This window comes from Rhinopithecus roxellana, chromosome 19 (genome assembly GCF_007565055.1).
Source record: "Rhinopithecus roxellana isolate Shanxi Qingling chromosome 19, ASM756505v1, whole genome shotgun sequence".
Taxonomy (NCBI): domain Eukaryota; kingdom Metazoa; phylum Chordata; class Mammalia; order Primates; family Cercopithecidae; genus Rhinopithecus; species Rhinopithecus roxellana.
Window position 1 is genome coordinate 36,422,397 of NC_044567.1, and position 288,358 is coordinate 36,710,754.

A 288,358-nucleotide genomic window follows, 5' to 3' on the forward strand; every position below is an offset into this window, starting at 1 on the left:
AGCAATATGGATTTATTTCCTCTATGCCTTTTTATAACTTTATTAATTATATCTTTTTATTGCTCAATGGTATTCCATTTTATGGATATATCACAGTTTATTTATCCATTCATCTATTTAAGGACATCTTGGTTGCTCCCAGATTATGGCAATTGTGGATAAAGTCGCTATAAACATTTGTGTACAGGTTTTTGTGTGGACGTAAGTTTTTAACTCATTTGGGTAAATATTAAGGAGCGTGATTGCTGGATCATATGGTAAAAAGTATGTTTAGTTTTGTTAGAAACTGTCAAATTTTCTTCCAAAGTGATTGTACCATTTTGGCTTTCCCACTAGCAATGAATGAGAGTTCCTGTTGCTCCACATTCTCGCCAGCATTTGGTGGTGTCAGTGTTTTGGATTTGGTCATTCTGATAGATGTGGAGTGGTGTTGCATCGTTGTTTTAATTTGCAATTCCACAGTGACATATAATGTGGATCTTTTTATATGCTCTTTTGCCATCTGTATATTTTCTTTGGTGAGGTGTTTGTTCAGACCTTTTGTCCACTTTTTAAATTGGATTATTTGTTTTCTGATTGTTGAGCTTGAAGAGTTCTTTATATACATTCAATACCAGTCTTTGTCTGATTTGTGTTTTGCAAAGATTTTCTCCTGTTGTGTGGCTTATCTTTCCATCCTTTTAACTGTTTTGCAGAGAAGAAGTTTTTAGTTTAAATGAGGTCCAACTTATCTTTTGTTTTCTTTTATGAATCATGTTTCTGGTGTTGTATCTAAAAAGTCATTCTCAAACTTAAGGTCACCTGCATTTTCTCCTGTGTTTTATTCTCAGAGTTTTATAGTTTTCTATTTTGCACTTAAGTCTATGATCCCTTTTGAGTCATTTTTTGCGAAAAATGTAAGATCTGTGTCTAGATTCACTGTTTTGCATGTGGATGTCCAGTTGTTCTAGCACCATTTCTTATATTTTTAGAATAATTTTCTCCAGTTATCCTGTCTCTGAGATCTGAAAGAACTTGTTGAACTTTTCCTCCCAGTTACTGATTTGACTTTCTATATTCTCTAGTCATATGTTCCCTGATTCTATTGACATTTTATTGATAGTTTCTAATTCACTATTAGCTTTTCACCTGATTGTTTCCTTAGCTCAGATTGTTTTGATGAATAAGCAATGACCTCTTCAATATGTTTTGAAAAAATGAACCAAAGCGTTTTGAATTTAAACATTTACATATAAATTAAATGGACATTCATTCTGGTGAAAGAATCTGTTTACCTCTGTTGTTCTGCCACACATGTTAATAGTAAAATACATTATATTTACTGTTCAAAGGTATTCCAGTTTGGAGAAGAAATTATATAATTAATCTCTATAAAATGATAAAACTGAATTATTTTTCTGTATGGTTCATCTGGGCCTTGTTCTTATATGTGTCCGTACAGAGTTTTTATAGAGAAAAGAAATTGGTAATTATTCTTTATTGTTTTACTCTGTGCCCTACATATACAGCTCAATTCATTACAAACATGCTGTTTATTTAACCCTCACAACAACTCTACAAGTAATAATTATCATTATCCCCATTTCACTGATACAAAAACTGATGCCCAGAGTTTGAGAATGGGATCAGAGGAGAGTTCTGTGCTATTCCTCTTTCTTTACTCTGCATGAGCCTGGAGATAGGAAATCGTTGTTTCTTTCTCTTTGCTTCTTTGTTTTATTGGGTGGGTGGGATGTGGGGAGGTCAAAGGGAAAGTCCTTTGGCCCAGGCCAGCATCTGGCTCCCCATCCATGGAATATCTGGGGTGGCAGTGGGGATAGATAATGAGTGAGAGCCGAGGCAGATTCCCCTTTTTGAGGCCGAGGGCCAGGAGCAGTGGTTCACACCTGTAATCCCAGCACTTTGGGAGGCCAAGGCGGGTGGATTGCTTGAGCCCAGGGGTTTGAGACTAGCCTGGGCACATGGCGAAACCCTGTCTCTACAAAAAATTAAAAAAAAAAAAAAAATAGGCAGGCATGATGGCACACACCTGTGGTCTCAGCTGCCTGGGAGGCTGAGGTGGGAGGATCACTTAACCTGGGAGGTCAAGTCTGAAGTGAGCCATGATTTTGCCATAGCACTTCAGTCCGGGGAACAGAGAGAGACCTCTCTCTCTCTCTCCGTGCCCCCCCCCACACACACACACGAGGCTGAGGGTGACTCCTTCTATAGGCAGAGTAGCCAGGCTAGAGACCTACCAGCCTAGTAAAGCTACCTGCAAGCATACCCATTGGCTGAAATCCTGACTTTGAGAGCTGCCGACATTTTTAGGATTATGACTTGGTGCAGGAAAGATGCAAAGCCCAAAACCTCGACCAAGCTGGAGAGATGGAACACACTGGACACACTGATTGCCTGGACTTGTTAAACACTCGGTAGACTGAGAGACTGGATACAATGGCCACACCCCAGATACATGAACTTAACCAGAGACTGGCCCAGCCCATGCATATTTTAGACCCAGCGATGAGCAAAATTAAGCCCTGAACACAGAGTCTCCCAGACACACAACAGGCCTGACACAGGATCTAGTTTGTATACTCAGAGCAGTGTTGACACACCACCATCCCAGACCTGCTAGCCATCTAGTTCATGTCGGCAACCCGAGACCCAGACTGCTTCCTGGCACTGTAAGAGATCTTGCTCACTGGAACTAGAGTGGGGGAGATTGGGAAGGAGGCCAGTTTGAGATTAGCTGGAGTCTCCAGCACAGTACCTTTGTCCCTTTTCCAGCCATATAAAACCCTGCTACTACAAATGTGGTCCATGGACCAAGAGACTTGATATCACCCAGAAGTTTGTTAGAAATACAAAAACTTAGGCCCCACCTCTGACCTACTGAGTTAAAATTTGCATTTAATACGTTCCCCAAGGACTCATACGCACTTGAAAGAATGAGAAACACTAATACAAATTCTTAAGGATGTTACCGGAAGTTTGAGCTGGGCATGATTTTTACAGGATCATGCAGGATTGTAGCCAAATAACAGGCAAGCATCCATTGTCTGTGTAAAAACATGCTTGTTAACACATGAATGTCATTATGAACAGGTACTATAACAAGTAGGGAGTGATAATTTATAGGTAGTGGTTTGAAAGCTTTATTTTCTTAATCTTTTAAAATACAAAACATTATATTATATATAAAAGATAAGGATATCTACATACTCCTTTGAACCTAATCCAGTGCCAACCAGAATTTATAAAAAGCCGTATATGCTGCTGAGTTAGTTATGGGGATAAACGTTTGGCAGAATCTGCCTAGTCTCCCTCAAAATCTGGTATAATCACAGCCAGGTACTCACTCCTCACTCACTGGAACTAATTGTAATTCCTGAGAATATTGAGATTGTTAATTATGTTTACAATAAAATATATGAAAAACAAATGAAATATGCTACAATTTTATAAACAATTCCTAGAAGTTGCTAGAATGGTTTAGGTTTCCAGGGGTGTCTCATTTCTCGCAGCTACCCATCTCCATGAGGATTCTTCTATGCCAATTGCTTAATCTGGTCCCCTCATTTTGAACTATTGACTGTGTGAGTGCTGATTTGTCTTGTTTGCTCCCCCTGTCACAGGGAGAATCTGTGTTTGTCCGGCATTGAAAGTTGAGATGGGTTCTGCCAAGATTGTTTGCATTCCCTTTCAAACTGTTCAGACCCAGATGAAGAGAAAAGGGAAAAGTTTATATTTGTGTCCTTTTTCTTTGCCAGATTAGAATTCCAACTGCCTCTAAGGCCTAGGATGTGAGCAGTGATCACCCCTTCCCCCTACAACACACACACATGAAGGCAACAGCCAGGTGACTCTGGGCTGTTGGCCTCAGAGAAGTGATGGATTAGCAAAAAAGAAAGAAAAAAGGCCTCTCTTTCTAGGTATTGGGCTTCTAATGCCTATATTCTCCAAACACAGATTTTGGAGAAAATGTTCTTCCTTGTGATTAGAGAAGCACTGAGATTTTTAGGTGAGGGATGGCAATTCCCACCCCCAAGGCTCCAACTCTCAACTTTCCAGCAACCACCACCACCAGCAAAAAAAGGAGGCCTTTCTCTAGGCACAAGGTCCTTCTGCTCACCTACCAGCCTGCATAGCCATATGCATCCACAGGGGGCATTATTTTCTGCTGGGACCATCCAGCTCTAGTGTCCTTTTCTTTCTTCCTTTCCTTTTCCTTTCTTTTTTTTTTTTTTCTTTTTCTTTTGAGACGGAGTCTTGCTCTGTCACCAGGCTGGAGTGCAGTGATGTGATCTTGGCTCACTGCAGCTTCTGCCTCCTGGGTTCAAGCGATTCTCCTCCCTCCGCCTCCCAAGTAGCTGGGATTACAGGCATGCACTACCATGCCCAGCTAATTTCTGGATTTTTAGTAGAGATGGGGTTTCACCATGTTGGCCAGGATGGTCTCGATCTCTTGACCTCATGATCTGCCTGCCTCGGCCTCCCAAAGTGCTGGGATTACAGGCGTGAGCCACCGCACCCAGCCAAGGTGTTTTTTCTAATTGCCACAAAGGCACCGTATGTGTTTGCAGAGACCTATGCAGGATTCCTAAGAAAGGGCTCTGTTTTTTGACCTCAATTTAGGCCAAGGGAAGTAAGGAAAGGAGGTAGATTTATATGACATGATCTGCATTCCCCACACAGAGTTCTGGGAAGCCATGAAGATCTTTCAGAAGCAACTCTACGGGGCACTTCTTGGCAAAAGGGGCGTCCGCCTCATGCAGTTTCCTGTGCCCAAGACGGGAGCAGGAGTAGCAGAGAAACCACTGCATCTGAGGGGCCTTACAGAAGCACAGAGGGACAACTCAGCAGGGACCTTTAGGGTCATGGAGGAAACATGAAGAGAATAGCTGCGGGTGGGTGAGGCGGGGGAAGAGAATCATAACCCACATCCAAACAATCAACACTATTGCCCCTTGACCTGACTTCCATTCCACTCTCCTGACAAATGCACGTCTTCCTAGCACATAAGTGCACCTGGACTGACAGGGGCAAAGACCAATGGAAAGGGCGGTGGACCTGGAGTTGATGAAGTTTGTTTCCTCCAATATGGTAGACTAGAAGCTTGGAACAGAATATAAGCTGCCACAGGGGGGAAATAAGACACTTTTCTTGCTTCCTTGCATTCCCAGCCTGAGAATCGTAACCTATTAACACTTCCTTCTTCTGCCCTGGTTGTACCACTGTTTATTTTTGAGAAAGAGATTTCTAATACCACTTAACATCACACTGTTAATCAGCACTATGTTTTTTTGTTTTTCCTTTGCTTAACTTGGCAAATGATGTATTCATTTGAAAAAGGGTTGTTTTCTTTTTGTTTATTTCTTGTTTATTTCTTTACTTTTAGTGGCATGATTCTCAAAATCAGCCTTTAAGGAGTTCATAAGCAAATTCAAATTTTTCCGATAATAATGGAGATACCACTAAGGCTTACATTTCGAGCAGATAAAGTTTTCTAATGGAACAAATATTCTATAACTCCTTGGTAAAATCATAATCAGTATTTAGTGCTGATTATTCTTTGAGTGTTTAAAATACCTTTAGTTATCTAAACTCGATGTGTTTGCTTTCCCATTTTTAAGGAACACATTATTTTGGGGTCCAAATGAGAAGATAAGGTGAAATTGTATGAAAAAAATGTTTAAAACAAAATAAGGTAATCTTGACCCACCCATTTTAAAAGCATCAGCCCAGTAAATAAATACAGGCATGGTAAATAAAGATCTCTGGTTATCTTCTCTATGAAGCAATGGCCAGGAGATGTGAATGAAAAAAATTGAGGCAGTAATTTTCCTATTTGATTCCCTTTCTAGACTCTCCCTGGCTCACCAGTATTTACTCCAAATTTTCCCTAGCTATTACTTGAAGAGGATGGTGATGAAGACATGCTGGGACATGTTATAAAGTTTATTTTCTAATTAAGGTATACTTTTGACCGGGTGTGGTGGCTCACGCCTGTAATCCTAGCACTTTAGGGGGCCGAGGCGGGAGGATCACTTGATGTCGGGAGTTCAAGACCAGCCTGGCCAACAAGGTGAAACTCTGTCTATACTAAAAATACAAAAAATTAGCTGGGCATGGTGATGGGCACCTGTAATCCCAGCTATTCAGGAGGCTGAGGCGGGAGAATCACTGCAACCGAGGAGGCGGAGGTTGTAGTGAGCAGAGATAGCGCCATTGCACTGTAGCCTGGGTGACAGAGCAAGACTCCGTTTGTACCTAATATAGATTTACATAGAAAACTTTCAGACCATGATGCTGATCTGACACTTATGAAAAAAGGGAGGGAAAGAAGCAGGATTTAGCAGGGAGAGCCTCTGATTTTGATGCTGGGCTGTCAAAGTTTAGGCTAGTCTGATCCGGAGCCTCAGACCAAAGAGGATCCATTAGAGGAGGCTCATGCGGGGCCAAAACAGCCAGGCCCTAGGATTCGTGTCATGCTCAGTCACTGACTGGTGACTTTCTTCAAAGAGCATGGCCTCAGCTCAAAAGCTGAATTGGATCCCAAGGTGCAGGAGCTGGAGGTTGTTAGCTAACTGCTCTCCTTGCAGATGAGGCAGAGGCAGGTTCTCCCATGAAGAACTGAGCAGCACACTTCATTGTGCTTCAGTGACTGAGCCAAGCACAGTTACTAAGAGGTATAACCGTTTAGAAATTAATTAGAAAGAGTCATTGAGAAAGTAATTGGGGGTGGGGAGGATTGGGAAGATGCTGGCCAAAGGATGCAACATTTCAGTTAGACGGGAGGAATAAGTTTAAAGATCTACTATACAACATGGTGACTACAATGAATAACAATGCATTGTGTACTTGAAAATTGCTGGCCGGGCGCGGTGGCTCAAGCCTGTAATCAATCCCAGCACTTTGGGAGGCCGAGATGGGCGGATCACGAGGTCAGGAGATCGAGACCATCCTGGCTAACACGGTGAAACCCCGTCTCTACTAAAAATACAAAAAACTAGCCGGGCGAGGTGGCGGGCGCCTGTAGTCCCAGCTACTCGGAGGCTGAGGCGGGAGAATGGCGGGAACCCGGGAGGCAAAGCTTGCAGTGAGCCGAGATCACACCACTGCACTCCAGCCTGGGCGACAGAGCAAGACTCCTCCTCAAAAAAAAAAAAAAAAAAAAAGAAAAAGAAAGAAAGAAAATTGCTAAAAGAGTAGATTTTAAATGTTCTCACCACAAATACAAATATGTGAGCTAATGCCTATGTTAGTTAGCTTGGTTTAGCCATTGCACAATGTATATATATTTCAAAACATCATGCCGTAGTGTACATCATTAATATATACAATTTTATTTGTCAACTTAAAAAATAAGAAATAAAGGCAGGGCACAGTGGCTCATGCCTGTAATCCCAGCAGTTTGGGAGGCTCAGGCAGGCAGATCACTTGAGGTTAGTGGTTCAAGACCAGCCTGGCCAACATGGTGAAACTCTGTCTCTAGTAAAAATACAAAAATTAGCCTAGCATGGTGGTGGGCACCTGTAATCCCAGCTATTCAGGAGGCTGAGGCAGGAGAATCGCTTGAACCTGGGAGATAGAGGTTGTAGTAAGCTGAGATCGCACCACTGCACTCCAGCCTGGGTGACAAAGCGAGACTCCATCTCAATAAAATAAAATAAAATAAAATAAGAAAAAAAGAAATTAATTAACCTCCTTAAAAATATATAACTCTTTTGTTTCTGAACTGGAAGACATCTCTGGGTTCACACAGATCCCAAACCAGACAGGAACACATGTTGACATTTATCCACAGTGTTCCTTGATCCTAGGCTCTGTGACATTTTCTATTCCACACACACCGTCCAGGAGAATCACATTTCCAAATGGCTACCCAGAGCCTCGCCCTCTTGGCACCCCTACCGCACCTCATGCACTCTGTAGGTCAAAGCACCCTGAGAAGCAGCTGCTCAGTCTCCTTATCTTTCCTAGCATCCTTGCTTCCCATCTGTTTTCTATTTCTTTGATAGATGGATGACTACTTAGGCTGAAACGCTAAATGACACCCACTGATAAGAGCTAAATGATCACCTGATTTGTGTCTACAGCATTTAACCCAAATAAATGGCTGGTGAGTAGGGGAATTAAAAAAAAAAACACACACACACACAACTGTACAGGCCAAGGTTGGTGAAATCTGGGGCAGAGAGATATGTGTTCACCCTTTATACTGAGAAAACAATCACCTCACACTAAAAATAATGTCCAGGTGCAGCTTTTACTCTCAAAAGGCACTCATTTGCTGACTATTGACCTCAGCCAATAGGTAACTCATATTTATCAGCTGATCAGGAAATTTTAATATTCTGGTTGACTTTGTCTTTCTATACTTTGATTTTCTACTCTAGACAAAGAAGCAGTAACAGTAATAAAATAACAGTGACCAACTACCTGCTAGATTCAAAGAGTGGTATTTGTTCGTACTTTAATTATACCATAGGTTTAACTTAGTTGTTCTATAAATTACATTCTATAATTCTATTTTACAGATGAAGCTCAGAAAAGTTAAGTGGCCTAAAATCAATTAACTAGAAAATAGTAATTGTAGAGCCTGATTTAATTAGGTCTACCTGACTCTCTAATCTTTTGCTTCTTTCTCATCCCACAATTTACAATAAGATGTCAGGGTCTAAGGCTTTCAACTTGAACTCAACATCTGCTGGCATTAGTACTATCTAATAGTTGCCATTGGAGAGTGTAGGGATTATAAAGAAAATAAGATTGTTCATGAGTTGGTAATTGCTGAAGCAATTATGCCTGTCCGTTGCACCTACTCAAATTAGGACAGTGAGGGGGGAGTCATTTTATACTAATCTCTGTGCCTCTGTATTTGAAATTTTCCGTAATAAACAGAGGCTGGTAGAAACTTTTATATGTTCCATAAAGACATTCAATAGTTACAAATGGCTCAGCACCTAGCCAGGACATTAGGAATGTCCCGCCTCAACCCAACTGGCCACAAACACAAACACACACATAGAGTTACACAGTTTGAGACACCTTGTAACATAAACAATGCAGATATCAATTTGTCATGAAGATACAAAACAGAACTCTACAGATTTCAGCATTTCCAACATGTCAGCATGTGTGAATCACAGCATTCAGCTCCATTCACTGTCTTATGTTCCTTTTCATTTGCTCAAGCCCAGCCAAGCCAAACCAGGGATCACCAGTGGGGAGAACTGCAAATGTTTGCAAACGGTAAGCAAATGAGGAGAAAATCCTAGATTTACAGAGACATGAATTATTTTGTGCAGATATAAATAAACATTGTTCTCAGCTTAGGTTCTGTCAACACCTCAGTGCTCCGTGCAAATTCATCCAAAGATAAATGAGTTAGTGTTACTCATACCTGATGAGCTCCAAAAACCACCTGAAGGGGCACACGCTGTACTTTGCTCAGTTTGTTTGCAAAACTCAGCCCTTGGAATACAAAGCTACCACAAAATATGCGGCCAACTCTGAAATATGTGTGTGTTTTCAGGCAGCCATAAGGGCAAAACAGCCATTTGCTTTTGTTGATCCATGCCTTAGATCTTGGCAGTGGTTATTCCGGGAATCCCACACTTTTTTCCTCCACCCGCTCCAGTTTTTAATCAAGTAGGACACGCTGATGGTGTAACATTTGTAAAAATACAATAAAAAAGATTCAAAATTGTCTTATTTCTACTATGTAGAGGTAACTACTGTGAATTTTAAATAGATGCTTCTAGAATTTTTAATGCATATATAAACTCTTCAAAATCAAAATAGAATCATACTGTATATAACTTGCTTTGTTTATTCAAATATAGCCCATGTACATTCTAATGCCTATAAACTACAACAATATTTACAATGTTTCTACATATGGATATAAAACAATTTATTCAATCAAAACATATGATGTTATTGAATATTTACTAAGAATGATTGTTGAACATTTAGGTTGTTTTTCAAATTTTTGCTTCTGCAACTGAGCTTGGATGAGTATTTCTACAGATAATTATTTCTACAAATCTATTATTATTTCCTTAGGATAAATTTCACAAGTAGAATGCATGGAGATGAACATTTTGAGATCTCTAATACAAACGACCTTTCAGAAAGAGTATACAGATTTACACGCCTCATCATCCTGCACCCTAACAGTGCTGAGTGCTTATTTCTTTTTTATCTTTGCCAATTCAACAGGTAGAAGACTGTAACATTTTATTGGAATTTGTACTACTTTTATTACTAATGATATTTAAGTTTTTATTGTGTTTATTGAAAGTATAACCACATTTCTGTTCATGTAATGCTATGAGTTTATTATTGATCTCTAAGACTGTTTACATTTTGATGGTGGTATCCGCTTGTTTGTCAGATAGGATACAATTTCTTTCCTCAATTTTTTTTTTTTTTCAGAGATAGGGTCTCACTATTTTGCCCAGGCTTTCTCAAACCCCTGGGCTCAAACGATCCTGCCTCCTCAGCCTCCTCTGTAGCTGGGACTACAGGCACACACCACTATGCCCAGCTCTTTCCTCATTTTTGATGCCTTTTTATTTTGATTTGTTATTTGGGACATGGAATTTTTAGGTTAAAAAATGCATGCATTCTTATCTTCATGGATTTTCTGACTTAAATCACACTTAGACTGTCTTTCCAAAACCTGTATTTTTTCCTATTAACTCATTTAAAAATTTTAATCGACCTGAAATAAATTTTGGAGTAGGGCATGAGGTATGGACGTAACATTTTTCCTCGTAAGCAATGGTTCTGAGGTCCCTCCGTTGTTTTTCGTGTAAGCACTCTTTTCCATACTGATTGAACATGTCAGTATTATATGCACTATACTTACATATTTGTTTGTCTGTTCTTACACTTTTCACTCTGTTCCAATGATCTTGTTATCCATTCTTGGGCAAGTACCACCAAGTTATTTTAGCTATTGAAGCATTGCAGTAAATTCAATATATTAGTGGAGAACCTTGCCTTATCCCATTTTATTTCCTAACTTTTCTTGACTATACTCGTTCATTTATTCTTCCCAGAAAACTCTGGAATCATTTTATTATGTACTGTTTCTCGGATTATGTCAGCCATAGATTATATTGGAGAGAATTGACATCATTACAATATTACCTCTCCTAATACAGAAACATAGTATACACTTCATTTTATTCAAATATTTTATGTTCCTGGAGCAGAGGTGCACTCACTGTAAATGGCTCACCTACATAGATGCCCTTGCGTTGTGGTTACATTGGGGCTATGTGATTAGTTCTAACCAAAGGGCTGTGATAGTAAAGGGCATTTACCACTTATGGTCAGAAGGAATCAGGAGTGAGTTCCTCACACTACTCTCCAAGGGTGGTAACCACCAAGACCACATATTAAGAATGGTGAAGCTGCAAAGTAAAAGCCTCTTGGATCTTTGAGTTTCCACTTGAAGGATGGCAATCTTGAAGAGTCACTCAGCCTGCATCAGGCTTGAGGTGAGTGGGAAATAAACCTTTTATTTGTGTTAAGGCACTTGAGATTTGGAGACTTGTTACCATAGAATAGTTCCTTAGTAAAGGTTGCAAATTGCTTATTCAGTTTATTTCCAAATATGGATATTTCTGTTGTTATTGTGACAGGGAAATTTTTCAATCGTTCTAAGTAACTATTGCTAATATGAGAAGAGCACTTTTGGATATAGAAATGATATATCTCTGCACTTATTTCCTTCCATTTATGGTAGAAATTCTGTAACAAATAAAGAATATGTCGATTCCTCAGATTGGTCCTCTTCTTTTGAAGTATTGAATTTTTTGTTTTTGCCTATCTTGCCTGCATAGAGAAAAGGGGGAGGATCTATGTTTATCACACTGGGAGTGTTAGGATAAGTTCTTTCAAAGATTAAGTCTTATCTTTCTAGCTCAGATGGAGGGATAGGGAGATTTAAATAATATAGTGACATGGCTTTGTGGTGGGCAGAATAATGGCTCCCCAAAGATGCCCACATCCTAATTCCAGGAACCAGTGAATGTGTTAGGCTAAATGGCAAAGGGTAATTAAGCTTGTAGATGGAATTAATATTGCTAATCATCTGACCTTAAAATAGAGAGATTATCCTGGATTATCTAGCTGGGCCCAGTGTAATCAGAAGGGTCCTTAAACGTAAAGAAGAAGGCAGAAGATGAGTCAGTGTCAGGGTGATGCAGAAGGAGATGGATTTGATCAGCCATTACTGGCTTTGAAGAGGGAAGGGGCTGCAAGCCAAGGAATGCACGTGACAGCCTTCAAAACTGGAAAAGACAAGCAAATGACTTCTTCCCGAGAGCCTCCAGAAGGAACAAAGCCCTGCCAATACCTTGATTTTTCGCTCAGTGAGACTCATTTAGGACTTCTGATCTCCAGAACTGTAAGATAATATATTTGTGTTGTTTCAAGCACCAAGTTTATGGTGCTTGTTATAGCAGAAACAGGAACCAAATACTAGCCTTCAGTCAGATCTAGATTCAATGCTCAAACCCATCAATCATTAATTATTTGAAATCAAACACCTTTTGAAAAACCATTCTAAACCTTTGTTTCAATGCATATAAAATGTGTATAATAATATCTATTTCAGAGTAGATATTGGTGATACTGGTAATACTAATAGTGGTAACAACATCAATAATAGTGACTGCATTTGCTGAACGCTAAATTCTGGTTACAGAGCCAAGTAATCTACATACTGCGTATAACATTCATAGCTCATAACTTTTCCATTAACTCACCAACATTCAAAAAGAAACCCTTGATCTAGGTACTATCATTGTCTCCATTTAAAGATGAGTTGAGGCACAGAAGTTAAATATCTTGCCAATAGTTAAAGACCTAGTACATAGAGGAGCTTGTATTTAAATGTAGGCAGAGTTCAGAGCCCATGCTCTTAAATGGAGGCTACCATGCTTTGATTTACCATAGTATTACCCTATACCAGATAGGAGGCCCATTTGCCTAGGAGGTCAGGGAGGGAGCAGATATATGGGGTAGGAATGTCACTCTTCTGCCTGGGATCATCTATTCCTGTTTGTAGTTCTAGCTCACTTAGCTAAACTCTAGGGCAATGTTTCAGAGCAATTCTCCCCAACAACCACTCACTTCCTTAGTTTTAAGGCAGTTTTGCAACTGCCCTGCTTTATTCAGCCTGGGAATTCATTTCAAGTGTAAACTGCAATTGAATGCTTCAAGGAGATTTTGTGTTGGTTCCAGATGCACTCATTCCCAGATTCTAACTGTCCTCTTGCTCCAAGTTTGGGGAGGGAGGTATTGGTTAAATTTTGCTTATTGGCTCTTCTTTCTCCCTAGATGAGTCTCACCTTATATATGTCATGAATCACAAATTGATGGGCCATTTTCCCAATCTGACCTCATCTATACTCTAATTTGCAGAAATTCTTAGAAATTATAGCCAAATGGACACTATCTGGTTTCAAATGTAGAGGGTTTTTGTTTTGTTTTGTTTTTTCGTTCATTTGTTTTTAAATATAGAGACTTTGGGAGGGAGAACTAATTAAATGTGTGGGTTCAAACCATTATTTTAAATGAGTGGTCCTTTCATAGACATTTCCAAGATAATTTGGAAAACACTAAGTGGAAACCCAGATGTCTGCTGAGGGAAAGGGTTATCTTCTCTGGACCTTCCACCACCCTCTGTATGTGGCAGGGTATAGTACTGCAAGGATTGATTTTCCCACTGAAACTTTCCTTAGAAAATGGAAATGATTAGAGTCTGTTTCAAATAACATTTTTCCCTCAGTTGCATAAATCAGAGTGCTAGCCAGAGCTCATTTTCAGATCATGTTCTTTTTGTGTTCCTGTCAGTTCCTGGTTTTCAAACACCCATTCACAGAAGAGATCTTATCTATGGAAAAAGTTATTCACTGCTCTGGGGCAAAATATTAAAGGATTTTTTTCATAAAGCTAAATTATTCTATTTAAATAGCCATCAGTTTATGTATCTTTAAAATTTTTTTGGCATTAAAATAATCTGTCTTTTATGAAATGATTCTAACACTAGATGGTAGTTTGACATGTTTTAAACACCCTTACAATGTTAAAAGTTGGCAATACTATGCTGGTTTCAAAATTATTTTTGACTTTTTTCTGGTCTATATAATTCCAAACCCTACGAACCACTGGAATGTATCTTTGAATAGTTTTTCAACAAGTGGCATATTTTCTGAGCCCTTGCAGTTTTGAGAATGCCTGCCTGTCCTACTGAAAGACAAATTGCTGGTTATAACATTCTTAGCTCATAACTTTTCCCTCCTCAAAAACGGTGGAGCCATTTGGCATCTAACTGTTGCAGAGGAAACATCTGAAACCAACCCAAAGTTTTGTTCTCCTGTAAATAAATTTTTACTGAATAGTTGAAAGATTTCTTTCATTTATTACACTTTCTCCCTTTCTCAAGGCATTGTACACATTTCCACCAACTACATGCCACTGAGATGGAATATGTGGTGGCTGATGGCCAAGTGGCTAGATTCTAGCATCTCCTAAGTTCAGATCTAGTTTCCATACTTTACTAGCCACTGCATCCTTGGGCAAAGTTATTGGTTGAATTGTATCTACCCAAAAGATATGTTGATATTCTAACCCCCCATATCTGTCAATGTCATTTTTTTTTTTTTTTTTGGAGACAGGGTCTCACTCTGTCACCTAGGCTGGAGCACAGTGATGGGATCATGGCTCACTGCAGTCTCTATCTCCTGGACTCAAGGGATGCTCCAGCCCCAGCCTCCCAAGTAGCAGGGACTACAGGCACTCACTATCACGCCCAGCTAATTTTAAAAATTTTTTGTAGAGATAGAGTCTCACTATGTTACCCCTGCTGGTCTCAAACCCCTGAGCTCAGGGAATCCTCCCACCTTGGCCTCTCAAAGTGCTGAGATTACAGGTGTGAGCCACCATACCCGGCCTGAATGTGATCTTAGTTGGAAATAAGGTGTAGTCAAATTAAGGTGAGGTTATTAGGGTGGACCCTAATCTAATAAGACTGGTGTCCTTTTAAGAAGAGAGAAATTTGGACACAGACACCTAGGGAGGAGAATGCCATGGGAAGACAGACACAAGGAAAGACAGCCACATGAAGATGGAGTCAGAGACTTAAGTTTTGCTGCCACAAGCCAATGAATGCTAGGGGCTACCAGAAGCTGGAAGAGGTAAGAAAGGATCCTTGCTGGAGGTTTCTGCGGAAGCATGGCCCCTCGGATACGTCTAGCCTGGTAACAGTGAGACAATAGGCATCTGTTGTTTATAGTTACCCAGTACATTACAGCAGCCCCAGGAAACTAAGGCAACTGATTCCTCAAACACTTTGGGCTTCAATGACTTCATGAAATGTGGATGATAATTTGTTTAAAGTTGTAAGATTATAAGATTGTTGAGAAGATTAAATGTGATTAAATGAGACAAGATATACAAATTCTGGCACATTCTAACTAATAAATAAAATGGGTTGTTTGTTGTCATCATCCTCAACACCAACACTACCATCACCACCACCCACTTACTTGGATAGTCCTCTCTCCTGGAAACACTTTTTTTTCCATACTCTTGAAATTTTTATACAAAGCTTGTATGATTTTTATAACTCAATAAAGTCATTTTTTTTTTAAACTGTGGATTCTCAGGCTCACCACCAAAAATCTTTGATTCAGTGGGTCTTGGTGGAATGGGTATTGTTTAAAGGTATCCAGATATGAACTCTCATTAAGTATTGAAAGTGCAATGTCATTTGAGTGTAGACCTCGCATTAGTATTCCTGTTTTATAAATATGGAAACTGAAATAAAAGAAAATTGAACCAAGTTAGAAAATGTAAACTTGAGTAACTTTTTCAAGGTTGAACTTCAATAACTTCATCAGTTTGATGAAGTGAGTCTAGACCCTAAACTTCCAGATAACGAGGCATTGTAATAACTCAACAATACCTCCATAATACATAAAATATGGGAGATGGTACAATAGGAGGATTAAGAACATATGTTTTGGAATCAGAAAGGTTTAAATTCTAGCTGTAGCACTTACTTTCTAGCTATGGGAATGTGGGAAAATTATTTAACCTTTAAGGTCTTAGCTTTTCTTTTCTTTTTTTTTTTTTTTGAGACAGTCTTGCCTTGTCGCCCAGGTTGGAGCACAGTGGCGCTATCTCAGCTCACCGCAAGCTCTGCCTCCCAGGTTCACACCATTCTCCTGCCTCAGCCTCCTGAGTAGCTGGGACTACAGGTGCCAGCCACCACGCCTGGCTAATTTTCTGTATTTTTGGTAGAGACGGGGTTTCACCATGTTAACCAGGATGGTTTCGATCTCCTGACCTCATGATCCGCCCGCCTTGGCCTCCCAAAGTGCTGGGATTACAGGTGTGAGCCACTGCGCCCAGACCAGGTCTTAGCTTTTCATCTGAACGTGGGGATAGCATGTATCCGGGTTCTCATGAAATAGTTAATGAGATGTCATGATAAAGCATTATTAGTAATTATTAGTATTATTGTTAGCACAGTAAGTACTAATAGTGCATTTTTGCAACATACATTGACATTTATTTCAAAAAAAGAAATCAACATTTTCATCTGCTATTGATTGTCATAAAGGTACAAATGCCTTTGGGAGGCCGAGGTGGGCAGATCACGAGGTCAGGAGATCGAGACCATCCTGGCTAAGACAGTGAAACCCCGTCTCTACTAAAAAGACAAAAAATTAAACAGGCATGGTGGCGGGTGCCTGCAGTCACAGCTACTCGAGAGGAGAGGACGAGGCAGGAGAATGGCGTGAACCCAGGAGGGGGAGCTTGCAGTGAACTGAGATCAAACCACTGCACTTAAGCCTGGGCGACAGAGCGAGACTCAGTCTCAAGGAAAAAAAAAAAAAAGGTACAAATGCAGGGAGAAAGAAGGACCGTAGATTAGAAGTAGTGGCTGATTTTAGAAAAGTATGCTCTCCATGCTTTCCCTTCCTAGTGGCTTGTTAATGATTATTGTTCTGATAAATAACTTACCTGGGATTCTACTTATTAATATGCCCTTAGTGATTCTCCTTACAGCATGTTATTCTCTATTTTTATAATATTGATTATACAAATTGACAGGTCATTTGATTGACAGGTCATATTGATTGACAAGTCATCTACCATAATACATAAGACTCATTTTTAAGAGGACCTCATAGCTAAGAGAAAATGTATCTGTGAGAATGCTGTGACTGGTTATGATTTCCTCCATCAGCAGTGCCCAGTAAGGTTAGTTTCCTGCTATACTTGGAATACTTCACTGTATTCTTCATGAAGCTCTAAGATGTCAAGAAGGGAACAAGGCAAGAAATGCTTTCCTTGGTGTGGGAAATCAGACATTCCGACCTCATCAGAGGAGTTGGACGCACAGCAAATGGCAAGAAACAAGGTAGGAAACAAATCTGCACAAAATTTCTTTTATTTTTGCATTGTTTAGCCCATTGTGGATTTAAGTCATATTACAAACAGCCACTAATCTGTATAGTAGAAACAGATATAACAAATCTGTTTTTTGATAAACGTGATTTCCTTTTTGGATAGCTGACATGATTCCAGTTGTCTCTCCACGTCACCTGTCCTCAGCAAGCTTTGATGTCAGGTTGCTCACTCCTTGTCTCACTCATTGAATGCATCATCCAGGATGCAGTGAACAGCCAACTAAACAGTAGTTTAAGCATCATAATATGCTCATAGCCATCAGTCTGCAGACAGATATTCCTGACTTGGTGTAGCAGCTCAACAATTTCCTCAAGAAACTAGGCTCTATTTTTTTTCTGCTTTGCCTTCCTTGGCGTGTCTACTTGTCCTCATGCTTGTCACCTCATCATTGCAAGATAGCTGCCTCAGTTCCAGCAATTCCATCCACAGTCTTACATCCTGAGTATAAAAGAAAAAAGGCAGAAGGAGCATCTTCCTTCATATGCCCAGCTCTTTCAATGGTAAAAAAAATTATCCACCAAAACCTTACCAGCCAGTCTCGCCTTATCTCTTTAGTCAGAACTGAGAAACACAGCCATCACTGGCTGTAAGAAACTCTGGAAATGTGACTGACAGTACTCTGATAAACTTAAAGCAATGATGATTCATCTCCTGGCATATTGCTTCCCTTAACAAAACCAAGGTCTGTTTATTAAAAAGGGAGAACACCATGGCAGTTAATAGAATTTGTTATAGTGCATTTCCCTGCTGCTTTTTCCTTTTTCTTTGTCCGGTACTGCACTTTTCAGTTTTGGTATCCCAAAACTCATGTGTGGAATAAAGCCCTGGCGAGTATAGATGGAAAAGGTTGGCTGGCAGGTTACAGCTGAGGTGTAATGACTGATTGGAGTGATCTTGGACTAGGATCCTAGCCTGATGTTATCAGTCACTTCAGAGGAACTATTAAGAGATCTTAGGAACTGATTTAAGTTACTCAATCTCAGAGGAGACTGACTGGAAACTCTAATCTGTACACTTAGAGTGGAACATCTACTCAGAAAACTCCCATCAGTTATCTGCCCTGGCTCCAAAGCTACCCTTCCATACTGTGCCTAGAGCTGGCAGAGTGCAAGCCACATTCCTGCAAACCACAATCTCTGCCAATGAGGCCTTAGTAATGCTACAAGACTGGGCCAAGGACTTGGTCCTCCTATTGCTTCCCATCTGCCTGCAATTCCTATGAGCACTACTCCAAAGCTTCTAGAATCCCCAGCAACAGTTGAGCCCCATTTGCAGCTTTCCCAACGCATAAAGAACCAGCTCGATCAGCTCCTGGTCAGTGACAAGAGCACCAGGGGTGCAGTGCCCCTCCTTAACGGCCTGAGTTTCCACTCCTCTAAGTTTCTAAGCTGTAATAATTCCAACTTCTTCCTTTTGTTTCCCCAGTCATAGAGGTGGTAGCTGCTTCTTAGTTACCCACACCTAGTTAACAACTTTATACCACATTAACCTTTCTTTAGGTTAAATTCTTTCTAATAATTGGTGTGATTTCTGTCTCCTGACTGGACCCTAGCTAATTCAGTAGTGTTACATCATGAAGAGACAGACAAATGAAGAAATCTTAAAATACCCTAAGCTTCCCCACACTGGGGTTACTTACTGTAGTTGCAGGACCTTCACAAAGCCTCCATTGGAAGATAAGACCAGAGGGAGGCCACTGTTTATTACTACATTAAGGTTCTGGCCCCATACGCTTATGTGGAAGCCCTAACTTTGGTGAGCAGGGATAGATCTGGTGGGTCTGACAAGGAGGGACCTGAGCACCCTCCTTTTCCCTGGGTCTCTTTCAAAGCAGAAGACCCTTTTCAAGCAAGAGACATATTCAGACTCGTCTTGTCATCACCTTCCCAACTTCATGGGACCAGGGGAAGAACCATCAAGGATAATGGGTAGGGGTGGGGGTTTATTTTGAGAGAGAAGAACCAAAAGGCCAGGAAAATCAAGAGACTGACTCAAAAGAGAGGACGTCGAGTGAAAACCCAGATGTTCATCCCTTTTCACCACCTCTCCAAAAGCCTGACTCTCAGCAGCATGCTCATTAATATCCTTGTTCTTAACCCATCCATATTAGCATTCCTTTCTGGGGATGAGCAGCACCCTTATCCTAGAGAACCCTAAGTAGATTCTGGTGAACAAATTTTGAGATGCTAGTGTGGTGAATGAGAACAGGTGAGTTGGATGGTTTTTAGGAATATTTCTATGAAGTAAGTAAGTTCCCATTTTCCACCTCACAGATCTTGTGTCTGACAAACTGGGACTAATTGTCTAAGCTCATGGTGCCCTCATTCCTAAAAAGCGTAAATTTTGCTTTCTCTAGATTCATCAAATTGCTTCATTTTGATGAATAAACTTCATCGAATTGCTGTATTACAATAAATTTTTGAACATTACGACCCTTAAATTTTCCTTTTGAAAACACATATTTAAAAAACTATTAACATTTTCTCATCATTGCTTATTAAAGCATATGGTGAGTCATTTAATAGCAACAGCTATCGCTTTTGACCTGACTATGAGCTAGGGACATGAGCTCACTAACTTTACTATTAATCACATTAATGGTATATTGTTTGGATTAAGCAGTACCAGAGGGGGCAGAAGACCCAAATACCGTGTTAAACAAGTTAGAAGTTTATTTGTCCCTCAGGAAACCAGTCCAGGACTGATACAGCAGTTTCACAAGCAGTAGAGACCCAAGCTCTGCCTATTTCATTTCTCCGCTGTCTTCAGTATGTGGCTGGTATCTCATTATTAAGGACGCTTGGAACTTAAACACATTACCTACGCTTGCATCCCACTGTTGAGAATTACTTGCAAAGTCATACCAAGCTGCAAGAGAGGCTGGGAAATGCGTCTATTCTGGACAGTTACATCTTCCACTCTACATGAGGAGGGAAGAGCTATTGGTAGATGTCTGTCCAACACCAGGACCTTTGATCTCCTTGAGTAGCACTTCCTGACTAATTTAAAAACAGGTTTATTGGTAGATAATCCATATTCTATACAATGTGCCTATTTAAAGTGTACAATTCAACGATTTTTAACATATTCAGAGTTTTTCAACTATCACTAAAATCAATTTTAGAACATTTTCATCCTCCCCCATCCTAAATAAACCTTGTACCCATTAGCAGCCACTTCTCTTTTACCTCTACCCACCTTCCCAGCCATAGGCAACCACTAACCTACTTTCTGTCTCTATGGATTTAACTACTTTGGACATTTCATATAAATGAAACCATCCAATATGTGGTCTTTGGTGACACTTCTTATACTTGGTATGTTTTTGTGGTTCATACATATCATGGCATGTATTGGTACTCCATTTTCATTTTATGGCCAAACATTCCACTGTATGGATATACAACATTTATACATTAATCAGTTGATGGACACTTGGGTTGTAGCCACTTTTTGGCAATTATGAATACTGCTATAAATATTCATATATACATTTTTGTGTGGATGCATGTTTCTATTTGTCTTGAGTCTATGCCTGGGAGAGGAACTGCTGGATCATACAGTTCCATGTTTAACTTATTAAGGAACAGCTAAACTGTTTTCTAAAGTGACTACATAATTTTATATCCCTGTCAGCAATCTTTGAGGGTTCCAGTTTCTCCATATCCTTGTCAACACTTGTTATTATTTGACTTTCTGATTACAGGCATCCAAGTGGATGTGAAATGATATCTCATTGTAGGTTTGCTTTGCATTTCCCTAATGACTAATGATGCTAAGGTTTTTTTTCCCTCATGCTTCCTGGCATTTGTAAGTCTGCTTGGGAGAAAATCTACTCAAATCATTTGCCTCCCCTTAGGTTTTGAAATCTATTTTGTTTTCAAATACATAGTTCTGTGTCAACTGGTTACACCCTGCATACTAGGTTGGGATTTTTTTCTCCCTTCAGCTCCTAGGGAAAGCTGGGTCTTTATCTATTGTGGGAAATTCAGCGAGGCTTTGAAAAAGTTAGGATTTACTTTGAAGTCATGTGATATTGTATAAACTGCAGATTTTATTCAGTACATGTAGACTTTCTGAGAAGAAATCTTATTTGAAAGCAAAGGAGCAGCCAACCTACAGGACAAAATGGGATGAGAGTATAGGTTAGTTTCCATTTTCTAGGTTCTCAGGCTTTTGAAATATTAATTTTAAGAGACAAGTTACAAAGCTTTACGAATACTATTTAAAAATATATAAGCAGGCTGAGCACAGTGGCTCACGCCTATAATCACAGCACTTTGAAAGGCTGAGGCAGAAGAATTGCTTAAGCCCAGAAGTTCAAGATCAGCCTGGGCCATACAGTGAGACCCCTGTCTCTGCAAAAAATCTAAAACTTAGCCAGGCATGCTGGTATGTGCCTGTAGTCCCAGTTACTTCGGAGGCTGAAACAGGAGGGTTAATTGAGACTGGAAGGTTGAGACTGCAGTGAGCTATGATCACAACACTGCACTCCCACATGGGTGACAGAGTGAGACCCTGTCTCAAAAAAAAAAAAAGAAAAGAAAAAACATAAGTGGTAATGACCATATTAACACACAATTGAATGATATAACTCAACTTTCTGTAATTATGCAATAATATATATAATGCTATTAGCTAAAAATAATGCTTTCAATTATTTACATCTATTTAATATTTTGGTTAAAAAATAATGCTTTTGATTACTTATATCTCTTTCTACAAGTGATACTGAACATAGCCTATGAAATATATTTTGCTTGAAATGTGAAATGCAAAGTCAAATAAATACTATATCTAATTGTGGAGTCCTACACTATTTCATTAATGAAGATGTTACAGGGAGACTGAGGGACAAAAAAAAAGACAATATAATGAAATAGAAAAAATGCTGACTTGGATGTCTAGAGTCAATGTTCTATTACAGAGTAAATCACTTAACCTCTCTGGACCTGGGTTTACAAATCTAGAAATGAAAAGGTAGGGAGCTATATAGACTTCTGAGGCCTATTTCTAAAAGTCCTATTTCCTGTTTTAATGGTATTTTATAAAATGGGTTGTGTTCAGAATGTTTGGAAAACTGTGGGTCAAATAGTTGTGATACTCTTTCAGTTACTTATTCAAAATCTATTCCCCACTTCTTCCTTAGTTTAATGTTAATTTGATTTGAAACAGCAATATGGCTAGGTCCACAGTGATGAATTGTGACTGGCCTAAGGTAATCATTGCAACTCTATTTTCAGCTTTCCTTGCTTTCCTTGCCGCTACTCATGGCCAAGTCAATGTATATGGCCATGGAACCCTCTTCATTCCAGAAGTATCTTCAAAGGATTACTTTTTTGGAGAGTATGATGGCCTAGGCTAACTATATTACAAATAGTTGATAGATAAGTGCATTTCTTGGCCAGTAAAGCCAGACTGTATTATCTCTCAGACATTTCTTCCATAAAACATTTACTCTAATTTCTTTTTTTTTTTTTGAGACGGAGTCTTGCTTTGTCTCCCAGGCTGGAGTGCAGGGGCGCAATCTCAGCTCACTGCAACCTCCGCCTCCCAGGTTCAAGCAATTCTCCTGCCTCAGCCTCCAGAGCATCTGGGATTACAGGGACCCACCACCATAGCCGGCTAAGTTTTGTATTTTTAGTAGAGACGGGGTTTCACCATGGTGGCCAGGATGGTCTCGAACCCTTGATCTCAGGTGATCTGCCCACCGTGGCCTCCCAAAGTGCTGGGATTACAGGCGTAAGCCACCGCACCCAGACTCTAATTTCTACAAATAAATAAAAACCTAAGCATTCATTTGTGTACTTGGTCTTACCTTGTCCCCATTTTTGGAAAAAAATTTAAAACAAAGGAAAAATCTGTTGGTCAAGAAGGTGCATGTCTATTAAACCCCTTGTCTATCATAAGCCTAGAGAACTTGGGAGTTAGTGAAATATAACATTTACGTTAATCAAACTTTTAGACATGGTTGTGTTGTGAAGTAAAAGCTGGAATCTAGTATTCTCAGTTCTGTGTATCATTATCACCAGTGGTGCTTTAAAGAGAAAATTACAGGTCTCTCTACATCTATCATACACCTCTTCAGATGCAATAGGTCTAGAGGTGGCTTAGACATCTATAATTTTTTAAAGTCCTACATTTGATTCTGACAGGCAGCCAAGGTGAAAACACTGTTTTATAAATCACAGAAGCTATGACTCTTCAAGATGCTTAGGTGAGTAAGGCCTTATGGCATGGTGAAAATATAACACTCTCACAGGTTTCAGGGACTCAGGTCTTTGTTCTCGCACTCGATAGCTAGGTGACTTTGAGCGGCTTACTTAAAACTCTTGGGCCTTAATGTGCCAGACTTAGAGAGGATAACTTTTGCTCTAGGTTTAAACAACAAGTGTTTATAAAAGCACATGGAAAATTATAAAGAGTTCAAAAACTTTTAATACAGTACTTAACGCTATTTCCCTTTCTTGCATGCTGTAAAAATCTTACTGTTCATTCCAGAGCACCAAGTTTAAATCTCTGATGCCTTCCTTAAACCAACCGCACAGAAATGTTACCTCATCAGCGTTTCTGCAGCACTTTGTATACTACCCCTATCACACTGGTAGTGACAATCGACAACATCTTGTCCCCTCATTGGTCTAGTGTAAGCTCCTACAGAATCGGGGAGGGGGGTGTCTTAATCTCTTCAGCATTCCCTGTGCCTAGCAATGTTAGTTGAGGTGAACCGAAACCGCTATCCTCTCATTATTGAAAACACAGAAATTGCCTTTTTAGAACCCAATTACCTATTTTTCTCTTCTTTTTCAAAAGTAGAATCTTTTCTTCAATCTACCTTTACTTGTGGAACTCCAATCTGAAAAGAAGATAGAGGGGGTTGGGGGATGCTGACATCTGCCCCGTAATCACAACACTTATGATAACACAGGTAATAATCTATTAGTGCCTGTACCTAGTAGGTGCCTGACTACCCATGACACATATTTATCTAATTATCTCAACCATTTATAAAAGATGTGCTATTATTACCCCATTGTATTGCTAGATAACTGAGGTCCAGAGGACTTAGGTAATTCGTTCAAGCAAGGTCACAAGGGCAGAACTAAAATACGGATTTCACTCCAGGGCACCAAATCTGAACCTCTACATGCACCTTCTTCATCTGGAAACATCTGGATGATTCAGTTCCTTTAGTGTGGCTCAGAAACAAGTAACCCGGAGTTCATCTGGGTTCCCATTTGATAGAGACTATGGTAAAGTGTAACTGATCAGACGTGGAGGTAGAAGCATCGCCACGAGAACCATTTCCTCATAATGCTCCTGTCACCTGGAAGTGTCCTAACTGTAACTTTATTTTTATTTTAAAATTTATTGTTAGAGACAGGGTCTCACTGTGTCGCCGAGGCTGCAGTGCAGTGGCGCAATCACTGCAGCCTCGATCTTCCTGGCTCAAGCGATTCTCCCGCCTCAGCCTCTTGAGTAGCTGAGACCACAGGCTCGCGCCACCACACTCGGCTAATTTTTACATTTTTTGTAGAAGTGGTTTCTTGCTTTGTTGCCCAGGCTGGTCTCGAGGTCCCAGGCTCAAGCGATCCTCCCGCCTCGGCCTCCCTAAGCCCTGGGATTGCAGGCGTGAGCCACAGCGCTCGCTCGCCGTAACTTTAAATTGCCCGCAAGGACTCTGCAGCCCAGCCCTGCCCACCTCACCCGGTCACCCGAGGATGCCTGTCAACGTCTAGGAGCTGCGAGCGCGGATCGGCCAGTCGTCCGCGCGCGGCTTTTTCTTCAGGACAACGGAGGCACACCTTGCTTTGCGGTTCCCGGAAGTCCTTCAGGTCTCAGACCTGTCAGCCCGCCACACTCCAGCGTGTACATTCCGATCATCTCCGGCCACCACGCCCTCCTCCCGGGACCCGCCGGCCGGAAGTGACGGCCCGGAACTACTCCCCCAGGGGGGCGGGGAAGGAAGATGGCGGCGCCCGGCAGCCCGTGAGGAGAGAGGACACGGGGATCCCGGGGAGCGGCCAGACTCGTGAATTATGGCCGCATCTCCTCACACTCTCTCCTCACGCCTCCTAGCAGGTACTGTACCTGCCTTGGGCACGACCTTGGGGGAAATTCTTCTCTTACTGCCACGTGCGAGGCCGTGGTTCCGGCTGGCTGCAACCTTGGGGAGCCCTTGGCGAGGTTGGCCGGCCACCGGTGTGGTGGGGGAACTGACCTCTGGAGTAGCTTGGAGCGAAGAGGCTACGGAACTAGGGTTCAGTCTTGCACTGTGGCTTTGGTGGTCCACGCCGCCTCTTCCATCCGGCTTCTGCGGAAGAGCGGTGTCTTAGTGCTTCTTTCGGTTTTCAGATAGCGGAAGCTGGAGGAGAGGGCAGAGTAGAACCTTGGGGTTCCACAGTCCTCCTTATCAGATCCTCAGCTTCTAGCCACTGGCTTGCAATGACAAGGAATACGTTGCTTCCACTCAGAAGCCTTGTTCCAATATAAAGGGTCATGATGACAACGGTGATGATAATGACAGTTGCAGACAGCGGACTGTAGTCCCCCTCAGACTTTTATCTTTGTACCGCCAGAGTGGTCTTTAATATCCTTTCACTCGAAGGAACTAGTGACAAATGTATGTTGGAGCTGGAATGTTCTTCCTTAACTCTTGGTAATATCTCATCTCAAATGTCACCTTTTCAGAGAGGCCTTTATAGGGACCACCCTATATAAACTAGGGCCCCCTACCTCTTTTCACATCATTCCATTTATTTCTTTCATTATGGTTAGCACAGTCTATACTTGTTTATTTATATACTAGTTTATTATTTGTTTTTCCCAACTAGAATATAAACTTTGTGATGGCAGGGACAGTGTCCATCTCTGATTTACCTCTGTTTCCAGTGCCCAGAACATTACTTGGTGTACATTGTTTGCTCTCAGTAGTTATTTGTGGATGGATGCAATTTGTCTCCATGGAGATATGAAAGAGGACGTTGGGAATTATCTTGCCCCCAGTATCTTAGATGATTAACTAATGGTTGTGTGAGGAATGCGATGCTGGTGGTGCATATTAGAGGCCAGATAAGAGAAGCCAGGGACTGCCTTTTGATCACATCCCAGAAACTTTTTTCAGTTGTCACCTACCACACACAAGCTCTCTGCACCATTTGGTGATGTTGACACTGTGACTCCATGAAATTGCATTCTTCTTTTTCATAATGTTATTTTATGGCTCTCTTCTGGTCTGTGTGATCCCAGGGCAATTCATTTGACTTTTCTGGAATTGAGTTTACTCATCTGTAAAATGATATAATTGAAGTAGGTGATTTCAAAGGTCCTAATTGGTTTGTAAAGTGGAGAGGTAAAATAGATGAAACGGGATTGGCTAGGGTTTGGTAATTGATGAAGCTTGGGGATAAGTAATGGGGGCTCATGGTACTCTTCTGCTTTTACACATGGCTGTGATTTTCTATAATGAAAAGTTGTTGTTTTTTAAAGTCCCGTGATTCTTTTTTGAATCACTTCTTTGTTGCCTTCTACTATCCCTGACTGAGAATGTTCTTTGATCCTGATCCTGGGCACTCATTCTCAGAGAACTCATCCTTTTCTAGTGCTTGAAACATTTCCTCTGTATGTAGGTTTTTCCAGCATGCATCCTTCAGATTAGCTGTTTTTCTGCCTTTCCATTCTATATTGTCAGCTGTAGGTCAATTCTGCTTGACTACTATGAATTCCCCAGTTCCAATGGTGGGCTGCATATGGCCCACATGGTTTGTTGCTACATCGGTCTTTGCAGTGGTGGTATGGAAGGAATTAATAGACAGCTTACTCCCTGAAGCTGTGAACATAATTGCCAAAAACTCTGCTAGTAAGTGGCCTGTATAACTTCCTATGACCCACTTGGAAGATCTACTAAGAGAGCTTGATGGGGAAGCAGCACGGTGGGACGAGGTGGCAGAGAAGGTAACCTGGGACAGTGTTAGTGATCTAGTAGTATCATGCCTGATTTTGCTTCTAAAAGTTCTAAGTATTTTATAGCCATTTAAAAACTGGGCGAAAAACTGGGCGCAGTGGCTCACGCCTGTAATCCCAGAACTCTGGGAGGCCAAGGTGGGTGGACCACTTGAGGTCAGGAGTTCAAGACCAGCCTGGCCAACATGGTGAAATGCCCTCTCTTCTAAAAATAAAAAAAAAAAAAAAAAAAAAAAAAAAAAAATTAGCCAAGTGCAATGGTGTGCACCTGTAATCCCAGTTACTTGGGAGGCTGAGGCAGGGGAATAGCTTGAACCCAGGAGTCAGAGATTACAGTGAGCCAAGATCATGCCACTGCACTCCAGCCTGAGTGACAGTGTAAGACTCCATCTCAAAAAATAAAAAAATAAAAATAAAAATGTCAACAGTTTTTAGTTACTTGTCTCCTTACCTAATTTTAAACGTCCTAAAATCAGGAGCCAGTGTTGATGGTGAATAATAAATATGGTCTTATGCTTCCAGAATTTTAATGTATCTATTATAATCTTTGTGTATCTTCAAACTTAAATTTGTTTACACAAGGTCGAAATGTCTTTCAGTTTCTGGACACTGATTCATAGAAATGTGACTTGTTTCAACTAAATAAAATGTCAGTTTCCTAGCTGTTTTTTTTTCTTACTACCATTCTGTAAAATCTCAGTTTGACCTACTTAATCTTTTTGTTTTTTTGAGATGGAGTTTTACTCTTGTTATCCGGACTGGAGTGCAGTGGCACAATCTTGGCTCGCTGCAACCTCTACCTCCCGGGTTCAAGCAATTCTCCTCCCTCAGCCTCCTGAGTAGCTGGTATTACAGGCACTCACCACCACTGCTGGCTAAGTTTTGTATTCTCAGTAGAGACGGGGTTTCACCATGTTGGCCAGGATGGTCTCAAACTCCTGACCTCAGGTGATCCGCCCACTTTGGCCTCTCAAATAGCTGGGATTACAGGCATGCGCCACCATGCCTGGCTAATTCTTTGTATTTAGTAGAGATAGGGTTTCACCATGTTGGTCAGGCTGGTCTCAAACTCTTGACCTCAGGTAATCCACCCACTTAATCATGAGAGTTATTTTCCAAGGTGGTTCCAAGGCAAACACATTTTCATGTTTATGGAAAACAAGCATCTCATAATTAACTCAGGTTTGAGACTGTAATTTCAGTGAAGAAGTGATTTATCTCCAGTCTAAGAAAATTGAGATATATTTCTCGGGGTTGTGATAGTTCTCCTACCCATAGTCCAGGTGTGCTGTGTGGGCTATCTAGTCATCAAACATTATTTCCTTATTATATAAAAGTGCTCTGCTAGCTGTTGTACAAAGGTGGTGAGTAAAGGGGAATTCTTGCCATCAAGGAACTAAAATATTAGATGATGGGAACAATTTGCATGAAGAAGTGTCATACAATATGGCATAAAGTGATAGAGTAGTTGAAAAAGACAGAAAATTTGACAGAGAATGGCGTGCAAACAAGGAAACAATAGAAACAGATGAGCAAATTGTGAAATGTGTGGTGTTTTTAGTGGAGGGTCATGGGCAATGTTGCTTTGGTGGGTTGTGTGAGTAATGTGTATTCAGGGCCCCAGGGAGAAAACTGTTGCCTCTGGGAACGTGGATTGGAGAGGAAAGGAAGTATTGAAGGCAGGAGGACTGGCTTGAATGCGGCTGTCATTACCATAGTCCAAATATAAGATGATAAATGTAAGATGATCAGTAAAAATGGAAAGAAGTGGACAGATCTGACCTATATTTCAGAGTAGATTGGACTTGATGGTTGTTAGGTGATAACAGGAGAGTTTAAGATGTTCCTGAAGTCTTAAATAAGTAATGGTTTTATGTGCAATAGGGAACAGAGTAGAGATTGATTGAGAATAAAACGCTCTTACAGACATTTTGCAATCCATCCATGTAGAGATACCAAGAGAGGAGATGGAAATAGGCCCAATGACTCTAGAAATGGTTTGAAGATCAGAAATTATCCTATAATTACATTTGCTCAGGGACAATATTTAGTGTTCAGAAAGAGGGAATGTGACTACCTTAAGGTGGCGTACGTAGCAACAATAGACACCATCTGCAACTGAGAAATAGAATGCAGAGAACCAGGAACATTTAGTGTCATGGAAGCCATCAGGAGAATCTAGTGTTGTATGGCTTGTCGGAGGCTTGAATAGGATGAGGACCAAGGCAGAGAAACATTGAATTTGTTGATACTTGAGAGAGGTTTCAGTAGAATCTAAAAGCCAAATTTAGATACAACAAAAATAGCTTATTCCTAACTAGACTTATAGAGTCATACTTTATTAAGAACGGTTTCTTCTTCCTTTTTGTTGTCTTACCCTACATAGTTAAAATATTAACCTGAAATCTATATATTTCAATTTATTGTCATTTATTAAGAAAAATTATGCTTTTTATTTTCTACTTTTGAAAAATTGACTGAACGGATCATTTTATATTTTCTTAAAAAGATCTGTAGCGTGGTCATTTCAGCATTAAATGTAATAAAGCATAGTGATCCTGAAATGAACATTTTCCCTGGCCCTTCTGAAAACTTACACTGACTTGAACAATGAGTAGGGCTGGTAAATTGCATTTATTCACAAATCTGGATTAGATTATTTCAAAGCTCGGACCCATCACACAGTGTAGCACTGCATTAGTGGCTGACTTTGCTTCTGGGGAGGTGTAGTCATCATTTGATAAGAAGTATGAATCATTTAACCTTTCTTCCACTTCTCTCTCTATTATAGGTTGGGTAGGAGGCTGTGTCTGGTATCTTGAAAGAAGAACTATACAGGAATCCCCTCACAAGTTCTTACATCTTTTCAGGAATGTCAGTAAGCAGTGGATTACATTTCAGCACTTTAGCTTCCTCAAACGCATGGTATGTTTAGAAGACCATTCTTACTCTGTTACTTTCTGCCTTTGTTTTTCTCTGTTGAGGGAATTTCAGAAATTCCTATTTAATGAAAGTTTTAAGAAATACTGTTTGAAAACGACTTTTATTTAGTGTCCTTAAATTTATCCAAATCTCTTGTTTTGATTATTCTTACCCGAAACCAGAATAATTCTGGTGTTTGAGGTTAAAAGTATGATCTTTAACTTACTAATTAAGTTTAAAGAAAGACTGAAAACTTCTGGCATATTTCAATCTGGCCAAAACTGGGAAAAGCTGAACTGTTTTGATACATCTTTTAAAATTCTTTGGAGTTCTGTGACTACATCAGTAATAGAGAAATAATTGCTTTAAAAGTGTGACCCTCTCATTTTCTTTCTCTTTTTTTGAGACAGTCTCGCTCTGTCGCCCAGGCTGTAGTGCAGTGGCGCAGTCTTGGCTCACTGCAAGCTCCGCCTCCCGGGTTTACGCCATTTTCCTGCCTCAGCCTCCCGAATAGCTGGGACTACAGGCGCCCGCCACCACACCCGGCTAATTTTTTGTATTTTTAGTAGAGACGGGGTTTCACCGTGTTAGCCAGGATGGTCTCAATCTCCTGACCTTGTGATCCGCCTCAGCCTCCCGAAGTGCTGGGATTACAGGCATGAGCCACCATGCCCGGCCAACCCTCTCATTTTCTTAAATCAGCAGTACATTTAAAAGTCTTTTTTAACAGTTGCACTTTTGAGTAAATTCAAACAATTCGACAGTTTTTATAATTTTCTCAGCATTTTATAATAGGTATTGATAACATCCATCAATCCAGGTTGACTCCGTGAATTCGTGGGCAATATGGAACTTACTATTAATTGCCAGTGAGGCCATTTGCATTTTCTCAGATAGAAAAAGGGCCGTAGAATGGCAGAATGGTAGCTGAAAACTCATAGTGCCAGCCTGAAAGAACAGCAAACTTATAATTTAAAGTCCTATTTTACATTTCTCTCATCTTTAACTTAAAACTTAAAATTAAATTAAAATCTTAATAAAACTCAGTATATTGATAAGAAATTTAAATTTCTAGAAATGTTCAGGCTTTTTAAGTTGGGGGGTCAAGGATATTGGTGGTTATTTAGAGGAGAAATTCAAATATGTGTAATGCCCTTTTTTATGTAAATAGAACTCTTCATTCATGAGTCTGTAATTCTTTATTAAGACTAATGTATGTAATTTCACATCTTTGTGATGTAATGGAAAAGGCACTTAAATAGTTATCAGCATAGGTGGCTCCACTCCCAGGGCTACCTATAGCTGGTTGTTGGCTGTTGATATGCCATTTTATTTCTGAGGCTTAGTTTCCTTATCTGTAAGTTAAAGAGAGAGAAAGAGAGAGAGATACTAATAATGATGTATCTTCTTTGACAACTGTTTAGAAGATTAAATGAGATACATATTATATAAAACTGTGAAGTACTTCGCAAATAGTAGTAGTACTTATTAATTTTGCTAGTAAGTGGTAGAGACTATCTGACTCTGCGGCCCATGTTCTGTCTTCATCCTGCCCTGCTATAAAATAATTCAGCCCTGGATTATGCCCCTACCACTGAGCCCCTCCCTATGCTGTTTGCCTGAGAACATGGAAAGTCAACAGGTTGACTTGGGCTCTTTCTTTTTTGTGTGTGAGACAAGGTCTCACTGTGTCGTTCAGGCTGGAGTACAATGGTGCCATCACAGCTCAATCTCCTAGACTCAAACAATCCTTCTGCCTCAGCCTCCCAAGTGGCTGGGACTGTGGGCATATGCCACCATGACCCACTAATTTTTTTTTTTTTTTTTGTAGAGACATTCCCTGTGTTGCTCAGTCTGGTCTCATACTCCTGGGCTCAAGGATCCTCGGATTATAGTCATGAGACACTGTGCCCGGCTGGGCTCTTAATTATTGAAAACTTTTTTTATTGTATTTGGAATGTTAAGCCTCCAGGGCAAATTCTAGAGGAGATGGATAACAAGTAAATGTATTTTTCTTTCAAGGAACGTATATTTCTATGCTTTTCTAAGCTACAGAAATTGAAAACCGTTACTGAGGCCTAAATTTTATTCTCCATATCTCTTAGTATAGTGGTTTCCATATAGCGCTCTATAAATACATGCCGAATTAACAGATACTAAAGCTGTGGGAAAAGCTTCAAATAATGTAAAAGCTGAACTGATTAAAGAGACTGCTAAACAACCATTTGAGAGCTTTTGGGGCCTTGGTTTTATAGTAACTTGTGCTTTTTTGTTTAGTATGTCACACAGCTGAACAGAAGCCACAACCAGCAAGTAAAACCCAAGCCTGAACCAGTAGCATCTCCTTTCCTTGAAAAAACGTCTTCAGGTCAAGCCAAAGCAGAAATGTATGAGATGAGACCTCTTTCACCGCCCAGCCTATCTTTGTCCAGAAAGCCAAATGAAAAGGAATTGATAGAACTAGAGCCAGCCTCAGTAATTGAAGACTCAATAGATGTACTGAAAGAGACAAAAGAGGAAAAGCGGTGGAAAGAGATGAAGCTACAAGTGTGTGATTTGCCAGGAATTTTGGCTCGACTATCCAAAATCAAACTCACAGGTACTTTGTTTTTCTGATATACTTACTTATTTGAAACTTTATTTTTAGTTAAACAAAAAGCTCATTTTATTTACCACTCGAAAAGAATAATTTGGAACTGCAGGTCCTGTCTTAGTATTTTTCCTCTCTTCAATTTAACTGGGATTTGAAATTAAATTTTCTGAATTCTATTTACACAGAATTGTAAATAGTTTTGCATTGTAAGTATTGTACTAAAAATAGTCACCCTTTCCTTTGCAATTAAAGTTGAATGTTTATCCTGCTTATTTCCTTGTCTTTAGTGTTTTTACACCTACTGTAAAGATGCATAAGATAATAAATTTTGTCGACTTGAGTTCTGGAATGGAAGAATTGCACTGCTGGACTTGATATGAATCCACAGTGGCTACTGAGTCTCCCGGTTCACTTCTGTGTTTTGCTTCTTGTAGAGCCTCTGGGGTTGTCACAGGTCTGTGGGGATGTAGGGTGCATTTTTCCTGAAAGGAGATTTGAACCAGATTTTGTTTTTTAACCTAATTCTAGCATCCTATGCCAAATTGTATTCCCATAATTAAGTTATTTGGTTGTTACAATCACCCTGTAAGTCAGGTAGAGCATCATTATTATCCCATCGTATAGCCAAACTTTGACTTAGCTTATTCTGGGCTAACTTTGTTTAGAAGGTATGTTCTGGGTCATGCTGCAACTTGGGGGAAATGTGGTTTATTCCTCTTAAATGAGAATAAAGAGACTGAATATAATGTGTGAATAGTAAGAGTAAGCCAGGCCTCTTTGAGGACAGAAAGTGGTAAATAATGTTGGAGTCAGATGAAAAGATGAGACAGGGAGGCTTGTGAGAGCAGAGAAGGATCAGGGAAAGGGTGTTTTTTTTTTTTTTTTTTTTTTTTTTTTAAAGAGACTTGAGCCTGAAATCCAGGGCAAAAGCAGGCAACTAGACAACTTCTCTCCTTAGCGACCAGCCTTACTTAAAGAAAGTTGTTTTTGAAGAAATGATGAATAGACACAGGGGGTTTGGTGAAGGAGCTAAAACGTCTTAGTAAGACTTAGGTAATGTAACTCTAAGACAGTGAGATGAATTCTGTGTGATAACCTTGAAAACATGTCTCAGTGGTTTATGGTCACTAAGCAAGGAATCAGCATGTTTCTAAAGAAATTCTCTTTTGTCATTTACACAAGTGGCCTGAGTGTCATGCTGCTGACATGTTAAGAATGACTATAGATAAGTTATGCTTATAAGGATGCCACCCCAAAAAAGAGGCCTCTCAGCCCGTAGGCATCAGATGTGGTCTGTCAACAGCAGGAGCTTCTTTGTGTGTGCCATCACTTAGCACGTCCACCCGACAGATTAGCTCTTGTCTCTTATCGTCCCATTTCTGTCAGTTACAGCATTCTTCACTTCCTTCAGAGGGGAAACCTTAGAACCAGTCATCTTCACTTTTTGCTCTCCGCTGTCCCCTTCATCTTTAATCTAATTTCTGTCACCAACAGAATCTTTCGTAAGGCCTATAAGGTTTGCTTTCCCATCCTCATTTCTGAAGCTGCCATCCCAGTTTAGGTTAGAAACACGGGAGGCTGTTGGTTTTTGCAGCAGCTCCTCACTGTTCTTTTCTTTTGTTCTCTGCCGCGCTTACCCTGCAGTTCATGCAGCCCAGGGTTGCTGAACTAACTTTCCCAAAATATTGCTTTCGATTTTTCCTAGCTTATATGAGTCTATAGTTTCTCCATGTTATCTTCTGTTTCAACCCTGCTTAGTGTTAAAGGAACACTGTAACCTGAATTGATCAAACTGTTCCTCAGAGTCAACCTTTTTTCCCTTTTCCCTGTCCCTCCACCCTATCATTTAGGCCAGTCCTTCCACCCCACCATACTTGTTCCTCCACCTCCATGGGAAACTGGTCTGCCTGTCTTATATCCAGTCAGATCCTTTCAAGGCCTTTGTTAATTTGGCTCTTGGTCCCAGTCTCCCTTCGCAAAACTCAGAATTGATAAGCACACTTGAGTTCAGATCTTGGCTCTCACATTTACTAGCTGGTGAGACTTTGGGCAGTTCCTTAACTTTATTGAGATGATTTCCACATCTGTAAAGTAGGAATAATAATAGATCATTTAAGAATTAAATCAAATGATTAATGCATAGAAAGCGTCCAACAGCACACTCGACACATGGGAGACACTGCAAATTTCCAAATAAGTATAGGTAAACATTTGATTGTCTGCTTAATGTGTATTATATTTCCCCTAAGGTTGTTTTTGCCTGTGGAGGAGGGACTTGAGGTGAATGAATATTTACTCGGCAGGGAAGATGAGGAGGAGAATTTTAAGTAGGGGAAAGAGTCTTTGCAAAAGCAAAGAAGTCTGAGTTATCCTGGCACATTAAAAAAGCTGCAGGGTGACTATGAGTAGCATAGTATGACCTGAGTATCATATAGGAGAGGTGCTTATTAAGATTGAAGAGTTAGGCAGTGGCCATGTTGTTATATTGGCATGTGTATCAGGCTAAAGAGTTAGATCATAGCCATGGAAAGTCCTGGAAGCTTCTTTGGAGGGATATGATGACTTTATGTTTTGTCTTATTTACCTTTTAAGTATTTTTAAATTTCTATTAAATTAGTATAGGCTTATTATAAAAAAGAATTCAAATAATACAGAAGCATATATTTTAAACTAAGAAAGTATCCTTTCCCACCATTCTAGATAAAAACCCCTGTGTGAAATGTCGCCTTCTCTATATAGATACATATGCAGATAGAGCTATGGTTGTAAATTTTCTTCTACAGAAATAGGATCATTTTATATATATTTATATACACACACACACACACGCACACACAGTTTTGCAACTTACCATTTTCTTATGACGTATAGTTTTCACTCACAGTATTCACTGCATACTATTCCATTGTATGGATCTGCCATTATTAACTAGTCTTCTGCAGGTAAACGTTTGTGATATTTTCAGGTTTTTTACTGTTAAAAGCAATTCTGTTATTAACTTTTATGTACGTCTTTGTATACTCATGTGAGTCTGCCTTTAGGATCAGTATTTAGAAATGTAATAGCTAGTTTTGAACATTTAAATCTTTGGTGGAACAACAAATTTGTTTCTAAAAACATAGTATAATTTACCCTTCCCCTCAACAGCATTTGGCAATTAGACTTTCTTTTTTTTTGAGGTGGAGTCTCCCTCTGTCGCCCAGGCCGGAGTCCAGTGGCATGATCTCGGCTCACTGCAACCTCTGCCTCCCAGGTTCAAATGATTCTCCTGCCTCAGCCTCCCAAGTAGCTGGGACCACAGGCGCCTGCCACCACACCCGGCTAATTTTTTATATTTTTTACAGAGACGGGGTTTCACCGTATTAGCCAGGATGGTCTCGATCTCCTGACCTTGTGATCTGCCTGCCTCGGCCTCCCAAAGTGCTGGGATTACAGGCGTGAGCCACCGCGCCCGGCCAGCATTTGGGAATTAGACTTTCTCTGTAGAGTCTACTCCAGCATAAGCAGTCTTCACCAGTTTTGCCAATTTGATCATTGGAAAAGATTTTGTGTGAGTTTTCATTATTTCCATTTTGGTAAGGTTTAGCATCTTTTTTCTATTTTGATCTTTTGTGTTTTTTCTTCTGTTATTTAGCTCTTACATCCTTGGTCATTCCTTACTGACTTTCTAGAATTTTTTGTAAATAAAGAAAATTAGCATTTTATACATCATATTCATTACAAATATTTTTTCTCATTTTGTCCTTTTCTTTTTTTGTGGTATTTTGTTGTTTTGTTTTGTTTTATTTTGCCCCATGGAGATTTTTGACTTTTATGTATCTGTTTTTTTCATGCTTAGAAGGATTTCATCACCCTGTGGTTACAAAAACATTCACTCATGTTTTCTTCTGATGCTTTTATATTTTTGCATATTCTCTAATGCTTTGAAACCATCTGGATTATATTTCAGTGGAAGGCATAGGCTTGATTAAGAAAACTGCTGTGGGTAGTACTATAGAGCAAGGATCACCTGTTTTTGTAGATGAAGTTTTATTGGGATACAACCACGCCCACTTGTTCTGAGCATATATCATGCCGCAGTGACAGAGTTAATTGCAACAGAAACCTTGTGGCCTGGGAAGCCTGAAATGTTTACTATCTGGCCTTTATAGAAAAAGTTTGCTGACCTTCTATCGGAGAGCACAGACTAGTGAGAGGCAAGAATGATGGCAGACAAATAGTGGTGGTGAACTGAGAAACAACTTGGGCCTGAACTGAGGCTGTGGTGGGGAAAGAGAACAAGGGAGAGAGAGAGAAAGATAAATATATAGAGAGAAACATTAAGAGAATTGAATGAGTAGGACCTTAGCTTGATGAAGTGGATTGCTAAGGAGACATAAAATAAGAGCTGGGAGCATGGAGCTGCAGAGAGTTTGAATACCTTGAGGTGAAGCAGGTATTTTCCAGCTTCGTGGGCCCTTTTGTCATTTATTATTCTAGACTCTATCCTACTCTCTGAGAGAGAGCATAGTGAGCCGTCTTCTGGAGTGAAGATTCCCTGCATTCAATCCTGGCTTTGGCTAGCTGACTGACCTTGTGCAAGTTGTAGAATCTCATTGGCCTCAGTTTACCCATCTGTAAACTAGGGATAACAATAGTACTTCCTTCATAGGGTTGTTCTGAGTAATAAGTGAGTTAATATTTGCAAATGACATGCAAGTGCCTAGTACATGTCAAGAACTATACACATATTTCTTAAAACATAAATTTAATACCTGGCTACCCCCATTGGCCTTTGGATTTGCTGCCCCTGCTCTAGACACGATTACAGGGTTTTAGAATGAAAAACTAGATGAATGGTGGTGTTGAGACTTAAGAGTGTAAATATGGAAGAAAGAAAAGATTTAAAGAAAACATGATAAGTTCAATTTTGGACAAGTGGAATTTGAGTTGCTACTGGCATATCCAGTGGGGCAGGGGGCTGTGAAAGGCAAGAGCTCATAGAGAACATTAGGCTGGAAGAACTAGGGGTCTTCAGCATGGAGCTGGCAGTGAGGTCATGGTAGTAAATGGTGTTACCAAGGATCAGTGTGTGGAGTGACCATGCTGATGGTCACCAGAACTTTGGAGCATATCCCCTTTTAAGGATTGGATAAGGTATATAATGGACCCGACAAGGAAATAAATGGTCAGAGGGAGGAAGACCGGAAAAGACCCTGTCACAGAAGCCAAAAGACTAGAACCAGTTCATAAAGGGAAGTGATCTGGACTGGATGTCAAATGCTGGAGGTCTCCCGAGAAGCCTGGCCGGTGAGAGTATTTTATTTGCCAATTAGGAAGTCAGTGTTGGCTGGTTGCTAAATCAGAGAATAATGATTGCTGTGTCTTCTTAGAGTCTTAAATGAGCTGCTTTAAATAATTCATTTGAAAATAATTTTAAGTTTATTATCATAATGCTTGTTTCATTAGGAACATAGGAAAATAGGATAACTTGTTTAAGATCAACTTTTTTCTTGGCCACATCTTCCTTTCCTTCATACTGGCTATTGTTGTATTATTTCTCCTTTTATGTAGCTTATATGGTTATAAATCTGAATTGTCATTCCAGATGCAGGGTTTGATATCTAAAACATACTATCTGAAATCTCAAGAAATTAATAAATTAATTATCTAATAGTACATACTGTGATGTATAGTGTACATCAACTCATTGGCTTCCAAATGTCAGCATGGTGATGTACTCTCATGGTGGGCTTCTTAAAACAGTGATTCCTGGCCACTGTTTCCACTGATTCAGATCCCCTAGGGCTGGGACGGGACCCAGAGATCTGCATGTCTGACGAGGACACCAGATGATTCTGATGCAGGTGGTCCTAGACCACACTTCGAGAAAGCGAAGTAGGTGTTAGGCAGGCAGCGAGTACCAGTCCCAGACCGAGTGGTCTGACTGAATGTGGAGAGAACTCACCTAGTGAGAGCCAGCGGAGCTACCACTGGCAGCAGGAAAAGCCAACTGGGCAAAATCTGGACCACACAAGAGAGGCATGCAAAGCAAGATGGATGCACCACAGAAAAGGGGAGCAGCCTCACCTACACACACATATGGAAAGGTCCCAGGGCAGTAAATTTCCCTTGTATTATTTTATATATTCCACGCCCCAGGTTTCTGGATGAACTAATTGAATTAAAGTCATTTCGTTATGCTTGTTCCATTTAAAGAAGCAGCACCCTTTGAGTGACCCCTACCCTCTTATCTGACCTTTTACCTCTCTATTTAGTTTATTACTAGAAGTCATGTGTGTCTTGGAGTCAGCAGGATTTTTTATTTAAGAAAATACCTGATATCTGTCAATTGATTTCTTTTGGACTCTTAACATCTCGCACAATTCATTTATGGCTAATGATAGCCGAGGCACAAATATCTGGGAGTCAGCGATCACTTTCATAGAACTAGCCTTTCTTTCTTTGCCTTCTTTTGTTTATAGCTGTAATATACAGAGGATAATTAACTGTAGAATAAGTGAAGGGCCATATAGTACTCATATTTCATCTGTGGGATAGAGGGTAGCAGCAGCCTGATGCCTTGGCATTTGGGCCAGGATATGAGCCAAACGTTTTCTGGTGCTAATGCCATTTAAAGACTTTTTTTTTTTTAATGAAGGGAAGTAAGACTGAGATTATAAAGAAGGAATAATATGTCTCCCTTGAGTTTCTCTTGCCAGCTGAGCTATTTACAATATGTTTTTGGAGTTCATTGCATGGACCACACTGGGGTAAAGAAATTTTATTTGGATTAGGATCATAAGAGGCTTTGGTGACTCAACTGAGTTTATACTTAATATAGGTCAGTAAAAAGCAGAACTTTTTTCCAGAGTAACATCTGTGCTGAAACGCTGCAACACGTTTTTTGAGACCAGAACACTGAAATAGATTATTTATTGGAACCAATAGATTACGCTGTTGATGGAACTGATATGAAGTATGGTCTATCAATTTATAAATTTTTTTCTCCTAGAGCCTAGAATGCTGTTTTTTATTAAAAGAAAAAAGCAGAAATGGAGGATACACTTTCATTTTAGATCACTTGTATAGTTTAAGAAGTCAACTTACTGTAATCTTCAGTTATTAAATATTTGTATTAAGGGGTTATTAGCATTCACTCAGTATGAAATGAGTGAATTACTATGATTTCTTGAACTTTATTTTTTGAAACAAGTACCTTAATAATGATATACTTACTAAATGTTATAATATTATTTTTAATTATATGACTAATAAGTATTTATTTTTAGAAAAAATAGAAAATACAGATAAGCAAAAAGAAAAGATTGAAATCCTCCTATAATTTCACTATCTCAAAATAAAACCATTTTGAATATTTTGGTATATTCTCTTCCATAAATTTTTCCTATGCATCTCATGTATTTTTGCTTTATAAACAAATATACGATCATAGTGTAAATGCCTTCTGTGATTGAAAAAAATTAATATTCTGCTTATGTCTTTTTGTGTATCAACATGTTTACCCTGATTTTAGTGACTTCAAAAATTTAAAAGTAGCATTTTCTTAAAACACAAACACATAATATACAGAAAGTCCCTTCAGGCCATGCAATAACCAGGGTTTTTATTTTTTTTTGAGAAAGGTTTCGCTCTTGTCGCCTAGTCTAAAGTGCAATGGTGTGATCTCGGCTCACTGCAACCTCCGCCTCCCAGGTTCAGGCCATTCTCTTGTCTCAGCCTCCTGAGTAGCTGGGATTACAGGTGCCTGCCACCACGCCCGGTTAATTTTTGTATTTTTAGTAGAGATGGAGTTTCACCATGTTGGCCATGCTGGTCTCGAACTCCTGACCTCAGGTGATCCACCTGCCTCAGCCTCCCAAAGTGCTGGGATTACAGGCGTGAGTACCATGTCCAGCCAATAACCAGGCTTTTTACATACAGTTTTTTAGCCTTTATCTGTGCATAGTCTGTGTTTTAATATTAGCAGTACAGCCTCTGGAGTCAGACTGGCTGGGTTGGAATCTCTGGTCTACAATTTATTGGCTTTGTGGTTACAGGCACATTTTTTTTCAAGTCTCTAAGCCTTGGTTTACTTGTCTGTAAAATGGGGATAATCCTCCCAGAAAGGATTATTGTGATGATTATAAGCAATAATGTAAGCAAATGATTCACTGCCATATCCAGTCAATGTTCAAGAAAGGTTATTATTACATTAGTGCATAGATAGTTTCTATTTTGTTTGATTTATAAAAATGGGGTTATATTACATGTCTTGTTTAGTTATTTGCTTTCTTCACTAATTGATATATCTTCCTCATACTTCCTCATCAATACAATTAAATCTGCCTTCTTTTTTTATAGGTTGAGAGTATTCCATGCTATAGATGTATTTAGTTTATTGAACCATTTCCTTATTAATGGACATTTAAGTAGTCTCTTCTTGTTATTAAAAATAAAGACTTGTAATATCATTTTACATATATCCTTTTATGTATTTTTTCTCAAAGTTAGCTGTATGGAAGTATACCTTTATTTTTGATGGGTATATAGCATGCCATTGCATAGTTATACCATAATGTATTTATTTATTTCTCCTGTTTTAGATGTTTTTTATTTTATTATCCTTATTATTATAAATAGTACTATAATAAATAAGCTAAATCTATAATGATTTTCTTAGGATAAGTGTATATAAGTGGCCTTGTTAGGTCAAAGGGTATGCATGGTTTTAAAGCTTTCAGTTTTCATGAACAGATTCCCCTCAAGAAAAGTTGCACCAATTCATGCTAGCCACCTTACCATATCTGCACCAATGAATGCTTGATAATAATGTATTTTTCTGAATAACTCTGTCAATTCAGTGTGTGAAAGTAGCACTTAAGTTTTTAATTTTGTACTTAATTCTGATGAGGTTTTATATTTGTCATGTGCTGAGTGGTGATTTGTATTGCTTTGTTAATGGCCTGTTTGCCTCCCAGCCTTCTCTTCTGTGTTCGTCTTTGTTTATTGTTTGTAAGGATTCTTTATATATTAAAGATTTGATCTCATTATATATATCTGTCACAAATGTCTTATGTTGTTTATGTCTTGTTTTCATTTATCTTTGTTTTCATGTGCAAAAGTTAATTTGATGTAACCAAAGCTATTTTCTTACGAGTTTCTCGTTTTTATACCATGCTTAGGCTTTCCCACATGAAGATTTTGTAAATACAGTATTTATCTGCATTGTTAATATTATATTTTTATGATTTTATATTTTATAATAAAATTTATTATTGATAAGAAATGTAGTTTGGTCAGTGGTATAAGATAGAGATATTGCCAGTTTTTAATAAATCATTAACCAGTGTTTGAATGTTCTATTCACAAAGAATTTATGAAGCTATATCCCTGGAATAAATACCTCAATTCTGCTAATATTTTAATTGGGATTTCAATGTTTATTCGGGGATGAATTGAGAACTTTACTGTTACGTCAGCTTCGTTTATACAAGTCTTCTTTTATGCCTCTTGAGTTTTATAGTTTTACTTAAATAGATCAGTACATGTATTGATAAATGATTGTGGAAGTATTTAAACATTTTTTTTCAGTTCATTATTTCTTGAGTTTTTCAGGAATACAGTGAAATAATGATCAAGTTATCTCCTTTTTCATGTTTATGCTAATTATTTCATTTTCTGGTAATTACCTCTTTGTTGTACTTTCTCTACTTGCTTTCTTCATTATAATTTTCTGCTTCATGCTGAAGGGTCTTCTGAAATGTGTTATGTAGAGTGCTGACTTGATTTTGTGCCATCTACTTTTTATTACATCTCATGACTTTTAACATTCTGCTACGGCAGTTTTTGTTTCTTGTACTACTTTTCTTAACCTACTTTGTTTCATGAGCTTTACTTTTTTCTAGAGTGTACAAATTTACTTTTTCTGTTCATTCAGCTGATGTTTGTTGAACATCTATTGTATTCCAAGTATCCGCTTCTGAGTGTTGTGGACAGAATAAGGTGCAGGTGGCTGACACAGTCTCTGTTCTGATAGGTCTTCCTCTTCAGGAGTGTATAGTCTAGTGGGTCTATGGTACATCTTTTTAAAAATATATTTAGCCTCTTATTCTTCCATACTACTTTTTTTTCTTTTATACTGTAGAGTCTTTTTTAATGAGTCACACATTGATTCATTTTACCTCTCTTTATCTTTCTCCATTCCGGAAAGAAGACAACACTATCCAGACAGTAGTTGCACCCCAAATGAATGTAAGCTTCATGGGATGGGGCATTTTGTCTGTGTGCACTGTTCTGTCTTATATACCTACAGCAGTGCCTGGCACATAGTAAGCACTCATTATGTGTCGATTGAACGGATGCAGGGTTGGGTTTGTATTCATCACCTAACAGTTTCACTTGTTGTTGGAGTTCCCTCTCATTTCAAGTGAGAGGAACCAAGTCTATCAATTTACGTTTACTGGTTTAGCAGTCCTGTGGCCTGATGGAAACAAGGAGCGCATAAGCAGTGAGGGAACTTTTTCTCCAAAAGGTTTTTTTTTTTAACCATGTTTCTGAAACCACAGTGCCAATGTCCTGTTTCCCAAATCTGGTTTTTAGTGTCGTCTGTTTCTCCTCTCTGCATATGGTATGTCTGTGTCCAGCCTCTTCTCTGGTGCTGTGGCCTGCTGAGTTGGAAGAATACCACAGTGTGCCAAAGTATGGTGGCAGTGGGTGGCTTGCTACACTGTGTGAAGCCATCAGAAAAGTGTTCTCCCTTGTCTCAGTGAGAATTATGTCAAGGTGAGGCCCTCCTTTCATTTTTTCGTGACCCTCTACTGCTTTCTGTCCCTCTAGCTATGATGTTGCCGCCTCTCAGCTCTCCTGCACTGTAGTGACAAAGGGGCTTTCTGAGGAGTGGGCTCATCTGGCCATGGTTCACCCTGGCTTCTGTCCTTGCTCCTCACCAGGAAGGAATAATGAGTATGGTTAGAATAGCCTTGATTTCCCATATTTATTTCCCATATTTATCCATTCCTTATTAGTAGCTATTTATGTAGTATAGTCTTTTGCTATTTAAATAATGAATGTAGTGACTCAGCCCTCAGTAACTGTCTTCAATTTAGTCTCATCTGTCCTTTATTTAACAAATGCTTCTTGAGGTTTTTAGTATCCTGTCTTAGTACCTAATTTATTGCTGATGCAAATTTTTCTTCGATTTTCATTTTTATTCCATCATTTCAGTTGGTTTCTGTGGGGCTGGGGCTCTACAGATGCTTTAGCCAATGTTCCAATTTAGACAAAAAAAAAAAAAAATTTAGCTAGGCTACTCTGTTTTCTGCTGATTTAGTTGTTAAGATGGGATTTAATTGCCTTAAGTTCAATATGATTTTAATCGAACTGATTGTAAGTATAAGATGTGGTAGATGCTAGGGGAAGGTAAAGATAAATTTTGTAAGAATGATAATCACTCTCAAAATATATTGAGAACTTTAAAGAGGAAGAAAAAAAATGAGTTGAGAATTGATTCAACATCACATAAGTGAAAATTTGGAAATAAATGACTTAAGTAAAGGGTTTATTATTTCATGTGTCAAGGATTCTGAGGTTCCGAGTCTGGAGGTGGTGCTTAAGGATGTTGCCAACATACCTGGTACCTTCTTTGTCTGTTATCATTAGCTTGTGGTTTTTGTCCTCAGGACCACAAGATAACTTCCATACCCTCATCATCATATTGTATTCTGAGCAGAAAGAAGAAATGAGGGAGAAATGTGGAAAGGCAGAAACCTCCTTATAAGACTTTGCCTCTTAATTTGGGAGGCAGAGTTCTTCATAGGAACTTACTATATCTCATTGGCCAGGAGTGTGCAATGTGGCTACCTCCAGCTGCAAGGGAGGTTTTAAAGTAAGGCATAAGTCTTACATCTATCATTTCAAAAGCCCAAATATCTTAAATTCAGCCTAGTCAACTCTGACAGTAGCCAACTTCTCTGTCCTGATAGCCCTCACTGGGCTCTCTCATTATGCAGTACATCCCCTTCTTGGAGGAGGACATGAAACTGCCTGCCTCGTCCCTACCCAGTTTTTCCAAAGAAAAATACAATACCACTCTTTACTCTGCTCTGTGACTACCACCACATAGGTGTGCTTCAAATGCAGTATATTTAAATGAAGACTGACTTGCCAGCTTGGCATTTACTTTTCCATTAGCGGTTGTGGATGTGTACTAATCTGGCAGCAGTTTCTCCCTATCATCTTGATAATCAAATACACAATGGAGACTCCTGGTTTGGGTTGGGTTGTATGTAGTCAGTACTGGACTGTACAACAGAGGAAAGCCAACTAGCCCAAGTGCACATCTTCTTGAAAAAGTGTTGGTGGATGATGGAACTTCAGCCAAACCAGAAAGCAAGCCAGGTGGCAAAGCTGTTAGTGAATGTTGAAGGAGGTGAAGATCACCATAAACTTTCCTCTCTTTCACTTCTTGTTGCATTCCAATCGTTGTTGAGGGTTTTGCCTTCTTGCTCAGTTTTCTTCTTTATCCAAGATTCTACCATCAACCTAGAAAACTTCACTATTCCTAGGAGTTCTCAAACTTCATATGCCTTCTGAGATGCTTGTTATAATGCACATGTTTAGCCATCACCTCCATAAATTCCTTCACTCTGGGTCTGGGGTAGGGTCTAGAATTGTATATTTTTATGGTCCCCATAACATACTTTGAGACACACTCTTCTAATCTATAGAACTGATTCAACACTGTCTCTCCTAGCTCTTCTTTACTCTCAGCACACTGCCTTGCTTCCCATTACTCACAAGAATGTTTATTTCCCATTAAGAGAGACCTCTGCAACTTACAGCTAACCTAGTTTATCTGAATTCTTACCTGTTTTTGCTTTTTCTCTCCTCTGCCTGTTCTCCTCTTGTCCCCTTCAGTGGATGGCACTTTTAGCCTGACACCTGGGGTCCTCTAGATTCTGCAAGTCCAAGCAGATCTTCCTCTATCTACTAGGTGGAGAGAATGTTATCTGAATCACTCGAGGGAAGCAAATGATTGCCTCTCATTTTGGGTTTTATGAAGGGCTTGGTTTTTACTTCAAAGCAAAGCATTGTAGAATCTTATTAAGATTAAGATTAAGGAATGAAACACTTAAGATAAATGAATTTTAGAAGAATGTTGCAAGATTGTCTCAAGTTTTTGCTCAACTGTTTATTTTGGAAAACCTTTCCAAAACGTATATAAAGTTTTAAATTTACTGGTAACTTTAAAAAATATATTAAATAAGAAGGAAGAATAGTAAACTTGACAAGAAAGAAAAGAAGAATGTTGCATGTCAGTGAGCTTTTACAAGGATGCAGAGATGCATTTTTGTTCATAGTTACTCTGTGATATTTTATCTGTAGATAGAGAGTAACTATTTGGAGCACTCTCTCAGCCTGTGGATTTTGTGCTCTCTGTTGCCTCTGTCTCAAACATGTATACCTCACCATCTTCCGTGTTTGCCAGGTTAACTCTTTTTTTATCCTTCAGTCTTCAACTTTGACATCACTTTTGGGAAGCCTTCTGAGTTTGGAGGTCCTTCTATGTTCAGAGTTCCTCACCTGCTGAATCACTGTCGCCTTGTGTTGTAATTAATGCCTGTTGACTTTTCTGAATCTTTATCAGGGTGAAAGCCCCAAGATGGCTAGGACCACATCTATCTTGTTGACTGTTACATTCCCATTGCCCAGCACAGTGCCTTGCAAATAATAGGTGCTCAAAAAATAGTAGCTCAATGGAAAAAAGAAGTGTAACGATCTAGCTTGCCACCATTTGTAGAATTTTGAACAGCTTAGCCTTTTAATTACAAATAATTATTTTACTGTACTGTAGTAGTTTAGTGGTTAGTGATGACTGAAAAGCATTGTATCTAAACTGTTAGGCAGCTGTGCATTTATAGTTACTTGATCTGCTTTTCACAGTGTCTCTTTCAACTGCTGTCATTGTGTCTTGAAGTTTTTAGTCTGTTACGCGATTTTTGTATTCAGGATAATTGTGGAGGATTGGAGATAGCCCCACTGTGTTTCTCATAAAGTTCATCAAATTCATGAAAACTGTGCCGATGGAAGCTCAGAGGGATCCGCAAAGACTTTGCTTCGTTCTGTTATCAGTGAATTGCTATTAGGTTTGACAAACTATTGATTTTCAGTTTCACTTAAAGGAACAGCAACACCAATAAGGGAATTCTTTTAGTTGTTCATCATCTCAAAAGTATTTCTAAAAGATTCTTGCTAGAAAGCTCTTTTGAATGCTTAGAATGACATAAGCATCACCAAAAGCAACGGCAGCAAAAGCCAAAATTGATAAATGGGATCTAATTAAACTAAAGAGCTTCTGCACAGCAAAAGAAACTACCATCAGAGTGAACAGGCAACCTACAGAATGGGAGAAAATTTTTGCAATCTACTCATCTGACAAAGGGCTAATATCCAGAATCTACAAAGAACTCAAACAAATATACAAGAAAAAAACAAACAACCCCATCAACAAGTGGGCAAAGGATATGAACAGACATTTCTCAAAAGAAGACATTCATACAGCCAACAGACACATGAAAAAATGCTCATCATCACTCGCCATCAGAGAAATGCAAATCAAAACCACAATGAGATACCATCTCACACCAGCTAGAATGGCAATCATTAAAAAATCAGGAAACAACAGTTGTTGGAGAGGATGTGGAGAAATAGGAACACTTTTACACTGTTGGTGGGATTGTAAACTAGTTCAACCATTATGGAAAACAGTATGGCAATTCCTCAAGGATCTAGAACTAGATGTACCATATGACCCAGCCATCCCACTACTGGGTATATACCCAAAGGATTATAAATTATTCTACTACAAAGACACATGCACACGTATGTTTATTGCGGCACTATTCACAATAGCAAAGACTTGGAATCAACCCAAATGTCCATCTGTGACAGACTGGATTAAGAAAATGTGGCACATATACACCATGGAATACTATGCAGCCATCAAAAAGGATGAGTTTGCGTCCTTTGTAGGGACATGGATGCAGCTGGAAACCATCATTCTTAGCAAACTATCACAAGAAGAGAAAACCAAACACCGCATGTTCTCACTCATAGGTGGGAACTGAACAATGAGATCACTTGGACTCGGGAAGGGGAACATCACACACCGGGGCCTATCATGGGGATGGGGGAGGGGGGAGGGATTGCATTGGGGAGTTATACATGATATAAATGATGAATTGATGGGTGCTGACGAGTTGATGGGTGCAGCACACCAACATGGCACAAATATACATATGTAACAAACCTGCACGTTATGCATATGTACCCTAGAACTTAAAGTATAATAAAAAATAAAAAATAAAATAAATAAAATAAATTAAAAAAAATTTAGAAATACTCCAATAAATAAATAAATAAATAAATAAAAAGAATGACATAAGCATCATTCTTGCCCAAACAATTAATAAGAATAAATGAAAATTCCCAAAGAAAAAGAAAACAATGATACATAAATATGTATGTATGCAGTTAGGTCCAGATGTAAATCAGAAGTGAGTAATTACACAGAAATTGCATCCTAAGTAGGTATTTCAAGGAAGTTGATTCTTCTGCAGTATTTTCAAGATTTAAATAAATGTAAAAGCATTTTGGCATTTTACTGATTTGTTACGTGTGTTCTGCAAAATAAGCACAGGTAGCTAAACACTAAATACCATCAAAATCAGAATGATACTCGAAATGGAGACTTAATTTTTATTTTAAATGTTTATCTCGTATAATATCTGCTCTCTGGATAATCACAGTTGTAATTTTGATATGAAACTGAGATAAAGCTTTATTTTTGTGAAAACTGTCCAACAATTTCTTTTCACCAAACTCAGTTTTGAAACTACATGTTTCTGCTTCTTAAAAGTTTCAGTTTTATTCATCAGTTTTAGTTTACAGGCACCAGCTTTATGGAATGTTTTTAGTTAATTAAAAAGGTTATAAATTGTTGGTTATTGAGTATATGAAGTAAATTGAGTTTATTGAGAAGAACAAACTAAAAGCAGGATGATAAGGTAAGAAAGCTCTTTGGTTCAAGGAAAAGCTATAATTGAAAGAACAAGTTTAGGATGTCACTCAGTGTTGCAAAATTAGTTTAATATAAGCAGTTTTTATTTATATATTTGTCAAGCCTGATAGATACTTCATTTTCCTTTTTCTGAATGCTAACTGTAAATGTAAACCAAATGCTTCCTGGTGAACTGCCTTGGTGACCATACTTAAATGCTTCATTTTGGTGTCATTGTTACTTAGTAAATTTGAAGATATGCGATTTAATTTGGTCCTAGGACTTTCAGTCTAACTTTCATCATTAATTGTATGAAAAATAAGAAAGGAAAACGGGAAGCCCTAATAAATTCTACCTTTGCAGCTGTGGTGTTAAAAACCTGTATTAAAAGTTTTATCTTTTAACCAGAAGTGGTTATAGTTTGTAATCAGTTAGGCGCCTGATTGATATCTTTTAATGTGGCTGAGAAAAAAAAAAATCATGTCTCATATCAATTGACTTTTCATCTGAACTTAACAATAAGCATGAGAATTACTACCTTCTTTGATATGTCTGTTGGGAAGACAACTATATTATGTGGTTCACAGAATGCTGCCAAGCTGTGAAGCCTAAAAAACTCACTTAAGTTAGAAATTCAACTATTCGAAGTTTAAGGTGCTAATAAAAAAGAGATGAAAATCATTAAGTACAGCTATTTAGTAAAAAGTACACTCTCATTTAAAAATCAAAAAAGACTTAACTCCTTCCTCTGAATTAAGTTACACGATTTTGAACTTTGAGATCTACTAACAAAAGCTTAACTCCATTGCTTGGACGCACACATAAACAAAACCACATACAAATTCATTAACTGCCTACTCTTTGTCAGCTTTCCACATTAAACAGCTTTAAAGAGATTACATCTCAAGTTTATGGGACTTGGATTACAATGTTGCATAGTATCTGCTATCAAGGATAATGAGATATAATAGATTACAAGGGTAATTTGAAATCTGTAGAGAATCTCAAAGTCTCATTTAGCCAGTGGCTTTACTTTTGCTACCAAATCTTTCATCAGAATTGATAGTTATCCAAATTGATTTTTTGGACTTTTGTTTTTTCTCTTTAGTTCTTTTGTGGCCAGTGCTAAAAAATAGTGAGGCATTAAGAGACAGAGAAAGAAGAAAAGGAAGATATAGCTGACCCATTTTTTAATGTAACCCTTACAGTTATTTTTAGTTGATGATTTTAGAAAATTAAGTACAGTCATTATGCTTATGCCCAGAGACCAATAGTCTCAAAGTATTGAGACTTAAAAAAAAAAAAAAAAAAAAAATCTTGATAAAGCTGCTTCTCCAAAAAAACCTCTTACGTGTTGGAAAAGGCAAAACATTTCAAGTGGTTTACTGCTGCCCTGCAAAGTATGCTGTGAGGTTAGAACAAGGGGCCTGGCTAAATTTGTACTGCAAGTCCTGTAAAAGCCTCCATTTACGGGTGACAGATAAAGCCCCCTCTGTTGCAGAAGTAACAGCATGTGTAGCAGGGCTGCTTCTGCCCACCCCCAGTATGGGGCTCCCTCTGTGACTCTTGCCAATTCCCCCTTAAAATCTGTAGAGGAAGAAGCGTTATCATGGATCCTGTGCTAGGGATACAGTGTTAAAGCCTGTCTTGCCTGCTTTGTGATTTTGTGATCAACTAGGTGATTGTGTGTTTGTATGTGCTTCATTCCTTTAGTTAGTGGAATTTTCTTTTTCTGAAAATGAGTCTCTGTGGTACTTACTAGAGAATATTCTAGCTGGGCATGGTGGCCCATGCCTGTAATCCCAGTGCTTTGGGAAGCCGAGTCAGAGGTGGAGGAATCACTTGAGGCCAGGAGTTGAAGGCTGCTGTGAGCTCTGATTGTGCCACTGCACTGCAGCCTGGGTGACAGAGCAAAACCCTGCCTCTGAAAAAAAGAGAGAGCCAAATATTATACATAAACCATATGATTCTCTTGATTAGACTTTGGTAGATTTTACTACCAGTAATTTGCACATGGTCCTCCATATAGAAAATCAGACTTTGTACCTACAATTGCTTGCTTTGCTTTTTATTTTAGAGCCAGGTCCTCCAGTTTATTAGTCGTGTACTTTATCAGTAAAAAGAACTTTAAGTGTACTTATGTATAATATTTATGCTATATATAAATATATATAATGTAAATGAATAATTATATATAAATAAAAGTCATGTATTCTTACTCTGATATATTCATTTTAAGATATGCAAACTGTGGGTTTAAAAAGAAAGGGTTAAAAAATTAAACATAAGTGAAAGTTCTCTTGTTTTCTTACTGAGTCCCTGAGGTATCCACATCTTTCTTTGAAGTGCAGTATTTTTGAGATTTAAATAAACGTAAAAGCATTTTGGCATGCTAAAGTGCTTTGCGAATGTAAATTTTGTTTTTATCATTATTATTTTTAATGGTTAAGGGTTGCCATCTGTTCACTCCCCTGAAGGAGACAGAGAGATAACTTAGATTATAATACAGTAGCATACGGAGTGTGGTGTGAAGTGTTTTGTTTTTTCTCTAAATTCTTTTAGGCATTGCTTTGAAATGTAGAGTCCAAGTGTAGTGGCCAGAGAAACATTTGATCTAGAATTTTATGAACCACATTTTAATAATTTCCAAGAGCACTGCTTATTAAGCCCTTATTATTTACCAGACACTGTGCTCAGTGCACTTGATATAGTCACAAACTGTTGTGTCTGTAGAAGATGCCCTCGGCATGGACAGGAGCCTGGAAGTCAAGCATGGTTGGTTACTAGCGACATTTAGCTTGGAGGGACAGAAACTGTAGGAATAGTTGGATTTGCATGATTGAAGCGTTGCGCTAAGAAAGAAAAAGTTAATTCACTGCTGCTCCAGAACACAGAAATTGCATCTTAAGTAGGTATTTCAAGGAAGTTGATTCTGACTTGATTGGAGAGGGAACTGTTGAGCAACTAGAGCTCTTCTGTAGCAGAAGGGGTTGCCCAGGGAGAAATAATTTCCTGTCACCAGATTTGGAGAGAATATACACTGAGATGTTGGAGAAGGGATTTACATTAGGAGAGAAATTAGACTAGTTGACCCTAAATCCTCTTTGACCTTTTTGGATTTGATTACTTGAAGTACTGGATTTTGTTTAACTCCTTCTACAACTGCTTAAATTTATTCAGTAACGAAGCCCTTTGTCAAATACTTACAGTGAACTCTGTTTGCGCTGTTGCCATCCTACCCAGGCCCTCATCACCTCCCACCTAGCGCCCTGCAGTAACCTTTAAGTGGTTCCCTGAGTAAATTTTCCTCCACTCCAATCAGTCCTCTGTGTTGCTGGTAGACTAGTCCTTCTTAAATGCTACCCTCATTACAGTACATATTAATTTTCTATTGCAGTGAAGCATATTACCACAAATTTAGCAGCTTAAAGCAACACAAAGTTATTGTTGCACTGTTTCAACAGGTAGAAGTCCAGGCATGATGTGGCTAGACACCCTGCTCAGGGTCTAACCGGGCTAAATTCAAGGTGTTGGTTGAGACTGTTCTCATCTGGGGCTTAGGGTCTTCTTCCAGGCTCACTGGTTGTTGGCAGAATTCATTTCTTTGCAACTCCAGGACTGAAGTCCCTGTTTTCCTTCTAGCTGCTGGCATGGCCAGCTCTTAGCTCTTGGAAGCAGCCTGTAGTGCTTGCTTTGCCCTTGTAAGTACATGGCCCTCATAAGCAGTTCTCATTGTGTATGTTTGCTTTCTTCCCACCCAGTCAAGGATGTTTTAGTCTGTTTTCTGTTGCTTATGGAACTAGGTAACTTATAAAGAAAAGGCATTTATTTCTTACAGTTCTGGAGGCTGAGAAGTCCAAGGTCCAGGAACGCCTCTGGTGAGGGTCTTCTTGACGGTGAGGACTCTGTAGAGTCCCCGGCAGCACAAGGCATGGCATGTTGAAAGGGTTGAGTGTGCTAGCCCAGGTCTCTCTTCCTCTTCTTATAAAGCCACCAGTCTCACTCCTATGATAGTCTATTAACCCATTAATACATTAATCCATTCATGAGGGCTGGGCCCTCATTTCCCAATCACCGCTTATAGGCCCAACTTCTCAGTACTGCCACGCTGGGGATTAAGTTTCAACATGAATTTCAGAGGGGACCAATTTTCAGACCAGGGCATATCTCACTGCGATTGTTTCAAAATTTTAAAATGCAGGCTTTTAAAAATTTTTTTTATTTTTGAGACATCCTTGCTCTGTTGCCCAGGCTGGAATGCAGTGGCATCATCATAGCTCACTGCAGCCTTGAACTCCCAGGCTCAAGTCATCCTCCCACCTCAGTCTCAAGTAGCTATGACTAAAGGCACATGCCACTGAGCTGGGATAGTTTTTTTTTTTTGTAGAACAGGATCTCACTTTGTTGTCCAGGCTGGTCTTGAACTCCTGACTTGACTCCGGATCCTCCCACCTCAGCCTCCCAAAGTGTTGGGATTACCGGCATGCGCCGCATCTGGCAAAAAATGTGTTTTTGTTTTTTGTTTTTTGTTTTTTAATTTGGGGAAACATAGTAGGAACTTATTCCTGGAGAAGGCAGAGGCAGATAAGAGAGCATCTGGAGCAAATGAATCCTGGACAACAGATTGGATCCACTAGGCAGGACCATCTTTAGTGAGGGCTGCTACTGGATCTCTTCATGGAGAAGCTTGAGGTTCTCTACCTGGCCTTCCACCCAGGAGTGGGGATGGGTCAAACTCTGTTGGTTTGGGAATATTACTCTCCCATGGGCTCCCAGAGCTATTTCTGGGCCTGCAGTGCAGTGCCTCTGGGCCTATGTTAGATGGGCCATGCTTCATTGACAACATTGATTTTATGTTTATTTGTGAAAGGGCAGAATATGAGATTACCAAATAAAATATAATTTCAGGTGTTATTAATGAGGGAGTATATTGCATTCACTTTTAATGAGATTCTGGTGTTACAAAATGATTCCATGTAATGAACCCCAGGAAATCAATGAAAAGTTTAATTACAGTTATGGCAGTGTTGTATGAGAAAATCGCTTTGGTCAATTTTACTTGTACAATTTATCAGTCCTCCCTGCCTTTCTTTTTCAAATTAATTGCTTTGATGAAATAAGTATAAATACATTCTTTGTTAGCTTGTGGGTTTTTTTTTTAGAAATGTGTTACAAAATTCAAATTTCCTTCTCTCTAGTAATAGTTGTTATTATTTTTACATGTATTACCATTTACAATTCGTACATTTAAAAATTACGTAGTATTTCCATTTTGTAAATTTCATCATTGTTATGTCTTACTAAAACACTGTTCTTTTCCCTTTGTTAGCTTTTTATAAATCACTTTTTGTCTCCTCAATTTGTCAGTAGATGCAGTCAAACATTTGATGTACGTTCTCTATGCTTTATCACCCCATCAAGCTCTGGGGTGAATAAAAAGGTTAAATAACAAGATACTTCCTCCTCTGATTAGCAGTTTTCCTTTCATGTAACTACAAACCCTTTTCAATTTTACACAAAATGAACTTTCTTTTTTAGAACATTTCTATTGTTGACAGTTCAATGATTATGAGGCTTTCTTGTCCACTGTAATGGTAATTGACTTAAAAAAATTTGTTAAGCACAATACAAAATGTTGATCTGGATATTTAGAGATCTCTAAGGTATAATACATCATCCTTTGGAGTATCCCTGGGGGCTTGGCTCCAGTGTCCCATCTCTAGTTTACTTATAATACCTAATGCAGTGTAAAAATGCTATATAAATAATTGTCATACTGTATTGTTTACAGAATAATGACAGGAAAAAAAAGCCTGTACATGCTCATTACAGACGTAACTATTTTCTTTCCGAATATTTTTGATCCAAGGTTGACTGAATCCACAGATGTGGAACCCATGGATACAGAAGGTTGACTATAGTCTTCTATTTTTGTGACTCTGGATTTTACTAACTATATATTGAGAAAGTTATAGTAGATTTTCTTTTAACTATTACAGTTGTTTATGAGTAGTAAACAACTCCACTTTTGTGTTCAAGGCCTTAAATTATTTTGGCTGATTTACTCTATGGAGAGAAGTAGTTTACTTAGTTTGATTTTAAGAGAGAAACCTCTGCAGTCTCTTTTTCCTCATATTCTCCCATTGATAACATCAGCCTTCCTTCTTCATAGTATAATTCTGATACAAATGAGAGGCAGCCTGGATGTTAAGGATTTTTATTCTAGTCCTGGTTGTCACTGATGCACTGTGCAATATGTGAAGAGTCGCCTAACCCATCTGGAGAGCTCTTGAGTCTTGCCAAACAAGATGAATCTTGTTCTTTCACACTGGCCTATCCAGGAGGTTTTGCAATTTATGGTGTGATATCTACAAAGAACGAAAAAGCTTCCTCAAAGCTGGGTGCTATTTGAGTAGTCTAAATGGAGCTTTGTTGTTTGCTTTAAAAAATAGTGCCTTTCTTGATGGTCATTCAATGTGTGCAGGTAAAACTAAATGGCCTATTACAGGAGAGACTGTTCGTTCCCCATTGGCACAAGGGTAAAATGTACCTGCGACTACTGTTTTCAGAGTCTGTAATCACCATGGCATTTTCCTTTGGGCATAAGTTGTTACAGAATTAGATAGCTAAAACTTTCTCCAGAATGTTTACTTTGAAATTGAGTATTCTACCTTTGATTGCTACCTTCTGCTCCATGTGATTCTTTGCTGCTGTTAGGTACCTTGTGTGCACTTGTTGTGTTATGACTTGTAGTACCATATAAGGGCCAGAACAGGCTGTACCCCTGAGCAGAGGAGATGTGAGAGGGGACAGCACATGCTTTCTGGCCTAGACTCCCCACCTCAGCCATGCTACCTTTCTCCTGAATTTGTACGTCTTCATGACTTTTGATTAGCCTCGTTTGCCTTCAGCTCCTAATCTGCTCATCTTCCTGTAATCTTTATCCAAACCTGCACCCTCATTCCTGAACCTTGCTCTCTACTTATATCTGTGCATGTCTCTCGTTTCCTGGAGGTAAATCTTCCCCCAGGATATTCGGATGCACGCCATATTCAGTTGGGAACGACTGACTTGAAGGAAGGACCCCTTGTCAAAATACTTGTGCTCTAGGTACTTTGAATTGAGATAGTTATACTTAAGGCACCTTACAAACTACCATTGAACCCAGCCAAAGTATTTATCTGATTTAGCAATATCAAGAAATCCGTGACCCCTATAGCTACTAGGGAAGGGGCTTGTTCATATGGTAGAACTATAAAGGATAATTGTAAGTTGCTGATAAGACTAGATTGAAGAACATGCCAGCCAATTCATGATGATTATGAGGAACTACCAGTTTCTCCAGCATGTAGCTGCCGATGCCGATAGTGGTGGCTTCCTGTCCTGCTTCCTGTAGCCCCTCACATGGTTACTGGACACCTATGCCCCCTTATTGTCTTGATGCGTGTCTCCAAATAGTCTTTGTGTCTTTCATTCTTTTCCTTCCCCCCATCTGTAAAGATCTGACTTTTTCACATACTTCTCTGCATTGTACCTGCTGCCCCTCGATCTCATCCATTCCCTCAGGCTCAGCCATGGCCTCTAGGCGACTCCAGAGCTTCATGCCTCTCCAGTCTCTCAAGTCTCCCTCCTGAGCTTTAGTTTCATATTTCATCTGTGTTCTTTCTATTTCTACCTGGATGTCCCACGGTTTCTCAAAACAGCACATGTTGCTAAGGCCACTAGCTTCATCACCTCTTTCCCTAATGTCCTTACTTCTATTAATGTTATCATACCTTTCCATGTCACCCAAGTGCATGGCAAATGGTAAAGTTCACTTTTCCATTCATTCTTTTTTGTTGTTTTATCTTCCTACCTCTCCCAATTACCAGATCCTAACAATTCTCTAATCAAAATATCCCGTTTTTACAACACTTAATTCACAATGGATTAATGGTATGGCCTCCTAAAATGTTCCTCTGTAAAACTCTCTGCCTCTCTTAAGTCATAGTGCACAGATACTTCCACTTATAGATTGCCTTCTTGCATTCGACTTTCAGTGACTCTCCACTGCCAGCCAACCAAACTACAAACTCCTCAGCTTGCTATTCTGCAGTCTGACAGTTGCCACCTTTTCTCCTGTTTTTCCAGTAAATACTGCTCTATGCCTAGCATAGTGATGGCCCCCCAAATACAGCAGTGAACTACACAGACCGGGGTCCTACCTTCATGGAGCTTATATTACAGTGAGGAGTCAGAGTGTAGTGTCGTGAAGGAAATAAAAGGAGGATGTGAGCGAGGAAGTAACAGGGGATGCTTATGTTAGATGAGGTGATCAGGAAGGTTTCCCTTAACAAGTAGTATTTCAGATGGGATCTGAAGGATGAGAAGGAGCCAGCCATGGAAAGAGGCAGATGAAACAAAAGTACAAGAACCCAGGGAAAAGAAACAGCTTGGAATGCTCAAAGAATAGAAGAATTCTCATGATCGGAGAACAGTGAGTGAGCTAAAGAGAGGTGTAAGATGCACTGGCTGGCAGAGAAAGAGTTTACATTTTATATCAGGTATAGCATCAAAGAATTTTCAGTGTTCAAAGCAGCGATGTGATTTGATCTGTTTCATTTTAAAAACACCACTCTGAAGAGCAGCAAGATGGAAGCAGGGAGACCAGTTGGGGGTGAGCTCTTATGGTAATTGCTTGGACTAGGTCAGGGTTTCTCAAGCTCAGCACTACTGGCATTTTAGGCTAGAAAATTATTTGTCGTTGGTGGGTATCCTATGCACCATAAGATGTTAAGGATGTTAAGAAGCATCCTCAGCCCCTGTCCTCTAGAAGACAAGTAGCACCGTCCCCTCCTATCAAAAATGTTTCCAGACAATGCTAAATGTCCCCTGGGGGGCAAAACTACCCCTGGTTAAGAACTGCTGGACTAGATGCTGGCAGTGTGATGGGTTTCTATCTCTACCTACTGTAGAGATAGAACAGACACTACTTTGTAATGAATGGGATATAGTGAGTGACAAAGGAGATAATCAAATATGCTTCCTAGGTTTTTGGTTGGAGAATCTAGGTAGATGGCATCTTGCATACTTTAGAATCTTGACATTTGTCTTCCCTTCCCTTGTGCCTGTTCTTGGAATTATCCTTGTACCTGTAATGTTGCTCACCCCACCATTCTCTTCCTTTCTCTGCATCCCCTCTAGAAGATCCAACTTAAATGCCATCTTCTTGAAGCTTTTCCAGATTTGCCCACAAATGGGGATCCTTTTTCCAGCGGATTTCTACAACTCCATATCAGCACCACTCTTGGACACTTTCTGGCCCTGTCAGCTTCTATAAACCCCAGGAAAGAAGCAGCAGGGCCGACCGAAAAGGAGCAGGCTTGGTGGATGCTTGAATTGTCTGGCTTTGCTTCTGTACCTCGCCTCTTCACTTGGTTCCTGTTGATGGCTTGTAGGATTATCATCTCCTACTACACATTCTCTGACCCCTGGGACCATCATCTTTTATAGGCAAGCCCACCCCTAGGCTTGTCTGGAGTTTGTCACATAATTGGGATCCTTGTTATTTGTTATTTGCTATTTTGTGTTACAATTATTAAGGTATATCTGCCATCTCCCTTTCAAATTACCCAAGAGCAAGAATAAGACCGTATATATCTTTATCCCTGACAGTGCATGCTGATTACAAATTTGGTATTCTGTAAACGTCTGTTGAATGAATAAGTGAATGATTGAATCTGGAAGACTGACCTTATTTTTTTCTCTTGAGTATGGAATTAAAAGAAAATTAACATTTTTATATAATTAGTACATGTAGTTTTTTTTTTTTTTTTTTTTTTTTTTTTTTTTTTGAGACGGAGTCTCGCTGTGTCGCCCAGGCTGGAGTGCAGTGGCCGGATCTCAGCTCACTGCAAGCTCCGCCTCCCGGGTTTACGCCATTCTCCTGCCTCAGCCTCCTGAGTAGCTGGGACTACAGGCGCCCGCCACCACGCCCGGCTAGTTTTTTGTATTTTTTTAGTAGAGATGGGGTTTCACTGTGTTAGCCAGGATGGTCTCGATCTCCTGACCTCGTGATCCGCCCGTCTCGGCCTCCCAAAGTGCTGGGATTACAGGCTTGAGCCACTGCGCCCGGCCTAGTACATGTAGTTTTTATAATCAGGAAAATATGGATCTTTTTTAAACCAAAGATGAGCCTGTACTTTGTATTATTAATATAATCAATTAGTTTATATGAAAGGTGGCTTGTTTTTTGTCTTTTTGGCCTTTACAGTTGGGACTGTCGTTGGTAACAGCGCGTCTGCTCTGTTTCTGTATCACAGCTCTAGTTGTAAGTACCACTGCAGCTGGATTTGCATTGGCTCCGGGCCCTTTTGACTGGTCCTGTTTCCTGCTTACTTCTGTTGGGACAGGCCTCGCATCCTGTGCTGCCAACTCCGTCAATCAGGTCAGTTTCACACTTTCACCTAAATTATGATACTGTCACTTTTTCCTAGATGGCTGTATTGTCATATTTTTAAAAACCTTCCAAACTCATATATATTGATGGAGAAGCATTTGTAACACTATATATCCTATAGGAGCCTGTGGGTTTCATAACCAATTTGTCTTTTCGTTTTGAGATGAATGGTTTTCAGATATGTTCAGGTGAGAGAGCAATAGAGTAGATGCTTCAAATGACTAGGATTCCTTGGGTTAAAACATGTTTTTGAGCTGTCATAACTTTCTACTCTTAGCAGTATCTTTGTTTATCCGTTTCAGATACATTTCCTTGAGCTTGTCATTTTTATGCACTATTCTTTCTTGGTTTCATTTCTTTGCATTTTAAACCACTACTATAAGGAACAGAATATATTTTAAATACACATATTCAGCTATTTTTTAAAAAAATCAGTAATTTAGTACTCAGTTAACTTGGTATATGGAATAAGATTATACCCCAAAATTAGCATATTATTTTTAATACATGCCCCCCATTATTTTAAACATCAAAATAATTCTCCCAAATAGTTGTTTTTTTCCCCATCTGGTCATTGTGGTCTGCCCTAACATTGTGGCTTTTTCATAAGATACTATAGTGAAAAATTTTGGCTAAAACTTAAGGAAAATCGTTTTCATTACCAGAACACCCAAGAGGAGTTGGCACAGTTTTAAAACAGGAATTCAAGTTACCAGCAGGAAAACAGCTTGGCTGAGTGGATATATAAGTTGCTAGTCTGCAAAATATGTGAATTTAATGTGATAATGCCTATAGCCATTATGGTTCTACAATATCTTGTTAGCTATTTGGAGAAGGATCAATCTATTTCAAATAAGTGTTTGGTCGTTGTTATTGTGGATATCAAAACAGTCTTACAGTGAGGTTCAAATAGTGCTACCACTTTTCCAAAAGGATCATCCCCTTCTATAAAGCAAGACACTGTCTCTTCCAAGTAGTGTCTTCCTTTGGCTACCTTCCCATGTTTTCTGGTAAAGAGAATAAACATGATTCCGCCATGAACATATTTTTAATGAAAATGCGAATAAAAAGCAATATAAGCCAAATTGATTTATTTGTCCACTTGGGTCTATTTTTTATTTTTTAAAGTTATTACCTCTATTTGGTTATACATCTGGGACCCGAGATTAAGCCAGGAGCACATTCTAGTTTTCAGCCTCCTTTTCTTAAATTGAAAAGCCCCATTTATCCTTGAGATACTGATTATCTCAAGGATTTAAATTATGTAGATTCAAAGAAAATGTTTAAAATAAAGTATGCACATTCAGAGAAAAAAATAACTAGAAAGCATCAAATGGTTCAGAAACTCCTAAATGTTATAAAAAAGAGGAGTTGTTTGAGTTGGAGCTGCTCCTCCTCCCCTCTCATCCCACCCCTTTTCTTTTCAAAAATAGGTAGCTCAAGAATTTATCATGGAAAAAACCTCTCAGTTGTAGCAAGAAAGTATTTGGAAGAATAAAAATGGAATGATTTACATTTAAGCAGAAATTGACAGAAATTGAACATAAGCCAAGGTTTTGGAAATTTTAAAAGGATGTGTTTAGGTGGCTGCTTGATTTTTAGTCTGTAGAACTATTTTTGCTATAGGGGGCGAGTTGGATTCTGTAAATTTTAAAAATACGGAGGAAAGCCACAGAATGCATGATGGGATTCTTTCTGGTACTGAAAAAGTGCAGTGTCTGCCTCTTTCCTCCTTAGGCTGGTTTTTCAGCCCTGCTCCGTATCCCACTTACACAGCGCTCTTGATCTTCCGTTGGAACTCCGTGTCATGTTCTCCATGTGTCACTCATCCCACATAGGCCTCTGCAGTGTCCTGAGTGATGTCAGTTCTTCATCAGTGCTTGTGGTACAAATGAATTTCTCCATCTTTTTGTACCTCTCATATTGCTTCCTTCCACTTATCTCAGGCTCTGATTTCATTTGGAAGCATCACAACACTTTAAAAGTCTCAACGATTCTCGGTCTAGTAGAATCCTAGTGTTATCATTGTGGTATCAGTCAGCTTCCCAAATTATAATATTTCCCAATAATGTTAGAGATATTTTAGTTCCAGTGTTAGGCAATCTTATAAATTTAAAATAAAGGAATGCAAAACCATTTTGATTAGTGTTTTTAAATAGTGTAAGCCGAACAAAGAGCACTGAGCAATAAGGGTTCACCAGAGTTTTTGAGTAGCATATAAATAAAGCAGTAGTCCTTAGCAAAAAGGAAGAGTTTACTATACTTTTTTTAGAGAGCTACTGTCCAATTAAAAATACATATATGTGGTTGGTCTGTATAAAAGTTCTTCACTTTTAATAGAATTCTATGGGAGGAAAACTTTCCTTCTGTTCATATTTATAAAAAGATTCAAATTTTATTTATATTTTTAATTTATTAATATTTTCTTTTAGCAGTTATTCATTTAGTTCTCAGTATTCTTTGTACTCTATTTCTGTGATCTCTGTGAAAGTAGAAAAAATAAAGCTTTGGAAAGCAATTTTTACATTTGTTTTAAGGAGAGAAAATGAGATTCAGCTTCTGAATTATGAAGAAGTGACTAGTGCATAAAGAGATATGTATAAGAAACCACTAACATTAAAATGTTAAAGTAAATTACATACATATTTTGTAATATATACACATGCTTCATTCGAAACCGTAGTGTGGCTTTAAAGCACATACGCCTTCAAAGGATGGAAAAATCCATAAAATGTTTTGAATTTTGCAACTGAAAAGATAAAATGTTATGGATGGTTTAACTGATCAAGTCTTGAGAAACAAGTGACAAACTGAATAGCTGAATTAACAAATTTAAAAGATAAGAATTATCAAAAAACTATAATAATTATTTTGAGGATTTGACATAATAGTGTTATAATAAGCTGTAATTGGGATTATTTTACCTAGATTACATATACATGACGTTTTAGAGTGGTTATATCAGTCAGTGTGTATGTCAATAAATACATTTCTACAAGATAACATTTTAGTGATGAGATGGTATTCCATTTTATGGATGTGCCTCAACTTTCTCAACCAGTTCTCCATTGTTGCAGCTTTTTGCTTCTATAAGTAACACTGCACATGTCTCTAATTGTTTTTAAAGACAAATTATTGGAAATGAATTGCCGGGAGGAAGGCTGCCAGTTAAAGCACACATGAAACCACTTTAACTTCAGAATATATGATCTTAACAAAATAACTAATTTTCTACATTTATACAGTGCTGTTGAATTTACAGAGCATATTTACATAAATTATTCTTAAAGGCTTATAATCCTTAAAGTAGGTGGCATTCTTTCTGTTTCTATGTGTAAAACATTTTGTTTTGCTATTGAATTAGTCTTTTAGAAGGCAACATTTAAAACATGTATTATGCAAATAATGTTTTCACTGCATATCAGTGAGAAAATATAGATAAGCAAAAATAACAATAACAAATATTATTTACTTTTCCTTTATGCCAGACATTGTTCTGTGTTAGAGATACAGCTGGAAACAAACAAATATCTTTGTTTTGTGGTGCCTATATCTCACCACCCAAATAGATCCATTTGTTAACATTTTGGTTTATGTTATTATAGACTTCTTCACACACACACATATCTTCACATACATAACATATATGAAACATATTTAACATATGGATATCTTCACATATATATCATATATATCTATAGTTTGGGTATATTTTTTCATTTAATAGTATGTCATGGACATCTCTCCATGTCAATATTTGGTATAGCATTTTTTTTTTTTTTTTGAGACAGGGTCTCACTCTGTCACTCAGGCTGAAGTGCAGTGGCGCAATCTTGGCTCAGTGCAACCTCTTCCACCTCCTGGGTTCAAGCAGTTCTCCTGCTGCAACCTCCCAAGTAGCTGGGATTATAGGCGCCTGCCACCATGCCCAGCTAATTTTTGTAGTTTTAGTTGAGAAGTGGTTTCACCAAGTTGGCCATGCTGGTCTTGAACTCCTGACCTCAGGTAATCCACCCGCCTCGGCCTCCTAAAATGCTGGGATTACAGGTGTGAGCCACTGCACCCAGCTGGCATAGCATGATTTTAAGAGTTGTATATGGATATACTTTGATTTGTTTAATCAGTTTCTCCTTATTTGACATTTTAGGAATTTCTAGTTTTTGTCCATGTAAACGATGCTGAGCTGAAATTCTTTTAGCTAAATCTTTGCATATATCCTTATTGATTTTGATAGTTTTCTAAAAATATGTGGTCATGTCAAGAGATTCTGAGGTTTTCAAAATACAAAGTTAAAATTAAGAAAAACTACTTTAAGTAAAACTAAATGTCTTCCCAGTCTTTTGTTTGAAATCAACTTACGCTTCTGTTTATCAGTATGTTAAAGTGCTCATCACTAATGCTGTTAATTAGAAAATCTTGGCTGGGTTTATAGGTAACCCATCAGAAGTGTTCTTTTAGTTCAAGTTGTTTTGATGACTTAGAGGTGGAGTGTGTTTATTTTTTAGTGCTTATTGGCCACTGATGCGTTTTTTTGGTCAGTTGTTTGCTAGTGAGTTTTGCCTGTTTTGTTGTTGGGATGCTTGCCTTTGTCTAAGGGCTATTGCTGTGTATAGATTGCATTGACATATAAGGTGCAAATATTTTCTTCAGTTTTTGTCTTTAATGTTTTACAGTGCAGATGTTTCATATGTTTTTGCAGTGAGGTCTTTTTATTTTTAACACAAATGTAATACAGAAATTTTAATAATTTCTCATCTTAGCACTATTAGCAATTTGGACAAGATGACTGTTGTGTGGACTGTCCTGTGCATTGCAGAGTGTGTCCCAGCACCCCTGTCTCTACCCACTGGACACTGATGGCACTCCCCCACCCCCACTTGTGACAGCTGAAAATGTCTTCAGACATCGCCAAATGGTCCCTGGGGCCTCAAATCACTCCCAATTAGGAACCACTGCTTTAATAGTTTCTACTTTTGATTTTTTTTCTGAGATCTTTACCCAAGATCCTGGCTATAATTTTTGTCTCAGGCAAACCCTGGCCCACATTTCTTTTTGTTTAATTACCCGTGGATAGCTAGGGTGATCATATGTACTTCTTTATGCCTGTGTTCATGGCATAATTACTAAGAATGCCTCTTTTACTTTCAAGTGTCCTAGTTTGGACAAGTAATTATATGATCTTGCTATTCATAGCCCACCTATGCCTTAATCTTTTATCGTAAATGAGATGTAAAAATATCTTTGTATTGAAACAAATCTCATCTTGAGTTCCTTTTTTTTTTTTTTGCCACAAGTGTTCCCATGAGACAAGTAGAGATTTCCTGACCACAGCCACGATCACCTGTCTGGCCTCAGCTTTCACCCTCTTTGTAGCTACATCTTGCTCTACTGTCAGCCTAATTGTAGTGTTTTACACACACACACACAGACACACACACACCACACACGACCGTAGAAAACATTTTATATCCATTATTACTCTGCTATTAGTAAATTGTTCTAGAATCTTGATGACTGATCTCCTTAGTTTTTACAATATTCCTGGCAGATTGTCTTCTCATTACTATGGCTCTGTAAGTAGACAACCTTGATGACTAGAATGCTCTTTCTCATCCTGAGCCAAAGTCAGCCTCCTTATAACTTCAGTCTGTTGGTCATAGTTCTGCTATGTGGAAAAACTCAGTGTTCTTTTTTCTTTCGTGTGATAATACTTCCAGTGTATCACTTTCTGACTATGGTTAGTAGCCACTTGTGGTACTGCTGTATAATTATTCATTTGTATCTCTTTCCTAGAGAACTCTTGACTTCTGGAAACCAATGATTATGACATACATATTTTGTACATCCCTCACTTCTGCCTACAAGCATATAGAGCAAGACAACAGAGTACAGCTTTGAAGGAATATGTATGAGGGAGGGGAGAAAGTAGCAATAACTGTTCATGATAACAATAATTGCAGCAAACACTTGTGCTATATGCCAAATAATGTTCTAAGCATTGTACATACATTAGATCATTTGTTTGAGTCTAGGTTCATCAGGTTTCAAAAAAAGAGAGTTCTTTTGAAAGATCAAATAAATGGTGAATGAATTGATAACTTAGTCTTACCTTTAAGGAAAACCATTGATGTTCTCAGCGACTTTACTTTAGAGAAAATTAGAAGAAAGGCACAAAACATAAGTAGATTTTCAGATCTTAGAAGCAGGTTATAATTAGAAAGGTAAGTGTGACAAGGGTATGTTATCTTTGGCATCTAGTGTATCTGTGAATGTTGAATAATTTTTGTGCAAGCAAATGAAAGATCAAGAGGTGTGAATAAAATAGGGTCAAGAAGAGACATGTTTTTTGTTTAATACTGACAATATTTGAGAGACATTCATGGCTGAAATAAGGTAAAAAAGAAGGGCTTTGGATAAAGAGCTCTGAAGTATAGAGTAGGTAGGGCAAAAGAAAATTTACATCTTTTTAAACTCTGAAAGGAAAAACAGGTAAAGATTTTTTTGTTTTCCCAGTGAATATGAGATTAATATCTAATGCATTTTTCTCTATTTTCCTTTTCTCTGATGTTTCTTGTGTTTTGACCTATACAGTCTGCCTAGAGCAATAGAAATTGACTTTCATCTTCTATGTTGAACAAAAGTGGTTATTAAATTTGGTGTTGTATTCCAGGAGAATAAGACTTAACGTTAGTGAATACCAGTGATGTGATTTATTGAACATCATACATATAAGAAAAAATCAGTATGAGAAATGTATTTTTCTTCTGAATGTTGTGATTTGTTTGACTTTGATGTTTTAGCTGCTGGGCAACTAGCATTCATTCAGTGGTCTCTGAAGTTCATAACTCGTGGCTTATTCATATGATTCAGATTAGCTACTGCACTAGATCAGGTTTGCATAGAGAGTTCTTGAATACCATGTGGGAAAGAGTCTCTAACTAAATATGGCTTTTATATATAAGGAAAATGATGAGCATTACTGAACAATGACAGAAAGAAAATGGATTTTGAATGCAGAGTCTCTTTTCCTGAATTTAAATAACCTCAAATAATTTCTAAATTACATTTGATTCCCCTTTCCAGAATGATCTATCTCAGTGGAGTGAGTTTGGCATTGGTATTTATAACCAAAATAACTCCAGGTGAGGTTTTGCCAACAAATGCAGAAATTATGATAATTCGAATATGTATTTGTAAATAGTTTTTCAATAATTTACATGCCACTGGTCATTATTCGCTTCTTACAACGACTCTGTGAGGTGGCATTATTCCAGTATTGTAGAAGAAGAAAATGAAGCTTAATGGTACGATTGATCACACATGTCTGAAAGTGGTCAAATTGGGAGCAGAACCTGTGGACCCAGTTCACTACTATTCCCTCTCAAATGAGATGTCTTATTCCAGTCGCTACCTTGGAATCAGGCTATTCTTTATTAATATGAGTCTTTCTGCCACCAGGTTAACTGCTGACATCCTTGTCACGGTGTAGTAGAGGTGGAGTTAACATAGTGGGTGTGGTGATGTATCTACCTCTGATGACATCGAGAGGATCTAGAGCACTTACGTCTTAGTCAAACTAAGTGTTCCATTAATGTTAGCTATGATTATTGTTATTAACATAAAAGTTTGGTCTGGTTTTGGTCCACATCTTTCACATGTTCAGAATCTGAATATCTTGCAGTTATCTCCAGTCTTGGTTGAGTCTAGATTCCTGGGATTTCAGAAAAAAAAAAAAAAAATAGCTCTTTTGTAAGATGAAATAAATGGTGAATGAATGTATAACTTAGCTTTAAGGAGAACCATTGATGTTCTTAGAGACTTTATTTTGGAGAAAATTACAAGAAAGGCACAAAACATAAGTAGTTTCAGATCTGAGAAGCAGGGTCTTAATAGAGAATGAGAAGGAGACATGTTTATTTTTCTCAGGGCACTAAGACTTGGGTTATACTGGCAAACTTTAATATATGTATGTTATGAATATATGTATATATTTATGTCAAGTGTGTATATACTTGTTTATGAATTCTTCATATTTGAATATGTGGTGATGACTTGGGTTCAGCAGACATTGATTTTCTACTCTTCGGTAAGCATTGTGGAATTATGTATGAGGTTCTGGTAAATCAAAGAAATATTGGTGGAAAAGGGTGATTCAAAAGCAGATAATTAATTGAGACATAATGGAAGTGATACAATGTGGACTTGGGGAGTTACAATTCTTGGTGTGTATCTCTGGGTAGCAGGTTGTAATTAAACCTGATTTGGGTGGCTTGGAGACTTGCTTCCTTCATCTCCCCACCACCCCCACCTAGCAGAGGTCAAAGTAGCGTTCTTTTCTAATTATCTCTTTCTTTTCTTTTCTTTTTTGAATCTTCAGTTACATTTTGCCATTCCTGATGGTTTTTGTTCTTCTGAATCCCATTAGCCTCCTAGTTCTCTGCTCTGAACCACAGACTCCCCTCCCTGTTATCTGGCTTAGATTGACTCTTGGTTGACTGATGACTGATGGCACTGATGTAAAAACTGACTGTATAGCTGATCCCTGAGAGACTGTATCGTTTCTTTGTCTCATACTCTTTGCCTTAGTGACAAACTGCTTTTAAGGTTTAATTTGTGAACATTTCGATGCCTTCATATATATTTTTTACTCTAAAATTGGAGTCATTATATGATTCTGAATTCTAAACTGAGCCCCCAGACACTGAAAGGAATAGGAATTGGGGTGTGAGAGGGTGGTGGGGATGGACAGTAGAGCAGATGTTAATTGTTATACCTATGCTTCTTTAACCCAGACTACCTTTTGAGACTTCTTTGTCTATTGCTGTTTCTAACTAGTAATAGAGCTCCAGACTGCTTTAGGCAAGCTATTAGACCTTTAAAATTTGTGTGTAAGTGATTAAGTAAATCCTAAAATTCACATTTTCATGACCACCCATTTCTGTCTTACCAATTTTCTAAGAAGTTTTAGAAAATATTGTTGGGCAAGAAAGGGAAATTACTTACCTGTGTGATTAATCTTAAGGAAAATTTCACTGTGGCATTTCCTTCAGATCCTATGCCAGATTTCTTCCGGAAGCAACAATCACAGGGGGAACAAAGAAATTCTAAAGGATTTGAATGATGGAATGTAGAGATAGGATGAAACAAAAGAGAAATTTTGGTAGTTAATCAGATTTATGTATACTTGTAATCTAGAATATCTTTATGCTTTAAAATATACCATGTAACCTTAAAATACTAAGTTAAAGTGCAGCTTTACCTTTCATTCTGACTGGGCTTTCCTTAGTACTAAAAGATATTTACCTACTAGCTTACAAGAAAGAAAACTGCCACTTACAAGAAAGAAAACTTTTTTTCAAGAAAGAAATACAAGTATAATTTAATATTCTAACATTTTCATTGATATGTCTGAATAAAATTATGATCTGTTATTGCTTTTAGCAGAAGTATGGTTGGTAATCTAGAAAATGCCATTGTGTTGTATTGCTGTCATTAGATGAAGTAAGTAAAAAGGATTAAATAGTACTGTGTATAATTCCCTTAAACAGCTAGCTGAAGATATGTGGATAAAGATTCTTCCCCTAATGTTACTGATGTAATCTACTAACTTAAAATAATGGGGATTAAATACAGCTTCTGACTTTAAGAACATATTGTTAAGACCACATTCTCAGTTCGTATAAAAATGTTCAGGGATTTATAAATTAGGATATCAATAAAAGACAGAATTTACTGAGGCTGAATTCCTTTCATGATTTTCACTTACTCTGAGTGAGTGAGTGAGTGAGTGACTGAAGAGTGTATTTGAGTGAGCATGCACAAAGTGTAATGTATTTTTCCACAAGAGGAAAAATAGTTTATAAGTTTTCCAGCAGAACATACTCAGCCATCCTAAGTACCTATGACTTAAGTAAAGTCAGGTTACATCAGAAATGACCCTTTTTGTAAACACTCAGTGAACCTTCAGGCTTTAAGACTTTAATACCTTTGAAAAGCAGTTCACACTTCCACAGAATTGTGTTTATTCTACTAAGTTCAAATTCAAATTATTGAGGTTGGGGAAGGCAGTTGAAATCCTCTTGACATTCACCCCCCTATTAGAAAGTAACTCTGATTTGGCCGGACCAGAAAGCAGAATGCCATTACATAGTAGAAAGTGCTGATATTCTTTGCTGTTATTTTCTTGAAAGCTATTTTCTGGAAGGATCTGTGTATATGTATTGATTACTTTTGCTGGAGATAAAAAGATTAGTCCCTACTCTGAAGCAGCTTACAGTCTGGTAGAGGAAGACAGATGAATAAATAAGTACAATAAAACAATAACATTTGTTGGCTTTGTAACAGAATATAGGCAGTGCCTTAGGCATATAAAGGAAGGTGTAGGGAGTGGCCATTTCTACCTGTGAAGGTCACGAAAGCTTCTCAGAGAAGTGACCAGAGCATCAAAAGGTTAGATGGGTTTTTTACTAGGTATGTGCATGTGATAGGGGAACTTTCCAGATGCTCCAGAGAGAGCATCATGAGTAAAGACCCAGAATTGTGAAATGTTATAACATGAGGGGCCATTTGGGGAACTACAAACACTGCAGTGTAGCAGAAGCACAAGGTTGGGAGGATACTGTGAGATATTTGGCTAAAGAAGCAGGAGGGAAGGCCGAGAAGGGCATCATGTGCTTTGCTAAAGCAACCAGGCTTACCCTATAGGTGTCTAGCAGCCATTGCTAGGTTTTGGTAACATAGTTAATGGCTTTCTGTTAATCTTAGGCTAGAGAAGGAAGACCAGACTTTGACCTGTATACTGTGCATGATCTGATTCTTCTCAAGCCCCTTCTCTTTTCACTGTCCATGTCTGAACTATAGGATCCTCTAGATTTCAGCTAAAATGTCATTCATTCAACAGACATTTCAGTTGACCTAGTCATGCTCCTCTGGCATAACTTTAATTCTGTTTGTCCAATATCTTCATTTTCTCATCACGGAAAGCACCAAAAATCAGCCCATGCATTTCAACCTCTCTTCTGTCCTCTGTTCTTGTGTACTCTGTCCACTTGCGCGTTCCTCCCTTCACTCCCTTCATACCCAACAAAACCTGTCATTGGGTTGAACGTGTCTTGACTCCTCCACAACAATTCTTGTCTTTGAAGGAGGACATTATAATTTCTATATTATCGTTTACCAAAAGTGGATGATGATGAAAAAGAACTTTTTTCTGAGAATGGAATTTTTCGCAAGTAAGTAATAGAATGTAGTTTTCTCTCCTTATTTTCATTTTGAGAAAGTGAAGCATGAAATATCTCAGCAGCTTATATAGCATCAAGCCATAGGTACTGAATTTTAACTCATAGTTTCAGCTGCTAGCCATGGACAATTGTGTCTTCTTGAATTATACCCTAAAAGAACTCATTGTTTTTAAATTTTGAAAGAGGAGGAGTGTGTTACTGCTTTAGCATTCAAAAGGTAAAGTCACAGAGACTCAAAATTGCTTCAAGAAACACCTGGAAATTGCAAATGTGTTTACAATTATTTCTTCACTGATGGCATTATGTTTCAGAAAGTGCCATTAATTGTGATAGAGTAACACACAGCTCTTTGTGAAATTTAAGTCTATTGAATATCAGCACCTTCAAAGACAATAAAAATTCCAGCCTGCATTTATCTATTCCCATGTGAGGCGTTACTACAATGTATATTGTATCTTTCCATGTGAAATTCTTTGGCCTAATCGCCTCTCATTTATACTCAGTTGTCTGAGGTCAGTTTTCCATTTTGCAGTTGTCAAACAGCTGTCAAATTAAAACAGCAGATCCTAAAGTTAATTTACTTTTTGTGTCATTCCATATTAGTATACTTTTTGACTTCAGTATTTAGAGTTATCCACATTTCTTAATCATCCTTCCCCTCAGTTATCCCATTTTTTCCTGCAACTGTTCACACATACATTAAGTATGATACTCTAGATATCATTATTTTCCAAGCATAGTGTTTAAAAATTCACATGAACTTTAAAAATAAACACTTGAATTAGGCATTCAGCCAATTAACTCCAGTGTTCTTTCTGCAAGAAGAGAAAATCAAATCACTTTAAACATGTCATCCTTATTTTCATTGTCATGCTTATTTTCATCCTCATTTTCATCATCATTTCTATCAAGTTGAAATCTCAGTAGTAATTGTACATGGAATTCATAATTGCATTCTAAATGTCAGTATAGGTTAGTATAATAGTAAAAAATTCAGCATTCATTTTTAATAATTCATTGATGAAAGAAATATTTCTGATTATGCTATTGATGTTTTACTACAAAGTACCTCAAGTTGCCAGCGGGTGACATTAACACCGTAATCCTCTGTAAAAGAAGTCCAGCCCTTAGGTGTTTGATGAATACTTTAGAGTTAAGTAATTTGGTGAAAGACCTATAGTCATGTCCATATAGAACTCTTAGTTGTTAGATAGAAATACCTAAAATGAATATTCTTAAGTTATGATAATTAGGGATTACATGTAGTTGCATAAAAATGTCCCTATATTAGTTTATTTAACCTTTTCCACTAAGGTCATTTTAATCAATAGTTGTTTGCTAATTACTTTCCATAAACTTGCAAGTTAGATAGGGTTTAATTTAATCTTTTCTAGAATTTTGACACATTCTCCTCTGAGATCTCCTAACTCCTTGTATATGACTCTGTTACCTCATTTATTAAATTGCACTTCAATATATTTTTATGCATCTGAATGTTCCACTAGCCTATGAGTCCCTCTCTTGCTATAAGGGCATATTTTATTCATCTTGATTCTTGGTACCTGACAGGCACTCAGTGAATGGCTGCTGCATAAATGAAGGAGAACATGGGTCAACAAATGAGAACATAAACTCAACAATTAAAAGGGGCTAAACACACAGTGTTACTTAGTTTCTTTATTACTCCAAATTCATCAGAGCTGTCATTTAAAAATGAAATTACATTTTAGGATGTACAGAGGAAGATAGTCCTATTGTTCGTACACATTTTCTTGGAAATGTATTAGTCATTGAGCTTATAATAAAACAAGTTGAATTAAAATTTGGTTAACAGTCACCAGTCAGAGTGGCTATTATTAAAAAGACAAGAAATAACAGATGTTGGAGAGGATGCAGAGAAAAGGGAACTCATACCCTGTTGGTAGGAATGTAAATTAGCACAACCTTTGTGGAAAATAATATGAAGATCTCTCAAAGAACTAAAAATAAAACAGTCATTTGATCCAGCAATCTCACTACTGGGTATCTACCCAAAGGAAAAGAAATCAATGTGTCAGAAAGATACCCACACTCATACATTTATCACTGCACTACCACCATAGCAAAGATATTCAGTCAACCTAAGTGTCCATCAGTGGATGATTACATAAGGAAAAAGTGGATAAGAAAATGGAATACTATTCACCCATTAAAAGGAATGAAATCATGTCTTGTGCAGCAACATGGAACCAGAGTACATGATCTTAAGTAAAACAAGTCAGACACAGAAAGATAAATACTGCATGTTTTCATTTATAAGTGGAAGCTAAATAATGTGTACACATGGCCATAGAATATGAAATGATTGACAGTGGAGACTCAGAAGGGTGACAGAGTTTGGAAAGGGTGGATGATGAGTTACTCAGTTGGTGAATACCCTAAAAGCTCTAACTTCACCACTGTGCAATCTATACATGTAATAAAATTACATTTCTACCCCATACATTTATTTTTAAAAACATGGTGTACTAAGGGAAGAGATAAAATTAAGCTAAAGTTAGTGGCAATGTAAAAGTTATTTATAACAGCAAAGTAGTTCTTTTCATATAATACTAAATGAAATTGTGCATTAATTTCATCTTCTTTGTCATTTGAAAGCTTTTAAAAGTTACCCTTCATTAACTGGTACATCAGTCCCCCTTATCCTTTCTGGTGTTTCAGTTACCCACAGTCAGCTGAGATCTGAAAATATTAAATGGAAAATTCCAGAACTAAACAGTTCCTAAGTTTAAGTTGCCAGCCACCCTGTGTAGCTATTAGTGAAAATGTATTTCAAAGATACATTTTCTCATCAGAAATTTCATTACTAGAGGAAAGCACAAGCTAGGAGATACAGAAACCCAGACTCTCTCTAGATCTAACTGCCCTCTCACCAGCTCCGTCTAGACTTATGCAGGACACCACAAGTGTAACATTCCTACGGCTTCTGATCTTTCTCCTCAAACCGGCTCTGACTTCTATCTCCGCTACTGTTAATCCAATCTGCTGGTTGCTCAGGCCAGAAAGGAGTCATCAGTGACTCCTGGTTTCTCTCAAACCCCACATTCATGCCATCAGGAAATTATGCTGATTGCACACGCACGCGCGCGCACACACACACACGTGTTAGCTGTGGAAGTTGTGAGGAATGATTAGAGGATGGCTGGATTTTCCAGCCAGTTCTCACAGCCTTCACGTTAGCACCACCATCATCTCTTGCCAGGGTTGTAATGACTTCTTTATTGGTATTACTACTTCTACCTTCTCCTTCTACAGCATCCTCAGTACAACATCCAGGGTGATCTTCTGGAAATATAAATGAGATCATATCCCTCTTCTCATCAACACCTTGCAGGGACTCCCCTCATCCTGTGTGAACATTGTGCCACCCACCCCCAACTCCTGGTTCTTCACATACTGGTCAACACGTTCTTTTCATGTTAGTTATCTTAAATTTTGAGAAAAGTAACATGGGCTTATGTTCATGATGCTTTAATTACAAATACTTATTCATTATTTGTATTTCCCTTTTTGTTAGTTGCCAATATTGTTCTGTCATATCTTCTGTCCATTTTAGCATGAAGACATTTTCTTTTTAAACAACATACAAGGGCTTTTTTTTACATTAAAAACGTTAACCCTTTGTTACAACTATTTTTCTGATCCGGTACCTTACTTTGCTCTTTATGTTTATTTTGGGTTATATGGAGACTTTACATTTCAAAATATCACATCTTTTTTTGTTTTGTTTTGTAGTTTCTTCCTTGGGAAAGATCATTACAAAGGCTTTACATAGTAATATGTGGGTTGAAAAAAAATGTGTGAGGTGGTGATTTAACTTAATTCGGTCCTAAACTGTTAGCTGGTTGTTCTGGGCTTATTTTTAAATGCCGCTCTTACAATGTGCTACATTATGCTGTATTTTGAATTTGTTTCTGACTCATTATTCTGTTTTCAAAATCACATCCTATGTCTCTGAAACGAGAGAAGTTCCCTTATCCCCCTTGCAGGGTGTGTGACAGGGGTGTGGCTCGCTCCTTCGGTGCCCCGCTGCTCAAACCCCAAGGGGGAACATGCAGACAGGCAGGTGCAGAGGTCGTGGGGAGCGTTTTTGGGCCCCAGCGTCTAGGGGTGAGTGTTTGCAGCTCCCAAAACCCAAGTGGGCATATATTCTTTCTACTTTGCTGTCTGCTGGCGGCTTGTGTTAATCAGCTCAATTAGACCTTCTGCCTTATCCCAAGAACAGAGGGCTTTCTGTATCCCACGTTCTTGCCCTGTATTATACCAGAAAAATCGGATCACATGTGGGCTTGGAGGATGAGTGCAATATTTTTCTGGGTGGTGGACATAGCTCTCAGCGAGATGGATGGGGAGCCAGAAGGGGAATGGAAAGGGAAGGTGGTCTCCTGGAGTCAGGCCGCCCAGCTAGCTGGACTCTCCTCTGACCTTCCCGGCTGAGTTCCCCTTGGCATCTGCGTTATTCCGCCGTTGATGGCCTGCCAGTATCTGCTGGTGTCTCTCGGTGTGTTTTTCTGCTTCTCTTGACGTCCAGCTCCTCGTGTCTGTGCTCGCTAGGGTCTCGAGTTTTTATGGGCACAGGATAGGTGGGCATTGCAGGCCAAAAGGCAACTTTCGGGGTGCAAAAATGTAAATGCTTATCCTCATTCAGGTCCATGGACACACGCCTGAGGGTGGAGCCCTCACCAGGGACCCCGCCCTTCTCTACCCAGCATTTCCCTGCCGCCCCCCACCCATGTAATCTGTTATTTACTTTAATATCTGAGAGAGCAAGTCTTCCCACAGTGCACTTCTTTTCCAAGATGTATTTAGTTCTTTTAATTAGTTTATTGTTTCAGATGAGGTTGAGAATTACTTTTTGAAGTTCTTTTTAAAAAGTAGGATATAATTAGAACTACATTGTATCTGCCTATGTATTTGTATAGTGTATACATCTTTGCACTATTTTAATCTTCCTAACCAAATGTATTTCTTAGACTAAGGCCATTTACTAACACTTGATGGCAGAAGGGTGGCTAACAGACAATATTAAATGTACAAATCAATGTGAAGATGAATCCATTTCAGAAGTACGGGAGAAAAGACTTAAAATTTTTTTAAATGCTACTTTTTTCCTGATTTCTCGTGTTTTATATTTCATGGTAAAGTATATTTCAAAAATTTAGATCTGTATCTGTTTTTGAATGTTCATTTCTAGGTTTTCTTAGCTCTTAGATTTTTTAGTTTCTTTAAAATAGTTCCATTTCTCACCCATTTTCTTTTTATTTCTATAATACGTGTAGTCAGGAAGCTTTTTTTTTTTCATACAAATATGTTGTCATATCTTCTCTTAGTTCTTTTAGGTATTGAGAGTAAAGGACAAATGCTTTTCAAAATTTGCTTTTGTTTTTCTCTAGTAGGATTTTTTTTTCAAATAAACTTTCCCTCACCTCTCAGTATTGTTTTCCTTTTTTTATGTCGGGGAGTTTTGACAGTTTCAATTGCTGTTATTTCCCTCTGTTTATTCATCATTGAACTAAGTGGGGTACATTCAGTTGCAGTGTTTGCTCATATGCAGAGTGTGTGATAGTGTGATATTTACTGGAATCTGTATTGTCTACAGACTTGATGTTACAGGCCTCCTCTCTGCTCTTGTGATTGCCAATCATTGACAGGTATGTATCTCCTACCTAATGTTTATGGAGAGTTCATCTGCTCTGAGGTTACATTTCCTGGTCCTATTTCAGATATTTTGTGAAAATTTGTAATTTATGCCTTTATTAAAGCAATTTATTCATGTGTTCAACTTGTGTTCAACTGTTATTTATGTCTTCAACTGAGCGTCTGTCACTCAGCTCTGGGGATACAATGGTAGGCAAAAAAAAAAAAACAACCCTGCCATGATCTTTGCTGTCAGTGGACCTATTGCCTAGTGAAGAATGAGGATAAAGATAATAATTAAATAATTATATTTTATTTTAAAATTATAAAATTGCTTTAGTGGGAGCTGCAAATTGAGTGATACCTGGTACTATTTGAATTTGTAAAAGGGATTGAAGTGATGCTTGAGCTGAAATCCTAAAGATGAATAGGAGTTTTCTGGGCAATAGGACAAGGAAGAGGGTTCTGGGCAGAGTGAATAAGATGTGCACAAGCCCATTGACAAGAGGAAGCGTGGTTTAGAAAAACCGAGAGCCCTGTGATGAGACAGAGACAGAAAGGGGAGTGTCGAGTGAGATGAGGGTGGAGATCAGACCATGAATAGTCTTATAGACTGTGTTAAGATTTTCTTTTATTTTAGTTTTGGAGGATTAGGAAACCATTTTCAGGCTTTAGAGAGAGAGACCTGATCAGATTTGTTATTTGAACCAGACTGGATACAGAGAGAATGTCCAAAAGGCCTTCTGCCATACTCTAGACAAAAGGTGATGATGCTTTACACTAGGGTGATGGTTGGGGAGATAGATTTAAAAGATATTTAAAAGATAAAATAAATGATATTTAGAGATTGATTAGCAGTGGTGGAATGAGAGAAAGAAGTTTATGAGGATGACTCCTAGGGGTAGCTTACAAAATTAGGTGGATAGTGATATCATTGACCACCCAAAGAGGACCTAGGTTTGGTGGAAGGATCATAATTTCAGTTTTGGACATGTTGACTTTGAAGTTGCCTTCAGTGTAGCCAAGAGGAGACATCAAGTGGATAGATGGATATGTAGGTCTAGAGGTCAGAATAGAGGAGCATGTTGCTGATAGAAACTTAAGAATCATCTGCACAGAGATGGTAATTGTAGCCATGGATACTAATGAGATTAAATGACCTAGGATTAGCCTTGAAGAGCTACATAATTGAACAGCATATGGAAGAGGATGATGTTGCAGAGGACATAAAGAAGAAAACCAAGGTATCACAGAAGCGGAGGGCATATTTCAAGGAGGAAGGAAGATTAATAGAATGCTGTCATAAGGTGATGTGAGCTGAGGACTGGAAGAGTCCATTGGATATAGTGATGAAGAGATCAGTGATGACCTTAGGAAAAGCTGCTTTGTTGGTCTGTTGGATGGGGAAGCCATAGACCCATAGTGAGACAGAATTCCAGAGGATGTCATTCAGATGGGATAAAAATGAATGGTAGTTCCAGGACTTAGGCAGCACGGTGCCATGAGAAGCCGAATTGGAGAGAGAAATAAGTGATGAAACATAGAACGTGAGTACAGATAATTTTACACAAAAATGATGAGTGAAAACTATATCCTCTGGAATATAGTGTCCCACGATTTGTGGAAGCTTGGCTTCTCTAATCAATGGCTTTATATCCTAAAGCTTAGATCCCTAGAAATACAGGAATTATGATGTGGAGAACCTACATCTTTGTAACACTTCCCATACAGGCACTGGTTATGTTTTCCTTCTCCATTTTCTTTCCTGACATTTTCATCTCTTTGTCCTTTGCTTCTGTAACCTGGGTGAATGTGTCATGCTCACTCTGCCTGTGACTAACTGGCTTAACTTCCTTGGGGATGGATTTTGTTCTTTAGCATTTCTAGTGCTGATTTCAATTCTGAAAATCTATTTTTAAATTTATTTGTTCATAACTTCCAGTTCTCTTTTTATATCTTGTCTGCCTCAGCCAGATGTATTTCATCTCACCCTTGATATCAGGCTTTATGATCTGAATTTTGTGAGTAGGAAGCAATGATTTTAAAAATTGTATATTTATTCCCAGGCACTTTCTAAAAACCATGGCAAGGAAAAGAGAATAATAAATTGAAAAACTTAAGTCAGAAGCAAGGTTAATGCTGAGGGATGCATATATTAATATCCTGCACTGTTGCTATCATGGTTGCAACTTAGTCACTTGGGCTTCGAGCAACCTAATAATTAAAGTAACAATGAAAATATCGTGAGTTCTAACAGTTGCAGTATCCTGATAGGCTGCATACCACAATGGCTAGGAACACAGGTGTTAGCCCTGGCTGTCACTACTTGTAGTTGTGTGACATGGGGCAAATTACTTTTCTATGTTTTGATTTCTTCATCTGTAAAATGGAGATAGTAATAATAGTATCTATCTGCATCATTTGCTCTCATTGGAGATGGGTAAGACAGACATTACTTCTACTCCCAAAACCTAGTGGGAAATATAAGATATATACACAAATTCAGTTTAATTTAGAACGTAAAATAAAGTGATAGAGAATATCACAGAAAAAAGATGATCTCTGGCTTGTGTGGTGGAAAGTGGTAGTGAGTGCTTCCAAAGGAAGTGGTGCATTTCAGCTGGAGTACACAGGGTGTACATGATTTGCAGATGAGGAGAGGAGGATTTTAGTCAGCAGAAATAACCTGAGCCCAGAGAGGGAAGCTGCGAAGCATACTCATGTGCATGTGTGTAGTGTGGAGAGGCCTAGAATGTCAGATGGCAAAAAGGAAGTAGTTGGCCATACTGCTTGGGTCATGTTGTTGAGTATCAGAATTGCCCAGCTCTAAAGAGTTGAGATTTGATTCTGTAGGCAATAGGGAGCCATTGAAGTGGGCAAAGCCTAGAGGCATGTTGACCAGTTCAGGTATTATTGCCATCACCCCAGCAACTACAGGAAACAGGAACTTGGAAATGATGGAGATAATGCAGAAGAGGAAATGGATTTGAGGCCAAAAAAAGGGCCTTCATTCTGAGAAGGTTGATTTAATTTGAGCTGTAACTTTATTAGTAAACAAAGAGGCACTTGTTTGTCTGGGTGTCAGGCACCCCTTTGTGATCAGGGTCCTATACTTATAAAACACACGAGGCTGCAAAATCTTCAGTGTGCTCTGGCAATCCCCATCAACCAACTCAATGAGTTGATACTCACCATCTGTAATCTTACCAAATCCTTGCTTATCCACTTACAGTTTATCATCATTTGTTCAGTTAAATTTTTAAAAATAGAGGAAACCAAGAGACATTTAATACAATCATATATGATTCTGGTGAGAGAAAATTTTTTTTTCTGTACTTTTATTTGCTATTAAATGATTTTCTGTGCAGGGCTGCCTGAAGCCTTGCTTAGTGGCAGTGACTCTTGGGATTATCTGAGGAAGAAAAATGCCCTTGTCCAACTGTACGAAGAAGTCCTGGCAGTTGGCGATTGGTGCCAGGATCTCTGAGACTTGGCCTGTTCATTGCCACAGAATACATTCATTGCACCATCTCTTAGTTATCTTAAACACGAGGTTACTGGCCAGCCCATTGGCCAAAGTACTGTTGCTTCAATAAACCACATTAAATTAATATCTTTTATAATTATACATTAGCCAGAAACCAACTAAATCCTACCTGTACCCAAAGAAACCAAGATAATATTTCTCTAGTGGTTGCCTTTGGAGGAACTGCTTCGACATGGCATCTGTGCGGGTCAAAAATGGCTTGAGAACAGCAGCCAAGCCAGGTCAGCACTGGAAAGAGAATAGCACCAAAGCGGATGTGTCCGTTGGATGTGGAGAGGGAGCTAGGAGTGACAATGATAGTATAACGCCTTAGATTTTTAGAGCGCTTTACAGTGCTATTTCATGTACCCCGTATTTGATCTTCCCACAGTTCTCTGAGGCATATGGAACAGGTTTCACCACATGAGTAAAGATTAGGAAACTGAGGCCCAGAGTTAAAATTCCTTGCCTCAGCACCAGAGCTTAAACTCCAAATTCCAATTTCTTCTATCATTAAACCTACTGCTTTTTCTACCAGCTCATGCAGTACACTCTTGATTTGGGGAAGTTACTGCTTCAGAATTTTAAGTTGCATATTCACAATCTATCATAGTGAATCTGAAATCCAAAATGCTAAATCTCTTCTCAGCAGCATTAATTACTCAGTAATTTTCTCAAGATCATTTGGATAGATTGGACTCACAGGCCATATTATTGATGTGTGAGCCGTGAACATTAAAAAACTTCTTTAAGAATTCAGAATTTTTTTCCAGTGTAGATAAAGTAGCCTAGAGCGTGATGGAAACACATGAAACTAGTTTGTCTGATTAAAAAGAAAAATTTATACAAATCATAAAATTAGGAAGGTGGTTTGTAATGAAAGCCATTAAATAGAGAATGTAAATGTTATTTCTGTAGTCTATTTAGTATTACGTTTTAAGGTAAATAATGTATCCCAAAGAAACTGTGAAATCGATTAATAAATTCACTGTCCTCCAGTGTTAGGCAACGTGAGATGGAGTTAACCAGGGCTTTCTGTGGATAGAGAAGCATTCTCACATGGGGTGTGGAAGGTCTAACACTATGAGAACAACAGGTGCATGCAATTTCTGTTCAAGAGTAGTTTAAGTATCTTTAATCATTCCGTTTTAAGTCAAACCATATGATCTTGAGACATACACATTTTTCCTTTCAGCATCAAGTACTTTTTTTTCTCAATGCTCCATATTAGTAGTACCCAGCTGTGAAACTAGGCTTGCCTTTTGTTACTTAAAAGCAGATAAAATGTTTACAACAGTTACAGTTGATTGCATGGTGGTTAGTTTCACATTTCTCACTCCTGTCAAGGTGACTGTGGGTCTCTAAAGAATAAATCAGGTTGCCTGACTCTTGTTTTCTGCTCAGTTCAGCTATAAATAGGTTAGTTGTTGCATCGAATATTGCAGGGTGACCACTCCGTTAGACTTGACAAGTCTTTTTTTAATGACAGAAAGAATTGCTTCATCTCTGTAACTTGGCACAAAATTTGTGAATTGCAAGCCAAGTAGGGAGATTTGTATTTAGAGTTTATTACACTTTATTGCCATTTTATCAAAGATAGGGAAGTAGAATATTTTTAGGGAAGCAGAGCCATATCCGAAGCATATTACACAGTAAGTTTTTTCCTAATTTCCATTCGCATAAAGTTAAGGGGTGAAAATCAAATTCCCTAGGACAACTCAAGGTAGATTATTTTTTCTTATTCTGTTCAGAATATTAGAGTTTGGGAATGCTGTTGCCAGTCCCACTGTGCTTTTTTGGTCAATGTTTGTTCTCACAGTTCATGTTGCACGTGTAATTTGTTAATGGCTTCTTGATAATTAAGATGGTATATTCATTTCATAACAGTAGGTTGTTAGGATTACATAAGAAAGAAAAAAAGTGACTTGCCATGTTCTTGCCCTCGATGGTCCGGTGCAGATACCTCTGTGGAGTGTTTTGGGGTGAAGTTCAACTAACTGCTTTCCTCTTTCGTTTCTTTATCTATCATAATGTGACATCTTCCTTCCCCTGTAAGGTGGGCTTGTGGGGACTGAGTGTTTTGATATTATGAGAATGTTCACATGTTAGATCTTCCTTGTTTAATGTTGAGTCACAACCAGGTTATGAGCTATACTTGAAACAAATGTGCTCCAATTTTAGAAATCTTCCCTTTTGTGTAAAACTTACTTCAATCTCGTTATTTTTTCTATTGCTTTACTAGTTTTCACTTTGAATTGAAATCCACTAAAAAATGGTCAGTAAAAGCAAGTGACAAATTGATTTATGAGATGCTGGTTGGGTTTCCCCCACTAAAATGTGAACAGTGAAATGTGAACTTCATCTTTAAATGTATTTACACAGGTTGTCACTGACGAATGCACATTGGTAAAATAGCTACAGGAATGTTTTTATCCTGCCACATCTAGTTGAAACGTTTCATGGAGGCTGTAGTTTTCAATATGCACTGAAAATTGAAAGCTCTACTCCTACAGCTGATAGGAAGCAACAGCATGCCTGTTTTGCACAACATTGTCAGCTTATTAATAAAACTGTAAGAAAATCTTACAACTCTCTAAAATGGAATTTTAGATTGTTATTTGTAATGTTTACAGTGTCAAATTCATTCTTTGTTGAATTAGCCTTGTATTAAGGGGATTGCAATTAACAGGGAAAAAAATTGGCTATTGAAAAGTAAATTTTTACTTTAATACTGAAAAGCACATTGTAAAAATTTAAAACATATTCAGAGGCCAATATTCAGAGCCAGACGATGAAATGCAGCTCTTTTGGGAGGCAAATACATTTGAGAGAGGATTACAAAGGGAAATGCCTATGAGTTTAAAGAACTAAACCAGGGCTCCTACCAGTGTTAGTAGTTGAGGCATGTGTGTATTCATCTTTATTGTATGTTCTCAGAGAGGACTTCACGGCTAATGTTCTGGGTAGTAGATGGCATCCAATTCACTTTCGGTTTTTAAAATACATGTCAATACTTAAGTAGGGTAGACAGCAGCACTAATCATATTAAGCACAGTGTCTGAACTCACAGTGAATGCATAATTAATGTATTGTTTTAGAGGACCTAATATATTAGTCAAGGGCAAGAGCTTCATGCATAACTTGTTCTGTGGGTGAGGAGGAGAACTATTCCACGGTGCTGTTTGTACCACCGCAGCTAACTCTGCTCACTAAATCTATTTTGTTACACCTCTATTAGGAGCCAAAGCCATCAGACAACCTCCATTACAGGGTTTGCCACGGAGAACTCTCTCTGGGATAGTAAATGCTAATTCGGTGTCAATTAGAAAAATGCTTCTAACAAAACACTGCGATTAATAAGGGGTACTTGTGTTGATTCATTGCTGGGCTTTTTTTCTGATTCCTTGTAAGGATGCATCCTTCATTACTTTCTATTTATTATTTTAAATATGTTTAGCTTGAAGGCACTTTGCCATTTCATCTTTATTTTAAAATGTATCCAAATGTTTACTTCTCCATCAATATCCATTTAAACTTAAGCCATTTGGGTCTCACTAATTTAAATTCCTTTAGCCAATCCATTGAATAAAAGGTTCAGTATAAACTCTTGAATTACTGCATTCAAACACACTTTTAAAAGTTTCTGATTTCTATAATCCTCTTAGTTTTGAAGATGTATAATGTATATTTTAAAAATAAATTCACTTTTAATAAACATCCTGTTACCACAGCTAATTAACAACTGAAAACTAAAACTCTTTTTGCAGTATTCTGACTTTATATAGTAGATGTGTTCAAATTTTAGTATGGTATTCTATACTTTTATGCATATACATTTTTTAAGCTGCCTAATTGAACTGTGTGTGTTTTATGGTGACAGTGATCACAGTTTTGTTGCTGTTATTATTTTGATGAAATTCATCTTTTGTTCAGCTCATCGATATTAGGGTGTTGGTGACAAGGGATGTCTGTTGGGTGGGAGGATGCAATGGAGTACAGCTTGAGGGGGAGAACTTGCTAAATGTCCCTTTGATAACTTGGTGTTTTGTTTAATTCTTTCAAGCTCCTGAAGTATTGATGTCGCTCTTTTTTTGCTTTATATAATGTTTTATTAGTATTTAAAATTTATAGGGAAATATTTACTTTAAATATTAATCAGTATGAGCATTACTGAAATATGCTAAATCTTATTGATTTGGTCTCTGATTTGTTTTTAACTTTAGAAAAAAAATAGATTTGGCCGGGCGCGGTGGCTCAAGCCTGTAATCCCAGCACTTTGGGAGGCCCAGACGGGCGGATCACGAGGTCAGGAGATCAAGACCATCCTGGCTAACACGGTGAAACCCCGTCTCTACTAAAAATACAAAAAACTAGCCGGGCGAGGTGGCGGGCGCCTGTAGTCCCAGCTACTCGGGAGGCTGAGGCAGGAGAATGGCGTAAACCCGGGAGGCGGAGCTTGCAGTGAGCTGAGATCCCACCACTGCACTCCAGCCCGGGCGACAGAGCAAGACTCCGTCTCAAAAAAAGAAAAAAATAGATTGTTAGTGACTCGAATTCATGTTTCCTTGAGTAATAAATAGAATCACGAATTTGGTGCAAATGACTGAATGTCCTAATCTTCATATTTTAATCTTTGAACTATAAACTTGAAAGAAAATGGTTTAATTTGACCAAAACTGTGTTATAACTTTTGAATTACTTTTGGCTTTTTAAAAGAGAGTTAATTTTAAGGAAAGTTATAAAGATACTTGTTTTAGCTATTTGCCATCTTCACTAAACCAAACTTTCTACTATAGATGTATATTTTTTAAAAATTGATGTTTTGAATAGATTATTGTTTGAAGAATACTTTTCCTCTCTTTTCCTGGTGTGCTACCAGTAAGTAAAGTTATAACATTGAGACATTCTGGTAGAGTTCAAGACAGCTCAACTGTAAGCATATTTTAGCTGTTTATTATTCTTACCTCAGTTACCTCAGTTTTTTCATATATTTATGTACTGAGTGCAGGGAAGAAGAGAAAAAGTATATTCTGATGTAAAATCTTCTTGATGATTATAAATAAAAATAAATCAGTCAGTTTAAATATTTTGTACCTATAGGAATTTTTTAAATCACATACAAAAATGTTAAGTGCAATTAATGCATTCTATTTATAATATTCATGTAGATCAAAGTGAAGAAATAATATTGCACTAGTGATTTCTATTAATAACAATTATATATGTGTGTGAATGTGCTGCACTGAGAATGTATGCATTGGCCTTGTGTTTAAAATATTAACATTGTTACTCTGTCTTTTTGTATTTAAAAATTAAAAGTAATCTTCTTTGTCCACTTAGATGTCCTTTTATTAATTACATACTACTGAGAAGCTATTATTTTGCCCTCAAATACCAAAATAGTATTTGACCACATCAAAGTTAGCACCACCTTTAGAAGTGTTTTAAATTTTTTTCAAAAGTTGCATTTTTAATAGTAATTTGAATCTTTAAGTGTGTGTGTGTGTGTGTGTGTGTGTGTGTGGTTTTTAAATTACAGCATTGAACTTAGAAGGCCTGCCTAGCCAATACCTCAAATTTGTTGCAGATGCTGTATATAAATCTGATTTATCTTTTTTTTTTAAGTCTAGACGTTTTATGTTTAATTTTACTCTTTTTGGTACCTCTAATACTAATAAGAACATTTCACTGAACTGAACTCTTAGTAAAAGAAAAAGATGTGAAAAATGAACCTCCAAATGATTATAAATGAAAGGATTATGTAATTATTTCATTTGTATCTACTTTAATCTATTATTTCATATTAATCTATTTTAATGATGCAATTTTGAGCATTTGCATTTTCAGCAGCAGTTTGCTTTTAGTTTGTCATGTATTTATGAGATTAAAATGTTAGCTGTGAACATTAGAAACAATGCTTATTTGACAAGAAAGCTCTCCCTGAAGCCATCAATTAAAAATACTAAATATAATATAGATATGTATTTTATTCAGTTATAACTTAATTATATTACCTGTGTTCTTTTTATTCTATTTTATATTTCCAGACAGAAAGTAACTATTCTCAAATATTCATTTAGTCATAATAAACAATTAATGTTTAGTAGCTTAGGGTGCATATTATCCAGAATTCTCCTGATAGGGTGTGCATATAGTAGGGATTCTGTAGGTTTTTTATACACATGAATCCTCATAAAAATGCTTTCACCAAAAATATTTAGATAATTAAATAAAAAGGACATTGGAAGAAGGGAGCAGGGTGCTTCAAGAAGGAGAACTTAAGTACATTATGGATGGATTTATGATTGTACAGCTGGACTGAGTTACAGCAGGACTATAGAACCTAAACAAAAGCGGTCAACTTTAAGAAGAGCCTATCTCCAGGCACATTTCAAAAATCTGTATTTCTACATTTATTTTATTTTATTTTTTATTTCTTTTTTTTTTTTGAGACAGAGTCTCGCTCTGTTACGCCCAGGCTGGAGTGCAGTGGCGTGATCTCAGCCCAGTGCAATTTCTTCTTTCTGGGTTCAAGTGATTCTCATGCCTCAGCCTCCCGACTACCTGGTATTACAGGGAAGCGCCAGACACTGAGCTAATTTTTGTATTTTTAGTAGAGACGACGGTTTCACCATATTGGCCAGGCTGGTCTTGAACTTCCGACCTGAGGTGATTGGCCCACCTTGGCCTCCCAAAGTGCTGGGATTATAGGCATGAGCCATTGTGCCCGGCCTATTTTTTTTTTTTTTTAAACACTGGTTTTGCATTAGTTAAAAAAAAAATCTTCCTTTTTAGATTTCAGGTACTGCTAGATATATTGTGTTTAAATTTTAGTTCACAGAAATGAAATTTATTCTCTTTACTGAAATAACACTTTATATTTCAAAATATATGTAAATATGTCAGTGTGTAAATAATGTAACCTTTCCGCAGCCGATGAGTCCCTTGCCACTAAGAACTATTTACTCAAGTTCTCAGTTTGTCCTACCTAAATTCCCTTGTTTGATTTCTAGTTATACACATTCTGGCTGAATCCGTTAAAACTTCCTGTAGTATTTATGTCTTTTGTAATCTTTACCAGGATCTGATTCTTCTGTAGCAGAGCTATTTTTATTTAGGCTTATATGGATAAATCAACTCTTTCGGCCTTCTGGATTTTTCTTTGACTGTTTCGTTAAGGCCTCTTGAGAAAACTCCCCATAATTATTTTTTTCATTGTGCTGTAAGCATTGTAAACCATGTATTCCTTTAGCAAAAGACATAAAGATGCAGGCTGTTTGTGCTCAACAAAAACAGACCTCTTTACCTTGAAAAACCAACTTTAGCAGAGCTATGCTAGCAAAAGGATAGGAGGACTCTGGGTAATATAGGGTTATATAGGGTTGGTGGTTTTGTTTTTACCTATTGAGGAATCAGATTGCAAGCCCATTTCTTTTCTTCAGCCTGTGCATCAGCCTGTCTGGGAAACTCTACAGTCACATACTAAGAAGTCCACATAAATTAGTTCGTGAGGCTTCTTAATCCTCCGTGGGTATACCTATGAGCCCTGTGTATATTCTTTCCTCTCTTCTCTTCCTGGAAGAATGTAGCAAAGGTGCTGAAGCCACCCAGTGCCAGCCTGGAGTTTCAACAAAAAATTAAGAAAGTAAAAATTCTTTGGACATAAGCGAGGAGTTTCTACTCCCAATTACATTACACTGGAGAAGTGATTATCTTATAGGTGATTGTATTCTGTCTGCCTCAGAATAATTCCTCCCTTTCTAGAAAAATATTCCTCCCATTTTTGTGCATATTTTTACAACTAAAGACACTAGATATAGTGTTGTTCTTGGGGAATTTCACCTCTTTAAGATAAAATCCGAGTCATGTCTACCAATGATTAGAAGATTTGAGACCCGTCACTGCCTCTAAAGTGCAGCTTCATAGGCAATTAAAAATTCCCCGGGACTTCTGATAGAGTTAGTTGTAATAGGTATTACAAATAATATATATAATAATGCATTGCTTAAGGTCAAAGTTTGAAACAGGCCTAGAATCAAATTCTAGCTCTACTTATTAGGTGTTTGGCTTATGTAATTCCTTCATCTCATTTACATTCAGCTCTTTCATATGTAAACTGAGGCCTGTACCATCCAACCTTACAGGATTTTTTTCTAAGAGTTAAAGTAAATCTGTTAATTTTTGAATTTTCTTTTTTGTTATCTTCTTCAGCACTGTCTTTGTTTCTTGGCTGTTTTCTTTGCCAGCCTCGTTGTCTTCATCATATGCATTTCCATGGCCGTCTTCTTCATTGTCATCGTCATCTTTGTTGTTTGCTGTCTCTCTTTTGCTTTCTTTTCTTTCCTCCTCATTTTTCTGTTCCCCACCTTTTTCTTCTCCTTTGCTCCTCTTTACCAAATAGTCTCATCATCTCCTATAGAGCCCTTTCAAGAACCTTCCAGGACCTGTGATTCTTCAAACACTGTTTGAAAACCCATGATTTAGTCTGTGTGTGAAAAACCATCACAAAATAGGTCTTTGGTTGTGCCTTCACTAAATATTAGCTTCCCAGGATAAAGAACCTAGTTCACCACTATTCCTAGTAGCATGTCATAGTGGCTTAGTAAAAATCTTCGCATGTGAAAGATTGAATTTTTATTGTGAAGTGTAATTTGGATATATTTAAGTCATTTAAATGAATGACCAGCTCATTGATTTGTAGACATCTTAAAAGGGCAGTTTATTGAAGAGGGAGTCAAAGGGCATTCCTAAGTAGTTACTGTAATTTATAAGAATAACCAGAACGCAGGTTAAGAGAAACCAAAAGGAGATTGTTTAAATACATCTGGATGCATTCATTGAAGACAATACACTACAACAGATGATAAGGTAGCTCTATCTGTATATAAACATATTTTTTAATACACATGATGTTTATAAAGTGAAAAAGCATGCTGGAAGACAGTATATATGAAAATATAGATCAAAATACTAACTTCATATATGAGTATCAGTACTCTGGCTTATTTTTTTATTTTTCTGTAAGAAATGAATTTTCTCTCATTTGTTCCGGCCCTGGCTTTTTGTAGTGAAATACTTTTAGATAACTGAATGTGACTGGATGGTCACATTATGCCATAAAATACACTGGATGAAGCAAGTAAAGCAGGTCAAGAAATAAAACATTTCATTTTAAATGTCCTGTTGACAATAATTTAGAAAACAGTATTTGGAAATATTACAAGACAGCTTTTCCCCTTAAAATAAATTATTCTCTTACAGCCTGTATTGTTCCCATGTAATTATAGCAAATACAGAGGAGTTTCATGAGACTGAGACAGTCACTGTAAGAAAGAATGTTGCGATACTGACATACATCATGCCTGGAAAGTAATTATGTAGGAGATTCTGAAGCCTAAATCAGTAGCTTTGTACAAAGTCCTTTTCACTTAGATCTTCTGACAAAAAAAACTGGGAAATTAAATTATAAAGTGATGCAAAAGTAAGTTGTTTATGGGATGATTTCCTCCTTACTAGAAGTTTCTTTAGATATTACATTGTCATTGTATATATCTTCCTTTAAAAATACCTACATTTGCTTTTGTTTGGGTTTATTTTTCATAATATTCCTACATCCTATGTTAGAGTTTAATCATGAACCAAATGCCACCTCATTCTTCATCCAAACATCATGAAATCATTGCAGATGAGGTGAGGAGATAAAGTAATTGGATTAGAAATGGATGGTTTAAGTTTACACCATTTTATTATATCAGGAATTTTTGATATTTGAGATGTAGCTTTCCACAGCTGTGTGATCACTTGTGCCTAACATACGTATACAATACCGGGTTCTGTAATTTTGTTGTTTTAAATTCTGAAGGAGGATCCGTGTAGATGATCAAATCTATCACTTAGAAAAGTTTTATCTGAAGTAAAACTACTGATATCTCAATTGAGACAGCACGGAGGTATGATCCTTGTATTACTAAATATTTCTTCCCTTTATTTTCTGCTTTCTGTCGCTTTGCATTTATAAGCACTTTACTGAATGGTGGTGGCTGTATGTGAGCATAATAGTTTGTATTTTAAAATATTTTATCCATAATATTTTCATAATCTTAAACAATTAAATTTTATATATTTTATTCAGTCTTACAAATACATTGTCCTATCTTAGAATATTTATATGAAGTGTTAAATTTTCCAGAGGATATATTCATAGTTTAACCTCTAACCTGTTAAATAATTTGAGAAGAAGAAAAAAGACATGTTTGTAGCATTATGAAACGTCTATATCAAAGAATACTCCTGGTTATTTTTTACTTTTCCAATGTTTATTCTGATGTAAAATTATAGCTTCAAATATTTATTTTCTATTTTAAAATGATTAAATATTAAGGAAATTAAATATTAAGGAGAAATATGCAATGTGACTATAGAAATATTAATAGTAATCTAATAATGTTGAAAGTACTATGTAATTAGAACTTTAACCATTCTTATTTTCATTTCATTTTAGATTTATTTTCTAAAAGAAATAGTACAACTCAATCACTTTGGAAATTGTGTTGAGATTTTTAACTTAAAAGCTTATAGCATGGTAACACTTATAGCTTGTTTAGAAATGTGGGGTGTTTGTGAAGTTCTTTACAAAGGAACCAGGTAAATCTTGGGTTAATGTTGATTTGATAAAATTCCCTAAAACTTCCCTCAAATGTATTAAAAATAAGTCAAGTTTATTAAAATAAGTCAACTGTGATTGTATTTTGTTTAATAATCAAATGTATTTTAGAAGTACGTATTTACATCTAAACATGAAAATTGTTAGAAAATGTTTTCATGTTTTCATGAAAGCTTCCTCATAAAGGAAGCTTTGAGAGAACCTGGTTATCCATTAATGTTTATTACACTAATTTGGACTAACTGGATTTGTGAAAAGTTCAAATTGTGAAATAGTTTTGAAGAAATATAATACTATTATTTTTAAAATTAAATTAGAAAAATTAAGTCCTTGAAGAGTTTCTTATTGTTAAAAGTAATCTGAGTGGTGGGTATTTATGTCTATTTTTGCATGACCCATAGTAGCTAATAATGTTATAAGTGAATTAACAAACATGAGTTGTAATTATACTCAATGTAATATGAAACACTTAATAAATATACTTAAATATACTTAAACAGTTGGGTATCAGTCATTTAAAATGCCTGCCATCACTACCAACACCACATATTATTAAAACTATGAAATGGCACTACATGGAATAAAAGAGTTTGCTAGATGTTAATTGCTTTCATCCAGATTTCAGTCTGAATGATGAAAAAAATGGTAATATCTAAATTCATGAGATTGTATCATAATTGCAGATAAGGAATTTTCTTTAAAATAGTGTTTAATTCAGATTTTTATGAGTTTCAGTGTAGTCTTAATTAGTGAGATTTTAGTCGACTTGACTTTATAGGGCATAAGTGAGACTATATGTTTTCATGTAGAAGTCTTTTCATTTTTTAAAATGTGTTTAATATAATAGATGATGGATGACTTTTACTGAGGAACCCTGGTATTCATAATGGTTGAGTGAGTGTTTCTGAACTCTTTTGGTTCTTCTTTGCTTTGGTGTTAAATAATTCCTTTTTATACTGTAAATATTAGTAATACTTTTTAGTTACTTGTACTTTAAAGACTTCATAATGTAGACTCCATGATGCCCTCAAATTCAACAAATGTTAATGCCTGAAGGAAAAACGAATGATTCTTTATAACTGATTGTATATAGATCTTGACAGAATATATATTTTTAGGTTTTATCTAGTTGTCTTGTACTCATGACCTTTAGGAATATTATTAATCATATGCATACATGCTTGTTAAAGTATTCTTAAAGAATGTGAAGAGATAAAAAATACAAAGTTATCTTTTCTATCAGCTTTTTTTTCAACCATCAAGAACTCCAATAAACAACATACGTGTTAGAAAATGTTTGTTTTCTGGAAAAAATTAACTGAGTTCTTACAAGTATTTTAATGGTTGTTCACATTGGAAGATGAAAAGCATCCGCCTTTGTCAGATAGTGTTTCAGAGCACAGAATAACTCTGTAAGATGCCTAATTTTGCTTTGTATGTGGGACACAGATGTTTTCACCTCCAAAAAGGGACAGCAAGCACATAAAAGGAGATCAAACTTGTTCCCGAAGAATATGTGTGGTGTGACACACTCTTGGAGAGGATTTCGAAAGTAATTAGCTGAGTAAGCTAAAAAACAGCAATGCTATTTAACTTTAATAGCAGAAAGTGTGCCTTTTAAGGTAGTAGTTTTTTGAGTAGACATGGATAAATTAAATGCCCTTGGTGTTTTTTTGTTTTTTTTTTTAAGTTAAGCTGTTTATTTAGAGATCGTCATAGATTCACATGCAGTTGTGAGAAATAATATAGAGAGATGGCATGTAGCCTTTACCTATTTTCCCACACTGGTAATGTTGCAGAACTATACAGTACAATATTACAAGAAGGATGTTAACTTTTTGTTTTAAAAATGTTTTTCGAGTCTGTCTAAATGGCCAAAGCATAACACTGTTTTATTTTATTCTGAATAAAAGGCAACAGTATATAAGATGCATATAAAAATTATCTTAAAAATTAGCCTAATAAATGTATGATGAGATGTCTGTTCTAATGTGGGCGTGAAGATTCATACTATATAGAACTGTTCATATTTGAATAGGTAAAACATTTAGAAATTTTATATAGTATTCTCTTTGCTTCCTATGCAGTTTATTTGTTCTAACGAAATATTTTATTTTAATCTTTTTCTTTATCTGTGTAGTATGCAGATTTTATTAAGTTGAAATCTTTGAATAATTTTGGTAGCCAATATTTTAATTATAAAATTTCTTTGGAACTAATGTAGCTATTTTGTTATGAATGAAAATGTGTTTATTATTAGTTTAGCAAGCATATTACCAATTTTAGATATTAGGTTGGTAGTTCTCAAATTTTACCGTGTATAAAGAATCACCTGGGGACCTGATTGAAATGCAGATGCTTGTCTCCACTCCTAGATATTCTACTTCAGGTCAGAAGTGAGACCCAGGGATCTGCATTTATAATTAAGGACTGAGGAAGATTTTGATGCAGATGAACCCTGAACTGCACTTTGAGAAACACTTAATATTGAGCTTTTCACATTGTATTGTAGAAGCAATAGAGTGTTGATTTTGTACTCTAAATGTGTATAAGGAACATCATTTTGTTTTCCAAAAATAGATTTTTATTCAAATATGTAATTACTATTTTTCATAGTCTTACTACGTAACCTATTGGAATTTTTAGATTTCAGCATTGCAGTTCGGTAATACCTGTGCTCTGCAATTAAAATCTTTTTCAAACTCATGGCCAGCAACTCAGGAAAAGTAAAGGCATTTGAGTAGCAAAGAAAAGAGCTTGGAATACAGGTTGAGAGCCACCAAAAAGTGCTCTGTCAATAGTTGTGTTTCATCAAATAAGTTGTTTGGATTTTGTTTTCTTCAGGCATTTTTAATTTTCTTTTTAAGTAATGACAAAAGAAATTAAAAATAGTAAGTTGGGGATTAGAGATGGAGATAGAGAGGAAGAAAACATTGGCATCAAACAAAGCAAAATGTAAAGGTGATTGATTTTAAGAAGCTAAGGAGTTTGAGCAATCTGATGTGACAGCAAGTACACTGAGTCATTCATTGGGAAAGAGATGAAATGATATTCAGTAAATTGTTTTGAAGGCTCAGAAATATGAGATATTTTAGAAATACTTCCATCAAAACTGGTTTCAATTTCATTAATATTTGGGTATGCATACAAGAAAATTACTTCATTAATCTAGAAAATTCATTTGTATGCAACATCTTATTTCCCAGAGATGACATAAAAATGAAGTGTGACTTACTCATTTGAGTTTTGAATAACATCTTCCTTCTAAGAAAAAAGCTAGGTAATTATACATACCTTTTTTTAGGCTTTTTTCTTTCTGTTAGCAAAAAAAAGCCTAGGTGTGCTTTCCATTCATTTCCAGTTTGCTCAAACCTTGACATTTGGCTTGTCTGGGACATACTGATGTTTTAGGAAATTTCTTGCCATAAAGCACGGCTGAGACTTTGGCCGTTTGAATCCTGTTTCTTATTTATTTGTTATTTGTTTCCTTGGTATGTACATTTCAAAACTTTCAGTGAATCTCTGACCTCAAAATACATTTTTATGGTAGCTTTTTAAAAATCATCTTATTTATAAGGTTAGCAGAACAAGAACTTCAGCTTGCCTCCCAATGTTAGAAATTAATTATAGTGAAAGGTGAGAAAGATGGACATGTATGGTTTTAGTCTGTTCATAAAGATATTTGCATGTGATCATTGCCTCATCTAAAAAATCAACACTTTATTAAATCTTTGGATTTTTTCATAAAGTAAAAGCTATAGTGTTTAGTTTCCATTTGACATTGAAATCTTTTTGGTTGTTTGTCAGTTTATATTTTTCATTGAAACTTCAAGTTTACTTAGACTGTCCTAATGATTTTTTTGTGTGTGTTTCTTTTTGAAAGTCAATAAGAAGGGTGTCTAAGTCTGTGTGAGGTGGTGAGCAATTAAATGGGTAAAGATGTTTTTAGGTGCTGTTTTCTTTTTTAATTGTTTTACCAAGAGTTGGTGAGGATCACCTGAGGTCGGGAGTTCGAGACCAGCCTGACTAACATGGAGAAACTACGTCTCTACTAAAAATACAGAATTAGCCGAGTGTGGTGGCACATGCCTGTAATCCCAGCTACTCGGGAGGCTGAGGCAGGAGAATCGCTTGAACCTGGGAGGCGGAGGTTGTGGTGAGCCTAGATCGCGCCATTGCACTCCAGCCTGGGCAACAAGAGTGAAACTCCATCTCAGAAAAAATATACAAAAATTAGCCAGGTGTGGTGGCAGATGCCTGTAGTCCCAGCTAAACTGAGGCAGGAGAATCGCTTGAACCCGGGAGGCGGAGGTTGCAGAGAGCCAAGATAGTGCCACTGCATTCCGGCCTGCGTGACAGAGGGAGACCCTGTCTCAAAACAAAAACAAACAAACAAAAGAAAAAGAAAAATTAGAATGTGCTGTAATAGTAGTAAAAATAAAACAAAAGTTCTGAGCAATGTAGGCATGGAGAACTGCAGCTATCCATAAACGAATAAAGAAAATGTCATTCTGAAAGGCACTCAACAGTAAAGAAACCTTTTCTGATAGGGCTTCTCTTGTAAGTCTATTTGAATTGCCATCTTTGCAAGGAACTTTCTTCCTCAAAGTAACCTTCAAAAGAGTTTCTGATGAAAATTTTACATTTCCAATGTGTTTTGGAAAGCCTGAAAGATTTAATGTGGTTTGGAAAATATAATGTAACATTCAATTTTAAAAAATATTTCCCAACCATGTGCAAATCTTTTTGAAAGCATGTAGCCACATCGATCTGTACTTATTCTTTGTTTATGATTCGTCTCCTTTTTATTTTAATAAGATTTTTTTGACAAGAGAACAAAAAACTATAGACCTACCACTCTGAAACAAATAATAAACTGTAAATTATATTAGTATTTTAGGCATTCTTCCAGATTATTTCAGAGTAATCTTAGTTAACATTTTTAATGACTGCCTGATATTCTATCAAGTTGTTTACCACGTTTTAATCATTCTTTTAGTGTTTCTTCTAATCATACCTGTTAACAACCACAGTAGACACTTTTTATGGTAGATAGATAGTTTTCTCCTCTATTTCTGTATGTATTTCCTTAATATGTAGTTTCAGAAGTGGAATTTATTAGAGATAAACTAAATTCATTAAATTTAGAGTTTCTTATTGTCTTTCATGAGAACATTTTTCCTTTTCATTCATAAATGATATTGAAACACTGTATTCTTACTTTCATATTCCTGTTTATATTTTTGTTTTTAATGTTAAACATTTTCTATTCCAATAGTAACCTCATCGACCTGTTAAGAGGCAATATAAAATTTAGATTATTAAATAGCATGTAATATATGTGATTAGTAATCGTCAGCTAGTAATCTTCAGTGAGCTTGTTCTTCATTTAATTGCAACATTACGTCTGATTTTTTTGTTGCAAAGCTTTCAGAATCTTGACGTGTAGTAATCTGCTTTTAAAAAAGCTTTTAACAGAATTAATAAGTCATCACATTATGATAAATGATGAAAGAAATGATGCCTCTAATACATTGAATTATTAAAACTATCATTTTGAAAAATTATATTAGTACAAACTAGTTTCTACTTTACTGCTATTACTCATACATTTCAAAATTCATACATGGATATTGTCTAGGATTTTTTTTGCCTAATCATGAGTTATAGAGTTAATTTAAAGTTATAGTGTTAATTTAATTATGTTATAGTGTTAATTTATGTGTTTTAGATCTCACTTTTGTATCTGAAACCGTTCGAAAATATGTATTATTAAAGGCCAGTTGACAAAATTTCCACTCCCCCTCCCCAGTGTGACTTTCCTTATTTGTATTATACCTATAAAGACTACCCCTTACGTTGGCCGGGCACAGTGGCTCACGTCTATAATCCCAGCACTTTGGGAGGACAAGGTGGGCAGATCGCCTGAGCTTAGGAGTTGGAGACCAGCCTGGGTAATATAGTGAGACCCTGTCTCTACAAAATATACAAAATTAGCCAGGCGTGGTGGTGCATGCCTGTAGTCCCAGCTACTTGGGAGGCTGAGGTGGGAGGATGGCATAGAGCCCAGGAGGCAGAGGTTGCAGTGAGCTGAGATGGTGCCACTACACTCCAGCCTCAGTGACAGAGCCAGTCACTGTCTCAAAAAAAAAAAAAAAGAAAAGAAAAGAAAAGTACCTTTTATAAGAATTAGGAGTATTTCAGTCTATTCTCATTGTGGAATAAATATCACTGTAAACTGGATAGGCTAAAATAAATTTAGTAAGTCTTAGATGATTTAGCATTACAGACTTTTTTTTTGTAAAGACATTTATTATCTAACATTGTTTTATATAATTGCAGATTTTATTATATTTAAAGAGTCCACTTACCTTTTCATTTGTTATGAATTTTGTTGTTGTGGTAATGATTGTTGTTTACTGTTTCAACTTGCCACATATAATTTAGAATTTCACTGCCTCACATAAGAGTAGCAGTATATGATCTGGAAGATTTTTTAAATATAGAATTGTACTAAATAGAGAATTGTGGTCCATATGACGTTTCTAAAGTAAAATCTCTGCTTGGAAATGTACTCACATAAGTTTTAAAATGTCTTTTCTGTCTTGAAGTGTTCAGCATTTCTCCTGGGATCAGGTTTTCATTATGATTTTAACATGGTCATTGTCAATACCAAGCCTGTCTGTGCTGTTGTCACTCAAATAAGGGGTAAGGGCCTCTGTATTAGAAAACCTGCCCTCCCACTAGCCAGAAACTAGTATTCAAGAGTCAAGTCTAGTTAGTAAAATTAAAACCTTTTCTTTTTGGAAGTATTTTATTTTACTAAGACATTAATGCTCTTCCTTTAACTCATATTTGTCAGAAAATTAGATGTTACTTTACACAGATAGTTGTGCAGACATGGAAAATCACATATATTTCTGGATTTTAAGAATTATGTCGGAGACAGAAAACTCTGACATAGGCAGACAGCCAATAAATACATAACCTATTGTAATTCTCTTAATATTGGGATTTGATGACCAAATGTCATTTATCTAAAGCTGCATAATTATGCCAATAAAATCATAGTCACACATCAATTGCTGTTATTTATGAGTATTTAAAAATATTTGCCTGCTTTCTGAGTTAAATCGGTATTTGGCAGAAGAGTTAGAAATAAATTCCCTTTATGCCATTTTTAACTAATTAAGTCTTTTTTTCCTTAAAAACAAAGCACCATTGAAAGACTGAAAATGAACCATTGAACCCTATTATATCTTTTCTTTATTAGAAACTCTTATATCAAAAACTTTTCTTCCATAGATGGACCACATTGTTAGCTTTTTCATTCTTTATGGTGGTAAGTTCATACATTACTCTCTCAGGACATGGTGACTATGCTTGCAACACATTACAGCTTTTTGTTTGGCCTCTCAGGAAAGAAGCTATGTACTTCAGTTTTTCAGGGTTCTGGGGAATTACCCAATATTCTATCCACTATGCATGACAAATGTCTCACCCTGCTATAAGAATTTTCAGCCTTTTTACATCTTTCAGCAAAGAAACTCTAGGCCCCCCTCTATCATGTGGATGGTCCAATTCTACTATAAAGGCATTGCCAATAATCAGGTTGAAAGAAAAGCTAGGAACAGTTGTAAAAAGCTGTCAGGAGTATTCAAATTAACAACTGTCTTATAGATGCATATTGCCCGTGTTATCTTCTTAAGACCTTTTTGAAAATGTCCCAATGTATTTCAAGTACTGATTTTATCCTTTAATGCAAATATTATTATTTACTATTTATTATTGTTTTAATGGGATAGTCATTGTTTTTATTTATGATTCCAATGTCTTCCATTGAAATGTATAAAGAAGCACATTTTGTAATGTATTTGCTTGAAAACATACACTCCTTAAACGTGAAGATTTTTAAGTTATTTTAAAATACTTTTATGGAATTCGTAAGAAAGTCTTTCAGGATTGTGGAGAAAATGGGCAGTAGAGCAATTTTGCCTAAGATGAAATGCACTATAATTGCTTGTACTCCCAATACAGCATCTCAGAGATGGAAGAAACAGAATCGTTAAAGAGAGGTTTCAAGTCACTTTGCTTAGGTAATATAGTAGAAAGCTGTTATCTCCTCTCTGACCAGTCAAATCACTTCCCTTGTCATTTGGGTAGGATCTGAAGTTCAAAAACAAACTGTAATCTTAGAGGAAATGTGTAAATCTTTCAGGGTGTTATTGAACATTTTGAACATGTTGAACACTATAAAAAGCATATGCAACTGTCTTTTAAAGGGGTATTCTGTATTCTCTGATAGGCAAAATGGATGAGACCTACTTTTTCCCAATTCCCCCTGGCTTCCCCATTTTTGTTTCCCTCCTTCCCCTTCTCTCTGTTGTATAGAGTCATGCTTTTGCTGATGATGAAGCCAACAGGTGTCAGGAGTGCTAAAGCAAGCTGGCTTTGTGCCCACAAGCCTACAGTGCAGATACTGTGTCACCCTAGCTTTTGGTGAATTGTTGTGTCCTTCCAAGAGAAGGGATAACCCAGTTGAAATACTGCAACTCCTGAGGGATTAATGTGTTTCCTTTGCTTTATAGTTCAGAATTTTACAGTTTCTTTGTTTGGGAGTTCTCAGGTTGCTTAATGATTTCTCTGGCCTCCACCCCCACCGTGTTGTGACCAGATGTATATCATAACTGTATTTGGACCTCTGTAGATTTGCCAGTTTTATTGATTAGTATGTGGTATAACCTTTTCTTTTTGAGTATATCATTTTTCTGCAGTAAATGTTCATGTTCTGTTTGTTTGGTTTTTTTGTTTGTTTGTTTTTAAATGATGGCATTTTCAACTCTGTAGTATTTTCGAGAATGGATTCCAGGGTCATACTGTTGTCACATTATTTTCTCCTTGTTAATGTTGTCAGTAAGCATGCCTATTTTGTGTTATAATTGTGAGGGGATCTGCAAGGATTTATTAACTATGAAAGTCTTGTATTCATATTCGATTGTGATGAAGTAGCACCAATGGATGAAAAATTTTCTAATCTTTTAAGTCCTAGTTTGAAAAGTGTTTGGTTTTCTTTCAATTTTGCAACCTAAATAGTCTGTTAACATTAGAAGTTTTTAGTGAGCTTTAATACATTTATTTATTGTTCTTGAAAACTGGCCTTAAGAATGAACTGTTTTTAAAACAGTTTTTGCAAAGATGGAATTGTAGCCGTTGGCAGCTGTTAGAGTAGAAATTCCTTCGAGCTTATTTGGAGATTTTAGAAGGAGCTTAACCCCACCCTGGATACCCCTGTTAACTAAATATGCTGCCTACAATGTGAGCCCAAAGTTTTCTTTTCTTTTCTTTTCTTTTTTCCTTTTTCTGTCTCCCAAATGCTAACTTTGTCCTAAAATCAAATAATGATGCTGAGAGATTTGTGGGATTTGGGAGAGGTGTTGGGATGGGGCAAAACTGAGCATAGTTAGGTATAAATGGGAGTAATACAGTTAAAAGACAACAGGCTAAATGTGCTGTACAGAAAAGGATAATTGATGGAATAAATTTCCTAGGAGGTGGAAGTGGACAGGATTACCAGTCCAGGTTAAGAGAGAAGAGGTTGTACACAGTGGTAGGGATGATAGTAGGAAAAGGAGGGAGTGTCCTGTTTGAGGACCTCAGTGTTCAATAAAATAGAAGGCTGTGCCCTGTATTATAGGTGTGGGGTGGGGGGTGCTATATAGAAACACCAGATTCTTGAGAGTGGACCAGATATGAAACCCTGTGGAGAGAAGCAGATAGAGTTGACTAGAGAGCACATTTGAAGTTTGTGGTTGTGTACTTGTAATGAATCCTCTTGTCCTATAAGGTGGCTTTTTCCAGCATAGCTCCACTGCTTAGGCACATGCACAGAGAAGAGTCGAATATTAGGGCAAAACCTAATAAACCCCAGGTAATTGGAGATGTGCTTTCAATGCTGTGATGGGTCTTGACAGCCAGGGGGTAGAGTGAGTGGAGACCTGAAAGCATGCCATCCTTGAGAAACCGAAAGGTAGCTCAGAATGCTTAGAATATAGCATGAAAGAGGTGGAGAGCAAGAAAGAAAAGAGCCTGGAGAGGTAGAAGGAGGCAAGAGCTGTTATGAAGAGCTTTATAAGCCATGTTAGAGTATTTAACTTTATTCGTTGGACAGTGGACAGCCATGGAAGGGTTTTATGCTAGAAAGTAACATGATAAGATTTGCATCTGACAAGATCACTGACTATTCTGTGAAAAATTACTAGGGGAGGATCAATACTGGACATAGGGGAAGTAGTCAGGGGGCTGTTGTAATCTAGGCAAAATAAAATAACCTGAATTAAGGAAGTGGCACTGAGGATAGGATTAAAAAATGAGTGTATTTGAGAAATATTTCGGATCAACATTTTGCCTTCCTCTGACTTTCTGGAGAAAAAAAGGTTCTAATTGACTAAGGCTCCATTAATGTTGGTTTTATATTACCTCACTTTAGTAATACTTTATTAGTTTACCTAAAGAGGGTCTGTCCATATTTTGTATCATTTTGGTAGAATTTTTTTATTATCTTTTTTTCCTGACTGGAAAATTCATGGTCTTATGACGTTCTTCATAGAAATGGAAAAAACTATCCTAAAATTTATATGGAACCACAAAAGACCCAGAATAGCCAAAGATTTCCTAAGCAAAAAGAACAAAACTGGAGGAATCATATTACCTGACCAAATTATACTACAGAGCTATAGTAACCAAACAGCATGGTACTGGCCTAAAAACAGACACATAAACCAATGGAACAGAATAGAGAACCCAGAAACAAACTCACACACCTACAATGAACTTATTTTTCACAAAGGTGCCAAGAGCATACACTGGGGAAAAGACAGTCTCTTCAATAAATGTGCAGGGAAAACTAGGTATTTATATGCAGAAGAATGAAACTAGACCCCTATCTCTTGGCTTACACAAAAATCAAATCAAAATGGATTAAAGACTTAAATCTAAGACCTCAAACTACTACAAGAAAACATTGGGGAAACTCTCTAAAACATCAGCCCAGGCAAAGATGTCTTGAGCAATACCCCACAAACACAGGCAACCAGAGCAAAAATGGACAAATATGACTACATCAAGTTAAAAAGCTTCTTCACAGGAAAGGAAACAATCAACAAAGTGAAGAGACAACCCACAGAATGGGAGAAAATATTTGCAAACTACCCATCTGACAAGGGATTAATAACCAGAATGTATAGGGAGCTCAAACAACTCTCTATAGGAAAAATAATCTAATAATCTGATTTTTAAATGGGCAAAAGATTTGAATGGACATTTCTCAAAAGAAGACATACAGATGGCAGACAGGCGTATGTAAAGGTGCTCAACATCATCAATTATCAGAGAAATGCAAATCAAAACTACAATGAGATATAATCTCACCCCAGTTAAAATGGCTTGTGTCCAAAGGGAGACAATAACAGATGCTGGCAAGGATGTGGAGAAAAGGGAATCCTTGTACACGGTTAGTGGGAATGTGAATTATTAGTAGAACCACTATGGAGAACAGTTTGGAGGTGCCTCAGAAAACTTAACAATAGAGCTACCATATGATCCAGCACTTCCACTGCTAGGTATATACCCAAAAGAAAGGAAGTCAGTATATGGAAGAGGTATCTGCACTCCCATGTTTGCTGCAGCAGCTCTGTTCACAATAGTCAAGATTTGGAAGCAACCTAAGCGTCTATCAGCAGATGAATGGATACAGAAAATGGGGTCCTTATACACAGTAGAGTACTATTCCACCATTAAAAAGGATGAGATTCCGTCATTTGCAGCAACGTGGATGGAATTGGAAATCATTATGTTAGGTGAAATAAGCCAGGCACAGAAAGACAAACATTGCATCTTCTCACTTATGTGTAGGATCTAAAAATCAAAACAATTGAGTCCATAGAGATAGAGAGTAGAAGGATGGTTACCAGAGGCTGGGAAGGATAGTGGGATGGTGGGGATGGTTAATGGTACAAAAAAATAGTTAGGATGAATGAATAAGGCCTAATATTTGATAGTATAGCAGGGTGACTATACAATAATAATTTAATCGTACATTTTAATAACTAAAAGAGTATAATTGAATTGTTTGTAACACAAAAGATAAATGTTTGAGGGGATGGATATCTCATTTTCCACGATGTGACTATTATACATTGCATGACAGTATCAGAACATCTCATGTACCCCATAAATATATATACCTACCATGTACCTACAAAAATTAAAAATTAAAACAATTAAAAACAATTTTTAAAGAAAACACATGGTCTTTATAGGCAGTTGAATACTACAAAAAGGTAAAGAATAGTAAATTAGCTTACCTCTCACTATTCAGAGACAAGGATTGTAAATATTTTGATGTTTTCTCCTTCCATCTTTTTTCAGAAAGGATTGCTTGCAAATTGAGATCTCTCTGAAAGGAAAAAGGGGTCAGTTCCATAGCAGTGATTCTTGGATCTAGTAAAAACCAGTTTAACTTTCTGAGTATTTTACTTGTAGGATGTGGCACTTTGCCTCTGATAAGTGCTAGGTGACCTTTTAGATCCTTTATTTTTTCCTTCATGGATGAAGCCTTAAAATCCAGCCTAACGAGAGACGGCCTGAGTAATCTGTTTAGAGGAGAACATTGCCCCAATCACCACATTGAGTGAAAAGCCACTTCTGATGAATGCCAGAGCACACACATTCATTATTTCAAATGCCTCATAGGGGGAAAATCAATGGGAAGCAGTCTTACTTAGTTTGTTTATTCTAGGTAAGACAACAGAGCATTGGTAATGAGAGAGTAATGGCTGACTGGGTGTCTTTACTGATTTGTAAGCTGAAAGTAATGGCATGTGGAATCCTGCTGGATAAGGTGCCTCTCCCCGTGCTTTATTTTTTTATTTTTTATTTTTTTTTTAACATCCCTTTTAACTTGGTCTGAGATTGATTGAGACATTATCTTGAACCCTGGAAGCTGTGAGCCATATTGGAATGACAAACACTTGTTGACAGTGTTGAGAAGATGGATGGAAAAACAAACTCCCACAAGAGTCACATGTTTGTTTTCCTGTTGACTCTAGAAGAATGTTGCGTCCATTATTTAACGCAGGGGAAGAAAACGTTATTATCAAATTCAGTATTTTCTGAGCCTGTCTTACAAACATTTCTAGAATACATCTGTCTTTTGCATAGGATATAATTAATCAAAGTAGGACTAGGAAGTACATCACTTAGGCTGTTCTATTTCTAGCCATTTTTGTTATCTATGTATTTTGGCTCACAGAGTTCAATAGTATCATAAGTATGTATTGTCTGTTAGAAGGATTAGTAAGTGTGTATTTTGTATCTGAGCATTAACTATTTAGATAATATATAATTATAATTAATATAATATATTTTAATGTATTACTCTAATTATATATACTATATTAAAATACATGTTATATTTTATAATATAAAAGGTATTATTAGATAGCCTATAACATATATAACAATATAGTTATATTAAAGTTAATATTCACCGACATAAAAATGTGTATAAGAAAGCACAAACATTAGAGTAGGTGTCTAATAGATATTTATCCATTAGTATAACATGCCCTAGATTTTTATCATGTGACCATGAGGAGAAAAAAAATGATCCATTTACTACTCTGTTAAATAGAACTGTTAATTGATTCCCAAACTGATTATGAGACAAAGACTAATATAAATACTTTCTATGTTTATATCAATTAATGCCCTTCAGATACTTAAACTAGGAATACCCTTTCTACTACAGGCAAGTTATTTTGTAGGTATGATGTATGTGAAATGAAATGATTCGAGGTTGTTAGCTTTACAGCGTATTATAAATAATTTAACTGCATCTGTCTACCAAGCATCTTCTCACTTTTTTGTAATAAAATTTTCCTTTGCTATGGAGAAAATAGTACATGTGGTTTTAGTGGCTATACTGTGTGTTTGTGTCTCTCTACCAACACCCTCCGCATGCTCACAGGATAGTTACCTCATTCCTTGGCCATGATGATTCATGGCTGTGATGGTTCTGGACTTTCCTTGGAGCTAGGCGGAAATAAACTAGTTTTTAGGGTGGCTAGGAGTGTGGAAGGCAGGGACTACCATTGTCATTTTGCCTGCTTCATGGAAAAAGCCTGCATGCAGGAATAAACCAAGCCAATTTAAGAGATGGAAGGAGCCAGTATCATGATGGCATCATTTGAAATTCTGAATCTTGTCCTTCCTGAAAGCAGGTACAACCCTGTTATAAGCAATAATAAAGCCCCATTTTCCTTTGAGCTAGTTTGAGTTGTGTTTCTATCACTTGCAATCCCAAGAGCCTGAGTACTATAACAGATCCCAGGATTGCCAGAGGGCAATAAATGTGGATAAATGTGGGGGAGAATATGACTGATTGGGAAGGGAGATGGTGAGGAAGTGAACCTGAAGAAAAAAAGGAAAAGTTTACGGCCAGGCGCAGTGACTCACACCTGTAATCTCAGCACTCTAGGAGGCTGAGGTGAGTGGATCATTTGTGGCCAAGAGTTCGAGACCAGCCTGGACAATGTGGTGAAACCCCATCTCTACCAAAAATACAAAAAATTAGCTGGGTGTGGTGCCATGCACCTGTGGCCCCAGCTACTTGCAAGGCTGAGGTAGGAGGATCCCTTGAGCCCGGGAGGCAGAGGTTGCAGCCAGCGTGATTGTGCCACTGTACTTTAGCCTGGGCAACAGAGTAAAACCCTGTCTCAAAAAAAAAAAAAAGAAAAAAGAAAAAAGTTTACAATGAAAGGAATTCTAAAAGATTGGTGATTTTAATGACGAAAGACTGAGAGGAAAACCTCTTTTGAACATTTAACCTAGATAGAAAATAAGTTGATTTCTGAAGAAAAAGTGTTATTCCTTTCTGTGCAGTATTAATGTTTGAAATGTTTAGTCTTTGTGTATTAGGATGTTGGAGGTTACAGGAGTCAAACCCCGTTGCAGGTTTGATTTCAACTGGAAAGGGTGGAGGCCTTGGAGGTAACCTGACCATTGGAATCAATGTCCAGTCTTTCCCTCACTTCTCTTTTATCCCATTCAGTGGCCACAGGCAACTAAGAGAAAGGAGGGCATGTTTTCTGGGGCTTTGGTTTGTATGGTTCCAGGGAAAGACGTTTCAGTTGGCCCAGTTTGAATCAGATAACACACTCAGTAATCACTGTGTCCAGGAGTAGTGTAAGGTACTGGATTCTTCAGCATTTGAGACCATGAACAAGAGCCTTCAACTAGAAGAAGGCAGGTGCAGTACAAGACTGGTCCCTGACAGAATTAGCTTGACCTGGACAGCTGCCCAAATTCTGTTTACTACAGCATATTACTTTCAGTGTTCTCTGAAGTAGTGAGGGTATATGAAAAAGGGGACCAAAGAGTATATTCTAAGGGTTGATATTACTGCATTTGTCTTTTGTTTTCAGCACAAGTTGCCAGAGTTTTTACTTCACTGCTTCAGAAGTAGTTGGAACCAACTGAAAATGATAACATTATGAAAAACTAGTTATTATAAAGCACAGGGAAAAAAATGAGTAGACTAAAGCCAGCTGTATATATGTTCTGAAATAACTGTTGAAATGTTTAAATTGCTCATTGAAATATACAGTGCTTTATATTTAGGAAATGTGGTTTAAATATCTAAACCAATAGAGTAAGCCTAACTGAAAGCATTATAGTAAATGCATGAAGAACAGAATCAAGTAGCATCATGAGTTCTGATCCCTTGGTGCTAGGAAGAATTGCTGGGCCCTCACTGAAATGAACCAGGAGTCTTGGTTAGCATGGTATTTTTGCCCAGATGTTGCTTGTCCTGCAAAATTTAAGCGTTCATGGGAGTCAGATGCTGTTGCCAAGTTATGGCATCCTGGAGTTCAATTCTATTTATTTCTGTCCTTCCATGGATGATGTACCAGAAACATAGAAAAGATAGTATCTTTTTTCATTCATCCAGATGAAATGACACATTAGAATTCCTGAACTAAACACACACACACGAGAACTGCCAAGATAGTTACTTAACCACAAGTTTATTTGTTAAATTAGATAACACCTTACAAGCATTTAAATCACTTGATTTGTAATTGGAATCCTCTTTTATCCCATGAAATTCAATTAAAGTACATATATCAAGTCATGAGGAAAGATTATTCCAAATACTTACAGAATGTGTTTGAATATTGGGGAAGGGAAGGAATGTGAACGTTTCAGGCAGAACCTTTTAATTACATATAACTTCAACTAATTCAATAAAGAAGATAGACTCTTAACAGGCAAATAATTTTTCAACACTTATTATATAAATTATACATCAGTTTTAAATAATATAGGGCAGTCTGCAGATATGTTTATTTGCACTGATGGTTTATTAAATAAATTATTTATTGAGTGCCTATTTGCATGGTACTATACCGTTTCCCCTTAACATTAAGAATTATGAATTCACATATCTCAGGAAGTCAGCCATTTAGATTGTTAACTAAGAGGAATATATGGAAAAACTAAATACCTTTAAGCAGTAGCTCTGTTGAAAGTAAGAGAAATTTGTATCAAAGTTTGATCAGAATGTCAGAACCACTATGCAGGATATCAGGGCTGTGTGTTAGTCCGTTTTCACGCTGCTGATAAAACACATACCCGAGATTGGGCAATGTACGAAAGAAAGAGGTTTAATTGGACCTACAGTTCCACATGGCTGGGGAGGTCTCACAATCATGGTGGAAGGTGAAAGGCACATCTTGCATTGCAGCAGGTAAGGTAGAGAATGAGAACCAAGCGAAACAGGTTTCCCCTTATCAAACCATCAGATCTTGTGAGGCATATTCACTACCACAAGAACAGTATGGAGGAAATCGCCACCATGATTCAATTCTCTCCCACCAGGTCCCTCCCACAACACACAGAAATTATGGGAGTACAATTCAAGATGAGATTTGGGTGGGGACACAGAGCCAAACCATATCAGGCTGATGTAGGGGTTAGACCTTATGCACTCCTTTGAGTTAAGCAGCCTGTGAGGCTGTTGCCCCAGTATCTAGTGCTGGGCCTGACAAAAGCAGAGCCGTCTATAAGGGAAGTAGAAGAGAGTAAGAACAACCTGGAATCTGTGAGGACGACCTAAAACTCAGTAGAATAAACTAGACCACATGACTGTCTCTTGCCCTTGCCACTTCTACACATCGGACTTTGATGATGCACATGACCTACAGAAGAGCTTGTATGTACCCCCAAGGAGCAGCGCACATACTTGGCCCAGGATAATAAGAAACTGGAAAAGCCTGGGGATCAGCTGCAACCCAAGGACATCTGGCAGGAGCTACAGAAACTGCAGGCCCAGCACTGCTCCAGGCCAACAGTGTGAGCCAACAGATTCACAATTGTGTGTGCTCCACTGTAGTACCTGACCTTATGCCAATTTTCCAAGTGTAAGCATGGCTACTGCTTCATTTCCAGCTTCCACATCTCATGTAAGCTTCTTTTGGCCAGCCCTAACCTAAAACTGTACAGAAAGGGAATTCTGGGTAATGTAGTTCTGGATTAACTAAATTGACACAGCACAGAGCCATCACGGTTCACCCTTGTCAACTTGGCAGTCAGATACATCTTTCAGCCATACTAAACTTCCAAATAAGGTGATAGCAGAATCATGCTTTATGCCAAACACAATAAAACTTACCCTCTGACAACCAAAAAATCACTAATTTACTCCCCAAAAGAGAATACAAGTCTCTATTCATCTTTAGGTGCCATTCATTTCTCTTCAAGCTCCTTGATACTGCATAACTTAAATACTGAAGTATGAGTCTAAATACTGTTAACATATTTTACATTAAATGGTAGGAGGATAGGAGAGAGGAATAAAAAGTTTGATTCATATATACAAATACAGTTCTATCAAAATAAGAAAAAAACATTTATAACTGTTCTAGTCCTCATTTCTGCAAGTGATCACAGGGTCATTGCTGGTATTTATAACCACTTTCTTCTGATAGCCAGTGCCTATTCTCTTTGTCCTTGGCAAACACTTTGTCCTTACCACATAACACAACCAAAACCTGGAAGTGGAGCTTTCCTATACTGCTGTGGGAATGAAAAAGTGGCACAACCACTTCGTGAAATAGTTTGACAGTTTCCTAAGTAGTTTAAATACCTCATCTATATGATATATGTGTGTTTAGCTTTGAGAGTGAAAAGCATATGTCCATACAAAGACTTGCACACAGGTGTTCATAGCTGCTTTTCTGTAATAGTTAAAAACTATTAGAAATGTTCAAATATCCATTAACCAGATATCCATCCAAAAACCAAATACCCATCAGCAAGTAAAAGGATGCACAAACTGCGATACAATTGAATATTACTCAGCAATAAAAAGGAATGAACTATTGAAACCCTCTGCAAGATGATGAATATCAAAAGTTGTTATTTGGAGTGCAAAAAATTCAGACAAAAAGAGTCCATTTTATTTACATAAAGCTCTAGAAAATGCAAGTAATGTATAGGAACACGAAACAATTCAGTGACTGCCTGAGGACAAGGAGCTTGTGAGGTCGGTGGGAGAGGGGGACTACAGGGAAACATAACAAAACATTTTGGGTTGATTTGAATATATTCAGTACCTTGATTGGTGGGTGTTTCGTGGGTAAATACGTAAGTTGAAACTTACCAAATGAAATAGTTTAAATATGTGTAGGTTATTGCATGTCGATTATACCTTAATAAAGATATAACTGTTAAGAAAAAGAGATGGACTCTAACAATGGATAATCTGTATTTTTATTTACCAACTAGAGTGACATTGCTATGTTGTAAAATGACAAAAGATTTATTCGCTTGACCTGCTACTTTTAAATTATGTAATTCTTGATGAGTGTTTGTTCTATTTGCATTATTTTGAATTCACATCAATTGCAACCACACATCTCTTAAGTGGTTCAGACAAGTGACATGGGGATTGAAAGGAGAGAGAGATAACATTTAAGTCAGAAGTTTAGGCTTCAGTCTAGGTAGTTGAATCTGAACTTAGTGTTAAAAGATGGGTTGGGTTTGTTAAGTGAAGGTGAAGATTCAAGGAACGTCAGTCTAATCAATGGATGCAGACATAGGTGAGAAATGAGCAGAAGTGCATGATGTGCTACAGTCCGTCACTTACACTGCCTTTTCAGATCCTCATAGTAACTTCAATAGTTAGAGAAATTATTCCCATTTGCAGCTGAGGAAACTAAGGCTTCTGACATAACTTTCTCCAACTTCAGAGTCAGAAGCTGGCTGAGTCTCCAACTCCCATGGTCAGTTTGCTCTGTTACTGAGACAGCAACGAGTGTGACCAGGGGATAAAAATAAAGTAATTGAGAAGCTTGAAAGTAGTGTGAGGGCTGGATTAGGGATAGCCTTTGAATAACTTTCGAAGAATTTGGATTTTTTAGGGTCTGTTGGGAGTGAGCAGTGTGAGGAGTCCGTTAAATATTTTTGAGCAAGTAATTTCATTAGGCTTCTATAGTAGTGGCAATAGCAGAGTGAACCAGGAAGGGTAGATTTGAGAAATATTATGAAGTCCAAATAATCAGGATGTGGTGATGAATTGGATATAGTTGGCCAGTGCATGGAAGAAATCAGCCAATTCTAAAGATTCTGACATGGGTTATAGAGAAGTTGTATGTTTAACAAAAAAAGAATCTGGAGAGGCACTTTGATTTTCATGGAAGTGTGTTGAATTCAATTTGAGACACATTGAGTTTGTGATGTTAAAACATCTAAACAACAACAACAAAAAAAACAGCAATCAAGTGACATTACAAAATTGGAGCCCAGCAGAAAGTCAGGGCTGCACACGTAGTGGCTTTATTGAAAGATAGGAGAGTGAGGCTGGGCGTGGTGGCTCACGCCTGTAATCCCAGCACTTTGGGAGGCCGAGACAGGTTGATCACGAGGTCAGGAGATCAAGACCATCCTGGCTAACACGGTGAAACCCTGTCTCTACTAAAATACAAAAAATTAGCTGGGCATGGTGGCGGGTGCCTGTAGTCCCAGCTACTCGGAAGGCTGAAGCAGGAGAATGGCGTGAACCCGGGAGGCAGAGCTCGCAGTGAGCCGAGATCGCGCCACTGCACTCCAGCCTGGGCGTCCATCTCAAAAAAAAAAAAAAAAAAGATAGGAGAGTGAACACGGAAGGCAAGGGTCTGCACTTTGGGTAAGGGTCATTGTGTTGGGGGGAAAGGGAAAGGTTGCTTCCTCTTCATCTCCACTGTCACAGCCCTTGTTTAGGCCCTCATCATCTCACCTGGGCTTCTTTACAATGTTTTCTGTCAAAATCATCCTCCAAGTGGCGGTCATAGGGATCAATCCAAAATACACCTCGTACACAGCAGAGTCTTGGCACATTACCATGGCACGTGAGGCTCTCCGTGACCCTTGTCTACCTCTGGAGCTTCATCACCAGCCATGCAGCAACACTCATGGTAATAGCAAATAAACTAATCTTTAGTAAGCACATTCTGTGTGCCAGGCATCATGCCTATGTACATTATCTTAATCCTTACATTACCTGACAAGTTCTATATTATATGAAGAAATTAGGTTTACCCAGGTTGCACAGCCACTATTAAATGGTAAATCTGAATTTTTTTTTTTTTTTGAAACGGAGTCTCGCTCTGTCATCCAGGCTGGAGTGCAATGGCGTGATCTTAGCTCACTGCAAGCTCTGCCTCCCGGGAAGGTTCACGCCATTCTCCTGCCTCCGCCTCCCAAGTTGCTGGGACTACAGGTGCCCGCCACCACGTCCAACTAATTTGTTGTATTTTTAGTAGAGACGGGGTTTCACTGTGTATCCAAGATGGTCTCGATCTCCTGACCTCGTGATCCGCCCCCCTCGGCCTCCCAAAGTTCTGGGATTATAGGCGTGAGCCACCATGCCTGGCCTAAATCTGAAATTTAACCCTAATTTCTCTAGCTACGAGACTAGGCTCTTAATCGGTCTGCTGTGTTGAACTTCTCCTAGGTACTCCAGCATTTCATCAAAATTCTGCCTCCTACGCATTTATTCATGCTTCCTCTGTCTGGAGTGCTTGTCCCTCCTACCGTATACCCTTAACCATCTAGCCCTGCTCAGCCTTTAAGCTTCCCTTAAAGAGTACTTGAGGAAAATCGTCCTTGCCCTTTTCTGTCTCCCTACCTGGGTTCAGAGCCCATTCTCTGGACTCCCATAATCCTTTGCACAATTCTGTCCTCCTACTGCACATGTGATTATAATTAGCCAGGTTCTCTTATCTCAGTCCTTCTAGTGGATTAGGAGTTGGCAGACATTTTCCGCAGAGTAAGACAGTGAACATTCTATGCTTTGTGGGCTATGCGGTCTCTGTTGCAACTACTCAGCTCTGCTGTTGTGTAAAAGCAGCCATAGCAATACTTAGGCAAATGGGTGTAGCTGAATTCCAATAAAACTTTGTTTATGGACACTGAAATTTGACTTTTATATAATTTTCACATGCCACAAGTACTCTTCTTTTAACTTACTTTCCCAATTATTAAGGAGATATAAAAAGACAGTGGCTTGTGGGTCTTAAAAACAGGTGCAGGCTGGATTTGGCCCATTAGCTGTAGTTTGCCAACACCTGCATACTGCATAGAGTAAGAACTTCTTGAAAGCAGGTTCTGAATCTGACTGACTTTTGTATCCGCGTTGTATGGTGTGTAGTAGACACTAAGGAAATTGTATGGACTGAATAATGAGCCTAAAGAGGAGCATTGAGAGAATGTAGAATTAGGAGAACCCCTTTTAAGTAGTGTGTTCAAGTCAGGGCAGGACTGTTTTCAAAAGGAGGGGAACATTCTAGGCATTTATCCTGTAACAATAATTGCACACATATGCAGATACATGTTTAGGGATGTTTGTCATATAGAATGATGAGCAATAACCTACCTGTTCATCTCTACGGGATTGGTTTTATGGTATATCCGTTAAGTGGAATATGCTGCAGTCGATAAAAACTGCAGGTGCCACAGTTGCTTCCAACAGAAACCAATTCAAAAAAGCCACCTGTAGGGTGAACACTGCCATTTCCTAATCTGGGGTCTTCTCATGCAGCCATGGCCTCAGGCAATGCAGGTGAGGCAATGCAGACTCCTGACATTTAGTTTCTTACTCTGACTACAGCCACACACACAGGAACCCAGGTGTAGCAGTGCCCAGGAAGCTCTGAAAACTCAGGCTTGGTATACAGCTCCTTTTGCAATGCATGTAAAATACTTAACATGTATAGCCCATTCTTCATAAAGGTTAGCCATCAAGAGAAGACTATCTTTTATTCTTATAATTATAGATAATATATGCTATCTTAATGCTGTGGGGATAGTAATGGTTATCATTATTGGTATGTAGTTTTCTTTTAAAGGTCTGAGAATCACAGGTAGCTTACCATTGGTTAAATGAACTGTAACTGGATGGTCATTATGACCCAAGTGTGAAGGACTAGGACTAGTAGATACTTAATATGAATGACAGGGAATCCTCACTGTGCGTAACACTCAGAGTGTTGTGAGTGAGATGACTATAGTAATGTGAAAGGAATGGGAAAGAAAAAAGTAAATAATCATACTGGAAAACGTCATTGTGTTTAGGAATATCAAGACATTGTAAAAAAATTAAAAGTAGATAGTCTGTAGTATAGGATACAGGGAAAGGAAACGTATGTCAAAGTTTTTTTGAAAATTAAAGGGAACACAACTTACCAGATGTCCCAAACTTACAGGGATAAATTCTACATTTCTCAAATAGTTCAGAATAAATTTTCTTTCATTTTTAACCTATACTTCTTAGCAAATCATACTAGATGACTTGTAAAAGTACAATAAAATAGAATGCTACTTATTCGTCTTTTTAGCACTAGTGTTTATTTTTTTCTAACATTTATAGAACACATATCTAGTACAACACACTCTACAAAGAGCTATGATTCATACAGACATTAGTAAGAAATGATTCCTGTCACTCAAATCTAGTCAGACCAGGAATTTCTGAAATCTGTTGTTTATGTTTCTCTTGAAAAAAGGTTTCATGGTCAAATAAATTTGGGGAACACTGCCCTAAAGTAAGGTTAATTAGGTTTCTTCACTTTGGGATTTCTCAGAGATTTTATTGTACTAATATGGTTTGACCATAGAGTCATTCTTCCTGGAGCAACTCCAGGGACAGTAAGGGAACATAGCTGGGGAAATACTGACTTCAGCCTTCCATTGAATTATTGTTTCATCTGTTGATTTGATTCTAGCCCATTTAGTCAAAGATGTTCTTAAATAATAACCTGATCAGCACATTTTTTGAGTATTCTGTTTTAGCAAAAAAGGAGACTAGTAAGAGACATTAATAACAAATTTAAGAACATACTGTACAGTTTGTCAAGGCTTTGGAAAATTAGTTTTGATAATCCCTTGGGCCTTGTCTTTTATAAACAATTAAAACTGTACTTCATTATTAGGATGACCATACCAATCTATTGACCAAGCTAGGATGCTTTCAGAATGAAAGAGGTTTCTGTTAATGATACTGGCACCAAGATGTGAATTAGAACTATCCTGGGCAGAATAGGATGGTTACCTTCATCACAGTATATCGTCAATTTCATCTGCGATCTTAATTACGTTCGCCCTGGTTCTTGACATCAGTAGTCCATTCCTCAGGGTCAGTTGATTCTTGGTTGATTCACAGACTTTGGGTTGTGTGAAAGATTCTGAAATTATTTACAGCGCTAATGCTTCAAACCTGAAACTATACAAGCGACCCTTGAGTGACACGGGTTTGAACTGTGTGGGTCCACTTATACATGGGTTTATTTCAATCAACGCAGACTGCAAGATGTGAAACTTGAATATAAAGAGGAGCCACCTTTTCTCATAGGCGGGTTCTGGAGGGCCTACTGCGGGAGTTGAGTGTGTGTGGATTTGGTTATCCACACATGGGGGATCCTAGAGCCAATCATCTGCATATGTCAAGGGACATACCACTTGTATGTTTAACAAGTGATTTTCAAAGTGGATAAAAGTAGATATTCCTGGCACCTAGTGCAAATTGTTTTCTTTTTTAATTTTTCTTCAAGAAGTGCCAGAGTATTGATTTATACTATCAAAATTAAAATGAAGTTTACTATAGAAAAAATGTTCAGTGCTAGAGCAGAAGAAAGGAATTGTTTTATAGTTAATGTTGTCTGTCTTTTTACAGTTTTTTGAGGTGCCATTTGACTCAAACATGAATAGGACAAAGAACAGACCGCTGGTTCGTGGACAAATCAGGTAAAATCATGAATACAAGTGTCTTCCACATTATAAAGCATTCATTTGCTTGTTCATCTGAGTCATTTCCCACTATTTTGCTTTGAGCTGTGAAGTGAAAATAAAATACCCACAAAGGAACAAATTAATATGGAAATGCAGTATATTCCACCTCTAACCAAAATGTTTTATAAAGCACTTGAGATGGATGTAAGAATGGCAGGGTTTTTTTTATGGTAGTAACTTGTGTGATAGATTTTTTTTGTTAATTCTACTTTGAGACATAGACTTTCATTTGTAGTGGCTGAAGATGAAAACATTGCATTAACGCCAATGATTTTCAGACAAATCCATGTAGGGTCTCAGAAGAAGGATGTCTGAAATCTTACTTTTTCAGATAAACTGATAATGCTGTTGTATGCCAAGTAAAGCACTGCCTCCATCACTCTCCACCAATTTCAATTAAGTAGAACTAAAAGGCATATAAATATTTTAATATCACTAATGGTTAATAATTAAACATTTTACTTCCTGGAGACCTCTAAACCGGCATTTAAAAACTTTTTTTTTAACCTAATATATATTACAAGCCTAGAAGAATAAAAAGGGCCAAATGGTTTATACTGACTGTGATAAATCATTGGATTCTGTCTTCACGTTTCTAGGCAATGCCCTCATGGAGCTTAAAATTTATTGTGGTAACACTTGTGAATCAAACGATCACACATATTTAGGTAAAACAATAAAGGAAGCAAAGGTATATGCAATCAGATTAATCTATGCAAAAATGATCTTTAATATTATCTGGTTTTAGACATTTCTCAATGAATTTAAAATATCATTATATTAAAAAGGGCAATAGAACCAGATGAAAAGATATAACAACAAAAAACTCACATCTACTGATATTTTATTTCCTTTTTCTGAAATAATAAACAAAGGTATATGCTGTGTTTGAGGTTTAGAAACTGTCAAAAATATTTTTATTTGGGTAGATCTATTTTAGAGGGGAAAATGCAAAGTCTATAACCTATCTCAAGAGCTAAAAGCTGCTATTGCCCCTGGTAATGCTTTGGAATTTCTGTTCAGTCGTTTTTCCTCAGTGAAATTATACCCTCCTTTAGAACCAGGGAAGTGTAGGAATAGGCCCAGCAAGTAGTCTTTAAGCATAATCAGATAAAGGCTCATCATTTTAAACAGCCCATCTTTCCTTTGTCCAGCCCATCTTACTTTGTGGTGGAAGCACAACCTGTTAGTACAGGAGGGAGCACTGTTAGTACAGGAGGGAGCACTGGGGCCTTAGCTGTTGTAATCGGCAACACTCTCCTTTTAAAAGGGGTTTGGATCATGATCCCAAAAGGCACAGTCCCAAATATTGAAGTCCCAAAAGATCAAAATTCCTAAAGTCTCAAATCCCTAATGTCCAAAGTCCCGAAAATTCCAATCACAGGATAGTAAAATCATGTTAGGTGGAACTATCGCTTTATTTTTATCTTTATTTAAAGCTTAAGTATGGTTTACGGAGATGCATATGGATGCCAGGTTGACAAGGGGTGAACCTGTGGACTTAATTATAGGTGTCAACTTGACTAGATTGAAGAATACCTAGAAACCAGGGGAAGCATTATTTTGGGTGTGTCTGTGAGGGTATTTCCAGAGGAGAATAGTGTGTGAATCTGAGTAGATAGGGAAGATTTGCCCTCAGTGTTGGTGAGTAACATCCACTTGGCTGGAGGCTGGAAGAGAACAGATAAAGAGAGCGAACTGGTGTCTCTATAAGAGCTGGGACAGACTTATCTTCCTCTGCCTTAGACATCAGAACGCCAGGCTTGCTGGCCTTTGGACAGACACCAGAAGCCCCCTGGGTCCTGAGGCTTTCAGCCTGAGCTGAAAAGCTCCTAGGGTCATTGACATCCTAGGGTCTTCAGCTTGCAGATGGCCTGTCGTGGGACTTCTCAGCCACCATAATTGCATGAGTCAGTTCCCCTTAACAAATCCCCTCTCATATATCTATATACACATCCTATTGGTTCTGTATCCCTGTAGAACTCTGACTAATACAGATTTGCCACTGGGGAAGCCAAAGATTATTCCTTCTTACTGTATTTCTTACAACACAATGGAAGAGATCTGTGATATTGTTCCCTCTAAAAAAGGCTATGATAAGTTAAGTGTATGAGGCTACCTAATGTGAAAGATAAACATTTTCAAGCTAATTATTATTGGTGCTTTGAAAGCAGAAAATTGCTTAATTGCAACAGCTGGCAATAAACAGACTTTCAAATGGATAGCATATACTTATAAAATTTGTAGACCACAACCACTTTCGGAATACAAGTGTAGTGAGTGTTTCGAAGATCATAGAAATGAAAATACTGGCAAAAAATACAAGAAATCTTCCCTGTCAGATTATTCTGTCATGTACAACTTCTGCCCCTTCACACATAACACCATGTTTGCCTTCAAAAAATGCCCTTCATCAGAGAATAAAAGGAATTCAACAAGCCCAGGGACCTTCTGAACCAAAGACACTTGCCGATATTGAAGTTCCTCTAGTGTCACAAAAAACCATTAAATGGTGACCTATTCTTGATTAGTGATTTGACTGTCAAAGAAGATAGACTTCTTATATTTACCACTCAGTCTAATGTAGAAAAATCAGCACATGCTTCACGTTGGCTAATGGATGGCACTTTCAAAACTATCCCCACTTTTTTTTTTAATCAACTATATAGAATATGCCCCTGTTGGATCCACAAATTCTAGAAATTATTCCCTCCTTTATGTATTAATGACTGGAAAATGTGAAGCAGTTTATAAACACTTATTTGAAGATTTGGAAGACTTTGCAAAAGAAAATGGATTGTAATCGGATCCTCAAACACAGATACAGAGTTAGGTACAATCAAGGCATCTAAAGTGAATTTCAAGATGTTACCAATAAAGTGTATTTTTTCCATTCAGCCCAATGCATTTGGCGGAAAATTCAGATGAGCGGGTTGGCTACACGATTTGGCAACACTGAAAACCGAAAACCTCACTTTAAAAATACATTATTTGTCTGCATTGGCATTCCTTCCAACTTATGACATTCCAGGAGCTTTTAATAAATTAAAGCTGCATTTGCCTGAAGAAACCAGTAAAGTTACTGACTGGTTTGAAAATAATTATGTGCGTGTTAGGATAAGATGACACGAAATGGTGCTGCTCTTCGATCACCAGTATTGTTTCCACCAAATTTATGTTCTGTATATGGGTGCATGTGGAATGGATTTCCTTTTACCCAAAATAACATAGAAGCATGGCATAAGATGGGAAAATTTGTGTATTTATTTATCTATTTAGAGACAGAGTCTCACTCTCTTGCCCAGGCTGGAGTGCAGTGGCGTGATCTTGGCTCACTGCAACCTCCACCTCCCAGGTTCAGGTGATTCCCCTCCCTCGGCCTCCCAACTAGTTGGGACTACAGGTGTGTGCCACCACACCTGGCTAATTTTTTGGTATTTTTGTAGAGACTGGGTTTTGCCATGTTGGCCAGGCTGGTCTTGAACTCCTGACCTCAAGTGATCCGCCTGGCTTGGCCTCCCAAAGTGCTAGGATTACAGGCATGAGCCACTGTGCCCAGCCGGGAAAATTTAATAAGGAGTGCTCATGTCAGTTTATATCAAATCATAGAAGAGTTTCAAAAAGATCAGAACCACATTGAAAATGAATGTGAATGTATTCTCCAAGGAGAGCCGTGTCTTAAAAGAAAAAAAAGCAGCTATTCATCGTGATGCAAGAAATCAAGATATGGGTAATGATTATGAAAGTCGGCCTGCTCTGATGGACTGTCTCTGTTCAGTTGCTCATAATCTATCCCTGTAATACTCTTTCATTTGTCTAATTTTCTTTTTTAGTTTTTTTCTTTCTCTTCAGTTTTTTTCACCATTTTAAATTGTCGGCATTGTTTTTACAATTCACTATGCTATGTATTTCATCTTCACTTCATTTCCAATTCCGGAGGTATAGATTGTGTAAGGCCTTTTAGAGTTCTAATTCAATTTGTGCGTTTTTTGCAAACCTGACTCCACAAAGTGCATTATCACAAATTTGACTTTGTGTATTAGCATTGTGCATGGATGTAAAAACACTGACAGTTCCTCAACAAATGGAAAGATGTCCTTTTTATCCATCTGTGTTTGTGAAAGATAGAAGTTCTCAAGATCTTGGCTCTGGGGACTGTGTATGTGGTGATGGTGACCCATCATGGTTTTTGAGCAGTCTTGTGAAAAAAGTTGTCTGTCATGGCATTTCAGAGGAACACAGTTTTACCACTGACTGCACACCATCACCATCCATAGTGATACGGATTTATACATTTCCTTTGACCTCTTTCTTTATGAATAAGGTTTGTCTGCTTTTAACTGTTATGCCCATGTGACTGTCATTAGTATACCTGAGTGTTTATGCTTGCACAAATGAATATGTTATTACTGCCTATTTTATTGTGTAAAGTGGCTTATAAAGTGTTCTGTCATGTTTTTGTATGTTTCTCAAATTCCCTTTCAGAAATGTACAGGGATATCTTTTAAAGAATTTTTAAATTATTTTTTCCAGAATTATATTTTCAGGATTTTGATCTTTTGGGATTTTAGACTTTAAGGATTTTGATTTTTCAAGATTTCAACATTTGGGATTATGGCGTTCTGTTGAGGAAAATAAACAATGGGTTTCTAAGGCATCCCTTTGTGCAAGCCATAGACAAAATGGCAAAGAATAGATCCCAGTGAGAACCATTTAGAGTATGTGGCCTTGAAGCAAGTGAGGAACAAGAAGCCATTGACCAGACATTATAGCCCAAAGATGTATCTCTAGCTATTCAGCTAGATCCAGAGATTAAACTGAGTCAGTGAAAGAAAGAAGAGAAGGTGTCATTGTTATGTGTATATCAGGTGATTAGGATCAAAGAGATCACGTAGGGATAGTGTTCTCCCACATAGCATGATTGTAAAATGGGCTGAAGGTCAAATGGGTTTGCCCAGGACAGTCCTGGTTTGCCCCCACAGAATTATTGATAACGTCCTGTTTCCCTTTCAACAATGCCCAGTTTGTATGATAACGGTAATGCCACCCTGTACAGAGGGAAATATGATTGTGATGCTCACAGAATTTCCTTATTTCTGAGGCTGTTTCATGCAAATTGGCATTGCTTATTTTGCTTAGAAGAGAAAAACATATAAATGTAAAGTATAATGTATCTAAATTATTATAGTTTCCAGGTATGCAGGCATACCTCATTTTATTGCACTTTGCTTTATTGTGCTTCACAGATACTACATTTTTTACAAATTGAAGGTCTGTGGCAAGCCTGCAGCAAACAAGTCTGTTGGTGCCATTTTTCCAGCAGCACATGGTCACTTTGTGTCTCTGTGTCACACTTTCATAATTCATACAATACTTCAAGCTTTTTGTTATTATTATATCTGGCATGGTGATCTGTGATCAGTTGTGTTTGATGTTACTGTTGTCATTGTTTTGGGACACCACCAACTGTGCCGATAGAAGACAGCAAACTTAATCGATAAGTGGTTGTGTGTGTTTTGACTGCTCCACCAACTGGCAGTTTCCCCATCTCTCCCCCGCTCTTTGGACCTCCTTATTCCCTGAGAACCAACAATATTGAAATTAGCCCAATTAATAACCCTATAATAGCCTTGTGTGTGCAGGTGAAAGGAAAAATTGCATGTCTCTCACTTTAAGTCAAAAGCTAGAAATGATTAAGCTTAATGAGGAAGGTGGCATGTTGAAAGCTGAGATAGGCTGAAGGCTAGGCCTTTGGCACCAAACAGCCAAGTTGTGAATGTAAAGGACAAGTTATTAGAGGAAATTAAAAGTGCTACTTCAGTGAATACAGAAATGATAAGAAAGTGAAACAGTCTTATTGCTGATATGAAGAATGTTTTAGTGATCTGGCTAGATCTAAGCAGCCACAGCATTACCTCACACGAAGGCCTAATCCAAAGCAAGGCCCTAACTCTCTTCAGTTTTATGAAGGCTGAGAGAGGTGAGGAAACTGCAGAAGAAACGTTTGAAACTGGCAGGGATTGGTTCATGAGGTTTAAGAAAATAAGCCAGCTTCAAAACAGAAAGTGCAAGGTGAAGCAGCAAGTGCTAATGGAGAAGCTACAGCAAGTTATCCAGTATTTCTAGCTATAAGTTCATTGATGAACATGGCCACACTAAACAATAGAGTTTTCATATAGACAAAACAACCCTCTATTGGAAGAAGATGCCATCTAGGACTTCGATAGCTAGAGGGGAGAAGTTAATGCCTGGCTTCAAAACTTCAAAGGATAGGCTAACTCTCTCATTAGAGGCTAAGACTGATACTATCTTTAGGTTGAAGCCAATGCTCATTTACCATTCCAAAAATCCTAAGACTCTTAAGAATTACACTAAATCTACTCTGCCTGTACTCTATAAATGGAAAAACAAAGCCTGGATACCAGTACATCTGTTTACAACATGGTTTACTGAATATTTTGAAACCTATTGCTCAGAGGAAAAGATTGCCTGCAAAATATTACTGCTTATTGACAATGCACCTGGTCACCCAAGAGCTCTGATGGAGATACACAAGGAAACTAATGTTTTCATGCCTGCCAACACAACATCCATTCTGCAGCCCATGGATCAAAGAGTCATTTCGAGTTGTTTTTTTTTTTTTTTTGAGACAGTCTCCCTCTGTCACTCAGGCTGGAGTACAGTGGTGTGATCTCTGCTCACTACAACCTCCACCTCCCCGGTTCAAGCAATTCTCCTGCCTCAGCCTCCTGAGTAGCTGGGATTACAGGCATGCACCACCACCCCTGGCTAATTTGTGTGTGTGTGTCTGTATTTTTAGTAGAGATGGGGTTTCACCATGTGGTCAGGCTGGTCTCGAACTCTGGACCTTGTGATCTGCCCGCCTCAGCCTCCCAAAGTGCTGGGATTACAACCATAATTGACTTTTTAGTTTTATTTAAGAAATACATTTTGTAAGGCTGTTCCCATAGATCGTGATTCCTCTGATGGATCTGGGAAAAGCAAATTGAAAACCGACTGGAAAGGATTCACCATTCTACATGCCATGAAAAACATCATGATTCAGGAAGGAGGTTAAAATGTCAACATTAACAGGGGTCTGAAAAAATTGCTTCCAACTCTAATGTATGACATTGGGGAGTTTAATACTTCAGTGGAGGCAGATATGAAAGAAATAGCAAGAGAATGAGAATTAGAAGTAGACCCTAAAGATGTGACTGGATTGCTGCAATCTCGTGATAAAACTTGAACACATGAAGAATTGCTTCTTATGGATGAGTAAAGAAAGTGGTTTCTTGAGACCTAATGTATTTCTGACGAAGATGCTGTGAACATTGTTGAAATGAAAACAAAAGATTTAAAATTTTATATTAACTTGGTAGATAAAACAGTGTCAGAGTTTGAGAGGACTAACTCCAATTTTGAAAGAAGTTCTACTGTGGGTAAATTGCTATCAAATAGCATTGCATTCTGTAGAAAAATCTTTCATGAAATGGAGAGTCAATCAGTTGGGCAGTGTGTTAGTTCATTTTCACACTGATATAAAGAACTACTGAGACTGGGTCATTTATAAAGAAAAGAGATTTAATTAACTCACAGTTCCACATGGCTGGGGAGGCCTCAGGAAATTTACAGTCATAGTAGAAGATCAAGCAGAAGCAAGCACCTTCCTACATGGTAGCAGGAGAGAGAAAGAGCAAAGGGAGAACTGCCACAAACTTTTAAACCATCAGATCTTGTGAGAACTCCATGTCATGAGAACAGCATAGGGGAAACCACACCCATGATCCAACCACCACCTCCCAGCAGGTCCCTCCCTCGAAATGTGAGAATTACAATTTGAGATGAGATTTGGCAGGGACACAGAGCCAAACCGTATCATTCTGCCCCGGCTCCTCCCAAATCTCATGTCCTTCTCACATTTCAATACACAATCATGCCTTCCCAACAGTCCCTCAAACTCCTAACTCATTCCAGCATTAACTTAAAAGTCCAAGTCCAAAGTCCCATCTGAGACAAGGGAAATCCCTTTCACCTGTGAGCCTATAAAATCAAAAGCAAGTTACCCACAAGATACAATGAGGGTACAGGCATTGGCTAAATGCTCCCATTCCAAGTGGGAGAAATTGGCCAAAACAAAGGGGCTGCAGGCCCCATGCATGTCCGAAACCCAAAAGGACAATCATTAAATCTTGAAGCTCCAAAATAATCTCCTTTGACTCCATGTCTCACATCCAGGGCACACTGATGCAAGAGTTGGGCTCCCAAGGCCTTGGGCAGTTCTGCTTCTGTGGCTCTACAGGGTACAGCCCTCATGACTGCTTTCACGGGCTACCCTTGAGTGCCTGTGGCTTTTCCAGGCACATGGTGCAAGCTGTCAGTGGATCTACCATTCTGAGGTCTGGAGGATAGTAGCTGTCCTCTCACAGCTCCACTAGGCAGTGCTCCAGTGAGGACTTTGTATGGAGGCTCTGCCCTGACAGAGGTTCTCCATGAGGGCTCAGCCCTTGCATGCAGCAGACTTCTGCCTGGACATCCAGGCATTTCCATACCCTGAAATCTAGGCAGAGGCTCCCGAAGCCCAACTCTTGTCTTCTGTGCACCTGCAGGCCCAACACCATGTGGAAGCAACCAAGGCTTGGGGCTTGCACCTTCTGAAGCCATAGCTTGAGCTATACCTTGGCTCTTTTTAGCCACAGCTGGAGCTGGAATGGCTGGGACACAGGGCTGTACAGAAGCTATACAGAGCAGCAGGGCCCTGGCCTCAGCCCATGAAGCCATTTTTCACTCCTATGCCTCTGGGCCTGCGATGGGAGGGGCTACAGCAAAGATCTCTGGAATACTCTGGAGAGATTTTTCCTATTCTCTTGGCAATTAACATTCTGCTCTTCATTCTTATGCAAATTTCTGCAGGCAGCTTGAATTTCTTTGCAGAAAATGGGTTTTTCTTTTCTACCACATGGTCAGTCTGTAAATCTTTCAAACTTTTACATTCTGCCTACCTTTTAAATGTAAGTTCCAACTTCAGACCATCTATTTGTGAATGCATATGACTGTACACCTTCAGAAAAAATCAGGTCACCTCTTGAATGCTTTGCTGCTTAGAAATTTCTTCTGCCAGATATCCTAAATCATCTCTCTCAAGTTCAAAGTTCCACAGATCTCTAGGGCAGGGGCATAATGTCTCTTTGCTAAAGCATAGCAAGAGTGACCTTTACTCTAATTCCCAATAATTTCCTTGTCTCCATCGGAGACCACCTTAGCCTGGACTTCATTGTCCATATCACTGTCAGCATTTTGGTTAAAACCATTCAACAAGTCTCCAGGAAGTTCCAAACATTCCCACATCTTCCTGTCCTTTTCTGAGCCCTTCAAACTTTTCCAACCTCTGCCCACTACCCAGCTCCAAAGTCGCTTCCACATTTTCAGGTATCTTCATAACAGCACCCCACTCCTGGTACCAATTTTCTGTATTAGTCCATTTTCACACTGCTATAAAGAACTACCTGAGACTGGGTCGTTTATAAAGAAAAGACATTTAACTGACTCACAGTTCCACATGGCTGGGGAGGCCATATGGACAAACAAACTGACTTCTTTGAACATTTCTGGCAAATCGTTCTGGCTATAATGATTATTGTAATGAGGGAGTTAGATTTAGAGCCTCCTTTTATTCTCTGGCAAAGAACACACCTTAGAGTTCATATGTCGCATATTAGGGACTCACATTGAAGGGTGAATCCTTTGGTTTGGATGTGGTTTGTTTGTCCTCACCAAAACTTGTGTTGAAAGTTGATCCCTGATGTTTTGGTGTTGAGAGGTAGGGCCTAGTGGGAGGTGTTTGGGTTATGGGATCAGATTCTTCATGAATGGCTTGGTGCTATTGTCATGGTGAATTCGTTCTTGCTCTCAGGAGACTGGATTAGTTCTCATGGGAATGGGCTAGTCTCTGAGAGAGTGGGTTGCCATAAAGCAGGAAGCCCTCAGGTTTTCCCATTTGTACATGTCTACTTCCCTGTTGACCTTCTTTGCTATATTTTGATGCTATGTGAAAGCTCTCACCAGAAGCCAGAGCCATGCCCTTGAACTTCACAGCCTACAGAACAGTGAGCTAAGTAACTTCTTTTTTTTTTTTATAAATTACCCAGTCTCAGGTATTGTTTTATAGCAACATGAAATGGACTAATATAGTGAGTAAACCCACTTTACAAGTTGAGTCTGCAAACTCAGTCATGCAATTAAGGAAAATGTCAGAGAAGTTTAACCTCTTAATAGAAAGATTAAATATTACCCAGTTTTAACTTGGTGACTGGAAAAAGCCAATTAGCAATTTTACAAATTTTTATGTAATAAATAACATGTCAGTCTTCAGGTATTCTTCATATGATGATCATGGTCTAATGAAAAATGTTACTTAACTGACTCTAAGCATGACAAGTCATTTAATTAATCTTTCCACATTACTGCTTCCTCATGTGTAAAGAGCAATCGTAATTGCTAACCTAGGCCAGGTGCATGGTTCACACCTGTAATTTCAACACTTTGGGAGGCAAAGGTGGGCAGATCACTTGAGGCCAGGAGTTTGAGACCAGCCTGAGCAACATAGTGGGACCCTGTCTTTACAAAAAAAAAAAATTAAAATTAGCTGTGCATGGCGGCACGCTCCTGTCATCACAGCTACTTGGAGACTGAGGCAGGAGAATTGCTTGAGCTCTGGATTTGGAGGTTCCAGTGAACTATGATTGCACCACTGCACTCCAGCCTGGGGAACAGAATGAGACCCTATCTCAGGGAAAAGAAAAATCCTAACCTGTTCATCTCATAACATTATTATGGATATAATAATAAGATCACTAAAATCATGTAAATAAAAGTACGTTGTTAGGGAAGAGGTTTAAAACTATAGAGAAATGTTGAGTTGTTTACAGAATTTGAATTTTTTAAATTTGCTTTAAAATATGCCTGTCAGCTAATAACATAAAAAAGAAATTCACGTTATTTTCAAAGGATGGGGAGGGGTAAGCAAAAACACTTGCTGAATAAGTGAACTCAGAATGAAAACTGTGTGTTTCCAGTATGATTAAGTTGGTAGGCAAAAACACTCAGTGGAAAGTAGAATGACGGGTTATTGAAACTTTCCCTCATACTGTCATCATCAGAACACTTTTGTGGAGAGTGTTGTCTATGTAGAAAAGGGTGCTAGTTCCTAAGGTTGCAGAGAGGTAAATAACATGGTCTTCATTCTCTTGGAATCACGTCGAGGAGATGGCAACACACGTGCATTAAAAGGACACTAAGTGTTGTCAAAGGTACATTTCACTCAACAAATGTGTTTTTTTAATGCACATGCAAGCCAGGCATGGTGTCTTGTGGGATTCTGAGTCATGAAGCATCTCATGTGTGTAATGTGCTGAATACCACAGACAGGCCCACTGTGACGTGGGAGCACAAAGAGGAGTATCTACCTCAAACTGAGGAGGCCAAGGATTACTTCTCAGGGAATGAGTCTTGAAGCTGAGAACCAGAGGATGAGTAAGAAATAAGTCATTCTGCCTGTTCCCTGCTGAGCTCTTGTTTCTGTTCCTTCCTCCTCCACCTACTCTAGTTTGGTGGTCCTTAACCTCCTTCTCATCTCACTTCCCTGCATTTACTACAGTCCACACTGTCTGTACCTCCAGCCCAGATTGCTTTTCTGAGCCTAGTTCCTTTGAAAATCTATTAGGCTGCCCCTGCAGGCAGCTCACATTTTGTGTTTTACCCCAATTCACTTTCGTTCCCAAATCTTTTTCCTTAATACCTTAATTTATGTTCCAAAGTCAGGCACCTATAAAGCCATCCTAGACACTCTTTTTGTTATCCCCTTCATCTGATTACTCAACAAATTGTGTCTTTTCAACCCCCTGGTTTACCCTGGAATCTATGCCCTCTCACCTCAGTGCTTTAGCTTCAAACCATCATCAGTTTTGCATGGGTTATTACAGCACATCCCAGCTGATTTCTCTGCCTTCTTCCTAACCCTCCTTCCATCTGTCTTCCACTCAGCTGGCAGATAGGTCTCCCATAAGTGATCAGTCACTTTTTCACCAAACATATTCAACACAAAACACATATCTTTGCTGTGGTGAAAAGTACTACAATAAACGTGAGTACAGGTATCTTTTTTATTTATATTGATTTATTTCCTTTTGGGTAGATAGTAGTGGGATTGCTGGATCAAATGGTAGTTCTATTTTTAGTTCTTTGGGAGATCGCCATACTATTTTCCATAGAGGCTATACTAATTTACATGCCCATCAACAGTGTGTAAGAGTTCCCTTTTCTCTGCATCCTCATCAACATCTTCATTTTTTGTCTTTTTATAATAACAATAGCTATTCTGACTGGGGTAAAATGATATCTTATTGTGGTTTTAATTTGCATTCCTCTGATGATTAGTGATGTTGAGCATTTTCTTGTATACGTTTTGGCTATTCGTATGTCTTCTTTTTTTCTTTTTCTTTTTTTGTTTGAGACAGGTCCTGCTCTGTTACCCAGGCTGGAGTGCAGTGGCAGGACTATGGCTCACTGCACCCTCAACCTCCGGAACTCGTGATCCTCCCACCTCAGCCTCCCAAGTAGCTGGAATTACAGGTGCCAGTCGCTGGGCCTAGGTAATTTTTTTTACTTTCTGTGGCTAGTCTCGAACTCCTGGGCTCAAGCGTTTCTCCTGCCTCAGCCTCCTGAAGTGCTGGGATTACAAGTGCGAGCCAGCATACCCAGCTAATTTTTTTTTTTAATTTTTTGTAGACACAGGGTCTCACTATGTCGCCCAGGCTGGTCTCAAACTCCTGGCCTCAAGTGATCTTTCTGTCTTGGCCTCCCGAAGTGCTGGGATTACAGGCATGAGCCACCATGTATGTCTTCTTTCAAAAAATGTCATGTCATTTGCCCACATTTCCATGGCATTATTTGTTTGTTTGTTTTTACTATTGAACTGTTTGAATTCCTTGTACTTTCTGGGTATTAACACTCTGTCGCATGAACAGTTTTAGGCACCATTGTCAATACTGTATTACAGAGGTGAACAAAACAGACAAAAATTCTTGCTGTCGTGGAGCTTGCATGCTAGCCATTATCTCTGGCAGGTAGCTAATGCTTAAAAATGGATGGATGGACAGGTGGATGGATGATAGAGAAAGAAATGACCTTCCAGGTGGCAGAAATACAGAAGTAAAGATACCAAAGAAGGAATACATGGCATCTGCTGTCAAGACGATGAGAAGGCTATTAGGACAGGAGTGGAGAATGAGTAAAGAGACAAAATGAACATCAAGATAGAGAGACAGGCTGTAGACCTTGACAGACAAATAGGTTTTGGATAGGTAGAGAATAAAGCAAACACCATATCAGGCAAGATGAACATGGTGAGCAAAGGTGCAAAGACAGGAGTGCAAAATATATGTGTAAGGATAAAAACAGGCAACCCGGCCAGCTGTGGAGGGAAGAGTGTGTATAGGAGAATTGTGAGGAAGCTAAACTGGGAAGAGGTTAAGGAAAATGTACGGACCAGACTACACTGTGAGGGCTGTTCTGTAGGAATTGGACCTTGGTCCGTGTTGTTCTGGAGCTCCTAACTAGTACATAATAAGGCAAGAGAGAGAAAGAAAAGTCACATACATTGGAAAGAAATGAAATTCTTTTCACAATGTGATTGTTTACATGGAAAATTCAAAGGAATCTACAGAAAAGCTACCAGCAGTAATTAGTGAATCTAGCACGGGTGAAGGATACAAGGTCAGTATACCAAAATCAGCTGTGGAATTCCACTTCCAGCAATGGCAACATGGGCTGCTCCCCAGTGAAACTGGACTCGGCAGAGGACTCTTCGATAAAACACAAAAGCCACAAACCACGCAAGAAAAGTAGATAAACTCTACTTCATCAAAATTAAAAACTTCTGCTCTTCAGAAGACCCTTAAAATGAAAAAGCCACAGAGTAGGAGATAACATTTGTAAAATACAGACATGGTAAAGAACTCATGTACAGAATACAGAAAGAAGTCTTAAACTCTTTAAGAAAACCACCTTAAAAGTAGACAGAAGGGGCTGGGCACAGTGACTCACGCCTGTAATCCTAGCCCTTTAGGAGGCCAAAGCAGGAGGACTGCTTGAGCCCAGGAGTTTGAGACCAGTCTGTGCAATATAGTGAGAACTCATCTTTATAAAATTTTTTTAAAAAATTAGACAGGTATGGTGGCATGTGCCTGTAGTCCCAACTACTTGGGAGGCTGAGGAGGGAGGATCACTCGAGCCCAGGAAGCAGACATTGCAGTCAGCTAAGATCACACTGCTGCACTCTAGTCTAGGTGACAGAGCAAGATCCTGTCTCAAAAAAAAAAAAAAAAAAAGTGCGTAAAAGATTTAAGTAGGCCCTACTCCAAAGATGAAATACAGATGTTAAATAAGCAAAAGATTTTCAGCGTTAGTAATCATTAGGGGAAATGCAAATTAAAAACACAGTGAGATACCACTACACACTGATTAGCATAATTAACAGTTATTAAAAACAACAATACAGTGCTGACAAGGGTGTGGAATACCTGAAGCTCTCATATATTGCTAGTGTGAATGCAGAATGGTACAATCAATTCAGAGAACAGTGTGGCAGATTTCAATAAATTTAAACAAAATTTACCATACAATCCCACTCCTGTGTATGTATGGACACATGTCCGTACAAAGATCTGTACATGAATATTAGCTTAAATATCACTAAAGACAACCTACACATCCCTCAGCTGGTGAATGGATAAACAAATTATGGCCGAAATACTACTCAGAAATAAAAAGGAACAAACCACTGGTACATGCAGTGACACGGGTGTGTTTCAAAAGCACTATGTTCAGTGAAAGAAGACAGAGGCAAAAGACGACGTGCCACGTGATGCCATTTGTGTGACATTTCAGAAAGCCAAAACTAGGCACAGAAGTAAGGTCAGTGGTTACCAGGAACTAGGGGGTGACAGGAGGGAATTGGCTACAGGGGGGCATAAGAAACTTTTTGAAAAGATAAATTTATATGTTCTATATCTTGATTGTGGTAGTGTTTTTTTGTTTTTTTTTTTTTTTAACTCAGAACTAACTGTACACTTGAAATTGGTAAATTTGTGTATGAAAAATTAGAGTCTGTTTTAGACTAGATTTTCAGAGCACTTGGTTTTTCCTTGGGGAATAGAATGCTATAGGTTGTAGAACATAAGATTTTGGGGTCCGACTGCCTGGAATCAAAGCCTGGCTCCTCTGCCTGCTTCACCATGCAACCCTGACCATATTACTTAACTTCTCTGAGGCTCTGTTTCCTCACCTATAAAATGAGGATCGTGCCTTCCACCTCACAAAGTTATGTGAGAAAACGACTGTTCTCATAAAGCCATCAGTAAATGATACTGTTGTCATCATTGTTACTACTTTTATCAGAACTGTGTCCTGAGCATCTCTGGATGTAACGCTGTGTGCTAAATGCTGGAATGTGACCAGCGTGACCTGATCCCTGCCTTCATTTCAGTCCGGTGGGGAAGGTAGAGCATCAGCCAGTGAACAGATGAACTCTAAAACATCATTCTAGGTGGGCACCAATGGTACCAAGGAAAGAGACAGAATGATAATACAGAACAACTGGGAGAGAGCACTCCAGAGCAGGAAGGCACTGGGAGGGAGTGGACTGGAGTTGAGACCTGAAGGAGAGTGATGCGGAGATCTGGGGGAACACATGGTGGCTAGAGTGGGCTTGTACCTGACACTATAAATAGAAAGGCCAGTGTGGTGAGAGCATAATGAACAAGGGGCAGGGTGGCACAAGATGAAGTCAGAAGGCCTGTAACGCCGTGTGCAGTGGGAGAAGCCAGAAGTGAGTTGTACAAATGGGACTGGTGTGACCAGATTTAGGTTAAAAGAACCCCTTAGCTGCCTGGGTAAAATAGACCATAGAATCCCAGGAGAGAGACTTGGGACAGCTCCTGGCATAACTTGATAGCTTGGATCAGGGTGGTCACAGCAGAAGTTCTGCTGTGACTCAGCTCAGAATTCAGGCTGGCTACCATTGCCTTTCTTCTCTGAAATGCTCCCGTCTCTATTGCCTATGTGTATCTTCACCTTTGTTACAGTGCTATAGCTCTGTCTACCTGTAATTCATTATAAGGGAGAGGAGCAAAGGAGACACTAGAACATAATCCCAGAGAAGGTGCCACTCCTCTGTTCAGTCAAATCCTCACAGCCATCAGCAACAGAAATACATTTCTGTTTAGCCAGGCTGCCGATGCTTGTATTGTGAAGACAGAACAGAGTAAACCCCGCAGGGAAACTGAACCCCATAGAATTCTCCACCTCTCCTCTACTGAGAGTCTTCTTAAAGGCAGAATGGTTTGAATGCCCAGCCATCTAAATATAGTCTTTTCTTTGTTCCCCCTTTTAATGTAACTCAAACCCTAGTGAGCACAGTCATTATTTTCCAGAATTGTACATACATAACCTTCCGTGTACTTTATGGATGAGTTCAGGGGATTTTAAAGGATAATTTTGAATATAATATAGTTTCACCTTAGGGCTGACCTAAATAAACAGAATAAACTGCAGCTCCACTGTTTCAAGAAACTGAAAATGCATCTGGTCCTATTACAGCTTTGAGTGCCAGTCTTGGTGCTGCTTGCCTGTTTGTTACTGAGCTCCCTTTTGTCTATGTTGTTTCAAACAATGGAAAAAGTGACCTTGAATATATTTAATAAACAAGGAACAGTAAGATAATGGACTGTTTTTGAAATAGTTCCAGTAAAAACCCTTTACGTTTTAAGCAACATAGAAATTTTCTATATATATATATATATATATATTTTGCAAATCAAAGGGGAAAACGTTTATAGCTAAAATACCATTTAATGAGAATAAAATCAATGCCATGACATTATCATTTGTTTCATCTTCCCAAGGAGAATAGAGAGGACAGTAGTTAAGTTTTAGTTATGTTGATTGCTTATATAAAATGCTGATTCCTGCCAGCAGTCGCCAGGTGTCTCTCACACTGCTGGGAGAGGAATGTCTTGTCTTCTTCATCTGGTCACCCACGTCACTGTTCTAGGGGCTTCTGGCACTGTTGCAAGGCAGAGCTGTGCTTCCTTGAGAGTGTGCCAGGCATTTACTTTGGTTGCTTCATTCTAGTCTGGGAGCAGACACAAAAGGGAAAAGAAAGAAAATACCATTTCCATATATCTAGGTATCACTTATAATTTTTTAAAAAACATGATTGTCTTATGTTCAGGAAAATTCTGGTCTTCCTGTTTTCCTCCTATTTAAATTCATCCAAAAGCTTCCAGGGACACAAGAAATTATTAGCTGTTTTGACCATCCATTCCAGAAAAGACTGTGGCCTTACAATAATTGCAAGTGCTTAATAGAAACATCCTTTTGCAGCTTCTATTTACCAAATGTAGTTCCTGTAGAAACACTTGACCCCGTGGCTTTCTGCTTTTTATGTCAGCTCTGGGGCCTTTATGATAGAATTATTTATCAGAGTCTTTAATGGCTCGGGGCCACTTGATGAACTTGAGTATGCTGTACATCACATCACTTAGGAAGCATCCCAGATGCTCATGGATAAATCTAGAGTCATGGTGCATTTGGCTAAAGAGCTGCACATGAGGAAGTCTGGAGAGAAGTGCTCCAGAGGGGTCACAGTGGAGCTGTCTTAACCTCTGCTGTCAGCTTCTCACCACAGAGTTTATCCCTATTAACTTGGAGCCAGACAACTGCGTCTGTTCCCCTTAGGCTGTGTCAGCACGGCCACCTCACAGCCTCAGGGACCCATGGCTTCCATTCTGGATACCCACACTGGTAAGTGGGACTTGGCAGAGGCAAAATCAAGTAGTTTGTTTCTGACACCTCTGAGCCCGTTTCGTTGCCAGTTTTATATCATCACTAGGAACTCCCTTCCCTGTACCTCTTACATATCACACAGGCAGCTGGTGTCCTTGAACGCCTTCCACTTAACAAAGCTCCATATCTGCTTGCAACACTGGTCCTAATAGGATAAATGGATTTAGTAGTTTTAGAGTGGCCAAGAGGAGGGGACGGCAGAAGAGACAAGTGGTTAAAAGTGAATGTTCCCAATATTTCTTCTAAAATATACCTCAGTTCTTCTCAGGAGGGTATAAAACCAAGTGTTTTGCCCCAGCAGATTATATAGCTGCAGAGTCTAACACCTATTTTGGAATGTTTCTGGGGGTCCTTGGGACCCCTTTTCTATCTTATGGTCTTCTGTGCTGTAAGACCTGGAGACCAGCTGGCCTGAATGAAGGTTGTGGGGCCTGAGGGCTCTCCCAGCACCTCTGCCAGCCCTGCTGCCTCATTGGTTCCTTCTCTTCTGACTTCATATTTGACAGGTTGTCCTGTCTTAGACAAAAATCTATTAAATTCGCCGCTCCATCCAGTTACTCTTCTATTTATCCTCTTTGTAGCCAGACTTCTGGAAAGAGTGGCCTTCTCTGTACTTTCACTGCATTTTTCTCTCTGCATGTGGGCCCTTCCAATCCCGATCACTCTTCACTTAAATGGACTCATATCAAAATGGCAACCTCAGCCTTAACCCTTAGGTCCTCCAGCTGAGTTCCCTATCCCAATTCCAAATCTTTATGAGAGAAAATTTGATGACTCCAGCGTGGGCCTGATAGTTCCTCCCTGGTCCATTTCCCTGGGACAAAGGAAAGGGTTATGAGGACAATTAAGCATTAGGGATGGGAATGGGAGGACAGAAGTACCAAAGGCAACATGAGGGATCCAGGGCAGCTTCCACAGGACTTTACGTGGCACTAGATGTGTATCTCAAGCTATGATTCTGCTTTGTAACTTTCTAGCTGTAATCCACCTCCCCAACTTTCAACACACACGTTACGTCAGATTCTTTCTGTGTGTTATAATTAAAGCCAAAAAGATTCTTAATATTTACCAAGTCTTATATTTTGCTTCAGAGATGTGTTTCCTAGTTCCATTAAAATTGGAGTTTCTGTTCATATTCTCCTTGTTTTCAGAGAAGACAGAGAGATAGACACCTTTAATCTACCATCTCTTATCAAACCTGAGGTCCTTCAGACTTACATTTTTGAGGTATCCTACACATTTTTTTAGTGATATCCTTTTTGCTGGTCTATCCTAATTTAATCTTTCTTAAGGGTGTCAAGGCCTACTGTTTCTTTTAAATATTTCGGAATCAAATAATTATTTTCTTCAATTCATCAAGAATGTATTGATCACCTGTAATGTACAAGCACTGTCAGTTTTATTTTTATAATGCTCAAAGCTTTATAATCTGGGTGAACAACCTAGCCACATGTATAAAATGCTTAACAGACAGCATAAGGCAGCCCAGAAATATGTGTTGAATGAAATGAATAGAACGGTACAAACAAGAATTTCTCTGGAAAGTCAGACAAAGAAGAAGGACAGAGTGGACAGTGAAAGCTTCCTGCAGGCGGGGCCAGGACCGGGCCTTTCTTCTTGTTATTTCAGAGACATCTGTATTTTGATTATGTCTCTTTTGAATTATCTGTTTTCCAGCTTGGTGACGCTGACAGGGAAATAATACATGTCAGCATTAGTTTTTCCAACTTAATGGGTCAGATGAGAGTGATCCATAACATGTAAGCTTTAGGTGTGGGCTGTAAGCAGGAGAGATTGCACGATAAGAGCAGAGCAAAAGGTTATTTAGAGAGGATAAATTAAAACACTTGGAATCGGGGTCAGTCAATACCTGGTTTTGAAATGAATGATGAAAATGGAGTTTTAGAAATGAAATGAATGGATTGTTTAGTTGGCATTATTAACTTAAAGAACAGGGTTTAGCTTAAGTATTATAGGGCTTTACAGGAGACATTTTTCAAATTTACTGAGGGTTTTACCAGTAAGCACTTAAGCAAATGTAAACATTTTGTGGGCTGCAGGGGAGCTGTGGATATTATTCATCAGCCAGGCACACTAGTCTAGTAGACGGGTACCCAGCCAGGCCAAAGCTCTGCAGAGTTTCTAAGGATTGTTATGATTACTCTCTTGGTGTGTATATATTGCTAATGTAATAAGAACATAAACATTTTACAAGTATAGAAATTTCTTTTTTTTTTTTTTTTTTTTTTTAGTGTTAACCAGTGAAGTGGCAGGAGGAACAAATTTGGCCTCAAATTAATAATAGTGGTGTTAATGTAGAGAACTTACCCTTAAAATAAAACTACTCTCTATTAACCATGCTATGAAGAGTTCACAAAAACTTTTTGTACATACTGTCATGCTTAGTCATTACAAAGGTTGAACAAGAGGAACGCTGCTGGGATTTTCCGAAAGTTACACTCCTTTCTCTCATCATGAGAAAAAAGAAAGCATTTATGACTATTTTGAAGCATTGTGAGTTGTGACAGTATTCCTAGGGATGAAGGATTCTTCTGTTCTCATCTCCCTTTTTATAACCAGAAAATACCCAGATATTCTAATAAATATGAATATGAAGAGTTAACTGTCATAGTAACTTAGTCTATCACTTGTAGCCAATTAAAACATATGTTTTAGGAGCAAATATCTTTTACTAATAATCTAGGATCATTTTACCTAATGTCCCTTGACTTTGATTCCTCTCTTTTCACATAAGATGATATGAAAAGATAGGATACAATCAAATGCTGTTTTCATTGGTTGGTGTTCCATGAGTAGAAGTCTTACGATAGTGTTCTCTCTTTTGCATGGTTTGTAAAGGTTCATTTGGGCACCATTCTTAAGTACAGAGAATATAAAGATGAATAGTGCAGAGTCACTGCACTAAAAAAAATACGGCATAATGGGATGGGCAGGCACGGCAGCAGCTCATGTTAGTATAAGGACTAAGAAGTGCTGTGAGAACTCAGGGACAGACATGGAGACCAACCATGGGGAGGGGCTCAGGAAGGTGAGAACAGAGATAGAAAATTTCCTTGGAGGAGTGTTTTGATGTCTAAGCTGAGTCTTAGAGGATGAGTAAGAGATGGCCATACTAAAAGATAGAAATGTTTCAGGGGGCAAGGGGGTCAATTCTAGGGCAAAGGAGCTAGATGCACAGTTAATTAGATACCTTCACAGAACAGATCAGAGATGGCAAAATGATGGCCAACACACCAAATCCCAAAGAGGCAATTTTTTGTTTGGCCTGCTGTGCCAACCTGGTCCTTGTAGATGTCTGCGTTTGTAAACACGGTCCCTGGCCAAAGGTCCTGGTCCCGAGGGGCAGGTAAGGAGAGGGAGTCAGAGGTCAGCACCTGTACCTCCGGGTAGCTGCACATGCATGCAGCTCCCAGTCTCCAAAGCAGCAGAGATGGATAGTTTTATTTCCCAGCTTCATTCTTTGTAAATTTCAAAGACTCTTTAAAATTTATGGACCCTATTTTGTGCAGGTGAACAAAGGTATTTTTTTAATAGAGTCCTATAAATTAAAAATAAGGAGGCAGATCAGAGCATTCAACTATCTGGCTCAGTCAGGACAAAGGAAAAGTATGTCTCTCTCCTGTGGCAGGCATTGGATGTTATGGAATCCAGGAGCAATGGAGGGATTCAGTAGGTGGTCTCTGCCCTCAAGGAATTGGAAAAACAGACGAAGAGATTGGACTACTGTGCTGGAAACCCTGATTTTCATGGCTGGGACAGTAGGAATCACTTCTCCTTAAAAATCCCAGAGTCTTTGTACAAATTACCCTTAATTTAAGCTGAATTGGTATAGCATAATTCAGGGGTCACCACGTGCTCCCCTCTGAATTAGAAGGCTGAATCTCAATGGTCAGCAATGGGGAAGATTCATTTTGGTCTTTTTTTTCTTTTTTTTTTTTTTTTTAATAGGCAGTCTTTCTTCTCTTCCTTCTAGGTTAATAAGATTCTTTCAGTCCGCTTTCAAAACTCATACCGCGTAGATCTGGTTTGTCTTCTTCCTTGAAAAAAAATTGTTAATATAATACCACAATCTCTGAGCCAAACATCATGTTGCATGCCTATAATCGCAGCTACTCGGGAGGCTGAGGTGGGAGAATCACTTCTCACCAAGCGTTTGAGCATTTTTTAGAGATGGGACCCCATTTCTTAAATAAATAAATAAATAAAAAGGTGTCCGTGTGTGTGAAACCACAGTCTCCATGTTCTGAATATAATTATGCCAAATATATTTTCTTACATTCCTCGCATTTCTTTTAAACGTTTTAAAATTGACTTTGCTTTTAAAATAGGTTTTGTTTTCTCATTTTCTTCACAATTTCCTTAAGTTCTGAATTTACATCAGTCGTCTGCCACTCTACAGTATCTATAACTTGAGACATGTTCAGAAATAGAAAACTCCTAAATAAGATTCTGGGGAGACATTTTCAAAACTGTTTTCTGTAGAGACTTTCTCCAGAAACTCATTTCCAAGCTCCAATGTGGGATTTATGCAGGAAATTAAAGTTAAATTGTCTTGGTTTGATTAAGGTTTTGCATTTTCTTTTGTTTTTGAAGAAAGGATATTTTATTTTGTAATTTCAAAATCATTTATTCTGGAGGAATGACCAAGAAGTATGAAATTAATTTTTGTCTAAACTAATTACCTGCAGAGCTGCTCAAACTATAAAGCTTTCTTGACTTAACATTTCATAGGCTTCTCTGAGACATTGCTTAACAGAAAGGCCACGTTTTTCAGGAAGTTATTTAAAAGTCAGGTAATTTAAATTACATTTATTAAGTGCAATACATAGGCACCAAATTAAAGCTTCTTTCTCTCTTATTTGTTCTTAATTTCTGTAGAAAATTATACTTTCGTAGAGCTATGTAAGGGCTGATGTTTAGTAAACAAAACAGTGTTATATTTAAATAGGAGAAAAAAATAATTCATAGAAATGTGTGGACCAATTTTTCCCCACTCTCAATCCATCAGTTTCTTTTCTACAGTAGCCTTGGGCAGGAAAGGCAGAAGTAGAAAAATCCCAAGCATTGATGTTCAGTAGAAAGATATCTTAATTTAAAATGTAATTCAGTTTTGTATATAAGTTTTGAAACAAATCATCATTCAACCCTCAGCATGAACCATGAACCTATTTGCATGCATGAGTGAATGAATATAAAAGAATTTTTTTGTTCAAGAAAATTACTGTCTTTTTCTGCCCACCCCCTATCAAATAGTGCTGTTTTTCTTATTCATACATTTATTTTGTGTTGTTGAAAATTAAAACTTTTTTGCAATATTATCACACCCTGTTCAACTCTATTTCAGACTGTTCCTATATAAATTCAATCCAGCAAGAATCACTCACAGAGATATTAATTCCTCTGTTCTTAATAAAAGGCCATTACAGCTACCAGTGCAGTGGTGCAAGAGCACCAACATTTAAAAAACATGTTTTGTATGTGATCAATCTAGCTTTTCAATATACCACGGTTTGTAATTTGGTATAATAAAATTAAATTCTAAATAAAATTAAAATTGAAGATAAAAATAGTGGTATATTCATAAGGCTTTATAAGTCTGACAAAATAAATCAGGGGAAACAATTTATGGCAAGTTCATCAGCCCCTCCCTCCAACTCCATTTACATAGGTCCTTCCTATTTAAATTATTCTGTCTTATTTCAGCTGTTCTTTCTTGTAGCTGATTTTACAATTGGAGAGTTCATAGTACTTACATGTATTTGTTTAAGGTCTGTCTTCCTTTCTAGACTAAACTCTTCTTGTTTTGTTCACTGCTGTATAGCCACACTTAGCATAGTGACTGACTCTCTAGGCAATGAGAAATTTTAATGAATGAATGAATGAACAAGTCAACACTATATGCTCATTTAACAAGCACTTTTTAAGTGCTTTATTTACATCATTGTATTTAATTCTTAAGACAACTCTATAAAGTACCTCCCATCTTACAGATGAAGAATCTAAGGCCAACAGATGAAATAATTTGCTAAAGATCACACGGCTAAACAAGTCGAAACCCGCCTTCCCTATTGTCTTTTTATTGAGCCTTTTTACCTAAGCAAGTTTGCCTTGAGTTTCAGTCTTGTCACTGAAAGAGCCCTGCTACACCCTTTCAGTTGAGGAAACCAAGGACCAGAGAGGTTAAATAAGTTGCCCACTTTTAAATAACTAGTTAACATCAGAGTCAGACCTAGAATGCAGACCACCTGATCCTACTCAGCATGCTTAGTTATGCCAACATGAGGAAACCAGAATATAACACTAATAATAAAAAGTATTAAAGTATTTTAAAAACATATTTCCTATGAAAAATCCCAACAGATGGAATAGTAGAGTGAGTACAGTGGACCCTCAACATACTCGTGGCCCAGAATCAACAATTATCAAGACTTTTACTACACTTGCTTTATCTTGCCCTTTAAGTACTTTTAATGATCAAAACACTTGTAACTGTATGATTAAATTAAAACAAAGTAGATAGTGCAGGCAAGTCAGAAGTCTAAGGATATATCCAAAGTTCCTCTGCTAATTGATAACAGAGCTAGTTCACAGCCCTCTGTTCTTCCACTGGAACATGCCAAGAGGCATGTAATGAAAGACAGCTGAAAGTGGGTGACCTAACCAGGCCTGCCACAGTCGGCACTGGAGTGGAGCGGTTTATGTTGACTCAGCATATGTAGCTTGGTCAGATGGGGACCAGCATCACATTTGTAATGGTATAGTAGTTATCAAATCTCAGAGAGCTTCTAGACCACAGGGATTCCTAACAAGTTCCCAGGTGATGCTGATGGTCCAGGAGCCACACTTAGAATCATGATGTGGAGGATCTACCCGGAAATTCCAATGAGGCCTTCTTTCCTAAGGTAACTGAGCCCAGAGATGCCAAAGGAGGCCAGTTTAGCCTTTCTCCTCCTCATCTTGCTTCTAGAAACCAGATGTCAGGGTAACACTTGAACTGGAAGCAAACTGCTAAGGAATTTAAATGATAAAAAGGAGTAAAATGACTAATAAAAAAGAAACATATTTCACAAAAAATTTAAATATTGAATAAATTATGAAAGGAGAAAACTCAGGTGTGTATGTGTGTGTGTGTGTATGTGGGTGTGTGCATGTGTGTGTCTCCAGGCTTGGGATGCTGTCGAAAATTCCGTCTAGGAATGGGAAGAGCAGATGGTTTTTGTTTGTTTGTTTTATCAAAGGCTAAATGATATGATTAGGAGAAAAAGTATATAGAATAATTGACCTAAAATAACAAGAAATGAGTCCTTGACATAATAGTGTTTGAGATCTCTGAGATTTAACTCTGACCACATTTTATGAGCACTAAGGCAGAAAATCATAGTTGTGTTTAACTGAGATGAAAAATGAACACTCTTTTCTAACCCTTTTCTATCTAAAAGATAGATCTCTTGATTAAAACAGCTAAACTTCAACAACCTGAATATAACCATGATATTTAAAGATTTCATGGTAAATCAAACTTAATAACCCATATATCATTTGATATATTCTTTCTTTATTCCAAAACCATTATTATTGCTTGTCCTCTTTCTACATACAGTTCCAAAGAGAGTCCTTTACTCTTTTTTTACTGATGTCTCATTGTATACAAATATTCTAAAGAAAATCCTGTAGTTACCCCTTTATTTAACTTTTTTCCTCTGCCTTATTTCAAATAAGAGTTCAAGTAACTTGCAAAGATATGTAAAATGTGACAAAATAGTCCAGAAAAAGAAGACTAAGGAGAGACAAAGTGGAGCCAAGAATAATAGAACTAAAAGTGGAAACCACGATCACCCTCGTGTCATTAGACCAAAGAGCCATTCAGTGGGAGCGGAGGGCCTGCTCTCTACTGGTCTAATGTGCTCCACCAATGCATTTTAGGAAATCTGGAAGATAGATTAAAGATACAAGCTAGCTGAAGGCTGTTTCTCTCAACGAAGCATTTGATAAAAATTATGTGGTGGTGTGCCCATGATTCTTCTTCCTTTAAAATGCCTAACTTGAGCCTCTCTTGGGAGGTGAATTAAACAAATGCTTGTCTCTCTTTGCTGACTTTCACATGGCAGGCAGAGTAATCCTTCTAAAAAGCAGATCCGATCATTTTCTTCTCATTTTTAAAAACTAGACTTCACTGAGTCTGCATTTGCCCAGAGGTCTCTGTATGTGGCCTTCCTAATTTCTGTGTTCCCTTGACACCTCCCACCCTCATTCTGCTCTCCAGATAGGTGGAACATAAACTTGCCATTCTTCTCCCCTTTGGCCCTCTCACACGCCGTTCCCACTGCCTGCAACTCTCCTCTCCACCCTTTCCGCCCATCTCCCACCCATCCATCAGGTCTCAGTTTAAACATCACTTCTTCCTAGAAACGCACCCTGTCCACCACCCAGCATAAACTAGGTTAGGTGTCGCTGACTGCCCTGTGTTCCACTTGCTGTGCCACACGTGCTTGCCTTTGCCCACTGAACTGACCACCGCTACAGCATCAGTCCCCCAGGACAAGGACCACACCTGTCTTGCTCACCATATTATATCCAGTTGTTTTGATTTCAGGGAATGCAGTATTAGGCTATTTGCATAATGGAGTAAACTGAAGGTGCTTTTAAGCCCACAGGAGGCTACTCCCAGGTGATGGCATCCCAACTCAAGACTCTGGCCACCCCAGGCCCTCAGCAGATCCAGGAAAGAAGAGGCTCAGCAAGTTGTATTATACCAGTGTGCCCCACATACAGTTGGGAGACTCTGGGTTACACTGATGAGCCAACAAATGAGCCTGAGTATAGATCCTGTTTCCAAGTTATTTTACTTGCCTTGAGTCTCAGTTTCTCATTGCTGAAATGAGGTAATGCTATCTCAGTAAACTTGTCTTATTTGTTAATTTTAAGGTTTTTTTTTTTAAGAAACTCAATACTGTTTTTTAATCCTATTGGCAAATTTTATTTTTTGTTTTGGTTTGTTTTTAATGCCACACCTAGTGTTGATACAGGTTCTAGGAGATGGTGCTCTCACATAGTGCTGGTGGGAGTGTAAACTTGTGTGCAAACTCCCTGGAGTACAGCCTGGCAGTACATGTCAGAATCCCTACAACATGTGCATATCATCTGACTTCGCAGTTTCACATCTAGGAATTTATCTTCAGAATTTCTCCTAACCAGAGCTGTGAACAAAAGTCCATCCATAAGATATTTATCCCAGCATCCTTTTTGATTTTTAAAAATGGAAAAAGACTGAACGTCTAAAAAAAAAAGTATATTGGTTGAATTAATTGTGGTGTATCCAAAGAATAAGCCACTATGTGTTATAAATATTAATGATGATGATTAAAATATATATTTAATAGCCTGGGGAAATTATTAAGATATATTGAAATGAATCAGGGAATAAAACCACAATTTAGCATATTCTCAATTTTTTTAAGTAGTTATATCATTGGAAAAAGGCTGGAAAGATATCAACTAGTATGTTTCTCTGAATAACTCATTAAGAATTTCTTCTTTGTGATTTTCTAGAGTTGCCAATTATCTGAATTGGATGTATATCACTTTTGTTATAAATGTTTTAGGAAAAATGAAACATAAGAGGAAAATAAATTTCACACAGTTTGCAATTGGAATATCTTTGCCCATAACACAAGAAAGCTCTGAAGTGCACCGATTCAGGGCTCCTCATGCCAGGAGGGGATGGGTTCCTTCAGGTCCCTGGATGCTGAGAGTAATCATGGCATCCTGGGTAAATAGCTTCATTTTCATTTGCATGGCCTGTCAACCTAACCAGTTCTCATTCATGGCCTTGTGCACATTGATATAAATACCCAAATTGAGCCACATCATTTTCTGTGATTTTAACAAAGGTCAGAAACTAAACTTTACATAAAATGGCCTATCTCAATAAATTAAATTCATGTGTGCTTTTCTAAAAGGGCTTTTCATAACACTAATACCTTTGAATCCAACTGGCTTCCACAGAACTTGGAGAAGGAATAAACAACCTTCTTCAATTTTTTTTTTTTAACACAAGGGCCAATTCACGAAAAATGAAATGTTTTATCAGCCACCACATTTTTCTGTCTCCCAAAATAAAGCTAGTTTTTTAGAGTCTCATAGGAAAAAAAAAAAAAAATCTGTTCTTATAAGCTATAAATTACCTTATTGGAAGAACAACATTATAATATGTGTACTGCTTTTTAGACATTTCAGTTTCCTTTCTGGGTATATGGGAGACGTAACAACACAGAGGTATCTTTGTAATCTTTCATCTGGAAATTAATATTGTGTGCCGTGTTGGGAAGGTAGATGGTCCCAGGTAATATGCTGTATGAGGGAACTTCAAAAAGTTTATGGAAAAAAATAGAATTAAAAGATTAAAATTAAAAAGAAAAAAAAAACTTATTTCTCAACCGAATCTCCATCAAGGTCAAGACACTTTCGTAAGCAATGATACCAGCCATTTAGTCTATCTGTAAAGAACTCAGAGTCCTGGGAATTTAACCATGTCAAAGCATTCTTGTTTACCTTATTAGCCAAAGAGAAATGGATTCCCTTTAAAGACTTTTTAAGATTAGGAAACAAAAAGAAGGCAGAAGGAGCCAAATCAGGACGGTGAAGTGATGCTTAATGATTTCCCATCCAAATGCTCACAAGGTTGCCCGTGTTTGATGAGAGGAATGAGCAGGAACATTGTGGTGGAGAAGGACTCTCTGGGGAAGCCTTCCCAGCCCTTTTTCTGCTAAAGCCTTGCTAATTTTTTTCAAAACACTCTCATAATAGGTAGATGTTATTGCTCTGTAGCCCTCTGGAAAGGAACCAAGCAAAGTGCTTTCAGCATCCCAGAACACTATGGCCATGAGCTTTGCTCTTGATCTGTCTGCTTTTTCTTTGACTGAACCACTGGCACCTCTTGGTAGCCATTGCTTTGATTGTCTTTGTGTTCACCATTGTAGTGGTAAAGCCATGTTTCACCTCCTGTTATATATTCATTTTCTTTTTTTTGACGGAGTCTCACTCAGTCGCCCAGGCTGGAGTGCAGTGGTGCAATCTCAGCTCACTGCAAGCTCCGCCTCCCAGGTTCACGCCATTCTCCTGCCTCAGTCTCCCAAGTAGCTGGGACTACAGGCGCCCGCCACCATGCCCAGCTAATTTTTTGCATTTTTAGTAGAGACAGGGTTTCACCATGTTAGCCAGGATGGTCTCGATCTCCTGACCTTGTGATCTGTCCGCCTCGGCCTCCCAAAGTGCTGGGATTACAGGTGTGAGCCACTGCGCCCAGCTCTTCTTTTTTTTTTTTCCAAAGAAATGCTTCAGGATCTTGATCCCATTTGTTTAAAATTTCCATTGAAAGCCCTGCTCTTGTCTGCAGCCAATCTGGGTGCAACGGTTTTGGCACCCACTGAGTGGAAAGTTAGCTCAGCTTTAATTTTTCCATCAGAATTGTGTGAGCTATACCAACTGAGATGTCTATGGTATTGGTGGTTGTTTCTACTGTTAACCGTTGGTCCACTTAAATTAGGGCATGACAAAGATTCATTTTTTCCTCACAAATTGATGTGGATGGTTTGCAGCTGTGGACTTTAATCTTCAGCATCATCTGTTCTTAAACAAGTTATCCATTTGTAAACTGCTGATCTGCGGGGGCATTGTCCCCATAAACTTCTTGTAAAGAGTCAATGATTTCACTGTTCTTCCGTCCAAACGTTAGCATAAATTTGATATTTGTTCTTGCTTCTGTTTTAGCAGAATTCATGTTGCTTTGATAAGGGCTCTTTTCAAACTGATGTCTTACCCTTCTTAGTGCCTCAAACTAGATCCTGTTCAGACATGTTATAACAAGTTAGTATGAGTTTGTTTTGGTGCAAAAAATTTTTGAAATCCATGCATAGTCTTTTCATAGTATGCATTTTCCATGAACTTTTTGAAGTCCCCTTGTTTATCTCCACCTTAGAAAAATGTGTTTTAGCAGTTGGTGAGGGATACAGTTGAGGAACAAATAGGAAACTGAGGGATGGAAGAGATAGAGACAAGGAATGCATGTGGTCCACTCCATCAGGATGCTTGGCTTTGAAGAGTGTTGAAGCAAGAGGGGTATTACCTTGGGGGAAATATGAAGAAAGTAATTTATTTGATGCTGGAGGTTAATAGACAGTAGAGATAAAAGATAAAAGACAGATTAGGGAGGAGATTAAATAAAAACAGTTTGATCTTTAAAAGGAGTGAAGACAGCCTCTTCTGAAATGGGAGAAAGGAAGTAAATCTGAGGGCATTTGTCACTGTTATATAAGAGGGAAGGGCATCTGTTAAGGCATCTTGGGAGCTAGAGTGAACCTGGAGCCTTGAGAAGGCAGGAGAGGAGTTAAAATAGCCACTATAAGGAACGAAAATGGAAATCAGCCCTGGCCAAGCACCCACACTGTTAAGTCATTCCCTTGAAATGGGGCCAGTTAGTATGAGTGTAGGGCTTTCCCAGCAGGAGCGGGGACAGTAGGTTATTGAGCAGATCCAGGGTGGGAATGTTGGATGGAAAAGGCAGAGTGGATTATTGAGGGTACCTGAGTGAGTGTTGTGGAAGTAACTGACCACAGGGTTCAGAAGAGATGGCCCAGGAACAGGTGGGTGGAAATGCCCCCTCAGGGCAGAACATGCACTCAGAAGTCTCTCAGCTGTAATTTGTGGTTCTTCTGTCACAAGCACCTTGACAGCAACACAGCCCTTGTATTTTCTCATTTTTCCATGAAAATTCCCATTCTGTTGGTTCACTCTTTGGGCACAGTGGCTGCAGGCCTGGTAGGAAAGAGTCAGGCCTGGCCCCCATAGCAGAGTGGTAGAGTGGTGGCCAGAATTCTCCATCAAGTCACTTCTAGTTTTCATATTCTGTTGCCCTGACTTCATTCAGTACTGTAGTTCCAGCTGCTGGGCTCTCCCCTGACTCCCTCCCAGCTGAATTCTAACTCGTCATAATTCTACAAGTTAGTCTTTTTCCTGGAGGGGCCGTCTCATAGATACCGGCCTTCTCTCCTGCCATGGGAACACTGCAGCCCTGTGCACAGAAGGGTATCATCTCACATGTGTGCACGTAGGGTAAAGACTGCCTCTTTAGGGAATTGGCTGTTTTTAAAACCAGAGCACCCTAGAAGCTGCACACTGGTGACTCTTGCTTGCCAAGAAGCGCGTTGTGGAATCTGTAATCCAGCAGGGTCACTGAACACTACACAAACATACCTTATTCAGAAGTGGAATTATGGCTTCTGCTAGGAGAAGGCAGGCTTGAGTAACCTCCTTAGGTTTCTCAAGAAAGAATAAATAAACATGCATATAAGCAGGAACTAGTAGATCCAATTTATCTAGACTCTCAAAAAGCCTTTCACAAGATTCCATACAAAGTCTACTTTTAGAAGTTGGCTCTTTTGAGAAACAGGCTTATAATAATCATTATCGTTGTAGAGTTTTAGATGATGGGTTTCATTTACATAAATAGCATTGTGCAACCTCCCCTTGAATATCCCGTGTCCATATATTCACATTACGGCACCGGTACTACACAACGGCCACCTGGTGTTTACTGTTATCGGGAACCGGTAATGCTGAGCCTGTAATTCATTACAGACATTGTAATGATGGCAGTCAGAGGCTCACCATTGTTACTCATGATCACTAATTAAGTGATGTTATAATAAAGTATAGATACTGGGGGAGAACTGCTTCCAGAATTCAGGTTCTGTTTTCTGCTCAAATCTTCCAATATTGTGTTTCAAGTGGTTTGCTCGTGACTAAATATAAAATGGAACGCTGTGCAGAGGAGGCATTGTCTCAGTCAGGCTTCAGCCCTGGGAGGAAGAGAGGATCATTTCTCTTGTAGAGAGGAGTAAGTGAAACCTAGCTGTCTTATAGCCAGGAAGGGACAGAACCTATATGAATCCAGAACACTCTAACCCTGAGTCTCTTAACCACTTTACACTTAGCTAGCAAAATCAAGAAGAACAGCCAGAGCTCCCACAAACATATTCTGTCTTATTGTAAGTTTGTTTCATAAAGAGGAGTCCCCATATCCAGGAATAACCCAGATCAGTACTGCCTCTACTGGATGGGTGGATTATTTGCACTTTGTCAGTGCCGATTCTAGGTAGTGTGATTGAGTTGTGTCGGAGATGATCACTCCATGTTCTCTGCTCTTTTCCAGCCCGTTGCTAGCTGTGTCCTTTGCCACTTGTTGTGCTGTTCCAGGAGTTGCCATTCTGACCTGGGGGGTGAATCCACTCACAGGAGCCCTGGGGCTCTTCAATATTTTTCTGTATACCTGCTGCTACACACCACTGAAGAGGATCAGCATTGTCAACACATGGGTCGGAGCCGTGGTTGGGGCCATCCCGCCTGTCATGGGCTGGACAGCGGCCACGGGTAGCCTCGATGCTGGTAAGTGTTCCGTGGTGTGGAGTCTCACATGAGCACACTCTGGTCAAGGAGGCATTTCCTCCCCGAGCTGTCGCACTTGGTGCGGTTCCACTTCATCCCACACTAATTCTTTTGGCAAATGTGCTGATGCCGCAGACTGAAATTCTGTGGACGCAAAGTAAAGGGAGACCATGTCATCGTGGCTGGTGGGTGGACATGACATACACTTTCCCTTGTAGGGAATGACTGGGAGAAAACAAAAGGAAGAGTGCTGTCTGCCTGTGACTACAGGTGGATGAAGAAAGTACTTGAAGCCACTATGAAAGTCACAAACCAGGCTAGGACTAACCAATTCGTGGGATGGGAAGAAGGTATCTGGATCCGACCTCTAGTCTCCCATCAAAGGGGTGTCATCTCACGAGCCAGCCTCTTGTGTTCTCCTCTTATGAAAGGGCAGATTATTTTCATTAGTTTCTAATTTATTTTTATGATTTGCTTAAATTGTTCATACTGTCTACAATAAAACCATTGAAAGATTTCTACATTTTTTTTTTGGTGGTATGTCACAACTAAATTTGTGGGGTGAAAATAGCTCATTTTTACCATCTGTAAGGGAAGCTTCACAGTCTAATTAGTCAAGTAATTAGTGTTTTTGACCGACACTTAGGAAGGAAGTGGTGAGGTTTCCTGCAATATATGTAAGTACATATTTTTCACATGAGAGATCAAAAGGCAGTTGACCATAAACCGTTACCCTGTAAGCCACATTTCTGAAACTTTTCATAAAAGCTCTTACACTCCAATTTGGCAGGCTTACAAATGCGATTACACCTTTACCATGATTGTCTCTTAGAATGGTTTTAATATCCTGTAAAGGTCGGATTTTAATGAATCTACAAATATCATATTCTAAAGCGTATGTGCTTGTGTGTTCTCTGATAAACCTAAAACCAGAGCCCCACCCACGTGGGAGGCAGTGTCAGCAAAGTGGTGGTGAGCAAGGAAGCCAGCAGCGCTGCGTGGATTGGGAGTCTGACCCCACCACTCGTGAGCTGTGCATCCTTCGCGGCTGAACTCAGCCTCTTTCTGCCACTGTCTCCTCATCTCCCACGTGGGGCTAATAGTCTTCTCCCCTCCTGGAGTCATTGTGAGGATGAAACGAGTTGTTATTTGTAAAGTGCTGGACCATGGTGAGGGCTCAATTTGGGACCCGTATGCTGTTGTTATCAATCAGGAGTCCTCCTTCATACAGTGGAGGGACTGGCACAGATCAGGAACTGGAAGATTTTGTTTGGTTTGTAAACTGAGCAATGCAGCCTTGTCCTCTGGGCTGTTATTTTGAAGACTGAGGCGCCTACAGTCCTGGTGGGAAAGAGTGCTGGGGTCCTTTTGTGAGGTTTGCATTGGGAAAGAGAAGCCAGGGTTTAAAGCCCGGGCTTGGCATCCCTAGGCTAGATGACATCTGCGTGTTCACCCTGGTTTGTAGTTGTCCTTCACAGAGCACACCTGCACACCACCAGCCCTCCTGCTCCCAGTCATGTACCTCTTCCTTAGTTCCACCTGGAGATCATCTGACTTGACCCCAACTCCCTGTCCCCCTTAACGCAAGTGTCCTCTTCCCTCTTATTCCCGTCAAACCTTTGTAGTGATTGTGCAGACATTTGAGGTGCAGACCATGAAAGACAGTGCGGAACTGCCTAAGCTGTGCATGGGGAGTATCCCCGTCCTCAAGGGTGTAGCCCCACTTCAGCACTTGGGTTCCTGCACCGAGTCACCTGCCTATCTGATAGAGACACCCCATTCCTGGCAGGAGTGCCTGAACCCTATTCAACTTCCTCAAACCTGGCACAAAGCAACAAGAACCTTCTGAATCTGGGAAGACCCAGACAGGGCCAGAGTCAGAGCCAAGGATTACAGCCTTAGGGACAGGTAGCACAGGAGACTGGTATGGACAGTTCAGTCCCAGGCCATGGAGAACTTGGTCACCACTGTTGTGCAGTGTTGTCCTAGGGCCCAGGTTCTTGCCGAGGGCTAGAGGCCCTTGTCACGCTTCCAGGCAGTTTCTCTCCTGAAGAGAGCCTCAGCATGTGCAGGCTGGAGTTGCCTCCCCGGAGGCTAGAGAAAAAGAACTTTTCAAAAGTCCTCACTTAGGAGTGCACATTCAGGCAAGAGCCCTCATTTGTTTAGGGATAGTCTGGATTTGGCTAAACTGCTAATAGTCATATTTAAAATAAATGTTTTCAATGTTGATTATAGTCTTTCTATAATACAGATTGAATCATTTGTATACAAACTCATTAATGATGGACAGCTAAGGGCAGCTCTTCCCTTGTTTAGGTAGCAGAATGAAAGTACATATTTGTCTTGGAAAACGAGACCCCTTATCTACCTCAGTAGAACCTGGTATAAAACAGAGCAGCCTGAAAGACATGTATAACCACAAAGAGAAGTTCCCTGGGCAGTTTTTGAGGTTGGCTTCTATTACAGTATATCCTTTTACTTTAAATCTTAAAGATACATTGTGGGGCACACAGTAACAACATGACTTATTGCCCCCAGAATCCTAATTAATTGCAGATCAAACCATAGGCTTAAAGCCTTGTCACGATTATACAGAAAGAATACTGCTACTTTATATAATGCTTTAGAATGTATTTGCTTAAGTATTTAAGCAAATACTTAATTGAATGAACAAATCAGTGAATATAGGTACCTTCCATTTTACAGGTGACAGAATCTAAGAGAATGTATTTTTTAAAAGATTTTTATTGCTGGGATTTTAGGAACTGGGTTGAATATGGTTTTATATTGCTTAGTCATCTTCTAGAGCTGTACTGTCTTAAATGGTAGCCACTAGGCTCAAGTGGCTATTTAAATTTAAATTTATACTAAACTTTAAAATTCAGTTACCCAGTCCCATTAGCCATATTTCAAATGCCCAAAGGCACATGTACCTAGTAGCTACACTATCCACAGCACAGATGTAAAACATTTCCATTATTGCAGAATGTTCACTTAGACCGTACTGCCTAGATGGAAAGATTGATGTCCTTATGAATCTATATTTCATCATCCTCACATGAATATGTACTTCAAATAATGAGGCTGTACCTGTGGTCTCTCACTAAAGTCTAAAACAGTGGTTCGCAAACTTCAGTGCACACGATAATTACCTGGAGAGCTTGCTAACACAGAAATTCCCGGGCCCTACCCCTGGAACTTCTGAATTCGGTGGGCTGGTATGGGGTCTGAGAATTTTTATTTCTAACAAGTTTCTAGTTGCTGCTGATGCCCCTGGTCCAGGGACCACAGGTTAAGAACCACCAGTTTGCAGAGATAGAACCAAAAAGAGCTCTAGCCATTAGCATATCTTGAAAATACCTAGAGATTAGGGCATGGGCAGATGGTACTATTTGAGATGTACTAATGATATCATTTATATTATTCACAGAGGGGATATCTCTCATCTGGGTTCTTGTCTTAGGGGACGTATATAGTTATAAAGAGCCCTTCTGAGAAAAAATGGCCGAAAAGGCTTCCCTTCTTCTGTGGTATTGCCAAGCACTTAATCTTTGAGCCCCTAAAGATGGATCACTTTGGATAGCCACCTTTATAAACTGGTCCCCATAATCGCTTCATCATGCAAGTGTCAACTGGGGACCTACTGTTTGCCAGGCATTGAGAGACACAAACATCACTAAAATCCAATGAGTGTCCTCAGGAAATCATGTCTCAGGGTCTTTGGGGAGAGGCAGGCAGGTAATCAAATGACTGAGTGATCTAAGAGCTTTAGCAGGGTATCTTCAGAGGGCTGTGGGCTCTCTTAACTTACCCCAAACTGGTCTCAGATGACTTTGGTGAAGAAAGACTACAGAATTAAGTCATGACCAGTTTACTTAAGGAGGAAGTATGCTTTCCAGGAAGAGGGAAGAGCCTGTACAAAGACTTACAGGCCTGAAAGCCAGTGCACAGTGGGGTGGGGACACGCGCAAGGATGAGCCACCTGCAGAGGAACTCATACTTCATTCCGTGGTGAGAAAGACCCACTGGAGCTTGAGGCAGCATAACAGCAGGGCCATACTTTTAGGATCATTTAACAGTGTGCTGCAGGTTCTCCAAGGTATTGGAAAGTCAGTAAATTGCAGAAGCCTGCCTTTATTGTCCTTCCAATCCTGTGTGCCTCCTCTCACCTCCTACTTCCTCTCCTCCACTTCCTTCTCTCCCTACCCTAGACCTGCCCCCTCCCACACTCTCTTTGCCCTACCTAGTTAATTTAACATTTTGCCTCTTAAGTAGTGAAATGTCAATCTGATCATCCTTTGAAGAAACAGCTTGTTACCACCAGTGACCCTCCAAGTGGGGAAATGGATGAAGGATACATGTTTGAAGGGAGGCAGGTTGCGCTGAACATACTCCCTTATGAGCCAGGACATCAAATACCCAGCACCAACCTTTAGTCACCCAGTCACCTTGACTGTGGATACTTTTGCAAAAGCCCTTCCTGGGGCTCAGTAGATGGTAGTCAAGATGGAGAGGAAGCAGCTGGGCCAAGATTTGAAATGGAAATCCTGCAACCTTATGTATTGAAGGCCCAACTAACCATCTAGTTTGGAGGAGAGATATTTACAGATTGGTAGATATAGAAAACACTGTGCATTCGAGGCAGCCCGTGGGTCACAGTGCTCCACCAAGCAAGGAAATGCAACATGTCGGGAAGTACCTTTTCCCCTTTGTGGTGTCTGGATCATTTTGTGGTTTTTGTGGTGGCTACGAGGTGACATTAAGAATTCCAAGGGGCCTTGAGCCCCGAAGAGATTGTGATGCCTTCTCTCTTCCTGCAAAGACATAAAATATAAAATAACTCTAAGGATGTGCCATGGGATTCTGATTTATTTTTTTTTCCCCACAATACTTTGACTTTTTGAAATATCAGACGGTGTAAAAGAACTTCTAATTGTTCTAGATGCCCGGTGAGAGGTGTGGGTCCCACGCAGGTGTTTGACCTGCCTGCTTCGGGAATCCAGCATGGGGTGAGTGAGGTAAGATGGCGGGGTGAAGAAAATGACACAGATGAGCAGACGGCCGTTGTAAAAGCTAAGCAAACGTGAATTGTTCTTAATGTTTGCGATTTTATAACTGCACAATGAACTGTAAGCAGCTCAGCTTTTCTCCCCATCACAGTGCCAACAGCTTTCAGTCCAGTGCTTGCTACAGAGAGTGCTGTGCTGCAAAGCGCGGGTCTAGCCCAGAGAACACTCCTTGTGGTCATTCTGTGAGGGAAGTCAGGACTCTGCAGTCCCGCTGCTTCTGTGCACAGGAAATAACTTCATTTTACAAAGCCCTTCTGTCTATAAAGGTAATCATTACAATGGGATTTTACTTGTGTCCATTTTCCTCTGAGCCTCAGAGTTAGGCCTTTTCCTCTCACCTGCCTAATTATCTTGTCTTAATTATTTTTTAGTATTCTGCTAATGGCAGAAAACATTAAAAATGCTTCCTAGCTAAAATTCAGGAAAAGCAGAATGAGAGGGTTGCTTTCTGACCCCTGGTCTAGCCAGCTTGTTGTCACAGGAGCTGCAGTACTTGGTTTGATTCTGCACACAGGGAATGGCAATGACAGAAGTGACCTGCTGGAGCCCCAGTGAAGGAGTCCACTCTGAGGAGGTAGCGGAGGGAAGGGACTGCAGATAAGTGCCCAGCCGACATTCCAGCTGCAAGCAGGCCTGGAGCCACACGCATTAGGCCTCTCAGCAGTGTTTATCTCCAGAGACTATTAGTGTATCTCAGAGGCTTTGAGTTAAATCTCCTCCCCCTCCTTCTTGCCAAGGCCCCCTCTTTTCATCACTCCCATATCTTAGAAAGGTTCAGATTCTTTTTCCTGATTTTCCTAAATTTGAATAAATCCCATGTTTTGAGGGTGTATGGATTGGGCCTCCTTAATGACCATCTTGTAGAGTGGATTTGCAGTTGCCTGTGGCTTGTAATTCAAATGTGTGTTAAGCATTAATTATGTCACCCAACATTTAGTTACAAATGAGGACTTAGAAATGGGCTCTTATCAGGAAGTGACATTGGGCAGATGGATGGTTTTAGTAACAAAAAGAGAATGAGATTTTTTACCCTCAGCTGGTAAACTACAAAATGTTCAGTGCTGTTTCGCTTTATTTACCTCCCTTATTCCTGGATGAGAAAGTAGAGTCAGAGTGAATTTATTCACTCACTCATTCAACAAATATTTATGGAAGGCTTACTAAGTACCAGGTACTGTTTAACCCACGCACTGAACGATTTCCTTTATAATGCTGCCTCAATTTGAAACCAAGCTTGAAAATGAGTATCTGTGTCTGTGTTCACTTTGTATAAGATTTTACCATAACTAGCCTTAGCACTCTAGATTAAGTTATACTAGCCTTGGAGCTCCAGATTAAGCTAAATGATGTTTTTAAAGACAAAATAAGGAACATTTTCATGGGAATATTAGCAAACAAGCAATATTTAGAACACTATATTCTCTTGAAAGACCAAAAAAAAAAAAAGAGCTACAAAAGAACATGCTAGAAATTATGTTGCAAGCCCCCAGATTGGTGGCATAATTGGAGGCAAACTGGTACCAAGGGCGCTGAGATCTTGTCAGTTGTGCTGTGTAATTGATCACAAGCTTTGAGGAGGCTGGGCCAGTGCCTTCCTGAATGAATGATAGATGACAGTGTGGTAGGCCAGCCTCTGGTAGACATGTACCTGGAGCAGAATGCACATGTAACTAGTATTCTTCAATGAATTAATATTTCAGTGATAAAGATGGAAAGACCTTCCAATATGAGCTAAGGGAGTGGGAAGCATTTGAATTTCAGAGAGGATTCACAGGTGCTTGAAATGTCCTTCCAAGGAAATGGCAAGAAGAGAAAAAGGGGAGCACTGTTTTCAGAGTCAGAGCTTTTTGCTTCCTTTACTCCCGTCTTTCTCTCCAAGTGAAACCTCCCCATGACTCTGCCTGGAGGGCGGCAGCACACAATGAGGTGAGGGAGAGGAGAGAATCCAGCGCCCTCCCGCCCACTGAGCCTCTCCATTATTCCTAAGCTACTAGCAAAGAATTCTTCAAGGGCAAGCAGTTATTGCCCACTCTATTTCCTATTTTCAGGGGACTTTTAATCTTCCCTTTTGTCGCCTGTGCAGTTGATAAACTGGCCCCACATCCTCTTCCCTTTATCTGCAGCACCACAGAAGTCTATTGCACTGTTGAGGCTGATCTGTTTCACAAGCTCCTTTGTGTTGCCCCTCAAAAGAAAGGCTTTGAAATCTGTGACCATGAAGCTCTGGGTTTGGCTTTGCTTCCCCAGCTAGCCCCCAGTCTACATAACCATATAACCCTGAAAGCACAAATAGAGCCGGTCATGGAGCAGACGCGCTACCGTGGGCCCCATCAGAGAGGAGCCTATTGTACTGGCGAGGGAAGACCTCCCAAACCCAGCACCAAGGTTCACTGGAGCTAGGGCTCTTTATCCTTTGCAAGGCCATGCGTGGATGGTGAGTGACAATGGGTTTGGGGGGTGGGGTGGGAAGGTGCCCACTGGGCAGTCAGAGAAAGCAAGCCGAAACCGATGAACTCCATTCCACAAGGAATTTCCTCACAGAGTCAGCTCCAGCTTGAGGATTTTTGTCTCCATTCCATTCAGATACCATTTAGCTGGAATTGCCTTAGTTTTGTCAGCAAAGTGATGGAGGTGTGCCGTGGACAAGAGCATTTCTGAACAATGGACAGAGGCGAAAATAATTGCGATTCTCCTCCAGTCTGTATGTCGTAGGATGTTTGATAGAAGTTTCAAGAGAATGTAAAAATACATGCATTTTCAACGAGTCATCAGGAAGACATTAATGAGCCTTGCCCCACCTAATACAACCCTCTAATCAGAGCCAGGTGCCACTGGATGAGGATTCCCTCCAGCTGTTCTCACACACAGTACTGCACATGTGCCCTTCTCCATTTTCTGAGTAAGGAGAGAAGTAATGATGCCCTGCACACCTGGACATTGTGTGGAGTTGCCTTTGCAGTGGGATTTCAGCCCCATGTTCTCAGGAAGCTGCCGTGCTCTGGAGAACCATGTCTACAGATATGCCACCTAGATTTTCAGAATTTTCTATGTTCATAGACTAGCAAGTAATCGATTAACAGAAAAGAAGTGGACGTTTCTTTCAAATGTGATGAAACCAAATATGTACAGAGATTGTGCAGGGTTAGGCAGGAAAATGGGAAGATACGGTTAAAAGAAGTCAAAAACACATGGTTTTTGTGAATGGATTGAAACTCAGAGACCAATTTTAGATCTCGGTTCACAAATTCTTCCAGGAAGCCTTCCCTGACCTCTCAAGGCTGAATTAAGTGTTCTCCTGCCCTGCACTAAGTAACATTCACCATGGACTGTAATCTGTTTGTGTTGTCTTTCTCCCTGGCCAGACACCAGCAGAGGACTTTGAAAACAGACTGTCCTATATCTAGGGGCACACAGTCCAGATTTGTTGTCATAGATGACAGACCCAATAAAAATGGACTGCTTTAGGAGCTTGAGGCAGAGGAGATGAGTGGAATACTTATCTTGAAGGAAGGTGAGGTCTTTGAATTAGTCCACTGAGTGCTTTATGTTTACTCCACAAGGAAGGTGGGTTCCACCACAGCCCCGGCACTAATTCAAGTCTTCCTGTTCTAGTTCACCTTATCTTGATGAAGAGAGCAATTAGTTTTCATCTTTTATAGGAGGAGAGGCAGTTGAAGCATATCAAGTAAAGCTGTGTGTGGGTGGTGGTTTTCTGATTACAATCCATTAAGGCTAGGCTGTGATTTCCAAACCTCCTTCATTTGTGACATGAGCCAAACCCACACCCAATTTCCTCTTACAGAAAACAGCATGCTACTCTCAGGAAAATGATTTCTTTAATTATGTTTATTTTAAGCAGAAGCATTACTGAAAAAGTGTATTGAGCAAAACAAAATACTTCGGTTGACACACACAAGAAAAGGAGGGCTTTTGAGAAAGACAAGGAAAATCCCACATTTGGAGCTGGTGTTTTAGCCATTTTCCAGCTGAGGTTGCTCCTTCTGAGCCATTTCTAGAGCAAAGCAGACACTGAGCTCTGAATGATCCAATCCCTCTCCCCATTTCTAAGTTATCACTGATGTTGTTTTTCTTGAAAGACACTTCCCCCTGTGCTTGTGGCTGTCATAACTGCAAACTCTTTGAATCTGAGACAGCTTGTGATCTGGGGCTGGGCTTCTCTGTACATCGTGTTCAAAGTCTCAGCATGACCCTGCGCCCCGAGACTCTAACAACGCTTCCTCTTACCAGTCACTTTATTTTCCATCAAAATATAAAGAAGTCTACTTGCATCACCCTGTTTACTCTGTCAGTTGCACCTGAGCATTCCAACCTTTCCTCTGTCCTTTTGAATTCCCTAGCAGTACTCACTGCCAAGTGAATGCCATCTGGTTGATGGTTTTGTTGTTAAAACAGATCTCTCTTTTTTTTTTAAGGTACTAGAAAATGCTTCTGTAATTTTTTTCTTTCAGCAAGCCTTCCTCTACCCACAGCATCCAACAGTCCATTGATGTGGGAATGTCACTAATTTGAGTCTCTGTGTGGCAACAACTTTCTTTTTTTTTTAAGAATTGGTGTCTTGCTCTGTCACCCAGGCTGGAGTACAGTGGTGCAGTCATAGTTCACTGCAGCCTAGAACTCCCAGGCTCAAGCAATCCTCCCTCTTCAGACTCCCAAGTAGGTCAGACTATAGGCATGTGGCCCCTTGCCTAATTTTTTTTTTAGAGATGGGGTCTTGCTATGTTGCCCCAGATAACCAATCACATTCTAACAGAAGGTGCTAATATCTTGTGCCAGTAGTGCTGAATATCATCAGGCAAATTAATCTTTCCCATCTATAAGATGATGATAGTGATACCTATAGGTGGGGTTGTTGTAAAGATTAGAAAGCATATGTGTAACTGCCTGGCACATGACAGCCACAGGCATTTCAACTGAGATGTCTATTATGTACCTCAAAGTTAAAATAGTCAAAAATAAAACTGGTCGTGTCTCTACCATGAGCACACTCACCAGTGTCTGTCCTAGGGTTCCCCACCTGAATAACCCCCCTCTGCCATCCCCTCTGTCTCTCGACCCCCAGCCTGTTCTCCTCCTGCCCTGGGGGAAGACCCCACTCCTTGTCTTGATTTCCAGATGCCTTCCCAGCCCCTTCTTGTAACTCTCCTTTCCTCATTCCAGCCTGCATGCTGTCCCAGAGGCCTACTGGGGCCTTTCCCAGCATCTGATAGAGTTCTGCTTGCCATTAGTTGAGTCATGGCTTAAATATCACCTATGGAAAGGGTTCCCTCAGTCTCGAGTCACCCCCATTGCATTACCCTTTTTTGAGTCTAGTCTCAAAATAGCGATCAGCACTGTTACTTATGTTTATGTCCATCTCCCTCTAGACTTTAAGCAGGACTTTGTCTTGATTGCCACTGCCTTTCTAGCACCCGGAATTGTGCCTATGTGTGAGGCACCTGTCAACTGTTTACCAGGTTAATGGATTCAATAAATAGTAGCTGCTCCTATTATCAGCGTTAAAATTAAATTATATATATATATATATATATCTTAGTTCATGCAAACACACTCAACTATATATACATATGTGTGTGTGTATATATATATATATATATAATTTAAGGTTAAAAATGAATTTGGGGGATTTGACAGTAACCCTACTGAAATAGGGACCCTAAAATCAGGTCTTTGTTATATTTCCTCCCATACTGGAAGACTGAAAAGGGGTTGACTGACTTATGGAAGCCACAGAAAACTATTCATGGATATAAAAGGAAGCCCTCATCCCTCTTAAATCATCTGTACCCACACAGATTCCACTTGGTAAGCTACAACTGCCCTGCCTGATAAACGTAACTCAGAAATGATTAAGTTTCTCTCCAGAACAATGCGCATTAAAAATCCTCCTCCTTTCTTTTAGATGACTTGCAAAGCCTGCCCCTAGTGTCACTCTGCATTCTCCGCTGTTGAGGAATACAGATCAGAGATTAAAGGAGGAGCTGGTTCCTTCTCATGCTCATTGGCATTTGCACAAACAGGGGCCCCTCAGTGGCTTATAGCCTCAGACTTATTTTCTGAAGTATTCTACATTATGTAAAGTGCTCTGTCTCCTGGTGAGTTCTGCCTAGCAATAGCCCCCAGCTCCCTTTTTCTGAACATTCCCACAGACCAGAGGCTTAAAAGATCCTCATTACCTGAAATAGGACTGTGGTTACAAATCCTCAACCTCTTCTCCCCCGGGCAGGATGGTGCTTTCCAGGGTAGATGACACAGTGGGTTGGTGAACTCTCAGTTCTCTGCCAGGGACCCCATGGAGAAGGCGGTTTCAAAGGAGGGGAAGGAGAAGGTAGACAGAATCCTACAGTTTGCCTGACTGGTTCCCAAGCCAGTGTTGGGAAACAGTGATCTTGGGGATAACTTAGAGTAAATCCACATTTTTCCACATTGGCTCCCATGATGAGTTTGGGCGCACTTTACTACAATATTATTACTTACTTTCTATGTTCTAATGCCTGGAGATTCATAGGTAAGTGAACCTACCCTAAGAAGTTCACCTCAGGTAGGAAATGCAGACATATAAATGTCTGCCTGGATTACTCAGGAAAAGACGCTCACAGTTGCTTATCACAGACCATACCCACACTCTGGCTGCCAGACCCTCTTTGTGACTTTCCCCTTAGATATCCCAAAGGCATCTCAGACTGAACACACCCAAGGTCGCACTTGCGCCCTCCTCTCCTCTTCTTCCCTGCTTGTCTCAATGAGTGGCATCTCCATGGGCCCATAAGCCCAGGGCTTGCTGTTGATGCCTCCTCCCTGTCTCCTCCCCTCCTTACTTACCCTGCACACACATCCTGTCCCTTTGCCTCCCAAACTCCTTCCAAATGCATCTTCTTGGCATCTCTACTGTCACCATCCTGATCCCAAATACTGTCATCCTTCATCCCCTCACTCCTCATCTCCTGATTGGTCCTTCCATACCTGCTTTAGGCCCCTCCAGTGTGTCCTTCACAAATAGGATCACTTAGCACTGGTGCCCCTCCCCTTACCCCCCACACACATAGGTGCACACACTCACACACGCAGGCACACATGCTCAGCGTTCATATACATTAAGATCCTTCCGTGGCTTTCTGTTGCTTTTAGAATAGCAAAGTCAAGGCCGAGTACAGTGACTCATGCCTGTAATCTCTGTACTTTGAGAGGCTGAGGCAGGAGGATTGCTTGGAGCCAGGAGTTCAAGGCCAGCCTGGGCAACATGGTGAGACCCCATCTCTACAAAAAATTGTTTTAAAAAGTTTTCTGAGTTTGGTGGCGTGCACCTATCGTGCCAGCTATTCAGGAGGCTGAGATAGGAGGATGACCTGAGCCCAAGAGATTGAGGCTGCAGTGAGCTGAGACCATGCCACTGCACTCCAGCCAACCTTGTCCTGGAGAGCTTTCCCTGTCATTCTCAGCACTCCAGCCAAGCCACACCACCTTCCTTTTCTTCATCATGCAGTAAACTTGACTTTTTTAACATATATAGTTCTGTGACTCCTAACACGTGTTAATCTTTTTTTTTTACACCACCCACACCTCAAACCTTCCAACCCCAAGGCCTCTATGAATACTGTCCCCTCCACTAGCCCTGACTTGACAAGGTCACCACTCTCTGCAGCTCAGCTCAGACATTCCTTCCTCAGAGAAGCCTCCTCTGGTCCCCCAGACTCAGTCAGCTCCTGTTGTGTGTCTTCACTGCACCATGCTCTTTTCCTCACTGCATTTGGAGTGGTGACTTTAGAGTGACTAGTGTGGCTCTTGATGTCCACCTCCTTGACCAAAGGGTCTGCTCAGTGCAGGCAGGAGCACGTGTGGATTGTTGCTCGCCATGGTATCCCCAGCACCTAGCATGGTGCTTACCTCATAGTAGGCGCCCAGGGAGCATTTTTGGCGTGAGTACTCAATCACCTGCACAGGAATAGCCAACCCTTGCCTTCCAGCCCCCACCTTGCTGCCTGTCCTTAAGTGGCTTTGTGCATGTCATAGAAGGACCCTGGCCTAAAAATCAAGCAGCCTTGTTTTGAATTGCCTTTCCACCTCTTTTTGGAGAACTTGACATTGTCTGATTTTTTTTTTCAATGAAGATTATGAATCTATCTCAAAATCCAATGGTCAGGATTAAATGGGGCAAACTATGAGAGTAGGGTCTGTCATGTAATAGGAGCTCAGCGAACAGCAGCCTTCATTCCACCCAGGTGGGTGCTGGGGAGACTGTTCCAGAGAAAGGGGCAAAATGGTGCTCAGGGTAGTATGTCCTTGTTGAAAACTTACAAAGCCATGGACAAGTTATCATTGTACTCTGGGACCGTTTTGCCTTTATGACTCATTTTATTGAGCACATGTGGTTTTCACAACTCCTGCTTGTGCCATTGTGCCAGGCTCTGGGGGATGGTGAGAGGAATGTGGCAGGCATATGCCCTGGAAGCCCTGGTGAAACAGGTAAACAGATCAGAGCCAGGGTGTGACAAACCTGCCTGCAGGTACATCCAGCTCTGTCAGTGCTGAGCCGGGAGCGCTAACAGCCCTGGGAAGGGAGCCAGGGTTCATGGAACAGGCAGAGCTGACTCGCAGCATCCTCCAGGTTACAGCACTGCTTCCACCTGCCTGAAGCCACATACCCGGGTCCCAGCGGGCGGAAATGGAGCTCAGCGCTCTAGCACAGAGGTTGCACCCAGAGGTAGTACCGAAGTAGATACTGAATTCCCTACAAGTGTTTGCCCATGTGTAGGGGCTTCTTTCCTCCCCACAATGTGGGAGGCATGAGGGGCACCAGGTGGGCAGGAGCCACCGATGCTAAGGGTTCTGCAGCGCAGGCAGCCCCCCCCTGTGAAGCAGGGTCTGAGCCAGACCCCACAGCCGCCTGCCCCCAGGCACACAGGCACCCCCAGGTGAGAAAGGAGGCATCTTAGCTCATCGGCTGCCCCACCAGCCTGATGTAGGCACCCGTCTCCCAGCCACCCTGTGATGTAGGCAGGCAGCACGATGAGAGCACAGGGTGGCAGAGCTTCTGAGGTGCCAGGCAGGCTGTCCCAGGAGAGGAAACCATTCTTTGGAAATCTCTGGTGATGACTGCCTTTGTCTCCCTCTCCTGCCCTGACCCCAACACAGGTGCATTTCTCCTGGGAGGAATCCTCTACTCCTGGCAGTTTCCTCATTTCAACGCCCTCAGCTGGGGCCTCCGTGAAGACTACTCCCGGGGCGGCTACTGCATGATGTCTGTCACCCATCCGGGCCTGTGCCGGCGCGTGGCGCTGCGCCACTGCCTGGCCCTGATCGTGCTGTCCGCAGCAGCCCCTGTCCTGGACATCACCACGTGGACCTTCCCCTTCGTGGCCCTTCCCATCAACGCATACATCTCCTACCTCGGCTTCCGCTTCTACGTGGACGCAGACCGCAGGAGCTCGCGGAAACTGTTCTTCTGCAGCCTGTGGCACCTGCCGCTGCTGCTGCTGCTCATGCTCACCTGCAAGCGGCGGCGTGGGGACGGGGACGCGGCGCCCCCTCCCAGCTGAACGCATGGGGAAGCCCACCACTCCTTTCCCTCTGCTGCCAGGCGAGCATGTTGTGGTAATTCTGGATCACAAGAAGAGAAAATGCTGGGTTTAGAATAAGATTATAAACGAATTTGGTGCTCAGTGATCATTTGACGGTTTTTTTTAAGAATAATACTCAAAATGTTCCCCAAATAAGAAATGCATCAGCTCAGTCAGTGAACACAAAAAAAGGAGTATTTTTCCCTTTGAGGGTCTTTATATATAATCTCTCCTCCATCCCCACCCTCCATTCTGTTTCTTCTTCCTCACATGGGTATACACATACACAGCTTCCTCCTTACCCCCACACCACACACACACACTCCACCTGCCCAGCGGAGTGGCACTTTGTGGGCAGACAGCGTGAACCTCATGATCTGCTTTCTGTAGTTGTGTGAGCTCAGGTTCCTCAAGGGCCTCGTGGCACCCCCTTCCTGGTGACTGAGCCAGGGCCTGCATTTTTGATTTTCCCCACCCCACACATTCTCAGCCATAGTCCTTCTAACAATGCCAATAGCTAGGACCCGGCTGCTGTGCACTGGGACTGGGGATTCCACACGCTTGCCTAGGGAGTCTCAAGCTGGACTGCCAGCCCCTGTCTTCCCTTCACCCCCATTGTGTATGAGCATTTCAGAACTCCAAGGAGTCACAGGCATCTTTATAGTTCACATTAACATACACTATTGGAAGTATTTCCTTCTAAAAGGGTAGCCCTGGACTTAATACCAACCGGATACCTCTGGTCCCCACCCCATTACTGTACCTCTGTAGCCACTCCTGTGGGTCGCCGCTGCTCTGCTACACAGCACAGTTTTTTCAAGGCTGTATTGAGAAGGGAAGTTAGGAATAAGGGTGTGCTGGGCTAACCAGGCCACAGAGCTCACATTCCTGTCCCTTGGGTGAAAAATACATGTCCATCCTGATATCTCCTGAATTCAGAAGTTAGCCTCCACATGTGCAATGGCTTTAAGAGCCAGAAGACGGGTTCTGGAAATTTTGCAAGTTATCCTGTGGTCAGGTGTGGCCTCAGGTACCAAACACAGTTACCTGTAGCTCTTTGGTCCTTTGTACTCCCACGGGTCTGCAGAGTCCCATCTGCCCAAAGGTCTTGAAGCTTGACAGGATGTTTTCATTACTCAGTCTCCCAGGGCACTGCTGGTCTGTAGGGATTCATTGGTCGGAGTGGGAGAGTTGGACAGCATTTAAACAGAGTTCTCTCAAAAATGTCTCAAGGGATTGTAGGTAGATAACATACATCACTGATTCCACTTATCTGAAATCTTCCCTCTTGGCTGCCCCCAGGTTGTTTACTGTGGAGAACAATGCATAGGAATGTCCGGAAAAAGCCTCTACAACGTGTTACAGCCTTCACGCTTGTACAATTCATGGATTCTCTTTTTCTTCCACAATAAAACGGTATACAAGAACAGGAGTGCGTGTGGCGTCATTGGAAGTAATCATCCTATGCCGAGTTCACACAGTTCCTGGTAGAGCTGACAACACTTGATCACGCCTTCAAGAGCTGGCAGAGGGCGTGTGGGGAGGTTGGTTTTGTTCTGTAAATTTACAAATTGTAGTTGTGTATATTTATGAGGTAAAAAAGTGATGTTATGATTTATGAAGACAATTGGAATAATGAAATCAAGCTGATGAATGTATTGATTACCTCAGACAATTATTTTTGTGGTAAGAACATTTTTAATATACTCAGTAATTTTGAAATTATAATACATTATTTACTGCATTCATACAGCGTGTGATGTATGTCAAAGGGAGGAGACATAATCGTCCTAAACTGACTTTGTACCCTTTCACCATCTTGTCCCCATTCCGTTCAACTCCTGGCCTCTCTAACCACCATTCTATTGTCTTCTTCAAGTCTGATTATTCTGGATTCCACATATAAGTGCGAACATGCAATATTTATCTTTCTGTGCCTTATTAAGTTGAGAACTTTCACCTTTTCACTTAAGAGCAGCACTTTCTGGCTTCTCTGACATCTGTGGATTGCCAACATCACTACTCTTGCACTGTGAAGCCATGATTAAGCAAAATAAAGGTTACTGAGCACAAGCTCTGCAATGCCACCACAGTCGGATTTGATAACTGAGTTGGCTGCTAAGTGACTCATGGGTGGGACGGTATCCAGCATGGATCTGCTGGACAAAGAGAGAATTCAGGTCCCGAGCAGGTGATGCTAGATTGCATCACACTACTAAGTACAACACACAATCTAAAACTTAGGAAATGTTTATTTCTGTAATTTTCTATTTACTATTTTTGGACCTTGGTTGACCATGGGTAACTGAAACTGGAAAGAGAAACCACGGATAAGGGAGAACTGCTGTACCTATCTGCCTGCCTGGAGAAATGAGAGCAATATACCTGCTTCTTGTTTGTTGGAAACCCAAACATAATTGACCTGCTGGACAGATTACACTTTTTAGCATCTTTTGGCCACTATTTCCTAACTGCAAGATGTGAAGATACGCTCTGGATCAAAGAGGCTCTTGTTCACTTACTAATTCAGAGTCCATCACTCAGTGGCTGGACTCCGCCATGCACGTCACAGAGCATCTGAGAGGCAAGGTATCCACCAGCGTGGAATAACTCTGTGCTTGCATTCTGATCATGCCTCATGCCTCACACTTCAGCTTGCATGACGCCACCAACTTGAGCCCTCTGAAAATCCCGTCTGACCACTGCTCACCTCCTATGCCACCACCAGGTTGGTTGAACCACCCGTCTATCTGAGACACATGCCTGCAAGACATGCCTACAATTTATTTTCCTCTTTGCCCCAGCCTTGTCTGTTTTTCACAGGGCAGCCAGCATGATCCCTCTAAGCTACAGGCAGATCCTGCTATTCCCATTCTGCACCCTGTAATTGCTTCCCTACTTGGTCCCATGCCATCTGGTCCCATGCCATCTGGTTCTGCTCCTCTCTCTGATCTTGGAAATACCTTCTTGCCACACCTACTGTCCTGCCTACAGATCTCCATGCTTTTCCTCAATACTCAAGCACACCCGCTGTGGTGTATTCATATTGATAACTCCTGTTCCCTCTGCGTGGGGTCCTCTCATTTCATTGAGATGACACCTCCTTAGAGAGGCCTTTTTTGGCCACCTGACCAAATAGCACTCCTGTCCCCACCCCCAGTGCTTATTACCTCCTTGCTGTGCTTTGCTTTTTTTTTTTTTTTTTTTTTTTTTGAGATGGAGTCTCATTCTATTGCCCAGGCTGGAGTGCAATGGTGCGATCTTGGCTTACTTCAACCTTCGCCTCCTGGGTTGAAGCGATTCTCCTGCCTCAGCCTTCCGAGTAGCTGGGATTACAGGCACCATCTTGCCCGGGTAATTTTGTATTTTAGTAGAGATGGGGTTTCACCGTGTTGGTCAGGCTGGTCTCGAACTCCTGACCTCAGTTAACACTACTTCATGTTCTGTGTCTATTTACATATCTCATTATTTAATGACTGTCTTCCCTGGAATATAAGTTCCGTGAAGACAAGGACTGTATCTTTGCATCACTTTATCTCCAGCTTCTAGAACAATGCTTAGCACAGAGTAGGTGCTCAATAAATGCCTTTTCCTGAACATATAAAAGAATAACCCCATCTGGGTTGTATGAGGTCCCTGTGGTCAGAGGGAAATGGCCTGTTAGCCTGGGATAAAGAAAGAATGGATTTGGAAAGGTATTGAAGACATGTGGTTCCATGAGAAAAGATGGCTTCCACATAGTCCTTATCTGGCTGGTGCAATCACTCTTCCCACTCTTGACTTCAGGACTCTGTCCCCAGGCTGCATCAACCAGAATGCACTCCACTGCCTCCAGGCCACCACCCCACAGCTTCTACTTGTTTCTGGAATTGCCTTTTCTAACTTCAAACTTCCACCCCACCCTGCCACGGCCATTCCTGACATATTCATTTCCCATAGCACCTATTAATATGTGACATACACATTTCACTTACTTGTTACTGACTACCGACCACCACCCCTGAACTGTAAACTCAGTAGGGCAGAAATGTCTGTTTCTCACTGCTGTGTCCACAGGCACCTAGAACAGAAGACAATCCATAAGTGATCATGTGATGGGTGCTTCATCAGTGATGAAAGGAATGAACGAGTACCTTTTATGGCATGGTGGGAGGTGGAGGTGGTGGGAGCACTTGAAGGTGGAGGAGATTGGTACATGCCTGCCCCTTGTGACTGAATCTGGAATAGGTGCACCCTTCTGCCTGCTTTGTTAAGAAAACTGCCAAAGTTGAACCAAGGCAAGTGACTATTTCTTCCTAGTTTGACTCACTCATCAATTTTCATCATTTTCTGTATCTTCAGGGGTACCTTGACTTAACTACTGAAGGGGTGGCCTGCCCCTCCACACCTGTGGGTGTTTCTCGTTAGGTGGAATGAGAGACTTGAGAAAAGAAATGAGACAGAGACTAGGTATAGAGAAAGAAAAAGTGGGCCCAGGGGACCGGTGCTCAGCATACAGAGGACCCTCAGTATTTATTGATCATTATCTTTACCATCAAAGAAAAAGGGAAGTGGCAGGATAATAGGATCATAGTAGGGAGAAGGTCAGCAGTAAGACATGAATAAATATCTCTGTGACATGAATAAGTTTAAGGGAAAGTGCTGTGCCTTGATATGCATGTGCAAACATCTCCATAAACCTTTTTAGTGCATAAAGAGCAGCATTGCCGCTGGCCCGTCCCACCTTCAGCCCTAAGGCGGTTTTCTCCTTTCTCAGTAAACAGAACATACAATCGGGTTTTACACCGAGATGTTCCATTGCCCAGGGACGGGCAGGAGACAGATGCTTTTCTCTATCTCAAGTGCCGAGAGGCCTTCTTTCCTCTTACACTAGTCCTCCTGAGCACAGACCCTTCACGGATGTCAGGCTGGGGGTCGATCAGGTCTTTCCCTTCCCACGAGGCCATATTTCAGACCATCACATGGGGAGAAACCTTGGACAATACCTAGCTTTCCTAGGCAGAGGTCCCTGCAACCTTTGGCAGTGTACGTGTCCCTGGGTACTTGAGATTAAGAGAATGGTGATGACTTTTCACAAGCATACTGCCTTCAGGCACTTGTTTAACAAAGCACACCCTGCACAGCCCAAAATCTGTTAAACCTTGAGTCACCACAGCACATGTCTCTTGCAAGGACAAGGTTGGGGGTAGGGTCACAGATTAACAGCATCTCAAATACAGAACAAAATGGAGTCTCTTATGTCTACTTCTTTCTATATAGACACAGTAACAGTCTGATCTCTCTTTCTTTTCCCCACAACTACTTAGTAACAAAGAGTTTTCAGCCCAGTAAATTAAGTTGGATTCTTGACCAATATTTTTACTTTTTAAATCCATTCGCAGAGAATCTAGTGTCTGTCTCCATCTTCATCCCTCATCATCTGCCACTAAAGGCTTTGCTTTAACTCACTTCCACCAGATAGGCGCTCAGGCGTCACCTCCTGAACACCAGCGTCATGCATCCAGGTCACCGTAAATGAGGGAACCCCTCCAGGTTTATAAATTGGGAACCTGCCTGTGAAGTAGAAGCCAAGACAATGAGGACTCCCAGATGCAGAGAAGGTCAAGAGGGCAGGTGGACCCCATTCAGGGAAAGAGGGTGCGGTTCCAGGGTCGTGAGAAAAGCCTGTCTTTCCTGACCAGCCGGCAGCCAGGGGGCGCTGCAGGCTGGGGCGCTATGAAGCTGCTGTTGGCTGAGGGCACCCCACTCAACAAAACGGGGCCAGAGCTGGAGATTCAGGAGAGGGCGGGGCGAGGACCGCACAGGGCACAGTGGGCGAGGCAAAGCAAAGTTCTTGGTTGAGTAACCCCACTCCGCCCCATCCCAAACGTCCAAAGAGAGGCAAGGTGACCGAGACAATCTGAAGATGCGCCAGACACACCAAACAAGGTCCTCAGCCCTCCCCAGCTTCAACAAACACAGAAAGCAAGAAGCCAGGAACCAAAACAGAGACCCACGGAGAGGACAGCCACCTTCCGCCCACCAGCCAGCTATCCTGTGCCCACTGAGCACGAGGTTGTGAGTGAGGCCTCGTGTCGGGGAGTGAGATGCACCCGAATATTCCCAGCCCCCAGGAGCACACTCCGGAGGTTTCCCAGAGAGGCAATGCAGCCATGAGGTGAGAGTAAAAGGAGCCTTCCCCTCCCTCCCACCCCCAACCCCCGTTCCTAACCTAGAATCCTCCAACCTCGCCTGTGCCACTCTCAGGACCCGCCACCTGACTTACGGCTGCCTTGTTGCAGCCTGGCTGGGGGCTTCTCAACATCCGCTTCTCCATGATCCTGACTCTTGTGTCCCTTGATCTGGCTCTCAGGGTCCTTCCTTCCGGGCTCCATCTCTGTAACAGGGCTGGTCTGGCCATAGGCCCTGACTCTAAGGGGACTTGAGCCAAACCGAGCACTCAGCCCAGCCCGTGGCTTTTTTTCTATGGGATATTCTAGCGTCTAGGCATCACCGCAGTTGTGTTTCTGTGTCTCAAAGGAAATAGTTCAGCATAAGTGATTGGTCATTAGGCCAAACACTAGTAGGGGGAGTGGGGAGGAGAGAAGGCACTTCAAGCAGAGAGCAGGGTGAGCAAAGGCCCAGGGTGAAGGGGCATCGAGTGTTTGGGGAGCGTTCACAGTTCTGCATGGCTGGAGTGTAGGGGCCAAGAGGAGCTGGAGGATGAGGTTAAAGAGAGAAGTGGAGGGACCAGATCTGGCCAACTTTATGTTTGCCCAACTAAGTCGTCTAGACTTTACCCTAAGGGCAATAGGGAACTATTGAAGAGTAAAGCTAGAAAGTAGCATGATCGTGTTTGTGCTTTAGAAAGAAAATCCAGGCCACAGAGCAGAAGGTGGATGGGAAGAACTGGGAAGACCAGGGGAGCAATAATGGGTCTGAATCTGGGCAGATGAGGGAGAGGGAGAGCAGAGGAAACTCTGCAGGGTTGATTGGGGTGAGAGAAGATCCTGGGATATTCCCGGGGTCCCAGCTTGAGGACAAGGTGGTGCCTTCTCTCAAGGGGAGTACCCCTTGCATTTCTCATGTCCCCTTTTCTCCCTTTGCCTGTGGTCACCAGTATCTCAATTGCTGGTCTCAGCTCTAGTGGAAGACCCAGGCTGCCTCAGCCTGGCCCCTACCCCCTCACGCTCACATAATCCTGCCTCCCCCGACACTGCAGACTCCAGGCCACCCAAGCCTCTGCCTGGAATCTCCCCACTGCCTGGCACTTGGGAAATAGCTTCCCTGGCCAGTCCCAGCTGCAGTCTCCTGCTGTGGTGTGGTGTGCTGAACGACCAACTCATTGAACACAAGGTGCGTTGCCTTTGCTCTAACAGAATGGCCCCACCGTTCCCCTCAGTCAACTGCCTCTGCCTGGAAGATGCTCAAAGCAGGAACTCCTCCAATTTTTCTCTCCATCCAAGTCTCCCCAACCTGAATAACCCACCAACCTATTCAGTCAGAGGGTCTGAATTCATTTGACAAAAAGGAAGAATGGGATTGCTTGCCTTAAAACCGACCCAAACAATGGCTGATGTCCAGACCCCTCACACAGCCATTTAGTCACCTCAAAAATAGAAATGATCTCCCCAGAACCAGACAAGCAGAAAAAACTCTTCCCTACTAAGCCCGTTGTCTATTTGTAGACAGCCATTCCCATAGGGCTGCGTCCTGGTGAGCTGACCATTAACCAACCTTCCTGTATCCATCTGGACACATAATTGCAAGTGACAGGAATTCCAACTAAAATGGAATTGATCAAAAATAGGAGTGTGTTGGTTCATATAGTTGGAAGTTGAGAAGCACACTGGCTTCCGGCAAGACTTGCTCCTGGCCACAGCTCTTGGGAAGCTCTCTCCCTTTAAGACACTGAGACCCCTTAAACAATTATTCATTCCTTTATTTCTCTATATTTAGCTACCTTGGGCCAGGTACTATTTCAGGTACTGGGAATGCAGCAGTGAACAGAAGAGTCAAAAATCCCTGCCCTCGTGCCTATAATATATCTCTAGAAAAAAATGCAAAAAACCTAGTAACTGGGGTTGCCTCTGGGGTGAGGAACTGTCAGGCTGGGAAAAGCTTGTTACTCAAACCCAGTAAGAAAGAGGAAGTCTTGGAATTGAGATGCAGGTCCTAATTGATCTGATTCAGGGTTGGTGCCCATTTTTGATTCACTGAGCCTGGCTCAAGTCAATCAGAGGCTGCGTGTAGAACACAGTCTTCCCTTCCCATGACTAAAGGTTTGGGAAATGTGGTAGGAAGAGGGCAGAGGAAGGGGAAATTCCTTCCAGTTTGGTCATCAGAGACTTTGGGGTTAGGAGCTCTAAGGGAGTGGGCCCCAGGGCCTTGGAGAGGGATGCCAGTCAAGGCTGGGCCCAGCTCCTCTGCAGACCCTCAGACTCTCCCACCCACAGCCAAGAGGCAAGGCTGTCCCGAACATTTTACACCTGTGGTCTCAGTTTATTGTAAGGAAAGACCACATTTATATGTAGTCCCAGATTAAGGTCAGCCTATTACAAGGCCATTAACACGAAGACAACCCAGGACATTTTACTACCTGCTCTTTAAACCAAATCCACCCTACCGCCTGGGATTTCCCAAGCCAGCGCCACGTTCAGGGAAGATAGAGCCACAGTCAGGGCTAAGGCCAGATCCCGTCAAAAGCACCTGAATCAGCACCTTTAAACTTCAGCAGCTTTCTTCTCGAAATAAAATGTTGCTTGGAAGCCACTTTCACTTTCTTAGGAAACCCTTAAGGAAAACCCTTCGGGGTTGAAGAGCCAGAAATGAGCTAGCAATTCACAGTAGCCCCATTCTCTGAATGTATGTGGGGAGTGGAAAGTGAGGCCACTAAATTCTCCTTGGCCCCAGCCCTGCTGGGGGAACAGCTCATGCCCAGATACTTCAGGCAAGAGGAGAGCATCTGCCTCAAGCAAGGCTGCTGCTGCCTGGGAAGTGGTCCTCTTCCCCAGAATTGTCCCTGCTCCCTCATCTAGAAAGGGACACTTGGCATTCTCCATGAGGCATTTTCATGCTAATGTGTTTAGTCAAAAAGAGGAGCCCAAACAGATGTGGACCATTTGGCAGGGATGTAGTTCATTTGTTAGCAAGTGCAAAAGGCTCGTTGGCAGGATATTAAATATTACCTTGGCTATTCACAAACACTTCATATTTCAAGAATGGAAGGGAGGCGAGGGCTGCATCCAATAAATCAGCCTTTGTCAAAGAGGCAGAAAGAGGCAAACATTTGATAAATCTATGTCATTGTGCTCAGAGATCAAAGGCCCTAACATATGTATTTGTGCAACTGGCATTCCAGCAGACAACTATAACAAACCAAGGTCGGGACAGCTGGAGAAAAAGAATTAGCCAGTTCTAATTCGTAATTAGCCGGGCCTCGGGAGAGGTGAGTGGGTGTCCTGGCTGAGCTTTCAGAGGGGCAGAGGAAAGAGACAGGGCAGGAAAGGGGCTCCTTCCAGGCCCTGGGTTGTGCCGATGGCGCCATCTGGTCTCTGAACCTGCTCCAACATGAAGGCCACTTCGAGACGAACTTAATTAGTGACAGCCTCACAGTCCCCAATGTCAAAAGACAAAATGCATTGGCTGTTGGGCACAGCTGGAAACCAGAGTAGTCAACATGGTTTGTGGAAGATCCCAGGCTGGCCCAGGACCTACTCGGTCTCTGCTGCCCCTCGCACTGGTCTGACTTTTTCCTATTCTCCCATGGCCTCCTCCTTTCTCTCTCCTGCCTTTACTCTGCTTTCTCTGCAGCCTGTGCTGTGGATATATCCATGGTTCGAAGTTGGAACCACCTTAGTGGTTCTTAGTGTCTCTGGAAAGACCTCGACAGCCCCATCCACCAGCTCCTGTCACCGTGCCTGACGTGTCCACCAGCGCAGGCTGTGCTTCAGCATGACCTTGCCCTCTGCAGGCAGCCTCTGGTGAAGGGCTCGTGTGCTGTTGGGCAGAGCGGTCCCTACGGTTTCAACAGGATGGCTCAGTTCACTGAGAACCAAGAGTCAGGTGATACCTGGAACCGGGCGGGTGGGAAAGACTCAGTTGCAATCCAAGCAGACTCTTCACAGTGGGTGGGTACCAGGGGTGAGCTGGGCTTCTTTGTTTCAAAGAAAAGGCCATGTGCTCTCTCCTTACCTGGCTCCCACTCCAGCTGCCCCCAGCTCCGTACCCACCCCTCAGCCTGCTCCTGACGTCTTGCTGCTTCATTGGGTCATGCTCACTTGGCAAAGTCCCCAACCGCCGGGGAGAGCCGACTTTGCCTACTCACACCTGCGCTTGACCAGCTGCTGGCATCAGGGAAACATGGACCAGCCTCATGGCCACTCAGGGCCCAGCCCTTGATGCCCCAGGACCTCAGCCCTCTCACATCTTACATCCCACACACTCTTCTCTGCTCAGACCCTGCCCCTCCTCCCCATCCCTGGCTCTCTGTTCCCACAGTGATCTGTCCCTGCTCCTGTCTGAAGCCGGTGCCTCTCCTTGTGCGTTTAATTTCATCTCCTCGGCCGGGTACGGTGGCTCAAGCCTGTAATCCCAGCACTTTGGGAGGCCGAGACGGGCGGATCGCGAGGTCAGGAGATCGAGACCATCCTGGCTAACCCGGTGAAACCCCGTCTCTACTAAAAAATACAAAAAAAATCTAGCCGGGCGACGTGGCGGGCGCCTGTAGTCCCAGCTACTCGGGAGGCTGAGGCAGGAGAATGGCGTAAACCCGGGAGACGGAGCTTGCAGTGAGCTGAGATCCGGCCACTGCACTCCAGCCTGGGCGACAGAGTGAGACTCCGTCTCAAAAAAAAAAAAAAAAATTTCATCTCCTCATCCACTCAGACATTGCTCCAGAACCCTCCTCTTCCCTCTCCTACAAAGCCAGTTTCTTATTTTCTATTGGATCTTTCTCACAAACTTAAAAAATGCTATTTTGCCCATTTTAAGAGAAAACAAGACAAACAGACACCCTCTTGATTCCTCTTCCCCCGCTGGCCACCACCTCATTTCTTTGCTCATGTCTGCAGCAGAATTTGCAAGGATTGTCTACACTTGCTGTGTTCAGTTACCCTCTGTGTCAGCCTGCTCATATGTTTGCTGCCATAACAAAATACCATTGATTGGATGACCTAAGCCACAGAAATGTGTTTTCTCACAGTTCCAGAGGCTTTTCAGAAAAGATCCTTCTGGATTTTCAGCAAATCTCACTAACTATATCTTCGGAGTATATCCAGTACCCACAACCACTCTTGGAAGTCCAAGATCAAGCTTTGGACCTATTCACTTTCTGCCAAGAGCCCACCTCCTGGCTTACAGACAATTAAGGCACGCTGTCCTCCCTGGCCTTTCCTCCGAGCATGCTCCTGGAGTGAGCCAGAGCAAGCCCTCTTTCTTTTGTTTTTTGATATAGGGGCTCACTCTATTGCCCAGGCAGGAGTGCAGTGGCACAATCACAGCTCACTACAGCCTCAAACTCCCCAGACTCAGATGATCCTCCCGCCACAGCTTCCAAGTAGCTGGGACTACAGGCACCTGCACCATGCCTACCCAGCTGATTTATTTGTATTTTTAGTAGAGACAGGGCTTCACCATGTCCCTCAGGCTGGTCTCAAACACCAGGCTCAAGCGATCCATCTGCCTCGGCCTCCCAGAGTGCTGGGAATACAGGCGGAAGCCACCACACCTGGCCTCTGCTGTCTCTTTATAAGGACGCTAATCTTCTTAGGTCAAGGCCCCACCCTCATGACCTCATTTAACCCTAATTACTTCCTCACTCCAAATACAGCCATACTGAGGATTCGGGCTTTCATGGATGAATTTGGGGGGGACATAAACATTTAGTCCCCAACACCCTTCTCCCATGATCCCTTCAACCCACCAAACAGGCTCCTGCACCCACCAGTCAACTGTAATCGCTCTTGTCAACATCACGTCTGGCCACCACACTGCTAAATCCACAGGGTGAGTCTTCACCCTCATCTTACTTGACCTCTCAGCAGCACTTCACCCAGCTGAGTACTCTCTCCTCCTCGATTCACTTTCTTCTCTTGGTTTCTGGTATACCATGTGCCTTGCTTTTCTTCCTACTTCACGGTTTGCTCCTTGTCTGCCTGTTTTCCTGGTTCTTCTCTCTCAATCTCTTAATGTTGGAGCACTCCAGGGCTCAGTCCTCAATCTTCTTCTTTCTTTTTTTTTGTTTTTGAAACAGAGTCTCACTCTTGTTGCCCAGGCTGGAGTGCAATGGTGTGATGTTGGCTCACTGCAACCAACAGTAAGTGGGACTCACTGAACCCTCCTGGGTTCAAGCAATTCTCCTGCCTCAGCCTCCCAAGTAGCTGAGATTACAGGTGCCCACCACCAAACCCGGCTAGTTTTTGTATTTTTAGTAGAGATGGGGTTTCACCATGTTAGCCAGGCTGGTCTTGAACTCCTGACCTCAGGTGATTCGCCTACCTCGGCCCCCCAAAGTGCTGGGATTGCAGGCATGAGCCACTTCCCCCAGACTGGTGATGCAATCCAGTCTCAAGACTGTAAATACCACCTAGATGCTTAGCAACTCCCAAATGTGCCTCGCCAGCTTAGGTTTTCTCCAGACTTGTCAATCCAATTGCCCCTTCATTTCTGCTGAAATGCCTAAAAGACATTGCAAACTCAGCATGCCCCAGATGGACTCCTGATCTTCCCCCGAGATATTCACAACCTTCCACATCTTTGCTGACAGCAACTCCATTCTTTCATTTGTTCAGCTCAATTCTTTATACCCTCCTCTCTTTCTCTCATGTCCCAATTTTTCAGGAAATCCTGCTGACGGTCTCTTCAGGGTGTATCCAGTATCCAGCTACTTCTCACTTCTCATTATCTGCACAACTCTCATCATCTTTTGCCTGTGTTGCTCGAAAAGTCCTCTTTCCTTCCAATCTTGCCCTCTTTTTATTTTATTTTATTTTATTTTATTTTATTTTATTTATTTATTTATTTATTTATTTATTTATTTATTTATTTGGAGATGGAGTCTAGCTCTGTCGCCCAGACTGGAGTGCAGTGGCATGATCTTGGCTCACTGCAACCTCCGCCTCCTGGATTCAATCGATTCTCCTGCCTCAGCCTCCCCAGTACTACGCCCAGCTAATTTTTGTATTTTTAGTAGAGATGGTGCCCACCACAGCTGAGGTGAGGGTTCTGCTGTATCTTCCCAGCTTCTGGGACCCAGACTGATAGAGTAGCCATCATCTTAAATGTTGGTGGTTTCTGCAGTGAAGAGAAAGGTGCAAAAAGTCTCACACTGGCAGTGAAATGCTCCAGCTTACAGATGACACCCATCATTTCCACTTAAAATGTCCCTCCACCCCAACAAGAGGCCATGATGTGCAACCTACTGTTCATAAAGACACAGAGGCTGAGACAGAACAGCACTCATGACTCCCATAGGAAGCTTCTTCTCCGAGACAAGGCAAACACGGAGTTTGTCAATAAAAAAGTTCAAAGGAGAAAATTACCTGGAGCAGACATAATGTCAAGCAGATAAGAGTAGCTGTAGAGAAAGTCTGTAATGGTCCGTCTCCAAGGTAAAATATTCAAAAGTAGGGAGAAGAGATGAAGTGATCAGTAATAACAAATTAGTGAAAGATGGCTAATTGCTCCTAAATGTGCTTGCTTATTCTTTAGGGTTATTGTTTTTCATCTATGTTTGCACTTTTTTTTTTTTTTCCAAGTTGGAGTCTAGCTCTATCACCAGGCTGGAGTGCAGTAGTGCGATCTGGGCTCACTGCTACCTCCACCTTCCGGGTTCACAGGATTCTCCTGCCTCAGCCTCCAGAGTAGCTGGGATTACAGGTATGCACTGCCATGCCCGACTAATTTTTATATTTTTAGTAGAGATGGGGTTTCACCATGTTGGTCAGGATAGTCTCAATCTCCTGACCTTGTGATGCGCCCCTCTTGGCCTCCCAAAGTGCTGGGATTACAGGCGTGAGCCACCACGCCTGGCCCGCACATTTTTTCATGTACCAAATATGTTAAAACTTTTAGCTTCCAAAGATTTTGCCACCATTGTTTCATTAATGAATTCTCATTGCTCATGAAGAAGGTAGTTTGTACCCAGAATGGAATATTACAAGTGACTGTTCCTAAAATGTAGACTTGTCTCACTCAGAGTGTGCCAGTGGCATTAGAGGTCCTTCCATCTATGATTTGGACATTTGAGGTCTTTGTCACATTGTAATGTAGTGGTTGGTTAAATGTCATCCTTGGTATCTTGGAACTTAGTTCGTTGCATTATTGAGACCGAGAACCTTGGGCTGTTTTTCCAAAGACTTGCTGACAGATGAAGACATACATCAGAGACAAAAAATAAAATTTCTTTCAACTCTGATATTCTTCACTATTCTAATTATGCCCATCCTTGAGGAACTGTTTCAAACATCACCATCAAGAGAAATGCCTGTTTACTCCTAGTCTTATGAATTGCAACTTTGGTTTGCCAGGGGCCAGCATCTCCCTTCTACTAAGTGGAGACAGTGCTCAGTATGTGAATATGTAGCACCCATTTCGTTCCAAATGATTAGGTTCCTAACCCAACCATTGTAATCCCATTTCATTTGTAAGGAATTGGTTTAGGACAGGCATGTGACTCAATCCTGGCCAATGAGACATGAGGGGACTGTGCTACACAGCTTCTGGGAAAGGCCTTATTTGTAAGATACGAGGCCCCTCCTCTTGCTCTGGGTGTGTGGTACTTGGATGGGATCCCTGTAACTATTTCAGGGAAGAACAAACCTAGGAGATCTGTAGCAAAACAAAATCAGGACCTCTGGACTTGCTGTTATTTGTGATAATACATTGCCCTTCTGTGTAAAACAACTTGAGCAGGGCCTTCAGTCACTGGCAGCCAAAAGCATCCTAATTGACAACGTAAAGAAGACTTGCAAAGTTCTTCACCTACCTTCCCATGACTCACATCATTTCTAAAGGGATACCATTGGAAGCCCCAAGGAATGTGCTACCTAGGCTCTGATCCTGGTGCTATTTTTACCAGCCAATAGGAACAAAAGTCAAATAAGTGCAGATGGGCAGGCAGCTTCCACCAAGCCCTGCCTGGTGGAATACATGAAGCCATTTGGCTGATCTTCACGGAGGAGATCACAGGCGAGTGCCCACCATCTGTTGTATTAACTCTTGCCCATAATCTTGATTTATAAAAGGCCCTCTAGGATTTTCCCACCTAATTGCTTTGGATCTGAAATGGTCACTTCAATGATTACAATTCCTGATATATAGATGGATGGGGCTAGAAGTTTAACTCACAAGTTAAGGGAAGCAGAGAAAGATCTGAAGCCTCTTTCTCATTGTGACGGGTCAACAGGTATTTGCAAACTGCAAGGACATGAATATTCACAGCGTATCTGTACAGAACTCTTTTGTTATCTAATGACATGGACCACAGCATCCTTGGCAGCATTTTTGGTCATAGGCCAGGGTTTCTCATCTTCAGCACTATTGACATTTTGGGCCATGTAATTCTTTGTTGTGGGAGGCTGTTCTGTGCATCATAGGATTTTAGCAGCATTCCTGGCCTCCACCCCACAGATGCCAGTAGCATCACCCAGTTGTGAAACACAAAGATGTTTTCATGCATAGCCAAATGTCCCCTACCAACAAAATCTCCCCCAGTGAGAACCACTGTCTTAGAACTACACTCAAATATCTTCAGATTTAAAAAAAAAAAAAAAAAAAAAAAAAAAAAATGTAGTGAGCATCCTGTTATTTTCACCACCAACTTATCCATTTATGTTTATTTTGGTAAAGGCACCCTGACTTCCCTCTGGTACTCTGTCCATGGGGTTTGGATGGGGCTGACTCTAACCAGGTACCCTAGGTGGCATGTTACATGGGCTTGATCAGTGGGAGAAAAGCATCCTCTTGACCACAGTGATCTGTTCGACGACTGATGCTGGGTCCAATTCATGATCTGTAGAGTCATGTTGAGGACTTTGACATGAACTCTTGGACTTGCATTTGTGAGAATATAAGCCTGGAATTGCTGGCTGCCATCCTGCCACCCCAAAAAGAGCCTCTCTGGAAAAACAGCCAATAGAGATGAAAGTAGAACAAAGAGAAAGGGAGAGACCAGTTCTTGATGACATTATCTGAGCCTCTGAATCCAGCGATGTCTAATGCCTGGTTTCTCTCTTGGATTTTTCATAGTCATGAGCCCATCAATTTATTTTGGGCATAAGCCATTTTGTGTTAAATTTCCTCTTATATGCAAAGGATCCTTATGGTACTATTTAATTAGATTTTTAAAAATATTTTTAAATTGATGCAAAATAGATGTGTGTAACTTCAGGATGCATGTGACAACTTCATAAATTCATGTCAGGTGTAAAGATCTAATCGGTGTACTTTGGATAGTCATCACCTTAAATATTTGTCTTTTGTTAATGCTAGACACATTCATGTTATTCTCTTCTAGCTATTTTGGAATGTAAAATAAATTATTGTGAACTATAACCATCCTACTGATCTAACACTGGGTCTTAACTTTTTCTACCAAAACATATATTTGCTGATCTGTTTGCAATCTATAAACTTGCTTTCCCTTTACAATATCCATAGCCTTTTCTGCACTAGAGTTATAGGTTACCTGGAAGATTACACTTTTCCTCTTTGCTAGTTTCTCTATGTTTAGGCAATTCTCAAGAATGCTTTGGGGTTGAACAATGAGGCTGAGGACAGGTAGAGAAATTCCCTTTGGAAGAAGTGGGACCCTCTTCCTCTGGGCTTAGATAGTAGGGTAAACAGGTGGTGCAATGGTCAGTTTTATGTGTCAATCTGACTGAACCATGGGGTACCCAGATATTATTCTGGGTATATCTGCAAGGATGTAGGTTTCTGGATGAGATTAACATCAGAACCAGGAGTAAAGCAAATTGCCCTCCCTAATATGAGATGGCCTCATCCAATCCGTTGAAGGCCTGAATAGAACAAAAAGGTCAAGTAAGGAGAAACTTTGCCTGTCTAAGTGCTTGAACTGGATATCAGTCTTCTCCTGCCTTTGGACTTGGATTTGGACTGGAAATTAGACCATCGGCTCTCCTGCTTCTCAGCCTTTCAGACTCAGACTGGAACTACGTCATCAGCTCTCCTGGGTCCTCATCTTGCTGAATGCAGGTCTTGGAACTTCTCAGCTGCTATAACCATGTAAGCCAATTTCTTATAATAAATCTCTCTCTCAAAGAGAATGCTTATACACTGTTGGTGGAGATGTAAACTAGTACAATCTCTATGGAAAACGATATAGAGATTTCTCAAAGAGTTAAAAATAGAACTACCATTTAATCCGGCAATTCTATTGCTGGGTATCTACTCAAAGGAAAAGAAATCATTATATCAAAACACACCTGCACTCATATGTTTACCACAGCACTCTTCACAACAGCAAAGTCATGGAATCAACCTAAGGACCATTAATGGATGACTGGATAAAGAAAATGTGGCACATATGCCATGGAATACTGCTCAGCTATAAAAAAGAATAAAATCGTGTCTTTCACAGCAAAATGGATACAACTGGAGTCCATTATCCTAAATGAAATAACTCAGAAACAGAAAGTCAAATACCACCTGTTCTCACAAATAAATAGGAGCTAAACAATGTGTGCCTATGGACACATGGAGTGTAATAATAGACATTGAAGATTTCAAAAGGAGGGAAGCAGGTGAGGGATGAGAAATTACATCTTGAGTACAATGTACACTACTCAGGTGAAGGTTACACTAAATGCTCAGACTTCACCACTGCAATATACCAACATAACAAAACTGTACTTATATGCATTTATACCCCCTAAATCTATATAAATTAAAAATCTCTTTCTGTCCATATATACGTGTGTTTGTATGTGTGGCATACACACACACACACACACACACACACACACATATTATCCTGTTGGTTCTGTTTCTCTGAAGAACTCAGACGAACATGAATGGGTTTTGGCAGAACAAGTGTGTAAGGGGGAAATCTATGCCTTACCTTGATTCAAGCTTTCTCGCCCCTACCTTTTTATACTTCTCCAATGTGGATGAGGCTGCCCTGTTAAATTAACCCTTGCCACTTCACTGAGAAAGGATCCCAGAGCTTTAGAAAGTTTCAGAGGAAGGAGTAGGGCATGGGGGGCACAAGGCTATAAAAAATTTTAATAAAATCTTTATGTAATTCGGAATGACTTGGTAATTTCTGAGAACTACACTCAACTGTCTACAAATTGACAAAACTTTATATACTGGACACCTTGTTATTTTCACCATCAAGCTATCCATTCATGTTCATTCTGCTATGGGTACCCTGATTTCCATGGTAGGGGGACACCTTTATATCTTTATTTCATACCTAGTTGGGACCAGAACTGCCTGGACAGAAGTTGCCTAAACTGAAAAAAAAAAAAAAAAGCATATGTATATGCAAATATTATAGATTCCTCCCAAAGCACTGTTTTTATTTGTGGGCTATAGGCAGGTGGCATTAGAAAAATTGATGCTTATTCATAAAAACTGGCATGGTTTCCTATGTTTAGAGTAGGAAGATGAACACACCTTGAGACTCTGGTAAGAAGTAAGTTCTTTGTCACCCAGAAAATGAACATATGCCAATTCTGCAAACACATTTAGAGCATGTATGGCTCCCCTGATGCTTATCCATGGATGTCCTGAAGAAATCAGGCTGTGGGGAGAAATCAGGCTGTCTCTAGTATGGTGGGGTGGTTTCTTGACAGATCTTTGCCCTACTCCTTTCAGATGTCTTAGTTCCCTGACTAAGCCAGACTGCTTCTGAAGATCCAAGGAGCATCTGGATTCATTCAGTCTGCATACTGCTGGAACAAGCATGCATTTGAAAGTCATACAGACCCAGATTGAAATTCTGGTCTGCTATTCAGTTGTGTGATACGGGCATGCATTGCCACTCCTGCAGACTCTGGCTTGTCCCCTCCTCTGTAATAATCTGGTACAATAAGCTGAGAGGAGGTATTGGAGTAAATAATCCACATTCTTTCCTCTTGTATAGGAAAAAAGAAAGAAAGAAAGAAAGAAAGAAAGAAAGAAAGAAAGAAAGAAAGAAAGAAAGAAAGAAAGAAAGAAAGAAAGAAAGAAAGAAAGAAAGAAAGAAAGAAAGAAAGAAAGAAAGAAAGAAAGAAAGAAAACAACTGTCTTTTCTTCTACTACCCACAAACAGAACTTCTGGATCCCAAATGTGTGAACGTTTTTCCCACACCAAGCGATTCTCTGCAGACACCAACTGGGTGTCCTACCATTTAATTCAATTCTGACACTATCTACCTGGAGTTAGTGCAGACCCCTCAGGTTAAGGGCTTGGTCCCGTAAGGGTGTCGCCACATCAGACACCCAGTAGCATGTCAAGGCTGTCACCTGTACTTATGACCAATGGCTACAAATCTGAGGTTTTCACAAACCCCTCCTTGGGTTAGATAATTGGCTAAAATAGCTCACTCAGGAAAATAGTTTACTTACCCGATTACTGATTTATTATAAAAGGATACAACTTAGGAACAGCCAGATGGAAGAGATGCTTAGAGCATGGTATGGGAGGGACATGGAGCTTCCATGCCCTCTCTGGGCGTGACATCCTCCCAGCACCTCCCAGCTTCAGTCTGGAAGCTCTCTGAACCCTGTCTTTTTGGGTTTCTATGGTGACTTTGTTATGTAAGCATCGTTGATTAAATCATTGGCCATTGGTGATTAGAATCAATCTCCAGCCCCTCTCCCCTCCCCAGAAAATTTCCCCTGAAAATTCCAATCTTCTAATTATATGTTAGTTCCCCTGGCAGCCAACCCCCTATCCTTTGGAGCTTTCCAAAAGTTACCTCATCAACATAAACTCAAGTGTGTTTGAAAGGGCCCTGTATGAGCAATAAAAGATGCTCCTTTCACCTTTAGGGCTTTTGTCACTTAAGAAATTGTGAGGGTTTCAGGAGTTCTGTCCTAGGAACTGGGATGAAGACCAAATATATATTTATTATAAATCACCATGTCACACCTCTATGACGTGCTGCCTCTCTGAACTTTTAGTGTTGACTAATGGTTCTACTGAATTGCCCAATTTTTTTGGCCTCATGTAGACACAGCCAGAGGCTATGAAGTAGAACAAGATTTTTTTTTTTTTTTTAATCATAATGCCTCAAAGTGTAGGGTGTAGGCGTGTGTATATGTTTGCATGTCAAAGCGTCTGGCTGAGTTTCCTTGTTTGCTTTACCCACTCATTCGAGGCAACTGGTGCTTTCTATTTCTGTTTAGGTGCTAAGTTCATGATCTCCCCACTACTCCTACCTTCATACAACAAGGCTTCCTAAAGAAGACCTAAATCTTCTACTCATGCTGTTTCCACTTAACATCTCTATAGCAGCATTTGGTACCTCGTATTTCTGTTCTTGTGTTTCAAGGGTAAGCGTTTGCATTTCATAGGCATCGAACAGTGCCTGCTGCAGAACATGCTAATGGAATCATGCCCTCCATCTCTCTAGCCTTCATTTTCTCCATGTGTACCCCTAGATTCTCTAGGAGCCATGGTTTAGGATGCCTGACCAGCCCTTCCTTCCTCTTCATATGCATTAGTTTCCTGGGGCGGCTGTAACAAGTCGCCATAAACTGAGGGGCTTAAACCAACAGAAATGTGCTTTCTCACAGTTATGAAGGACAGAGGTCCATCATCTGTATCACTGGGCAAAAATCAAGGTGTCCGTAGGTGTGAGTTTCCTCCAGAGGCTCTAGGGGAGAATCCTTCCTTGCTTATTTCAGCTTCTCATGGCCCCTGGCATTCCTTGGGTTCTAATGCTATCACTCCAATCTCTGCCTCTTTTGTCAGTTTACCTTGTCGTGTGTGTGTGTGTGTGTGTGTGTGTGTGTGTGTGTGTGTGTGTGCATCAATTCTCCATCTACCTGTCTCATATAAAGACATATATCCAGCTGGGTGCTGTGGCTCCTGCCTGTAATCCCAGCACTTTGGGAGGCCAAGGTGGGTGGATCATGAGATCAGGAGTTTGAGACTATCCTGGCCAATATGGAGAAACCCCGACTCTACTGAAAATACCAAAATTAGCCGGGCGTGGTGGTAGGCACCTGTAATCCCAGCTACTCAGGAGGCTGAGGCAGGAGAATCACTTGAACCCGGGAGGCAGAGTTTGCAGTAAGCTGAGATCGCACCATTGCACTCCAGCCTGTGCAACATAGAGAGAATCTGTCCCCTAACCCCCGCTCCCCCCTCCCCCAATACACACACAAAAAAAGACATATATCCTCACTTAGAACCCTGGGGATAACCCAGAATAACCTACCCATGACAAGATCCTTGATATGGCCTGGATGTTTGTCCCATCCAAATCCAATGTTGAAACATTATCCCCAGTGTTGGAGGTAAGGCCTACCGGGAGGTATTTGGGTCATGAGTATGGATCCCTCATGAATGGCTTGGTGCCCTCCCTGCAGTAATAAGCTAAGGCAAGAGCTGGCTGTTGAAAAGACATAGCATCTCACTTGCTCTTTCTCTCATCACGTGACATGCCTGCTCCCTCTTTGCCTCCTGCCATGATTGGAAGCTTCCTGAGGCCCTCACCAGAAGCAGATGCCAGCACAATACTTACTGTGACTTACTGTTACAATCTGCAGAACCATGAGCCAAATAAACCTCTTTTTAAAAATAAATTACCTAGGTCCGGTATTCCTTTATATATTTAGCTAATCTTTAGATCTGGTTCTTCCTTCTTCCCAGTTCTGGAGGAGGACACAAAGAGACTAATATAGTCCTTCACTTAATCTCATCTTTTGTCACATAATATAATATCACAGTTTCTGATGGTTAGAGCCTGATACCTTTGCGGGACATTTTTCAACCTACTGCACTATAGACAGCCCAAGGGAAGGAGCACGTGTTTGTTCCAGGCAAACGTATCTACCTGACCACAGCTGAACGCTTTAATAATGGGCTCCTGATTCAGAAGAACCAGTCCACAGGCTGGATAGAACCAGTCAGATAGTGTATGGGGGCCAATTTCAAATTGCTAAGAGAGCCCATTAGCAGTTAGGAGCCACACAGTAACATGATATCTATAAGGTCAGGAGGAGGCATGGCAAGCCATATCCACATGGGTACATGGTAAAGGTGAGGAACAGCCCAGGAGCCCACAGGGGCTGGTCTGCAAAAGATTGGAGAAAATAACAGAGAGGTTTTCATAGGGGACACCCTTCAGACCCCTTAGAGAGGGAAGGCTCCTTCTCATTTATGAGATTTATGGTTCCAATTTCCCTGGTGATCAGCCCACTTTATCCTGGATATCCATTAAGTTAACTTTTGCATCCTTAAAAAAAAAAAAAAACTTACTATATTTAAAGTAGTTTAAGTTAGTTGCTATTCTTTGCACCCTAAGATCCCAACCCAAACACTCCTCTCCCTCTTTTGCATGACCTCAGTGGAGCCCTGTATTCCACTGAGGGTAGATTCTCTTTTACCTTAAGCTTCCTTCTATTTCTTCTAATCTCTCACCCTAACTGAAGCATCCCCAATGGCAGCTACCTTGCACAATGGCGCTAAGACTGTCTCCCTGCACCCTCACAGGGGTCGGCAGAAGACACAGACACCCTCCTCCACATCTATATCCCATCTACGCCTGTCCCTCTCACCAGTTTCCCATTAGTATCACCTAATATTCAAGCCATTTGTCTGTTCGATTCTTGCCAAATAATCACTGCTTTCATTCCCTTCCTACCAGAACTCATCTCCATCTCTTAGATAATTTCAACCCTATATTTATCCTTCTTGTTCTCTTTATATCCCCTGCCATAATCCTCATTGACAACAACATCCATTTTTAATGACCCAGTGGTTCCCTTTGATCTCATAGCTTTCAGCCTCCCAGCCTTGTTTGATTTCCAGCTCCACTTCCCATCTGCCACCCACAGGCAGGGCTGCATCTTCAGATCTGGTTCTTCCTCCTCCCAGTTCTGGAGGAGGGGTTACACTGGACACACATGTTGCTCACCTGAAATTTCTTCTACTTCCCTTTTCTTTTTCCTCTGTAGGCAGCCCCAGCTGTGCCCAGTTATCCTTTGTTTTAGTTTTCTGGGGCGGCTGTAACAAATTACCACAAACTGGTGGCTTAAAACAACAGAATTTATTATCTTGCAGTTCTGGACACCAGACATTTGAAATCAAGGTATGGGCAGTCATGTTCCTCCTGCAGGCTCCAGATGAGAATCCATTCCTTGCCACCTCCCGCTTCTGGTGACTTCAGGCATTCCTTGGTTTTGGATGACATCACTCTAATCTCTGCCTCTGCCTTTACGTGGACTTCTCCTGTGTGACTCCCTTTGATCTCATAGTTTTCAGCCTCCCAGCTAAGAGAAAAGGTCACTTGTCACTAGATTGAGCATCCACCCTAATCCAGGATGATCTCATCTCAACATCCTTCACTTAATGACATCCGTAAAGACTTCTTTACCAAATAAGGTCCTAGTCACAGATACCTGGTGGTCATACCTTTTGAGGGGCCTTCCATTTGAACCACTGCACCTCTCTACTTTTCCAACATGAAAGACACACCACACCACAGTGTATGGGATTTGGCTTCCAGAGCAGCCAACAAGGAATTGATCATGCAATCTGGAAGTGTGACAAAGTAACCAGACTGATGAACACTGACCATTGAGAGGCAAGAGAAGGAGGAGACTGGGTAGATAAATGCCTCCACCCTCTCCTGTGAACCCCCTTCCACCCTACCGGGGACGGCATGTGTGCTGAGAGAACAAGCCTGCTAGGCCGGGCTACCATCCAAGCTCTTAATGAAGTGAATGCTCACAAAGTAACAACCTCACTCCTTCCCTTCATTACTCATCCACACCTTGTTCTTCTCAAACTTTTGAGCCTTATCTCTTGTCTCAAGCTTTGTTTCCTAGAGGAATCTGGGTATGGCTCATGCCCTGTGTTTCCATTGAACAGGAAGTGGTACAGGTCATTTCCCCAGCATAAGTTGCTCGGTTTTTGTACCACTTGACTTGTTGTGCAGACCACAGATGATTGCAGGAGAGATCTGTAGGCTGCCTAGTGCCCTACAGGGGTCTTGGAACTGCAGCCCTGCCCGGCAGGGGCTTGACAAACCAGAGACAGAATAACTGGAACAACCAGAGTTGCTGTCAGAAGCTGTGTAGATGGAGCGTACCCCATGGGGAGAGGGACAGCAGAAGAAGGAGAAGCTGAAAGACAAGGAAAAGAGGCAGGTGCAGAAACAGAGAGCAACTGGCCTATAGCAAGGGGATAGACCAGAGGTGCTCCCTGCTGGACGGTGGAAGAGAAGCAGGGTGATCAGTCTCTCTGAGAGATCTGATTGAGCACCTTTGGTAAGGTGTCTAGAGGGATTAGGGTGGCTGTGGACAGTGTGCTGTGTGCTTCCTCTGCCCTAAGCATCCTTACAATGAACTCCTATCACCAGAGGTAATAGGTCACCCTGACTCCTTGCAGCCTAAAAATGCTTAATGAACACAAGTAGAGGGTGTTAGTGCCTAACTTCCCTGGAGCCCCCACTAAACATGCTCTTGGCATCACTGGACATCTAATCATTGCACCATTGTCCCCTCCCACAAATAGGCCGCTGTCATTTTACCCAGTTGACCACTAAGTATGACGATTATGTCATCAGTGTAATCATCCTAGGCTTTCATGTCTCAATCTTTTCCTCTGTCGTGCCTCACAGATTTATAAATATCTTCTTCCCTCTACTTTTTTCATTGTAGTAAAATATACCTAAGATTTACTATTTTCACCATTTTTAAGTGTACTATTCAGTGGCATTGAGTACACTCACAATGTTGTATAATCATCACCACTATTTATTTCCAAAGCTTTTAAATCATCCCAACAGAAAATCTGTATCCATTAAATAATAACTCTCCATTCCTTCCTACCCAATCCCTGGTAACCGCTATTCTATTTTCTATCTCTATGAATTTGCCTATTTTAAGTACCTCATATAAAAGGAATCACACAATCTTTGTCCTTTTGGGTCTGGCTTATTGTACTTAGCATGATGTTGTCAAGGTTCGTCCGTGTTATAGCATGCATAAGGGTTCATGTATATATTTGCATATATATGCATATATACACATACATATTTATATATATATGATTGTATGTATAGACTACATTTTGTTTATTCGTCTGTTGATAGACATTTGAGTTGTTTCCACCTTTTAGTTACTGTGAATTTTGTTGCTGTAAAAATTAATCTACAAGTATCTGTTTGAGTCCCTGCTTCCACTTTGAGGTATATAACTAGGTGCAAAATTACTAAATTATGTGGTAATTCTATGTTTAGCTTTGTGAACAAATGCCAAAGTGTTTTCTCCAGCAGCAGCACAATTTTAATTCCCACCAGCAATGTGTGAGGGTTCTAATTTCTCCACATCCTTGCCAACAATTGATATTTTCCATTTTTAAAAAAATTGGCTGGGCACAGTGGCTCATGCTTGTAATCCCAGCACTTTGGGAGGCCGAGGCGGGTCAATCACCTGAGGTGAGGAGTTCAAGACCAGCTTGATCAATGTGGTGAAACCCCGTCTCTGCTAAAAATACACAAAATTAGACTGGTGTGGTGGCAGGCACCTGTAATCCCAGCTACTTGGGAGGCTGAGGCAGGAGAATCGCTTGAACCTAGGAGGCGGAGTTTGCAGTGAGTTGAGAGCATGCCATTGCATTTCAGCCTGGTGAAAAAAGTGAAACTCTGTCTCAAAAAAAAAGTAAAAAATCATAGTCATTATAATGTGTGGGAAGTGGTGTGTAATTGTGGTTTTGATTTGCATTTCCCCCAGTGGCTACTGATGTTCACATCTTTTCATGAACTTATTGGCCATATGTATACTTCTTCGGAGGATTGCCTATTCAAGTTCTTTGCCCATTTTTGAATTGGGTTGTTTGCATTTTTGTTCTTGAGCTGTAGGAGTTATTTACATATTCTAGATATTAATTCCTTATTAGACATATGATTTGCAAATATTTTTCCCACTCTGTGGATTGTCTTTTCATTTTCTTGGTAGTATTCTTTGATGCACAAAAGTTTTTAATTTTGATATCTCTTTATCTATTTATTCCTTTTGTTGTCTGTGCTTTTGATGTCACATTGAAGAAATCACTGCCAAATCCAATGCCATGATTTTCCGCTAAGTTTTCTTGTAAAACTTTTATAGTTTTAGCTCTTGGGTTTAGGTCTTTCATCTACTTTGAGTTAATTTTTGTATATGATGTAAGGTAAAGGTCCAATACAACTTCGCTTAGAAATATTCAGTTTTCTCAGAACTATTTGTTGAAAAGGCTGTCTTTTCATATTGATTGATGTGGTACCCACATTGAAAATCAATTGACCAGGCCGGGCGCGGTGGCTCAAGCCTGTAATCCCAGCACTTTGGGAGGCTGAGACGGGCGGATCACGAGGTCAGGAGATCGAGACCATCCTGGCTAACACGGTGAAACCCCGTCTCTACTAAATAAAAAATACAAAAAACTAGCCAGGCGAGGTGGCGGGCACCTGTAATCCCAGCTACTCCGGAGGCTGAGGCAGGAGAATGGCGTGAACCGGGGAGGCGGAGCTTGCAGTGAGCCGAGATGGCGCCACTGCACTCCAGCCTCCTGGGCGACAGAGTGAGACTCGTCTCAAAAAAAAAAAAATCAATCAAAAAAAGAAAATCAATTGACCATAGACAAAGTGTTTTGTTTTTGGGTTTTTTTTTTTTTCCTTTTTTTTTTCTTTTTTTTTTTTGCCTCTCTATTCTATTCCATTGGTCTATATGTCAGTCTTTATGCCAGTATCACATTGTTTTCATTACTGTAGCTTTTTAGTAAGTTTTTAAATCAGAAAATGTGAGCCTCTAAGTTTGTTCTTCTTTTTCAAGATTGTTTTGGCTATTCAGGGTCTCTTGAGATTCCATGATGAATTTTTAAATGGGTTTTTCTATTTCACAAAAATGCCAATCGGATTTTGATAAGGATTGAATCGAATCTGTAGAATATTTTGTGTAGTGTTATCATTTTAACAAAATGAATTCTTCCAAACTGTGAATAGATGCTGTCTGTTCATTTCTGTATGTATTCATTAATTACTTTTAGCAAAGTTATATAGTTTTCAGTGTACAAATCCTTCACCTTCCTGGTGAAGTTTATTCCTAAGTGTTGTATTCCTTTTTATAGTAATGTAAATGAAGTTACTTTCTTGATTTCCTTTTTGGGTTGCTTATTGTTAGAGAATAGAAATGAAACTGCTTTTTACGTGTTCATTTTGTATCCTGCAATGTTGCTAAATATATTTATTAGCTTTAGAAGTTTGCACGTGTATATGTGGATTCTTTAAGTTTTTTTACATGTAAGATGGCATCATCTGCAAGTTATTTCACTTCTTCCTTTTTGTTCCAATTTTAATTTTTTAATTTATTTTTTCTTGTCTAGTTGCTCTGCCTGGAATTTTCAATACTATGTTAAATAGGAGTGGTAAAAGCTGACATTATTATCTTTTGCCTGATTATAGGGGAAAAGCTTTCAGTCTTTCACCATTGTATGTAATGATAACTGTGGGCTTTTCATAATGGCCTTTATCATGTTGAGGAAGCTCCTTTCTATTATTCCTAGTTTACTGAGTATTTTTATAATGAAAGAGTATTGAATTTTGTCAAATTTTTGTTCTACATCAATTAAAATGAACATTTAGGTTTTTTCTTCATTACATTAATGTGGACTATTACATTGGTTAATTTTCATATATTGAACCATTCTTCCATTCCAGGAAAAATCCTACTTGATCATGATGTATAATCTTTTTAATATACTGCTGAATTCACTTTACTATTATTTTATTGCGTAGTTCTGCATCAATATAGAATAAGTTTGCTGCTTTCTGTAAGTTTTAGTGTGTAGTTTTTTCATTTTCATTTTTCTCAAGTTATCTTTAAATTTCTTTTCTGATTTCTCTTTGACCCACTGGTTTTTTAAGAATGTGTTTACTGTGTTAGCAATTGTTTGTTTTCCACATACTTGTGAAGTTTTCTGTTTTCACTCTGTAATTGATTTCTAGTTTCATTCTATTGTGATTAGAAAAGATACTTGGAATTGGCCAGGCGCAGTGGCTCATGCCTGTAATCCCAGCACTTTGGGAGGCTGAGGCAGGCGGATCACCAGGTCAGGAGATCGAGACCATCCTGGCTAACATGGTGAAACCCTGTCTCTACTAAAAATACAAAAAATTAGCCGGGCATGATGGTGGGCGCCTGTAGTCCCAGCTACTTGGGAGGCTGAGGCAGGAGAATGATGTGAACCTGAGAGGCGGAGCTTGCAGTGAGCCGAGACCATGCCACTGCACTCCAGCCTGGGCAACAGAGCAAGATTCCATCTAAAAAAAAAAAAAAAAAAAGAAACAATAATCTATGGTAATGGTAAATACATGAGCAAATACAAAAGCCAGTATTATTTTAATTTTGGTTTATGACTCCAGTTATTTTTTTCTGCATAATTTAAGACAAAGGCATAAAAATAGTTAAAATATGTTTTTGGACATACAATGTATAAAGATGTAATATGTAATATCAATAATATAAAGAGGTAAAGAAAGAGTTGTATAGGAGCAAGATATTTATATGATATTGAATGGTTATCAATTCAAATTAGATTGTTATAACTTTAGAGTGTTAAATGTAGGTGTCATGGTAACCACAAAGAAAGTACATATAAGTATATGTAGAATATACAGAAAAAGAAATGAGAAGGGAATCAAAACATGTCACTAAAAAAAAAAATCAACTAAACACCAAAGAAGGTAGTAATAGAGACAATGAGGGACAAGAAAAGCTGTAAGACACACAGAAATCAAATAGCAAAATGGCAGATGTCCTTTCTTATTAGTAATTATTTTAAATGTAAATGAATTAAACTCTCCAATAAAAAGGCAGTGACTGGCAAAATGAAAAGAAAGTCACCCAACTGTATGCTGTCTAAAAGAGATCTAAAGTCACAAATAGGTCAAAAGTGAAAGGATGGACTAAGATACATCATACAAATAGGAACCAAAAGAGAGTTATATGGGCTATACTGTTGTCAGACAAAATCAATTTTAAGTCAAAAACTGTTACTTGGAATGTTTTAATTTCTATCTCATTCTCAAAGGACAGTTTTGCCAGATACAGAATTCTTGGTTGATATTATTTACCAGCATTTTAAATATACCATCCCCCTGCTCTTAATTTGTGTTGATGTAAGTCTCTTTGAGTTTATCCTACTTGGAGCTTGTTGAGATTCTTGGATTTATAGGTTCATGTATTTCATCAAATGTAGGCCATTTTTGGCCATTATTTCTTCAACCTTATCATCCCTTTGTCTCTCTGTTCTCATTGTTGGGGGCCCCTAATGTAATGTTGGTCCACTTTTTTATGTCCCATAGGTCCCTTAGGCTCTGTTCACGTCTTTTTAATTCTTTTTTATATCTGCTTCATACTCAGTAATTTCAATTGTCGTATCTTTAAGTTCGGCAGTTCTGTCTTCTGCCTGTTCGAATCTGCTTTTGAACTCCTCTTCTATTTTTTTTTTTTATTTAAGTTATTGTACTTTTCTTCTCCAGCTTTTCTGTTTGTTTCCTCTTTATAATTTCTTTCTCTTTAATGATATTCTCATTTTGTTCATATATTGTTTTCCTGATTTCATTTTCTGTGTTCTCCTTTAGCCCTTTGGACACACTTAATGCAGTTGTCTTAAAGTCTTTGCCAAAAGAGTCTAAACGTCTGGGGTTCCTTAGGACAGCTTTTGTCAGTTACTTTGTTCCTCTGAAAAGTGGGTCATGTCTTCCTGTTTCTTTTTATGCTTGGTGATTTTTTTTTGCTTAAAATTGGATATTTGACTATTATTGTGTTGTAACTCTGAAGATCAGATTTTCTTCCCAGTTTTCTGAAGGTTTCTATCTGATTAGTTTTGTTTGGGTTTTTTGTTTGTTTTGATTGTTGAAGGCTACAATAGTCCAATTATTCTGAGACTTTTCCAAACCATTTTTGTGACAACAGTTGCTTGTCATGCGTGGTCATTTAAGTCCTAAATTTTTTTTTGGCTTGTGTTCAGCTAAAGATTGAGAGAGATTTCCTTGAATGCTGGGAGGTAAAACAAATAAACAAACCAAAAATATGCACACAAAACATACTCATAGATAAAAGAGGAAAAAACACCTCTCCAGTGTTTACATATTGGCTTTGTGCTAAGGCACTCCTTCAACACTCAGCTAGGCTTTCACTAAGCCTATGGCAAAATCTTAAGGTCTTTTTAGGTCTTTTCCAAGCATGCATCTTGACTTGGTCATGTACATGGCTCTCTCAATTCCTCCATATATATGGAGCAGTTTTTTTGTTTGTTCATTTGTTTGTTTGTTTTTTAGACGGAGTCTTGCTCTGTTGCCCAGGCTGGAGTGCAGTGGTGCCATCTCGGCTTACTGCAAGCTCCGCCCCCCGGGTTCATGCCATTCTCCTGCCTCAGCCTCCCGAGTAGCTGGGACTACAGGTGCCCGCCACCACACCCGACTAATTTTTTGTATTTTTAGTAGAGGCGAGGTTTCACCGTGTTAGCCAAAATGGTCTTGATCTCCTGACCTGGTGATCCGCCGGCCTCGGCCTCCTAAAGTGCTGGGATTACAGGCCTGCGCTACTGTGCCCGGCAATATGGGACAGTTTTTAAAGCCCAGTTTCCCAAAGAATCTCACCCCAGGCGCCTGTGGGTCTTTAGTCCACCTTGCAGCTTTATGAGCAGTGCCTACTGTTCTTCCCATCTGAGTTCCAAGTTAGGTGAAGCAGATATGAGTGCCTGGCATGTGTCCTTCAAGTATCCCACAGACAGGTTAAAACAGACACACAATAATTTGTAAATGACGTCTACTCGGTTTCCTCTGGTTTGAAGAACCAGGGTCCCAAAATTGGAACATGAGCTGCTACCACCTACTTCAAGGCCAAGACAACCACTGTGCCAGGAAAGAGCTGGGGTGAGGGCAAGAGAAAATGCCAGAGATTTGTCCCACTATTTTGAATCTGATGTGTGTATTCATTTTAATTTGTCATTCTCAGGAGTTGTGTAAACTCTTGACATTTTCTCAGAGTTCTCACAAGGTTGATTCTGTCTGTTTCTACTTGTTTTTTCAACGTTTCTGTACAGGAATGAGAGCTTCTAGCTTCCTAGTCTGCCATTTTTCTCTGTTCTTTCCTCCAGTTTTGCCACTACTTTATGTGAAAAAGACAAATAGCATTTTCTAAGTATCTTCTCTGTGATTGTAAGCGCTAGGCATATTGCAGCAAATGAAATATATGCAATTCCTTTCCTCATACAGCTTCTCTTCTAGTGGGAGAGACCAATAAACAAATAACAGAGATAATTGTAAGTTCTAATGTGCGATATGAAGGGGCAGGGGGAAAGACTAATGTAGTATCTAATATAGTATCAGGAATGACTGGATTGGTGGGGGCTGAGGGTAGGATTTTTCTGGGATTCCAGGGAAAGTCCCTCTGAACCGGGAATATTTGAGTGAGATCTGAAGGCTGGAAAGCAGAAAACCATATAAAGAGTGTGGACAAAGAACACCAGACAAATGGATGGCACTGGCAATCCCATGCTGTATGAACCTGCTTGCAGGACTGAAGGGCAACTGCTGAATCTGCAGGGCTGTGAGTAGGAGAGGAGAACACATGAAGAGGCAGGGACTGGACGGTGGTTGAAGGTCACTTGAAGTTCAGTGGGAAGCTGTATGTTAAGCAGGAGAGTGACATGCCCAGATTGACCTTTTTTTTTTGAGATGGAGTCTCACTCTCTCACCCAGGCTGGAATGCAGTGGCACGATCTCGGCTCACTGCAAGCTCCACCTCCCAGGTTCACACCTTTCTCCTGCCTCAGCCTCCCGAGTAGCTGGGACTACAGGTGCCCACCACCACGCCTGGCTAAATTTTTTGTATTTTTAATAGAGACGGGGTTTCACCATGTTAACCAGGATGGTCTCGAACTCCTGACCTCATGATCCACCCGCCTCGGCCTCCCAGAGTGCTGGGATTACAGATGTGAGCCATCATTCCCAGCCTCTGATTGATCTTTTAATCTTACTTGTTGCTGAGTGGAGAACTGATTGGAGGGTGGCATTATGGGAGCAGGGAGGCTACCTGGAAGGATGTTTGCAATAGTCCAGAGGGATGGAATGGTAGTCTGCACTAAGGTAGAGATAGAAATGCAGAGAAGGTGGAGATGTGGCTGTATCGTGGTGGAGGATGTGGCAGGGCTTTCTGATAGAATGGACAGGATAGATGAAAGGAAGAGCAAGAAACTTAAGAATGACTCCTGGTTTTGTATACATGATGAATAGATGATGATGCACTTTACTGTACTGGGGGAAATTTGAGGGAAGAAAGATTTCTCTTGATTTGTCTTGAAATATCTATAAAAGCTCTAGTGGAAATGTTGGTTAGGGAGGATATATGAGGCTGTGGTTTAGACATGAGAAGACCAGGCTGGAGATGTCAGTGTGGAAGCCCTCAAACCACAGAATTTATCAGAAGAGAAGAATTGATGAGATCACCTAGGAAGAGTGTATGTGAAAAAAAGAAAAGGAAAACCTAGAAACCACCATTCAGAGGCCAAGTGGATGGGGGGGAAACAGCAAAAGAATGGCCTCACATTAGCTAGGTAGGCCCTAAAACATATCCAGATCAGACCGCCTGAGTGCCAGGATTTACTGAAATAAACGTTCTCCAGAATTACTCAATGGAGTCTAATGGCTGGAATCATGACTTAGATAGTATCTGTGTTTATACTCAGCAGTCACTGACGCCAGAGGCAGATGGAAGGTCATGGAATGCTGCTCTAAAAGGTTGGTAAATGCTTTCAGTAGGGGCAAATAGATCCCCCAGGCCTCTTCCAGAACTATGTTCCTATGATGCCAACTTGCTGTGCAGGAATTAGTGAGGCTTCCTCAGTTGCTTGAGGAAATATTTATTTGTTTCTGAGCCACCGAAAGGATATAGGACAGATGGAGGGAGAGAGAGTCTTTGTATACAGCTGCCTCAGTTTCTACCTGCATTCACTTTTTATGTTCATGAATTAAATTGGTATGTCTTTTCCATTTTGTAATGAATGTATATCTTTCTAATATCTATACTTAATTATATCAAGATTGTTCTATAGACTGTGTATGAAAGCGTGCCCTCGGGCAGTCTGATTTCCAACCGTGTCTCTGTTGCCAGCACAGTGCCCAGACCAAGGAGTAAATAAAGGCCAAATGGGTGAGTAAACGAATAAGTGAAAGGAGGCTTTGAGCTAGTGGAGGATCCAGAAACTCATTTCCTTTAGAATCTCAGGGGTCTGAAGCAGACCATAGACTGATATTACCCATATAAGTCTTTAAATGGACATTAAAAGTTCTTACTCTAATGAAATAATCCAAGGCACTTAATTGCTTTTGTGACTTTCAGAAACAACCATTTGTTGGTCATTTACTGTAGGTCTAGGATTGTACCAGGCACTAGGGGGGGCAGGATTGGAGGAGGGTGTACAAAGAAGTGGAAGAAAACTGATCTTCGGCTTGCAAACTAAGACACAGGGAAGAAAATGAACAGTACAGGAGAGGAATGGCTGTGTCAGTGGTGGTCTGCGGTCTGTGCATCTCCCTATGAGAAGACTTACGGAGCAAGAGGCTCTCGTGTGGAGGAATAGTGACAGTGTTATAGTCTAGATGACCTGCAGCAGGAGGTCACTTCACTTTGTGGAAAGTTGGTGTTCTCTTTTATAAAAAGGGATGTTTTGGCCAGGTGCAGTGGCTCACGCCTATAATTCCAGCACTTAGGGAAGCTGAGGCAGGCAGATCACGAGGTCAGGAGATCGAGAACATCCTGGCCAACATGGTGAAACCCCATCTCTACTAAAAATACAAAAAGTAGCTGAGCATGGTGGCAGGTGCCTGTAATCCCAGCTACTCGGGAAGCTGAGGCAGGAGAATCGCTTGAACCAGGGAGTCAGAGGTTACAGTGAGCTGAGATCACACCACTGTACTCCAGCCTGGTGACAGAGCGAGACTCCGTCTAAAAAAAGTGGGGGGAATGTTTAGATTCTGTGCACACAGAAGTCCTTTTCACTCTAACACTGTAATTTCTCTTTGTCTTCAGTAACTATCTAAAAGGAGGGAACAGGGGCCAGAGGTTACAAGTTGGAGTTCTACCGTCTTAATCGATGGTGCAGGCTTGTGTTTGGCTCATCAATGAATGGCTCCACAGCTCTTTTCAAATTTTATTTCAAATTTGTAACACTTAAAATCAACTCATGTTTAAAATTCAGGTGATTTCAGTAACTCCAGTTTTCCAGCTTTGCTGGAAAAATCAGATCTGACAACACCAGGCAAATACCAGTCTGGAGGTGGCCACGCTGATTTCCTGTTGACCTTGGGCCTCGCCTTTGTTTCTTACCTGGCCTGTCTGTGTCTGTAGACCAAGTTTCAAAACAGGTGTAAGGATCAGAAGGAATTCAAAATGTAACCCGCAGGCAAGTGATTCGCGGGGAGCATGTGGATGTTGGTGTGGGTGGGAGAGGGCTCCCCAGTGGGGGTAGGAACCTAGCAAGGTTTTCCAAGTCTGGAGATTCTGATGGTACCCTCCCTTCATATCCTTAGCTGAGCATCACAGGGTGTCATAAGCAATAGCAAAGAGCATCCCATCAGGGCAGGTGAGAGGCATGTACTGATCATTTCAGTGATGATAGCAAGATCCAGTGCTCACTGAATGCCTGCTTGGGCCTGTCACTGCTGTAAGCCCCTTACAAGCATGATTGACCCCATTTTACAGAGGAAAGGGGGGCATGAATAGATTAGTAGCTTTCCAAAGAGCTCCGGATGGCAAGAACAGAGCTAGTCTTACTTCATGTGAAACCAAGGTGAAGCAAGGTAACACAAGAACAAAGCTAGGGCCGGGTGCGGTGGCTCATGCCTGTAATCCCAACACTTTGGGAGACCAAGGCGGGTGAATCACCTGAGGTCAGGAGTTCGAGATGATCCGGGCCAACAGGGCGAAACCCCGTCTCTACTAAAAATACAAAAATTAGCTGGGCGTGGTGGAGTTCTCCTGCAATCCTAGCTACTCGGGAGGCTGAGGCAGGAGACTTGATTAGAGATGGAGGTTTCAGTGAGCTGAGATCGTGCCACTGCACTCCAGCCTGGGCAACAGAGTGAGACACCATCTCAAAAAAAAAAAAAAAAAAAAAAAAAAAAAAAAAAAAAAAAAAAAAAAACAGAGCTAGATAGTCTCTCTGAAACCAAGGTTGAGAGCCACAGATATGCACAACCAAGGAGCCCCACAGGCCTTTGGGTGGGACGGCAACAGGCAGAAATGGGTGTTGGTGAGGATTGATTGATCTGGATGGCCAGAACAGAACCTGGGTACTACATACTAATTGAATTGTTGATAATGGCTGGAAAAGCAATTTCCTGCCAAGCACTTTTACCATTAACCTCCTCAGGATGAATTCTGAAGGAAACCAAATAAGAGGCAACTCTGGGTTATGTAAGTCAGCCTCTTTTTTTGATAGATTCACATTTGTGCTTTTGTGCCTCCCAGATAGAAACAAGGGTTAAAAGTGTGATTGTGGGCCGGGCGCAGTGGCTCAAGCCTGTAATCCCAGCACTTTGGGAGACCCAGACGGGAGGATCACGAGGTCAGCAGATAGAGACCATCCTGGCTAATACGGTGAAACCCCGTTTCTACTAAAAAAATACAGCGGTGGCTCAAGCCTGTAATCCCAGCACTTTGGGAGGCCGAGACGGGCGGATCACGAGGTCAGGAGATCGAGACCATCCTGGCTAACATGGTGAAACCCCGTCTCTACTAAAAAATACAAAAAACTAGCTGGGTGAAGTGGCAGGCGCCTGTAGTCCAGCTACTCGGGAGGCTGAGGCGGGAGAATGGCGTAAACCCGGGAGGCGGAGCTTGCAGTGAGCTGAGATACGGCCACTGCACTCCAGCCTGGGCGACAGAACGAGCCTCCGTCTCAAAAAAAAAAAAAAAAGTGTGATTGTGGCCTCCGGAAGTTTAAAAACTGGGCAGAGCGCTGTGGAGACAAAGCCTGCCATTCAGTTACATAACTGATTTTCATGGATGGCTTATGAAAGTCAATATCATTACTTTATACTCACACGCTTACCTCACGAAAAGTACCAGGCGTTCCTATTTCAAGCGGGTTTCCCAAAAGCTCAAAGTTCGGGGAATCATAAACTGCTAATGGAAGTCAATGGGAAAATCATATTCCTTGCATGGCCAATTTTTCCATAATGCACTTAGCAAAGTGAAGGAGACGAGTCTAGCATTTATGACGACAGGAGACTCACTTATCTATTGCTTCAGCCTGTTTGGAGACTGCTGGGAATTGAAAATGAGGAATAGGTTACAAAGGTGATTTCCAGAGGGAGAGAGAGTGGAAAATGGAAAAGAATGGTCAGAAATGAAAGGAGAGAATGCATCAGCAGTGAGGTGAGTGTAGATGATGTTTCCAGTGGAAATAAAGGGACAGTGACACCCAGCATGGAAACCTCTGGAATCGGCAGCCCTTTGGATGAGAAATGGAGCAAGGGATAGTGAGCATTTGCATTTATTCAAACCAGGTTGGCGAATCTGGTAACTATTCACAAAACAGGGTAGCAAACATCTACTGGCTGCAGGGGAAATTCCAGGGTGAACATATCTCAAGATTTAGAAAGAATCCCACATTATGTTTCCACAGGTTTGGTTTGGGAAAAATCCCTGTATGACTTCAGCAAGTCTGTGCCTGTTGGTGGATCAAATACAAGGGCCAATAACTTCTTGCCACTTTAAGAGGAATCGGATTGAAATGTGTGCAGGCCTTTGGGAGGTAGGTTATCAGAATCACTGATGCCTCCACATACCTCTGAGGATTTTCTCTTCGATTAAAATGACAAGATTCCTTTTTACCCAATATGTAAGTAGAATCTGGTTCAAAGGCTCTCAAACGGCCACCTGCTACTTCAAAAGCTCTTTCAATTCCCTGAGCAATTTACTTCAGGGCAATTGAACTCCTGGGTGTGGTTCCTACCGTTCTCTAACCAGGCTGTCTCTATGTGAGGGAAGAGTCAGTTTCTGCAGGCGGGTTTTCAGCACAGACCTGTTCATGTAAGTGTTTGTTAGCCTTTCTGGCTGTGATGGTGGAGGTGGAAAAAAGGTCACATTCTGATGACTGAAAAATACAGATAGGCCAAAATTTTAAGAGCATTGATAGGAAATTTGGATTTTCATCCAATTTAAAAAATTAAATATTGAAGTCATTGAAAATTCCCCATCCCCAGCAGTACTGCAGATAAGTTTGTTATCCTATAAACTGGGCTCAAGTATTAGTAAATACACGCTAAAGCACACTTATTATTAGGAAAACACAAATCAAAAATACAATGAGATACCACCCCACTTCCATTAGCATCATTACTAGTAAAAAAAAAAAAAAAAAAAAAAAAACACAAAAAATCACAGGTGTCAGTGAGGCTATAGAGAAAGTGGAACGTTGGTGCTCTGTGGGTAGGAGTGTAACATGGTGCAGCCACGGTAGAAGACAGCATGTTAGTTTTTCAAAAAATTAAACATAGAATTACCATATGATACAGTAATTCCAGCTCTGGGCATCTGCTCCAGAAAAGTTAAAGCAGGGTCTCAAAGAGATATTTGTATGTCTATGTTCATAGCAGCATTCTTAACAATAGCTAAAAGGTGGAAACAATCTAGTGTCCATCAATGGATGAATAGTTAAGAAAAATGTGGTATATACACAAAATGGAATATTATTCAGCCTTGAAAAGGAAGGAAGTTCAGACTATTGGTAATATTTAATAATGTTATTTATTTGCCCACTCATCGGATCATCTTTCTCCTCCACTAGGAAAATACCTGCTTACAGGCTTTCCATGTATATTCATTGAATAAATAGATTAGCTTGGGCAGATTAAATTAAAGTGTATGTGTAAGGTGCCTAATAATATACCTGGATAAATCTTGAGGACATTATGCTAAGTGAAATAAGCCAGTCACAAAAAGACAGGTATGGTATGATTTCTACTTGCATGAGGTACCCAGAGTAGTCAGATTCCTAGAGCCAGAGAGTAGAATGGGGTTTGCCAGTGGTTAGGGGAGGGAGGAATGGAGAGTTGTTGCTTAATGAGTTTTGCAAGATGAAAAGAGTTCTGGAGACTGTGAGTGTGAACAATGTCAATGTACTTAACACTATGAACTGTAAACTTAAAGAGGACTACCACAACTAAAAATAAAAAGTAAACATAAAAAAAATAAGAAAGAAAAGCAAAATGCTAAAGGAGTAATTCTCAAACTTGAGCACACAGCAGAAGCCACCTGGTGGTGGCAATGTTCCAATATGCCCCAATGCACAAGGGCTTCTTACAACTCCACTTGAGTCATGTTTGCTGATGTGTTATTGGACAAATCAAGGCGCATGGTCAAATCTGTGTCAAATGAAATCAGTATGGGAGATGAAAATGTAAGGGTATAAATGCCAAGTGGTGTGGATTAATGAGGTCCGTTAATGTAACCATCTACCACAACCACCAGAAGAATAAAAATACAGTCTATAGCTTCCAAATCAGGAAAAGAACAAGGGGTGGAAATGCAGAAAAGACAGTTCAACACAAGGTAGAAAATTAGGGGAAAAGAAGCAAAGATAAAGGGTGGCAAATAACATCTCAAATAAAATGGTAGAAATAAGTACAACTACTTCATTATTTGCAATATAAAAAGGGATTCAATTGTCTCTGTAATACTTTATTTAAAGATAAGTTATGAAGGCCAGTCGCAGTGGCTCACACCTTGAATCCTAGTACTTTGGGAGGCTGAGGCAGGTGAACTGCTTGAGCCCAAGAGTTAGAGACCAGCCTGGGCAACATAATGAGACCCTATCTCTACAAAAAATAAAAAACAAAATTAGGCGTGGTGGTGTGCCTGTAGTCCCAGGTACTCAGGAGACTGAAATGAGAAGACTGCTAGAGTCCAGGAGGTGGAGGCTGCAGTGAGCTGAGACAATACCACTGCACTCCAGCCTGGGCAACAGAGCAAGACCCTGTCTCAAATAATAAATAAATACATAAATAAATACATAAATACATAAATAAATGTAAAATATTTGGATAATGGAATCATGGATGTTTGTTATATCACTTTCTGTGTTTTTAAAAACTATTCTCTAAATATTTCTGAATACATTGTTTAAAATGTGTTGTTTAAAACTGAGTAAAAGAAAAAGGCATAGTTCACAGAGGAATTATATTTTAAATCTTACTAAAAGGTCAGGAGTAGACAATACAAAATGCTAGCAAGGATGTGGAGCAACGGGAACTCCCGTTTGTTGTTCATGGGAATGTAAAACGGTACAGCCACTTTCAAAGACAGTTTGCCAGTTTTTTACATATTCTTACCATAGGACCCAGAAATTGCTCTCTTTCATCTTTACCCAAATGAGTTGAAAACTTACATCAATGCTGAAAACTAACCGTAGATGCTTATAGCAGCTTTATTCATGATTACCAAAACTTGGAAGCAACCAAGATATCCTTTGATAGGCAAATGGATAAACAAAATGTGGCATATCCATACAATGCAGTAAAATAAATGCACTATCAAGTCCTGAAAAGAGGACATAGAGGAACCTTAAAGGCACACTACTGAGTGAAAGAAACCCATCTGAAAAAGCTACATCTTGCATGATTCCAGCCGTATGACTGTCTTAGTTCATTTGTGCTGCTACAACAAACTGCCTGAGACTGAGTAATTTACAAGGAACGGAAATTTATTTCTTACTGTCCTGGAGGCTGGTAGTCTAAAATCAAGGTGCTGATGGGTTCGGTGTCTAGCAAGGGCTGCTCTCCACTTCCATGGCATTGCATTTGTTGTTGCATCCTCTGATGGGAGGAACACAGTGTCCCCTGTGGGAGGGACAGAAGGGGTGAAAAAGGACAAGCTCCCTGTTGAGCCCTTTCATAAGAGCACCAAGTACCATTCATGAGGGCAAAGCCCTCACAGCTCCATCCCCTCTTAAAGGCCACACTTCTTAACACCATCATGTTGGCCATTAAGTTTCAATATATGAATTTGGGGAACACATTCAGATCATAGCAATGTCATTCTGGAACAGGCAAAAATATGGAGACAGTGGTTGCCAGGGGTTAGTGGGGAGGGAGGGATGAATAGTCAGGACACAGACAATTTTTAGGGCAGTGAATGGTGCTGTATGGTGGATTCATGTCAGTATACATTTGTCCAAACCCCTAGAATGTACAACACCAAAAGTGAACCCTAATGTAAACTGTGAACTTCCATTAATAGTAGTTTATTAATATTGGTTCATCAATTGTAACAAATGTACCACGCTAATGCAAAAAGTTAACAGGGGAAACTGTGTGTGTCTGTGTGTGTGTCTGTGTGTCTGTGTGTGTATCTGTATGTATCTGTGTGTGTCTGTGTGTGTCTGTGTGTATGTCTGTGTGTGTGTGCGTCTGTGTGTTTCTGTGTGTGTATGTCTGTGTGTGTTTCTGTGTGTGTGTTTGTGTGTGTCTGTGTGTGTCTGTGTGTCTGTGTCTGTGTGTCTGTGTTTGTGTCTGTGTGTGTGTCTATGTATGTGTGTCTGTGTGTGACTGTGTGTGTGTAACTGTGTGTCTCTGTGTGTGTGTGTGTCTGTGTGTGTCTCTGTGTATGTGTCTCTGTGTGTCTGTGTGTCCGTGTCTGTGTGTGTGTGTCTGTGTGTGTGTGTGTGTCTGTGTTAAGGGAGATATATGGGAACTCGCTGTACTTTCCACTCAATTTTTATGTAAACTGCTCTAAAAAAAAACTCATTAGAAAAAAAATTGATGAGGAAGAATAATAATTCCCTAACTCTCAAAGAATTACAAATAACATGACCCTTCTGAAAAACAAATAAGATTAAAGAATGGACATGTTCATATAAAATGCTAAAAAAAAAAAGAAGAAGAAGAAGAAAAAGAAAAAGAAAAGCAATCTGCTGACAGATAGCAGAAAAGAGTGAAAGAGAAGAACAAAATGAAGAAGTAAAAAAATGAAAATAATTGAATTGTTCAGAGATCAACTAGACAGGCTAAAGGAAATGATACACACATTAAACATTGGAGAATATCTAAGATTAGAAACTATTATACAGAAACGTATAAGCATGAAAGACAAAGGAGATGTATTGAGTTCGTAATTAGTAGAGTCACATGTTGCTTAATGACAGGAATATGTCTGAGAAGTGTGTACTTGGTCATTTTGTTGTTGTACCAACATCACAGAGTGTATTTACATGAACCTAGATGGCATAGCTTACTACACACCTAGGCTGTATGGTACAGCCTATTGCTTCTAGGTTACAAACCTGTAGAGCATGTTACTGTACTGAGTATTGTAGGCAATCATAGCATGAGGGTAACTGTTTGTGTATCTAAGATACAGTAAAAACACAGTATTATAATCTTACGGGACCACTGTCTTCTGTGTAGTCCTTTTGTTGACCAAAAGGTTGTTTTGCAGCACATGACCATATTCTGAAAAATAGAAATAAAACAAGCAAAATAGAAAAAAAAGAAAACTAAAAATATACTCCTTAAGCAGTGAGTAAACCATGAAGCTGGAAACGTATCATGTTTCAATTAAGATTGATACAGAAAAGTCAACGTCAAAATAGCTGCTAGTGAAGCTATTCAGCTTTAAAAGTAGCAGATAATTTGAGTCAAAGTTTTGGAAAAGCATGTTTTGCAAAGTTCTTCCCTTGCATTTGACTGTAAAGATGCCACCGAAGCAAGAGATCCCAGACTGTAGGGTGGGGAAAACACCAGAAGCCTAAGGAAGGTAGAAGGTTTTTGTATTTCATTGTGGGGAAGAAAAATAGTACCTAAAGTAGAAGGGGGCCAGTTGCCACCATAAGAAATAGGTGAAGGAGGAGCTTTATTTCCCCACCACCTCCCCTACATGTAATTACAATGTAAGGATGCAGCAATTAGAAATTACAGTGCTAGCTGGGGTGTGGTGGCTCACGCCTATAATCCCAGCACTTTGGGAGGCCAAGGCAGGAGAACTGCTTGAGTCCAGGAGTTAAAGACCAGCCTGGGCAACATAGTGAGACTCCGTCTCCACAAAATAATAAGCAAAATTAGCTGGGTGTGGTAGCACACACCAGAAGTCTCAGCTACTCTGAGAGGCTGAGGTGGGAGGATTGCTTAAACCCAGAGTTCAAGGTTGTAATGAGCCATGATGGCACCACTGCACTCCAGCCTGGTGACAGAGTGAGACCCTGTTTCAAAAAAGAAAATAAAAGAAATAATGGTACCCTGAGCTCAGGTACTTGAAGTTGCCCTGACAGTGGGAGTCATCTGAAGTTAGTAGGAAGAAAGTTCCATAGGTAGTAGTTGAGCTCCATTGACAACACCAGAGTTCCCATTACCCTAAAAAAACAAGTGGAACGGGCACAGGCTATGGCCTGGGATTTTTGTCCTTCCCAACTAAATATTATCTACTAAGCAGCTGATAGCCCCCAGGAACATGAGCTCACTAAGAAAAAAAATAGACAATTGAGGCATGCAAACTAACAGTTAAAAAATAGATATGCTGGATATAACACATACAGTGGTTGAAATAAAATATTCAATGGGCCAGGCGCGGTGGCACACGCCTGTAATCCCAGCACTTTGGGAGGCTGAGGTGGGCAGATCATGAGGTCAGGAGATCGAGACCATCTTGGCTAACACGGTGAAACCCCATCTCTACTAAAAATACAAAAAATTAGCCGGACGTGGTGGTGGGTGCCTGTAGTCCCAGCTTCTGGGGTGGCTGAGGCCGGAGAACGGCATGAACCTGGGAGGCGGAGCTTGCAGTGAGCTGAGATTGCATCACCGCACTCCAGCCTGGGCGAGAGAGTGAGACTCTGTCTCAAAAAAAAAAAAAAAAAAAAAAAATTCAGTGAATGTGAGAAATTGCAGAATGAATACAAAGAATGAAGTAGCAACATCCTTTGCCAGTAGAGAACAAAACAAGTTTCATTCAATTCTAAGTGGAAAGAAATAGTACATTTTAACCAAAGATTCTCTACTCCATCAAATTTTTCATCAAGTATTAAAGGCAACAGACAGATATTCTCAAGGAGGTAAGACAACAGAAAATACAGCATCAATGAATACTTCTCAAACAACAAACAATAACCAATCGTTCCATGATCGCCAGCCAACTATAATGTATCAAAAATGAAGTTCTCAGATTTCTTGGCTCCTGTGAGTCACATAAACATAAAACTGAAAGTAGAGAACTCCAGGAATTGTAGTTAAGACTACAAATATTATCAATCGTGATAGAGTAAAATAAAATGTACACTGCTTCATTTTTTTAAGTTGGAAGGACGAAAGCAAGTATGTATGCTAATTTACCTATTTTTTAAGATTAAGGAGTGAATAAATGCTGTCAACAGGGAAAATGTGTAGTTTAAAAAACGAGTCCAGACACAAGCATTGTACTTTTTTTTTTTTCTTTTGAGATGGAGTCTCACTCTGTCGCCCAGGCTGGAGTGCAGTGGTGCGATCTCAGTTCACTGCAACCTTCGCTTCCCAGGTTTAAGTGATTCTCCTGCCTCAGCCTCCCAAGTAGCTGGGACTACAGATGTGCACCATCATGCCCAGCTAAGTTTTGTATTTTTAGTAGAGACACATTTCCACTGTGTTGGCCAAGATGGTCTCAATCTCTTGACTTCGTAATCCACCCGCCTCTGCCTCCCAAAGTGCTGGGATTATAGGTGTGAGCCACCGTGCCTAGCCTGTACTTTCTTCTCAACTTTAGAGGTACCATTTAGGAAACCATACTCCAATGGCATTGGAGCAGCTCCGATGCCCACCTGGAAGGGAGGGCTCTGGTCCCGGCCTCACAGCTGCAGGACAGCCTGGAGGAGTGGAGCAGGGGGCAGCCGCAGAAAGGAAAATGTGTTTAGAGGCAAGGAAAGCATAAAGAGACATTTATAACTTCAATCATTTTAAAGTTGTCGTTACCTATAGTCAATGTTTCTAAGAAACATACACTGATAGACAGCGATCACCCACACAACGGAACATTGCTCTTTAATGCTGCCATTTGGGAAAAGAAAAGAGAGGAGGAGAGGAATGTATACTTTTTTGCTTATATTCGCAAACAATGTTTGGCAGTTTGGGGTCAGAGTCAAATTCTGTATTTCTTACACATTCGATCCTTTTTAGGGCGTGTATAAATTTTTCATCACTGAAGAAAAAAACTAGCTTAATAAAAAGAAAATGACAGATGAAAGGTAAAAACTGTTCATATATTTTGCTATGAAGAGAAGCAAAAAAAAAAAAAAAAAAGGAGTGTGTTTGGATGCTGATGGGAACCATACTGTAGAGGAGAGGTGCAGGTTGAGTTCCTTGGGAAGTGTACAGGAAGCATATAAACCAATGCATATAGCACCTGCACCTGTAGAAGGGAGGAGGAGGAAGCAGGCGTGGGCATGGGGAGAAGGTCAGCTATAATGGAGCCCAACATCCTTTGCCCGACTCACAAGAAGCTCTAGAGATTGGACAGCCCTTCAGAGATGTCTGAAGTTGGGCTGAGAAGAGCAAGCCTTTAGCTTCTACATCAGTCACTGGCTAGGGGTCACCTGGGAAGCAGCATACCTAGCCTCCAGCCTAGCTGCTCTCTGCAATGGTGGAGAGGCAGGCTGCAGGAGGCCATGTTGACAGCATGCCAGTGGCTAGGGCAGCAAGTCCATCACTGATGCAGTGCTGGTGGCCCATCAATGTCCACCACAGGGAGATGGCTCAGGGACGAGGAGATGGCAAAGGCTGAGAAGCAAAGCACTACTGAGGTTCACTGTCTGCTGGAACTAGCCTGCAACTTCCTCCCGTATGACAAGAGTGGAGTGTCAACTGGTGTGGAGGTTTGGTGGTGGAAGGGATAGATCATCCCCTGTCAGCATCTACATGCTCAAAGACACTTTGAGAAATATCTCTTGCAGGAGAGAAGGCTAAGAAATGTTTGTCTCAGAGACTGGGAAAGCGGGCCTCCTGGGGACACTTAGGAGTGTGGCAGAGCACCTTTATGTGCTTATAGGAGTGCGAAAATTAAAGCAGGACCAGTCATCTCTATCATGTTTCCCTCCATCAACTCAGTGGCTCAGGCCAGGGAAGTTGAAGGCAGAATCGTCCTGGAGGATTTCCAATGCTAGAAGCATCATGGAGGAAGAGAGGGGCTGGAGGTATTTGTAGGAGAAGAGGACAAATGGAGGACCACAGGTGGCTGGTGGTACCGAGGCTCAGAAGTGTTCTACAGCTTGACCAGATTCGGAAAAGCAAGGCAGCTCTGGTGTATCATATGCGGGTCAATAGAGGAGCATGTGACTTACAAAGGAGCTGGAGGAGAAGAGGACACCCAGGAACGGCATCGTGCCTTGGCTCTGGTAAGTGGGAGCTGTCCTTTCCGTCCTAGGCCTGAAGTGTGAGGAGAACAAATTGTAATAGAACCAGGTGATTGTCAGGCTGTGCGGAGAGGACTTCCCGACAGGTGCCTGGACTTCCAGGTGGGGGAAGCAGCCAGCCCTTCAGGAGCCAGCCAGGAGAAGCCTGCGGAATAGGGGCCTCTCCCTCAGGCTCCCCATCCTTCCATTCCCTGCCCCATTCTCTAGGAGACAAGGGAGGCTTCGGCCCAGAGCAGGATGCCGAGTGGAAGAAGAATTTGGAATCAGCCCACACCCCTACTCCTCATGACACAAGTTATCAAACCAACCTGAGTGTCAAAATCTTATTGATAGGCCAAGAGCAGTCATCCTTCGCCTGTAGTTTGCAGAGGGCTCCTCATACATGGCAGCGCTTCCTGTGACAATGTCAGAGGGTCCAGCTGGGACTGGAGAGTGCACCATTCCCAAGGCGCAGTGGGAGCTCGCTCTGGGAAGCGCTTATTCCCTCTCCGCGGAGGCTTCCAGCCACTCTTGCAAGAAATTTCTCATCTCTGTCGTCGGCTTGGCCAGCGGCATCCGCGGGGCTGTGCCAGTGCCCGTCTCTAGCCAGGGGTTCCCAAGCGTCGAGCAGCGCCCTCGGCCCTTATAGGGGAAGAGGGGATCCCGGCGCCCGCGACATCCAGGAGCTCTGACGACCGTAGTCTCCCCACTAACCCCCAACAAAGGTACAGCGGGAGTCCAGGCCGAGATAAAGTTCCTTTCCCAGTCCACTGGGGAGACAACTGGCCGCGGCTGCCCCCTGCTCCGCTCCCGGCTGTCCCGCAGCTGCGAGACCGGGGCCAGAGCGCTCCCTTCCGGGCGGGCATCGGAGCCGCTGCGGCACCGACCGCCCTTCACGCCCGGGCCGCCGAAGAAGGTGGAGCGAGCTCGCAGCTGCTAACCCCCGAGGCGCCGCCTCGCTGGCTAGGGGCGCGGGAGGAGGGTCCGGATTCCGGTGGCAGGAACGGGGGCTCTGGGCCACCGGTCCAGGCGGCCCCAGGAAATGCCTGCTTTGCGGTCCCGCAGAGGGTATGGGGGAGCTCGGCCCCGGAGGGCGGCTGTTGGGGAGGCAGGAGCTGGCCGCAGGGCTCGAGCAGCTGCGGAGCCTCCCATCACTAGCCTAGAATCTGAGAAACTTGAGGCGGAAAATACTGCGGGGATCTTTTGGCTCAAGTCTCCCATTCTACAGATGTGAAATTTTAGAGTGACCCGATTGGGGTCGCACAGAGGGTTGTTGGCAGCAGTACCTGGGGAAAGAGGGAGAGGAGAGAGCCCCTGTGGCGGCCCTGCCCTGTCCTAAAGGAGAGGAGCTGCCTCCCAGATGCCCTCAGAGGCCCTAGCTGCGCACCCCATTAGGTAATACCAAATAAACCGACCAAAATAAAACACAAACCATATAGGCGTGCTGAAATAGAATTCTCTCCTTTCTCCATTTCCAAATGCAAACATTTTGAATTAGTTTATCAGAGGTAAACCTTTCCCTCGGTTTTAGTGGTGGCAGCTTGCTAATGCCCAGGATCCAAGCGTGGGGACCCCCGCACTGCTGAGCAAAGATTAAGGGCAGAAGCTCAAACTGGGTTCACGGTTAATTCGGCTACCAGTTCTGCCCAGGTTTGAACCTTGGCTTCTGCATCTGCGGAATGGGAGTATGGTTGGGAGAGGTAGCGCTTGCCAAGGGTGGACCAAGAGCGACTACCGGGCGTGGGAATTTCACGGCAGAGACTGCGACTCTCTAGAGCAATGGGAGGATCAGCTGCGTGGGCAAAAGGGCCAAAGCGTGAGTTCGCCGCCCAGGTCGTCCTCTGGCGCCGCTTCCCAGCCCGCCCGGGCGCTGTCCAGGCCCCAGACGACCCTCCAACGTTGTGCCGGGAAGGCCCCGCGGCATGGTGAGCAGCGCGAACTCCCTTATCGTTCTCAATAGTGAGAATTGAATGGACGCCGGGTGGGCCCGGCCCGAGACTCAGCTGTGGGAGCTCAGCTCTGCTCTGCAGTCAGAACAATTTCCGACGTCCACATCTTTACCTCTACTCCCTCCTTCCCTCAATCCACCCCCTGAAAAAGAAATGTCAAATGTGTTCAGCTGCCTCGATTTGTAATTGCTCACTTATTAGACTGTACTAATCCTCAGAACAGGGACCTTTTTTATTGGGATTATCAAAATCCTTAAAACACTGGAAGACTCACACCCAGGCAGGCCTGAAGTTAGCCACATGTGAGCTACAATTCGCCTAACATACACCTATACAACATGAATTTTCCACCTAAATAACATAAAATTTGAACACACTCCCTACGGAGACACTATTTTCTCCTCACATTTCCAAGTAGAGTCGGGTTAGTGCTCAGAAATATATTTGTTCTCATGTTTTAGAAGTTTAAAATAAATGGATTAGATTTAAAAATTAAGAGCGAATAAGTCATTTCGAAGAACAAACACAACCTCCCAATGAGAGAGGGAAAGAAAAGCTAGAAAGAAGTTATTGCTGAGAATATAAAAGCGTGAGAGAAATCCTCTGCCTCATTTATTTCTCCCTCAACAGTTTTGTAAGAAAACGTCTTGGGCTCAAAGTAGTTGCAAAGAAGTCTCCGGTAGCACAGCCGGGGCGCACGGGTCCGGTGCTGGCAGCTGTGCTATCTGAATCCTCTCTGACCATTACCGCTGCTCAGGCACATTTTCAAACCAGACGTGCTAACGTCAATCTGGCTTTCTCAATTTGCTTCCGAAGGTGGGGAACCGGATCCAGGATGGGGCTGCGTAAACTCGGGGACACTTGGGAACATTTACTCAGGAAGTGAGAGGGGCCGGCTGCTGGCGGCTGGTCCTGGACAGCGTGGTCGAGGGACCAGGGCTCAGGTCGGTTCCGCTGCGCCAGCCTTCGCCGACAGTGATGTAAGTACAGTGCGGGCGGCGGCTCCCGGTGAGTCACTTCGTGAGTGACACTCAGCCCCGGGGGTCGCGCTGGGGTCAGAATCGGAAGGAATGTTCTGTCCCCGGAACCGCTTGCAGCCGGGAGTTGGAGGTCCTCTGGCCCCGCAGAGGCTGGGTTGCAGACATCGAAAACTTCCTGAACACGACCAGTACGAACTTGATCTCGAGCTTCCGAACTCCAAACGCCTGGGCAAGAATTCAGCAAAGCGTAGCACCGCTCACCCACACTTCCCCCAGCTAGCGGTTGCTGTTTCTTGGAAGACGCGCTTATCCGCCCCAGTCCCGGGTGGGTGGGTCATTTTGCCAAAGAGAATGTGGTTGGGAGTGCCTTCGAGTAAACTTTCACTATTAAATAAGTGCACCTCAGTGATGGATTTGTTCCAAATTGATGTCTGACTTTTAAAATAGCTGTGGCGAATGACAACACGAAATAATCCGTGTCACAGGTTAGCAAATCAAACTGTCTCCTAAATAAAGGCAAATGTTGGCTTTATATCTATTCAGGGAAAAGGGGGAGATGGAAAATTTTCTCAAACCTAAAGTCTCCAACAAACTCATATCCAGATAAAACTTCCTACACGTGACTCACCCACACACGTTTCGACCAGGAAACTTTCATTTACCAGACTCTCTCTTCCTGTTAATTTCTCCTGTCTCTTTTCCCCTCCCCAACCTACTTTCGGCAGTTTGGAAGGCTGGAGATTTTTGTTAAGGACACTTTACACTGATCTCAGTTAACCGGCAGGTCAAGCTAACCAGGCAAAGAAGACACACACACACACACACACACACACACACACACACACACACACACACACATGACAGCGATTTCCAAACACCCTTTCTGCTTTAACTTCCTAATCCCGTGCCTGTTCAGGAAGGGCCTCCGAATAAGTCTCCGGCGTGGGTTGGGGAGGAGGGGTTCGAGTGCATCTCCGGCCCTGCTCTCCCTCCTCCAACCGCCTCCCTACTCTGCAACACGTAAGCATCACGAAACCTCCTGCGAAACATCTGGATGTGGACTCGTGTCCCAACATCTGGGCAACTACCGCCAAGGCTGACTTCTAGGGAACGAGTGCGGAAATACATGCGGGTGCGGGAACGCACCACTCAGTAGGGTAGGACCTCTCCCAGCGCTCGGTCACTGCAGCATTCTTCCCACCATCTGCTCCTGTCACCAGCCCCTAACTCCGCCCCTCTGGGCCCGCCCCTTGTTCCACAGCCAATGGCAATCCCCGACCGCCCTACACCGCCCAGAAGCCTTTCCACACCCCCACGTCTTGGGAGAGGGTTGGCTGCTGTGAGCTCGGCGAAGTGCCTGTATTTGCATGGCGTTCGGGAATTTTGATAGGTAGAGCAGCCCGTCACTCTGGAAGGCCGGGACCGCCCACTCCACCTCGGTCCCCAGCTCTCTTCCTGCGCAGTTCGCCTCCGCAGCCTCTGCAGGGAAGTGCCGGGGCTGCTCCAGGCTCAGTTCTTAGGACTGCAAGGAGGCAGCCCCGGCGTGCGGCGGAGCGCACCGTCTAGAGTGGCCAGGGCGCGGGAGTGCAACATCCTCCAGGCCCCGAGCGCGTCGTCGCGCCCCAGGAGCAGACCCTCGGCCAGCAGTTACCGCCGTCTCGACTTTCCTTTGCAGTTGCAGCTCCTGCCGTGCAATATGTCAAGAGCCGCCGCCGCTACAGCTGCCGCCGCCACCTGGGGAAGAGCAGCAGCAGCAGCGGCGGCCTCGGGCACGCGGGGGCAATAAACCGAGCCACACAGGCGTCCAGCGGGCCGGGAAACCCTCTCTGCGCTCACTGACTGGCGGGACCCACGCCATGTGCTGAGCCATGCCCCTGGTCGCGCCCGCGGGCAGCGCATGGGGCAGCGCCTGAGTGGCGGCAGATCTTGCCTCGATGTCCCCGGCCGGCTCCTACCGCAGCCGCCGCCGCCCCCGCCGCCGGTGAGGAGGAAGCTCGCGCTGCTCTTCGCCATGCTCTGCGTCTGGCTCTATATGTTCCTGTACTCTTGTGCCGGCTCCTGCGCCGCCGCGCCGGGGCTGCTGCTGCTGGGCTCCGGGTCCCGCGCCGCACTCGCCCCGCCAGCCCTGGCCACAGCTCCGGACGGGACGCCCCCCAGGCTGCCGTTCCGGGCGCAGCCAGCCACCCCACTGGCTTCAGGCAAGGAGATGGCCGAGGGCGCTGCGAGCCCTGAGGAGCAGAGTCCCGAGGTGCCGGACTCCCCAAGCCCCATCTCCAGCTTTTTCAGTGGGTCTGGGAGCAAGCAGCTGCCGCAGGCCATCATCATCGGCGTGAAGAAGGGCGGCACGCGGGCGCTGCTGGAGTTTCTGCGCGTGCACCCCGACGTGCGCGCCGTGGGCGCGGAGCCCCATTTCTTCGATCGCAGCTACGACAAGGGCCTCGCTTGGTACCGGTGAGTTTCCCTGCCAGGGGCAGGGTCTCCATCGTCGATTCAGACCCTGAACGAAGGGAGACATGGCGTATGATAGGGAAGTGGCAGTGTTACCACTTCGGACCACCCGGGGCGGGGCAGGGAAACCGCCGCAGATTGCGCCGCGCATCCTGTCTGGGTGCGGTGAGGGTTGCGCTCCTCTCGGTTCTCGTCACAACACCAGAAAGTTCTCGCGGAGCGCTGGCGGCTCAGTGGTCTATGGTGCCCTTGAATTAATCAGGGGACCTCGCCGCAAAGAAGAAGGGCAGCGTCTGAGACCGCGCTCAGCAAAGCGAGCCACCCTCCAACCATGGCGGTATCCGACTCGAATAGCATTTTATGACCCGTCTTAAATTTTTCCTCCCGGAGTCCGAGACGCTGGGAATGTTCTGCGCCCCTTTGGTTGGTCTCCGCCCTCAAAGAACTTCTAGAGCAGCTTCTGCTTCCCAGATGGGGAGAGGGGGTGGGGGCCGCGGCGTCCCGCCGAGGCTGCCGAGTCTGTTAACTTTTTGTTACAGTCCGCCTGGTTACCGGAACCCCAAGGGGGTCAGACCCGCCTCGCTCGCGAGCCGCCTGGGCTCGGGAGGGTGAGCTGGACGGGTGGCCCGGCACCTCCGCCTGGTGGGCGGGCGGCGCGCAGAGCGTGGAGTTGTGCTGGTCCCTGTCGGGCAAAGGCGCGCACTGCAACCGACTGGAGCGGCGCGCGGCTTTGAAGGCGTCCGGGCCCCCGGGCATCGCCGCCCGTTTCCGCCTCCCTGGCCTCGGTGCTGGGATAGCGAAAGCAAGGACGCGTGTCTCCGCGGGGCTTTTACACGTCCGGGGCAAAGAATATTCGGGGCCCACGGATTGAGAAATGAGGTTGCTTCGAGGTCGCGGTTTCCGGAAATTCTGTTCTGGAGTCGGGTTGCGGGTCAGGTTCCAAAGGGACAGCGGCCCCCGGGTCATAATCACTACCTCTGCCCACTGCTTTCCGCAGCTGCTGGTCTTTGGGGTGAGCTGTTGGGTTTCCCGAGCTTCGGATAAGGCACGAGTGGGCAGGAGGTCTAGATTTCGGCCTCCGATAACTGTCTTCAACCAGGGACCCAGGGACCGGTCCCCATCTTTTCGTTGGGGTCTCCACCCGCAACCCCAGCCAACACGACGTTCAGGCACCCCTCCAGGCCCAATTAGCTTCACAGAGGCTCGAGACTTGGGAAAACAAAAGAGAAGAGAACTGAACCCCTCTCCCTGTGCCCACCCCACTCTCGGCACCTGGGTGGGATGGAGAATAAAAGAGGGCTGACCCCGCGGATTAAAACCGCTCCCTTCCCAGCCGCGTCCTACCCCTTCCCCTTTGTCCTTAACGTTTTTTATTATTGTCAGGAGTTGCCCAAGTCTCGAGGTTTAGCCAGCTGTGACAGTCACCCTTCCCACTGTTCCCGGGCTGTGACCCATTCTCGGGATATTGGTGGACAAGAATGGGGGCTCTGGAGTCCGCCGCCTGGATTCACGTCCTGGTTAGTCGCGTGAACCTCGATGCTCTCATCTGTGCAGTGGGAATAATGCAGGTTCTGGGCAGGGATGGGAAGAGTGAATGCGCTGGTACGGTAAGATGCCCTGCAGGCACGTGAGGGCCTCTCTAATTGTTAGCTATTGTCATCGATTGTATTGTTATTACTTCTACCACCAGCACTCCCCCTTCTCCTGGGATGTTGATTCTAGGGCCGGGCGGCAGGCTATAACTAGCGCCCTTCCAGGTGGAACCCGCCAGAGCCCCGAGGCAGCCTAGGATTTTCTGAGATCAGACACACTTGGGGCCGGGTTGGGAGGAACTGGCAGGAAAAGGACTGAACCCTTAATGTCAGGCGGTTTTGAAGCATCTGGGGCAAGCCATGGAAATCCCCACCGAAAGGCTCACTCAGTCTCTTAGGCGGCTGCCCTCCACCTGCCACGTTCTTTTCGATTGACTCAAAAACGCTGAATGAAGAATGAAGTCGCATGGAAACCCTCGCCGCGCGCCAGCAGCGGAGAGCGCAGCCCGGGAGGTTCGGGTGGCGACTTGCGCCCGGGGGCTGTTCTGCGAGCGGCCACGCACGGCGGCTGGACCTAGGGGGCCGCAAGGGCTTAGCTGGGCCGCCGGAGGCGGGAGGTTCTTCGTCCTCCCGAGCCATCTCTGTGAACTGACAAGCAGGACTCCTGGGTCCAGGAGGCACAGGGCCCGGGGCGGTGACCCGGCGGACCGGGCGGCCGGAGGAGCCCACTGTAAATGCCGCAACTGGCCCCAAACACTGCGTTCCTGGACTGCACCAGCAGCGCCTGGCGCGGCCGCAGGGTTGGTGGATATTTTCTAAGGGGGAAAAAATATTTTAAATGCTATCTGTTTACTTTAAAATTTTTAATTACTTAAGAATAATGAATGGATGTCTGGGCAAAGATATGGACGTCACAATTATTTTGAAGGCGGCTTTTTAAACTTTAAACAGACCACGCCGCCAGGAGGAGACTCCTGACCCAGAGCGCTTTACCTGAAGTCTGGTGCGCAGAGGACACCCTTCGCCCTTGTTGGAGTTCTCTCCTGTCTGCCAAGCTTTGCTCCTTGCCAGAGGTGTGCGCCATTGTACCTCCGCTCTGTCCCTGCAGTCAGGCCGCCAACTAGAGAAGAGTATAAATAGTAATTAACCAGGGAGAGTTGTAATTCAGAAACCTGGTTAAAACAAGTCCTCAAAAACTAGAGAATATGAGAGTGAGGAGACATTTTGAAGGCATTAAGAACAGAAAACGATGGGCACGGATGGTTGAGTCTGAGGATCAGCATCGTAATCTGTTAGAGAATGAGGTCGTGGCTGTGTCTGGGAGTCGTCAACGGATTTAATCGGTTGATACACAGCCTGCTAGTGGCCTAACCAGTAGCCCAGGGCCTGGCAGATTTGCATGACATCTCGGAATTTGATTGCTCTTCCTTCCACTTGGCAAAAGGAGATACCATCAGCCGGATCAGGAGGGGTCATGGTGAGATGGAACCCACCGAGTTGATGCACAGAGCTGACCCTGCCACTGGCCAGAGAGTGGGAGCCTTTCTACCTCCTTCACCCTGCAAAAATCAAACGTGCTAGTACGGACAGTCCATCCACACTGGAACTCCAGTTGGTTTTAGTCTGCGATGATGACTCTTCTCGGTTGACTTTTCCAATTCATTATGCAGCCCTCTTGAATCAGGCCTCCCAAACTTAGCAGGCACCACAGAGAGGCTCATCAAGCAGGCTGGTGAAACTGGGTGTTATCTCCTGTTCCACCGGTACCCCATAGTGTTTAGGAAATATGGGGCTGTTTCAGGAGAATTTCACGTATGCCAAGGTGGAGAAAGCACCTGCCCTGTACATTTATTTAGGCTTGGGATGTTAAACTTTGAATGGTCAAAAAAAAAATCTGTAACTTTTAAAGTTTCACTTTGTGATTTTACTTAAGTGTTGGTAAATATTCTGAAATTTTAATGACCTCCGTTTGGGAATTAAGTTAGCGAAATATTGCGTAATTATTGTTTGTTATACAAAAATATGCCTTAGACTGTACAGCGGCAGAAACTCCCTCTACCACCTCCGCCTCCCTTTCCCATTCTGAGTTACACAAAATAAGCTGACACTTTAATGCTCTGGCCAACATTAAACAAAGTACATTGTATGTGTGTGTGTGTGGCATAATAATGGTGGTAGCTAACACTTACCGAATGTTTTCCCTATGTGCCAGGCACTGTTTCAAGTTTTACAGGATTAGCAAATTTAATCCTCATTACAGTTCTGTGAAGTAGGTACTTTTACAGATGAGGAAACACAGGCACAGAGAGGTTAAGCAATCTGCCCAAGATCTCACAGCTGGGAAGAATCAAAGCTAATATACTAACCCAGGCAGTTCTGCTTCAGAGATCATTCTGGATCATTCTGGATCACGCTTCCTCGCTTAAGTGATCGAAGCAGGATATTTATCATATAGCATGGGTCCAAAACTGAGTTTGCCTTAGAAGAGTTTGACAGCTTTCTGACATGCCTTTATGGTCTCAGTGCAGACTGCAGATTTTGTCATTCACTTGAAAAGAATATCAGCCCCCAAACAGGCTAGTTACTACATCTAACATTGGTTAATAACAAGAGTGAGGATAATCACACCACTGTGTCAGTTTCATTTTTCTGCAAAGGACAGTTAGAATCAAGCAAGTCACTAAAATGACAAAAAATCCCTCAAGCATCCGGACAGAGAAAACATAGGGAGTGTCCCTCTTGAGATTTACCCTCTGCCATTTGCCCTTTTTAAGGCTGGGAGGATGTGGGGTTAAATGACATGTTCCAGAACTTCTTGGAATTAATGTATTCATAAAAAAGAGTGCCCCCAAATCAAGTCCATAATTGACTTGTACTGATTAATCAGCAGACAATTACAGCTAACACTTTTAGCAGATTTGTTTAGAATGAAAATAGAAAATCCTGTAACTTCAGAAATCTCTCTCTTGAAGGCTAATAGCTGAAAATAGCAATATTCTCTACATTTTCAACTTAACAAATACTGAGAAGACAAAACTGCCCCCTATTTTTCTAGTCTACTTCAGAAAACCCGGTAGCAAAAAATGTTTCTGTCTTCACTGAGGGAAATTTAAGATAAGATCCGATTGGGGATAATCCATTTTGAAGTAATTGCACTCTCTCAGTCCCAGAGTTTAAACCAAGTATGTAACTTACTTCCAAGATGTTGGGTGAAGATAAAAAAAAAAAAAAAATCTACATTTGTATGCAACAATTTGAAATACAAACCATCATGTTACAAAGCTGTCAAGATTTATTAGCAAGACAGTGGAGCATGTGTTGAACTCTGTTTTTAATTAGGCACCTAAATTAGACCATAAAATGGTTGATTAATCTTCTACAAGTTGAAGGGAAAATATAACATCAATTAACCTAATCATAAGTGTTTTCCCAGATGCTCTGAGTTAATAAAATAGTCAAAATTTAATAGCAACCCATTTGTTTTAGATAAATACAATGCTAAAATATATGAATTAGATTACACTTATTATCTTCCAAATGATATGTTATTATTGAACAGGTCTCTAAAAATTAGGTTGCAGTACATGTCTTCAAAAATATTTATCAAAATAGAATACTACAAGTAGGAATTACATGTTGGCTAAGCTAGATTATGTTTTTTAATGGAATCTGATAATTGAAAATTTATAATTTAGCACAGACTAGTATTTGTGAAAGATAGTTTTCCAGCTAAAGTTGTATTGCTTGAAACTTTAAAATGACCTGTCACAGCTTCTGAGTTTCTAGTTTGATGTTTTAGTCTGAAAAAAAAAAAAACTTTTTAACATTTTGAACAGTCAGTGTCACATAACCTCATTCCACATATGTATGCTAATTTATCTTTTGGTTTATAATATGTTGTAGGAATAAGGTTTTCTGGTTATATGAAATGACTCCTTGAATCACTAAAATTATTTATAATTAAAAGCACACCAGGAATTTTTAAAAAGACAAACTCACCAGTCAGCTAGTTTTATGAATCAGAGAGGTGGCATTTATTTAAAGCTTCAGAACTGAAATACGTGACTCAGGCTGCTTGCCGACTGGTTTCTATGTCAGTAGTTTTTTGAATACTTTATGTTCTCACTCTATGAACATGGAAATTAAGTTGATTGACAGAAACACAAAATGCCTACCCTAAAGGCAGGGCATAATGAGCATTTCTTTTGCTGTGAATAGAGTTAGTTTCCAAATAGGGCGCTACCTCTCTCATTTAACAGTCGATGATTTCAGACAGTAAGAGAAATTTCAATCCTAGGCTGTTGGGACAGTCAGGAATTCCAGCAAAATGAGTCCCCCAAGTATGTGGCATATTTTAAAGGGTAATGAAAACAATATGCTGCCTACCTCGAATGAAAACATTTACCATGACCGAAAAGAAATGAGATACTGATATCTTTGAAAACTAATTGTAAGTAGAACATGAAACTTTTTATATATTGAAAACATTACCTTGTTGGAACTCTCGGATTTCTCTCAAACTACACCAAAATAAAACTAACATCAAATAAAACTGATGTTCGTGCATGCTGATTTTTATTTCTGATTTTTCTTGTCAAGAGATTTGGGGAAAAGTTTAGGATGTGAGAAGCAATTACCATCTTAATAAAATGATAATAAATAATTTTTATGGCAGCCAAGAGGCTATGTGTTAAAATACTGCTAATGCTAATAAAACCCACCATTAATTTTATTTGTACATAGATAAAAGTGGTATTAATTTCCTTTATAAGTTCTTTTAAATACAAATTTCACACACATTTCTGTAACCCGAAAAATATCAAAAATATCTTGTTACTGGCTCATTCAGAAAATGTACTTCATTGTGTCGTGGATGAAACATGTTTAAATAGCAAAGTTGTACTGCACAGGTTTTGCCTCCCAAAGATTGCTGTTTGTAAAAATTATGAGCGCGTATCTTTAGATTTAGAGCTGGTTAAAGAGTACTGTCCGAGAGGAATTTATATTTTCCGGACAGTAAAAAAAGTACACCCACCATACATGGTTGGAATAAGATATTTTTGTTCTACATATGGCAAAGAAGACTCTGGTTTAATATCAAGTGTTTCAGCCCAGACTCTCTCGCCAAGGGGTCACTATTTTAAACACCATTGCCTAGAATGTGAACAATTCCATGTGTGTCCATGAAGCACCTTACACGTAGGATTCAGAATCCCTGTTTTCTCCCAAGTTTTTGCCCCACGCTACTTAACACTGTTACACTTGCTTAGAAACCCATAAAATGCTGAAAGATGGTTCTGGGCAATGTGAGGTTTGAGAAGCAAATGGAGAGTGAAAGAAACATTGGGAAGAGCAGTGAGAATCCCACTCGTGATTTAATGAATGGAGCTGGGGGGAGAGCCGCCCCCCTTTTTCAGGTCTGGGGACGGAAGTGTCCAGCAGGGCCCCAGCTGCCCACGACGTTGCCACGTGTCCGCTCCTTTCGGGAGCAAGGGGGGCGTTGGCTTGGACATCCCGTTGTGGAAGGGTGGCCGGGGGCACTGCCACGGGCAGGGAAAATGGCTCCGAGCCGCCCGGCCTCGGGCATCAATCGACGCGGCCCTGGTGTCACGCGGGATCGCCGCCTCTGGCCCGGGGGCCGCTGAGCCGGAGACAGATGGCTGAGCTTCCCAGTGCGGGGGCAGGGCTGGCAGCCGAGACTGGGGCCGCCTCCCCCGCCCCTCTGCCGGCCGGGTAGTCGGCTGTGGCCACGTGACCAGCCCCGCCGTCCGGCCTCACCTGTTGGGCTGAGCCTGGCTGAGCGGCCCGCACCCGAGGTGGGCGGTGCCGGCGGGATCCGTCTTCGCGCTGATTGGGTAGAGGGGCTGCGGAGAGACCAATGGGGTTCCGCCTGAGGGGAGAATCCCGCCCAGAGAGGCGGGCTGAGCGGCCGCGCCCCGCCCCCGCCGGTACTGGCCTGGCTGTTCCTCTGCTCAGCTTCGACTCCGTGCTGCTGATTTGGTCCTGAGCTGCCTTCGCTTTCCAAGTCAAGCCTATCAGCTGATCTATTGTACTCTCTTCCTTTGGTTCCTCTCTCTTTGTCCTGTCTGCACCCTCCTGCCCAAATTCTCCTGTTTTCTGGAGCGGAGATGTCTGTTCTCCGAATGTTCGGCTGCCGACTCCTGCAGGGAGACCGCCTCGCCTTATGCAACCCTCGCTGGCAGGACGTGGGCCCTAGTGGATTCTTTACAGCCAGAGAGGACACTTCGGCTTTTTCCGACCTTATTTTGGATCTGGGAAGCGGGAGGGGTCGCTGGCAAGAAAGTGAATTTAGTTGAGTCAGTTTGCAAAGAGCACGCGTTTCGTTTCTCCCTTTCCCCGCCCCCTTTTCTCTTTCGGGGAAAGAAATGGATAATCCTCTTTCCACCCACTTCTATAATGGGTGCCTGTAAGGCGATTCCGCAGATTCAGGAGATAACATAGAATACCTTCATTTCCATAATTTGGCCCATTAAATGACTGGATGAAGAGAAAGTGGGAAGGATTGGGATGGAGAGGAGAGGAGGAAAAGGAAAAGGGCAGTAAGTCTCAAGCCCCCTCCGATTCCTGAATCTCACCTGGACTCAGACCGAGTGGTCCGCCTTCTCCCCAGCACCTTCCCCGCTGCTCACTCATGTAAGGCTAGTCCTCCTAACCCTAAGCCGTGTGCACAGGGCCCTGCAGCCGCTCCTACCCAGAGGAGGGGAAGGAAAGCTCTCCTGGACAGCCTCAGAGGGGAGAGGGGATCTCTCCTCGTGGGCACTGATAAGCCCACCCATTTCTCGTGCTGCCCAAGGTGGACTCAGCCCACAAACGCCCCAGCCCCAGCCTTTGCGGATAGGCTTCCTCCGTGGTGCCAAGAACTCTTGTGGATTTGAAAAAGGCAACCTTTTTCCTCGCGTTTCTAAAGGCCTATGAAAAGGGCACGTCGGGAAGTGCTCATAAGACGTTGAACATTGTTGCATGAGATGTTGAAGAAATACAAAATTTCGTTCTTACTTCCATTAAAGAAGTACAATTTCCCTGGGGAGAGACATACAGAGCACACAATTAGAGACCAGTAATTCTCTTCCAGATAGCTCCTGGTGCGGTTTCCTAGCTGAGCAGCCTGTCTCTGCCGGTCCTGGCCTTGTGCACCGGAAACTCTCCTGGCTGGGTCCAGCCCTTCCTCTTGATGTGCTGTCGGGCTGGTCCCTGGTGCCCTCTTCTCTGATTGTTCCAGTCTGCCTCCGGGCACTTAGCATATGCTAGTGCTGCCAGTTGACACAGATACACAAAGCAGTAAACATCGTGTTCCCACGGAAGATCCCCAAGTGTGTGGGTGGATGAGTGTGGGAAGTAATGGGGTAAAGAGAGAAAGGCAGTGATCATTACCTTATCATTGATTTAAAATACTTATTAATGGAGGAAGCCAAAGGTGACCATTTAAAATCCTTTTCTATAGTCAATGAATAATACATTCGTATAAATCGTGTTTACTTACTTTTTCACTCATCTAACAAGGATTTATTGAGCACTTTAAAAAATATATACCTTTTTTTTTTTAGACGGGGTCTTGTTCTGTCACCTAGGCTGGAGTGCAGTGGCACAACCTCTACCTCATGGGCTCAGGCGATTCTCCCACCTCAGTCTCTCGTGTAGCAAGGACTATAGGTGCACACCACCATGCCTGGCTAATTAAAAAAAAAAAAAAGTGTAGAGATGAAATCTCACTATGCTAGCCCAGGCTGGTCTCAAACTCCTAGACTCAAGCAGTTCGCCCTCCTCAACCTCCCAAAGTGCTGGAATTACAGGTGTGAGCCACCACACCAGACCCAGACCATATTTTTAGAGCCATTTTAGGTTCACAGCAAAATTTAATAAATTACACAGATTTCCCAAATACCCATCACTCCTACAAACACACAGCCTCCCACTATCAACATCCTCTACCAGACTGGTACATTTGTTACAACTGATGAACCCACATTTGACACGTCATCACTCAGGGTCCGCAGTTTACATTAAGGCTCACTGTTGGTGTTGTGCATTGCATGGGTTTGGACAAATGCGTAATGACCTGTATCCCACATTATAGTAGCATTCAGGGTAGTTTTACTGCCTCAAAAATCCCATCGGAGCACTTGCTCTTATCTAGTGCAAGGCAGCACTTAAAGCACTGAGGAAGTACAGGAGCCATGAACCTGTCCCTGAGAAGCCTGTTTTAGTCAGTGGACTGACATCTACGGGCTCGAGGAGATCTGCAGGCAATTGAAGCCTGATTTTTTATTTTTATTTTTGAAATCATTAGTCCTACTAAATTACTGGTAAATCTGAAAACCATTTAAGGAGGAAGCAGAAGCATGAGATAAGGTAGTACGAATTTTAAAATGTGATTTTTGCATTTTACTTTTCCAGTAGCTTTCCGAAGAGGGCTAAGGAGGTAAGAAGGGGCCAGAAAGTCAGCGACTGTGTGTGCTTTAAAAAAAGGAAAAAAAATAAGTCTTAGCCTCAGTATGTGAAAACTTGCTATGTGCAGGCGAGTGGGCCAGGCGCTTACTTAATCTTAACAGTGATGCTTCCTGTGTGATTTCCGTTATTTTCCAAGGGAGGAAACAGAAACTCACAGAGATTGCCTAAGGTCATACAGCTGTATCTGTAGGTAGCTCTACCTCTTGGACCTAAGGAAGAAGAGAATGACTCCCTGAGGGCCTTTCAAACTCCACAACTTGGAGGCTGTATATCTGGCAGCAATTGAATGCCATGTTCCTTCTGGACCAGTTTAAGCCATCTCTTCTGTTGTTTCTTTCCTCCCAAAGATGAAGACTTTTCCACTTAAAAGCATTTGCAAGGTTCTGTTTTTTTCATCCATTTTTTCTGTCCCTATTCCCTTTTACTCCCCACACTGGTTCCTAGCCTGTCTCTGTTGCTGTGATGCCCGTGTTGATGGTGGCAGTCTTCAACCATGCCATCCGTGTGTCAACCCAGCACTTTCCTGCCATCCCTGTAGCCCTTGCCCCAACATCTGTGCATTTGACTCCCCCTCTCTGACTGAGGCCTGCTCCCATCCCCTCTTCTACCAACTCATCCCTTCTCTCCCACCTGCCCTTTGCGCTGCCCCCCACAACCACGCCACTCAGATTCTCAGCTCTTGGGATCACACTGACACCCCTCCTCCAACATTTTACACTCTGGAGCCCATTGCTTCTGAGCTATATTGTCCAGCACCGTGAACGCCCCACCCGTGGAGACACTGGGTTTTGTACAGTCCCCAGCAGGTGTGCATGAAAATGTCTTTTTTTGGCCGGGCGCGGTGGCTCAAGCCTGTAATCCCAGCACTTTGGGAGGCCGAGACGGGCGGATCACAAGGTCAGGAGATCGAGACCATCTTGGCTAACACGGTGAAACCCCGTCTCTACTAAAAACTACAAAAAAGTAGCCGGGCAACGTGGCGGCGCCTGTAGTCCCAGCTACTCTGGAGGCTGAGGCAGGAGAATGGCCTGAACCCGGGAGGCGGAGCTTGCAGTGAGCTGAGATCCGGCCACAGCACTCCAGCCTGGGTGACAGAGCGAGACTCCGTCTAAAAAAAAAAAAAAAGAAAAAAAGAAAATGTCTTTTTTTTTTTTTTTTTTTTCCCGAGACAGAGTCTTGCTCTTTCAACCAGGCTGGAGTGCAGTGGCATGATCTCGGCTCACTGCAACCTCTGCCTCCTGGGTTCAAGCAGTTCTCCTGCCTCAGCTTCCTGAGTAGCTGGGATTACAGGCGCCCACCACCACACCCAGCTAATTATTGTATTTTTTTTTTTTTCAGTAGAGACGGGGTTTCACCATGTTTGGCCAGCCTGGTCTTGAACTCGTGACCTTGTGATCTGCCCGCCTTGGCCCCTCAAAGTGCTGGGATAACAGGCATGAGCCACTGCCCCTGGCCAAAAATGTCTTATATAAAGCTGATCCGGCCCATCCCAACTTCATGCGCTCCACGGAGAACTTGGCCCTTACTTACTCTGCAGCTACCCTTACCTTTGCCAAGACAGCCTGTGTGCATTGTTTCTCTGCAGGACATCCTCTTCCTTGAAGCACCAGTTAATTTAGCTCTCCCTACACAAAAGGAGAAACCTCAGAGAGATGGCAGCCCGCATTTGAACACCATTCTCTTAACCACTTCTTGACATGGCTTTATTTATTTATTTATTTATTTATTTATTTATTTATTTTTATTTTTTTTTTTTTTGAGACAGAGTTTCACTCTCTTTGCCCAGGCTAGAATGCAATGATGTCATCTCAGCTTACTGCAACCTCCACCTCCTAGGTTCAAGCGACTCTCCTGCCTTGGCCTCCCAAGTAGCTGGGATTACAGGCATACGCCACCACACCCGACTAACTTTGTATTTTTAGTAGAGGTGGGGTTTCACCATGTTGCCCAGACTGGTCTCGAACTCCTGACCTCAGGTGATCCACCCGCCTTGGCCTCACAAAGTGCTGCAATTATAGGCATGAGCCACCGTGCCTGGCCCCCTCCATTATTTCTAAGGAAGTGCTGTTTTATCTCTTTTCAGTATTATTTGAAAGAAATCTCAGACATTACACTGTTTATAAATCTGTGGGGTTTGGGTTTCTTTTTTTGTTTTGTTTTGTTTTTTTGATACGGAGTTTTGCTCTTGTGGCCCAGGCTGGAGTGCCATGGCTGGAGTGCAATGGCACGATCTCGGCTCACTGCAACCTCTGCCTCCCGGGTTCAAGCGATTCTCCTGCCTCAGCCTCCCAAGTAACTGGGATTACAGGCATGAGCCACCAGGCCTGGCTAATTTTGTATTATTAGTAGAGACGGGGTTTCTCCATGTTGGTCAGGCTGGTCTTGAACTCCTGACCTCAGGTGATCCACCTGCCTCGGCCTCCCAAAGTACTGGGATTACAGGCGTGAGCCACCCTGCCCGGCCTGGGTTGCTTATTTAAATTTTTATTTACATACTTATCGAAAAGTATACAAATCAGAAGTGCACGACCTGATGACTTTTCACAAGGCAAACATACAAGTATGTTGTTGGTAACAAGTGCCAAGAAGTGGCAGTTCAAGAACCCCCAAAGCTACCTCTGTATGCCCTTCTGGTTACTGTCCCCATCCCAAGAACAACCGCTATCTCACCTTCTACCACCACCGATTAGTTTTGCCTGTTGTTCAACCTAATATAAATGAAGCCTAACAGTGAAGATTCATGGGTTTTTGTGTTTTTTTTTTGAGGCAGTCTTGCTCTGCCGCCCAGGCTGGAGTGCAGTGGTGCGATCTCGGCTCACTGCAAGCTCCGCCTCCTGGGTTCACGCCGTTCTCCTGCCTCAGCCTCCCGATAGCTGGGACTACAGGCGCCCGCCACCACCCCCAGCTAATGTTTTGTATTTTTATAGGGACAGGTTTTCACCGTGTTAGCCAGGATGGTCTTGATCTCCTGACCTCGTGATCCGCCCGCCTCGGCCTCCCAAAGTGTTGGGATTACAGGCGTGAGCCACCGCGCCCAGCCATTCATGGAGTTTTAAAACATGCACATGTATTGCCTATGTTGACAGACTGGGAGATTTCATATACAAATCCAGATTTCCTGCTGCTTTTATAAAGGATGAGACAGTACCATGCCTGCCTTTCTCATGGCAACAAATGGCTGGACCTGGTGAGCCCCTGGGCTTTTAGATGGGGGAATCTTCTCTCCTTCCCACATTCCGCCCTCCCTGCCCCTTCCTGTCTCACACTTGGGCAGCTTCTCTCATTTGTTACCAGAGTGGGGAGCTGCAAACGGTTTTCCCACTTGTTCAGGTATGTACATTTCAGGATTAAATTTCCTCAATCCAGTTCATCACGGGCATTCTTGTGAGAGTTGGGCAGGAGCTTTTATCTATTTGACTTTTTCATTTTACACCTTCATTGGGATCCCTGGAGAGGATGTGTGGAGGTCTGCTTAGCTGGCTGCCCATTAAAATCAGAATCACCATGATGATGAAATCATTTTCAGTGACATGCTTCTCCTATTTTTTACTTTTTTAGTTCCCTAACTGACTTTTCTTTTATCGGGTTCCCCAGTTGGTAAATCTTAAGGTCAGCCTTTTGCTGTGGATACATTGTGATGTGACCTAGTCAGGTCACTCAGTTATTCTGGTGTCAGCAGAATACCCGATATGTACCATAGAAATTGGAACCAGCAGTATTTCCTAAACCAGTTCTCAGCCAACTCTGCTGTAGGACCACGTTTTCCCCCAATCCACTGTGGCTCAATTTGTTGTCCTATGACATGTGACAAGCACACAGGGCATGCTGTGTGCCTCCTGCCATACAATTAGCAACACGCACACTGGCCAGTGAGTTCATTGATCATATGACCTTGGATGCTGTCGCGATTTCAAATTACTTATAATAGTTTTAAATGCTTCCTCTCAGGTTTTGCGTGTATCTCCTCCAGGACAATTTGTGGGTAGTCTTGCAGGTCACACTTTGAGATGCACTGTTCCACGTTTCTTTGAGTGAAGAGAAAGTTCTTCTGGGTGCCGTGGCTCATGCCTGTAATCCCAGCACTTTGGGAGGCCGAGGTAGGTGGATCACCTGAGGTCAGGAGTTCGAGACCAGCCTGACCAACGTGATGAAATCCCATCTCTGCTAAAAATACAAAAAATTAGCCAGGTGTGGTATTGGGTGCCTGCAATCTGTAATCCCAGCTACTCGGGAGGCTGGGGCAGGAGAATCACTTGAACCTGGGAGGTGGAGGTGGCAGTGAGCTGAGATTGCACCATTGCATTCCAGCCTGGGCAACAAGAGCAAGATTCCATTAAAAAAAAAAAAAGATTGATTAATAGAGTGTAGAAAAAAAAAGAGTTCCATGTTGGCATATTAAAGGTCCTGATAAATACTGCAGCTAAAAACAAATACATTATTTACAAATTAAAGTAAATAAATGTTTGTTTCACCTAGCATTTCCCCCATGAGTACAGAACCCTTCTTTAATTCATACCTACCAGCATCCTGAGGCATTGCGTCCATCCAGGTGCCAGTTTGGGCCATACTGGCCAAACAGGTCTCTGAAGTTTCTTGCAGTTCTAAGAGTCTGACCCTAATCCTGTGCTCAGGCTCTCTCTCCATCCACCTTTACCCCTTGTAGCAGGCTTCCTGTTCCTACAGCTCGAGTTCTTCCTCTCCTGCACATCTCCCATTGTGATGTCATCTCAAACCTAATATGTCTGCACCCTCCCCCTGGCCCCAGATGATTGCTGCAAAAAGAATAAAGAACAAGAAGTGGAGTTGCAGTGAATCAAGGACCTGGATAAAAAGTGGCTGAGGCTGAGGCCGAGGCCAGGGGAACAGACTTGCTGATTAGGATTTCAAGTCGGGTCTTGCAGAAAGCTCCTTTGATAGGCCTCCACTTGCTGTTATTCCGTAAGCAGGTTAATTGCAGGTTCAGCTTTCCTCCAAGCAGCTTACGTCTGTTTTCAAAGGTAGGTGTTCTGTGTTGGTGGTGTTTATGGGGCAAGATGTTTGATGGTGTTGGAAAAGGTGAAGCTTTTTTTCGCCCCGCCTGGCACTGTGTAGCTCCTCTTGGGATCTGTGTGTGTTTTATGCTGGCTCCGAGATGATTGCACACCCTGGGTGTAATGTTGAGGTCTTCACTAAATAACGTGAGTGCCACATGTAAACACTGGCAGCCGTGAGCTGCAAACGAAGCCAATAACTGTCTTTAAAAATGCCTTTTCCCCTTTTTGTGTGGCCAAGGGGAACACTGAAAAGTGTTCTGCAGTTCACACAGCACCAGAAACAAAGGAAACTTTCAGATTAGGTGTCACTGGGAAAGGAGGCGAGTGGAGTCTTTTAACAGAGAGATGGGGATTGATTTACCTGTTTGTATAAAACTAAAGTTACAGGAGTATCTGGATTTCTCCTGCAAGCACTCTAAGCTTGCCATAGTTATCTTAATATCTCCTGATACACTTACCATAGATTCTTCGTATTCAGGGAAATTGTAACACCTGCGTGGATAGCCGGCTAACCTCTACCTGAGCCCTTGCTCGGGAGGAGGCGTTTGGCAAGGACATTTCACATGGTTTGTGGGTGAACAGTTTCACACCAGAGTGGGATCCTCTATTGCATGTACTCGACTAGCTTTTCATTCTTATCACACTTCCCTTCCTATAAAGTTACGTATCTTTTAGAGGGAAATTTAATACCCACCTTCTCTTTCTGTGCAGCCTGTGAAAATCAGGCGATAACAAGGGCAGCCTTATTGCCAGTGTATGACCAGAGCATCTAGATGGCACTGCTAGTGGAATATCGTCTTGTCTACCATTCATTCATTCGTTCATTCATTCATTCATTCATTCATTCATGATTTTATCTACCAGACAGTTTTGGAACTCCTAGAATGGGTCAACTGATAGGCAGACATTTGGGAAAACAAGGTTTTAAGCCGTTGTTCAAATCCTCAAGGAACTCACCATCTTGGTCAAGGTGCCATGGTGAGAAGTGTGTAGAACAAAATAAGAAATGCTGTAGAAGCAAGGCCGGGCGTGGTGGCTCAAGCCTGTAATCCCAGCACTTTGGGAGGCTAAGACAGGCGGATCACGAGGTCAGGAGATTGAGACCATCCTGGCTAACACGGTGAAACCCCGCATCTACTAAAAAATACAAAAAAATTAGCCGGGCGAGGTGGTGGGCACCTGTAGTCCCAGCTACTTGGGAGGCCGAGGCAGGAGAATGGCGTGAACCCAGGAGGCGGAGCTTGCAGTGAGCTGAGATCCCGCCACTGCACTCCAGCCTGGGTAACAGAGGGAGACTCTGTCTCAAAAAAAAAAAAAAAAAAAAAAAAATGCTGTAGAAGCAGAGAGAGGAGAGAAAGAGGCCCAAAGAAAAAGCCACCATCCAGCTGGGCTCTGAAGCGTGGATAGGAGCTTGCTGGCTGGTTGTCCTGGAAACCGATCAGAATATTCAGGGCTGGGAAGCTCTGTGTGAAAAAAGCCCAGAGAAGCACACAAGAGCACTGCAGCCTGGGCAAAACAGTGAGGGTGCCTGGGACTGGGGGAGAGAGGAGTCCGGAGGCTGGCTCAGAGGTGGAGAGGCTGGAATGGCACATTAAAGAGAGAACTTTTATCCTACAGACAGGGAGTTTTTCAGGCCAGCAGAGCTCCTGTACCGGAGACATTCACAAGCTTTCTATGAGTTGTGAATTCAAATTCTTGTATTTGCAAGGAAAATTTAAAAATTTGTGATTTCAAGACAGAGAAAGCAAGAAAACACATAGATGGTTTTCTAAGATGAACCACATTTAGCTGTGCTGAGCGATTCAAGTAAGGCTCCCAAAGGAACAAGCAGCAGTTTGTGGTGTTTGCAAATATGGCTGGGACGTGCTTCCTCATCCCCACTCATTGCCCCTGCAGAATCCACACACCCCTCTCCCTGCTGCCTCCCTGGGTAGCTTGGATAACTGTCCTCGGCACCTTCATTCTGTGGTTTGAAGTATTGAGGGAAAGAGAGCCATTCTTCTCCAACTCCCCGCCAGGCTCCCCAGGCCAGCTTCTCCAGCTGGATGGTGTGGTGAGGCAGGTGGTCTGCAGACTGGGCCCTGCCACCTTTCCTCTCCCTTCACCAGTGCTGCTGAGAGAGGATCCCTGTCATTCTTCAGGAGGGGCATGTCAGCAGGCACAGTGGGAGAGGAGGTGAGGGAATGCCACGTTTGGCCACGGCTCTCTGGCTCAACCAGGCAGGGTTGGAGCGAACCTCCGCCCTCAGTCTCAGAATTGGGAGCAGTCTAAAGCAGCCACGCTTGGCTCCTGCTTGCCAGCACTCCCAGTGTGATTTAGTCCTGGGCCCATCACTCACTGTGGGGGAACTCAGTTAAGTTTAGGGATCTTCCCTGTTAGCGTATAAAAGTGATTGCAGTTATTGATAAGGTCTAGCTCAGAACTGGGTTGCCCTGATCAGATCCTATTTCCGTTTAGAGGAGACAGAGAAGAGAGGCTGAGAGGTAGACGCAAGAGGACACGGCCAGGAGGCAGCTGGTTAGGGGGCTGCCACTGTGGCTGGGTGGCCCCCTGCCCTGGCTGTGTCTCCTTCCCATCTGTCTCCTCCAAGGGAATGTTCAGTCTTTCACTGTTATTTTTAGGGTGGTGTTTTCTTCCAGTCCCCGCTGGAAACAGAAGTACAGAACAGACCCATGACTGTTTTGGGTTCTGTGAAAAGAGCATTTGCCAGGCAGCAGATGTACTGGCTTCCTCAAGACTGAAGCTTTCGCTGGTTTCGAGGACTTTGATGGAAGCCACCTCATTTTACCCAGATGGTGTCTTTTGGGGATGTGGGTTTGGGGGATGGGAAGTGCAAAAGCACATCAGCGAGGGCTGTGAGTTTTTTGTGGTTGATCAGCCTCCAGATGTGGCAGATGGATCATAGGTGCTAGAAGCTCGGGTGAGGAGAGGGGCACTAGCAGACAGCAGCGGTCTGGGCTGCAGGTAAAGATGCCTCCTAAGCGATCGCAAGCCCAAGTGTAGTGGTGGGTTTAGATTCTGTCTCACACATGCCCTCCATAAACGGTTTTCTAGCAGCTTGTCAGTTACATTCTGGTTTGGGTTTGTTGCTGTTTTGTCTCCATTCTGAAATCCTTTGGCTTCTCTTTACTCAGTAAGAGTGTATTGAGAGAACAGGCACCGTGTACCCTCCTCCCAGAGGAAACCATCATTAAGGCAGTCCCTGAGGATTGATTATATCCATCTGGAAACCAACAGTGGACACAGGGAAGAGGGGGAGGAATCAGGTTGATTCTAGTTAGCTCTTTTTTTCTCTGTATCTGAATGTCCACTGGTTTTCGATTTGTTCCTTAGAATTTAAGTACTGACTTTATTAATTTATTGAGCATCTACTCTGGGTCAGGCTCTGGGATTCAAAGATTTGTTCGTTTCACAAGTATCATCGGGTGCCTATTTTATGAGCACTGTTCCTGCCCTCCTGTAGCTTACATTCGAGTAGGGAGATGGGCAGTAAAGAAATAAACAAGTAGACTAATAAAAATATAATGTCACCAAGAGTGAGAGGGTAGACAGTTTTGTGGGAGAGGGTGATGGGAGAAAAGGGACACTATAGGCTGGAGGTCAGGAGGGCCTTTTTTTATTTCGGTAGTTTTTGGGGAACAGGTGGTTTTTGGTTATGTGGATAAGTTCTTTAGTGGTGATTTCTGAGATTTTGGTGCACCAGTCACCCAAGCAATGTACACTGTACCCAATGTTTAGTCGTCGATTCCTCACCACCCTCCCGCCAAGTCCCCAAAGTCCATTATGTCATTCTTATGCTTTTCCATAGCAAGACCTTTTTAAAAAGGTGCAAAGGTAAAAAGATGAGGACAGAGAGGGTCAGAGAGGCAGATCTTAGTGTGGGATGCCAGTGTGTGGGGGGCTTTATGAATGGAAAGGACAGGACCTGTCCTACATTTTAGAAAAACCCTGACTGCTTTGCAGGGACAGACTGTAGAGCGTGAGAATAAAGGGAGAGGGTGAGACGGCTAAATACAGTATGGCATGATACATGCAAAAAGAGAAGTAGTTCAAAAGCAAATCCTACAGAGGGAGAATTTCAATCTGTCTAGGCAGGGAAGAGCTGCACTGGGAAGGCTTCCGGGAGGAGGTGACATGGGAGTGAAATTTTGATGGATGAATAAGAGTTCATGTACAGACTGGGTGGGAAAGAAGATCTTAGCAGAAGGAATGCCTGTGAAAAGGCAAGGAGGTTCCTGTGAAAAAATACGTCAACTCAGAAGTGGGAATTGTGAGATACTGTTGAATAGCGTTGAACACAAATGGCTTTTGCTGGTGATCAAAAAAGATGCCACTCAGAAAAAAGGGCCAGCGCTGGAGATCCTCTCAGGAAGTGTTCCAGGTTCCACGTCCTCGAATCTGGTTGCTTTTTGCCTGTCTGGAAGGAGTCTTTCATTAGGTTGAAGCCATGTAATTAGAAATTCCATTTCTCAGCTCCACGGACCTACAATGCGAACAGCCCGGTTGGCCGCTCAGTTCCAGCATTCAGTTCCAGGCTGCCAGTGCCAAAATGCCAAACCTGGTAATTAAGAGGTGGCTCTGCAGGCACACACCTGTTCTGAGTGTGCAATTAGTGCCTGCCGCCCTTTTTACTGAGCTCAGCCTTCTGCACAGACCATTTGCGGGGACAGTGGGGTGTGTGTGTACAACCTTGATTTACTGTGCATTTTCTGAACACCAAAGTAATAAAGTCTCACTCCTTTTGTCATTCAAAAGAGAAATTGTAAAGGAAGGCCAGCTTGGAGTGCCTGAGGATGGAGTTTGGACAAGCATTTGGTGGTGGATCTTTTCCCCAGGATTGCTCACTCATCAGACACTTTTCCGTCTACATTCCAGGTTTATAGCTAGGCTAATTTAATTTCCAGCTGAGAGGCTACTCCCCATATGATGGTAATCTCAAATAGTTAATGAGCTAGAAGAGGAGGCAGCCTATTGGATTGATTCTGGCTCCTCGGCTCAGTGGTTTAGCAGTCTTAATTTATTAGCCTGTTCGTCTCCTGGTTCGAGAGGCTTGTTCAGCCTGGCACAGCTTCATGTATCTTCCTTCTTCTAAAGATGGATTGAGCTTGACTTCTGGCCTCTGAACCTGTAGAATCAGCTCTCTTTTCCATTTACACACTTGGTTTATTCAAAGGGAAGAAGGAGGGCAGAGGGGATAGCCTTGGGTCGGTTCATGAGCCCACGATACCTGTAAAGCACGTTGTGAAATTCCAGTTCTTTCCTTCTTTCCAGCTGGGTTTGTATCACCAGCAGAACCTTTTAGGTGAGCTGCCTTGAGCAACTCTGGCCTGTAATATTAGTTCCAGAATGTGGGTAAAGTGGTGTTTTTCTTCCATAGAACACTGATGCGGTTGAAAAAAATACGGGCTAAAGTATGTAAAACAGAATAAGAATTGGGACAGAGGAATGAGGGCTGTGGTTTGAAGAGGCTAATCTGGTTATTTTCAGTTTTGTGATCATTTGTTTCAGTGGGATTGAATGACAAATGAACTCCTAAAATAAAGGCATTGGTGCAGAAGTGCAAAGAACCAGTAAGAGATTTAGCTTCCACTTTCTAAATTAATTTTTCTCTCATATATATATGTATATATATATATACACACACACACACATCACCGTTATCATCATCATCTCTTTTGTATATGTATGTATAAAGTGCTGTTTATTTCATTATAATTTACAGGCCCTATAATTCCAAAATATTAATTTAAACCCAAACCTTAAATTGTCGGATAGGAAAATAAGATGAAAATCTCTTTAGAAAGGGGGTGGGTAATTAGAGATGAGTCAGAAGTGGGGTGGTTACTATATTTGAGCATTATGATCTAGAAAGTTCTTAGAAATGTACAGAAGTGGGATGAGCATGAGACTCAGCGTTTCACATTCTGCATTTTGAGTCCCTGCTTTGCTATATTGCCCAGTATTTGATCTGGGGCCACTCAGTCTCTCCTCCCTCAGCCTCACCGTTCCGTTCTCTAAAAGGAAGGAAACAGCCCTTCATTGTTATTACATTGAGCCAATGAGATCCTGAATATCTAGTCCTTTGCGGCAGGTAAAATGCTATGCAAATCTTAGAGCTGACATCATGATGGCCAAGGGAGAGAGAATCATTTTCTGATAAAAGGGAAGACTATTTATTCTTTCCAGGAGGCAAACTTATTTTTCTGTAGCATGAACTTTGAGTACTGGACTGGACAGTTTCTTTGCGATTTCACAAAACTGTGCAGACTCATCATTTCAGTGCTTAATAAAATATAAAGGCAGATCTCGTGTGTGTAGTTCAGGCAGAGTGTTTGGGTGGGCCTAAGTGTTAATGCTAACCTCCCAGATGGATGAAATCTAGAAAGTCTGAAAGAGTCCATGTCCTCTCTCCCCCATTCACTGACCCCTAACACTGATCATGTCAACCAGGCTTTTGACCAGCAGAACAACCAACCAACCAGTGGCTGGTGGGTAGCTAGCTGTTGGGCTGTGCCAAGGTTCTTAATCTGGGCCCGCAGTTGCGCTGGAATCTGTGAATCTCCTGAAATTGAGAACCGAGAGTTGTCTGTATGTCTTTTTTTTTTTCTTTTTTTTTTTTTTTTTGAGAGAGAGTCTCGCCCTGTCACCCAAGCTGGAGTGGAATGGGGCGATCTCGGCTCACTGCAGCCTCCGCCTCCTAGGTTCAAAGGATTTTCCTGCCTCAGCCTCCCGGGTAGTTGGGATTACAGGAGCGTGCCACTATGCCCGGCTAATTTTTTGTATCTTTAGTAGAGACGGGGTTTCACCATGTTGGCCAGTCTGGTCTCGAACTCCTAACCTGGTGATCCACCCACCTCGGCTTCCCAAAGTGCTGGGGATTATAGGCATGAGCCACCGTGCCCGGCCGTGTATATGTCTTATACCTGCATTTCACCGCACAGAGGATCCATCCCTTTACTCAGATTCTCTGCAGCTCCTAAAAGCTCCAGATCTCTGCTCCTTGGTACTGCACTGGGGAATTTGTATACCTTTTTGCAGTCAACAAGGGTAACATTCTGTCGTAATATTTAATAAGACCTATTTCTGTTCTGAACAAGTGAAGAATCATCTATTTTCATAGGAAGGAGGAGCCCAGGAAAGGGGATCCTTCCTTGGATAGACATATTTGTCTGATAAAGAAAGCTATCTCAATTCCAGATTCATTGAGATAACTTCATATTGGATGTAAGGAGGCTGATGACTGCACCAGCTTTAGCTTTGTAGTTGGTTGATTCCGTTCCTCAGTTTGTTATCTGATGTAGTCCTGACTGTCTCCAAGTGACAAGTGAATCGATGTGTGTTTAGCAAACCCAGGAAAACACTGTCTTTGGAGAGGTTTGAGCTTGATTAATCTCCAAAACGTGCTAATGGGGCAATAGAGACCCCAGCCCTTGTTCTCTCCTTTGGGTGGTGTTTGCTTGTGGGCTTAATGCCCTGTGTTCCCAGCCCAGGGAATTGGAAATTGATTCATTTGGGAAAGTAACAGCTTAAAGGTCTTTACTTGATTTTGTCAGAGAATAGAGAACACCACTGAGCTTTTGAGAGAGAGGCAGTAAATTATTCTTGGTGCACCCCCAACCCCTGCCCCCAACCCCAACCTAGGCTGATTCATCTGCCCAGAATGAGCCTTTCTGGACCCAGGAGCCCTTTTCTAGTCTATAATCTGGGGTTATTCTTACCTTCTCTCAGTTTTGATCTGTTTTTACACATGGACACAGGACCTAAATCTTCATTTGTTTATAACATTTCTTGGATGAACACCTAAATTCTTCCTCACCTTCTACCCCTAAAACTACCTGGGTTGCTGCTACTTCTGTGGGTGTACGCAAAGTACTTTAGTGTCATGCCCTTGATCAACTTTGCTTAAAAATCGAGGGTGCTCCTTGTCTTCACTTCTTTCTCCATCTCTAACCTGTTATTGGCTTTTCTTTTTATCTTCCTTTAAAACATTTATTTGTTTATTTATTTTTAGAGATGAGGGTCTTGCCATGTTGCCCAGGCTGGTCTTGAACTCCTGGCCCCAAGCAATCCTCCAGTCTCAGCTTCCTGAGTAGCAAAATGTTTAGAATTAGCTGCCCCTTCTTTTACATCCCCACTGTCCCCTCCCCATTCAGATCTACATAATTTCATTTATTTTTATCTATCATTTGTTTTTTAAAAATATGTTTTAGAGACAGAGTCTTGCTCTGTTGCCCAGGCTAGAGTGCAATGGTGTGATCATAGCTCACTGCAGCCTCGACCTCCTGGGCTCAAGTGATCCTCCCACTTCAGCCTCCTCAGTAGCTGGGACTACAGGCACACCATCACGCCTGGCTAATTTGAAAATTTTTTTGTAGAGATAGGGTCTCCACTGTATTACCCAGGTTGGTCTTAAACTCTTGGGCTCAAGCAATCCTCCCATCTTGGCCTCCTAAGGTGCTGGAATTATAGGTGTGAGCCACCATTAAGGTGATTCTTAAAAATGATACATAAAGCACAAAAAGCACATAAAACATGACAGTTAAAGAAGAAAACCAAAGTGGGCATGTAAGATGGACCCAGTAGTTGTCCTAAGAAACGTACCCCAAATGACTATGGACCTGATCCACAGCTTTCTCACAGCTTTTAAAAAACGTAAACCTTAATTACACAAATCACAAAAACAAGCTGTTTGCTCAAAGAGAACCATGACTGTTCTTAGTATTAAGCCGAGGGGTTGGCATAAAGAGGTTGCCATGGGGCAGTGGCTACTGGCACAGATAGAGCCCCTGCAAGAAGCACATGGTTAATCCAGCCCTTTTGTTAAAGGATAATTTTCTTAGAAAAAGTTAAAATCATGCTCTCATCCAGGTATACAATGACTATGTTAAAAGCCTTATTTCACTCATTATTAATGAAGGAACCAGACAAATGTTACCATTGGTTCAAAGGAGAAGTCAAAAGAATACAAATTTACTTGGACTTAAATTGATGAATAGATGAGAAACTGACCTCTTCCACAGAGTAGGAAGTAGAGAAGAAAGTCCATAGAACTCCCACCAGAATTTATTTGTATATCTCTGGTCAAGAATCAAGAATTATATTGGATTGCTATATTGCTGTCTATATAATTTAGAAAGTTGCAGAGTCTCTCAAAAGCAATAAAAGGCTAGAGTCAGATAATCAGCGAGCATGCTCTAAACAATGCAAGCTTTCCACTGGAGACACCTAGTGATCTTTTTTTTGCTTATTCCATATTTCTTCACATTGTAAAAACACTGGTCTTCAGCAGGCTCGTGGAGTTTATAATCAGCTTAAAGCCTAAGCCTGTTTAAGATATGCTGCTGGTAAGCTCTGGCTCCTTGACGCCTAACACAAGATTTTCATGCCACCAACTTCCTACATTTTCTGTGACTTCTCATTGCCTCAGAGGTCAAATCCAAATTCTGTCTAGCATTTGTTCCTGCATTTGTTTACTCTTCCTTTATCTAGCAACCGTTTATTTTTGCCACAGTGCAAATAAGCCAGTCCTCACACACTTGGAGGACTGCTGTAGCAGATGGATAGAGGTTATGATGATTCTGTGTGTGTGTGCATGTATGTGTGTGTGTGCATTTTCAGGAAGGAATGTAATAGTTATGAAAAAGGAACAAGGAGGGAAGTCTATGGGGGCCAAGAAACCTCATGATCCACTGGAGAAACCACAGGTGCTTTGCTGATAGCTGGGGTGAAGCAGAGTTGGAAGGAGGGTTGGAAAGAGAGCGAGGGAGGAACTTAGAATTCCCTTGGAATGAATGCACATGTGCCCTGCCAGGGAGTTTGCAGATCATTCTCAACACAGCGAGAAGCTATGAACATTTCCAGATTTGGCTTTTGGAAAGATGTCTGTGGAAGCAAAGGATGGAGGGATGGGCAGAGTGGATGAGGGCATTCCCAGCCTATTTTCCAATCCTTTTTTCTAACCTTATTTGCCATCATTTCTTAAAAGCAAATAGAAAGACAAAAAACGAAAACTTCAGTCCTGACTAAATGGCCCAATGGCTGTCTCATTGAGTAGGCTTTGTTCATGTTTCTAAATAGGAACATCATTTGTTCCTGATTGCTCCACTTCTACCTTCCCTTGGGGCAGGCTCAAAGAAGCTTCAGGACCGGGGCCATGGCTCACGCCTGTAATCCAAGCACTTTGGGAGGCCAAGGCGAGTGGATCACTTGAGGTCAGAAGTTTGAAACCAGCCTGGCCAACATGATGAAACCCCGTCTCTACTAAAAATACAAAAAACTAGCTGGACGTGGTGGTGCGCTCCTGTAATCCCAGCTACTCAGGAGACTGAGGCAGGAGAATTGCTTGAACCCGGGAGTTGGTGGTTGCAGTGAGCAGAGATCACGTCACTGCACTCCTGCCTGGGCAACAAGAGCGAAACTGTGTCTTAAAAAAGAAGAAGAAGGCCGGGCGCGGTGGCTCAAGCCTGTAATCCCAGCACTTTGGGAGGCCGAGACGGGCGGATCACGAGGTCAGGAGATCGAGACCATCCTGGCTAACACGGTGAAACCCCGTGTCTACTAAAAATACAAAAAAACTAGCCGGGCGAAGTGGCGGGCGCCTGTAGTCCCAGCTACTCGGGAGGCTGAGGCAGGAGAATGGCGTAAACCCGGGAGGCGGAGCTTGCAGTGAGCTGAGATCCGGCCACTGCACTCCAGCCCCGGCGACAGAGTGAGACTCTGCCTCAAAAAAAAAAAAAAAAAAAAAAAGAAGAAGCTTCAGTTGACCCGAGCACAACCTCTGGGTGCCAATTTTTCACGTTTCTCATTTTTGAGTCAAGTACATAATATCTCTTGGTAAACCCGTATGTGGAATTTCTCTCGACATAAACGGTAAGCCCCTGGAGGGCAAGAATCATCCTGATCAACAACACGTACTGGCCATATCACTGACTCCTTCATCATCATGACAAATATTAAACTTAAATTCGAGTTTCCTTTCCTCTTGCTGCTGCTACCTAGGAGACATTTGCCATCACCTGAGGGATGCTTGGGAATGCAAACTAACTGTAATAATAATTAAGGCAAAATAATAAGTAATAATTAACACGAATCTGCTAATTCGTGCAATTTTTCTCATTGTTATTAACTGTAACCATTTATTAGTCTGAACAGACGTTAATTGCTGGCCACCAGAGGTAAAGCATTCCAAGTTCGATGAGGAAATGGGCTCAGAGTTTGCTGTGATCCACAGGTAAAATAAGGAACTCTGATCTTACCACATTTGTTGTGTGTTTTTGCTTAGCATTTAAGTTCAAGACTTTTATGGATATAGCCACTTAATGTCATTGCGTCACTTAATGTAATGGGTGTGATGATACATATATGTATCATCTTTGGACATCAGGATACTGAGACCATCACCCTTCTGAAACCTGGCCCCACCTGTTTATTATTCCAAGTTGCCCTCGATTCACCCCTGAGTCTCTAGATATATTTTCATCATGACCTCCAGTCATTAGCTTTAAGCCTTGCTAGTTGATTCCTTTTCTTTCATTCATGTATTTGTTCGTTCAACAAATATTTTCAAGTGCTTGCAATGCCTGGCGTTTTGCTGTTTTTCTTTTTTTTTTTTTTTTTTAGATAGAGTCTTTAAAACTCACAGTCTAAACACATACAAGACAAAATATGGAAGGCAATAAGTTTCAATTAGAGATTTTGGTTTTAGAAATGGTCATTAGGCTTAAAAATAGTCACAGGGTCAGTTTTTCACCAGGCCAATGCAGGGTAAAAGGCTAATCTCACTTGTAATTCTTAGCAGCTCTCTCACTGATGGTTTAGTTACTTAATCTCCTTGGTGTTTACTGTGTGGTTCCTTAGCAGTGGGGAATGGGAGACGAACTGGGAATGCTTTGTCTAAAGCACAGAAAAGTTGCTGGAAATTTTAAGACTCACCCGTTAGGCAACATCATCCACCAAAACGCTCTCATAGAATGTAACAGATAATCATGGAACCTGAGCAAATAATGCGGAACCTTTGTCCATAGCTTCAGCCTCTAACGCTTTCCTTCTCTCATACCTTTGGAGGTGAAATGCACAAGGCAGGTTGGACTCTGTATACTGATCTGTTGCAAATTTATTGGGCTTTCAGAATAAATGGTTGACCATGACAGTGAAAAGATGAGAATGTAGGGAGGTTGGGCTTACTTTTCTACTGTTGAAAGTTGATTCTGGGTAACATCTAAACCTCACAAGATGAGAATTCCAGAAAGGTTGGGGAAGGGAGTGTGGACTTTAATTGATGGGTGTCCAATTAGAGTTTCCATTGGCATTGCCATGTCTCTTGTTTTCTTGAGACATCCCTTGGTCTCAAGAGGCACATGGACAAGCACATGGACAAGCCAATTAGGAAGAAGTACTGATGACAAGAAGGAGTGTGAGATGAGAAACAGTAGACTTTTCTTTGTCTGTAGTATCTCAAGTTTTATACTCTCTGGGATCTTCTCTCTGGTTAGAAATTGCTTCTTTTAGGCCGGGCGCGGTGGCTCAAGCCTGTAATCCCAGCACTTTGGGAGGCCGAGACGGGCGGATCACGAGGTCAGGAGATCAAGACCATCCTGGCTAACACAGTGAAACCCCGTCTCTACTAAAAAAATACAAAAAAACTAGCCGGGCGTGGTGGTGGGCGCCTGTAGTCCCAGCTACTTGGGAGGCTGAGGCAGGAGAATGGCGTAAACCCAGGAGGTGGAGCTTGCAGTGAGCTGAGATCCGGCCACTGCACTCCAGCCTGGGCAACAGAGCGAGACTCCGTCTCAAAAAAAAAAAAAAAAGAAATTGCTTCTTTTGCACCTGGCAAGGTGGCACACATCTGTAATCCCAACACTTTGAGAGGCTGTGCTAGGTGGATCGCTTGAGCCCAGAAGTTTAAGACCAGCCTGGGGAACATGGCAAAACCCTGTCTCTACAAAATAAAATAATATAAAACAAGAGTGAGCAAGTGCTTCATTTCTTTTCTAAAATGTTGTTGAGCTATTTAAAGCCTGTGATAACGGAGGTTTATTTGCACTCGCTTCCCTTCATTCTAGTTGAATTCAAGCTTATGTCTTCAGATTTTTATTGACTTAGTTAACCTTGTACTGTTTTTAGTGGATTGCCATGAAGTGTAGGGTTCTGTTGGTTGAGCACAAGGGAAGCAGAGAGTTGGATGGAGCCATTATCTCAGACTTAAGTCAAGCCCTGATTGAAATTTCTCTTGTCCCAAACTCCTACTGGTCCTGCACTCAGGAGGTAGGGAAGGTCGCTGATGATGCTGAGTCTTCCCACAGTGTTTGTTTCTTTTTAGTAGCCTCAGATGGACCCCTGCCCCTAAACTGGGGCTGTTTCTTTCCTTCTCAACCTAACTGTTTGCCATGAGAAGAGAAAGAAAGAAAGAAAGAAAAACAAAGAAAGAAAGAAAGAAAGAAAGAAAGAAAGAAAGAAAGAAAGAAAGAAAGAAAGAAAGAAAGAAGGAAGGAAAGAGGAGAGAGAGGAAAAATGGAAGGAAGGAGGGAAGGAGGGAGAAGGGGAAGGGGAAGAAAGATAGAAAGAGAGAGAGAGTGGAAGGGAGGGAGGGAGGAAGGAAGGGAGGGAAAGAAAGAAAAAGAAAGAGAGAAAGGAAAGAAAGAAAGGAGAGAGAAAGGAAGGAAGGGAAAGAAAGAAAAGAGCGAGGAAGGAAAGGAAAGAAGAAAGAAAGAAAAAAGAACGAAAGAAAGAAGGGAGGAAGAAAGGAGGGAGAAGAAAAGAAAAGAAAGAGCTTGTATTAAAAGCTGCCTCATTTTCCATTCCTCCTTGGCTGATCTTCCAGTTCATTCAGTGATGTTAACCCCAGAAGGAGACTCAGTTTTCCTTTGTCTCCAACATCCTACAGGGGGACTAAGAAAGAGGGCACCAAAAATGGAATGCTTCATACCACAAGCGGAAAATTACAGGAAATGCAAACTCTTTTAAATATTTGTTGTTACATGAGCCTTTAAATGTAAAAACCAATTTTATGTCTCTTCTTCCTTAACAGCATTTCTCTCATCCAGAGCCAAATGCCAAGGGAGATATAAAGAGGGGATGCGAGTGGGATGCATCCCACCTTACCCTTAGGTAGGGTTTTGCTGCTTTCAGAGTGTATCCACCTACAAACTACACTGGATTCTTGGAAGAATTTTTTCGTAAAACCGGCAGGACAAATGTTATCCTTTTACAGATGAGGGAAGACGGCCCTTGCCTGAGGCCACACAGCCTGACCTTGAACTCCACTTTTCTTTTGATTCACCAGACTGAGTGCCTCATTTTAGGGTACATTTGACATTGAACACCATCTGATGACACCTCCTGGGGGTGGCCTGTACTGATGCCCTTGGGGTGCATTTTGTACATATTCAAACATCAAATATTTATAGAGGTTCTACTTAACGTTTGCCAGCTTATGCCACCCTACCACTGGCTGTAGGAGGAAGTGGTATGTGGGGAGTGGTTGGAGAAAGGGTAGTTGTCATAACTTTAGAGCTGAGGAACACCCTTTTAAACCAATCCATTAATTTTTATACGTAGAGAACTGAGTCCAAGTTTTTGAGGGTCTTGTCCAAGTACCTCCTGTCCGTGTCAGGGCAGGAACAGGAACCTAGGGTTTCATATGCCCAGTGCCCACTCTGCTTTGGGCAGCCCCTCCCCCTTATCCTGTTTCTCTCCTGGTTTCCCAGTGTGTGTGTGTTGCTTGCGGGTGGAGGTTTAGTGATTTTCATCATCTCTGTGTTGACTGGTGTTGCAGAGTGTTTTGGAAGCCCTCTGGCTGAAGGCCTGTTTACAAACATTTACCCTGTGCTACCAAGGGTACAGGGAAGGCTGCTTTTCTTGGAGATGAAGCTGGGAGCAGGGAGGGGACTACAGAGGCATGTGAGAAAAAAAAAAGCGACTTGCAAGCTGCCTGCTGGAGGAATGACCCTTTGTTGCCAAGGAAGTAACCCACACATAGGGCTGGAGCCCCCACCAGCCCCGAAAAAAAAGAAGGATGTTACAGATAGGAAAGCTAGGACTCATCAGAGACAAAACGTTGGCCCAGCGTGTGCAGAGAAGAATCCGTCCGAGCAGGAAACAGCAGAACCACTTCAACTGCGGCTGGATTTTGGTGCCCTCCTCCCCTTCTTTCTGGGTACTCAGCTCTGCCCCGCCCCTGCCCATTGGCAGCACTAATTTTACTTTCTAAAAAGTCTGCTTCCCAGAAAGCTCTTGTTCTTTCTTTATAATGATTTTATTTTTAAGTTGGATTTTGTTTTGCTTTTTTTCTCCCCCCCTCCGCCGCCCCCCTAGGAAATAGGACACAGGATCACTGATTTCACAGGATTTGTCCCGGCATACAGTGAGGTCCTGTAAACAGGAGCAGTATCCCAGAGAGCTCACCCACAAAAGACTATTAGCTTTTAATTGAAACCCTCCCTCCACCCCCATCCCCATCCCCTTCCAGGAACAGGAACTTTTGGCCATTGTGAAGCGGGGCCTATAACCGAGGATTCTGCCCCAGTGAAAGGGATCTTGGGTTGACCCAGAGAAGCGAGATGCTCTTTTGAGCCCCACCCCCTTATGGTATTCAAGGGCTTTTCACTTTCTGAGCAGTATTGAAATTCTAGGACAATGGAGGCCAAATCCTTGTGGTGGGGGTTGGGGGCTAGGCGTGAAGAAAGGAGAGAGGGGCTGGAAGAGGAGGAGGGCTGGGGAGTCCATCCTTTGTTATTTTTCTTCTTTCCGACCCATTACCTTGAAAACATTTAAAAAAGGAAAGAGAAAAGGCCTAGTAAACTTTTAATGAATAATGACATCACTTCCGGGAGCCCCCCCCCCCCCATCCCGCTGCGAAATCGGAAATTGAGAGCCAGTAACTATTTACAATTTCAGTTCAAATTATTTTAAACCCTCCCAAAGGAGTTCTTTGATATGCAAACATCTCCTCCAAATGGAGATAATTATTTATGGAGATGTGGGCCTTTGAAGGGAGTTCTCAGAAAAGGTGGCTTTGAGGCTTCCTAGGAAAGGAAGGAGGTTCCAGATAAGGAGTGACAGGGCTGATACACATCTTCCGCCCGGCCGCCTCCCGCCAAACCCCACTCCCTGGGATGAAAGCTGCTTTCAAGAAGAAACTTCCCGGAGTTACAACTTGCAGTTCAAGTTACAGCTCTCCTCTGTCATTGTCCCCATGACTGTGTGAAGTTTTCTGGGAAAACCCTTTTCGCATCCCTGGCTGGGTGTCTTATCTTTCGGTAGAAGAAGCAAGGGGAGAGGAGAGACTGCAACCTTTGTCTTTTTGACCCCTGAGGTTCCCTGTGATGTATAAGGCCATGTGGAAAGATCCCAGGCAGTTTTGGGAAGGAGAATATTTAAGATTAGTACGTTGGCTTTCGGAGAAGACAGTAGTTTGGGCCGTGCTTGTTACTATAGAAAATGCTGTGATTAGGACTCTGATGACTTTGCGGCCTACTCTTTCTTTTTTCCTTGCATTTTCTGTTGAAAACACTTTAACGCATTGGTCTGCAGTACCAGATGCCCTCTCCGCATAATCTGCCAGCGTCTTCCACCTCTAGCACTTGCCTGGCAGCTAGGAAGTTTGCTTCTCGGAAACGTCCTCTACCCTCCCCCATTCCCAGCTAACCTAAAAGTCTGCAACCGCTCCCACCGCTCTTTCAAGCTGGTCACCTGAGTAGATGTCACCGATCTCCCTGGAATGGGAAGATTGAGCAACTGGTCCAGTCAACGCTGAGCCTGAAATAAGCCCTCAGCTTCCATCCCACCGGTTCTTGGGTGCCTCATTTCCCTTATTACCACATTTCCTTCCCCAGGGAACAGAGCAGGAGCTAAGGATCCAGCTCCAAGCAGCAGAGGCCAAGGAGGGGCTTGGGCAACCCCATTCAGCACGGTGAGGGTATAGAGCAGAGTCCCTTATAACCGAGGGGCATCCTTTCATAAAAGAGGACCTTTTATCTTTTTTTTTTTTTTTTTTTTTAATTCTTAGGCTAAGACGTGCTAACTTTGACAAATCGCAGTTTTACTGAGTAGGAAGAAGAGTTTTTCTTTTTCCTGAGTGCTTGGCGATGGTTGCTAGGGGTTTCAAGACCAGCAAAGCTGCGCATGCTCCCTGCACTGCAGGAAGAGCCCGCAGCTCCAAAAATACAGATGATGAGAATAATACCGATGATGTTGGCCTTGGTTAAGGGGTGGGACCCTATTCGTCCCCAGAGGAGAAAATGATTGTTCTCGCAGGAAAGAAACGAGAGAGATGGGATCTGTCAAAGAAAACCAGAGCCATAGTCGTCAAAGCAATATAAAAACAGATTTTATTCAACAACTATTGCAACAAAGGAAAAGAGACCTCAGAACTGGCCTCGGTTCCTAATACAGCATGGACAAGTGGGGATTTATAGGCAAGGTGCTGTGGGTGAAGGGGTGGGGTAGGGTGTGGGAGGAGTAGGGGATGTCTTTGGGCAGCTGGTGAGAGGTTGTCAGTTGTTGGAAAATTACTAAGAGGAGTCATCAGGGGTCCGGGGATTCTGGCTAAACCCACCTAACCAGATTCTTACTGAAGACAGGCCAGGGTGGCCCAACATCACCAGAGGGATGGTAGAGGCTGAGAACCTTTTTTTTTTTTTTTTTGGAGACGGAGTTTCACTCTTGTTGCCCAGGCTGGAGTGCAGTGGTGTGATCTTGGCTCACTGCATCCTTTCCTGGGTTCAAGCGATTCTCCTGCCTCAGCCCCCTGAGTAGCTGGGATTACAGGCATGCACTACCACGCCCAGCTAATTTTTGTATTTTCAGTAGAGGGGTTTCTCCATGTTGGTCAGGCTGGTCTTGAACTCCTGACCTCAAGGTGATCCACCCACCTCGGCCTCCCAAAGTGTTGGGATTACAGGTGTGAGCCACCATGCCCGGCCGAGGCTGAGAACATTTGATCAGCTTTAGAGGATGGGGTATTCTAGCTAAACCAACTCAGTAGAATTAATTGCTAAAATTGGACATTGCAGAGACAAAGAGAAAGACAAAAGTTGAGGCCTAGTTGAAAAGTTTGGGGGAGCCTGAGTCGTTTGATTGATTCTAGTGTTTTTTCACGTTTTTTTTTTTTTTAATTGACTTAATTTTAAGAGCACTTATAGGTTCACAGCAAAATTGAAGGGAAGGTACAGATATTTATTTATTTATTGAGATAGGGTCTCACTGTGTGGCTTAGGCTGTAGTGCAGTGGATATTCAGAGGCGCAATTATAGCCAGTACAGCCTCAAATTCCTGGGCTCAAGCAATCCTCCTTCCTCAGGGCCTCTGAGTAGCTGCGATTACAGGTGTGCCAGCACGCCAGGCTCATCAGGGGTTTCTTAGATACTCCTACTCACCCCCTACATGCATAAACTCACCCATTATCAATATTTCCTACCAAAGTGATACAATAGATGAACCTACATTGGCATCTCATTATCACCCAAAGTTCATAGTTTACACTGGGGTTCACTGGTGGTGTTGCATAGTCTATGGGTTTGGACATACGTATAATGACATGGAACCTACATGTTATTTTCCCGCAGGGTAGTTTCACTGTCCTAAAATATTCTCTGAATCATCTCTTTTTGCCCTTCACCCAACCCCCAGGATCCCAGTGTTTTCTTTTTGAGTTTAGCTGCTGATGTTGGTCGGTTTATCAGGCACTCAAAACCCTGCGCTCTCTATTTCCTTTGCTCTTTTTAAGGAGGCATCCTTCTTTCCTAGACAGATTTGTGACTGTGTAGATGCTAGGAACAAGTTTTGCTTTGGAGCGGGGAGCGGGGAAACATAGCCTTCCTAGAAATCTTGATTCTTGTGTTTGTAAAGATTTCTCTTTGTCACATTTTTGAGTTGTGACTTCTCAGAGGCTGGACCTGGGTTTCCTGGAAGGTAAAGCAAATGTGACATCACAATTTCCTGTCCCGTGCTCTTGGGATTGGTGTGAGAACAGTTTATCAGAATGGGCAGACCCTCTGCAGATTCCACTGCTGAACTAATTTTATAGATGAGGAAGCTGAGGCCCAGAAAGGCCCAGAAAAGCTGAAGCTCTTGGGATTGCTGTGAGAACAGTTTATCAGAATGGGCAGAACCTCTGGAGACTCCCCTGCTGAGCTCATTTTACAGATGAGGAAGCTGAAACCCAGGAAAGTAACCACTGGGACATGCCAATTAGGAGCAGATATCGTCACAAAAATAGCTTGTCTTTAAAGAAAAAAAATAAACAACAACAGTCAATGTATCAGTTATATGAAGATTTGGCCAGATGCAGTGGCTCACGCCTGTAATCCCAACATTTTGGGAGGCCAAGGTGGGTGGATCACTTCAGGTCAGGAGTTCGACAGCAGCCTGTCCAACATGATGAAACCCCATCTCTACTAAAAATACAAAAATTAGCTGGGCATGGTGGCAGACACCTGTAATCTCAGCTACTCTGGAAGTTGAGGCAGGAGAATCGCTTGAACCCAGGAGGCGGAGGTTGCAGAAAGCCGAGATCACACCACTGTACTCCAGCCAGGGCAACAGAGCAAGACTCCATCTCAAAAAAAAAAGAAAAAAGGAAAAAAATTTTCTATGTCTCTACTGACCATTTTTTCATTTCAATCAATATTTTCCCCAAAGCAGTGTCAAAACAAGGATTTGGGCAACCTTTGGCCCTTTCAAAGGGAACTTGTAAAATCTTCATTGGAAGAGGCTGAATAAGTGGATTTTGGGGAATGCTAGAATTTTTCTCCCTCTTGGTGATAGTGGTGGTTACATAATTCTATGCATTTGTCAAAATTCTTGGAACTGGACACCAAGAATGACTTTCACTCTATATAAGTTAAAAAGTACGTTTAAAAAAAGAAAAAGAATCTTTGTTGGAGTTCAGAAAACATGGGGTATTTCTGCAACTAAACAAGGAAGTCATTTTCCTAACGGGCCAGGAGAAGTGGGTGGGGTGAATGTTTCCTTTGCTCTTCCCAGTTTTCCTCAATTGGTTTGGAAAACTGGGCCTACCCCCACTCAATGTGGGCTGCAGCTTGCTCTCCTCTCTGAAGCACATTAACTTCCATCATCTGTTTTACATAAATTTCCAGGCATCTGTTTGCCTGTTGTGAGTTAGGTTACGCCCATTTCAATAATCTTCTTTTTTATTGTTGTGTAATTTACCAGTTCAAACAGTAACTTCAATTGCTGGGCTATAGGAGGAGGGATATCACCCGAGGAAAGGAAGAAACAGAAGAAGAAATTAGGGCAACATTTGGTACTGGGTAACATCAGAATTATAGGGTTTTTTAGAACTACTCTGGTTCATTTTAATTTCCTACGCCTTTAGCCTTCAAGGTTGGTTTTTAATAGTCCATTTCTAGCTGCAGTATTTAAGAGCCCCAGCAAAAGCTGGGATGCTTAGTGGTAAAGTCTCGTGTTTCTCCAAAGCCCTGGGACCGCCGTTCCCCAGTGGGAAACTGATTTGGCAGGAAGTCAGCTCATCTTCTCGGCTGACCTCTCTGTTCTGGAGAGGAAAGGCAAGGAGCAGAGGCTATCTTCCGACTGTGGATGGAAATTCTAAATCCTGAAACGTGATTCTGAGCATCCTGCCTCAAGATTGGGAAAAAAGAAAACAAGAATTTATGCCATTAAGTCATCTTACTTTCATGGAATTTTTTTCTTTTAAAGGAGAACTTAGTGCCTTTCTTTCCTTTTCCTTCCTTCTGTCCTTTCATTCTTTCCTTTTTTAAATAAAGAAAGGAATGTATTTCTTACAGTTCTGGAGGCTGACAAGACCAAGATTTCAGGGACATATCTGGTGAGGGCCTTCTTGCTGGTGGGGACTCTGTTGAGTCCTGAGGCTGCTTGAGGCATCCTACGGCGAGAGGCAGAGTGCACTCATACGCTCTAAAAGAGCACTGAGTTTAATTTGCAGTCACAAACTCTTATACAAGCATAAATTAGACAACTTAATGCTAGTATTATTCTTTACCTGTCTTTCTTCTGCTTAGGGTAATATTATTTAACTTTTGATGATGAAAGAATTAGATACCTCTATTAGCTTTTCTTTATCACACCAGTAGAGGTAGACTTATCTTTCCAGTTTCCTTTCATTTGTTTTGTTTTACTGGTAGCCTGATTCCTATTGGGTAACCAACTGTCAGAGGGGTGTGAGTGTGTGTTTAGGGGCAACAAATATCTTAGCCTGATTGGATTTTTTTTTTTTTAGATGGAGTCTCGCTCCGTCACCCAGGCTGGAGTGCAGTAGCAAGATTTCAGCTCACTGCAACCTCCGTCTCTCAGGTTCAAGTGATTCTGCTGCCTCAACTTCCTGAGTAGCTGGGATTACAGGAGCCCACCACCATGTCTGGCTAATTTTTTTTTTTTGTATTTTTAGTAGAAACGGGGTTTCGTCATGTTGGCCAGGCTAGTCTTGAACCCCTGGCCTCAGGTGATCTGCCCGCCTCAGCCTCCCACAGTGCTGGGATTACAGGCGTGAGCCATCACACCTGGCCTGCCTGATTGGAATGCTTTTCTTTTCTCTGCAGTTTGTAGACCATCAGGACACAAGCCCTCGCTGGCCCTGGGAGGTGGTCTACAGGCATCTGAGCGTGTGACCCTCACTCCTCTAGCTTTGACTCAAACAGCTAGTCTTGGATTAGCTGAATAAGTTTCATTTCTGCTGACAATGTTGTTTTCTCACTTTTTTCCCCCACAATGGTGGACCTCTCTACCCACATAGTACCTCCACTTAGGCGCACATGAATATCAGCAGAATAAATGACTAGATCATGACAAGTTCCAGGCCCACAGATACCACAGCATAATGGTTTCCAGTCCTGGTTGCACATTAGAATCATCTAAAATAATCCCATGTTGAAGCCCCGCCCATCCAGGGCCTGATTCAACGGGTGTGGGGAGGTGCCAGACATTTAATGCTGGTTGAAAGCACCCTGCATGATTTAAAATGCAAGTAGGGGCCGGGCGCGGTGGCTCAAGCCTGTAATCCCAGCACTTTGGGAGGCCGAGACGGGCGGATCACGAGGTCAGGAGATCGAGACCATCCTGGCTAACATGGTGAAACCCCGTCTCTACTAAAAATACAAAAATCTAGCCGGGCGTGGTGGCGGGCGCCTGTAGTCCCAGCTACTCGGGAGGCTGAGGCAGGAGAATGGCGTGAACACGGGAGGCGGAGCTTGCAGTGAGCTGAGATTCGGCCACTGCACTCCAGCCTGGGCGACAGAGCAAGACTCCGTCTCAAAAAATAAATAAATAAATAAATAAATAAAATGCAACTAGGATGAAACTGAGTGCCACAGAGGTGGCATATACTTTTTTTTTTTTTTTTTTTTTTTTTTTTTTGAGACAGAGTCTTGTTCTGTCACCAGGCTGGAGTGCAGTGGTACAATCTCACCTCACTGCAACCTCCACCTCTCGGGTTCAAATGATTTCCCCTGCCTCAGCCTCCCGAGTAACTGGCACTACAGGTGCGTGCCACCACGTCTGGCTAATTTTTTTATTTTAGTAGAAATGGGGTTTCACCATGTTGGCCAGGATGGTCTCGATCTCCTGACCTCATGATCCAACCACCTTGGCCTCCCAAAGTGCTGGGATTACAGGTGTGTGCCACCGCGCCCGGCCCCATATACCTTTCTTTGTTTTTGTTTGTTTTTTGAGATGCGGTTTTTTTCTTGTTGCCCAGGCTGGAGTGCAATGGCACCATCTTGGCTCACTGCAACCTCCACCTCTCAGGTTCAAGTGATTCTCCTGTCTCAGCCTCCCAAGTAGCTGGGATTACAGGTGGGAGCCGCTACGCCTGGCTAATTTTTGTATTTTTACTAGAGACGAGGTTTCACCATGTTGGCCAGGCTGGTCTCCAACTCCTGACCTTAGGTGATCCAGCTGCCTCGGCCTCCCATAGTGCTGGGATTACAGGCGTGAGCCACCACACCCAGCCTGGTTTAATACCTTTCTTGAAATATCCTTAAACAAATTGAAAGCCTGAAATACTCCAAATCCTCCTGGTTCTCAGAATCATGCACTATGGCCCAGTTTTTTGAGGCCACTGGTGGTCCTGGATGTTTGCCATGCTTGTCATCCCCAAACCTTAATGGGGTGACAAGCCTGCTTTGCCCTTAGGTTTAATTGAAGAAGTAGGATCTTTCTTGGGTTCTGCCACCCTGTGTTCATGTGGGCACACATACCTGGATAGTATCTCCTAGGCTCATCTCAAGGAATACTGTTGTGGGCTGTGAGCATTGTGTCTGCCTTAGCTTTGGACTGGAGATGCTGTCTAGCCCCATCAGCCTCACAAACGTCTATTAGTGATATGTGCCAGATTCATGTGCTTTTCAAAAAGCTATCCCTTCCGGCCCACGCAGGTAAAGAGGGGAAGAAGAGGTGGGGCAGTGTTGCTGGAGAGGAGGTGCTGTTGCAATGATTGGTAATTTTGCAGACCCCATAGAAGGCAGTTAACAATGGGAACATGTAAACCAAATAAGCTTATTGTTTCGAAATTGGAGGCCTATTTGAACAGTTACGATCGGCAGTGATCTGATTAGCACAGAAATACCTATTAGGCTACTAATCTATGAATGAAAGAAAAAAATACAGAAATCTATTTAAAGATAGGACAGGTGTGTAGCTCTACATGTTCTAAATCATATTAAGAAGAAGCAAAGGTGGGTTAAGAGACAGGATCATCATGAATAGAAGGAGGCCCATCAGGAGAGCTGACTACATGTCCCAACTCTCTGACCTGCAGTTCGTGACCCATCTCCAAGCGAGTCACCCTCTCTCCTTTAGACTCAGTGTCTTCATTTGAATTGGAGATTACCACGAAGGCACTAAAGTAGGTGATAAAGCAGGTGAAAGTTTGCAAGCTCCAGGGCGCTATATAATTATGAGCTCTGACTATCCCTTTGAGAAACTGGCTTTCATAATGAGTGACTCAATTAACCTGCATCATATGCTCACTCTGGAGGCCAGCCAGGGCTGGACAGGCTGCTGAGGTTGCTGGGATGGGCACGCAGATTGCATGTCAGGGGGTCTCACCCTCGGCCACATCCTCATCCTTTCTTCTCTGTGCCACTGTTGAGATCAGAGAGGTTTCTGAGAGTGAGGGCAGGGAAGCGTGCCTAGAGGAGGGGCGGAGGAAGAGGAAGGTGTGCCCAGTTAGTGAATGGAAAGAACTTGACTCCAGGACTGCGTGGTGGTGGGGTGAGGGTGGCGGAAAAAGAGCAGCCAAAGGGGCAAAGAGGGACTTGCCTGGATGGTTCTGTGCCAGGAGCCGTTCACACACTTCTCAGGCCTGCCATGCTTTCTCACTTGGTGTGACAAAGGTTCTTTGCTTGACCAAACTTCAGTCTGCCTCCTGAACCTTCTCCCGGGACCTCCTGTGCACTTCCTTGTAAAACCCAGTCTTAGCAAAGGCCCTTGATAAGTCATTTTAGCATGAACTCCTCACCCTTGATATCTTATCAGGTTCCTCAGCCTCCACCAGCCTCCAGGTGATGTCTGGTCACTTTGGCCTGTCTTCAGAGAGAGTCCTATTAGATCGGTTTAGCCAGAATTTCCCTTTTCCCTCATGGCACCTCGTAGTAATTTTCTATCCACTGACCCCACCCTGATCCTTGATTATAAACCCTGCTTGCCCATGCTGTGTTCTGAGTTGAGGCCAATCTGTCTCCCCATCACTGCAAGACTCCATTGCAGTGGGTCTCTATACCTATCACGATGGTCCTGAATAAAGTCTTTGCTACTGTGATTTAACAAGCGTGATTGACTAATTTTTTCTTTTTTTTTTTTCTTTTGAGACAGAGTCTCGCCCTGTTGCCCAGGCTGGAGTACAGTGGTGCAATCTCAGCTCACTGCAACCTCCGCCTCCCAGGCTCAAGAGGTTCTCCTGTCTCAGCCTCCCGAGTAGCCAGGATTACAGGCATGTGTGCCACCATGCTCAGCTCATTTTTGTATTTTTAGGAGAGATGGGGTTTCACCATGTTGGCCAGGCTGGTCTCGAACTCCTGACCTCAAGTGAACACCCACCTCAGCCTCCTAAAGTGCTGGGATTCCAGGCGTGAGCCACCGAGCTGAGTAATTTTTTTCTGTAACAGATGGATCCACAGGGGCAGGCTGGGAGATGCCAGGGTCTGAGCCCAGCGCCTACTACAGATGTGTCCCGGGAAGCCTTCGGAGAGGCTCAGGAGGCATTTGCCAAAATGATAAATTCTGTTGTGGATCTCACTTCTCAGCCACTGCTTGTCTGCACCCAAGCATGCTGAGGGGAGAGCAGCCCCAGAGCCTCCACTGGACAAGGGCTTAGAAGTCTCTTTATCACAGTAGTAGTTCCCCTGGCTCCGTTATTTTGACAATAATCAAAATAAATTCTGGGGCTCTTTGAGTGCTTTCTGACACATGTAGACAAACACCAGACTGTCCTGGGGAGAGGGGCTCTCATATGGTTGAGGGGACCAGCAGGCGGTCGAGCACAGTAAATCTACCCACAGCTCAGGGAATCTTTATTTATGGCTGATCTCTCATTTCCTTTTTACCAGCTTTATTATGTGGTTTCTTATACACAATTGCCAATTTAGCATTCTGTTCAGCTACTGACAAACCCTTCTTTAGGGCCAGTGAGGAAATTCCGGCTGCAGAGTTCAGGGAAGGTTGTGGACCCCAGGCAGACTGAAAGCAGAATCCAGCATTCCTGCACTTAGCCTCTTCCAGGAGCCAAACCTCCCTCATTGCCCCACTGTGGGGTAGAACTGAATGAGTGACAAGTCCTCTGCGCAAAAACCTTGCTTCCTTACATCCTTTCCAAGATCCTGTCAACAGAAGATAATTGATAACATTTTTCTAACAGCCTACTAGGTACCAGGCTGGCTACCAAAGCTAACTTTGCAGTTCTTTCAAAAGCCCTAGGAGGCAGACATCATCTTTTTTTTTTTTTTTTTTTAATTCAGATGAGAAAACTGCAGCATGAACAGATTAAGTGATGGTATCCCCCAGGGTCACACACCTTAGTAAATGGAGGTGTTGAGAGTCAAACTTGGTGGCCTGACTTCCAAGCCCATGCTAGGTCAGACTGACACCGAGTATGCCCCTAAACCCCCTTCTCTGCAATGGCCCTGAAGAACCTCGGGGTTTGGTATATTCCTTCAATCGTGGTGATAATGCTTTGATTCTGAATATCAACCTCTTGTAAACTGTCTAGTTGCGGATGGTTTAACGCAGAGGAAAAAGAAGTTGGGCTTTATCTGACTTGACCTGCTTTTTGGTCAAATGCAAAATAAGTTGCGAGCCGAGACTCTCTCTAATCCTCAACCACATTAGGCTGATGACACTGCTACATTAATTTAAGTGGTTAATGGGCAAAGTGGGTCAATCCAGCTTTAGCTTAAACCAAGGCTGACTCCAGTGCTGCTGAGCAATCTTCCTTAAGGGAAAAGCACCCTTCTTCAGACTCCCTGTTGGCAGTCCGGAAGAAGGAGTGTCTGCCCTCCAGGAAACTGCCTTTTCTGGATCCTGTGATAAAGTTTCTGTGGTTTCCGTATCAGTGCTAGACAGGGCAATTGTGGTCTCTGTGGATTAAGATGGCTTGAAGCTTAGAATGCCTTACTGAGAGGTAAATATATGGTCAAAAATAATGTGGAAATTGTCTTTTTTTTCCCTTTAATTCCTGTGCCTAGGCAGGAATCAATCAGAAATCTCTGTTCCATAGTAGATAGCTAATAGATGATATAGCCTCTAACATGGTATCTAGAATAATCGCAGGCACACAATAAATTATCTGACTCGTAAATAATAACTTGCCTGATTGTAGATCTGTGGCCAAAGCTTAGTATCCACTTAGATAACACACCTCCTTTTGATGTATACACACTAGCGCTTATACACATATGCTGAATTTTGGTTCTATCACATGCCATAAACTGTGTATTGAGCAACTTAATAATGATAATAATAATGACAGTAGTAGTGGCTAATATTTGTCAAGTATATTCCATATGTCAGGTGTGTTCTAATCATATTGTAATTATTAATTGTTTAATCATCATTAAACTTCCATGAATACGTACTGGTAGCTCCATTTTTGTGGACGTGAAAAAGAAGCCCAAAAAAGTTAAATAAATTATTCAAAGTGACATAACTTATAAGTGATAGAGTCAGGATTTAAACCCAGGCAGTCTGACTTTAGAGCCCAAATTCCTTAACTAATTTAAGGAGCTAATGTAAGCTAAATTGAGTCAGCTTTATGACTTTCCTTTAATTTTTTTCCTTTTTTAAAAAAATTATTCGTGATAAATAATTGTGCATATTTTGGGGGTACAAGATGATATTTTGATCTGTGTTTACATTCTAGAAAGGTTTAATCAATGGCCGGGAGCAGTGGCTCACGCCTTTAATCCCAGCACTTTGGGAGGCCAAGGCGGGTAGATCATGAGGTCAGGAGATCGAGACCACCCTGGCCAACATGGTGAAACCCCATCTCTACTAAAAATACAATAATTAGCTGGGCGTGGTTGTGGTGCCTGTAGTCCCAGCTACTCAGGAGATTGAGGCAGGAGAACTGCTTGAACCCGAGAGACAGAGGTTGCAGTGAGCCGAGACCATGCCACTACACTCTAGCCTGGGTGACAGAGCGAGACTCCGCCTCAAAAAAAAAAAAAGATTCAGTCAAGCAAATCAACATATCCATCACCTCACCAACTTATCATTGTGTGGTAAACTTGAAAATCTGTTTTTGTAGAAGTTTTGAAATACACAATACATTATTATTAACTGTGGTCACTGTGCAGTGAAATAGATCACTACAAGTTATTTCTCCAGTCTAACTGAAACTTAGAATCCCTTGATCAACATCTTGTCTTTCATCATCTTCCCTTTAATCCCCCAACCAGCCTCTGGTAACCACATTTTTACTCTCTTTCTGTGAGATCAACTTTTTTAGATTCTACATATAAATGAGATAACACAGTATTTGTCTTTCTGTGCTGATTTATTTCATTTAACATAATGTCTTACAGTTGCATTCATGTTATTGCAAATGACAGAATTTCCTTCTTTTTAAAGGCTGTATAATATTTCATTGTGCATATATACTACACTTAAAAAATCTATTCTCTGTTGATAGACACTTAAGTGGCTTCCATATCTTGTCAATTTTGAATAATGCTATTAGAAAACGAACAGGGAAATGCAGATATTTCTTTGACATACCAATTTCAATTCCTTTGTATATATATATCCAGAAATGGGATTGCTGGATCTAACCTCATTTAATTTGTTTTTTTTTTTTTTTTTGAGACGGAGTCTTACTCTGTCGCCCAGGCTGGAGTGCAGTGGCGCCATCTCGGCTCACTGCAAGCTCCGCCTCCCAGGTTCAGGGCCATTCTCCTGCCTCAGCCTCCCGAGTAGCTGGGACTACAGGCGCCCGCCACCACACCTGGCTAATTTTTTGCATTTTTAGTAGAGATGGGGTTTCATCGTGTTAGCCAAGATGGTCTCCATCTCTTGACCTCGTGATCTGCCAGCCTCGGCCTCCCAAAGTGTTGGGATTGCAGGCGTGAGCCGCTGCACCCAGGCTTTTTTTTTTTTTTTTTCTTTTTTTGAGATGGAGTTTCGCTCTTGTTGCCCAGGTGGGACTGCAATAGCACCAACTCGACTCACTGCAACCTCCGCTTCCCTGGTTCCAGCAATTCTCCTGTTCAGCCTCCCAAGTAGCTGAGATTCCAAACATGCACCACCACACCCGGATAATTTCTTTTTAGCTTTTAGTAGAGACTGGGTTTCTCCATTTTGTCCATGCTGGTCTCAATCTCCTGACCTCAGGTGATCTGCCCGCCTCTGCCTCCCAAAATGCTGGGATTAATGGTGTGAGCCACTATACACAGCCCTTTTTTTTTTTTCAATTGTTGTTGTTTATAATTTCAACTTTTGTTTTAGATTCAGGCGATACAGGTGCAGGTGTTTGTTACATGGGCATATTGCGTGATGCTGATGTTTAAGGTACCATTGATCCCGTCACCCAGGTAGTGAGCATAGTACCCCCTCTAAAGTATTTTTGGAGGTTTCTAGAATTGTGTCTTGGGAATTTTCTTGTGGTACGTTTGTATCAGTTTACTTACCTGATGTCACCGAATTTTTTGACTGCTGTGTGCTTTGTTGCTTTGTGGAGTAAAGGCTTTGCCAGCAGTCGCTGTGATAAAGCTGGAACAACTGGGCTGGACCCGAGGGATGTTTTCCTTCCAGTATCCACGGCACATTTGCCTGGGTTTGGCAAGTGTGGGAAGGCGGACTAGCGGCAGGACTCATGGACAGTGAAATCTCTGGGAGTCCTGGGTGCTATATTTTTAGGAAAGGCACTTATCAGAGGCCAAAGGCTTTTGTATTTTGGCACGAGATGCTTGGGGCAATCTGAAAGCTGCAAAAATAAGGGAAGGTTATACCCACAAGAGGATCTTAGAGAAACAGGTAGCTTGCTCTTTCAACCTTGGTGAAGGGGCCTTCATGTTTCCGGTGGATGGCACCTGCCCTCCAAACCAGGTGGGATGCTAATGTACCTTTCATCTCTAAAGTTCCACTTGCATTTTTACATGTTTCTTCCACTGCTTCCAGAAATAAGAGGGAGCTGGGATTACAAGTGGTGACCTTAAGACGTGTGGCCAGAGAGGCGTCACCTTCTTACCCCGGTTTGTTTGCTTGCTTTTCTCAGGGACCTGATGCCCAGAACCCTGGACGGGCAGATCACCATGGAGAAGACGCCCAGTTACTTCGTCACGCGGGAGGCGCCCGCGCGCATCTCGGCCATGTCCAAGGACACCAAGCTCATCGTGGTGGTGCGGGACCCGGTGACCAGGGCCATCTCGGACTACACACAGACGCTGTCCAAGCGGCCGGACATCCCCACCTTCGAGAGCTTGACGTTCAAAAACAGGACAACGGGCCTCATCGACACGTCGTGGAGCGCCATCCAGATCGGCATCTACGCCAAGCACCTGGAGCATTGGCTGCGCCACTTCCCCATCCGCCAGATGCTCTTCGTGAGCGGCGAGCGGCTCATCAGCGACCCGGCAGGCGAGCTGGGCCGCGTGCAGGACTTCCTGGGCCTCAAGCGGATCATCACGGACAAGCACTTCTACTTCAACAAGACCAAGGGCTTCCCCTGCCTGAAGAAGGCGGAGGGCAGCAGCCGGCCCCACTGCCTGGGCAAGACCAAGGGCAGGACCCACCCTGAGATCGACCGCGAGGTGGTGCGCAGGCTGCGCGAGTTCTACCGGCCTTTCAACCTCAAGTTCTACCAGATGACCGGGCACGACTTTGGCTGGGATTGAACAGACCAGGGCTGTGTACCTTACCCACGTGGCTTATCTATTGACAGAGATTATATGTATGTAAAATGTACAGAAATCTATTTTATAATAATTTATTTTTAATTCATAAGCAATTAATTCACTAAGCTGCCTAGCCACACTCTAGAGAGTTAGCTTCATAATCTGTTAACATTCCAAAGTGTTTAACTCTAAAATTTTGTTCTCTTCCTCACAATTGATGGTGCTTCCATTTTTTTCTTCTCCCCTACCTGTTATATTTAAAACGAAGAAAAGCACAACTTGAGATTTTTGTTGTTACGGGTATTCAGCCTTCAGTCACCATCTGAGTTCTCCAGTTGCTGCCTCCTTGTCTTGTCTTGGGTCTCCCATTCCAGCTTCCCTGTCTCTTCCTGCCTGTGTACCTCGTAGGAACGCTGAGCTGCCTCAACAGGGCTGTACTCTGAAGGGCAGACTTCATGTAGCAGCCTCCTTGCAGATGTGGTGTTGGGTCCAATGATGTAGCCTGAAAGCCATAGCGCTAGGGTTCTGTCCCCACCTCCATTCAGCACATGGAGGAATCTCTCACGCCCTTTACAAGGACATCCACGTCCCTTTTTTTTTTTTTTTTTTTTTTTTTTTGGAGATGGAGTCTTGTTCTTGCTGCCCAGGCTAGAGTGCAATGGCACAATATGGGCTAACCACAACCTCTGCCTCCTGGTTCAAGCAATTCTCCTGTCTCAGCCTCCCAAGTAGCTGGGGTTACAGGCATGCACCACCACACCTGGCTAAATTGGATTTTTAGTAGAGACGGGGTTTCTCCATGTTGGTCAGGCTGGTCTCGAACTCCCGACCTCAGGTGATCTGCCTGCCTTGGCCTCCCAAAGTGCTGGGATTACAGGCGTGAGCCACTGCACCCGCTATCCACATCCTTTTAAAGTCAGATTGCTAGGGTCCATTGACTTCAGCTTTTGATTTTGAAGGATGGCCCTGTATCCTCCTCTGCCCCATTCCCTGGTTCATTAACCAGTTTGAAGTGTATGCAGATTGTTGCCCCTTCTTTCCCAGGTCACATGTGTGAGATGCTTGGGTGCTGCTTTAGAAATCAAGATGATCTCCTTTAATTTGCATGAAACTACACCATGCTGCGTTCCCCAGGCAGACAGTTCTGCTTTGACACACCAAAGAATCCCGTAGGCTAGCAGAGCCGCCGGCACAAACCAAGGGCGCTGGGTGTCGAGACTCAGAGGGGTCAGCTGTGTCCCTCGGCATCAGTGTCTACCAAGGTGCTGCTAGGTACAGAGCCAGCCAGTGTTGGGCAGCAGGCTCACAGCCTCAATAGGCAGAAAAGACAAAGGCCTCAAGAGGACAGGCAGCCTGGCAGAGGAAGGGAGTCTAACACCTCAGCTTAATGTGTCTTTGGAATTCCTAGCTCATCTCAGAATGATCTCTCAGAGTGATAATATGGGCGGTAGCCAGTGGCCAAACAGCAAGAACTAAGAGTGGTCCCTGTAAAAAAAAAAAAAAAAAAAAAAAAGGTTGGGAAAGCTGGCCCCATGTTGCCTGTAAACCCTTGAGCCTGATGCTCATACAACTGTCCCTTGTTTTAGCCAGGTCTTGACAAGGGTTAGCAGCACTGTCACTGATATGCAGAATGCTCTCCCCATGCCTCTCTGTTGGTTTATAACAGTTGGGTAACCAGATAGCAATATAGTGGCAATTGAGTAGCCATATAGTAATACAGGGGCAGTTGGTTAAACATATAGCAATATCACATAGTGACATGTTTAATTTAACCTCAGTTTTGTAAACCTTTTAAACCAGAATGCTTCTACCATAAAAGAATTGTGATTTCAGTTCTACTTCCATCAAGGAATATGTGGGAAGATCTACATATTGTCAAAATGGTTGGGATGGGATAGTTACAAAGGACACTTCTGTATGTTTTATGGGATCGCTTGCCTGATAGTGTAAGAAACATTGTATGAAAAGAGGAAAAGATAATTCATTTTTGGAAACTGATCAGAGATGTCACTGGTCTTTAAGTGATGTCTTGAAAATCCAGTTTGTATTTGCCCAAAAGTTTTAGCCTACATCTAGCTAGCTTACACTTAGCAGCCAAACCATCATTGTGTAGGTTCTGTTTAGGAGGAAGCTCATGGGGGATCTGCGCATGTCAGGTTTCTCCCTGTTCTCCAATGCTATATCCATTTCATAGCTTTTCACTGTCTCCAGAAAGTAATGTGGGACCTGCACTTAGGGAAATACCCGAATCATAGTGTGGTTCTGCCTTCTTGATGAGTGGGTGTGAAAAACACCTGCAAAGGGGTGCTAATTGGTCGTGTATTTTTTCATTTATTTGAAATCAAACTGAGAACACCTCTTTTCAGTTTACAGCATAACTTGGCTTGAAGTAAAAGGCAGTATCCAAGTCTTTTACCTGGTCTTGCCCTGTCTACTTTCTGACCACTCTGATGGTCTGATGTGGCTGTCGATGTGGAACTACGGAAGAGTTCAGAGAAGAGTATGCAACAAAGCCATAGGAAAACACGCAGGAGCTTTTCCCTCCCCTTCAGGGCCCCGCCGTCTTTCCAAGCTGGACAATGTTTTATTAAGTTCTTTATTCCCTGCCTTAAAACTGAAACAGGAAATTTTCTGGTAGAAGGAGGGTCATTTAGTCATGAACACTGAAGTGGATCAAAATTCTATTCTGGGTCAAATCCTTGAATTCAAACAGATGTCCATAATTAGTACTGATGGAATACAGCAAGTTTTTCTATGTAAGACAAATAAATCAAACATCATGTACATCTCCTCATAAGGGTCTGATGGCTTAAAGTTCCTGACAGATCTGGTGGCAGCATCTGCTGGAGCTTGCACCCCATCATCTGACGGTCATCTTCCTCCTGCAGAAGTTAGGTAACGTAAGCCTTAGATTTCTTCCTGTTCTAGCAATCTGCAAGACCGCCACGCTTAACTTTTTAGCTGCCAGAGAACAAACACCCTTTTCTGTTTCGGCAATTTGTCCTGGCATGTGTTTTGGGCTTCCTCCAATTTACAGGAGAAGCTCTGATATTCATTGGAGTACTTTATTTTTTTTTTCCCTCAGTTTTGTTTCTTTTCTCATTTAAAAACAAACTAAAAGTTCAACAACAAAAAAAAATTGGGAGGTTTTTCTTGTTTCTATCTAGTTCATGCTTTCTTTGCGGTGTTTGAACAGTAGTCTGTTAACTTAGTAGGTGGTACCTGGAAAGGTATTTTAAGTGTAGTGACTGTTTAATAAATGCTTAATTGGATGATGGAGGAGGAGAAATTGTTTTCTTCCCAGAATTCTCTTTGGGGGTCATTTTGAGTGACAGATACATTTTAGACATTTGGAGAAACAGTTTCAGATCCTGCCAGGATATTTTTGTAAAAAAGGAAAATGGAAGGTTCCAATATACTAGAAACAGTACATATCTAAGACGCTGACACAGAAGCTAATGTGACTTTTCTTTTCAGCTTGTCAAGAGGATGGCCAATAAAACTTAGAAGGTGTGGTTAGATGTTTTTTCACTTTTGTGACATTAATTTATCACTGAGTCTCATTCAACCCAGTAATCTAAAATACTGTGCAAATTCTAGCAGTATGTCTTTGATAACTTGGATGTTAGGATAGCCAATATGTACAAAAAATTAAATCAAATATTTTGTCCTATGTATAACACAAATTAATTTTACACAGAGAAATGTTTCTAGGCAAATGAAATTCTGGTAATTCATACTATTTCTTTGTATGAACAAATAAAATATATTTTGCCAACATGTGAGTACCTTTATGTCTTCTTAAGTATTACAGAAAGACAAGGTAGCAATATTTTATTTAATAATCCCATGTGTGTGCATGCACACTTACACACACACACACACACACTCACAGAGTCATTCTGACAGCAGGCTGATCTTTCAGATTTTATTTTATTTTGTTTTATTTTTTGAGACGGAGTCTCGCTCTGTCGCCCGGGCTGGAGTGCAGTGGCAGGATCTCAGCTCACTGCAAGCTCCGCCTCCTGGGTTTACGCCATTCTCCTGCCTCAGCCTCCCGAGTAGCTGGGACTACAGGCGCCCGCCACCTCGCCAGGTTAGTTTTTTGTATTTTTTAGTAGAGACGGGGTTTCACCGTGTTAGCCAGGATGGTCTCGATCTCCTGACCTCGTGATCCGCCCGTCTCGGCCTCTCAAAGTGCTGGGATTACAGGCTTGAGCCACTGCACCCGGCCTGATCTTTCAGATTTTAAAGGGTGCAATCCAATATACAACTAATCCACAAGCATTTAGGGTGGATTTCTTTTTTTTTATAAATGACTCTGAAGACAAGATCGGTGAGGGGGGCTCGTGTGCCCCGGTGGAGCTTCCCCACAGCCCCCAGGAAGTGCTGTCCATTACACAGGATTCCAAGAACACTGAAGCCGCTGCCTGCCCTAGTCTTTCAGTGCCACAGGTTCGTGTGCACTGGGCAGCCACATGTCACACGACAGGTGCAATGTGAGCACAGCTCCTATGGCTGGGTGGATTTTGATAATAGGTGCCTTCCCTTCTCACTTTTACAGAGTGTTCTGTTAGGTGGAGATCCTTATCTGCAAGACAGAGACAGAAAGAACTCAGATGAGGCAGCATTTCTGTGTCTTTAATCCGTCTCAGACTACCTTCTGCTGCTTTTGACCTGGCACACCATCTGTACAATTAGTATTTGCTACTTTAACCATTTGATTCACACTCTGATTTTACTTAAAAAGCCATGATGTCTTGCCATCAAGAGATCATCATTTTTAAAAGGCACAACAACAGCAAAGCAATGCTGTTAATTTCTAGCCAGATAGTATCACTAAAGCCACACTAGCCTTACCTTAGGCTCACTCGCTGCTCCTGGCAAAGATTCTACTATTCAAGACTGGCACATAAGTGAGATTTGCATCTTGCCATGAAGAATAAATGGGACTTGGTGAAGGAATGACTTACTCAATGTTATTCGTGGTTAGGTCTCTAAAATATGGGTACCCACCTCCCAACCCCAAATCATCTCTGGCAGTTCTCTTGGTTTTCTGACATTTTTGGAAACACTGCCTCACACTAAGAAAATGCCTCAGAGAGGCATGGAGCTGAAAATTAGTCTAGCGTTTTGGGAAAGCTGTGGAAAGAAAACCCTGACTTAACTAGAACAGGGTGTAAGTTCGTCAGTCAGAAAACGAGCCTTACTTAAGATCTGGTTTTCAAAAGCTAGCATTCTGTGGAGACTAGTTTCTTCAAAGCTAGAAATTTGCCACTTGGTGACATAGGTGTGTGAAATAGAAGTGTTGACTTGACTTTGCACCCCATCTCATCAATTTTACGCTTTTTCTACAGAAAGGTAATGAAATGGACCTAAAATCTACTTTTTTTTTTGAGATGGAATTTTGCTCTTGTTAAAAGGCACAATGAAAGCAAATCAATGCTGCTAATTTCTAGTTGTGTTGTATTAACATTGCTGTTAATTTCTAGTTCTTATTGCCCAGGCTGGAGTGCAATGGCACAATTTCGTTCACTGCAACCTCCGCCTCCCAGGTTCAAGCGATTCTCCTGCCTCAACCTCCCAAGTAGCTGGAATTACAGGCATGCGCCACAGTGCCTGGCTAATTTTTTGTATTTTTAGTAGAGATGGGGCTTCTCCGTGCTGGTCAGGCTGGTCTTGAACTCGTGACCTCAAGTGATCCACCCACCTCAGCCTTCCAAAGTGCTGGGACTACAGGTATGAGCCACTGTGCCCTGCACAAAATCTCCTTATTAACCTGATGGCACAATTTAGAGCAGTGGTCATCAAGCTTGGGCAAATATTCGAATGACTTGAAGAAACCTCAAGAGATTCCAAAGCCTGGTTGGACACGGTGGCACACGCAAGTAATACCAGCACTTTGGGAGCCAAGGTGGGTGGATGGCTTGAGCCCAGGAGTTCAAGACCAGCTTGGGCAACATGGCAAAACCCTCTCTCTACAAAAAATACAAAAACAAGCTGGGTGTGGTGGCACACCTGTGGTCCCAGCTACCTAAGAGGATGAGGCACCCACTTGAGCCCTGGAAGTCAAGGCTGCAGTGAACCGTGATTGTGCCACTGAACTCCAGCCTGGGTGATAGAGGGAGACCCTGTCTCAAAAAAGAAAAAAAAAAAAATTCTGAAGCCTGAACACAATTCAGACCAATAACATTTAGAAACACTAGGGGCTGAGGCCTTAACATGGGTATATTTAAGAAGCTCCCCAAGAGATTCTAATGTATATACAAGGTTAAAAGCCATTAGTCTGGAGTAGTTCTCAAAGTGTGGTCCCTGAACCACAGAGCATCACATAGAAGCTTGGGAGACATGCAAATTCCTGCCCGCCTCAGACCTACTGAATTAGAAACACAGGGTTTAACAAGCACTCTAGGTAATTCTGACTCGCACCCAGTTAGAGCATAGACTTCCTATCTTTGTTAAATTAGACAGCTTGGACTGTTGATGAAAGCTGTTTTCCTCTGTACCATGCATTTCACCAGTAAGGTCAGTTATGAAGCTGGTCTCTCCAGCTAACTCTACATCTCCTTTAAGGAAACTCCTGCATAGTTGCTGTTGTGGCATTTCAAATAGTTCCAAGACTGCTGGGCCCTCTTTTATCAGTCAGCTCCCAACTGTCATCTATAATATATTTCTGGAACCTCCTGAAAATGAAACGATAGACTTGTATATCATAAGGCATTTATTTTAAGAGAGCTAAAAAATCTTTTACATCCCTAGTTTCCCCTCACCTAGATTCAACGTCCAACAATGTATTCCCAATGTTTTGTACATGATTAACCATTATTTCTCCTTATCCTTCACAACGGAACCCACAGTTGGCTACCTAAAGCACACTGGCTGGTCATTCAAGGTCAAAGATTTAGCCTGGCCATGTGGCCATCATGTTCTCAATTATAACAAGCTCATATAAACCTACAGTTGCTATCATTAGCATCTAGTTTCGTTTTTCTATTCGTACTTACTATTATGTGCTAAAGATGATTAAGTAATCAACGTATTGCACAAAGTCAGCTGTAATTACATATCTGTGGTCTCACAGGCAGCCTTCCCCATTTGAGAGTTCGGGAAGTTTTGCTTCTATGCAACAGACTTTTTTTAAACGAACTAAAAGTGGCTCAACGACCTCAATGTACCATGTCTCCTGAGAAAGGTGCATATAAGCAATTGAAATTCCGCCCTCTGGACCTGACTTTATACCTACAAGAAGGTGTTAGAGGCTCCTTTACATGTTCTCTGTTGATCCCCAGCACCTCCTGCTCTGGTGGCTCCTTGAATATGTAGAAGCTATTTATAGTATCTCACCTGTTAAGAAGCCCTGACCTCAAAACATTCAGGCCTTGCATGCTTTCTATTTCCATATATTCGAAAAGAGAAGAGAGGGGCATGAAGCCTCCTTTGGAAGCAGTAAACAACAGGAAGCCTCCAGAGCTTCTAAGGAAGGGAGGCATCTTAGGAGAGGGATGTCCAGAGTAGTGTACTTTGGATATGATATTCTCTGTGAATTGGAACACGTAGAAGCTGAAGTCAAAGGTCAATTCATTCATCCAGGGTTATTTACCAAGTGTCTACTGCTGCTAGGGACACAACCCTACACAAGAAATGCTTCCTGCTTCAAGGAATTTGCACTCCATGGGGAGTTGAAGGACAAGGGAAGATGCAACCACAATGCAGTGTGACAAGGGCCCTGACAAGGTGAGGTGTTGTGGGGTGAGAAGTGGGGGGTGGGGGCTCGTGGTAGAGGGAGGGTCAAGGCTATAAATCTGGTAAGATGTATCCATGTGATGGGGTGGGGAGGTAAAGGGACATTTTCCCATGCAAAGATCTAGATGTGAAAAAAATACTACCTGTGGGAAACTGCAGGCCATTCAGCAGGGAAGCAGCCTGGAGAGGATGGTGGGAGGGGTGAGGACAGCTCTGGAGGGGATAAACAGAAGATTGTGACTGGGCGCAGTGGCTCTCGCCTGTAATCCCAGCACTTTGGGAGACCAAGGCGGGCAGATCACAAGGTCAGGAGATTGAGACCAGCCTGGCCAACATGGTGAGACCCCGTCTCTAGTAAAAATACAAAAGTCACCTGGGCGTGATGGTGGGCGCCTGTAATCCCAGCTACTCAGGAGGCTGAGGCAAGAGAATCATTTGAACCAGGGAGTTGGAGGTTGCAGTGAGCCGAGACCTCACCACTGCACTCCAGCCTGGCGACAGAGCGAGACTCTGCCTCAAAAAACACAAAAACAAACAAACAAAACCCAGAAAATTGCATTGCAGGCAAATTAAGAGCAATCCAGCTGCTTTTGAGCTCCCAACTCCTTTCTCCAGTTGCCCACCTGACATCTCTATTTGGATGTCTCCATCAGCATCTGAAAGACAAGCATTCCTAAATCTCCACTAATCTCTCCTTCTGGGAGTGCTCAAACTAGAAAACTTGGAGTCATTTTTGACATCTTTTTCTCCCACATTCCTTATATCCAATCCATCACTAAGTGCTGTCAAGATAACTTCCAGAAAATTTCCCAAATCCATCCACTTCTTTGTATCTCCCCTGACACTATCGCCCTGTATAAGCTATAGTCATATGCTGAGTCACTGCGGCAGCCTTTCCCTGGCTTCCATGATGTCCTCCTCCTCTTCCTCCAACCAAGTTTGCTCACAATAAGGGAGGAGATCACCCCTCCTATCATCCTATGCCCTCATATCTTATGCCCAATTTCTGCCTCCAAAGAAAGAAGAAGTAAAAACTAAAAGGCAGAAATGAAATCCACAGGCAGACGGCACCCTGGGCCTGGTAGTTGAAGATCGACCCCTGACCTAATTGGTTCTGTTATCTATAGATTACAGACATTGTGTAGAAACGCACTGTGAAAATCCCTATCCTGTTTTGTTCCGATCTAATTACCGGTGCATGCAGCCCCCGGTCACATACCCCATGCTTGCTCAATCAATCACCACCCTCTCACACGCACCCCCTTAGAGTTGTGAGTCCTTAAAAGGGACAGGAATTGCTCACTCGGGGAGCTCTGCTCTTGAGACAGGAGTCTTGCCAATGCCCCTGGCCGAATAAACCCCTTCCTTCTTTAACTCGGTGTCTCAGGAGTTTTGTCTGCCACTCATCCTGCTACAACAACAGCTGGAGGGATCTTTTAAAACTCAAATTGGACTGTGTACTCCTCCTGCTATCAGCCCTTAAATAACCTCCCATTATGTTTCAGATAAATGTCAACTCCTTGATGTGTCTCGGAAGGCTCGACTCAGGCTCGTTGTTGTGTACTTACGCCTTCTTGGTCCCCCTGCTCCAGCCACATCATTTCCTTCAGCTCCTAGAAGGATCCACGTTCCCATGCTGGATGCATTTCTTCCAACGCCTTGCCTGGTTAACTTATACTCTACCACCCCAACCCTGCCCATGACTTTCTCAGTGAGGACTTCTTTAACTCCCTATAGTAGACTACTACCCCAGTGAACCCTGCCTCCTGGCATTCACACCCTTGGGTAACCCTCTCCAACAGTGATCTAGCCACTGGGCTTGTGACAGAAGACAACAGAAACACTCTTGAGCCCATTCCTGGACAAGCTGTTAATTGGCCTGCCCACTTCTGCTTCCTCTCTTCCGATGCTCCCTTTTGGAAGCCTGCTTTTATGCTTTGAGAAGCCCAAACCACATAGAGAGACCACGTATAGGCATTTTGGTCAATAGTCTCAGTTGAGCTCCCAGCTGGCAGCCAGCATCAACTAAGAAGGAAGGAGACCACCCCTCATATCATCTTATGCCCAATTCCTGCCTCCAAAGAAAGAAGAAATAAAAACTAAAAGGCAGAAATGAAATCCACAGGCAGACAGCCCGGCACTGCACCCTGGGCCTGGTAGTTAAAGATCAACCCCTGACCTAATTGGTTCTGTTATCTATAGATTACAGACATTGTATAGAAATGCACTGTGAGAATCCCTATCGTGTTTTGTTCCGATCTAGTTACCGGTGCATGGAGCCCCCAGTCACATACCCCATGCTTGCTCAATCAATCACGACCCTCTCACACGCACCCCCTTAGAGTTGTGAGTCCTTAAAAGAGACAGGAATTGCTCACTCGGGGAGCTTGGCTCTTGAGACAGGAGACTTGCCGATGCCCCCGGCCGAATAAACCCCTTCCTTCTTTAACTCAGTGTCTGAGGAGTTTTGTCTGCGGCTTGTCCTGCTGTACTGCCACCACATTAATCATCCCTCTTGGGTGTCCAAGCCCTGTTGAACCCCCAGTTGACTGCAGTTCTATCATATGGAACAAAAGAACCACCCAGCTGAGCCCAGGCAACCAACAAAATCAAGAGACATCATAACTGATTTTTCTTTTAAGCCACTAAGTTTTGGGGTGGTTTGAAATTCAAATAATAGATAATTGGAACAATCCCCAGTCAAATTAACTTCTGCTATTTTTTTTTCTTTTTTAGCTCAGAAAATCCAATCCCCTTTCTTCAGAGCGATTGTCACATTTGTAGTTATGTATGTATTTGTGTGTTTGCTTATTGTCTTTCTTCGGCACTAGTCTGCAATTTCCATGACAGAAGAGATCATGGCTTCTTATTTGCCAGCAAGGTATTTTCCATAGCACCTAAGAGTTGCTTAATTATCTGTTGGATGAAAGAATAAGGCATTTAGATTATATCCTGAAGGGGAAAGGATAAGAGTTTTAAACAGATGAGTGACAAGATAGTTTTACATGGAAGAAAAAAAGGGATACTTGGAAAGCTAGCTTTTAATGAGGGCACAATGCGTCTAAGAGAGCTTTTCTCGTGGTTTAGAAACAGTAAGATCGTTGGGGTCTGAAAAGAGAAGACTTTGGGCGTAGTTTGGGTGAGAGAGGATAAGACAGAGAGAGGTTAAAAGTGTACTAGAAATAATGTGAAATGTGACTTCCTTGGGCAGAAAAAAGGTAAATTAAGGGATTCTTATTTTCTTGTGATGAACTCTGGAGATAAGCATTTGGGGAGGCAGCTTCTGGTAGCCCCAGGCATTCCTTGGCTTTTGGCAGCAAAACTCCAGCCTGTGCCTCTGTGGTCACATGGCTGTCTTCCCTCTGTGTCTGTGTCTTTACATAGCATTCTCCTCCCAGGGACCGTGTCCAAATCCCCCTCTTCTTATAAAGACACCTGTCATATTGGACACCTAATGACCTCATTTTAACTTGATTACCTCTGCACAGATCCTATTTCCAAATAAGCTCACATGAAGGGGTGGCCTGCCCCTCCACACCTGTGGGCCTTTCTCGTTAGGTGGAACGAGAGACTTGAGAAAAGAAATGAGACACAGAGACAAAGTATAGAGAAAGAAAAAGTGGGCCCAGCGGACCAGTGCTCAGCATACAGAGGACCCACGCTGGCATGGGTCTCTGAATTCCCTCAGTATTTATTGATCATTATCTTTATCATCTTAGAAATAGGGAAGTGGCAGGATAATAGGATCATCGTAGGGAGAAGGTCGGCAGTAAGAGGTATGAATAAAGATCTCTGGGACATGAATAAGTTTAAGGAAAAGTGCTGTGCCTTGATATGCATATGCAAACATCTTCATAAACCTTTTTAGTACATAAAGAGCAGCATTTCACTAGCAAGTCCCACCTTTCGCCCTGAGGCGGTTTTCTCCTTTCTCAGTAAACAGAACATACAATCGGGTTTTACACCGAGATGTTCCATTGCCCAGGGACGGGCAGGAGACAGATGCTTTTCTCTATCTCAACTGCCAAGAAGCCTTCTTTCCTCTTATACTAGTCCTCCTCAGCAGAGCCCCTTTACGGGTGTCAGGCTGGGGGACGATCAGGTCTTTCCCTTCCCACGAGGCCATATTTCAGACCATCACATGGGGAGAAACCTTGGACAATACCTAGCTTTCCTAGACAGAGGTCCCTGCGACCTTTGGCAGTGTACGTGTCCCTGGGTACTTGAGATTAAGAGAATGGTGATGACTTTTCACAAGCATACTGCCTTCAGGCACTTGTTTAATAAAGCACACCCTGCACAGCCCAAAATCCGTTAAACCTTGAGTCACCACAGCACATGTCTCTTGCAAGGACAAGGTTGGGGGTAGGGTCACAGATTAACAGCATCTCAAATACAGAACAAAATGGAGTCTCTTATGTCTTCTTCCTTCTATACTGACAAGGTTAACAGTCAGATCTTTCTTTTCCCCACACTCACATTCACAGGTACTAGGGTTTAGCACTTCATTGTATCTTTCTGGGGGTTACAATTCAACCCCTAACAGCCTGACACCTAAGTTAAGTTGTTACTGGGAGGTGTTCTCATTCTACTCTGGCATGCAACCCCAAAGTCTTTCTTAATCGCTACAGGCTTTGTGAACCTTGACAGTGGACTATTGGAGACCTTGGCTCTGCTCTTGGGAAATGAAGAGAAGGTTTGGGAATTGTGTAAGAGTGGGAAGGGATCCATCACAATGGAACACCAGGAAATGCAAGCCTCAGAAGTAAAAGATAAGCAGGGGCTTCCTGCGGTTCCGCTCTAGTTATTTTATTTGGTTTTGAAAGAAAAGCATGAATTCTGAAGGCTGTGGAATTTAGGAAAAACCCAAGTTACCATCAGATTAGCACTTTTAAAAGATGATGTTGGCCTCTGGGGAAAATAGATTGGAAGAATTAGGAGTAGAGACAAAGGGGTCCCTTGGAGGCACAGCTGCAGGGACCTGGATGGGCAATGATGGTGGCCAGGACTATGGTAATGTGTTGAAGATGGAGTCTGGGAACCATATAGAGCAAACTGAAGGAATTTAGGAGGTAAGGACGCAGGAAGGAGGACAAACAGACTTTTAGGTTCAACACTTGGGTGAATATTAATGCTAAAGCTTTGATGGGAAACTAACAAGGGGGAACACATTGTTGCAGTAATGTAGACTACAACATTACTCACTTAAGAATGAGGGCTGGCCTGGCACGGTGACTCATGCCTGTAATCCCAGCACTTTGGGAGGCCGAGGCGGGAGGATCATGAAGTCAGGAGTTCAAGATCAGCCTGGCTAACATAGTAAAACTCCGTCTCTAACAAAAAACAAAAAACAAAAAAAAAAAAACCAAAAAATTTAGCTGGGTGTGGTGGCACTTGCCTGTAGTCCCAGCTACTCAGAGGCTGATGCAGGAGAATCACTTGCACCCAGGAGGCAGAGGCTGCAGTGAGCTGAGACCACACCATTGCACTCCAGTCCGGGTGACAGAGCGAGACTCTATCTCAAAAAAAAATTAAATTAAAAAAAAAATAAAGAATGAGGGCCTAGACAGGGTGGTGGCTGGAAAGGTTTCTGACACGCTGACTAACTCCTGCTTTTCCAGTTGGTTTGCTTTCCTAATGTTCTAACATGGCCACGGTTCGATTGCATGAGGTTCTTAAGTGTCTGGGAACCCAGAAAATCAGGTTGAACCTTTAGAAGTCAGAGAAAATCTTGGCTGAACTGAGGACTCTGGGGAAAAAGATCGTATTATTTTATTAAGCTTAAAAAACAATCATTTATTTTGTTATAAAATTTTACTCTGATATTGTATCAATTTAGCTTTTTTTCCTTAATGATCCATGGACCAGAAAATATATAAACATTGATAATGTGCTAAATAGTTGCAGAACATTCTCACTTTAAGTGTTTATTCTTCAGTGCTTCTTGGGCTCCTACAGATCCTGGCATTTGTACATCAAAGCAACATATTACACGGGGCGTTGTATTAGGCAGAGTTCTCCAGAAAAATAGAACCTATATATATATGTATATACACACACACACACACACGCGCGTTTATTATAGGGATTGTCTGACATGATTATGGTGGCCATGAAGTCACCATCTACTGCCTGCAAACTGGAGAACCAGGAGAGCTGCTGGTATAATTAAGTCCGAGTCTGAGGCCAGAGAATCCATATCTCCAATGTTTAAGGGCATGAGAAGCTGGATGTCCCAGTTCAAGAAGAGAGAGAAAATTCACCCTTCCTCCACCTTTTGATTCTATTAGGCTGCCAGTGGACTGATTGATGCCCATTCATATTGGTGAGGGCAGATCCTCTTCACTCAGCCTACTGATTTAGGGGATAATCTCTTCCAGAAAGGTGGTCACAGACACACCAGAAATAATGTTGTCCCAGCTACCTGGGCATCCTTTAGCTTGGTCAAATTGACACATAAAATTAATCATTGTGGGTGTCAAGTGGTTTGAATTGGTGATTGGTGACATGGTATAGTGCAGTTCAACTTTAATTTAACCCTCTTTATCATGGTGATTTTTTTTTTTTTGAGACGGAGTCTCGCTCTGTCGCCCAGGCTGGAGTGCAGTGGCTGGATCTCAGCTCACTGCAAGCTCTGCCTCCCGGGTTTACGCCATTCTCCTGACTCAGCCTCCAGAGTAGCTGGGACTACAGGTGCCCATCTCCTCACCAGGCTAGTTTTTTGTATTTTTTAGTAGAGACGGGGTTTCACCGTGTTAGCCAGGATGGTCTCGATCTCCTGACCTCGTGATCCGCCCGTCTTGGCCTCCCAAAGTGCTGGGATTACAGGCTTGAGCGACTGCGCCCGGCAATCATGGTGATTTTTTGATTTTTTTTTTTTTTTTTTTGAGCCGGAGTCTCGCTCTTTCGCCCAGGCTGGAGTGCAGTGGCGCGATCTCAGCTCACTGCAAGCTCCACCTCCCGGGTTTACGCCATTCTCCTGCCTCAGCCTCCCGTGTAGCTGGGACTACAGGCGCCCACCACCTCGCCCGGCTAGTTTTTTGTATTTTTTAGTAGAGACGGGGTTTCACCGTGTAGGCCAGGATGGTCTCGATCTCCTGACCTCGTGATCCGCCCGTCTCGGCCTCCCAAAGTGCTGGGATTACAGGCTTGAGCCACCGCGCCCGGCCATCATCATGGTGATTTTAAGGCATCTAGTTGGTACTTATTAAATCTGTCAAGCTCTTTCAATAAGATGGACTATCTTTTGTATCTGTGTGTATGTATGAGTAATGAGCTCTATTTGAGGCCTGCAAGTGCCATTTTAAGGATCCGAATGTGGATGTCCGTATGAGTCTGTCTTCCGCCCAAATGATCCTTCACTTATGTCATGTTGGGGTCTGAAAATTGGTTCTGTGGGAACATAGGAGAAAGGGAATCCAGTAAGAATGGGATCTATGCACAGTCTAACAAGAGGGGACTCTTGTTGCTTCAGTTCCCCCAACTTGAGATTCTTATACCTTCTACCCACAGGCTCCGTCCATTCCACTCCAGATTTGAAGCTCTGCACCATCATTTGCTAGTTCCGGTGCCTTGGGAAATTTGCTAGTTCCGGTGCCTTGGGAAAATTAGCGAAACTCTCTGAACCCAAGATTCCTTAACAATAGCTTGGAGTCCGTAATACAGGCCTAACAAGTATAAAAAGATTAAAAGAGATTTCATCTGCAAAACACCTCCCATACCATCTGGCACGTAGGTAATATTTGATAAACATTGCTTTCCTTCATTCACTCCTCTTGAGTTATTTTGATCAGGGTGGAATGAATATTAAAAGCATAGGGTTCATTTTTCGTAGTACCTAAATACAGTCCCATTTTTATAAACCTGGTGTTTGATGGTGCAGGGTAAGTCCTTCAAATCCCAGTAGCCTCAAAGCTGTGGAAGTCTCTTCTGCCCTTGTGCCATTGGCTCAGACCATCTGAATGAGATTCTGCCTCAGTTTACCTGCTTTAGGATTTCCTGTTTCCTCTGGAATTAGAGACTTCCTGGACTTCCATCTGTTTGGGTCCCTAAGGCCCTGGGCAGCTCTTATACCCACTCTGATCTCTGTTCCTCTGCAGACAGGGGTTTGAGCCCAGCTCTGAACAGCCATTTGGTACTTTGCGATCCTCATCCTGCTGCTGGTCAGCTTCATGCATTCTGAGCCATCTCTTCTCCATGCAGAGCCCCTCTTGGGGATTAAACCGCCGTGACTGTTGGTGAGGCGCTGCCCCACAGCGGCACCAGGAGGCCAGCTCTCGGCCAGGTGGGTTTCCCCAGCCTATGCACCCTCAGCATCTCTCACTTCTACACTCCTCTCCCACCACTGAGAGGATGGTGGGGATGTTGTGGGCAGGAAGGTCACACAGTCACCCAGGTGTGAAGACACGACGCACACTGGGACTCAATCTGTGCCTATGAAAGAGGAAGCATAGTTGTTAAATCTGAGGTCACAGAGGAAGAACTAGGAGCCAGTGACTAATATGAGGCAGTCTTATCTCTCCCAAGCAAGGGACTCTGCTTTACCCCGCAAAAGGAAACACTTCCAGTTAGCTCCTCCCCTCCACCCCCCCACCCCCCCACCCCCCCCCCCCCCCCCCCCCCCCACCCCCCCACCCCCGCCCCGGCCTCCCTTGCATGCAATTTTGTTTCCTTCACCAGCCTCTGGCTGAAGCCCCGACCCTTCCTCCTTTTTCTCCATGTCCCTCCCTCCTTTTGCAGCCCAGGTCAAATTCTGTTTCCTTTTCGAATTCATTTTTGGAGACTGAAGTCCACATGTTGTCATCTCCTTGTTTTGAACATGGATTGCCTATTTTCCCTAGCATACACGCTTTAGCATTTTGCAATTGTTACTTACAGATCTCCAGAGAAACTGAGCCTATAAGATGTATATAGATACACAGAAAGAGATAGGGATTGGCTCATGTGAATCGTGTGAATATGCAGGCTGAGAAGCCCCACGGTCTATCCGCTGTAAGCTGGAGACCTGAGAAAGCCAGTGGTGTGGTTCCAGTCCAAACCTGAAGACCTGAGAGCCAGGGGAGCCAGTAGTGTAGGTCTGAGTCTGAGTCCCAAAGCCCGAGAACTAGGAAGATTGACATCTGAGAGCAGGAGAAGATGGATGCCCCAGCTCAAACACAGAGCAAATTCGCCCTTCCTCTGCCTTTTTGTTCTATTTCATCCTCAATGGATTGGATGATGCTCACCCATATTGGTGAGGGTGAATCTTCCTTTTTTTTTGAGATGGAGTTTCGCTCTTGTTGCCTAGGCTGGAGTGCTCACCACAACCTCTGCCTTCCGGGTTCAGTGTTAAAGCAGGGTTCTCCTGCCTCAGCCTCTGGAGTAGCTGGGATTGCAGGCATGCGCCACCATGCCCAGCTAATTTTGTATTTTTAGTAGAGATAGGGGTTTCTCCATGTTGGTCAGGTTGGTCTCGAACTCCCAACCTCAGGTGATCCACCTGCCTCGGCCTCCCAAAGTGCTGGGATTACAAGCGTGAACCACCGAATCTGACCATGGTGAGAGTGAATCTTCTTTACACAATTGGTGGATTCAAATGCCAATCTCTTCCAGAAACACGCTCACAGACACACCCGGAAATAATGTTCACCAGCTATCTGGGCATCCCTTAGCCTGGTCAGGTTGACACATAATATCAAACATTACAGTGATGCAGTACTAGTTGCCTGTTCTCTAGTCCTATCCATTAGTCTATTCTCTCAGACATTTTCATCCGCTGAGGGATCTCACAGGCTTCCTCGGGTCTCTGCCTGCCAAGATTCACTTCCTATCACCTTGATCTCCCTGTCTCCCTGTCTCCAATCCTACCTTGTCACAGAGTGCGAGTTGTCACAGAGAGCGAGTTGGGATATTTCTAATTTGCTGTCAAAAATATTCTTCGCACAGTTGAGAAGGCAGGAGTCAAAGCAGTGACTAAGCGTCCAGCCAGGTTCTTACTCCGAGCAACATATTGGCTCCCACAGCCCCACCCACAGGTGTGTTCAGTTTGTCTCACCAGGGTAAGAATTCTTACCAGCATATTACGCTTAGACTGAAGTCTCAGAGAGGTAACTATCTAAAGTAGTTATTCAGCTTCCAGGGAGCTGAACCAGGGCTTAGACTCCAGACTCGCTCTGAAGCCTACCTTTTTTTCCAGTACAATACTCTGCCTCAACTGGTAAAACAAATATGGACAAGAAGAAGAGTGGAACCCTGGAGCCAAGTGTCTTCTCCTGAAGCTGCTTTATTCTTCATGGGCAGCTCACCCCCATCCTGTTTCGCTATTTCCAAGTTTATCCAAACTGCAGCCCACGGGCCGTATGTGGCCCAGGACAGCTTTGAATGCAGCTCAACACAAATTGGTAAACTTTCTTGAAACATTATGATTTTTTTTTGGCAGGTTTTTTTTGTTTTGTTTTGTTTTTGTTTTTGTTTTTGTTTTTGTTTTTGTTTTTTTAGTTCATCAGCTATTGGTATTGTTAGTGTATTTTATGTGTGGCCCAAGACAATTCTTCCTCCAGTGTGGCCCAGGGAAGCCAAAAGATTGGACACCCCTGCTCCCCTCCCCTCCCCTCCTCTCCCCTCTCCTTTTCTCCCCTCCTCTTCCCTCCCCTCCTGTCTTCTGTCTTCTCTTCTCCCCTCCCCTTCCCTCCCCTCCTTTTACCTCCCCTCCTCATCCCTCCTCTCCCCTCCCCTTTTCTCCCCTCCTCTTCCCTCCCCTCCTGTCTTCTGTCTTCTCCCATCTTCTCTCCATTCCTCTCTCCCATGGCCTTGTGGGCTGGGCTGTTACTTGGGAGTTATACTGCAGATTATGACATCTATTCAAACTCTTCGTGCACCATTAACATCTTTTTAATTTTTATTTATTTATTTATTTTTGCCTGCTGTTCTGTGAATGGGCTGGACTGTGTTGTTTTAGAGAATAGAAATATTTTAAGTCTCTGAAAAAAAGGAAATTCTGACCTGAAGAGTTTGTAAAATCCAGTTCCTCATCTTCTTGACCATTGCCAGTCCCAAAGTTGGTGGAATAACATTTCAAAATGTCATCCAGAAATTGGCCTGGATACGCAGTGACTGATGACGGGCCTGACAGCTCTGGCACTTAGCTTGAAATTTATGAATCCAAAGCTGTAAAACTTTACCCAAGAAAGTTTTCTCAAGTACTGCTATTTCCACCTAATTAAGGACTGTCACACAATTATAATTTATTTACAGCTATCATTCATATGTAGAGTAGAATTATCTAAGTTTTAAAAAAATTTTCTAATGATTTTTATGCATTAACTCAATCAAGGGGCTTTCTAAAAAGCATATCTTTCCTCTTCTGGTTAAAAATAATTAATGCCTACTTGTTATAGGAAATTTAGAAATTATAGAGAAATATGCTGACAATATAAAAATCACTGGAATCCTACCACCTGGAAATAATCACGGTGAACACTTTTAGGATAATATTTTAAACTTTTTTTCTGTGTAGAATTGCATGTGCATTTATATGTGTATATGATAAAACTGGATAAAAAGATATAGTTTGTGTCTTGCTTTATTTATTTAACATTACAGTATAAATTATTACCCTTTACCAATAAATATTTGCAGGAAACATATTTTTAAATTTTATTTTCCTTCAACTCATTTCACTGCCAAGAAAACAGAATTTTTAATGACTTCAAGCTAGTTCATCTTATGGATTTATCATAATTTGTTTGGCCCTTTCCCTATTATTTGAATTCTGGACGTTTCTAATTTTTTACTACTTTAAATCACGTTTAAATGAAAATTTATACATACTTTTCTATTTTGGAAACTTTTTAAAGTCTAGATGTAAATAGAATCAGTAGAATGGATACAGGCTCAAAGGCTGTGATCTTTTCTTTTTGTTTTTTGTTTTCTGAGGCGGAGTTTCACTCCTGTTGCCTAGGCTGGAGTGTGGTGGCGTGACCGTGGCTCACTGCAACCTCTGCCTCCTGGGTTTCAAGTGATTCTCCTGTCTCAGCCTCCTGAGTAGCTGGTGTTACAGAGCGCATGCCACCACCCCTAGCTAATTTTTTGTATTTTTAGTAGAGATGAGGTTTCACTATTTTGGCCAGGCTGACCTCGAACTCCTGACTTTAGGTGATCCATCCACCTCGAACTCCCAAAGTGCTGGGATTACAGGCATGAGACACCACGCCTGGCCTGGCTGTGATCTTTATGAAGACTTCAAGTCACTGGTTTCTTTCTTCACAAGCAATAGTTACAAGGAGAAAAGTGGTTCTTCTCTAGTAGTGAGTGAAAAAAGTAAGATGATACAAAATTAAATTTTTATTGTTATCTCAATGATTTAAAACACATAAAAATATTGGAATGATATATTCTAGTGATTGCGTCTGAGGAACAGACTATCTTTCACTTTGCTAGACATTTAGATGTTTAAACACTAAGGATTCTTATTATAGGCATATCCATTGTGAAACCCTCTGTCTACTAAAACTACAAAAATAACCTGGGTGTGGTGACAAGCACCTGTAGTCCCAGCTACTCTGGAGGCTGAGGCAGGAGAATCACTTGAACTCGGGAGGCAGAGGTTGCAGTGAGCTGAGACTGAGCTATTGCACGTCAGCCTGGGTGACGACAGAGCGAGATTTTGTCTCCAAAAAAAAAAAAAACAACAACAACAAACAAAAATCTTTGGGAAATGAACGATCTACCCTATGTTATGCTCTATGCTGTGTCCTATCTGAATGGAATCATAAAACTTCAAAGTGCTCTCTGGGAAGAAAAATGGTTCCAGCATCAAACTTGTTTAGAAAACACTGAACTTAGTAGAGTTAAACAAGTCTGCTTAAATGTGTACAATTGCCACCATATAGCCACAGCAGTATTTTTGAAATAGAAATAGGATCATGTCACTCTTTGACTTCAATGCATTCCCATTGCACTTAGAGTCAAATCTGAACCCCGTGTGGTGACTTTGACCACCCTATGTGGTAGATCCCTCAGCCTCTTCAGCCTCATTTTGCAAGCCTCCCCTTTGCTCCTAATCTCTTGATAGATATGTCTTCTTGATTCTTGAGCAGGTTAAGTCCTTTTCTGTCTCCAGGATTTTGTTTCTCCTTTGTGTTCTGCCTGGAGCAATACATTCTTATTCTTTAGGTCTCCAAGAGGCCCTTCTTGACCACTCCATCCGAAGAAGACCCCTCACGACCTGGTTTATTTTCCTCCAACGAACTCACAATTCAAATGGAAAGTTGCCGAGTGCATTGGAAAGGGTAGACATTTTGGCTTGTGTTGCTTATAACAGAATACCTGAAACTGGATATTTTATAAAGAAAAGAATTTATTTCTCATAGTTATGGAGACTGAGACATCCAAGATCGAGTGCTGCATCAGGTGAGGGTTTTGTTGCTGGTGGGGACTCTGCAGAGTTCCGAGGAGGTGCAGGGCATCACACAGCGACTGGGCTAAGCATGCCAGCTCAGGTCTCTCTTCCTCTTCTTGTAAAGTCGCACTCCCATGATAACCCATCAATCCATTAGCCTATTAATCCATCAATCCGTGAATGAATTAATCTATTTATGGAAGTAGAGTCCTTATGACCCACTCATCTCTTAAAGGCTCCACCTCTCAATATTGTTACATTGGGAATTAAATTTCAACATGAGTTTTGGAGCAGATAAATATTCAAACCATAGTAGCTTATTTTCCAGATTTGCTTCAAATCTCTACTGTCAAAGACAATTGGTCTTCATTTGTCAAGCCAATAATCCCTTTGTGTTTTCAGTTATAACTTAATGCATTCTAAAATTAACTGGGTTTGGAATATTCATGATGCCATTATGAATATCTACAATAAGAGAAGACAATTGCATCAAACCAACTAGCTATGTGATCTCTATTGTATCAAATGGCTCATTCACTAATTCCCCATCCCCCACAGCCCCTGTGAATTCACTAAATGAAACCACAGTATTGATTGGTGGAATTTCTTTGGAATTTAATAAGAACATTAGATTTTTTCCTGAACTGGGGAGTTTGAATGGGCTGAGCTGGAGCACTGTGCAGCCACAACCCAAGTGCTGCCCTTTCATAAGTCAGACCTGTAACATTACCTTCATTTGAAAGTCCTTGAATGTGCTTTCATCAGCTCTGTAAGTAAACTTTAGCCCATCAATCAACTAGTTGGTGCCAACCATATGGGAATCTCCGGGGGATTATATAGTGGCACATGCTCCTGGTCATCCACTCAGTTATTTGTGTACTCCTTGGAGGAATAGGTCAAGAGGACAGGATGTTAGAACTTGAAAAGCCCTTGGAGATCCCAGAGCCTCCCCCTCGACTTTGCAGATGGAAGAACCGAGGTCCAGAGATGTGTGAAGAAGGGCGGTGGAGAGGACATGAAGTCAGAGCTGCTGAAACACAGGTCTCTTGATTCTTTGTCTAGAGACCCTTTGTATTAGTCCTTTTTCATACTGCTATGAAGAATTGCCAGAGACTGAGTAATTTACAAATGACAAAGGTTTAATTGATTCACAGTTCAGCGTGGCTGGGGAGGCCTCAGGAAACTTAAAATCATGGTGGAAGGTGAGGGGGAAGCAATGCACCTTCTTCACAAAGCAGCAGGGAGGAGAATTGCCAAGTGAAGGGGGAAGAGCCCCATATAAAACCATCAGATCTTGTGGGAAATCACTCATTATCACAAAAACAGCACGGGGGAATCACCCCCACGATTCAATTACCTCCACTTGGCCCTTCCCTTGACACATGGGGATTACAGTGTTCACAATTCAAGATGAGATTTGGGTGGGGACACAAAGCCTAACCATGTCACCCTTCCACTACAATGCAGTCATACTACCAGAAATTAATACTCTGTACAACAGTGAGGGCAAGACCACAGTGCATACATAATCAACAGTCAAGCAAGAGGCCCAGAGGATGAGGGCCAAGCAGTGGAGCAGTCAGCGTTCTACCATGACTAGGAGCAGGCAGGTGGCTTGGCGAGGTCAGGAAGGCTGTGCTTGCAAAGTGGAATTGAATCCAGAGGAGAAACAAGAAACCAGGGCATAACTGGTGGGGGGATTTCAGGGAGGGTCTCAAAGAACCAAGGAAAAATGTGAATGCATTCCTGATGCTCAGGGATCCATCATTGCTTTCTGTAGGCCCTGGACCTGCATTCTGTCCCACAAACCTTGAATAGCTTCTTCTTCTTCTTCTTCTTTTTTTTTTTTTTTTGAGACAGTGTCTCACTTTGACACCCAGGCTGGTGTGCAGTGGTATGATCATAGCTCACTGCAGCCGCAACCTCCTGGGCTCAAGCAGTCCTCTCACCTCTGCCCCTGAGTAGCTGGGACTACAGGTGTGAGCCACCATGTCCAGCTATTTATTTTTATTTTTATTTTTTTGTTGATACGGGGTCTCACTATGTTGCCCAGGCTGGTCTGAACTCCTGGGCTTAAGCTATCCTTCTACCTCAGCCTCCCAAACTGCTGGGATTCCAGGCCTGAGCCCCTGCCCCTGGGCTTTTTCCTTTGTAAAGCAGGTAAACATTCCCTCCATGCATATGCCATGTTCTGTTTATTCGTTCATTCATTGATGGACATCTGCAGTGCTTCCACCTTTGGCTACTGTGCATATTGCTGCTATGAACATGGGCACGTCATTATCTGGGACCTTGCTTTCAATTCTTTTGGGTGTGCACTCTTAAACATTCTTTTGTACGGGTTCGCACTGTAAATTCTCCCCCTAAGGAGAAACTCACAGTCATACTGACCTCTCTCAATTCACAAAGTAAAGGCAGAAGTGCCTCACACTGATTGGGGTGAGCAACTCTCCAGGGTTTACATGGGGCTAACGGTTTTACTCCTCCCTTAGAAGTGCAGGAGGCCAGAGGACCTTTTCCCCTGATGACCGTCAAGAGTGCACGTTCCTACAAGCTACAGGGCAGTAATGGGAACTCTGGGCTGAATGTTATGGTTGCCCTCTGCCACTTCCCTCCTAAATGGTTGTAAAAATGGGGGAGTGTGTGGGTGAGGGATGATTGTTACCTTAATTATTTTAAAGTCTTGAGAAATTAATCAGTGTCCTGATGATTGTTTACACTGGGCCATAACAAGGACTGACGGCAGCACAGCGAGCTCGTCCAGCTGTTCCCAGATGTTGAAAGGAGCCATCAGGAAAATCGAGGAGGCTCATGAACAGTGAAGCTGAGAATATTTTCCTAATGATGTGTAACTAGTAAAAAATGAACTATTTGGTTTCTACCCTAAATTTAGTTTAATCCATGACCTTTATTTTCTCAGAAATGAGGGAGTCTGTGACTACTGGACCCCTTCAAAAATAGTAGCCTTCTCCCTGGATGCAATGAGGGTTTCCCTTAACTGAAAAATATAGCCATGATACAAAGGCATAGTTTCTCAGAGACCTGCTTTATTTAGCCATGCAAACAACTTGTTAATAGCACCTAATTGTTTTATAAAAATCAGAAGACGTAAGTTTGCCATCAAATTTGGTTTTATTGATTCCGCTCATAGACTTGTTTATTGTAATAATTTCATACTACTTATGAGAAGAGGGTTCACTACACGCTGTTAGCCCCAGACGAGGCACAGTGAGAATTTAGTCACTCATCCACCTGTTCAAAGAATATTGATCAAAAACCTACTAGGAACCACAGGTCTCAGTTGGGCTTACCTCTAAGCGGAGCCTGAGGAAAGGAGTGGGGGTTCAGGTAGTTTATTTGTGAGATCACCCCAGGATGCAGGAATGAGAGAGGAGAAAAGTGAGGCAAGGAAGGGTGGAGAGCCCATGAAGGTCGTGTTAACGAGATCTCCATCCTGCTGTGGACGCTCTGAGAAAACATGTGGAGCATCTGAGAATGGTCCATGAAGAGGATGGGGTGGGGTGGGGGCATTTCCTCCTGCCCCTCATTGGTTGAGATGAACCCCTGGAGACATTGATGTGTCTGCATATCTCTAGCAAACTCCTAAATAGAAAGAAGCAGGGACTTGAGGTAGGAGGCCATCGGTTTGCTGGCACCTGTCCTCCTTTCCCGCAGGTGAACCCAAAGGTGGGGCATGATGACACGGAGCTGGGCATTGCTGGCATCTGCTATCCCATATGTGGTGCTGATGCTAGGGATAGAGGGAAGCACAAAACAGATACCACCTCTGCTCTCATGCATGAGGGAAGACAGGGTCTAAACAAAGAAGCACATGTGAGTGTCTTATTGTGATGAATGCCATATGGGAGATGTCCAAGGTAAGTGCATTAAGGGGAGTCTGACCAAGTCTAGAGATTGAGATTATTTCTAATTCAAAATAAATGAAGTCTTAATTTGTATGATTCACAAAGTATTTAATTGTATGCTGTAAGAAAACTGTAAAATTTGGTGTTGTGATTAATTCCTATAAATTTTTGTGCTCATCCTGATTATCCAAGAATATAGAGTACCAGGTGACAATCGCATTCTGGAACCTTTGGGAGGTCCTGGTAGCCTGAGAGTGTGGCTAGGTTGTTCTGATTGAACTGATTGAGCAGGTATGATGGAGTGGTTTATGTATGAAAGCATTTAGAAATAATATGTATTTACTAAATGTAAGAATAATAATCTGTCTCTTGCAAAATCATACACACACACACATATACACCTCCTGTAAATATTAGAAACATGTATGTATTTGTGTATACATACATGCATATGTATATATACTTCTTATAGTCAAAATTACACCAAACATACAGGTTTACATCTTATTTTTAGTTGATACTATTTTTAAAGGATTATAATTTTTATGATACTTTTGATGAGCAAATATAGAATGTGGTATACTCTATAGCATGAATATACCATAATTTGCTTTTATGTCCAATTCTATTATTAGAATGTAAATTGCTTCCAGGTTCATGTAATTATAATCAGTGCTTCAGTGGATATCTTGAGCATAAACCTGGGTCTGAATTTTGGAAAATTTTTTGGTATAGATTTATAAAATTCCAATTTCTAGGTCAAACAGAATAAAATTTTTAAGGGTTTTAATAAGTGTTATCAAATTACTTTTCAGAAAAGATGAAGTAGGGATACAAATTTTTTAAAAAATTACTCGAACATTTGGGTTCTATTGATTAATCTTTTTGTTAAAACAATCAATCTGGTTTTATGTTCAGGGTTTTAAAATGCTTTTATTTTCATTATTGGGAAAAGAGAGAATGAAAAATATTGCCTGAGCCCTATCCCATCAGATAGAATGCCAATGTTTTTATATAGATGTTATTAAAAGATACTATAATTTTCTTTTTCTTTTTCTTTTTCTTTTTTTTTTTTTGAGACAGAGTTTAACTCTGCCGCCCAGGCTTGAATGCAGTGGCATGATCTCAACTCACTGCAACCTCCGCCTCCCAGGTTCAAGTGATTCTCCTGTCTCAGCCTCCTGACAGCTGGGATTAGAGGCATGTGCCACCACACCCAGCTAATTTTTGTATAATTTTTAGTGGAGACGGGATTTCTCCATGTTGGCCAGACTGGTCTCAAACTCCCGACCTCAGGTGATCCACCCACCTCGGCTTTCCAAAGTGCTGGGATTACAAGCATGAGCCACTGTGCCCAGCCAAGATATTATAATTTTCGAGTATTTTCTCTTTCTTTTCTTTCTGACAAGTCCCTGATTTTTTTTTTTTTTTTTTTTTTTTTTTTTTTTTTTTTTTTTTTTTTGGTTACTGACACGTGGACCTTGTTTGTGAGTATATATGGGGAGCAGGTACATATGTGTACATATATGTGTGTGTGTTGGGGGGGATCAATGAAATGCTAGCCATGTCCTCCATTTTTTTTCTTTTTCTTTCTTTCTTTGTTTTTTGTGTGTGTGCGCGTGTGTGTGTTTTTTTTTTTTTTTTTTTTTTTTTTGAGACAGAGTCTCATTCTGTTGCCCAGGTTGGAGTATAGTGGCTCCATCTCTGCTCACTGCAACCTCTGCCTCCCGGGCTCAAGCGATTCTCTTGTCTCAGCCTCCCGAGTAGTTGGGATTACCAGCATATCCGGCTAATCTTTGTAATTTTAGTAGAGACGGGGTTTCACCATGTTGGCCAGGCTGGTCTCAAACTCCTGAACTCAGGTGATCCCACCTCAGCCTCTCAAAGTGTTGGGATTACAGGTGTGGGTCCCTGCACCCAGCCAAAATATTCTTTTTTTTTTTTTGAGACGGAGTCTCGCGCCCAGGCTGGAGTGCAGTGGCCGGATCTCAGCTCACTGCAAGCTCTGGACCTGGGTTTAGGCCATTCTCCTGCCTCAGCCTCCCGAGTAGCTGGGACTACAGGCGCCCGCCAAATCGCCCAGCTAGTTTTTTGTATTTTTTAGTAGAGACAGGGTTTCACCATGTCAGCCAGGATGGTCTCCATCTCCTGACCTCGTGATCCGCCCGTCTCGGCCTCCCAAAGTGCTGGGATTACAGGCTTGAGCCACCGCGCCCGGCCAAAATATTCTAATTGTCAAGTATTTTCTCTTTCTTTTCTTTTTGGCAAGTCCCTCATTTTTTTATAGATCACTGACAATATGAACCTTGTTTGTGAGTATACACGGAAAGCATGTACATATGTGTACATGTATGTGTGTGTGTGTCAGGGGGATCAATGAAATGCTAACCATGCCCTCATTTTTTGCCTTTCACTCTTGATGTAGGTAGGCTTGACTTTGTTTTTATTCTATGTTATTTTTTAGGGATGACGTCTCTCTATGTTGCCACTGTCTATGGAGTGCTGTTCACAGGTACCATTGTAGTTTGCTATAGTCTCGAACTGCTGGGCTCAGGATTTCCTGCCTCACTCTCGTGACTACCAGCATAAGCCATCATGCCTAGCTAATGCTTTTAACCAGGAATTTGAACTGGCATCATTTCGTTCAGAATGACGTGTTTATATTCTTGATGAGGTAATTTTTGAAGGCCTAATCTACGAACCAAAGCATGGATGCCTTAGGGAGGAATTTATTTTTGTTTTCTTTCTTTTTTTTTTTTTTTTGAGACGGAGTCTCGCTCTGTCGCCCGGGCTGGAGTGCAGTGGCCAGATCTCAGCTCACTGCAAGCTCCGCCTCCCGGGTTTACGCCATTCTCCTGCCTCAGCCTCCGGAGTAGCTGGGACTACAGGCGCCCGCCACTTCGCCCGGCTAGATATTTTGTATTTTTTTTAGTAGAGACGGGGTTTCACCGTGTTAGCCAGGATGGTCTCGATCTCCTGACCTCGTGATCCACCCGTCTCGGCCTCCCAAAGTGCTGGGATTACAGGCTTGAGCCACCGCGCCCGGCCTATTTTTGTTTTCTAAATGAAAATGTTAGAATGTTTTTGTTTTCTACAGAATGTTTTTAAAACTTCAATCGGCATGAGAATTTCTGTTTTCTCAACCACGAGTCTCTCATGAAGTGAACAGTGCCAGGCCGCCCTCCCTTCCACAAGCTTAGAAACTTGATTTTTTCATTGTAGTTTCTCCTACTTTCAGATCGGAAGTAGGAGGGAAAGCCAGGAGGCCTTGAACTGCTGGGCTGTTTCTCATCTATTTACCTACTTCTATCAGCCTGACCATTGGAACTGAAGAGTCGATTAGGTCAAATGGTTGGTCAATGCAAGTTAAACAAGTTACTTGCTTAAAAAGAAAGAAACAAAACAATAAAAGCAACCTTTTTTCTTTTAACCACTCAATTGACCAAATGAAATTCTCTCCCTCACCCCCTCCCACTCTGTGCCTGTGCTGTTGATGGTCCATTGGGGCTGCCAGGACAGAGCAGTGACGAGGACAAAAGAGCATGATAACACTTGAAGTTTTGGCCAACAGAAGGGGTCAGAGGCCGGAAAAGCAAACCGAGATCAAGGGACAGAGATAACTGGGGGCAAAGCCCATGCAAATACTCGGTGACCAGGAGAGTGGCGTGTGGAGAAGCAGGGCAGGAATGTGACCACCCAGCCAGGCGGGGAGCTGCTGGCGTGGAGGCAGCTGCCTGCTCAGCTTGGCTCAGCTGCGTTTTCTCCTCTTTCACCCTGGTGAGAACCAGTCTTCCTTGGGTTCTGCCTGGGGACCCTATAGGTGCTGAAAATGGAATGCAGCTGGCAGGTAGTCGGGGGACAGTGAAATTGTGGACGCTCTGCAAAGGCAGTGCCCTGATATTGAGGGGAAAAAAAAAGAGCTTTATTGCTTCTTGTCAGGCTACACTGTGTTTTAGGAAGAGTTGGGTTCTCCCAAACAGAAAGTGCAGGGGCTGCTGGGAGCAGGATCCTCAGTTTGTAAGAATGCACTCACTGCTCTCAGGGAGCTGACAAAATCTTTAAAAAGGGTAATTGAAGGTTCGACTTTTGACCTGTAAAATCAAGTCGTAGCTTGGGTTTCCCAGAAGCAGTCCCTGAGACAAAGATTTTAGTACAAGCAGTTTATTTGGGAGGCGATCCTGGGAAACACCAGGAGGGAAGTAGGAAATTGAAATGTTGAAGGAAGCCAGTAAAATATGCATTATTGAGCAGATGGCCCCTGTGACCAACTAGGCTCAGTATCTCTGGGGAACCCCCAGAGAGAGAGAGTAGAGCAAATTCCAGAATTATGCCATCCAAGGGGAAAGGGAGCTGAGTCATTCATCTCTCAGCTGTTGCAAGCTATTGGTGGAGGGATTTTCCCAAGAGGCATTACCTCCCAGGCTTGTCCCCACTTTGCCTGAGTGGCCTCCAGTGGTCAGACAGAACCCAAAGGAGAAGAGCCAGGGTGCAGACTGGCAGAAGTTATTCTGGCCCATGAGCAGAGCATCAAGAATGTGTGCTCCAAAAGGTGAGTTGGTGTGCTGCATTGCTAGGAAAGCTCAGCATTGCACTCAAGAGAGATATCCAAGATTCAGCCAGGAGAGTCCTTATTATTTACTCCCCCACTAATGATCGTCCCATCAATTTCATTGATCAAAAGAGACAGGAACACAGTTCCTCTGGCAGCTGGGTCTCCAGCCCTTCCATCTGTTTTGGTGGTTTTTGTTATAAACTTCAGGAATGTATCTCAAGTAATGAGATTTTTAAAAAATTAATCACTCCTTTGTACAAATCCAGGCTTATGATGAAAGGCAATATGAATTACAGCAACTTCTGAGGCAGCAAATGCCTGGATAAAATAATCAAGAGAGAAAGCTCAGTGGACAGTCATGGAACCACATATATCCGTTTGCCAAGTTTGTAATTTTTGAGATAGCAGCCTTCTGACAATTTTGATGTATGTCTCACATAATCATCTATTATCTTAATTTGTAACATTTCTTTTAAACTCACCAGAGGGCATATTCTTTCAGAAGCTCAATTATGTGCAGTTAGTTGTTTGACAACACTTTTGGCAAATGGTTATTAAGAGAGTAGGATCTGTGCTTTTGACAAACA

At 41.7% G+C, this 288,358-nt stretch overlaps 2 protein-coding genes and 1 long non-coding RNA gene across 6 annotated transcripts; 2 read left to right on the top strand and 1 right to left on the bottom strand.

Annotated features, from left to right (window-relative positions):
* Positions 1-21,527: 21,527 nt before the first annotated feature.
* LOC104667955 lies at positions 21,528-25,454 on the bottom strand. Its single transcript, XR_748746.2, has 3 exons — positions 25,296-25,454; positions 24,279-24,346; positions 21,528-21,606 (listed from the first exon to the last, which is right to left on the bottom strand). It is a non-coding gene; the product is annotated as an uncharacterized LOC104667955 (long non-coding RNA).
* On the top strand, positions 25,422-163,374 carry LOC104667954 (protoheme IX farnesyltransferase, mitochondrial). 4 transcript variants are annotated; one of them, XR_004055052.1, is made up of 8 exons: positions 25,422-25,572; positions 30,245-30,378; positions 32,653-32,974; positions 59,309-59,433; positions 114,819-114,889; positions 147,069-147,301; positions 161,521-161,979; positions 163,248-163,374. XR_004055052.1 is itself a non-coding variant. In XM_030923516.1 (8 exons), the coding sequence occupies exons 1-7, from the start codon at positions 25,530-25,532 to the stop codon at positions 161,922-161,924; spliced, it is 1,332 nt and encodes a 443-aa protein (XP_030779376.1). In that variant the 5' UTR covers positions 25,422-25,529; the 3' UTR covers positions 161,925-161,965; positions 163,248-163,374. The 4 variants fall into 4 exon arrangements, 3 of the variants coding, with proteins under 3 accessions (XP_030779376.1, XP_010368867.1, XP_030779377.1); XM_030923516.1 differs by having other exon boundaries at positions 161,521-161,965; XM_010370565.2 differs by having other exon boundaries at positions 161,521-163,374.
* Positions 163,375-211,806: 48,432 nt separating this feature from the next.
* On the top strand, positions 211,807-262,010 carry HS3ST3B1 (heparan sulfate-glucosamine 3-sulfotransferase 3B1). Its single transcript, XM_010370567.2, has 2 exons — positions 211,807-212,881; positions 257,614-262,010. Exons 1-2 carry the CDS (start codon positions 212,328-212,330, stop codon positions 258,230-258,232), a joined length of 1,173 nt encoding a protein of 390 aa, XP_010368869.1. The 5' UTR covers positions 211,807-212,327; the 3' UTR covers positions 258,233-262,010.
* The last annotated feature ends 26,348 nt before the right edge of the window (positions 262,011-288,358 follow it).

Coding starts and splice junctions, on each gene's coding strand:
- HS3ST3B1 (XM_010370567.2), top strand. CDS start 212,328: ATGGGGCAGCGCCTGAGTGGCGGCAGATCTTGCCTCGATGTCCCCGGC. Junction 212,882..257,613: donor AAGGGCCTCGCTTGGTACCG/GTGAGTTTCCCT, acceptor TGCTTTTCTCAG/GGACCTGATGCCCAGAACCC.
- LOC104667954 (XM_010370565.2), top strand. CDS start 25,530: ATGGCCGCATCTCCTCACACTCTCTCCTCACGCCTCCTAGCAG. Junction 59,434..114,818: donor CTGCCAACTCCGTCAATCAG/GTCAGTTTCACA, acceptor GTCTTTTTACAG/TTTTTTGAGGTGCCATTTGA. Junction 147,302..161,520: donor CACGGGTAGCCTCGATGCTG/GTAAGTGTTCCG, acceptor ACCCCAACACAG/GTGCATTTCTCCTGGGAGGA.